Below are 243,793 nucleotides of genomic sequence, written 5' to 3' on the forward strand. Positions count from 1 at the left end.
CTTAAGGAATTAAAAATATATTTCAAAAAAATCAAGATTTTAGTAAGACATAGTGATAAATTTGCTTTCAATAAGACTTATCAAGGATAGATACTAGAAATTTGAGCAAGGATGGGAGGTGGTCATGACTAGATTCTCAACTTTAGCCTGGGAAAACTGCTTCTGCCTCTTTACAGAAATGCCAGACTTCATTACTGAAGTGTTTTGAGATGCTTGAAAATTCCTCAGTGAGGATTAGGTATGATTATTTAAGTATTTTTAGGTTATACAAAACTTGTCAAAAGCAAGTAATACTGGCCTTACCTCTAGAGGGCCTGTGCAGTTTACTGTTTCCTCTTCTGTGTATCCATCTTATGGGAAAGGTCCCTATGCAAGAACAACATGCTATTGTAGCAGTGTATCAGAAATATTTGAGGCTTCATTGCCAGTGAGCCCCAGGGGCCTGTGCACTGCTCATTGCTCAAGCAGTTACAGCAGAATAGCAGCCTGTTACCCACTGCCTGAATACAACAGAAACCTTCTGCCTTTCTTATTTTCTTATTTTAATTCCATTTTTTTTTGGTTTTTTTTTTTTTTTTGTGCCTTAGAATACTGGAAAACAGGATGTAGGGGGGTGGATTTGCAGGCTTTTAGATGTATGTCTGAGGTTCAGTAGTTCCATGTTGGGATGGTATTGCATTACTTCAGCTGATAGGTTTGTGTGTAAACACATGTACATTGACTACAGTCTGGTTTACATCCTTTCAGCTTGCACCTGATAAATTGCAGAAACCAAAAGCCCCCTACAAATACTAAATAGGGATAAGTGAAAACAAGCCATGAATTTGTTCCATTAATGGGCTCCACATGTTCTCAGATCTGCCTTCATATTTTGTCTATTTTTTTTCCCTAATCAGCAATTTGAGAGTTGTACAGCAAATTAAGAGAAGTGCTTTCAACAACCGTAGCTAAACATGAAACAGTTATGATAATGAAGTGCCTTTGGGTCCCCTCAGATTCAGAAAGAATGGGAAAAAACTAATTTCCTGAAGAGGTTTCCCAGTCATTCTGCATAATCTCCACTAAACCTGGCTCCAATTCTCATAGGACGATTCCCCAGTCAGTACATCTGCAGAGGTGTGTGGTTCCTCTGCTGTGTTACAGCCCAGAGCACCTTCAGCTGTGACTTCCACTTCATCTCGCCCAATTTAACTCTCTGCAAGTACAGAAGGCTCATAATGAGCAGGTTGCCATAAGTTTTTAAAGAAGCAGCAGGAAACATCTTAATGCAACTGTCAGTCTGTGCACGTACTGTGGGCGCTTGCTCTCCCTGATAGCCTGGAGCTTAAAAGCGCTGTTCTCTGCCAAGGGAGAGGCAGCTATCTTCAATCTGGCATCTGAAAATGACAAAGTGATCTATCAAGCAGAATTAGGAGCACAGATCCTTCCTGTTCTGTTTAGCTTTGTAATTTAATCTGAGTCAAACCAGAGGCCTGGCCTGAGGAGAAGTGCTCCTTCAAATCTAATGAAGCAGTCCTCCGATTTACCATCATGCAAACATTAATATGTAAACTTCCTATGTATATAAAAGACAAAAAGGCACATTGTATCTGACAGAAGTTACTTTTCAAGGTATGCTAATTCTGAAGCTCTCCTTCTCTTGGATTCTTCTTCACACTCTCTGTGGGCTTTCATAGCTACCTTTCTATTTTTCCATGCACTCCAGAGATCCTGGCTGAATTCCTACCCTTTGCCTAGGCATATTAATGAAAATAGGCTTAGAAGTGTCACACAGAACTTGTGAAAAACTTCTCTGGGCTGCCAGGACTTGGAAGAAAAGTCTGCTTATGACTTCATTGATTTTTGTCATGTTTATATGTTTTGATTTTTGTCCTGTTTATATATTTTTGTCTAGGGAATGAACTTTGTGTTTTCTGTACTAGATGGATATGGTCTGTCATAAGACTATCCAGATATTCTGGCTGGGTTTTTTTAAATTTATTTTGTTTGGGTTTGTTTATTTGGTTTTTTTGTTAAACTTTTTGTGTGTGTTGCCAGCTCGATAAAATTCTTTGAAGTTACAATGACTCCACGTATGTATGGAAGGTCAAGATGCAATAGAATGTGTGCATAAGGGAGGAACTCAGAGTTCCTCAGATCAGCATAACTTTTTTACCATATCCTTTTTCTCTTCCTGGAATACTTCTTCACACCAGCTGTGCAGTGCTGGTATAATGCTGAATGTATTTATGATACATGTCTACTTAAGAGACTTGGAGATACTTTTATTGAAATAGAGTGTTTAATATTTTCCCCAAAAATGGCTCATGTGAAAAATGATTGACCAAGGGTCCTTTCATCTGACTTCCATGGCTTTATTTTTCATACTGCCTTGCTTCTCTTCCACTCCTGCTTCTCTGTGTCATTCCTGGTGTTTTGATTGTAAGTTTTCTGGTAGAACCTGTCTCTCATCTCATATCTGTCTAGCACATCACAAAAGGACAGCAACTTCAGAGGGCTTTCTGGGGAAAACTGTTAAAACACAGAAATATTTCTGAAGAATAGCAAAATGAATATGCTCTTTTTGTTGCTGTTCAGGATCTGGTAAGAGATCAGCTAAGGTATAGAAACCTTAATATGTGTGACTGCCTCATGTGTACCCATTTAGAAGGTTAAACTATTATCAGGGCTCGTGTGTTTGTTTTTACCACACAAGAAAGTTCTAAAGATGACATAAGAAGTCATTTCAGATGCTAAAACATTCTTAAATGTTCCACAGCAATGCAGTGGAAATAATGACAAAAATGGAGTAGAAATGCTTTAAAAACAGCAACACTGATGAAAGAAGTTGCAAGTACCATCTAAAAAGAGGACAATTTGACTGAAATCCTAGGCTTGGTAGAATCTTCTTACAGTTGTGCTTTCTTAAGAGAAACACCATTTAATTGTTCATTTCCCACTGAAGTTCAATATTGGTGCACAGCCTTAAACCAAACTCAACAAATCTCTCTTTGGGCCATTTGAGTTCAATAACCTAACTTGGCTGTGGAGATTTTTTTACAACAGCTAAGCTCAGGCTGGATTGCCTGAGGCATGTGTTCCATTCCCTGCTTTAACCTCTGCTGCTTTCCCAAATCCTTGGGAAATTTTGAGAACTGAGTTTCCACTTGGAATGAAACTAGATGTAGGAAAACAGAAGCAGCAATAAAGTATAGCATAGTAGTGCATGCATTTAGTGCAAACTTCAAGTTTCTTTAGCTCACTTGTGGCAGTTTCAGCAATTTCCTTTTTTCATCTAGCAAAAGAGCTATTAAAAACTGATACGCAAATGAGGTAATGTCAATTAATTTAATTTCTTTAGCAGAGAACACAGATAGCAATGGAATATTCCTTCTCATCTGTGATGGAGAAGGTTCTGGGATTCTCTCTTTTATCCCCATGTCATTTTGCCAAGTAATTTTCCAGTAATTCAGGAGTTGGCAGGCCATGAAGGGCTGTAGCAGGAGCAACATGATGCTCTGACAGCTGGATGACTCCAGCTTAGGCAGTAGGCCAGTAAGGGCATTGCAAAAGTTCTGATTACTCTTCTCAATGGGGACAGCAGGCTGGTCTTTTACTCTGTAGAATTCTGTCAGCCTGATTTGATATAGAAACCACTTGTTCTGCCTTTGCATCCTGGTTTTATTCCGTGCTGCTCATGCCTGTAAAGGCATGTACTGACTAAGCTATCCAGATGTTTGGTGTGATTTGGGCTGTTGTAGTTTTCTGTATAATTCCTCTGGTCGAGTCTATTTGCTTGACTCTGGGAAACACAGCAACAGATAGCAACTAAAAAGAAAACTGTTTAAGTGTTTTTCTTTGCTGGAGTTATCCTTGGAGATGGCTTTTGCCATTTGAAGTCAATGTTGGAGAGCTGTGGTGTTTGACCCTTAGCATTTCCTATGGAGAATGCACATGTACAGATCACTTCTTCCTCCCAGGTGTCAAAGGCAGCTGAGCTGCACCTGCACTGGAACTTTGATTGACATTATCAAAACACTGTGTAGGGAATCCCAGCTCATTCCCTTTTGCTTCCCTGGATGGATTGGATGTGTTAGTTGTTTTGTACCCTACTGTGTTTATGCCAGGAATTATTATGTTTCTGCATATCCCTGACAAGCAACCTCAGCTGAATGAGACCTGCTTGTCATCAGTAGATTCTAAGCATGTACATCTTTTATACATCAAATCTGGAACATTTTTAGCGTACCCCTCTTCAGTGTAAGATCAGAAACATGTCTCAGGTTGCTCTTGGCACTTTTTTCCTTATTGCAGTTGAAACCAACAATTGTACAGTTGTTCCAGCCTGGAAGAATGTGTTAATTGACCCAAAGCCCAGAAGTGCTCAGGGTACAAGCAGCAGATAACAGAGAGGCTTTTCTCTGTCAGTAGATAAATTGACATCACCACTGAAAACAGTGGCACAGCATTAGTAATGTCCTCAAGGCCAGCGCTATATTAACTTGTTTCCTTTGGACACCAAAGAACAGCCATTCCAGGAGGGAAAACAAAGCCTTCCCCCCTTCTCCATAGCCTTGGGCTACAACATGTATTATTAGGAAGGAATGATTCATATAAAAATAGCAACTATTCACTGGTAATGGGTCTTCAGCAGTTTGGTTTATTTTGGTATTCCTTTTTCAGTTCATATGAAAACCATGGGTTTTTTTGTTTGTTGGTGTCTTTTTTTCCCCACCTTCACGTGCTCATAAATTTGCTATATTTGGGAGATTTTCTAACATGCAAACAAAAAATATGCTCTGTTCTGTCAAAATTCAAGTTCTTGCAGAATAAAGAGATAATGAAAAATTTCAGTGATGTTCCCAGATTCCTGTAAAACATGAAGAAAACCATTGTGGTTTTTAATCATCTTGCTCCTGAAAGGGTTGAACTTTCAACAAGGGTTGTTGAAGACAGGCATCAGTATGCAAAATTCATCCCAGGTGGCAAAGGCATAAAAAGACTGAAACCAGGGGGTCACAGAATAGGAAGTATTGAGCAACCTTAATAATAGGTGGTGCTATCAGACTTGCCTATAAATAATCCACATTGTCAGGAAAGTAATGGATATTCTGTATTCAACATTCCTGTGAGTCAAGAGTAAGTGGTTCACCAGATTTTCATTACTGGTGTGTCTACAGCTTTGTTTAAGTATTATGCCTGCATTTGGGACCAGGCAATGTTATAAGCATCCTTTCACCACTGGGTGCTCTGTGACAGCCACCTTGCCTCACACAAACAGCTGAAATCCTCTAAGTGTGTTTTCAGAAGAGTTGTTGCCACATCTTGGGAAATGGAGGCAATCAATGTTTTAGAATTTTTTTGGGAATGAAGGATGTCTACAAGAGATTGAGAGAACTGATGTTTATTTCAAAAATAATTTTGAAAAGTAGGTGTGGGTTTTGCAAAAATTTTTTTTTTCAGCTGCAGGAAGAGTTCCTACCACTTGCTGGCAGAGGGGGCTGTCTGTCCGTGGTTGACAGAACATCCTGCTGTCAGGAAACAGCAGGGGAACCAAAGTCACTCTGGAGAGTAGTGTGGTACACAGGGCAAGGAAGCAAGAAAAACAGGAGTTACAGTGTTTCAGTGATTTTATTGGCTATAACAGACACCCTTCTTTAGAACCTAATGGGAGGGGAGGCAATATTTGACCTCTTAGATCACGAAAGATATTTACTAATATTTTTCCCCAAACAAAATATCTGTTAAATGCAGATGCACAGGGCAGCCAGCAAACGAACAGGAAGTGTCAGAGTAACATTTCAGCCACTGTAAAAAGGTAAACAGTGTACAGTGTACAGGAGAAATTCTGACGTTAATTCAATTTTAAGGCAGTTACTTGTAGACATTGGTAGACTTATTTAATTCTTCAAGCCTATTCTTGAATTATGCTGATAAGGCAAATTTAAAGCAAACCCCCCCTAGATTCTTAAGTTTCTGCTTCAAGATGCCAAGAGGAATGAAAGATTTCTCAATTAATCTGGGCTAGAATGGTCAGTAAACAGAAAGATTGTTTGAGGAATGCTCTGAAAGAGAAATTGTTAATTTGAGGTGTGCCTCTATGTTAGTTTGGAGATATAAAGGGATAAAAATAAGACTTTTAAATAGCAAAAATAAATACCTGATAGGATGCCTTAATAATGAAAGGAAAGAGTTGAAACTTGCCATGAACAACCCTCATTCAGCAGAAAACCTTCTGTGGCTAGTGAGTATTCTCATTTGAATACAGTACTTGGTTTGGGCTTATCTATCCACTCATTCACTCTCCTGTATAAACTAGTTCAGCCTGAATCTGAGGATGAAAAGAAGTGCCAACAGCTTCTATTGGTGTTGTTGGAGAGAATGTAAATGTCCTCCTGAAGACCGAGGTGGATTTGACCGTGCATCCTGGCTGTGCTGCAGCACCCAAGTGCTCAGCAGGCGCTGGTTGAACTGCTTGCCCACATATTCTCCTCTCAGGTGTTTCTTCCCCTGCTGCTGCTGTGTGGTCCACCTAGGCTCAGTGTGCTTGGGTGTGTGTGCAGGATCCTGCAGCCACAGCAGGGGTGGTGCAATTAGGCTGCTCCTGGTTGGCAACCAGAGCACTGCAGCTTGAAAATAAGCTCTATTGAATTTATGTGGGGTACCCATTTCAGAAGTAAGCTGCAAGATCTGTACATTTGAATACACAGTCTGTATTTCTTCTGTGTGGGGTGTAAACTCCCCCTTTCCTGCCCCACATGTCTATGTTAACTAAAGGCCACAGGGAAACCCACATAATTAAAAGGCACTGAGGTCATGAGCTGGTTATGAGGCAATTTAGGTTTCTTGTGCAGGCCTGTTGGGTCGATAGAGATGCAAGTCTGCTCTCGATAGGAACAATGATCTTCTTTTGTAGAACATGAAGGAGAAAAACATGATTTAGGAAAGCCTAGTGCCTCACTGAGGCTTAATTGCATTTTCAGAGATGCATACAGCATTCTGTTTCACTTCAGGATGCACACGGCTGGTCCTGTCACCACTGAAGTATTAAATCTGAGATATATCACAGTTAAAGTAGCATCCCTGTTGAAAATAACATCTGAGTAAACATTTACTCAACTGAGAAACTGAGTGTGGAAAATACTGCTTGAAAAGCTGCTCATTGCTATGAAACAGGACTAGGGGGAAAAAAAAAAGCACAATTTCCTGTGAAATTCCGTTTGGCTTCACACCTCTGTGGTTCTCACAAATCCCACAAGGATATGTGCTTACTGAAAGTCAGCCGACTTTAGAGAGTGAGCATGTGTGGGATGGCAGATTTTAGTCACCCACCTGAGCCAGGAGCTGAGCTTCTATCACATCAGTACATGTTCATCAATCTCTAGAAGCTCCAAAAACTACATGGGCACCTTAAACTGCATAACTGCTTCTGATGCTCACTATTCAATATTTTTATCACTTTTCTGCCCTAGCCTTGCTGTAGAGATGCTAGAAAACATGACAATGCCCTTTGAGATTAATAATGATGTCAATTTTTAACATTTAGCAAACACACTGATACTTCTATTGAAGCTCAGTGTTTTCCAGTGTTGGTGCAGCCAGAAGCAAGTCAGATGCCCAGAAGATGACTTGTGACTTGCAGAAGAGTAATAACTAATATACACATAACTTTATATACACATTTTAACAGCTTATTTCACATTCTGTTAAGATCTTTTAAGAGTATTGGGCAACAACACCAGAATCAATGGAAATATTTTTCTTTTTTTTGTAACGGAAAGACAGGAACATTCAGGTTGTAGATTGTGTAGATTTCTCTTATGAGAAAAATGAGTCCTTAACTTGGTCCTTTCTGTATGAAAACAAATAGCTGAAGGGAAGGAAGTGCAGACTCTCCGGATGGTGAAGTTACATCCCAGAGTTAATGTCTTTAGTTATCAAGGAACCAAACAAGATCAGGTCTTCAGTATTTTAAATTGGCATCCTTTCTGTTTCAATTTCTTGTATTCAAGATTTATAGTCTTCATTTAAAATGTATTGCTTTACCTCTATCAACCATGAATGAAAGACTAATACAAAGCCAGTACAGTTCAACAGTCAGTTTTCTTGCAGGCTGAATCTGGAGCTCAATCTAGCTGGTGAATTTCAACCTAATGGCATGTCATGTGATGCATATGATATGGTTAATTTTCTTTCAACTTTTTCTGCTCAAGATGCATTTATCAATCTATAGCTCAACTGCTTATATTAATGTTTTCTTGAGAGTAAAGTGGCACCCACCTGTGACAAATTGTGAACCATGGACTATGATCCGTGATTCTCTTTAGTGCAGCCTGGCAAAGAAAAAGCAGCATGCACTTTGAGTAGTTGATACTGCTTTAAACAGTGTGACATGGAGTGGTGATGTCCCAGCTGTCCTGAATTCTAACAGTTTTCCCTACATCTTCCTATGAGGTTAGATCGATCTGTTTCTCATTTAACTAACAGCTGAATTCTTCTGCAGGTGCAGGATTTGTTTTGATGTACTCCCTTGATCTTGACCCATATCTGAATAATTGAGGATTGGGTAGAATCTTTTATAAATGAGCTAATCATTATACATTAAAGCCTATTAGAGTCAATTGGTTTAATTCCCAGTAGAGCTAGTGAAGTCCTTATCTGTGTCAAAATCTTGACAACAAAAGGACTGCCTGGAGCAGAGAAGATAAGCTTCCCTCCCCTTCCCCCCTTCTGATGGTACTTTTAAAGAATCTCCTATGCAAAGGTGGCCGTGTGGAATTAGCTGTGAGAGCAGGTGTCAGACTTGTCAATAACAAGCTAAATGTCAACAGTTTGTGTTTGGGTTTTTTTTAATCCTTTAAATGAAGCATGGCAAACGTTGATACACGGATGCTAATGGCAAAATGATTGTAAAAGCATCTTTGCCCAAGTTTACAACCCTGTGAGCAAAATTAGGGTATGTAAAATGTACTGCAGCACTGGAATGAATACTCAGTGCCTATCTGCAATCCTGCCTTCAGAAGGCACTGAACCTACCATGCACCTACAGGCCTGCAAAGCCTTACTGTCTCTTGTGACCTCCACATGCAGGACTTTGCTAGTCCATAGCCCAGCCAGCTGCCTGCCTTGTTTGGTGCTTAACACAGAGATTGGAAATGATGATACAAAGTAGAGTGCAAAAATTATGTCTGTTTTTTAAATGGCATTTGTTTAGTTGAAAAAAGAAAAAAATTGGGGGTGAGTACACCTGTAATCTTGAACTAACCAGTTGGGAAGTGAAGATTTATGATGTGATAACTTTGAAAATGGAGGAATAAAGATCATGTGTTGTGGAAAGGTATTTTCCACAATAAACAGTAGACAATTTGGGAGTTTGATTCTGTTTGGCTGGGTTTTTTTGAGGTGGGATGTGGTTTGGAGGTTTTTTTATAGTATTATGAAAGAATGGGTTATTAAGGTATCTTGTTATAAATGTGGAATTAGGAAGTGGTAACTGATTTGAATGGGAGAGGATGTTTTCTTCTGTAATATCTAGAACACACATAAATAATATACATAGTTGGTTGAATGCAGATTTTGAATGCTAATGTTTCTGCCAATAACCTCAACCCACATATGAAGGAACTAAATTTCTTGAGTGAGATAGGGGTCATTGAGCCTCTGTGCTAATTTATTTCTTGTCCATTGCCAGGCAGACAGTGCCAAGTGCAGTGCGTCAGATTGCATGGCAAGAACATGATATGTTTTATCAGGATCTGCCTGCCAAAGCTAGACCACATAATATTTTGAACTGCTTTCAAACTACAATTCCTGAGAGAGGGGAGGGGAGAGTATGATGCTCTAATCTTGCTCTTGGTGACTTTTTCTGTTGCATATTTATTAAAAATATTATTAAAATAAAACCATTAATACAGGAATGCAACATTAGTTCTAATTCTTTGATAGTATTAACTGTAGGCAAAGTTGGATTTTTATAACCTCATTTTCACCAAACAAATGAGTCTTACTGGGGTGATGTAAAGCTGATTACTATTTGTTTTAAGTTGTGATTGATTATATATTCCACTTATTGAAGTGGACAGGGAAGTAAATAAGAGGAGGATCACATGAACTTAAAGACATATACAAATTGCAGCACAGCTAATTCCTGGAATATTTTTTCATTATCAAGATAGGAACAAAACTAGAGCACACACTTTGATACTCTTGTTTTCCTGCATTTATTAAGCTAAAACACGTCCCTTATGTGATGGCTTAAGAGGGAACAGAAGATAGAATTTTGGAGACAAGACTCTTCATAATTGCTGTTTATTAGCACAGTAAAAGCTTGCCAGCAGTGGGGGAGCAGTGTTTGCCCCAGCTTTGCTGCCGGTCCCTCCCTCCGCAGCCCGGGAGAGGCTGCCCTGCCCTGCCCTGCCCAGAGTGGGCTCCCCGAGCCACCACAGCTCAGCGGGGCTGCTCTGGCTCCTCGCGCCTTTGTGGGGGTCAGCCCGACTGAGAATCACAGCGTTTGCCCTGACATTGCACCTTTCTCGCGTTCACAGCCAGGAGCAGAGCAAAGAAAAATTGCATCTACATTAACTGTAGAAGAATTTTCTGAGGCTGTCCTAGAGGGCACTAAATCAGTTGTGCTATCGATTTTGTAGAAAAGACAGCTGCAGAGCAGATGTAAGGACTGTGATAATCAAAATCATTAGCTTCAAGCTTGAGATAATTTAAACTACTTTGTTGTATACTCAAACAGATGAGCAAGCCTAGTGGATTATCTAACGAGAGCACAACTTAAATATCTGGTTTATGTTGCAGGAAGATGAACATGTGACTATAGTGTGCAATTGGTTGAGTTAGCAGGGTAAAATTTTGGCTCCATCATTCTGTCAAATCCAGCTGGAGATGTTGAGAGAAGGAATGTCTCAGCCCTGTCATGTAACTGGTTATAAAAACTAGGTGCAAGCAGTGTTAACAAAGTAAGCTTTAAATTCCTTTTCTGAAATTTGTGCTGTATCAAAATGAGGTGATGTTTTCTAATATAAACTATATTTTCAATAGCTACTTACTTTTTGAAAAATGCAAGATTAAAGCTCTCATTATTTGTTGGAAGCCCTGCTTCCTTGTGTATCTTAGCATCTAGACTTAGAGAAATAAATGAGCCAGTTCAATACACTGGATTTTCCCAAATGTCTGTCAAAAAACTGTCTTCACTTTCAGAAGATGGTGGCTAATTATGACTACAACACAGACTGTAATGAGGAAATTACTTCACCTTTAATAATTCACTTTCAAAATGGAGACCTTTTCTCAAAGCAATGCTTTCCATCTGGTCTGAGATTTCACCAAGCTGCTGGATCAGGGAAGCAGAAGTGAGAAGTTTGATGGCTTTGCAGCTTGATGTTCTCACTGCAATGTGAAATGTGGAGTGTATTGCACGGGGCTGAGTCAATCAATTGGATATACAGATATGCTTGGCTTATGGGCTGCAGTGGAATAAGTGTTTGTGGCTTGTGTTCTCCTGTAGGGTATATGGGTGCAGGCAGCAAAAGGGCAAGGCAGGACAAATTTCTAAGCTGTGGATTTTTGCATTAAACTGCTGTGTACTGATCGTTCTCTGTAGAATTCATGGAGGTAAAGTAGTTTTTAAAATCCCTTTGTTCCAAGTTGAGACTTGTGTGAGGATTTTTTAATGTGTGGAAAGCATTTTGGACACTGACAGTATGATGCAAAATATTTTGTTGGGTTTTTGTAGCTTGGAGGATGGCTCTGTACCAGATGACAGATAAGAATGTCCATGCTTGTATAAAAAAGTTGAAAGTTTTTCAAGTAACTGTCTTCAAAATGGCAATTAGTTAAAAAAGGATGTTATGTAGATAACAACTTTTTGATGAGTTCTTTTAGAGAGTGAACTGTATGGGCAGGATCAGCAAACTGGATGAACCTGTTAGAACTTTCATCTGAAACTCACTTGTGTGTAGAAAGCATCCTGGATGTCTTGATAGTCATGGCCTGTACTGTATTGTGGATCAACAGTGAAATGCTGGTGTAGTTGGAGAAGTGTCTTCTAGCCACCCACAGCATTTCAGGTTTCTGTGACCTTATTACCATCTCTCTCTTCATGAAAGCTGGTGATGAAAGTGCACTCAATAGACCTCTTATCATTACCCAGCCTGTTTCCTGTGATCTTAAAAGAGTTAGGGAGAATTCCTGGCTGGGAAATGAATCTTAGGGTTAATGCAGTCTATCTTATCTCAGATCCCAGTGGGAGAATAGGCTTTCTGTAATTCAGCTGCAGGTTATCCCTTCTTTGTGCAGACAAGATGGATGGGGAGATAGAGCTGCTTGTTTAAAAAAATGACCGGAGTAGGTTTTTGGAAGACAAGAAAATATTTGGTTCCAATTGGACACATGAGCAGAAAGGTTTGAGTGTAATAAATGGGACATTTTTAGAAATGATAATGTTTTATTTAAAGTAATAGCTTTAGAGAAATAAGGCATCTACATTATTGAAAGCGATAAAACCATGTTGTCAGGGTTTGAATGTAAAACCAGGTACTGCCTCATCTCCCAGTCATTACATCTGTTAGCTATCTCCTGATTAAATAAAAGCTCTTTTAGATTTAGTAACTTTGCTCTGGATATTGTGGCATCACTGTGCATGTAATGGTTTTAATAAATTTCATTTATAGAACTAAACAGAAAAGCAGTCACTGGCAGAGAGGGCTCTGGCTGCAATATGTTAACTCTTTGGAAACCCACTGTCAGCCAGCACAGGTCTGGAACCTCACCTACATCATTACAGACAACTGCTTTGCATGGGGGTTTTGTTGTTGTTGTTGTTTTTTGGTGTTTTTTTTTTTTTTTTTTTTTGTGTGTGTGTTGTGTTTCGTTTAATATGTTTAATTCGGGTATATAAAGTAACTGTATAGTGCCTACAGTTGATAACACACAATTATATTTGTTTTCCCTTTACAATGTGGGATTTTTTTAGTAAAGATAGAATTTCTCATAATATTTTTGCTGTTAACTTAGATTCTAACCTAAGTCTTCTTCCTGGTGTGTTTTAACCCCAGCCAGCAAGTTAACACCATCCATCTGCTCACTCACTCTCCCTTGGTGGGGTGAGGGATAGCATCAGAAGGGTAAAAGAGTGAGCAAACTCCTGGGATGAGATAAGAACAGTTTAATAATTGTGCACCTGCTCGCTGGCAGAGCATGGGAAACTGCAAAGTCCTTGACTTAGGGTCAGCACTGCTCAGCAACAGCCAAACATCAGCGTGAAACTAACCACTGCTCTGTACCCAGCTACTAGGAAGAAAATTAACTCTATCCCAGCCAAACCCAGGACTTTAGGTTTCCAAAAACCCCAGAGGATACATCAGAAGTGTCAAATCTTAGAAAGATAAGAGCAATCTGAAAGAACCATTTAATAGTAAGCCTATTCTCTAGACTTTGGACCTGCCCTGGTGCTGACTGTAAGCCTATCGCATCTGTGATAAAACAACACATCTGTGTTTTAATTTATTTTCAGGTAGGAAACAAGGCTCTAGATCAAATAAACACATTTTTGGTAGTAAAAGGTAATTTTTGTGTGATCCCAGTGAATGGTTGCTAAGTCTACTTTGTGTAAATCTCCAGAGAATATGCTAACTTTCAGCTGCTTGGCTCTAAACTCAGGCTGAAACAGGACAGATGTGTAAGTCTGGAGGTTGCCAGTTCAAATTCTCCATGTTGGCCAAAGGTTTAGTGTCCTGTGTGTATGTGTTATTATACCTTATTATTCATTGTGTGTGCTGCAGATAGAAAGGAATATATCCACTAGAGCAGAACCCTCGTTTTAAGGGTAGCTTCATTATTTTGTGGCAGCAGGAAATTGCAAGATAGCAGTAACTTTTATTCATAGGTGTCATTCTCTGTTGTACAGCAATAGCACTGGGAGCAGCCCTGGGGCCCATTCTGTTCATGTTAAAATCTACTTATCTGATTGTTCCTTCAAGAATGTTGGAGAGGGAAAACACAGAAATTATTTAGAAATAATTTTTAGGGAATATGAAAAGAGAAAACAAGTGAAGTGTGTGTAGTTCTTTTTTCCTCTCAGATTCCAGAAACAGAATCTGCACAAAGAAAAGATCTTCACTCTTACATACGTATTTCTTCCTTACCTTCCTTTGTGTGTTGCCTTTTCAGGGGCAAGGTAATAATCTTTAAGAGTAAAATCTACCTCACAGATTTGAACGGGGAATGCTGCCTTTGGCTGGTTTATGTTCATGGATAATACTGATTGCTTCTGCTATCACTGCTTGCAAGCAAGCTATTGCACCTTTTTTCCCCTGCTGACAGTAGGCAGTTGTGTGGCTTGCTTGCATCAAGTTATTGGCATGTACCTGGGAGATGGGGGGGCTTGACATTACTCTGCAACATGAGCCATCTTCTTGGAGACTTCTGCAGGGCAAACTGTGCTGATTGAATAATAATCTCAGGGAATGAATTATTTTTTTTTTTCCAAATGAAATTTATTTCAATGCATTTGGAGGAAGAGAGCACTGTGTTCATCAGAAAGTGACTTCTCTGTTGATATTGCAGTTTGTACATGACTTGTGATCAAAGAGAGAAAATTATCTATGAAAAATGAACAAGCCAAGTATTTTTCCATTGACATGTCTGAGCTTTGGGTCAAAGCTAAGCAGAAAAGGGTGATTCAGTTTTAGGGATTGGGCTTGGGGAGGAAAAGTAACAGAATTAGAAGTAAGACGTACTTTAACTTTTCTGAGGCAAATTTTATAGTCCTAGCCCCTGCTATCTTGTCAGGGCTCTCAGACTGTAAAGTACTTTACTTGACAGTAAAGTCACTCAAGTCACTTTGTAACTTTGGAAGTACTACTATTATCTTTTAAAGACTAGGAAGTTTTACTGGCTTACACACTAGAAAGTAAGATTTTTTTCTACTCAAATAGAGTTGGAGGTTATCACCTCTTTTCATTTGGTTGCTTCAAAATTCTTTATTTTTTGGAAATTCAATATGTACAACTAAAGATCTCTAAAGTAACTTTTTTCTCAGTGTTTGAAAAAAGATATATCTTGGATTTTATATTTTTCATGGCAGAGAAAAAAAAAAAGAGAAAGCAATGACTGATTATGAAGAGGAAAAAAAAAATCACCTCTTTCCCATACTATGTGTTATATTGATCAAAGGTTCATTTATCCTTCAATGGTTTATGCCTGCTTTTAAATCAGAGGTAATTTTGCTGCTTCTTCCATGGCAAAGCAGGTCCTTTAATGGCAATCTGATTTGAAAGCTCACCAACCTGTAAGACTTGACATGGAAATAAGATTAACTAAAATAGTCTATTAGATACCTTGGCAAATATATGCTGTTTTTACAATTTCCTTTGCTCTTCATCTTGCTCTTCTAGTTAGTTCTAAATTGGACATTCAAGACAATTTTGTCTTTCAGCTCTTTTTTTACTCGTTACCTATTTACAAATACATAATGAGTGCTGTACTACTGGATGGCTCTTGTAGCCTAAGCAGTAGTGGGTTTTGCTCTCTTCTTCTTAGTGTCAAGCAATTGGAAGCAGCAGTAAATAACTGGTGGCTGCTCTGGCTTTTAGGAACCCAGCAAGAACATGTGAGAGGCATTATCTCAGCTGTGAGGGGCAGCCAGTAGAGTTATTTGAAGGAGAGTTTCTTTGAACAGTGGATCTCCTCTGACTTTCACTTCAGCAGGTGTCAATCTACTGCTCTTATGTCTGGAAATTACTCCAGTGACTGCAACAGCCATAACAGTCCAGACTGAGACAATAGGAGTCCAGAGGTTGTACATGGTTCTCTATTTTGTGTCTGGGTAAAAGATGAATAAAAAGAGACTAATCTCTGAATTTGTACTTGGTTGCTATCTGCAAGACGTGCCGAGCTTTATAAAATGCAGGAATGAAATCTGTCATTAAAAATTTGGTGACTGTATGTGTGAATAAGCCAAAGATGCTTTAAGAAATTGGTGGATGGAGCCATGGGGGAAAGGAATGGCCAAAAGAACAAAGTGCCTATGCAGAGATCCCGTAGCAAATCCCAGCACTTTGGGTGCCTAGATGTGAATTGACTTGAATTTGGTCCGAAAGTGGAGAGACAGTGGTTGACCTTTTCAGCTGTTTCAAATGGAGCTGCACTGTGACAGGGGTGTCTAGAAAAGATTTGCTGTGGCAAAGAGACATGCTTTGCCTATGGGCAGGGTCAATAGGCCAGCAAAGTCAGCCAAAAGCTTGTCAAGATGGATTACGTACCAGAAACGGCTCTTGGGTGCAATTTATTGCATATTTTAAACCGTATTTTATGGTGTGGGTTTCTTGTATTTGTAATGCAGAGAATGGCAAGGCTGATTGTGAAGTGCTTTATTCCATGACATTGCTATACTGACAAGGGTAATAGAAGCTTTGGTTTGAGGATGCCAACTCTTTTATGGGAGGAAACAACAGTTAAAATCTCATGTGATTTAATGTTCCTTTTTCTGGATCAGCACTAAGTAAAAAAGTAGTCACTAGCACTTAGGGTTTGGGGTTTTTGCGATTCCACCTTTTGTTGTTCTGGTATCTTCCCCTCTCTGTGCTGTGTACTATCTTGCTCTGTAAATTTTTAACTTGGTCAAGAATGGCTAGAGCTGCCAGGTTCAACTTAGCACAATACAATGGTTTTCCTTTTGATATTCTGAATGGGTTTGAATCTTACTTAACAGAATGAAGTTACACATTATAAACTATTGCAGTAGAACTGAACTAGCAGAGATTGAAGTTTGGTCCTGAAAATTTGAGTCAATGTGTAAATCAGCCATAGTAAATTTTTTTTAGCATCCTACATTCAAGGTGCGCTATGAAATTATCACCAAATTGCAAAACTTTCACAGATTTGAAAGATTTTTTTAATACTGAGCTGCAGGTAAATAAACATCTCACTGCCAGTGAAGAGACAAACCCAGTGAGTTGTAGCAGTTCTAGACATAGGGCCCTGCTGCCTTTGACTGACATCTTTCCTGCTGAAGGCTCCACCATATTAAGAAGGTACTGTACATACTGTACAGGTCCCTTGTACTCTCTTGCACGTGACAAGAGTCTGTATTTGTTGTGCCACTGTTTAAGAAACAGAGACACTGTTCTTGAAAATGACCAAGTTTTAGTTGTGGCCCATGTAAGTTATGAAATTCAGATTATTCTGGTTAATATGCTTGCAGTAGGCATATTTACTTTGTCAGAATTGCTCTGACAAAAAAGATTGCTAACAGCCATGTTGAATAATTTTTAAAGAACAGATGTAAACAGGCTAGCCAACAGTTTCTGCATAAAAGGATTTAGGGTTTTAGTCGATCAAAAATTTAATTTGAGTCAGCAATTTCATGCTGTTGTGAATACTGAACAGGGGTTTATAAACAGACAGAGAATCTGCATGACATGAAATAGCATTGCCCTGCCTGGCACTGGTGAGGCATCAATAGGGATCTATCTTCATATGGCCCACAGTTTCATGGAAAGATGGGAAGCTCAGAGAAGAGCAGTGCTGTAAGAAATCTATTGAGAAAGATGGAATTTGAAGTCCTTATGCTAAAAATGATCATGAGAGCAACGCTCAGAGGTGCAGAAAGGCTACCACTAATACTTTTAATCTATATTTGGAGAGATGGAAAATAAGGAAATCTTATGGTGATGGAGCACTGGCTCTGCCATTATGGATGTTCTCCAAACTGATTAGAGAAACAGTGGGAGAGACAGAGGCATGACAAGAGAAACCTCACAGCTTTTCCAAATAATGACCAGCTCTAGTACTACCTACAGAAGTGCAACTGAGTCAGAATAAAGTTTAGTTTGTCAAATATAACTGAAAAGTCTTTTTAATATTTGCTGAGTAAACTCAAGAACTTTGAGATGACTTCCCTGCATTTTGTGTATCATTGAACTGAGTCATGCAGTTCTGAGTCATTTACCTTTCCATGGAAAGGAAAGGTACTTCTTCAACAGGTAGCAGTGGCTGCTGCTTGTTCACTGGGATTTATTTACCTTTTAGCTACAGTAGAGCTTCTATCCAGAACCCTTTGTACTTTAGTTATCTATTTCTCTTGTTTATTTTGGAGGAGTTGAAGGTAATGATGACTATGCAATATGAAATAAACCTTACTATAATATCTCATGCTTCTCATCAGGTTTTTCTGGTATCATTGAAGTCTGCAATCATCCATGGTTTTAAGACTAGTGTATATTTTATATGAGTGAGCACTGGAGACCTACCATGTTTTCATTTCTTCACACGCCAAGCTGGCTATGCTGTACAGAGGGCACCACTGATAGACTGTTATCAGGGGACTCCTTGAAGGGAGGAAAATTATTTTGGAGCTTTCCATCCCTCATCTTTTGCCCTGATTTCTTTGTATCTAGGCTGTAAAGGGAAGGTATCTTTATGTAGGCCAGACACAGGTTTTGAAAACCTCAGAATCATCCTAAACCACTTATTAAGAATTCCCTGTAACTTACTTCCCAATGAATTGTGTTGCTTGGTAGCAACGTGAGACGCTCCTGCCGGCTTCAGCTCAGGGACTCCTGCTCCTGAGCTTTGTGCCTGGAGGTGTCAGCATTCACTTTGTCAGCAGCTCCACCTGCTTTTAAAACAACACCAAGCTTACTACATATTCTTATATCTCAAATCAATATTAGTTTGCATATGAACAATGGGGGGTTTATATCTAAACTAATTAACAAGTCAGGTGACAGGAAGAAGATAAAGACCAATTGACTTGTGCAAGCAGGTTGCACTCATTTCTCAAGGAATTGCAATGCACACCTACATTAACTTATGCCTGATTGATTGAGGAGTTCACGGGAGATCCCAAATATAGCAGTGGGTCTGTACATACTGACTGCCCTTGCTGGCTGCTGTGAAGCTTCCAGGAATCAGATTTTATTCACCTGAAGTGATTCCTTCCATGTTACCGATGGCCCTTAGTGCCTATGGGCTCCTTAAGGAAACCTGTAAAGCTACAAAGCTACTGGCTGTGGTTCATTTCACAGCTGCATCTGTGGGAGAGAGCTCAGAGGCTCTGGGGGAGAAAGCTGACACCTGCCCATGCGCTGAGGAGTTGAAGAAAGCTTTAAGGAATTAGAGACGTTCAGGGGATAGGGCAGTGCACCCAGTAACTTCACAGTTGTATTTTTCATTCTGTTAAGTGTTTATCACTCTCTAGAACTGTAATGAAATAGAAGTCAGATGTTTTTTATCAACAAGAGGGCCTGTAGTGCACAATCATACCATGTAGAGAGCAGTCAGGATCAAATATCTTATACCATGATTGGTGTTTCATGCTTTCTAGCCATCGTTTTTTGCAGATTGGATTTTATTCAAATGAAGGATGGGAAACATATTTCTGGAGAAATCATACAATGAAGTTCTGGTTTCTATGTTGCTTTTATACTGTATAATGCTTAATTATATTAATATTATTATATTAATGCTTCATTATAATGAAAAGAAAAATAATTGTTCCTGAAGACATTTAGACCAGGATTCAAATGAAAATGATGAGATGGCAAAACAGAGAATTATCACTCTTATTTAAGTTTTAGAGTTGTAACTTAAAGAGAATGTTAGACTGGTAAGCATGAAATGTCCTTAAATGCAAATTTGGTTTCAGTTTCTGTGTTCCAAAGCTCTTGTGACACCTTGATATCTAAATTAGGCTAATAGCACTGGCTTTTTGAAAAAGACCAGAAATTGTCCAAGCAAGGAACTGTAAAGCCTTTTTATACAAAGAAATTTTTTATCTTCTTAACATGTACAAAAATACTGAAATAATAAAGCTCACATAATTAAAAACAACTAAAAAGAATGTAATTACTCTTGATTTATCCATAAAAATGATACATAGCTTTTAAACTTAGCCTTAGCTCTGATTCAGAAAACCTCTTGCGGTGAACAAAACCTATCCTGTGATCCATTCACCATCAGTGTATCAACTTATCAACTTTCTTTGTGTGCCTTGAAAACTAAATTCCTGAGAAATCATGAAACATTCTTGATGGAAGACGAGATGTTTTTATGCAAATACTGTGGTGCTTTACAAATACCTCCTTTTCTTCCCTACACTTCCAAATCTGATCATTGATTTGCTAGAATATTATTTTTTCTAGAGAGTAAATTTTATTTTCTTTCTGTATGAGTGATACTTATGGTGAATCTAAATACAGAAAATGGAACATGGATCTAATTTTCCAATGCAACTTTAAAAATATCTGATTCAAAGTATCAGTATGAATTTTTGCTCCTTAAAAATAAAAGGCAGAAAGGATTGAGTGTGCATCCAGATGCAAGTTCAGGGCAGGGAGGATCAATGTGTATGGTTTGAAAGGTGCTGTCAGATGCTGGTTAATGGGGGACACAATTGTTGGAAGCATCAATCTGCAGCTGAATTTATTTGGCTTTCAATAGGGCATAGTATTTCAGATAGCAACACCTAATTGGTAGTATACAGTAAAAGTGGCACAGTAAAAATGTCTGGCCTGTGTGTTAATTGCTCTGTCTGAATTAATACAGCCATATTATTTATTGGAATACAGTAATCAAAGCCACTGCTGACTGTGAGAAAGGGGGGCCATTTCAATTAACAGGCATTGCTCCCAAAGGGGCAGTAAGGAGAAGTAAGCAACAGAAGTGCGCAGGTATTCAGGGCAGAAACTGCAAATGAGAGAATGGCTCATTCTTGCAGTGCTTGCACCTAATCCAGGTGTGAGAGGACTTACCCTTTGAGTCTGAGTGGTCTGAGGATGGTTTCTTGTATAATTCACTAAGGTCTCTTGTTGGCAGGTGGTCTGTTGGTATTAGCAGACGACGTCTTCATTTCCTTGGGGTAGAAATCAAATGCAGTAAAGCCCAGTCAATCTTGGTTCATCCACAGTTACTGAAATAGAGCTCAGATCCATTCTCTGGCTTTCTAAGGGTAGCAAGGTGGATTTACATCTCAGGTTGCTTGCCCATGTAATGTTTGGATGGTGTTGCATGCTGTATGTCTTAGGCCTGAGGTTATTCTCATTTATATCCACATGGACATAATGAGTCAGTGAGAGGGAGAGAGGTGGAGTAGTGTACTTCTCTAGTAAGGTCTTCCCAAAGAGTAGGAGACCCATTTGCTTTGCATTTCTTTCCTATCCCACTGAAAACTTGCAAAACACAAGAATATTCTTAATCCACCTAGAATTTGTGTTAACGGATTATTTTTCAGTCTTCTAAATAAGCGAAAAAATAATCTTATAGTTTTTTGAGGCCAGCATGAGGTACCTGTTGTCAACATAACTGAAAAAATTGTCTCAATGTAAAAACTGTTACCTCAAAAGTGTGATTGCTCATAGTAACATATATGTTTACCAGAGTTTTTCTTGCCCTTTGTTTTATGCACATATAATACTGTCTTAGGAGACTGAATTGCCTTAATAGTTAGTGTTTGACCATTTTTATGTACTTTTTGTTTAGTTGGTTGGTTTTGGTTTTGATTTCTCTAATAGGTTGATTCAGGATTTTAGGATTTTCAGAACTCCCATGTTCTGATGAATGCACCACTCCTGAGCTGCAATGTATTGTGGGCCTTGATGTTCTTACTCTATGTAAAATATTATACCCCAAATGAAATGTCAATGAAATATCATGTGTTGTCAGCCTGTGTTACATTGGGTTAGGGGCTTTACATGAGGAAAAGTTATAAGCAAATGCAAACCAAAACAATCCCAGAACACACAATTAAATTTACTTATTTCCCAATCTAAATGAAAATTGTAAAATATCAGCATATAAAAGTCCAAAATCATCGCTTCAAGGGAATTGCTTGTAGGTTATGTATTTTGACCAAGACACTGGTAACTGTGATGAAAAGGAGACCGCCAACCTTTGAACATATCACATTGCTGAAAGAAAGGTGATGTTAAACATGGATTTCAGAGAACAGCTGATAGATTTCAGAGTGGAGGTGATAGAAGGTTTGGTGGCTGAAGTGGAAATCCAGCATAATTTATGGGAACTAAGTGTTTTGGGACTGAAGAAAATCTGCACGAGTCAGTTTTGAAAGCTTCTGTTTTCTAGGAAGACACTAAATCATAGAAGCTAGAACAGTCTGGGACATTAATGATCATGTAGTTCCCATCCCCCTGCAAGGACCTTTCTGCTGGATCAGGTTGCTCAAAGTCCCATCCAGCCTGGCCTTAAACAAGTGTTTAAGGATGGTGCATCCACAGCTTCTCTGGGAAAACTGTTCTAATGCCTCACCACCACCACAGCACAGAATTCCTTTCTAATACCTAATCCAAACCTGCCCTCTTTCAGTTTGAATCCATTCCCCCTTGTCCTGTCAATCCATGCCCTTGTAAAACTCCCTCTCACCTTTCTTGTAGCCCCATTAGATACTGAAAGGTTCTCCAAGGTCTCCCAGAGCCTTCTGTTCTCCAGGCTGGATGGCCTTTCCCAGTCTGTCCTAATAGGCGAGATCCTTAGATCATCTTGGTGCCTCCTCTGGGCTCCCTCTGCCAGGTCCATGTCCCCATGCTGAGACCCCCAGAGGTGGCTGGGGGGTCCCACCAGGGTGGAGCAGAGGGGCAGAATCCCCTTCCTCACCCTGTGGGCCATGCTGCCTTCAATGCAGCCTAGGATGCAAGTGCTCCTCTCAAGTGTTCATGTTGAGTTTCTCATCCAACAACACCCACAAGTCCTTCTCCTCAGGGTTACTCTTCATATTTTTGGTTTAAAATCATATGAAGGCAGTAATGGAAATACCCTAAAATTTCTGCATCTTGAGTCAGCATCTTGGCTCTTGTTACAATATTATTTTAAAGATTTGCACTCTTGTTTGTGTAAATTGTCTTGCAGTACTATACTAGATACTATCTGCTCCTCCTCCAGTGGAAAGCTGGCCCAAAACCAAGGTTTCTTATCTGTTACACCCAAATTCCTGATGTAAAGAAGCAATGCTGGAGTGTGGCTATGTCTGTGTGTGTATTTGTTATCAGCATAGAAAGTCCCTGCATATGTCAGTGCCTAGTGGTGAGGAAGCTGGGGGAAGATTAATTTGCAGGATGCCTCTTGCTGCCCTAAAGAGTACCAGTGGTGGGAGTGTGGGTGGAGGTTGATTGGGGTTGATTTTTGCAATTTTTCCCTATTAAAGGCTTTGCCTTGCTTCAAGAGATTAAGCATCAATCCATTTAACTTTCGTAAATAATTAAAATCATTAGTAAAAGAAGCTTTTCCAAGAAACTGTGGGGCTTTTTTTTCTAGCTACTAAAACATAAGTAAAATTTAGAGACAGATTTAAGTGTTGGTTTGAAAGTATATAAACTTTATCAATATTTTTTTAATCAATATTGATAAATGTTATCAATATTTTTTTTTTTTGTTCCTGTGTATTTTCTGGAGTCCTTAAAGTGATAGAATTCACAAATGTTTGCATTTATTTCTAAAAAGAAACTAAGCTAAAATTATGAGTCAGTTAAAACTAGAATTCGTTGGTAATACAGATTTGTTCTGAGTTCAAATATCAAATGTAGTTTGGTACAGCATGCAGTAGGCTTAAGAGCATCTTTATTGTGATGAAATTGAATTTGAACTGTTCCTTATCAGGCTTTACACATAATAGTTTTCCTGTAATTTCTTCAAACCTTGCAATCAATCAAATCAGTGGCTTAAAAGACTCAACAAAGTAGTATTTAACTCATCAAAATATTATAATGTGTTTGGAATAGAAGAGGAACTGTTTAGAAACTTTGGACTGGATGGGTATGAAATCTACTCTTTCTGAAGTATTCCTTGATTGGAAAAAATTATATTGTTTTATGCAAGGCTCCAAATTAGCAAACTATTTAAAAATTTTCCTTAAATTCAAGTGGGTATGATATCAGGAAAGTTTTATTTGCTAGCCTGTTGCAGAGCTGGGGAAAAGTTGATACTTTATTCTTATAAAGAGTTTCTTCATTAAATGGGAATGAAGAAACATCAACACCTCTATGTTCCCTTGCCCCCCAAAAAACCCATAAATCATTATAAAGTACACACCCCAACATTTCACTGTTATATTTGTTACTATTAAGAGAAAGTGACAAAGTTAAATAGTTTCATCATATCAATATTTGGTGCAAGTCAAAATTTCTCATTAAGCTAAGTATTACTAATGAATTCAGCATATAAAAGTATTTGACAGTCCTGTGGTTTTGTTATATCAGCCTTTCCAAATTCTAATATCAATTTATCAATCTGGAGAAAAAAAAAAAAGAATAACAATCAAACCCAAAATAGAAGTGTTGTTTTTACATTAGGCTTTTGAGTTAAAGGATTAGAGCTATATTTACAGTTTTCTGAACAGACAGGAAGATTAAAAATAGCCTTTTTGAGAAAAAAGCCCTATTCTTACAAGAGTTCTTTTAACATGACTTCAGAACCTAAGACTTTAAAGCACTTGCAGTGCTAGGTAGAAGCTTGCAAAGGGCCTGTATTATAAATTTTTTTTGGGCTAGGAAAAAGATTTCTGATTTATCATATCAAATGCTATATTCTTTAAAGATCAAGTCTTGTTTTTATGTTGTTATCACTGGGCTCTGCTCAGCTCATAATCTCTGAAATCGGTGACAAAACTCTACATACGTGCCATGTATTTCTGTTTCTCAGAAATATGTGGCAAATTTCTCAGTTTCAAAATAATCATACAAACTGATCTTGCTGTATGGAACTAAATAGGTGATTAGCAGAGAAAGAGCAAAGAAAGTATTAAAATGTTTCATGGCCTCCAGCACCTTCAAAACTTAGATTTATGAAGCTTTCATGTCCTTTCTGCCTATTTGCTCTTTACAAATTACCAGTCTTCTGTTTGCATGAAGGTGCTACAGTAGTTATCTTGTAATTTAGAAGGTCATCTGTAGATGACCTCTATATTTTTTACATACATTTGTATGTTTTAGAGAGTAGGTGTCTTTTTATGATTCCTCTTAGGTTAATTATTCTGATTAGCTCCTGCAATTAGCTGAAGAATAATGGCTTTTTCTTAATGGATATTTTCTTCTTACTTCAATTTAACCCTCTTCTTTTGAATGCACTTCTTCATCACAGTGGGATGTATAATAAAAGAGCAGCTTAAGGTATATTCTAGTGCATTTTGGAAATCTACTAGCACATGAATGAGTTACTATTATTATTATATATTCAGAATTCACTCAAAGCAAAGAAAAAAAAAAACCCAAGCGTTTTAGTTTGCAATAAATTAGCAGTAGGATTTATACATGTATTTTAATCGTAAAAATATAGACCCCGAAGATATTTGGTTGGAAAGAATGATTGGTCTACTTAGGAACTAGGAGAAGGTGAATTGGCTGCATAATTTCTTTCACAATTCACTTGCTGCCACAAGGAAAATGCTCTTTCCTGTATTTTAACAGTATTTGAATTGGTTTGGGCCAGTTTTCCATAGGAGAAGGAACAGCTAGAATCTAGTTTAGTATTGCAACAGAGTTTATATCAACAAAACAAGAGTACAAATGTTTAAAAGTAATATTGTAATAAGAGCCAAGATGCTGACTCAAGATGCAGAAATTTTAGGGTATTTCCATTACTGCCTTCACATGATTTTAAACCAGAAATATGAAGAGCAGCCCTGAGGAGGACTTGTGGGTGCTGCTGGATGAGAAACTCAACATGAACACTTGAGGTGAGCACTGTCCTGGCTGCGCTGAACACAGTGGGCAGTGGTTCCTCCTGTGTTGCCCGTCAGGTGTTGTGGTACTCTGGCTATCCCACAGTGACTGCTCCTGGACCTGCTCCTTTTCTGCTTTCTACCTGCGCTGAGACTTGCTGTTTCCCTGTTTCTTGACTTATACTGCAAGCACTGTGTTCCCTTTAAAATTTGTTACCCGTGCAAGATCCTCTCTTGCCTTCTGCGGCTTCAAGGCATTTCCCCTAGGGCCCAGATGTGTGAGCCTGGATGTGCTGGTTCTTCTGAGCTCTAGCACATTTTGTGGAAATTAAAACCTAATTTTCACCATCACAAGGGCAAAATGGGCAAGCATCTTCTGCGTCTTCAACTCAAAGGAAATGGAAAAGTGGCAGAGGAACGTTATGGAAAAGATATTCTTGCTGCCAGTATCATGGATGCGTCCACAGCACGGTGCTGAGTGCCGGGAAATTCTTTGTTCTGTTTGGTGTTGCACATGTTTAGAATTGTGATATTGTGTTTTTCATATGTTGAGCCTCTCTGGAATTATCTTGGTTCTTTGCTCTTTCTCCATCAGTCCTAGCCAACTGTAATTAAGCTGCAGTGGGCCTTTCCAAAGGCAGGACAGTTTAAATATCAGTAATTTGATCTGCCCTGTTTACTGATCTCTGCTGTTAGCTGAGTTGAAAGCGAAATGTTTTAATTAAAACGATTGGCAATAAGTTGGTATAATGCCATAATTTGCGCTGGGCCTCTTCTAGAAAATGACTTAACCTCTGCCTCTGTTGCTAAGGCAACTAATGGACATGATTGTAACTGGGTGCATATAGACAGCAAGTGGAGGGTCTAAAGCTTTTTTAAATTGCTGGGGTGTCATGATGCTGAAAGATTAAAATGTGAAATTAGTAAAATATATCCAAAAGTGTCTCTTCCATACTTCATTTTTCACATTTTATTTTTTGGTACTGTTTCATGCTTCTAAGCCTTCCAGTTTGGACTCTAAAATCTCATGATGTCATACTTAAGTTCTTTAATGCAGCACTGTATGTATAATAATTTGTGATATAATCTGGAAATGGCAATGGCTATTCTACTGGGATTTAGAATAATGTGTTTGATGGAATCTTATCACCAATCTATATTGAATCAGTAAAGAGTTAAGAATTAGATCATACATTATAAAGTATCCTGAATCACATTTTTAGACAAAAAACACAAACCCTCACTTTTTTCCTGGGGGAAATTTTCTGAAATAGCCATAGGTGTTCTGAATACAGCTTAATAGATGTCCTTGACCAGCAGTTTGTCACTGCTGACCGTGTGGAGTTTGATGGGGTCTTTTAAATAATGTTCAGAGTCTGTACTTTCTAATATGCTGTTTTCCCCCAGTGATAAAAACCAAAAAAACATGTAATATGATATTTCTCTATTGGAAAATAGTCAAAACTAGAGTTCAAGGAAATTACTATTCTTACTGAGAAGAAAGAAAGGGTGTGCTTTGTGTACTTTCCTCCTGACCTGATCCATGTCTAATATTTAGGCTCTTAAAGATAAAATTAAAGAGAATGTCACCATTCAATATGACAGTGCAAAATGCACACTTCAGGAGCATAGATTTAAGCTTGTGCAATCACAAATCAGAACAAGGATTTAGTGACTTGAGGCCTTTCTCCTGCAGCATCATGTTTACTTTTCCTGTCTTTTCCATATGTGTGCAGTGTACTCTGAAGGCCAAGATTGGGAGAACAGGGAAGTGGCAGAATAAGGAGTACTTAGGTGCAGGAAAGAGGTGCCTGGAATATCACAGAACTTAATTGCATAGCCTGTTTGCTTTTTCTTCATTCCTTCATTAGTAGATGTAATTGGGCAAATTAATTTGAAAATTTATGCAATTTATGACTTTATAGCTTTTATGACTTTTTATCACACAGAATGAAACAAATGAAAAATGCTTTTTGGGTATGTTTGTTTTAAAAAATATTGCTGGAAAGAAATTTTATTCTAGAATTACCTAATTCTTCAACCAAATATATCTGGAAAATTTAGAGCCTGAGGTGTTAAATTGCTTTCCTATCCCAAACCATGCCTCTGTTTTCCATGAGACAAGATTAGACTTTGCAAAAAACTGAATTAATTCAGTATTTTACTGAAAGCTTTCTTGTGCCATAAGACCACTAATTACTTAAGCATTGAAAAACTGCATATGAAATTATCAACAAGAGTTTTTACAGCTTGGTAAACATTTTAAAAGAGAAGAAACTAAAACAATGGTTGTACAATTGACTTTACTAAAATATTTAAGTTTAGGCCCTAAGGCTAGAACTCTGAAAGCACTTGAAATTATTGAACTTCATGGTATTTGGCTGTCAGACCAAAACAGTCGAAGTTGCTTTACTTGTGAAAGGCCACTTCACCAGAAAATGATGAGATGGCCTTCTCATGGTGGAGATTTAAATAAATTCTGTACCATGTTGGGTTTTTTCCCCTCTTTGCTTTTTTACCTTCGATCCATATATATATGTATGTATATATGTATGTATGTTTATATGTATGTATGTGTATATATATGTATGTATATATGTATGTGTATGTAAATATGTATATATATGAAATACACTTCCAAGGAAAACTTATTTACGTTAGTATTTAGGAAACTAAGGCAATCTAGTGTAGGGGGATAGAATATAAGAAAATAAAGATAATGTAGAAAGTAATCTTACCCCTAAGGAGTTGCAGCTGGGCCAGTTATCAAAGATGAGGAGCAGGCCTGACTTTAACAGGCCACAGCTGAAAGCAGTGAGAAGAAGATGCTATAAAAGAGTGGGGTGGCTGGGTGAGAGGAGTCAGTGGCTGCTTTGTGAAAAAGATTCAGTGCTCTGAGGAGCTGCCCACGAGGAACACCAAGAAGGTATGGAACTTTTGTGACATAGATATAAAAGTATGGAACCCCTGCAGTAAGATGACAACAGTCTAGACTAACAAAACCCCATTAGGGGCATGGGAAATAAAAACAACACTCTCAAAATATAAATTTTGGAATGTAGTCTCCACTTCTCCATGTCCTACCGCAGCACCTGTTAAGAGAGTGGAAAGAGAAGTTGAAAACAGGAAAGGGAGAAGGTGATCTGCCTAAATCAAGAAATAGGGAATGCAAGGAAAAATCCCATATCATAAGAAGTAGTCTCTCAAGATGAGTCAGTTCCAAAATGCCTCATTATCTATATAAGCATAGAACGGGAAGAGGTGGGAAGGGACTCAAAGGCAAATGTTGTGTGCGCATGCAATTACAGAAATAGATAAAAAGCAGCCATGTATGGGTAAGATGTGGGAGGAATGAAGGCTGAATTTATCCTTACTTCTCATTTTGCTGTAAACTCGCTGGGCAGACAGCTGTGCTGATCAGCAGAGGTTATACAACCCCGGGACCAGGGCAGGCACGTTTGCTCCCCCCAGAGCCCGGGGAAGCTGCACTGTAGATGAGCAAAGGAGGGTGGTGTGAGGTCTCTGGCCGTGCTTGTTCTCAGCTGCAGCTCTTTGGGGTGAGCTCAGAGCATGGCCATACACAAAGCGGTGCTGACATTACTGAGGTGCAGCAGAAACTCCTTGTGCTGGATTCCCCAGGCCTGCAGCCCAGACTTGCCAGAAACCTCTAAAGAAGGATGGCCAAGTGTGGCTGCTGTGCCAGTGTAACTGGGCTCCTGGCACTGGCTGGGGTGCTCAGTCCTCCTCCTACATGTGCTGCTCTCTCTGGTTTGCCTCACTGGGGAAGTAGGTGCCATCTGCTTTACATGCCTCTACTTCACAATATGCATTTTTAGTCACTTTTCTACTGATGATAGCCTCCTCTGATATTTGTTATTTTATACAAGTAAAATATCTTATTTCTTTTCAAATTGACTTTTGTTAGTAGAAGTCCCCAAATGCTTGAAAAATACTTGCTAATTGCAATATAGAAAAATCACACTTCTATACATGAAGGTTAGGGTATAAGATGAATAATTGGTGCAAATATTTATTCTTATCTTTCTTGCGCATGTAACAACATGTCCCTTGTGAATTTGATAGCGAAGGACAATCTGAGCCAGAATTGGCAAATGGGCTTCTAAATGAAAATGTTACATGGTTTTGAAAAAGAAACACAATGTGTATATATATACAGTTTGTTCATTCAAGATCACAGGTTGATTTTGAAAGGGAGGAAACTCTCAAAATTAGAATAGGGAAAGAAAAGTACAAAAAATTAGAATGCAGCTAGTAGAACTACAAGAACAATTTCACTTGAAATCCATAAAACTGGTGCATCATCTGTGTACTAAAAGTAGGGTTTTATCTTTGGTTATTGAAAATTGCAACATACCTATTGAAATCAAATTGTGTGCTTATATACCTTTATTGTTACAATGGATGTTATTTACCACTTATAGTGAAATGATAGCAATAGATCTGAAACATTAGTTTTGAACAGTTAGAAACATAATTCTCATTACTTACAAGCGAGTTTATGATAGCCATTGTTGAGCAGTCCTACTCAGCACATAAACATCACTCTGAAACTGTATGTAGTGAAAATGACTGGTATGAACTTCATTCAGGTGTCAAGGGCATTTAGTTGCAATTACATACCTTAATATTACATTTTAAAAAGTACATATGGGTGTGACAGTGCCTATAAAACCAGAGTTAGGTGGTAGCCACATAAAAATCTAAATGAATTACAGTTTGGCCGATAGAAACACTCTCATTTCCTGTTAAACTGAGTTAAAGCTGAGTTAAAGAAAAGTTAGACATTGATTCCTGTATAAAGTTTTCTGTGCTGTGCCTTCATGAATAGTGGCTCTACAGTATATGTATTTTGGCAAAGCAAAATGCTAGCATTTGGCTGCTTTGCTTCACCCACAGTTGTCTTTTCTTCACCTTGGTAAAAGAGTGGATTAAACCATCAGAGTGGCCCTTTTTCCCCTTTGAGTGTAGAACACGGCGCTTAGAAAAATCCCCTTCATTGGTGTGCAAGATGTAATAGCATGGTTTGATTTCATCATTTTTCAAAAGAAAGAAGCAGAGTTTCTGTCAGGAGGTGTTGGGGAACACCAGTGATGAGAAAAATTTGGAGACCTCTGGAAGCTCTAACTTGGAAGTTTATTTAGTGTTATTGTATATGTTGCCAGTACTACATTTTTTCCTTTGTGATGGAGAAATGGACAGAAAGTGTTGAGGAGAAGGAAGTGGTGTTTCCTAGAACGACTTGTTTAAGTCTCAGCAGCCTAAATGAGAGGGAGAGAAACTCCTCTCCTTTTTAATCTTCGGTTCTGCAAGACTTAATCTACCTTTGCACAAGAAACTCATCAGACTTTGGATATTCGAACTTGGGCCTATTAATTCCCACAAAAATCCCTGCAGCCTAGACCTATCTTTTTCCACTGTTTTTTTTTTTGTTCTAATAATTAAACTAATAGTTTAGTAGCTTATATAATAATCACATTCATATTATTATAGTTTTAAAATTTTCTATTCAGTAGTATTAAAAATAGATGAATAGATTACTTTTAATTTTAATGACAGGGGCATGGCCCTGAAGATTTTACACATATTGCATTGCTCTGGGGTCTCTCGGGGCACAAATGAGTTACAACAAAGTAGTTATAGGTGTCCATATCATGTCAAACTCTTCAGCAGAATGCTAGAGTGCACTGTATCATCTGTATTTCAGGGGGAAGAAACATTTGAAGAAATTACTAGCTGAAACTGGCATTTACATCATTTGTTCATTATCCTAATTTAAAGCTTGCAGAGAACCATGTAGGAACAAATTATGGCTTATAAATACCAAAAGTGTCATGGTTCATTGAGCCTTTTATTCTGAGGATTTTCCTGGTTAAAAGCAGAAGTTTGAGAAATTGACTTTTCTCTTTAAGAAAGTGCAAATCTTATGTTTTTTGTATCTTAAGATATGATACAGACTAACCTGTAGGGTGGCAAAACAATGCCACTTCTGCATGACTTAAGTTCATACATTTGAGGTCTTAGGGAGTATTTGTAAGGAAATCACTTTTCAGAGTAGATTGAAGGAATACAGTTTTGGGACTAGGATTGGTTTTCAAAGTTTGCAGCTATCTAAAACTGTTTAAGGATATAAAATAGTTGAGTTATATGGGAAATACTTTAGAGGGCAGAAAGCAGGCAGAGTAAACAAAAGAGGATGGAAAAATACATTAATTACATAACTTTCACCATAGCACATCACATGGTTATCACTGTGATGTGTGCCATCATAGAAACACAAACTGTGAGAATTGTATTTAATGTGTGTACTTGCTTTATGGATTCACTTTAAGTGATTCAATCACTCAGTCATAGTTTTGTCTTAATTGCAAAAGATACCTAATGCTAATACAGTCACAAACTGAGCATAAGCAGACTGATTCAAGGGCTCGTGAAAACCCAAACCAAAATGATTCCATAGCTCTAACGTGAGGAAGATAACTTTGCTGAATTGTATGCTCCTGTCGCTTTCCAGATATCTTTAACAGAAATCTCTGCTGAAGGCTGTAATACTACTCAAGGAGGTGGGTGCTTCAAACAGATGCATTCTTGATTTGTCAACTCCTGGGAATAGTTGCACAATGTCCCGATTAGTCAGGAGAGTTTGCTGTGCTCGGGATTTCTGAGCTCCTGGAGAATTAATCATGTGAAGGGTGAATATGGAATGATCACAGAATGCCAAACTTGGAAGGGGCCACCTGGAGGTCATCTAGTACAAGAGCACAGTGGTCAGGATTGTGCCTGGGCAGCTTCCTCAGATGCCCAGTGGGGGAGACTCTACAACACCTCCTGGCCAACCTGTTCCAGTGTCAGTCACTCCCTCAGCAGAGCTCTCCCACGTGTTGAGGCACAACTTGCTGTGTGTCAGTTTTGTCCTGCTGCCTCCTGTCTTGGCACCAGTGAGTAAAGCCTGGCCCATCCTCTTGGCAAACCCCCCTTTAGATGCTCATAGACATTGTTAAGGTCCTCCCTTGGTTGTCTCTTCTCGAGGCTGAACAAGCCCAGCTCCATCAGCCCTTCCTTTCTAGAGAGATGCTTCAATCCCTTCATCATCCTCATTGTCCTCCACTGGACCCACTTCAGAGGCTCCATGTCTCTCTCACACTGAGAAGCCCAGAACTGGACACAGCACTCTGGGTGAGGCCCCACATGGCTGAGGAGAGGGGCAGGATCAGCTCTCTTGAGCTCCTGGCAATGCTCTTCCTAATGCACCCCAGAAAGGGTGAGAACTTGCAGGTTGTTGAGGACAGGGCAGAAGTGTTTAGGTGCCACTGATGATTATTTTGGATGAACATATTTTTACTGGCAGCCCCTTTGAATTTGTAGCTGTTGCTGTATTACTATTGAGTTTGAAGAACAAATCTATAACCATTATGTTACACGGCTAGGAGAGAATTTCTCTACTAAAAGTTGTCAGAAAGATCTTCAGAAAATGAGCTATTGACCCAAAGTAGTAGAATTTGTAGTTCAAAAAGATAACTGGAGCTAATTTCTAATAATTGCTAAAACTGCATGGAGGTGTTTGAAATCCACAGCAGCTTCTACAAGAATTCTTTTACTGCGTCTTGGGGATAACTTGCACTTTTAGACTCAATATATGCCATTAGTGATGGACCCTCTAATAAATGCTGTGAGTGTGAGCCTGTTTTCAGCATCCTTTCTGCAGCACCCTGGAGTTGATGTGTGTTAACCCCTGTTATAGAAATAACCTTTTACATGTATCCTTTGAACGCATCTAGAGGCTAAAGCTCTCTGAGGGATGTTTTAGCACGTCGCACTTCTGTTTTACAATTCTTCTTATGTTATAAGCTTAAAACCCTCCAGTTATAAATGGAGTTTGTAGCTGTAGTTTCTCACATGCTGTTGGCATTCAAGATCAGAGTTTCAGAGTTGGTGGGTTATAAATATATGAGAATTATATATGAAATATAATTTTTAAAGTTAAGTGTCATTATAGTGCCATTATTATTAAACTGGAAAGTATATTCGGTACAGCTAGTATATTTTGATCTAAATATTTTAGATCAAAAAAATAGTTAAGATTTCTTCAAGAGGCAACCTAAACAGAGTTTACAAGTTCTGCAGTGGCAGGATACTTATAACAGGCTGCTTTTCACATTAATCAATACTATATTTCACAGCAGACCATTTCTCTTCTTTCTCACTTACAGAAAAATAGTATTTTTTTTCAACAACTCTGTGAATTAATTAATGCCATTTATTCTTCTGATTCTAACCAAAGGTTGTCAGGTTCCCTTAGCCTGTGTATTGATCTGTAATATAACCTTCCATTTCCTGCATCTGCTATTAAATGGAATAGAATTCATAATGGTTGCACTCCTGCACAGCTGTTCACCTATCCAGTATTGTCAGGTCACCAGGGAAAGTTGCTAATACTTGAGGAGAACTTCACTGGTATATTGATGTCTTCTGTTGTTCAATTAACATTTCTAATGTGGAAGAAAAGAAGATAGTATTTAATATGTCAGCCAGCCTTAAGACAACTCTGTTTCCATTTTCTAATGCCAAAACCTAATACAATGTTTATGTCCATTAGAGTTAAAATACTTTCCTTATTAGCTGCCTAAGTGCATTTTTTTCAACAATAATAGTGAAGGGCACTCAGTAAACTAAGACTAATTAATCTCCTCAGTCTCCCTTTTGTATTTATCTGATGCCAAAAGCAATATATTTTTTTCTCTAAAGCAGATTAAAACTAAACTGTGGATGGTGCCTTCTTCCTGAACATAACCTGCAAAATTATCAATTTCCCTGATTATTATCTCTCCTTTCAGAATGCTGCTTATTACTAACTGGGTTTTTGTTTCTGCTGCTCTCTGACAGCAAAGGTTTGACATATTGCTGCTGGAATGCAAGGGAGCTGCAGGGACCCAGAGCCGAGGACCTGCCATTCATACATTCTTGTCTAGTGGTAGAGACACTCCAGTATCAGGCTTTGCTGCAGCCCGGCAGCTAAGGTGGTTTGGGGGCACTTAAACCCTGCTAGAAGGATAAATCTCCATGAGTACAAGTTGAAGCAAAGTAATAACATTTTCTTAATGGTTTCAAACTTTTTTGGGAATAGTGGAGTGGAGGACAAGAGCCTGAGCACACAGTGGTGTATCATAAAGACCCTGACCATCTATGATTGACTTGTGCTTCTTTGAGCCAATTCAGAGTTATAAGAATGGAATGGGGCCCACTGGCACAGGACAACAGGCTCCTGCCTCAGGGCAGTGTCTGCTGTGCCAGGATGTTTCAGAAGAAATGGATGCTTCCCCATGTGGGATGCAGAACATTGTATAGGGACCCACCAGGCACATTAAGTGTGAAGTTTATGCCGAATTATAATTACCTTTTTGATCATTAATGAAAGGGTGAAAAATACCATTGGCTTGACTGTCTAGACATTACCTTCTGCTATTATTGTGTTGAATCATGAGTAAAGCACTATTATTTTTTATGTTAAATATGTATTAGTTCACATGGAATTCAGATATTGTATGTGTTAATGATGTAACGATTAACCAAATACAGGCTTTTCAGCCTTCTTCCTGTCGCCCTTCAACCAATGACTCTTTTGTCATTCATTCCAGTGTTCTTTTTCAGAATGAATGTGGAGAGCAAAATTAATAATTCGCAGTCAAGCTTCAATGTTCATCTTCACTGTATTTGTTAAGAGAATATCCTTATTTTAGAACTTTTGTATCGGTTGGCAACCTTAGCTTTGACACAAAACACTAACTTGCAGTGTTCCTTTGAGGGTTTTTGTTGAGGTTTTTTTTTGCATACAAATTGATATTTTTATTTTCAGTCTTATTCCATGAGTGTTTATTTCAGTCTTATACCATCACACACACAAAGGACTATCTTATCAGTATCCTGTATATATTGAAGACAAAGCCACACATGTTGGGAAGAATGGAAGATCAGGGAAACAGCTTTGAGTTTGCCTGAGAATTTTTTTAAATGCTCAGGACCTTCTCTGAGGTTAAAGGAATGGCCTTTTCCTGGTTTGCTTTAAAAAGTAAAGATGTGTCTATTTTAAGTTCAAGTAGGATCTTGAATACACCTTCTTAGGAAGGTGTATTCAAGACATTAGTAAGTTCTGACAAAGTCTGTAATGTTGCAGTAAAAGAGTAGAAAAAAGTTTTTCTTAAGGTGCTATGGAAATATCACAACATATGAAAAGTAGGAATGGATATGATGTTTCCTATTTATTTTCTTTAAGGATAGTTATAAGGTAAACTGTTAATTTTCTTTAGGGGTTTCCTAAGGACTCAGCCTGCTCCAGGAAGCTTAATCCAGGCAAATATTCTGCAGGCCTCCTCCAATTTTTCTGGAGGGTTTTAGTTTTCTCTACACAGCTTGCATCTATTCAAATGAGCCTGAGTGTGTCCTGATTACCATCCACAAGTACAGACAGCTTCCACTGTTTGTATTCTTTCTCCAAGGCACAACCCTTCTCTGTAAGGAAATTCACTCCTGCTGATCCTGTAGCATCCCTCATTTTGGAGTCCTGCCTGGTGAATAGGGCAGGATTACTGAGTACTTTCATGTACAAACACAACTTTCCATCTCTATGGTGGCTGGGTAGTTTCTTCTCTCCTCTCCTGGTTCCTTTCTTAACTCTAGCTAACAAAACTTGTACTGGGATTGCTTCAAAACTCAAGCAGCTGTCCTCATCAAAAGATATTCCAAATATCTTTTTGCTTCAGTCTCTAGGCTTGAATCTCCACCCTTACAGTGCACAGATGACACTGGGAAGATGGACTTAGGCCAAGAATTGTGTTTGTGTCTGCATGCTGCCATGATGAACATTTATTTATTTAGGTATTTTTTGAATCTTGCATAGAAAAAGCTTCATACTTGGTTTTGATTCCATTCCATGTTGTTGCTGAGTGTCATAATATTCATTAAGTGTGATAGTATGAGTTACTGAGCCTTTCAACATGTGATATAGAATGGTAAAATATAGCTTCCATATTCCTTCCTTTTTTTTCAAAAGCACTTTAAGCAAATTGGCAATCTAATTATTGATTTATAAAAGGAAAGGAATTAATACAGCCCCCCATAGCCGTTGGTGGTAAGAGTATTTAAAAGTGAACTATGCTTAAATTTCATAAAAGCCTCCTCAGCAAATCAGTAGAAGAATATTGATCTTGAAATAAGTATGTGAATTCTAATTGTGTTTTGTCTTTCCACTGGAGGACCATTACTTTATTTAGCTGGAGTTCATTCTTTACTTTTATAGTCTTGGTGTGTTGTGTATGAAAACTGCCTTTATGTTTGAGCAAGGCTTGTAACTACCCAGTTTTGCTGATCTTTTCAAAAGAGTGTATTGACATGTGAGAGCTAAAGAGAGGCTTTTAAGATCAAGTTACCATCACCAAAAGTCTCAGCAACATATAACTCTGGTTCCTGGTATAGAGCTGTCTGTTAAATGAGTACGTCAGATGCCAAGTACAATAATTGCTTCTTGCTGTACTGACTCGCAAATCAATTTATTCCGATTATGAACCACCATCTTAATCATATACAATGTAATTACATATATATTTTAATCTTGGAAAACCACATACATCTGTAGGTTAATCCTGCTGCTTTCATAAGTGGATTTGGACTGGTAAGAGGGAGCAGTCTCAGCTGCTTTATAAGTTTTGAAATACCTGATCTGGCTGTTTTTTCATTGGAAAATTTTGGAAAAGAGAAAGAGGAAAGAGGCTCCAATGGTCACACAACTACTACATTCAGGGGCAAGGGAAAAGAAGGAAAAGACAGGGAAGCTGAATGTTTAATGAAGTTTTTAAAAATAAGTAGTTTTGAAAAGTATATCTCTTGCTTAAATTAAAAATTCAAGTCAAAAGTTAGTTTAAGCAATTTCTTTGAAAAGTCAAATATATTTTGACAGAAATCTTTTTTTGTGTCTGAACAAACTGAAGCAGCTTTACAGAAGGTAACACAGGAGGGTTTCAGCAGTGTGTGATAGTTGAATGTAGGGATTTATGTTCCTTTATCTTCCCATCACTGCATGTGAAATTCAAGTGGAAGTTTCTTCCTGTCTCCTACATTTGTAGTTAATATGTGCTTGTTTTTTAACTGAATTTTAGAGCCTTTTAAAGCAGCTCTGCAGTACAGACATTAGTAATTTTTTAGCCACCTGTAGTCTAGCACTGTGTGGGCATGAGGTGCTCTCAAGGGGAACTTCACCAAGTTTTGGTGGGGAAAAATAGCATTCTTTGGGTTTTGTTTGTTTAAATCTAGCCCTAGGCTAATACCTGAGGGGCATATAGGGGAAGAGTGAACAGAGATGGATTGTTATGTGGACTCTGGGTAACCCATAAAGCAGCACAGTTCTGTCACCCTAGAGCAATGGGTCTGGACTTGAGAGCAGCACAGGGCTATGTACTGCTCCTCCAAAGTCTGCTGATGGATCTGTGTGTTGGTCTCTTCTTGCAGGGAGTAAGTGATAGCACAAGAGGAACAGGCCCCAGATTGCTCCATAAGAGGTTTAGATTACCTAGAAGGCAAAATTTCTTCGCTGAAAGGTTTGTCAAGCACTGGAACTGGCTGCCCAGGGAAAGTGGTTGAGTCACCATCCCTAGAGAAATTTAAAAGACCTGTAGGCAAGGTGCTTGGGGGTATGGTTTAGCCTCGGACTTCAGTGTTAGGTTGGTGCTTGGACTCAGTGATCATAGAATAGTTTGCCCAACCCTCTTGCAGTAAGCAGGGACATCAACTAGATCAGGTTGCTCAGTGTCTTACCCGACCTGTCTTGGAATGTTTCCAAGGATGAGGCCTCTACTGCCTCTCTGGGCAACCTCTACCAGTGTTTCAACACCCTCACTGTAGCAAAAAGGGGCTTTTCCAGCCTAAATCACTCCATGATTCTATGGATATGAATGACAGCTTACTCTGCCATGTCAGCTGAGATGGGCCACAAATTCACATTTTTAGAACTTACTTCCATCTGGATTTTTTACCATGTTTGCATTTCCAGAAACTCTGTTGCATTGTAATTGAAACAAGCCAACAACAATGAGCAGTCGGGCTGAATTCCAGTTCTTCAGTTTAACACTTAATTGATGTTTTCCTGGCTAAAGACTGAATAATCTCTGTGTACATAGTGAAGAAATACTTTCCACAAATCCAAATTTTATTGGGTAATTTAGGTGCATAAAAATTTAGTCTAATGAACAAGTTACTGCAGGGTAAAAGATTACTGAAATTACTCTGCATTTAAGTTCAGTAGGGATTTAGCAGCAGATTTAACAACAGTTGGGATATCATTTTGTGTTGGCAGTTTTGGAGAAGTTACTTCAACTGGACTGGGAGAAATCTTTATATCATATGGAAAGAAAATGTAATAAAAAGCTAACAACTCAGCATCAGTTAGTGCTGCTTCATAGCGAACCTACATTGAAAATCTCTACATTTTAGGCAGAGAGCAAATATCTGGATATTTATATTCATAGAACTGGAGGAAAACAGCTTAGTTCACTACTAGAAATAACAACTAGAAAAGAATAATGTGTAGCTGACAGCACTCATGTTCCTTCTGGCGTTTGCCTTTACTTTTCTGTGCTTATCATTTCAATTGCAACTCTGAAACACAATTTGGAGACTCAGTCAAGTGCAATAAATGGAAGACAGGATTTTTTTCCCTTGCTTGCCTGTCATAAATACTTCAGCTGTTTTACTTGGAATCCTCATATCATGAAACTGAAATCTTTATGGAAAGATTTTTAATATCCAAAGTCAATATTGGGATCCTATTATGTTGAACAGCATATGAATATAAATCTTGCCTTGGAAAACCTTAAAACTGGATGAACAAATTAACAAGTGAGTGTAATGAGGGAAAATATTATCTTCATTTTAGACAAGAACAATTGGCACATTAGGAGAAGAGTGTTTTTGCCAAAGCCACACTGCAGGGCTCAATGACAAAAAAATTAATGTTCTGTTTCCTCTAGCAGCAAAGGCAGCTCCCAGTGTGTTTTGTTTGCTTGCTTTTCTCCACTGCTCTTTTTGAGATTTGTAATTTTTTCTCAGACTACTTGTCTGCTTACAAGTCATGACAATAAGTTTCAGTAGTCCCTCAGAAGGCATGTAGAACTGTGGTAAAAGAAAGTAAAACCATTGTCTGAGAAACTTGGTTTCAAACATTTTTGGGCTGACATTGGTCCTGAGGGCTTGAGGATTTACTGTCTCAGTCCCAGTCCAGTGCCTGACCATGAGCTATCATTGCTGTTTAGGAGGGATAAGGAGCTCAAAAACCTTTGCTAAATGCATCTATTGAATGCATAAGTGGGTGTTGAAAAGAACTCATTAATGGTAATTTTCTTAGAAATGTTTGAAAAATTCATGTTGGGTCACTCTTGAATGTTGCATTGACCAAGATAACCACTTGAAAACAAAACAAAAAAAAACAACAAAAAAACCCCAAAACAAAACAAAAAAACACACAAAAAGAGGAATGTCTGGTGGATTTGAGTGTTCTTTTCTAAAAGTTACAGTATTTACATATTTTTTGATTTTGGCTCTTATACAAAATTTTTCAAAACAAAGCAGAACCCCCAGACAGGAGCCCAGAAACATACAAATGGATAGCTTTAGGATCCTGATGGGAATACTGCCAACAAGGTAAAAAGAAATGTTTAAAAAGTGCCAAACCTGCAGACCTGTCATCTTTAGCCTTAATGGGCACTTACAAATGTGCTACTTGCAAGAGATGTTCTTCCACAATATGATTGTGGTTATAAAACAAACAGCATGGTCAATAATATGATCTAATCTGATTGAAGAGGTCAGTTAGAAAATTATTACCCACTTTACAACCCATTAACATCAAACCTACATTACAGGAATGTATGTGATAGATTAAAAACTTGCTTACTTAAAGCAAGAAGGTCTAAATAAACTCCATTATGAATGTTTTTTTATATTTGAAGCAAAAAAATTGCCCCCTTGGTGACTGGAATGCAATGGAGAGAGTCAGAACAAGTTGCTGAGTTTAGCTTTTAAATCTCTGTGCCTGAATCCTATCTAGTAGACGTTTGGGGAAGTGGAAAAGACATTTTTGGATGATTAGCTTGTGCTTTGTGATTGACACACCGAGGAGGCTGCAAGAAAGCAATTCAAGGGAAATTGAAGCTGTTGAATGGAGTTACTGGAATTAGGGAAGGAAAAAAAAATGCTTTGCTTGATACAGAGCACATTATTTGCTGTATCAGGAAAGACCCAATGACCCTTCTAATCTTGTATCCTGCCTGCAATGTTGATTTATACCAGATGCTTCAAATGAAGATCTAAATCCCCATAATACGTTTACCTGTAATTGTATAATAGTGTGCAAGGAGGGTATGTTCCTTCTTGACACCAGCCCATGATCAGCATATGCCCTGTAGCATATATATTGAAAGCTTCTGTCTTTACTCCTAGCTGATGAAGTTGGAGCTGCTTATGGCAGTTGTATAAGTTAATGTGGGTGGATGGCCAAGCATGTTTGTGGCAAACACTCATGCTCATTGAACTGCATGAATTTTAGCTAGTAAATTCTAGGGCAATTTCCATAGGATGTTATGCCACAAAGTTAGGAGGACATTCTCTTGGGTTTTGTAGTGCCCTTTAAGTGACAATGTCAAAGGAAGGTGCTAACAGTCTTCTGGCTCTAGTTTCCTTAGCAGTTATGCAGAAATTACATGTATCTATATTATCTGCTGGATCAGTTTTTCTCCAAGGTGTTATGTGATCAGCTCCCTTTTTTTTTTTCAACTGGCTTAGCTCGATGCTAACATAGCTTTAAGGTATATTGCCTGATATTTCAGATTGCCTTAGGTTTATTTTCCTGCTTATTTTCTATATGAATTGCTAGATTCTGAGGGAATCTATGGGTACGTTTGCCTCCAAAGTCCCTGGGGAGTAAGGTGAGCTAGAAAGGAAGATCCAAGTCTGCTCCTGTTTGTTTCTGAAACTCCTTCTGTACTGGGGTGACTGCATGCATCCTCACCTGCAATTAATATTGCATTGGTGACAGATATGTTTCACATACAAGCGCTGAGAATCTCCTGTGTAGTGTGCACTCCATCACTGAGTTCATCCAGCAGCTGCCTATAGCACCAGCCTGACAGATGTTGCTGGTGGTTGTACCCTTAGTTGCTGCTTGGTTGCCTCCCCAGCTTCTGCAGGAGGTCCTGGAACTTGAGAGTGACTTGTGACACCAGGCCTTGCTGTAGATGGGAGAATGCTGCATCTGTGTGCTGTGTTCAGGATGGCAAAGAGGTAATGGAGGAGGGGTTGGAAGGGTCCCCCAGAAATGCCTGGAGCCCCCTTCATCAGAGCTATGAACAGACATGGGGTCGTGGGGGCAGCATGCACAGAGGCTTCCCTTGCTGTGCTGGTGCTACAGGGGCTGTGTCACCATCGTGTTCCCTGCCTGTCTGCAGGCTGCAAGCAGCTCTTGAGCAAGATCAATGGTTTCTGTGCTGTAGTGCTTCTGGGCACAGATCAGGCTGCTGTACCTCTGCCTTTAATGCACGGTGGTCTGGGGAGGCTTGGCCTGCCAGTGATGTGAACATTTCCAGCCTGGTCAAGGCTATTCTACAGGCCTATTTACATTCGGCACCGAGCCTGTGAAGCTCCATGCCATCATTTCTGCCTGGCATTCCTATCTGCCTCAGCTGCTCTGACTCAAAGGCATTTACAGGTGACCTGACTGCTTGCCAGGAAACACTTATCTCCTCAGTGACTGTGGCATGGCAGGGGAATGTGCTTTTTGGCTGAATGAGGAGGAACTGGATGTCCATCCGGTCCAGACTTCAGAGTGGCATAAGGTTTGAGAGCTGGATCATGTTTGCCTGCCATATCCATCACAACATCTGTGAGACAAAGATCTGGAGGCAGGCTGACCCACTCTGTGCATCTGCAAGGATTGTAAAGTGAATTCCATGTAGGAAGCCCCAGATGAGTCCTTTATACACAATGCATTACTGTGTATTCACTGCTTCAGTGATGTGGTTTCCAAGCTGTTTTTTTCTTTTGTCTTTCCCTTTTTTTTTTTTTTTTCCCAGGTGATAAGAGGGAGGTAGAGAACCTTTTATCATGTTTCTGTTAGTGCTTCTTCTGAAGCACTGTACTCCTCACCACCTCCATGCTCTGCCTGGATGCCTGGCTGGCAGTGCCAGGTATAAACCATAAATCCTGCATAATATGCCATGTTCTCTTCCTTTAAGTTTCCCTTTCATATTCTTTGTTCCTTCATCTCTCTCCAGGGATGGAATGATTTATGCCAATATATAAAGCTATAAATGAGACATTTTTCTACAAGCTGAGGTAAAAACAATGGTGCAAAGCTGTACTACTACCAGTAAAAGTAAACACAAAGAAGCAGCAAAACTAGTTGTCAGCTATTAAACAGCTATAGTTTTATTTGCTGTAAGCATTTCAAATAAGAATAAGTGAGTAACTGCTGACAGTTTTTAACAAAGGCAAATAGTAATGCACCCAGTGCAGTATGCGGGATTTTATTTTAAAATAATTTTTATTTTATCTTAACTGGTTCATGTTTGTTTTACTCAACTTGAAGTTTTGGAAAGGAGAGTGGGATTCAGTATAACTTACTTGCTTCATCATGTCTTACAAATGATGTTGCTCATCATCAGTAAGTGGAATAAGAGTAGAAATGAGCTGAAATGGTAAAGAGCAATGTTGGTGCAGGAATGAATAAAAGTTTTTATGCTGCTTGTCCTATTTAAATCTTGTGCTGTTCGAAGGAGATGTGAATTAAGTTTGCTGGGAGTATTTAACAGACTATTTTTGTTGGATTAGTATTGACTTTGTAAAGTTCATTTTATGTAATTGCCTTGACCTTTACTGGGGGGCTGGAGTCAGTCTCACATTCTTTTCTGAAAATTCAAATGATCTTGATTTCACTGTGATGTAAAGAGGTAAAACTAGCATCTCAAAGATAATTGTTAGTATAAAAGTACATTCCTATCTATCTCTAGTTAGTTCTTAGGCTGCTTTATGCTGTGGGCATGGCTCAGCACAATCAAGTTTAACTTTGTATATTGATCTATAATGGCAAAACTAAGTAAAATGTGGTTTTGCATTCAAAAGGATTTAGGAAAGATTTATGATGAATTTTTTTTTCCATGAACCTGGAAAAATGACATTTTTTGTTAAAGTATTAATTTCATTTTTTCTTTGTTCTTTGGTGAGGCCTGCCATGAGAGGAAAGGAAGTTTTACTGAGAAATCCAAGATTACTCAGGTGGTACAGTGAAAACCTACATTAAACATGTAGGTCTAGGCAGTATTTTTCCTTGTGTATCAGGACTGTGATTTTGCATCTATTCCTTTAAGTCAAATCAATTTTGCTATAAGGTTTCTTTGTGCACAGGAATTTTACCATTCTAGAGTCCAGAACTGTGGGGTTTTGATCTAGTATCCAGGCTTGCCAAGAGAATGTGTCCCTTTGCATTGCAGTAAACTGTGGCTTTGGTTTTTGTTTTTGCAGTAACTTAAAACTATTTTTCTTTACATTGTGACTGAGATATTGCTACTTACTAGAGTGCCTCCAATGCTGATATATTTTAAAGGAATGAGAAAGTTTAATCGCACACATATATTTTATTAAAACCTGGCATTTTGCTAAGTATTGTTTTAGGCAAATTCATAATCAGCACTTTTCCTTTGTGAATATGCTCCAGTGGACAGTGGGTAGGATTTACCAGCAGATTATAGGTCTGTGAAAGCCCAGGCATTTAGTGTGGTAAATGTTGTAAAAACAAACAATTAGCACTTTGCTGCTCCCAGCAAGAATAGCTCACTAATTCAGTTTAGTAAAATATGGTGATATTTTAGTGCCAGTAATCAGATCGGGAGATTTTGAAAAACAACAGTTACATTGTATTATTTCTGCTCTCCCATGGCAAAGGCTTCGGGCATTGAAATGGTTTTGGAAAACCAACATACATAGTCTTGCTAATGTTAGTGATTCACTGAATCATTTTTGTTTGCTGTTTTGCTCAGTTTCTGTAGTTCAGACAAAACAAAGCAGCTTTTATAAAAAGGAAATGAAAGAACATAACTAGGGTAAGATGTAAACCACAGAGCTTCTGTCATAAACAGAAGCCAAACAGCCTTGTATCAGCTATACACAAATGAGTAGGTTGTTGTAGCTGATCAGACATCAATTTGGGAAGTTGCATAACTAGATGCTGCTAAAGAAAATCAACTTATTGTCTGACATGATTATGAATTTTGAGCACAGTTCAAGTGCTTGCTCCTAATATTCCCATCCTATTAATGTTGTTTAGAACACCAACTTGCCTTGGCAAGTTAAGGATGTTGAACATTTTTCCTGGGATTCAGGACTTCCATGGGTGGAATTGCTTGGTGTGATAGTGAATCGGGGTGTATGGCCTCTGTAGACTTGCAATACTAATTTCCTCTCTTGTAGAGTTTTCTATATGATACTTGGCTAAGTAGAGGTTCATGCCCTACAGATTCAGATGGGCTCCATTTCCCACTAATTCTGTTTCTATGGTCATCTGCACTATTAGCAGGTTCTAGAAAAGTCAGCTGCCAGCTGGCCAGTACCTGACACACAGGCATTAGCTGCCACTGGGGAAAATCAGGGTGAAATTACTCATTTAGAATACTTTGGCACAATGACATTCTGAACCCCTGGTGAATGGTGCTATGTTACCTAGAGAACCATTATTCTACCAGTTAAGTGCCAAAGAGCCACTGTTCAAATATTGGTTTAAAGGAAAGTCAGACCTCTGAAAATAAATTGTGTTAAGGAGACCTAGTGAAACTCTGCTAGTGAAAAAGAAAGCATGCCAAATATTGTATTAAATGTCATGGTGCTGGGATGGCATTAGACCCTTATATTCTTCCCAGGTTCCTGAATTTGGTTAAACAGAAGCTTGATAAATGAGAAAAAACCTGTTTCAGTTTTAGACCTTTGCTCCTGAGCATTTTCCCAACAGGGACATTGTTGACTATCAAGTTCCCAAAATAAGTGCTGAAGTTATGACACCCCAACACATTGTAACAGAAATTTCATAACCTAATAGGAGTTAGTCATCTTACACTGTGATTTATCTGGATTACTCATTTCCTTATTTTGAAGAATATGTATATTACAGAATCAATGCCTTGAGCCATGCTTGTTGATAGTGTTGTTTTCAATGCTCATGTTACTACTCAGATGTGCTTTCTTCTTTAGGGGAAGAAACAAATATGTAGAATGATTCTGTTTTCATTATATAAGTAAAGGACAGACCTACAAGAAGGTATTTTACAGCTTTTCAGAATATGTTGTGTGCTAAATCCAGATACATCTGTAATGTATGAGCTCTATACTCTTGATGTATCTATAACTGTTGTTTCTGCATAGTTCCAGTTAAAAGAAGTCCACAGAAGAATCCAGCTTCATCTTGTACAAGAAAGTGATCTGATATCATACAGAATATCAGCACATGACTAAATTAAATGTTTGTTATTTATCAGTAGACTAACAGGGAGCCCAAAACTCAGCCAAGTGGAAATAGTATTGTGAATTTTTCTTCTGAAGTTAGCTATTAACAGAGAAAGTGTGGAGTAAAGATCTTTGAACTGGAGGCATTTTCTGAAGAAGTTTCTTCCCTCTCCTTCATCGGATGAGAGTAGGAAATTTAAGCTGTCATCTGAATGATCTGCAGGGAAGATAACACTAAAGGTGTTTTTCCCTCTGATGTTTTGTTTGTTTTTTTGTTTGTTTTTTTTTTTTTTTGTTGTTTTTTGTTTTTTTTTTTTTTGGGGGGGTTTTTTTTTTTTGTTTTGTTTTTTGTTTTTGTTTTTTTTTTTTTTTTTTTGCTGCTGTTGTTCTGTTCCATTTAAAATTAGACTATACTGAGGTCATGTGGCTAAAGGAGCATTTCTCCATTTATCTTTGACTGGGCAAGATAAGATAAAACCTACACATAGCTGAGACTACAGCTGGCAGCATATCATCCATCTGCCTTGGATGCTCTGCTGCAGAGATTTGCACAAGGGCCACATGCAAGAGGAATCCAAATGGTGCTGCCAGCAGGTCACCTGCTCCCCTGGCCTGCAGGACACTGCCTGAGAGGTCCTGGGAAATGGATGGTGGAGATCAGATGGCAGCTGTTCACAGACCACATGGAGAGAAAGTGGAGCTGCCTGCACATATTTCCTATTTCATAATTGCTTATCAATTGTGTCTGAAATATCTGGTATCTATACAGGAACAACAAAATTATGTGCAAATGATGATGGCATTTTAGTTTCTTTTGTCCCAAAACTCTGGTATGTCTTTTCACAAAGAAACCTCATTTAATGTTCCAGGTAAAATCTGCAGGGGATTTTCTGCATAAGAATATGCATGAGTACTTGAAGAAAAAGCTGCAAATAAAATAATAGGGGATATCTGGATTCTTTGTTATAGGTAATATTTCTTGACTAGTCAGATAACCTTAACATTAGTACTCTGTGCTTTATGCACACAGATTCTTCAGTGTGAGGTAAAACTCTAAAGCAGAATGCTCTGAAAGATGATCCTCATCCGTCTTTGTCCCCTTTATGCTTGCACAACAAAAGTGTAAGAGTGTGTTAGGAATAAATGGCAGTAATGTACTGATGGGAATACTTTCAAAGTGGACAACACAGCCTGGATGAAGCCCAACACTTAAGGGTATGAAGCCTGTGATTAATCCTTAGATTCATATATGTAACCCTGTATGCGCTCTAAAGTCTGAGAAGCTAGTTTGAAAATGATGGCAGCTCTTATGCAATAAAGATTTATTAAATGGCATGTATTTGCAGGTAGGGAGGTGATAAGCACCAGGATGTATTGAGGTTTGAAAAATTTCCAGGCATTTGAGGAGAGTTGCTAAGAAAGCCTTTCTCCATGATGCACTTTCTGTGAAATTTTGGGAACACAGGAACAAAGTTGGGCCAAAAAAAAATCTAGCTTTATCCTTTTTGCTTTGCTGGAGATCTTCTTCCAGAGCCTGTGAGCTGCTTTAATTTCCTACCACCCCCTGGGATTTTTTTTTTCATTCTATTTTCTTTCTTTTCCTCTGAGAAGTGCCATCTGGTTTCCAGCATTTGCTTCGTTTTCTAAGGAGACAATGTTTTGGGATAGGAGGTGTCCTTTTGTCTCTGATTTCTGTGTGACACTGGTTTACTGTTTAGATGTGAAATGTGTCAAAAACTTTCTAGCCATTTGTGTTTATCTGTAGACATGCTGTTAGCTACCAACATCCTTTGCTTTTTACCATTGTCATTTCCATTGCCTACGATTTACCTTCAAAAGATAAATAGGGTTTTTTTAAGAAAATGAAATGCCTGACCCTACCAGTATTTGATAATTGATGGCTGTATTTTTATATATACTAGCTAGTTATTCCTATGCTAGCTATGGTATTCATTACCCTTTTGAATCCCAGGCTACTATTCGTAGTAAAGGCAAGAATCTGTACAAGAAAACCTGGACTTGATTAATATCCTTAATTACTCTGCACTGAACCAAAGGGTAATATTTCTTACTGCCTCCTGTTAATAATCAGTTATGTCTCAAAGCACTTGGATCAATAACCTGTATTTTTTTTCTTCAGAACCATGCTTATTGTATTGGTAGGAAAGTATTCAGATGAAAAAGCTTGCCAATGCCAGCTAAAATTCTTCAGAAATTTGTTATTGATTTTCTAAAAGTTTGTCAAATTGGAGACATTCAACCAGCTCAGCAATGGTTTGTTTTTTTTTTAACAGAATATTTCTGAGGGGTTATCAGCCAGCTCTGCAGAGTGCAGGGACATTAAGCAGGGCAGTATTTTATGTGGGCATGTATTCATCTCTTGACTACTTGATAAGGCACAAACTCGCTCCCGCTTTATGCCAGAGCAGCTCTTTGCTAAAGTGACTGTGGTCTCTCTGGAGCACACTTATATATTTCGTTAGGTACAGCACCGTGTCAACAGCTCTCTGGGCTGGGGCGGTGGGATCTTAGCCTGGGTGCTGCACCCACATACAGACATGATTTAAACCAGCTGTCCTTTGGCTTCAACTGTAAATTCAAGGTTAACTGTGTGGTCATCAGCAGTCTCTCCGTGTGCTTTGTGATGGTTTGTACTGCCACTGCCTCACTGCCCTGGGCTCCTCCTCTTGCTGCTCATCCTCTGAGCTGTGTCATTGGAGCCTCTACACACGTTGGTGGGTGAATTGTCAATACTATGTGCCCTTAATTTCTTTGGCAGCCTCAGGCACCAAGGTGGCAATGAGAGAGGATTGAGCTTCTGTTTATCTCCACAACTCTGAGTGCAGTGTGCCTGTGTGTATGTGACCTTGAAACTGTCCTAACACGGGATTGTTTGACTGTATCCTCAATCCATACCTATAACCCTGACGGAACTGCAGCCATTATATCTCACGATCTTAAGAGTGATCATCAGGAGGAGGATGAGGACAGACCCTTGTCAGTGGAGGTCAGCAACTTGACAAAGTGCAATGGGCACAAACTGAAACACAGGAAATTCTTTCTGAATGTAAGGAAAACCATTACTTTGGGAGTGGCTGGGAACAGGCTGCCCAGAGAGGTTCTGAAGTGTCCTTCTCTGGAGATGTTAAAAATCTCTCTGGATGTGATCCTGTGCCATCTGCTCTAGCTGATCCTGCTTTAGAGGGGCCTTGGACCACATGACCTCCAGAGGTTTTTTCCAACCCAACCATTCTGTGATTCTGTGATAATACTGACAACTGACAGTCTGCTCTTTGCTCCCTGCAGTGTTCAATCACAAAGGCAAAACCTTCCATTGCTGTTAGTTTTGTGCAGAGTGGGAGGAAGAGAAATCCCTGAAGTGAAAGTGAGAGGATGTGGATAACAGATTTTAATTGCTGCTTTCTCAGACTGTCTGTAGCTAAAACAGATTTTCCTGCTGATTCGCATGAAAGAAGACAATGTTTTAAATATTGATGTGTATGTGAAGGGGTTATAAAGTGCCCAGATGGACCTCTTCAGCTGTACTTTTCTGATAATGTGTGTTGTGTTTTTTTTCTAATTGGTAGCCACTGGGTTCCAGTCCAGCACATCATTCCTCCTGACCATTGCTCTTCCCCAGGCAGGGTGGCTGCCTGATATTCTTCCAGCTGGCAGCTGAATAGTGCTGGTATGTCACTAACATAAAACCAGAGCAAATAGCTTTTATTTTCCTATTTTTGTTTTGTTCAGTCTTTGCTTGATGAACTATTTCACTTGAGCCAGGACACAAGTACTTTATTCTTAAACTGCAAAGATACCCCACAACTCAGTTTTTCAAGTTCACTGAATCAAAATGAATCATCAAATATGTTTGAAGTTTATTTAAGTTTTACAGGTTGTGGTTTTTAAAGGTTTTTCAACCAGAAAATACAGACTTCTAAATTTGTGTTAACTTGGATTCACTACCATGTTTGTCAGCCTGGGACCGTTTTGTGTAAACAAATTATCCACACTTCCTTCTCCCAAACTGCCCAGCTCTAACATGTGATTTCAGCAAGACAGCCATCTCAAAGCTTTTTGATGTAAAGACATTTTCAAACGGTTAACAGACAGGACAAGAGAGAGGCTATTTCTGTATATGAGACTTCAGTAGGCATGATTTACTGTGAGCAGAAGAACATATCTCAAAAGTCATCTTTTTATCTGTCTCTGCCTGCAGAAAAATGTACGATGATGGAAGGATATCTATAATGGCACAATTTACATGGCACCTTTTGGCTGATGAGAAATGGCAGTCTCAAAATGACTACAGAGATTAGGAGTTGTAGCCTTGTTTCCAAAAGTAATGTACTTATGGAATTGTTGACAGTTTTTTCTGGTTTAATTATTTCACCAAAGCATTTGTTACATTTATGTCAGAACCCAAAATAATAATGCAAATAGAAGCCTTATCAATCAGCCAGTTAAATTTTCATGCTCTTTTGGCATAGCATTTTTGGTCTTTGGAGTAAATTTGACAGCTTCCTGTGATGCTGCTTAACACAGCTTGAAGATGTGCTACATGATTCTATGCTGTTTGGTGTAACTGGCAAAAGTAAAGGTGAAAAACCAGAAGGATAATTTCAAAAGTATCAGTGGTACTTTGAGATTGAAATACTACTGATATTTCACTCAGACTTTAGGTTCTCAATGCCCATGTTGTCTGAGTCAGTGGTACTTGAACTTGTAGGACACTTGAATGCTCAGAATTATTTCCTTCTGCTCTGATTTCAGCTCAGGCATTTTAGATTAAAGCATCAAAGACGTGATCCTGTGCACAGTTAGTGTGGTGCAGAGTGCTTGAAATGTAAACTGTTTGGAAAAATGCATGCTTTCCTTCAGATACTGTTGGAGAGGTTTCTGAAGTATCAACAGAGAAATTGTTGATGAAAAGAAATGAGGGCACTTTGGAATTGTTGATGGCCTAGTATTAGGACACTCACATGGCAATGGAGTGTCAGTTCAGTCTGATGCTCTTGCTCAAGGCAAGCAGACCAGCACAACTTTGCTACTGTTGTGGGGGAAGATTTTCATCACAAAACATTTGATTGGGTGTGTCTGTCTAACAGATTGTTTTTGCTCTGTTTTGTTTTTCTTGTTTGTGAATGGGAGGACAAAAAACAAGTCCTTGGCCTTTTATGGTAGTGAGGTAGGGTGGGGTTTTTTTTGGCTGTTTATTTATTAATCCATAAATACCAGCTTTTTTCCCTCCTCTTCTCCTCCTAGTATGAAGGAATACACTGGGGCTCCCAGTAAAAGGCCTTTACTTTAAGGGTGAAAAGACAAAAGATTAAGCCATGTCCACCTACCCCCTACAGAGGAAAGCCAAACTCTTTTGTTTCCAAGGTTTAGATTTCATAAAAAACACCTATAACGTCTTTATACAACATCACTTTTTCATTGAGTTTGCATTGCTGTGACTCCACTAATGCTGTTGAACAGTTTTGTGTGTGTCCTCAGGTGATACATCCTTCAGAAAGGCAGTGGCAAAGATCACTTATGATATCCTCTGTGACCTTTTGGTTTGTCATTTCAAATGACCTGCAGCAGACTGTGCCTAAGGCGTGCAGTTGCTTTGTGGCACAGTGGTTCCAGATGTCAGTATCTCTTTTCATTCTGCACCTATTTTGCATGAAGTGGCTTGCTAGCTTAGGAGAAGAGGGGGAAGACTGATGGGTACCTCAGGGGGATTGGATTTTAGGTGAGGCTAACTAATGAAATAAATTGTATGGTGTTAATTGCTATGTAACACTGTATATAATCACTTCTATGGCGACTATAGGCTATGTCAAGGATACTATAGCAAAAATCATCCAGATTAATGAGAAATGAATGGGACAACCCAAATGATAGGACCAGAACTGGCTTCATGATGCAGCAACCCAAAACCACACCAATTTTTTTGCCCTGAACAACAATTATGACAGGTGGAGCCCAAAGTCATGGAATGAATTCACTCAATGGCCCCTCACAGGAATGGTGCATATCCTCAGGGAATGACACCTCTATGTGTACGTGTGTGTGTATTTCAAAGGACCAAGAAGCACGATCGTAGCTATCTGGAGTGTGGTGGAAAATGTGGGACCTAGGCATGGCATAAGTGGCATAGAACAAGGGGTGGATACAGTCCTGGTGTTGGCAGAGGTAGGAATGATTTTCATCCTTGTAGCTGGTACAGTGCTGTGTTTTGAATGAACTATGAGAATAATAATGACAATACATTGTTTTAGTAGTGACTTAGCAGTGTGTATGCCAGGGACTTGTTTCCTCTGCTACGCCAGTGAGGAGGTGCACAGGAAGGTGGGAGGGAGGAAAGCCAGAACAGCTGTCCTGAGAAGTTCAAAGGGATTTTCCACACCACAGAGTGTCATGGCCAGTATGCAAACTGGGGGAGTTGGCCTGAAAGTGCCAGTCAGTACTTGAGGAAGGACTGGGCATCAGTCAGCTGGTATGTACAACACCAGTTGTATTGTGCATAACTTGTCTTTGCTGGGGTTTATTTCACTCGGTTTCTCCTCTTAATTACTATTATTGTTATAGCATTTTACGTGATTTCAATTTTTCAACAATTCTTAGCTCAAGAGTTTTACCTTTTTCCTATTCTACTCCCCATTCCCCTGGCTGAGAAATGGGGAGTGAGTGAGTGGCTATGTGGTGTTTATTTGCCAACTGAGGTTAAACCACCAGTTTAAAATGTGCAATTATTTATACTGGGTATTTTGGGTCTGCTGAATTGGTAATTTTCTAAAATCCTTTCATAATCAAAAATGAGACTAGTGTGCTTTTGCTTTTTTTGGTAGAGAAAATACTGTAAAGTTTAAAAGGCTTTGGGGTTTTCATTTCTTTGCAGAAAAACCCTCAGAGTAGGTGAAAAGACCGTGTAATGCTCAGGGAAGGTCATTAAAGTTTTCAATTTAAATTGATTACAAGGAAATGATATGCCAGAGGAAAAAACAATAGATGAAAAGAAGTGTCCTGGATGGCAAGAGAAGATGAATGCTCTGTGTTTTCCCCACCTCAGATTGTCCATGACAAAGTATGATTGTCTAATATCTCAAGATGAGGAGGCTAATACAAGGCCATAAATCATAGTGAACAGCTTTTCAAATAATAAAGCAGTCTGCCTTTTTGCTAATAGGTCCCAAGGTAGGACCCTGAAATGCTGAAAAGAAGGCCAGCATTCACCTCCCTGTGGGTGACAATGACTTTTGCATGGCCTGTATTCACACATTGTCAGGGGAGACAGCTGAGAACTCAACATATTGCGAGTACAGCAGATTTGTAGCCTGCTTGTTAGTTACTTATATGTAAAGATTAATAGGAAAATTATGGAAGGTGTGATGTTTTTGCAGGGTTTAAATCACATCCATTATTTAGACTCATGTAACCTGTACAAATGTAGAACTGGGATTATTGTGTGTTGTATGGTTAGGATTCCATGCTTGCACAGAGAATTTTAAAGCTGGAGCTCATGCATGAGACATTCTTATTGTGCCTCTCTCTTTCTCTTCTGACTCTTCCTTTGCCCAGACTTACTGACTGAGAAAATGTCAATGTAGATATGGAACAGTCTCACATGATTTGAAACTACATTCAAAATAAGAGCTTTATGCTCAAACTAGTTCAAATAATTGACTCAATTGAGCTAAAATGTGTATTTCCCAGAGAAAGCAGCCTTAAACTTTATAGCTGTCTTCTAAAGCAGAAAATCTCTGTTGATTGTCCTGATTGATGGTGGTCCTGAATTAAGAGGGAGTTCCACGTGTAGCTCACACGACATCAAAGGGAAAACACTCTTTGTATGGCATTTAAGTATCTGTGTCTTATCCTTGTCCTACAAGACAGAATCCTTTTCTTGTAAGAGGTACACAAAGGGATTAAGACAAAATGTCATTGATTCACAGCAGGTTAATCCTTCTACAAAGGAAGATTTATTTGGGTACAGTTACTTCATAAATGTTGTTCTTTCAGTTGGTTTGCCTTAAGTTCTAAAATATTTATGTGGTAGAGAAGCCCCTGTCTATTTTAAATGCAGGTTGTTCTGTAGACTCAGTCCTCTTACAACTAACACACTTACCGGGGTGCAGACATCTTTCTGGAACAAGTCCTGTGCTCTGCATGGACCAGAATACTCTCAATATTGACAGGATAATGTATGCTAAAATAGGACAGGCCTCAAACCCACACCTTGGAACCACATTTGGTTTACTACGTGGAGTGAATCCCATTTCAAACTACCAAATTCACTTCCAAATTTTAAATATTTTACTGAATTGTAGGATTTGAGTTTATAAAAATTGGAAGAAGTTTCAAAGTACAGAGGGGTAGTTTAGAATGCAGTTTTCTGTAAGTCATCAGCAGAGATAATCTGTGTGCCAATTATGTGTAAAAAATAAGTGTTTTCAGATGTTTCCAAGTAAAAAATGCATTTAAATTCATTTTTTTGCCAGTGGCTAGCAGATAAAATTACTATTTTAGACTCCGTGAGAATGAAATACTTACAAAATTTATTTAGGATAGAAGAATAGGAGGACTAACTAGTTTTCACAGAAGTAGCTCCAGTGAGTACATGTGTAAAACAAGTATTGCTAGGACAAAACATTACTTTGTATTCTAATCATGTTCATATTTCCTGTTGTCAGTTGTACAAAAGCAGTGCATCAAACATCCAAATGAGTTGAGATGTGTTTTGCTGATTACTGGAGCAGATGGTACATCTCAATTAGGGAAAAATATTTTCTGTTGGCTTATTATACTTTTAAATTAAATTCAGTTGGAGTAGAAGATCAAACATAACAAAACAAAGAATTTTTTCTGATTCTTTTATCATGAGGCTGGGTATTGCACGAAATAGCAATGTATTACTATTTATTAAGCAGTAACATGAATGGCAAACAAAGCTTCTTATTCTATTTAATTATTTCCCGCTGAAATATCAATATGATGATGTAACAAAATATGTTAAGGACTGGAACTTGGCAAGTGAAATGAATTTAGTTTGATGTGCACAGAAGTTACCCAGGATGTGAAGGGATGATGGAAAGAACGTGAACTGTGCAGGAGGAGCAGCAGGTCGCAGGTGACAGTATCAACCACTGCCTTGCAGCAGTTGGTTGTAGAATGGATTATCTCAGTGTGAGCATTACAGGATGCCTCTAGTTTTTAAAAAAGAACTAGTTATTTTAGTAAAACTTTTTAAGGTCATTTACCAGATGTGCCAGGCACACTGTCATGAAGAGAACAGTAATAAAATATGAAAATATTAACTTCTCTTATTTTGCAAAAGAAATAGTACAAGGACCACAAAACTGCATAGAGGAGATACGCTTCCTTCTATTTCATGTGATCCAAAGCTGCTGTCATGTAGAACATAGTTTTCCCTAAATTACATTAAACTTTAGATATAATAATGCAAAGTGAAGTAGCATTTTAATTTAAACTACAGTCTGGCAGAGAAAACAGAACACTAGGAATTCACTTGGCTAAGTCCTGTCAGGAAAGTAATTAGAGGATATAATGTTAACTGCTACAATTAGCACTGATTATATGTCAATGACTTGGATAGCCTTAGAATTATAAGGAAAGGGATTAAATTGATTTCACAGATCCAACTGAAGAAGTAGAAACACAAAAATATTTGTGTTATTAATGCTGCGATGTTTACTCAGAGAAATGTGTACTTTTGTGACAATCCTTTCCTTTGAAATAGATCCCTAATTAGTAAAATTGTAACAGTACTGCTTACATTTTTCTGTTTGGAAAGCTATTTTGTTGTATTTTGAACAAAGAAGCAAAGGTGTTGAAGGGATTCTGAAGGAAATGGGTCACATTTATTCCTGATGCAATCAGCCTCTTTGTCAATGGATAATGAATCATATAAAGAATGAGTTTTGCCTTACATTGAAAGAGAAGCTGAACTTTTAAAAAACCACAAATGGGCAAAAGTGATTTTCTTAGTCATTTTCTACCTGAATGCTAAGTGTTTATTATGATAATTCATTTATCATTCTAAATATTTAATTGTAAGACAGTCCTTGAGGGTTTATACTTCCTATTGCTATCAGGTCAAACCATTTCTGCCAGGTTCATTTGAAACAGGCAGCTTGATTTTTGTCTAAATATTTTTCATTGTCTTCTGTTTTGCATGGTTTTTTTCTATCAGACTATCTTCCACTATCTTGCATGGAATAATTATAAACAATTATCAGTCCCAACTAAGTTTGAAACTGTAAACATGGCTTCCTACAAAGTCTTCAGGTTGACCATGAAAATTACAGATTATTCTCTGCCCATTGTCCCTGGCTGTGAAAAATAGTAGTCTAAAGTCTTCATATTTGCAGCTTTAATTATATTTTATTTGTTCAAAATAGTTAAATACTTGAATATTGTTGAAACTGAGACCGTTGGAATCTTTGTTTAGTTCATTCAGCTGAAATTCCTTTGAGGTGCTTTTCAGAACAGCAAACTTACCCACTCTACTTGATCTAGTAAAAATAATTTCTATCTGCAAGAGCTTTGCAGTTAAGAGAACTGACTTTGGGGACACTGGCTGTAGTCATGGAAAAAGAACTGTATTATTCAGAGGGTTTACTGCTAAATGTGGGTATTTTGATGATGGTTAAAGGCTTTACTCAGTGTGCAGGTGTTTGCTCACCTCTATGTATTAGCTGGTAGGCAAGAAGCACAAGGTTCAGGCTGTGTAACCAGCCAGCCTAGCACTCATTTCTGGGAAACCTTGGCACTTCAGGTGGAAAAGTCAGTGCTTGAATGAGCTGGTGAAACTAAATCACTTCTGCACTAGAGCTAAACTTTGTGGGTCAAGTTCAAAGAATGTTACTATATCTAAATGACTTGCTTGTTTCATGGAAAAAGAAAACACAATTTGTCATAGTTGCCTAACTTGTACTATTTATTATCAGACAGTTCTGGTCATTCAGCTATTTTCTTTGTTTAGCATTACAGGCAATGAATGTTGACTACAATGAATGCAAATGAATTTTTGTCTTAGGGTACAAAGTAATTAGAAGGTAAAATGTCGTGAGATTTTGCTTTTATAGAAATGGTTGTATTGACAAACAAAAGTTCTAGAAAAAGAGGTTATGAAAGTCAGTACTGGTTAGGACAGCAGCTGGAGCTTTTTCTCTCAATCATTTTCTTTTGACAATTTATGACAGTATCAGTAGATTTCTTTAATTTTCTTCCTAGCTTTTTTTGGGAGATGAGAGCTGCTGGTTTGTCATGTTGTACTTAAAGAAAACATAAAGGAATACAAAAATCTAAAATGTAAGATTGAGAAGGCAATATTCATTTGCTAAAACGATATATTTCTATGTATATGTCACAGTTATCTGCTGTGGAAGAAAGATCAGAAAAATTCAGTAGAGACTGATGTTAGCTGTAATCAATTCATGTTTAGTTTGAATTTTAATTTTATCAGGTGCAATTCTGCTTTTGCTTATTTTACTTAAAACTTCCCTTGTATTTAAAGTACCCTCTTTCATTTTACTCAACTGGTCCCAGTTTAAATGATGTCAGCTAAGCCAGAGAACCTGAATGCCTGTCCTTTATGATGTCCTGTATTTTGGCCTTGATTAGTGGTGTTGCTTACACTGTCAATTATTAGTAGATACTGCTGGTGCTCTGCTCTTTGATCCTTTCAGCCTTTCATTCTGCCATGTCTGGCGAATAATGATGATGGGGAGAGCAAGGTCTGCTTTGTTCAAGGATTGCAGGCCACTTGACATGCATTACTTCTTCAGCAGTGCTTTCTGATATTTACAGAGGTAAAGCCTGATTCCAAACTAGCATAATGTCCACTGAATGCAAATCCAAAAATACAATGGTGCTTGGAGCAGGCCTTTGTATTGTGTTCTCCAAAGCAAAAATAAGTGTGTAACTTTAACTGTGTACAATGATACTTTCAGTGCTGCAAGACTGGAAGAAAAGAATGGTCCTATAGCTTTACTCATCAGCCTACCGAGTTCTTTCAGTGAGCCATGAAGATGACTACTGGTCAATAGACTGTTCAAAAAAAGGCAAGAAACCCCAGAGTTAGGTCTTAATTACTGTTGGATTTAGAGTTAAGTGTTAGAATTATTTTTCTGGCCCCTGCTTTGCTCTTCAGACATTTGTCTGAGATGATTCGTGTGAGTGTGTTCCTGCTTAAAATGGGGGCTGGTAGTCACTGGTACATTAATAGCCAACAGCAGCAATGAGCTTGCTTATCCCGAGAGGGAGAAATTTGGCCTGTGTCTGTCCTGCAAGTCTGTGGGCTCTTGCTGGCTGGCAGCTTGCCTTGCTTCTGAGGGTGCAGCTATAGGATGGCCAGCATCAGTCTTGGGCTGAGCTCTCCCAGAGACATGACAAGAAATGGGGCTCTACACATCTGTTGAACAAATATGGTAAACATGGCCTTGGTGTTCCACTGCTGGTTTTCATTATTTCATCATGCACAAGCAATCCTGTCCATTAAATATAACAATAATGGCATATTTTCTCCCATATTCAGTTAAAGATTGAACTGAAAATTTTAAATACATTTATATTATTGTATTAATTTCTCCACCACATATGTGGACATCACTAGATAATATGTATTCAGACTGAGGCATTTTCACCTATCATTAAAACTAGTCTATTCTAAATTTGCCTAAGCCTGATCCAAATTGGCTCTAGCTACTGCTGTAATAATTTTTCCTTTGAATTGATATCATGGCTTTAAACCAGAGCTTATTAATTGTAAAAAGTTGATATATGTGTGTGCATAGAGTGCAGGAAGTGCTGAAGGTAAGTTGCTATTTAAATGTGTTTTCATGAAGTACAGAAGGTAAAAGAATTGGAAACTGATCAGATGCTTGCATATGCTTACTGTATCCTCTCTAGAAGCATAAATGCTTCTAACTAGCAAGAAAGTTAATGTTAGCTAAATGTAAATTAGTGGGACACAAACACATTCTAAAGTACTAAAAGTAATGAAATCTCTATGAGATGGAAGAGCGAAGAAAAAGGAAGGTATATACTGAGGCAATGGTGGTGTCAGAAAGAGACCTTAAATAATCTTCCATTTAATCATCCTCATTTTAAGTCTGTATACAGATTTCATTTGTAAAGGTGACCAAACTAAATATTTCCTAACTTAGTTTGGTCTTATTTCCTAAAAGTCTTCTTTTGCCATTGTTTCAGGTTTCAAATGCAAATTCTTTATTGTTTTGACTTAATGCAAGCAATGTGCTTTTTTTTTCTTCCTCATTGTGAAAACTGGCTAGAACTGCAGAGCCTTTTGACTCTGAAAGTGTTTTAGGTAGAGTCAAGTTAGTTTTTATTGCAGGTGAAGGAATCCATTATGTTTCTCATTGTTGTTCCCATTCATAACCCTTTTGTAGGTAATCACGGGGATGCTTTTGCTTTCATTACTTCCATGCTCCTATATTCAATATGAAATTGCTATGTAATACTGGAAGTCTACTGGGAAATAAGGGAAAGATTTGGAAAATAGTCATAGAAAGAGTCATACTGAAAAATACTGATGGTCAAGTATCCTATTTGCAGCATTAAAACAAAAAAAACAAAACCTGACAGCCAGCCTGTAATGGACCTGGCCTGTAAAGCAAAGATCCTCTCCCTTTCCAGCTGGGTTAAACTTATTCCAAATTTTTGTCTATTGGTCTTTTGTGTGGCTATTACTGAGCAATAATAAATGCATTCAATTTTTGCTGTGTTTTTCCCCCTCATACTTTGTCTTGGCTCTCAGCAGATAGATGAGGAGAAAAATGTAAAAAAGCAAGGTATCTATTGGTCTCTTTAAAAGATATTAATGAAACTGGTGAAGAAAAATTGCTTCTCAAATTAAACACATTTTTGTTTGCTGCTTCAAAATGATCTATCTCAACCTGGGTCCAAATTATATCAGGAATTAGGCACTTAAATATTGTGATAGAATGTGAGTTGAATGAATATTGGGGAAGAACATACCAAAATACAGAAATCTAGTCCCATGAGGCCTTCACTTGCAGTGGTGGATCAGTTCTGAAGGATTTTCCATTATGCCTGTGTTTGTGTGCTGGATTTTTAGCCCCTGCCAAGACTTGCATATACACTTAATATAGTAATAATAGTTGTTTTGAGTGCTTATAAAGTGTACACACATGCAGCATGCTGCAGGTATTTGTATTCCAGTTATGTCAGCAGCACCTGGAAAGCTCAGAAGGACTCAAGACTGAAATGCCAGCATTCAATTGATATTTATGTCATCCACTGGAAGGCCCATAGTAATTTAATTATTGCAATAAAATAGGAGGAAGTTGAGTATTTCTTCAATTTAAAGCAAAATTGAGAAACCAGAATCCTGATAGAGCAGCTGGGGATTTTTTTCTTTTTTTCTAGCCAAAGACCAATTTTTGCTTGAGGAACAAATAATAGTATTTGGGGTAAAAATAGTCTGCAAGCCACCTGCTTACCTTCCCCCTTGTATGGGACTCTCAGCATTAAATAATGCAATGTAATTTCAGGGACAGCAGAGAAAAAAAATCTAGCATTATGTCAGATTTATGGGATCTGTATATTTAAAGCTTGGCTGACTGACAGAGAGTTAAGAACATAATGGTTAATAACTTTTTGTCAAGGATAAACATTAAAAATTAAGAATAATTTATCTTCTTGCAGAAGAAGGGCTTATAACATGGAATAATGTATTGCTGTTGAGAAAAGAGGAATTTAGGCTGAACATCATGAAAAATTTCCTGACAGGAAGTTTTATTAGACAGTGTAACTGAATCTCAAGGGAAAATATAGGAACCCACTAGGTTCAGACATTTAAAACAGTGAGAAAAATGTCAGAGAAATGGTGCATCTATACAGGTATTGCACAGTTCATTATTAACCTGATATGCCTCTTTCATTTTCACCTTTCATAATTCCATGCTTCATTAGCCAGCAACCTCTTTCCTCTGCCCTCTGGTACAACCAGGAAAACTTCCAGGCCATTTGTAAAAACACATTTCTTAAAAAACATGTATAGCTGTTGTTCTGTGGCAGAATACTCCCCAGCAACCCTTCTTTATGAGGTCACTTGTCTACCCAGACTTCTGCTGTTTCTGCTTTTTTTATTTTAAAAGGCTCTGGCAATGATGTAGTTACTTTCAGTCTGTGAACACTGTTTGGAAATATTTTTTATTTAACAAAACAGGAAAATTCAACCCTAATTAAAATAATCCTAAAATTACTTGTAGCTTTTAGAAGAAAAATATGTGTGTTCATTCTGCTTTCAGGCATTTTAAGAGCTAAGCTGTTTAGCAGATGACTTGTTTCATGAGAATGGGAAACAAAAGACCTGTAACCTCTGCTGAAAAATTCAGGAAAAGGACACAAAGTCTTAGAAAAGCTGTTTTAAAAATGTTCTTGAGACCCTTACTCAAAGATGAGTTGCCAGCCAGCAGAACTCATAAGCTCAAAGCCTATTCAACTTTATGAGACTCTTGTTCGTTCGTTTTATAAGGACAGTTAATTTTCAGCCTTGTCTGAGGCGTCAGGGCTGTCAGCTGTGAGGAGGAGGAGGATTAGCAAGCAAGTCAGAAAAAAGCTTCTCCCCAGTGTGTCTCGTGTGTTGTCAGTGGCCTTTCAGCAGAGCTCCCTTCTGTACAGCTGCTGGCTGTGACATCATGGTGTGCTACAAATCCCTGCACGCCACTGCTGGCTCATCTGCTGGGAAAGTTTTCACTCCAGCCTCGTTTCAGCACTGCGCTTTTAACTAGTTTGTTGCTTTAAAGACTAGAAAATGTTTAGAAATATGAAATATTGATTTAGTAGATGGAGAAACCTCTGATTGTAACATTTTTCCAAGCTGCTTTACCAGTGTGATACTCCCCAAGTTAGTCCAGCAGTGTTTTATGTGAACCTGAGTTACTCGTTAGTAGCAAACCACTGCTGCAGTGGGAAGCTGAAGGAAACGTGGAACTGCAAGAACACAGTTCTTCATTAGATGTGGCTTTTTTTGTTTTCTGCTATTCTGGAACATATATGTTTGATAATACAAGGCTTGCTACCTACAAAGAGAGCAGGATAAGGATTGTTCACCTCTTCTTTCAGTCAGTTATTTAATAATGCTTACAGGTTACCCTGACCATTGTCTGAGGACTGAGGGTAACTTTGCAGCTGTTTCTCTGTGCCTGTGGAGGTTGCTTGGTTCATTATATCTAAGTATTCCTTTGTTGATCAGTATCTGTGACAGCCAACAAATGGGAAGTCATAATCTCCATGTTGTAGAAAATCAATTAAAAAACAACAAGTTCAACAAATTCCTTCATCCCCTAATCCATATTGAGATTAAAGTGTCTGATAAAATCCTTTTGGTAGTTTGTTGCACCTGAAAAAGAAAACCACTGAAATAAGAGTCAATCTGACTGAGGTTTTGGACTCTGGAAGAGAGTTTTAAGGTCTCTTTTAGGTTTTGATTGTAATGTGGAAGCTGCAAACTGCTGTTATGACGTGATGCAAACACCTGCCTTTGTGCTTTAACGCCAAGGGGGAGGTGTGAATGTTGTCCCTGCAGGTAGTGAGCATGCAGAGGGGACACATTTCTGGGGAAATACAAGAACAAAAAGGAGCAGCTCACAAAACCTGATGACAGATGACTATTGACAAAAAGATGCAGGTACTGACTATATAGTTATTCAAAATGCTTCATGGGGCTCCAGAAAGTTCTGCCACTGGGGAACTATCTTGATATAACAAGGAGCATGTTCCTGCTCCTTGTTATGCCAAGAAACTCAGCACAGATTTTAAAAGATTGTCAATTCCTAATTCCCACAGATGTCTCTCCAAATAGTTTAGATTGCTCCCTGACTCGTTGGTAAATTTGAGAGTGCAAAGCTTTCAAATTCCTGTGCCAGAGTGTATAAGTTAATTTAGTGATTGGTGAAAGGTAAATCTTTACATTTATTTATATTTAAACCAAAATACAGTCACTTTTCCTATAGTAGAAATGAATTAGTCTTTGACCAAAAATACAGCTCTCATCTTGGCTGTGAGATGTATTTTAACTATGGCATCCATCTGGGAACACAGGAGTCTGACTCTTCCCTGACGTCCTCCTCCCACATTTTTCATTATTGCTGTTTTATGAGAAAGATAAGACAATCCAGACCTTTGGCCCCATGCTTTACAATACACCTGAGACATTCATTAATGGTCCAGAAATTATTTGTGTGACAAGTCTTATTGGTTAAATATCACTTACTTATTTATGGCTTCATGCTACTTCCCAGTGCTTTAGACATTTACACTAACCAGCAAGGGAAAGCTCAGTTTAAGATTATTTGGACAAATCAGCTTTAAAGCAAGGTTATCCAGAGCTTTTTCTAGTGGCAGCTTTCTACTCTTTACAACTCTTTTTCTTCTTTGGTGCTGTATCTTCAGCCAAGTGCATTAATTCTTTAGAATTTATTGTAAATTAGTGTCTTCTCTCATTGATAAGTGTTGAAGGACCTGCCAGTGTTGTCAATATGTTTGTTTTTCTCCTCCCTTCTATGGAAGAACGTTGCTGTTTTGTAAGCTGAGACTGGAGCACGATGGTTTAATGAGAACCAGTTTAGCAGTGGCTCTGTGCTGCTCAGGCTGAGCTGTCCTTGGGAGATGAACATTAAGCACCATTTGCCCTCAGCAGCTCACTGATAAGGGACCAGAGACAGACATCTAAAACTGACTTTACACCCCGCTGCAGGTGCTTGTCAGCATTGTTCATAGCCATTAGGAGTACAGCACTAATTTTAGTGGAGGACATAAGGAAGAATGCTCCTGTTTTGGAGTGGACATGATTGATTCATGTGTATCTGCTCCATTTGGAAAAACAGAGAGTCTGATCAGACTAAGCTGCACACTATGGCATTGTTAGGACAGAGATATGCCATAATTTTTTTGAGAATTTAAAAAAGAATTTTAAAAGAATTTATTGAGAAATCTGTTTCTTCTACTGCTTTTATTAAACATTATACTCGTGCAGTCAACACTTTTTGGGACAATGCAGTTGTAAGTTATGCAGAGGTGTTTGCCCACACTCTGAATAGTTCATACTTTGAAATCTGGTGGAAGGGTGTTTTTTACTTTGTTTTCAATGAAAATATTTCAGAACTTTCAGTATAGCTCTACCAAGGAAATGAATTAGCTCCAAAGTGCTGTCTCTTCTTTTGCCCATCTCTTTAATTTGAGAAAGCAAAATAACTTCTAAAATCTGTCAATAGGAAAACTGTTTTCCTTCCTTCAGAGTATAAAAGCCTGCAGTGTTGCTGTTTCACTTTTTAAAGAAATATTTATTTCAGCTTTTTGTTCCTAATCATGTTTGTTTATTCAAGTAACTTCCTCTTTGATTGTGTAAATATTTAAATTATTCATGTATCTTTATAATTCTGAACTGTTTCTGCAACACTTGTTTTGATTTAACTTACTCCTTGCTAATGATTTGGCCAATTGGTTTAAAGTTTTAATTGTATAACACTGAATTTTAATTTAATTACATTTTACAAACTAATACTAATGTGACTTCAAATTATTTTGTGGCTCTAGTTTTGAGAAAGGATTCCCTGTTCCAATATATTTTAATATTACCTTGTTTAGTCACAGTTGATTAAGAAAACTCCCAATGTATTTGGTTATGTATATGAGCACTATAGTTGAGTGAGATTTTTAGATTAGTTCAGTCACTGTTACTGATTTTGCTGCTCCAGTAGGAAGAACAGCTGATTGTCTACTGTCTTCACAGCATTTTTGTACCCAATAGATGATTTGTTTTGAAATTTGTTATTGACATCAACATATGTGTAAAGCATTAGCCAGAGGGGTGGTTAGAATTTCCACTTAAATTGAAGCAGGAGTTTATGCCTCTGCCTTGTTTTCCTTGGACAGTGCTCAGCCTCATGGTGAGTGGCTAAATAATAAATCTATTAAGCTTTCTCCTAAAGTAATTTCACTGTGTAGTTATTTTATTTTGGACTGGTTTTCAACTTGCTTGCTAGTCATTGTGGCTGGCTCTGGTTTCCATTCCATCTTACCAGATATATTTACAAGGTCTCTTCTCAGAGTTTTAGGAAGGTATTAGGTCCTCTGTTAAAACCTCAGTGGTCTGAAGTCTTTGAGTCATCATGAACTTTGAGTCTGTACATGGTACATATTTGTTCACATTTTTTCTCTCTGTGGTCTTTTTGTGTCCGATCACTATTTTAGTGAAAACAATGCATGTTCTCTTTTTTCTGGTGCGAGGAAGAAATATCAGTCATTTACACTGCAAGCACAAAGCATTTGAAAAGATAAAATTGAAAAACCTACCAAACCTACCCTGTGTTTGGGGCACTGTGAAACAACCTCCCTGGAAAAGCACAAATCTTCTAAAGACTCAGAAGCAGGAGCCATGTCCCTGTCATTTAAGTTACTTCTCAGATTTCTGAGCTGAGCCTGCTCCTGCCCAGCTTGCTGAGTTTTAATCAGCTTCTGGCCACTAGTCCTTCACCTGTTCTGCAGTTTAGAGCAAGTCTTTAAATCCTCCCAATTGCTTTTCAACCAACATATTCACCTTGAAGATGGAAAACAGCAAACGCCCTCACTAGAAATTGAGTATTTTCCTTCAGTGTTACGTGGAGGGCGCATAGAAACTGTAGAGCAATGGAAAACCAAACCTAGAGAGGATTAAACCAATCTCCTCTTGCTGCCCATTGCTGTGGATTTGATTTTGTAGTGATTTTCCCTTTATAATGTCAATGAGACAAAAAGTTATCATGAGCTGTAAATGGAAAATCTGTTACCTAATATCTGCAGAAAAGAGCGCGCAGGAGAAAGTTTTGTACTGTTTAAAACAAAGCTGCTGCTTGCTTTCATTTTCTTGGGAGGATCAGTTTTGGTATATAGAGGTTTTGCCCTCCTGAATCAAATTATCAGAATGTTTGTTGGCAGTGTTTGGGAATGTGTGCTTTAAAAGGGTCAGGAGAATTAATCTGTAATCAATCTCTCAAAGATATTGCAGAGCTTAGAATACATTCCATAAAATTATCATTTTTGTAAAAAAATATCCTTTCTAAACAGCTGGTCTTGTAGGTGTATGTGTGGGGATGTTACATAGCTGGATAAAAAGCCTTTGGTTATTATTGAAGGAGAGTTTCAGGTGTTTGCCCAAATCTTGTGTTTTCACGCCCACATTCTGACTGTGACAGTGCAAACTCCTTAACACACAAATGCAATTTGCACACTTTTGATCTAATAACTCCACACACAGCTTGGTTTAGCAGTTGTTTAGAATTAGAGAAAGAAGGGGGAAATGTTGCTTTTCAGATTGGCATTAATTTCATGCCTTGGCAATTTTGTAGGGACTTTGCAGGCTAAAAACAGGTGCCATTTTGAAGTGCCAGTTTAGTGTCAGTGGTGGAATATCAGCTACCATGTGCTGAACCTCACTGTTTTCCTCTTTTTCTTCTGGTGCCTTTTTCTAGGAGATGGGGAGAGGAGGTGAAAGCAGGCTGGAAACTGTCATTCAGCACACTTGTACTAAAAAGCCTATTAAACAGTGCCTAACAGCTGTATTGATTCCTGCTACAGTTTCACAGAGTGCCAAAAGGCTCCTGCTGCCTGGTGATTTGGAGTTTGGCTTTCAGGGGAGCCCAGTACAGAGTGAGGTACGGAGTGACAAAGTGGTGCACGTGCTCCAAGTGTCAGAGTGACACGAGCCAGGGCACTGCATGCTGCACAGAGGTGAGTGATGCTGTAGTTCTGCCTCGCTGGCTCTAATGTAAGTTTTTCCAGAAATTTGAATCCTGTTATTAATGTTTTTCATTGCTAACAGATAAGAAGGAAAAAAAAAAAATCTGAACTTTTCAAATTATGCATTTTATCTGTCAGTGTGGCACTGAATTATACTCTGCTTGAAGTCACAAATACTCAAGCTCCCATATATGTGTATAAAAAGCCTTTCAACAGAAACTTTAGCATACTGACATTCTCACCACATCTGAGACTATCCAAACAGAAATTCAGAAATGAAAGCCCTGGGCCAAAACTACATTAATACTGAATGACTACCATACAGGCAGTTGGCAGCTCAGATGAGTAAAAATTAGCTGAGTACCACAACATTTCATTCAGTCATGTTCCCAAAACAACCAAAGATTACTGTAATCATCTCTTCTATAAAGCCTGAGAGTACTGAAATGCTTTAAAGTTCTATATTGGTCCTTCTGTTTCCATCCTCTTCTGTTTACACTAAACACACTGGCTGGGTGACTCTTTCTCTGCTTAGAGTTTCCCCAGTTTATAGCAGGGCTGGTTTTGTGATTGGATTCCCAGATTCTTGGTAACTCAAACAGGCTTCTCTTAAAATGGTCATGTTTTTTAACATGGAAATTAGATATTACATTCTGCATCAGTCATCCTCATTTCAATATGCTTCAGTTTTGCAAGTTATTTTCTTTAAATGTCTATAGAATTTATGAGATTAATTCTCCTCTTGTTGGAGGTCCATAATAATTTCTATCCCAGTAAAAATTTCCTAATGGAATATCCTATTGGTGCATTTTTCAGTTATTTAATTTGTTAAGAATAGAATCTTTTCAAATGTGATATTCTGTCTTTTCTCTGAATAAAAATAACAAGAGTTCTTTATTCGTTTGAATCAACATTGCAAAAAATTTGATGTAGTTGGACACATTTCAGAAAAGCTTAATTTTTGAGTTCATTAACAAGTGAAGTCTGGTGTGTTTAAATGTGTTCCTAAGGAGACAGTTATAAATGTGTTTGTGAAATTCCCTCCACCTCTCCTCTGATCTTGTTCCGTAAAATGTCCTTTTTTGTCTTCAAGTTTGCTTTTTCTAGAATTTTAGAGAATATTATCAGAAATTAAGGAATAAATAAATATAGATTTTATTTTCTTTTAAAACTTATATAAATTATTTACATTAATATTTGTACTTGGTGGATTTTCAGTAGTACTGGCAAATTTTAATGCTTTCTTTATTGATTTATATTCTGAGATAATAATATTTTAAGATAAATTTGAGTTCATTTTTTGCCACACACCATTTTCTGTAATTTTTGTTTTGCAGAAATCTTGACTAATTCCCATGTCCATATTGTCCAATGACAGCTTCAAGCTGAGCTCATTAAATCTCAGAAGTCTTCATAAAAAGTCAGTTGATGACAGGGTGTTGATTAAATTTGTTAAAAGTAGAAGTAAATTGACTCAGTTTTGGATGATGCAACGTGCGACTGAGCTTAGAGAGCTCACTTTCATTCCATTTCACTTTTTAGGAAAAGATTTTCTCTCTGTTTCCTGCTTCACAGTAGATGTGGTTACCACATGTTCAGGATGGTGTCTCAAGTAGTCAAAAGGTGAATGTCTCTATTTATACATACAAATGTGTAAGAATATATTTTTTCTTGTGCACAGCTGCACTTTTTTTTAATACGGCTTTTTTTTTGGTCTATGTTTTCCCTGCTTGTAAGTGAAAGAGGGAAAAGAAACACTATATGCCATGGGAAATGGATATCACCTGCTTGTATTAGCAAATATAAGGAAATTTTTATCACTGCCTTCTAAATAGCTCTTTTATTGCTTCTCAGAATTCTGTTCTGTCTACTGTACCTTCTTATATACTGTCAGAGTCCTTGATAATACCAACTATTTCAGTACTGAGAGTGCTCTGACCAATAAATTTTTTGTTACATGGAAAGTCCAAATAACCTGCAGAATTGGTTTATGTTGTGAAATGATAGGTGGCATGTAACTGTCACAGGCAAATTGTACAATCCTATAATTTGTGTAGATAAGGGGGATAATGCTGTAATTCCAACCAAAAAAAGCGTAAGTAAGAATGAGTTTAATACTTCAGTGTGCTTGTGTTTTTCTTTATCACATTTAAAATGTAGTAAAGGCTTCTCTTTTTATTCCTGTGAATGAAATTGTTCATGAATTGTACCAGAGGAAAGATTACCACCTACCAAGTGACTGAAATCACCTTGCTTTTAAGGTATAAAGTTTTCAGTGTTCACATTAAAAGCCAAGGCTTGAGCTGTACATATCTGGTGAAACTTAAGCAATGAAGAAGCCTGACAAATCGAGTAACTGAAGAAGCCATCGCCAATTCCAGTGTGGCAGTTCCTTTGAAACTCCACATCTCTTCTTAAAAATGCACAGCTCTCTCCAAAGTTTGAGGCATAGAATAGAACTCTGGGGGAATTGTCTTCCATTCTGAACTCTGCTGTGATCATAAAATATTGGAGTTTTTCTTGATTTCTCTCAGTGACTCTGGGACGATGCTCAGTAATGCTTATTTCAGTTGCAGTGTCCAAGAGAGCCAGTGGGTCACCAGACATCTGTGGTCTCTAATCTGTTTATGTCAATCTGTTTATATTTAGGGTGCACCCAAAAGAAGGAAGCTTCTATTAAATCCTTAGAATTTTGGAAAAAAAAAAAAAAAAGGAAAACCTGACAGTAGCTAGGTATTAAATTTTTATATTAACAGCATTTTTCTTGTTAGGAGCACAGTGCAAGCAGTACAGTGCAAATTATGCTCTCAACTCTCTCTGTGTATCTGCAGAAAATATGTCTCTTGGTGCTCTTGTGTGCAGAACCTTTCAATCCAAGACTGCATAGCATGAAAAAACATATACTAGCAAGCAGGACAAGGCTGCCAAAACTTGTGTTTTTCCAGGGCCCAGGCCTCCAAAAAGGATATATGTTTTTAATTAGCTGTGTGATGACAAGATTAAGAAGGCGGGCACTTCTTTTTACTTACCATAGTCCCACAGCTCTTTTGGGCAAAAGTATAATAAAGCTGGGGTTTTTTTTGAGGAAAAAAAGGAGTGTAATACTTAGAATTGAATTCCTTTAGTTACAGCTAAATGGTATATGATAATACTCAAGGCACATTATTTGTGGGAATAAATTGATATAGATCCATTAAGTAAATTGGAGTTAAGGTAATTGAAACTTGCTGAGAATGTAACTCCTATGGTGAAAAACACGAGGGAAGGCAAACAGAATTTTGTGTGATTCATTTCTCTGGGGAAGGAACAATACCTTCTGGTCTTTGATATGCAGTGGGGCAAATCTGTGGCTATTTCCATGATTATAAAGTGCTCTAAATTCCATTTAGGAATGGACTAATATTATGGAATAGTCCTTTTACAGTCCTTTTACTTTTTTTGGAGAAATCATCTTAGTTTGCAACAGTTATACACAATATGTAAAGAACTCGAGGATCACTGAATGAAAAGTGATATGTAAAGGCAGACGGCTTCACTTTCACATCAATATTGATACCACATCAATTGCTGTTCTTACGTGTCACACTTTAGGAACTGAATATCCTCTGTCTTTAAACTATGTAGCAGGTCCAGCTCTATTTCCCCCAGATAACTTGGGGTGGGTCTTTGAAACACCCATTCAAATAGCTCATTATTTGCTGACTACCCTGAAGTTCAGTTTCTACATCCTAGTGCTCTCCTCCTTTTTACTTTCTCTGTGCTGGGAAACTGTTGTAAATTATTTTCTTTGGCTGCGTCAGGAAGTATTTTTCCATTTGGCTACTCTTTATTCCTGCTTTTCATTTGCAGAGTAATTTCATAGTTAGACACTAGGCAGCTGGTCTTCTAATGTGTGGACTGGCTTAGCAAATAATTTTATTATGTCTACAGCGCACCAGGTTGCATTATAAAGTTTCAGACAAGGCTATCTCCTTCCTTTCTCATTCATAGCTTTTAGCTATGCCTATGCAATTAAATGAGGTAGCTGACTCTCTGAACATCTTGATAGATACCAAGAGGAATAGCCTCTTTGGGTTCTGAGGATGTTGTTTCAAGATTAGTTTAAGCCAATCTAATTGCAGGCAGCTCCTGTTGACTCGCATTGTCCCTGCTTCTCTTCCTCCCCAGCAACATTTTCAGCTGAATCAGGTTCTTGGCATGGTTATGTGTGTGTGCCAGTAGCAGCAAATGGGAAAAGCAGGAGGGAGGGAGGAGGAAATGAGTGGCATGGTCAGGACCCAGTCACCCCAAGCCAGAGCCACAATGGTGCTCTCAGCAGTGCAGACTCACCAGGGTGATCAGTGGAATTTTGCTGTCATTTGTACAGGTCACCTTCAGCAGTGCTTTCATCTCCCATCCTCCAGTAGTGCACTGTAAATTAATGGCAGTGTCTGGTCTACTTGTTCAGATTTGGAATCCTGTAAGATTCTGCAAGATTTGAAAAGTGTGCTAAGGCAAAGGATATGAGTAGAGGTTCTATGATTTCCATGTTTATGCTGAAGACAGATTAAAGTGTTCAGTTTGAGATATAGCAGGTAATTTTTATCAAGTAATATAGCAAGAACATTTGTGATACTATTTTTATTTTTGCAAATAGTATAGATTTTGGACACCAGGATACAAAGACAAGACCAAGTAGTTATTATTACATGTCATGGCAAACTTTGCCTTGAGTCCAGCTTCAGCTTCTGCTTTTCTCAGTGGCAGTGCTATTTCAACAAGATAGTCATTTAGATTAAACAAATAAAGTTTAATTCTGTTAAACAGACCTCAATCTCCAAGGCATACAGATACACCCATCAGATGTAAAGAAGCCAAATCCAATCTTCTCAGCATCAAAAGAAAACATTTTAGGCACATGTTCAGAGAAATCCTGCTCCTAGACTTAGAGCCAATAGGAAACACTTGTCAATGACATTTTGATTTATTTTCTGCTTTATTAGTGCCTCCTGATGACCCACTTGAAAGGATCCTTGCTAAGAATTTTTTGGGCAATGCTGGAGACTAAACTGAAATTTGGCTTTTCTAGCTTTGTCTTTAGTATGGCTCCCATAACTGCACATATTTCTGAGCTGTCTGTTAGTATAGGATTTGGGCACTGTCTATACAATTTTACAAGAATGACCATTTCTGGCATATGTAGTCTCAGCAAATTAAAATTTCCACTAATAAGAGCCAGGAAACAATTATAATAGCAGTCTGTTTACACAGCTGAGACTCTCCATATCAAAGAGACAAATTGTGACTTTGTGAGGCTGATAATAGTGGGAAAAGTTTGGCTATAGCGTAAAACAGGAGATTGAGGAGCTGTTGCCATTTAGAAAAATATTTCCTTTCTGTTCTTTACATGAGGAGCTGTAAGTAATCAGTATATATAAAAATGGGCCTTCCTGTAGTTCTTTGCCAAGATGGTTCACTTGCATTGCTGTTGTACCTGCTCACTGTAGGTCTATGGATACCCTTTCTGTAGCACCATTAGCAAAACACGCTTAACCCAATTAATTTAATCTATTTCCATCTGGAAAGTAAGTAGATAATGTGTGGAGGGAATGAACTTCTATCAAGGCATAATTGAGAAATGCCTCACCATTTCCTCTGTCTATAATTCTATCACAAATTTGAAAAGACTGGTTTTGCCTTTTGTGCTAATAGAAGCACAAGTAGTTGTCCCTGTGGGTTTGAGAAGTGCTTTAGGATATACAGTTGATGCATGCATGTTGGAGCATGTTCTGTTTGCCAGGACCTGTTTCAGAGAGCTGCTTGTCTGGCTGCACCTTGGGGAAGGCCAGGTGCCCAGGCTGAGCTTACACAGCCAGCTCCATCTGGGGCAGCCCCACACTCCATGCACAGTCTCTGTCACTGCCAGCTGCTCACCCTGCTCCTCCTGTGCTCTGGGTAAGTGTCTGGGTCATCACGTCCTGAACGTAGAACAAGGGACCTCATCCAGCCTAAGAACTAATCCATCTTACCTGGCCAGTTTGTGGTTCAATCAGGCTCCTGATCCAGCCATGTAATGGTGGTGTGGTCATCAGTGTCAGCCCAAGGTAGGAGCAAACTGGAAACAGGTGCTAAGGCCACATTCTGCATGGCAGCTTATAATGGTGTTTGATTAAGATAACTTTATAATCCTAATGATTACTTTTACACTTTCCTTAAATACTAACCATATTGAGTACTCTGTCATTTTGCTTGGATCTCACAAAAGCCTTTTATTATCTTTGTGTTAATGTGCATTTAATTAAAAATAATGATGCAGGTGATTGCTATGGAAGTCCCCAATGAGAGTGGATATGATCTGTTTCACTGGAGTCATATGTTTCCTTCATGCTCTTTTCTTGCACTAGTGAGATTTGATTTCCTCTGATGCTTAAATCCACAGATTCAGATGGGTCTGTTGCTTCCCCCCTGCTGGGTTTTTTTTTTTTTTTGTTATTTTTTTAATTCCACTGAGGCTGTTTATGTGTTTGTTCAGTGGTTATATCTGAAGTTACTGAATTTTTCCTTTATGAGTTCCAGTGCTCTGTTGTGAATCCCAGAAAGGAAGCAGGGATGGGCTGCCTCTATTTGGAACAAACTGATTGTTTTTTAATATATTTTTCCCTGAGTGCCTTCCCTGTGATTCCATACAGAACTCTCCAGCATTCAGCAGAAAAACAATTTCGTATTTCCTTGCATTTCTCTGCCAGCACTGCCCTGGACTCTGACTAATGCTAACCAGTGTAATTATCTGTGACTTTCCTCCTCAGCTTTCCATTTCCACTCAGGCCACAGAACGATGTTCTCCAATCCACAGCAATTATGAGCGTGATATATGAGACAGCTGAAAGAGGGTATTGAGGATAAAAAATGAGAGGGTAAACAACAACCACTGCTCAGCCAAATGCATAGCAAATCTCAACTTACACTCTCTTCAAAACTGCTACCAAAATCATTGAAGATTCTGCCTGCATGTCCAATGCTTTGATATTTATTTTTTAGTTATTAATTCTGTGTTTGAACTTGGCCCACTCTGCTAAGATATTTGAAACACATAGTTCTGAGTTGTCTTTGCTCTTTTGCACGTGACAACCAGGGCCAGCCTGGGTTTTTCCCCAACAGATGGAAATGAGGTGCATGTTTATATAAAGATATGTGGAGAACCATGGGAAGGTTTTGTGTGAATATGTCCTGAAATAACATCCGCATTTGATAACTGGGGATATAAGATAGAAGGGGTGGTGGATTTCTGCTGAGGCCCCAGGAAAATATGGTTTTGCACTTCTTAAAGAAGGGGGTCAGGAGTCTGGGTAGTTGGATGTCTCTTGATACCGCGTTTGCTGGATGCCAAAGTCATTTGAGAGCATCTCCTGCAGGTCCCCTTCAGCTCAAACTGTTTCTAGCAAGGGATGCACGGATCCCGGAGGATTAATTACCAATCTCAGATAGTCTGTACTCCTTTTTGCTTCCATTTGTGCTGAATTTTACAGTTTTGTTTATCCATTTAATAGAAATATGTAAGAAAGTTTTCTCAGTTTCTTTTGTGGGTCTCTGACCTTTGCTCTCGCTGTTACCTTTTCATGAGGAGTCCACAGGTGGAAGGCAACACAGCTGAGGTAAACAGGCATATTTTCTGAAGAGATTGTGCATATACTATATGTGCCAAATAGGTGGGGTATAGAATTTGCTGATCTCATAGAAATACTGGAATTATAAGGTATACATATTGAAAGATTATTAGCAAATTATGGCAAAACAAGTAATGCAAAGGCCACTGTTTATTGAAATAAACATGATTTGCATTATTATTTGGATATTTGTCTTATTGTGGGAAATACAAAAAAAGAAATGTGCGAAAAGCTGGATATTGAACAGTAAAGTGTGAGGTTCTCTTTTTTTTCTTAATTTCTCATGCAAAGCTTTACATTTTGATCTAATTTTTGGTTTCTTTTACCTTTTTTATTGTATTGACATAGAGAGGGTTGCAGTCATTTAATTGTACTAATCCCTTAATTAAGCAACCTCATACTCAATTTTGCTGCATATCTTCTTGATCCAGGAGTACAAATATGCCCCTGAAAAATAAGTTCTCTGTATTTTTGGCTGTTGAAGTAAGAGCATGATTTTCAGAATTGTTAGGTATACTCTGCTATTATCATAAAAAATCCTTAGAAGGACAAAATACAATAAAAAGAGTAAACCTACAAACTCCTTCTTGTTAAGAAATACAACTTTTAAAAAACCTAAATCCTAAATTTTTTTTACAGTAATTTGTGGAAAGACTTCAACCTGGTTGAAATATTCTGAATAATTAAGAGTGGTGGCCCAAAATTATTTTAAAATGCCATCTGTTTTGCAGTACATTTTGGAGTTTGATTTTGCCATTTAAATTCCAGAAATAAATGGTATCTAGTATCAATGGCATTAGTTGATATAATGTTCCAAAACATGAATATATATGTGAGAGAAATTATCTATTTGTATTTCTAGTCTTGATTCCATTTGAAACAAGTTTAAAAAAATTTAGACTTCTTAGATTTTTACGCAAAATACAGGTTCTGTTTCTTCAATGTTTTTAATTTAAATCTTATTATTCACCCTAAGTCTGCAAGTAATATTTGCTGCAACAGTGCCTGCCAGTTTGGATTGCCTTCTGAGCTGTGCTGCAACAGAATCAAGTGTTTGGGCAACATTTAGGGAAATAATGAGTGGTTTCCATGGGCTTAAACTGTGACTCACTGTGATCATCAACTTAAAGAGCTCCTTTTTAGTGTCTTAGTGACATTGGTCACCTTTGTGTTTCGAAGGAGATTTGAGGATGTTTGTAGTGAGGTCAAGAGATACAGTATACAAAACATATTGATACTTTAAGCTCTTCACTCCAGCCCCCTGTGTGCACACACAAGTGAGTATTTCACCTCTAACTCTGTGAATGTGCCCCCAGTCTCAGTGGAGAAAGATGTGACTGGAGAGCTGGTGATGGAGTGAGCACAAATGAGCTGCTGAATGAGCCTCTCGAGTTGGAGGGTACCTAATCCCAGTTTTCCAGGAGGCTACTGATTTTGTTTGCCTGCAGAAACAGGAAGATTGCACAGTTTTTAATGATGTTCTGAAAGTTGTTTTGCAAATGTTAAACCCAGGAACAAAATTCTGCTGCCTCATTTGTCGTGTAAGGAATTAAGTGTTCGTGAGCTGCAAAAACATCTACTGCTCAGAGACAGTATGGGAGTGTAACAGCAATAAAATTGAATTCTGTGTTTAAAAGTTTTGGAGAGACAAAGGACCTACTGTGTTACAGTCCTAGTTTAGACCTATGTTTAAGTTCCACTTTTTAGCACCCTTTGAGTTAGAATAATGTTGTCAGTTCCACTGAAGCTGAAAGTAGCTTTTGTGGGTTTCACATGGAATTAATAGGGCACACAGAAAGTCAGCATATGTAAGATTCTGCTCTTCATTTTTTTCCATGAACAAATAAGAGTTTCTGCAAAGAAATAAGAAAATAAACTGCACTTTATTCAGTTACCTCAGGTTTTCTTGTGTGAAGAAACAAAAAGCATACTTGTATGCCCATTATCAATTAGCTAACTCTTACTTTTTCTTGAATCATGTCCATTAATGTCTGGTTTAGACTTCTGATTTTATTTATTTATTTATTTCCAGGCTGAGAAGGTTATCCTGTTGCATTGTAAACAACCACTGAACCTTCAGAAGAGATTTCTCATCTGGGCTGTTTTGCTGGTGAGTTGCTTGAAGCCTGATGCTATAAAGATAATAGAATTAGGAGACCTAGCAGGCCTCATTATTTTTAATTACTATTGCTGCTGCTCACACACTACATGTAATTCAGTCAAGCTGGAGTGGAGTGAGGGGGGGACACAACAGCTCTGCATTTCAAAATGGGCCATCAGAAGCAGCAGTTGTCAAATATTTCTGTGAATTATATGTTTTTCAGATGTATTACTCTAATAATATATTGAACAAATCTCAGAAATTCAGTAAAGAAGAGAAGAAAAGGGAATGTGGGCCTTAAATAGGTCAAAATCTAAGTACCTTCAGCTCGCTTTTTGGTTCATTTATCAAACCAAATCAATTGTTATTATTAGCCTATTATCATCATCCTTCCAGTGAGCTGGTTTCATTTCAATCAATATTTCTAATTAAATTACATCAAATGTGGTTTTAAATTGTAGCAACTTAGCTTCATGTAGGCTAAATTTATATGCATATCTTTATCCATTATTTTCATTCTCTCTTTATTAATTTAAGGTATTTCTTTACAAATAAACAATGAGCTGCTGTATTGAAGCAGCTATACATCAGAGTTGAGAGTGGACCACCTGCTATGCTGAAATGCTATTTGTCTTTTATTTGTATGGACTATATGCTTTAAATAACTCTGAAACTGTCATTGAATTTTCCAGTCACAACCCAGAGACACTGAGGACCAGTGCTCTGGGCCATGGTTTTCACAGGCTCCTTTTGGCTTGTAAACTCACCATTTATGGATACAAATGACACAAATAGCACTCCTTGGTAGTTTATTTTCACCCGGCAAGTATCTGCTCTGCTCTTTCAGCTACCCAGCAGTGTGTGCCTCAGTGCTCTGATTCCCCTTGGTTTGGTACTGCTGCTTTGTGAATGCAGTGCTAAAAGCAAAACTGGAGTTAGTCTTGCTTTCGTATCTTGCAGTGTCCAGAGCAGGAATTTTACAGCTTTTGAGAGAACAACAAAAATGCACTTATTTAATTTGTTGGGGTATTTTTTATTATGGCTGCCCATTAGAAGGCTCCGTGGATTGTCCTCTTCTTCCTTCCCATTAATACAAATACAGTAACTGTTGAGAATAATTGTTTTGCTTCCCTGCAGGGATTTAGACACTAGTAAATCATGCAATAGCAGTTTCCATAAGATGTACTTTCCAGAATGATAATGTGGTTCTAGTTGAAGCATTCATGCATTGGAAGTATTCAATATCTGTGTGTCTGTGCTAGTTTAAGGCAGCAAGGTAAGTCTTACCTTTATTATGTTTTTCATAAACATGTGTGTGTGGATGGATGTTTGCACGCTTGTTTATGCATGTGAGTGTTTGTAAAAAATCAGAAGTCTTTCTCTGGTGGCCAATGAAGAGATTACTGGGAGAAGCCTAATCCTGTTGCCAGTGTATGGAAGTCAGTCTGAACAGTGAGGTCCACAAGTTTCAAGGCACATTCAATTCCTTCTTTACAAAGTTTCTCCTTTCTCTTTCTTCTTAGGTTAATGTACAATCTAACACACCCACAGCCTAAGTTAGGCAGGTCTCAAGAAGGAAAATATTTGGAAATATATTTAAAGCACCTGTTCCTGTGCCTCACACCACCTCCTTTTGTGGGATGTTTTAAAGGATTTATAGAGTTCTTAAGAATGCTTTCCTCCATGGTATAAAATATTGCTTGCAATAAGAACTTCACCAGTGCCTACAGTTACTCTGCTATCACAGATGTTACAGGTGTTTGTTAAGGATTGATTCCTGTCATAAGACTTTTAGTGTTGTCTGTATTTTAGAGTACTTTCTTCATCCATAGACATGAAATAACAGCACTTTCTCATCTGATTGTGCTCTGTAATTTAGAAAATTATAGTTACTTGTGAGTGAATTAATCTTAATACTCTAAAACCAGAATAATCGAGTGCTTAGTGAAACATTTTCCCTGTAAAATTTGATTAATGATTTTGTCTAAGCTGTTTAAACATCTATTTTGCATATTCCAAACATATTCCTTATACTATCTGGTATATTTAACTGAGCTGTTGCTGATATATTGTATACACACCAAAACTGATCAAAATCCTTCCAAAATATTGTGGGGTGGTGGGGAGAGAGGAGGGCTCTATGAGGATGGATAGAGTATACTGATTACTTAAAGAATATAACATGAATGCTCCAACTGTAGCCTTTTAGTCCAATTTCAGTTGTTGCATCCATATGGACTCCTTCCCTCTCATTTCTCCCTTTACTCTGCTGATGGGATATGTGAGGTGACTTCTGTGACAGAGGAAACCTATGAGGCTTCTGATACGTGTAAAACCAATGTCTTCTCTGTAGTGATAGCCTAGGAGAGTAGCACTTCACTTGCAGGTCAAAAGAAGTATTTTGCTACTGAAGTTGTTGATGTTTTCTGCAATAGCTGATCCCTCTAACTCTTGTCTCTCCATCAGGGGGTTCCTTAGAATATATTGTCCAGGTGACTGAATCAAATGGAGTCAACACAAAAACCAGTTATTTGCTCACTGAGCAAATTTTTTTTTTTTTTGTGAGTATTGAAGCTGTGCAAGAAAAATACTTGATTTTTTTAAAAAATAATTTGTGTTATACAGATCTTAAAGCACATTCAGAAGAAGAGTTAATAGAACTTTTCCTGACTGATGTACTTACAAAGAGGTCCTGGCACCGGGCAGATGTGGCAATGAAGACAGCAATATAAGGACCTTTGAAGTATAGGTTTGGCATAGGACAAAAGACATATGGTGAATCAATCTTTGTCCAGTTAACCATGTGGTGAAACTGGTGGCCTGTTGATGTACTTGTCACAGTATTCAAGACTAGATATGTCATTTGCTGTCTTGCACTTCACAGCGCACAGACATGCTCCTCTGAGCACAACTGAAATCCTGCATTTGTAAGGAAGGCTGGTGATATGGAATATGGACTGGAGTTCAGTTATGTGGTAAAGGGACGTGTAGAGAGAGTCATTACAATTTTAGTATTTCATGTGATGCATCTTTCTGGGAAAATAGCCACACAGTGACTTGTGCAGCATTCCCATTCATATCACAGCTGAATAAAATCATGGCAAAGTAAAGTTTTATAAAATTTCATTCTGTGTTGTAAACAGAATAAAATACTAGAAAATAGTAGAGACAAAAATGAATATTAATCAGAGAAAGGATGTTCAGTATATGATGATTTTCCCATTCGTTTGCTTCTGCATTTTTTCCTTCCAGGCTTTCAGATGCTGGGGTGATTTTAGGTGCATCTTTATTTCAGAAGCTATTTAAATACAGATTTGCATGTTTATTTGTGGCTCGGGTTAATTAAGGGTCAATATTTTGGGAGGGATTAAGGGGTACCTGTAGTTTCCATGGGATGAACCTCAAAAAGATACCAGTGATTTATCTATCCATATGTGTGTGTGGGTGCATATAAGGTATGGTACTTAAACATCTATTACAGAAAACAGCACCCTGGGGATGTGGGTAATAGATCATTTTAATGTATGAATAGGTTACATCCCTAACTACTAGTTGGGAAGGGTTACTTCTTATGGGAAGGGGGCTAAAGTAATTGGCCAAGAAAATTTATAGTGTTGCAATTCAACAAAAATATTGATTAGAAGATGAGGAACTCCATTTTTATAAACTTAATCAACACTGATTGTTTGATTTCAGCTAGTAATCTGTCAGGGAGAAATAAGAGCTTTGAGCTTGGAGTGGTGCAGGGGGGGAAAGGAGCTGGCAATATTCTAGGGAAAAAAAGTACCAAAAAACCTAAATCCAAAAGCACTAATGTAACTTTCCAGAAGATTCAAAGACTAAATATTTAAAAGGGAATAGAAACTGGTTTTGTTTGCACTGCCATATATTTCCCTGACTGGAAATTATATTTCAACAAGCAACTGCTGTATTTATTGGCTTATATTTTATTTTGCTAATATTCTGCTAGTGTCCTGTATTTCCATAGTAATCATGTAATAATCTGTTCCACAAAGTAGTAGGTTGCCAAGATCCATTTGGAGCCGTGAGTGCTGTGGCCAAAGGTCAGTGCTGGGGGAGCTCTGCTGCTCAGTGTGCAGGTGCCACTTCCATCACAGCCATTAAGCAGGAAACTAAAATCAATTTCACTGCATCTTTGCAAGCTGGCAAACGTAGGAGTCACCTCAGCAGAAAAAATACCCGACCTAACTGGCACACATGCCTGGTGGGCCTTTATAAAGAGCTGGAGAGGACCTGAAAGAAGTTTTGAAGAGCCTGTAACTCTGGCTGTGTCTCCAAAACCAGCTGTTGTATTGTCTCTGCTGCCACCACTCAGGTCTTCTCTGCTGCATTTTTATACTGTGTTTGAAGTTACTTGCCAGCAACAGTTTGATTAATGCAGTGAGGTTTACAGTGGGACCAAAATTGTCTCAGAGTGTGGGCTTCTGATCCTGGATTTAAAATTACAACATGTGGCTCCTCCTCAGTATGTGATCCACTATGACTGTATGCTTTCATTGCCATGCTAGAGATTCTGCACTACCTCCTTGTTGAAAAATTGACTTTCCTTCCCTCACTGGTATCAGAGAGAAGACAAACTTTTAAGAAGCTTTTCCTCCTGCACTTGAGATGATTTATGAGGAAGATGACAATGCCTTTCAGGTAATTTAGTGAAAGGGCACCCAATTAATCAATATCGATTTTGAAAAATCAGTTGAATACCAATCATTTGCCATAAAATCTTTGTTACTTTAAAGTCAAAGTCTAATTCTTGGTGACTTTAACGATAGGGAATTAAAATCCTCAACCTGTTTGGCCCATGGGTACCATTCAAGTTACTGTTTAAGATTGTGTTTCGTTCTTTATATGAATTAGTTTGGGTTTTTTTTTTTCAGAAAATGGTATCCTTATTGCTTCCATTCATCAGTGATTAATGAGCACAGTGGTATAAGGTTCTGAAGTACCTGTGAATGGCTCGGCCTTCCAAGATTCTGTCATACATGCCAAAAATACTCATCTTTTACCTGAGAGCCTCATGTGCTTTGAGGGCCCCAGGCTGAAGGAGGTTCCTGCCTTGGCACAGCAATCTGGAGCAAGAAGGAAGCTGGAATTTTGCCTGAAGGTCCTCTCCCTTTAAAACAGTCCTTGGCCTGGGGAGTGATCCATGGCTCCAAAGAGGAGTGAGCAGCTGCTGCTGAGGAGCACCCTGCAGGACAGGGGCTCTCTAGGGTGTGTCTCACCCACCCTGGCTGCCAGGAAAGCTTCTCCCTGCTCTCATGGGCTTTCTTGGTTCTGGGGTCACTGCTAGATCACTTCAGTTTCTGTTTCCTTCAAACTTCTCTTGGGCAGGATGACCACTACCGAGTGCTTTTACTTTGACATTTTCTTTAGAAGCTATCAACATCCCTGGAAATAACATCTGTCAGGGAGGTGGCAAGCTGGGAATTGGGTGCCTGCCCAGCCATAGCATAACAAGGCCACAGGGCACAATTGACTGCAGTGAACAAGGAAATTTCTGAGCCATTGATCCACAAGCCCATATAATGTGTGAAATTGGAAATGTAGCCTGTCAGAAGCAGCTAGCCATATATTTTTAGATTATCTTAAAGAACCAGTAACCTTAACTGTTGCTGGGTAGAAAAGAGTCTTTGTTTCTTTTTTCTGAAGACTGTTCTGAGAGGAGTTTTGGTTGGTTGTTGTTGTTTGGGGTTTGTTTGTTTTGTTGGGGTTTTTTTGTTGGTTGTTTTGGTTTTTAAAAATTATTTTCTACTGGTAATGATTGTAGGATTTTCTTTCAAAATCATTTTAATGGACCAGCTTCTCTTTCATATCACATAGCTTTGTGTGAGCACTTATACAGACATAGTTGTTAACGTGAGTGGTTTTCATGAGAGGCCATAACATGAGAGGCCAGCACTAAGAAGCATTTTGCATTATATTTCTGGATGGTAGAACTAAAGACCTGAAAGTACAAGAAGGAGTGCTGAGACCAAACTTGCAATGTCACCAAAATGAATGTGTAACTGCATCCTTAGAAGTCTAATCTCTTTCTACTTATTTTCTTACCTATGCTTGCAAGTACCTCTTGGCTTCAGTGAAATTATTTCTGATCAGCATGTATGTGAAACCACCCTAAAGGCTATCATATCTTCCTCTTTTGTCAGTTTCCCCTCTTTTTGAAGGGTTATTGCTGTTCTGTAATTCCTAAAAGAGTTTTCCTACTAGCTGTGAAAAGTTTGGAATCTGCAGCATGCCTGCTTGAAGTAGTTTCTCATTCTGTGAATGGATTTTTCTGTCTCATTTGCAAAAGGAATATAGGAAATAAGGTGGCTAGGCTGGGACAGCGCCTTTTGGCACAGCCACCCCCTTGATTAATCCATTCACTCCTACTGAGCAGTACAATTACTTCTTTCTTGAAGCTTTTTGTCTTACTAGGTATGACAAGAACATTAGCTATTCAGAAAATTGAATATTGCCATCTCTACCTGTGAAGGAAGAGATGTGAATGCTGTTTGTGCATTGACTGCATTTTCATGGTTGCAAACCTCTTCAAGTTTAGGAGATTATCTTCTGTGCTCTGTGTCAGTCTTCTGCCAAAGCCCTTCAGTGTACAAAATTTTATTCTTTCTCAGCTCAAAATCAAGGTGATGAACCCTACCTATAATTTTCTTTTTAAAGCTATACACAATTTGAGAAGTATTTCTTTATGATGGGTATAAAATAAATTTGAAGCAATGTTTCACAAATTACTATTTAGTAGCATCTCTCTCTTAAGGAAAAAACCCCATCACCTTTACTACGTGTTTAGTGTCAGTAATGGCAATTGCACAGAAGTTTTAAAATGGAAGATTTTCCATGACCCTCACTAAAGAGCAAGCAGATCATTCCTGTAGGGCCCATTAACTTTTACACAGATTTGAGAACAAAGTGCAGTTAAAGACCTTCCATTTGTCTCTGAGATGAGAAAAAAAATAGAGTTCTAAGTCACCTAGTAGCTTAAAGAGTTGGCCAATGTAAAATGAAACTAATGAACTGTGCTGCTATTTTTGTAAGAATTAAAAACTGAATCAGATCATAAGTGTATATAGATTTTTCTAGCATCTCTTATAAGTTTCCCTACTTTTGGTCACTGATGGCAAATGTTTTTTAACTGGTAGTCCTGTAAATATTCTGTATTCTTGGTAGCAAACTAATTAACTAGAAAAATATAGAAAGTTATGACCTAATGTCCCACTTTATTGCTTATCCAAAGCACATTAAAACCAGTTTCACAAGAATTAGACAAATCCAATGTGTCTAAAGTTTGCTCTGAAGAGTAATATTACTGTTTAATTAAAGTTAGTAAATTTATTAAAAAAAGAGAAGAAAAATGTCAATGAGATAGCCTCTAAATGCAATTATTCATTCAAATAGGAATCTTCTAATATATATTAAATCTAGGATAAATAATAGGAGAAAGAACCTTTGGCAAGAAAAGTTTTGACATTTCCTTCATTGTGTACCAGCAGTACTCATACTCCTTAGCACATGGAGGGAAAAAAGCTGTACTTCTAAGCATAAAGATATTTACTGCAATTATAATCTAGTTAGAAAATCAACAAGACACACATGGAGTTCCTTGTAATTTTATTTAAATTTTATCTTCTAACTTTTTTAATATATTCAGCCAAGCTGAAGTTTATTTGTGCACATCTCTACCCCATAGCCTTTAGTACATCTATAAATATTAATTTTAATACTATCTCAGTGTTTCCACTATTGCTGTTTCTTGTAGCAAATTATGTTCTTCATAAATTACATCATTTTTGTTATTAGCCTCATATAAATAAGTAGATTTGCCTGGATTTTAAGATGTTCAGTTTTGCTTGAGAAATTAAGTGGTAATACTCATTTTTATTATTTATCCCTTTTCCAATAACATATCAGACATTTTGCAGATGCAGAGCAAAACTACTCCTGTCCTCAAATACTTTATAAATTAGACTCCATTATTTTCAATTTTAAGCTTCTCAGAAAATATTGAAGTAATTTTTCCAAAATAAAACATTTCAAACTTGATTCACAAATTCAGCTAAAGACTTTCTCAGAGCTAGCTGAGTTCTGATAGTAAGATTATTTCTAGCATGAGTTCAAACACAAATAGTGATGCACAGGGCCATATGCAGTTTTTGCTGGGTTTTCATATTATCCTGTCCATTGGCATTGCACTTTTATTCAGGTGGTCAACAGGGCCTGTTGAGCCTTTTTTGATGCTTTTATATATATATGTTTATTGTTTCATCCTTATAATCCATAACTTTGTTCTTTGAAGGACAGAGTGTCAAATTCCAACAGCCTTACAGGAAGAACATCTAATATATGTCAGATAGAAGAGAGAGGTATGTGGACCCTGGCTAAGATATTAATTTATTGTTGTTACAATGATTCATCATTCTGTCTGATCTTGCCCTCTTAGAGTCCGTGTCATTAATGAACATCGGCATGACACAAAATCAAAACTAATTTCATTTTGTAAGGGACACCCACAGCTGTGACTCTTGCTGTAAATATGATCATGTTGTTTTTGTGTCACAATGATGAGTAGATGTGTGTAATGTTAATAAGATAGCCTTTCTAGCAGTGATAGGGGAGAAGGAGTTCAAACTGAATTGTGTAAAGCTTGGAGTTTATATGAACGGGCCAAGAGAGAGATTTCTAGCTATTCATCATTCTAAGATAGTTCACAAATCAGGTGGAGAGTTCTTTGCTTAGTCTGAAACTGTTGGATTAGATATCTAAAAACCTAAAATCAATATTTTGAATAATGAAGGAAGCCTATTATAAGGCTTTTCTACACCAGAGTAGGCGAACAGCTCTGGAATTGTGCACAGTTTGGGGCTGAAATGAACAGTTGGAAGTAATTGCTTCTGTTCATTATCTAATTACAGCATTTCCATTCTTTCTCTCTGTTGTACCTCAACCAAAGGCTGGATTTTGAAACCTTTGTGACTATTATCAAAAATGAAAAGGCATCATTTTGACAGGCCAGAATTACCTGTTTCAGTACCAACCACTTCTTGTTCTCAGGTTATTGCTGCAAACAAAAACTGGCATTAGTCTCAACCCTTCATAGAAAAGAAAATAAAAAAATTCTAGGAAGGAAAATTTTCATTGTTTTTTTCTGGAACTCATGGAGTTTAGAGTTCTCTCATAGACATTACCATCGACACATTTTATCTAGCCATGAAAAAGATCCTCTTGTTAAGCAGTTTCATTTTCTCTTCAATGTACTATGGTTTTGTCAAACAAGCTGTTGATTACCACAACTAAGACAAACAGAATAACTCTTTAGCTTCTAATATAAACAGTAATTACCTAATATGTCTGAGATTTGAAAACTGATACTAAAGAAAAAGTTCTGGATCTGTGGTTTGTAGTTCTGGAGTGGTAGTCATAGTCTTCATTAAAAGTAATTCTTGATCTTTAAGTGTTTAAGGATTGATTTTCTAAGTTTAAGCTTTCAAATATGCTTAATAACTGAGTAGGAAGAGAGGATGGTGATCCAAATGGCATAATGGTCTACAGAGCCTTGAAACTTTCAATATAATCTTTAAGAGTATGATAGAAGAGGAAATGTGAAGGTAGAGTACCATCATGTAACTTGTTCAGTTCTGTACTGGCCTTGTTCTATTAGACTGGCTTCTGGAAACCCTTTAATTTTCAGCCTGATCCTGATCATAGGTGTTCACCTCAGGACAGATGCATTACCTCTCTTTGCAGGCTTCTGAACACTGTGGCTGCAGGCTGGGAAACTGTGAAGGACTCTGTAGTCCCTGTGCCCAGCACCTCAGTGGGGAAAGAAGCACCCAGGTATCTCTTCCCCTGCTGCCTAAGCTGTGCCCATGCCCATCAGCACCAGCAAACTGTGTTCTCAATTAAACAGGGGGAGTTTTCTCTGCCTTTGGTAGTTACTGTTTGGGCAGATGCTCATGAGAATGTTTAATATATTAACCACTATTAATCCTTATTTCTAGGGCCAGCTTTGAGTGAGAAGGGGACATTAATCCCAATCTTCTAGTGGTCTTAGCTTGTACTTCACAGGAATTGTTCCCATTTTTGGAGCACAGTACATAGGCATTTTTCAGATTCTCTTGTCTTCCTCTCCCATCTGATTCACGTTTTCAAGATTACCTTTGCTATTCATGAAAGCCTCATACAATTTTGAGAGAGAATTTTTAAAAACCAAGAAAACAACATAAACTCAAATCCAGCAATATGGAAAGATTTTTACTGTTTGGTATGCTTTTGGGTGAGACTGTAAGCCACTGCAAGGGATTCCTATTTGATTCTTCAGCCTTGCCAGGACAGGGAATGACACTCTTGCTTGTTTCCTTCGATGAGGCAAGTCCATCACTCTGCACTGTCTCTTTTTAACCTGAGAGCCTGAAGATGAAAATAAAGACCAAGAGCTGCATAGCACCCTCCTGTTCTCCCATGTCACTGTGTCAGACACAGAGAATCAAGGGCAAAAATCTGGCAGCTTGCAGCAGGCAGCTCCCCAGGCACTAAATCCACTTGCATGGGCCCATGGCTGAGGTGGTCAGCCTGCTCTGGGAGCTCCACCTTACAGCTAGAAATTGTTCCTAAAGCAATTTCTAAGTCACTTGTGTTTTCATTTGGTACATATTGGCTATTTGAAAATATTTTTATTTCATATTTTCCCTTCCTCCTTGATCCCTTTGAAAGATCTAAAGGTGAATTAAGACTGTAAAGCTGTAGCCAGCCAAAAGCAAGTTGTTTTCTGTTTGAGGCACTGCTTGTCAATGAGAAAAATCCAGATTGCTTGTTAGTACTGAAGCTTGAACTTCAGAGGAAACAATTACCCTTGTTAAAAGAACTCTGTTTAATGTACAGTGTATAATGAGAGGACAACAGGGAGGATCATTTCACTACTTAATGAACTACAATTAAACTTTAAGCAAACTTTTGTCCTCATTTTCACCAGTGTAACACAGGCCAGGATTCTCCTATTACTGAACAAAATATGAAAGGTATAGTTCTGCAGCTGCTTTGTTTCTGTGGAAAGTTTCCTGACAGTGAAGCACTGTGCAAGAAGCAGCTGCAGAATCAGGCCCTTTGTACACATGTACTCGTAGTAATCTTTAAAGAAATAGAATGGGACAGCTATATGGCACTTCAGCTCAAAGAAAAATCCAACGTCTTCCATCTGCTCCCTGATCTTGCAGCTGCATTGAATTATGATGTGCTGTCACATTTATAGGGTGATTTCATCAACTGATTTATTTAATTAATTTAGATTTAACATTGTACAAAGGGTATGTGGTAAAGTGGTGTAACTCTTTCCTCAGCTACCACAGCAGCCAAGATTTGAGTATCCTCTGCCTCACTGTGTCCTCCCTTGTGCTTTTCAAGCTGCAGCCAAGGGAGAGTTCAAAATATCTGGTTGGACCTAAAGCTGCTTAACTAACAGTGCTGCCATGGGGCAGTAATGGCAACTTGAATCTTGTGCTGTGATGTTAGAGTTAAAACATCCATATAGTCTCTCCACCAAAAAATATCACCCTGTTGTATCCCCAGTGACTCCTGAATGTGCACAATGTTTCATGTAGAAGAACAGAGGCATCTGGGGCCAGGTGGATCCTTGAGGTCTTAAAAATTTCAAGGTATGCTTCTTTAATACCCTTCTTGGATATAATCTTGAAATGGCTTAGCCTGCACTCTTTTACTTTGTTTCTGTAGAATAGTGAAATCTGTAGGTGCTAATAGATGAAATCAGTAGCATTATAAATCCACAGTTGTGATTTGGTGGCATGCTGGTTGCAAAATAAGGGACTCTTTCCTGTGATGGTTTCAATAATTCTGGTGCATTTATAGAATGCTACTACATAATGCAGATATGGGGAAATCAGGGCACAGGTTTTAGCAACAGCTGTGTGCAGACTCTGGAAATCATGATCTCTGTGCTGAAAAACTTTGTATCAAAAAGGTGAGATAATAGAACAGAGGTATTCCTTATTAAATATACTCTGGTATACATTTATATCTCTGTGCGTGTGTGCAGGAGAGTGAGAAACAGGTGTTTAATTACTCTTCTTGGGTGGGTGGACAAGTCTGAGAAACCAGAGGAAGTCACTGTTTCAAAATTTTGTCTTACTGTTTCTCCAGTGCTCACTTTGAATGAGGGCAAGGGCTATGCTGAGTAAAACCCCAGAAAAATACCAAGAATTGTTTAACCGAGTCAATGCAAAATATCTACATTTCTAGCACTTATTTTGTAGTATTGATCATGCTGCAGTTATGAGCCATAAAAATTCAATTATTCTCATATATAAGAAAAAAAATCAATTATTGTTGGTGGAAGAGAGAGTAAAAACAATCAAAAAGGGACTGGATATTTATTACAATGTATACGGAGAAGTAGTCTGGGCATCTTTTTTGTACACCTGCTTTATGAAGCCAGAGACTATGGAATTATCTTCTGTGTTTCATTTTCATTTGTCTGGCTTTGTTTTTCATAGTCCTGAAAAATATTCAACCTTTTGCACTGTATTTTGCTGATTGATTTTCCGATAAATGAATATTTGCTAGGAACATAGATTATTTCCATGGAATGAGACCGCAGAAATAAATTTTTTTTTTGTTAGTAGCAAAACTGTAAAACAAAAGCTCAGTTAAAATGCATGTGCTTCATCTGAAAAGCTTCGAAGTTCTGTAGGCTGTTCTGATTTCACAATATTGGATAAAATTAGTACAAAGGGAAAAGGATTATTACAGAAACTAGGCTTGTTTCCACAATGCTAGAATTAGGATTGTGACCCAAGAACTTTAAGCAGCATTCAGCAAATAAAATTGAGGAACACCCCAATAGTTTCTGGCATTAGATAATCATAAAAAGGAGTCATCATGTGGTAGTTTGAAAAAAAATGAGTCAAAACAGTGTAGGAACTATATCTTAATTTCAGAAATGATCAGAGTAATTAGAATTGAGAATGTCATTGTGATAACGGCTCAGAGTTTTTGGGAGTTGAATAATCAAAAGGTGGAGATGAGAGGGAGAAAACAGCACAGCATGTTCAGTAGTACAGAATCATGAGCTACAAATAAATTACACAGAAGATCTATTTTTGTAATAATACCCATTTCTAATTATTTTTTACATTGTGTCTACAGCTAAAAGTGGGTGTTTGTGTCACAATCAAATCACCTTTGCTTTCTCTGTCAGTATAGTTAATCTGAGTAAATAAAATTCTACTTCCCCCTTCCCCCACCTAGAGTTTGTGTAATTCTTATGTTGCAACAGACCCACGTGTAATATCAGAGTTGGTTCTCTGTCACTACTGCACAGATTAACTGCTGTTCTTATTGAGCAATTCACCTTTTGGTTCTCCAATCAATACAAACGGCTTGGCAGGGATGCTGCTGCCTCCCTCCACTGCGCTCTTTCTTTTCTGTGATTTCTACAGTGGATATTGCTTGTCATGGACCCATGTCCTGGTTCCTCTCACTGAGGGGATTATTTAGGCTGTCCTAGCTGAATACATGTGAAATTAAGGATTCTTCCTTGTAGAAGACATCTCTACTAAGTGCTTTCAAATCTGAAGCAGGATCATGTGAGTTGGTAGTTATGGGAAATATACTAGAAAATACAATGTTTAGCCAGAAATTTTATCTATTATTTTTGAATGAGGTGTTGATTTTTATGAGTGTATCATGTTTGGCAGATTCCGCCAGGGCTGTGTCTAAAATTTTTGTCAGTTTTTCTGACAAAAAAACTTTTTCCTTTTCTTCTTCCTGTTAATGTTCAGCTTGAAAACTATCACCACTTGCACCACTTCCAGACTGAGCTGTGGTTTGTCTAGGAAGTGAAAATGAAATGTTTCTCAATCAGAAGTCTGATCTCCATATGGTTTCTCTCAACATTAATAAGAAGCTAACAAAAAATCATCCCCTTTTGTCAAATGCAGAATGTTTGACTTTCATATCCACTTTTTAATTAGAGAAACATGTCTGAACCTGGGAGATCAAGCAGTTCACAGACAGCAAGTTAATCCATCACAAATCTAACAAATCCACATTTAAAAATAGTCTCAATGCTATCCCTTGGTCAGTAACAAGCATTGTGTTATTACTTTATTATTAATGTTCTTTTCCCAGTAGTAGTTGTGTGAGATGTCTTCATCAAACTGGACATGATCTGGTGAATGATGGGAAATAGAATATTGGCCCTAGCCAGCAGAAGAGAGAAGTAGCAAAGAAACATTTTATTTATCTTTATTACATGAGGCAAAATAATGTTGAGACATTTTGTGAACAAATCAAAATGTTCTCTGTTAGACACATTTACAGATTCAATTTTTTTACCCTAAACCACTAGAGAAGCTTATAGAGAAAAAACTTGTTGATAGTTTTCTTTATTGAGTCCATTAATTGCTGTTGGATTGGAAAGAAGTAATAAATTGCACCCACTTCAAAAAAGAATATTAGTCTGCTGGGATAATCTTCTGCTATCCCAGCAGAACACTAGATCATAGCTAAGAAAAATTTATGGAATCAGTGCAGTGAATATTAGTGAGAAGCAGAAAATATTTGAAATCACTGCTCATTGATGAGGGTTAGCATCTCATTAGGTAGCAGATTAAGACCTTGGTCACAGTAATAACTTCCAAGATGAAGTAAATGACACAATGTGCGCTTACTGTGCAACTTCTTACCAGACTCTTCTGAAGAGAAGATCCCTGTTTGAGCTCTCTAGTGTACCTTTTCTAGCAGCACTTTTCTCTTTCCGGACACCATTTTTAAGCATCCTTGCCACCCAGGTAGACTCCTTTTTCCACTCCTAGCCTTTTCCTGTCTCTCATGCTCTTTATGGCTATCTTCTGACTCCTCCTGCATTTTATGCCCTATATCCTTTCTATTCAGTGTTAGCCTCTGCACTATGTGATCACAGTTTTGGTCTGCCTTCAAAAATCTCATCTCCCATTGTCAGGCTTTTTAATTCCCTAGCTGGTTATATATCAGTGGTGAAGGGACCATCATCTTTCCTGAGAAAAGTACACCTTTCGTGGTCTGTAGCCATGTGAAATGGTAAAATCCTTTTGTGCACCTGCCTAGGCTGTAAGCATGCTGCACCTAAGCAAAAGGACTCCAGGCATCACATCAAAAACAAGAAGAATGCAGTGAGTGTTTTGGTCATTTGAAACAGATGAACAGATCATGAGCAAAAACACCCTCTAACCAAAATCAAGAGTAAATGCTGTGAAAATTGGGAACTACATAATGTTGGAAACTCTTAAATATTACAGTTTTGTGGATCTTTCTACTTGTTTGTCAAAAACACCATCACTATGTCTCCGGAGATTTATGTGATCTCTTGTCTCTTTTTACCCTTACTGGCTTTTCTTTGACTTTCATATTTGAGCCTTTGGAAGAGTACATAATAAAATTCATCCCAAATTGCTAAGATTTGCTTGGTTTCGCATGAAATGATATGAAACCTCTGCGTTCAGCATAATTTCAACCTGTAATCGTAAATCTGCTCACAGTCACTCAGCCTAGGATCACAGAGAAAAATTTAAAGGGTCCAAATGGAGGTTTCATAATTAACTTGTCAGCAGGTTTGGGTTTCATTACAAACAATTTGAACAGTTCTTTTACAGAAGCATGCATGAGTAACTGGCTAAAAGACCAATCAGAACTGAGTTGTGATATCACCAGAAGGAAGATATTAATTTTGTCTACTGATAATGGAACAAAATGCTAGTAATATTCACCACTGGTCTTCTTTTTTGGGCAGAACAAGTCATTTAGTGGTACTCAAGATTAGGATTTTGGCAACTAGACTAAAAACTTGCAGAAAGTTAGCCAAACACAGCACAGATCCTATACTGTATAAAGGCCCATGAGAAGGCAATAAATGCACCATAAGCTATCAAACCATGAGCATCTGTCTGTGAAGCCAAAGAAGACAGCAGGTTAATGTCATGTGTTGAGAACTGCCTCCTACAGAATTAGCAGAAGCCATCAAGGCTGGAGCTCCTCTGTCGAAGCATTCATGGCTTTTTGATCAGTATTGAGAGGAGCATTAAAGAAAGAATAATTCTAAAGACTTCTCTCTTTTAAGAGCTATGCTGCCATTTTTTAAAATTAACTTTTTAAGAAAATGACAGGACTGTGAAGGCCAAAATAGCTGATATCGTTTAAAAATGGGGAAATTATTAAAGCCATGAATAGAATTTGAGAAATTGTCATGAAACTGCAGCATTCTTGCAGACATATTGTCCATGCTCAAGATATATGACAGGACTCTGGGCACCTATGTGTAATATATCTTAAATGGCTTCCTAGAAAGGTCTTGCTAAAAATACTGCTGTCTGTCTTCATAATTGAATGGCTCTAATATGTGCCTTTTAAAATGCTTATGCCCAGAAATTTTACTAAGGCTACTATAGTTCTAGAAGTTCCTAACATGTGAAAAAAAAATCAAGTATTTTAATGTGTTATTGATTATAACATGATATATTAATTCAGAGTGTCCTTCTGAATTTTTATTTCTTTAGTGAATAAATGGAATTTATTTTAAGATATTTCTTTTATACTTTTCATGAAGCACAAGGAAATATATGTCTCTTGATTGAGAATTAACTATTCTTAAGACTTGATGAGTTTCTTTGAAATATCTATGTGCTATTTTCCAGTCCTTTACACTAGGTATTTAAGTAAAATATTGGAAGAAGGCATGATGGTTTTAAAGGAGGAGGAAAAATCAATAGGCAGCTACTTAGAGTATTGCAGTATGCAGATAAGCAGCTTTGCTAAGTCTGATCTTTGCACAGCAACATCAATACAACTTGTAGAACAATGAACTTCAATACAAATGCTGTGGAGGGAGAGTGGGGAAATGCCTCTTATAAACAGAGCTGTAAATGGTGTTAATGCATGTTGACAAGAGCCTGCTTGAGTAATTTACTGTGTTCAAATACTTTGCAAACCAATTCTTAGCAATAACTGCTTCAGAAAAAAGGCCTGGAACTGATGTGGCCTATTTGTGTGAAATGGAGCCTTCCACCACTACATAACTGACATGTGTAGAAAGGCTTCATTTCCACAAGGTGTATTAAGAGAATTGGGATTTTTTTAATTGTATAGAATTTAAATGTCTGTATACAAAAGAAAAAAAAATTCACATGTTGTAAATATTTCAGTATAAAAGATTTGAAGTATTTTGTGAATCATAGCTTCTTAAGTGTATGCCACAAGGATTATATTGGCATGTGTCCTGGATGACTGCATTGCACTTATGAGTGGTGAAGGCATGACTAAGTTATTGGTTACACTAAGGAAAGGATGTGGTGAGTGAAGAGTTTTAAGTACCTACTCCTTATGCCTCAAAAAGTAATTCATTGCATATCTGTAGGGGTATAGAATATAAGAAAATAAAGATAGTGTGGACAGTAATCTCACCCCTAAAGAGTTGCAGCTGGGCCAATTAGCAAAGATTAGGAGCAGGCCTGACTTTAACAGGTCACAGCTGTAAGCAATGAGAAGAAGATGCTATAAAAGAGTGGGGTGGCTGGGTGAGAGGGGAGCTGGAGTCAGTGCCTGCTTTGTGGAGAACAAAGAGTCAGTGCTCTGAGGAGATGCCCACGAGAAACACCAAGCAGGTATGAAACTTTTGTGATAAGGAGACAACAGTATAGAACCCTGCAATAAGATGGCAACACATACCTGGCTATTCATTCAGCTTTCTAAAATGCAGTGGTGACAATGATCTAGCCTTCAGACTTTCCAAGCACTAAGTGAGCTGAAGTAGTAATTACAGATGTAAAAGAAAAATACTTCTGTCAAATTTCTAGGTTTTTTGGGAAGGCTGGCTTCTAGGAAGTTCTTGGGCAACCCTTTGGAGAACTTCAAGTGATCATTTGTCCTCACACCTGTGTCTGGAAAATATAATTAATGCTTTGTAGACTCCTGGTTTCTTATTTCTGAGGAGCATCTCATAGTTTTCTTACTGAGTTTTCCCTGTCTTTTAGTATGTACATAGAGGATTAATACAATCCTGGTGATGGCTGGTTTGAGTTGGTCAAACAAATTGTTAAAATAATCACTGGTCTCTGAACTAGTAGCTAGAAATTGACTTCAGAAAGCTCTGAGAGTCCTCATAGCTGCTGCCTCCTTCTCTGTAACTTGGAGTGCATGTCTGTTGTTGGGTGGCAATTGGGTGTGCAATTGTTTTTCCCTGCCCTTGTTTTGTTACTCCACAAGTCCACTGGCAAAATCAGATGACAAATCAACCTCTGGTTAATAATATGAAGAATTAATTTTCAATTAAGGAAATCCTGGACATTCTGGTAATGTCAATATTTAGTTTTAAAATGCATAGCTAGAAAATCTATGGGAAAATAATATAATTAGGGTTAAAAACCAAACAGTATAAGTATGGGAAACAGTGATCTGAAGAGTATGCACCTTGTTTTGATTCCTAGAGAAGTGCATCCCAGCAGAACCTTCTGACTGTTAACTAGATGAATTAAAAGTGGAAAGAGTAAATATGTTCACTTTTATGAAAAGGAACTGGTAAATGTTTTTGCTATTTACCTATTTCTACACTTTATAATCATGAATATCACAGTAGTGGGAAAAAGTGGAAGTGAATGTCATTTTAATTAAAAACTTAACGAAAATTGACACTTCATTGCAACATAAGCGATTTCAGCTACTCTCATTTAAATGTTCAGATCTGTTTTAATATCTCATTTTTAGATAATTGTAACTTTCTCAAGATTGCATGATTTCATACATTGATCTTGACCCAGAAAAAACCCTAAAACTTTTAGCAAGCAGCCTTCAGTGTACAAAGGAAAAAAAAAGGCTATGGTGATGTAAGATGCCTGAGACCAGATCCAGGAACTCAACTTGGTATCTTTTTCAATCCTTGCAGGTCATTTATTGCATCATCACCTTAGAGGCACTAAAGATTACAGTTTTTCTGGCCCGATGTCTCCCAAATGTCACTCAAAAATTCTTCTGTGTCCAGAAGGTAAGGTAAGCCCCAATTCAAAATGCTGGAGGTTTTAGGTTAGTTTTTGTTTATTTGTTGGGGTGGTTTGTTGTTTCTGTTTAGTTTTGTTTTTTTTAAATTTGTTGTTCAGAAAAATTTATCATAAGACCTTTAAACTAACGTGATGGTATTACAAAATGGCCAGCTACAATTTCAGCTCTGTCTTTCCAATACTGTGATACCTCAGAGTCAAACACATTAATCCTACATGACAGGAAGAATCAAACTGTTCTTGTTGCCGTTCTGTCTTTCCTGGATACTTAAAAGTCTATCCAAACTTTAATGCACTGAAATCTTTACTGTTATATTTCTTTTACTGTAAGTGTTTTTAAAATAATGGACTTACCAAGAGCTGAAAGAGCTGGTATGGTTGAGATATGCACTAAAACAGGCAAGATGCTTTCTGCGATGTTTGGTGCCCTTTATATCACTTTCTTTTGGGGACCTGAATTATATCATTTAAGAGAATTTAAAAATATTTTAGTATTTCTGCTTCTAGTAAAATTGTATGAATATTTTTGCTCATGGTGTCTCTGTTAGCATGAAAAATATCTACCTTCTCTTGCCTCAACGTAGTTTTTTCAGCTAGCTGCCTATGAGTTTTGGTTTTGCCTCACTGACCTTTGTTACTGGCACAAGTTGAAGCTGACTGTGTAATTTTTCCCTAAGAGTGAAGCATTCAGCTCCAAGGAAAATTTCTTAGCCAGTGGGAAAGCCACACAACTCTACTTGCCCAACTGCAGCAATGGTGTGGTACATCTGCTCAAAAATCCACTCCCATGCATTTTGCAGGTCTTTTCAATGACAATGAACCAAGATATTGCTACTGTGCACTTTGATTGTTTCCTGCACTTTTCTCTCCTGTAGTGGGAGGTGTAAATCTAAATGTGACTTAGAACATTCTCCACTCTGTCTGATGGGGATTTTTTATTTGTCACATCTCTGCCCTCTGTGACTACAGTGATTTGTTTCTTCTCTGTCCTTCTGAGAGTAATGCTATGTGATGTTGATTTGAAGAACTGGCAGAGAGGCCAGTCGTCCATTTATCTCGGGGAGGACATTGGAACTAAATCATTACTCAGCTGCTGAAGTAGAGGAATTGTGCAGGAGCTGCTCAGCAGGGAGGACTGCAAGCTTGTTCCCAAAACAGTCTGTCTTACTGAAAAGTCACTGCTGTGTGAATGAGGCCCTGTTCATCATCCAAATAAGTGAAAAGACTTTTTTTTCTGATGCATCTTAAGTGCTTACTAACATGAACCACTCAGAAAATAGGGTGTATATTTTCAAGGGAAATGAGGGATCATTTCTGATCATCATTTTTGCTTAATTCACAATCTCTGGACACATTTGGAAAAGCTCTACTTCATGGATGTCAATTTGCAGTTTATGAAGCTGTGATGCCAAATGTAGTGTTTCTGCAGTAGGTCATAATTCAACATTCTGAGTACACAGCAGTGTGCTGTTGATGCTCAGCCCCAAGAGAGGGGGTGGGCAAAATATCTGAATCTGATTTCCAGGACTGACTTCAGCAAAGGAAAATGTAAATAAACTGTGAGCTTTTAAATCTTTGGCAACAAGGGTTGCTTTCCTCTTTATTCCTCTTCTCCTGTATGGGAAATAGGGCTTTTTCTGCATGTTGCTGCATGCCATCCTTTAATGTTTCCACTTCTAAAGACTTTTCCTTCCAGATTTTTAATCTATTAGGTTTGCATATACAGTATTATTTAATCCCAAGAAAAAGTGGTTGATTTTCATAGTTTTAAGATCTGAATGTTGTCATAGTGGGGTGTCTACTTACCTTTTGACTAGGGAATGAAGTTTCCAAAGTTTACATGTTCAGTTCCTCCTTCCAAACCTACTGGATACATCTATCTCAGATGTTATATTTTGAAAAACTACTACTTCATATGGAGGAGAATAAACAGCAAATAGCCAATGATTTATTTTGCCTCTTGAGCTTCAGTGTTTGAAGATATTTGTTATCTGGGAACAATGACTCAGGTAATGTAACTGGAATTATTAATGAATTATGGATGATTTTAAGCTCTTTCTATTCTGTATTAGTAAGAAAAAAAAATGACCAATGAGACCTTTAATAAAGCATAAGTTTAATTGCCTGAACTTCATGAGGAGCATTCACAATTAACATATGACAAAAACATTGAAATTGGGGGTTCCAATGTCAGAAGATTACAAATAATGCTTCATAATATAATATCTCCTCAGCGGTTTGGAAAATGGACATGTAAATATGCTAAACATATTTAAAAGATATGATGTCAAAGAGTTATGATGAAATGCAAACCCAATGCACAGGCTTGGTTCACCAGCATTGGCTTTTTTATGTATCAGCAAGCTGAGTCAGATTTTGGAGACATTTAACTTTATGCTTATTGTTTTGAGGCTTGGTTTTGGGAAAAGAGTAACAATATTCTTTTTAAATGTGGTCTCAGTACTTAAATTTTGTAGGACATAGGACAAGTAATTTTAATTTTACCATCCACATTGTTCTCAGTAGTGTTTTCCATACTGCGTTTGCTAAGCAAATTCTACCTGTGATAAATGTAAGCAGAGAGGGATGGAAAAATATTCAGAATTTGAAACTTGTTCTGCAATGATTTCTCACCTCATCATCATTATGTTTTTTGAGAACTGTCTCTGAAATGGAACTCCCTATAGAAGCAGTCACTTATATGCGTTACTAACTCATGTTACTTGATTTTTGTGATTTTTTCCCAAGATAAGAAATTGGGGGAGGAACATTGCTGCTTAAATTTTATTCAAACTAATCAATCAGAACAGAAAATGAAGACATTACTAACATTCAAACTGCATTTTCACATCCCACAGACATGTTCTTTATTATTATGACCAACTGTGTCAGCAGTCAGACTAGACATAGACTCATTGCCAATTAATATAAAAATTCCTTTCTTTGATTTACTAGGAGAGACTGAAGGGACAGAATTGTTTTATTTTAGTTCATGCATTTCCTTTCCCCAGGCTTCACCTGATTAAGGTATTTGCTCTCTGTGGGTCAGTGCATTTTAAAGTTATTAATTACTTCACTTCAATCTATGATACTTAATTAAAGCTTTAAACAAAAATAAATTGGTTATGTTTGGTGAAAACGTTGTCAGTCAGATGGGATTTTAGCACCACAATAGAGCCGATACATTTGTTTTGTTCATAGCGATACTGAATGACCTTGAAGTGTTCATCTGGCCAATGTGGACTCTTTAAGATAAGAACCCAATTTCTTTTCTTCTCTTTACCTGGGTTAGGATTAACAGTCTGCATTATCAAAAGGATATTAGTACATGACAAGCCTACAGATATTTCTTCCTTTACTTTGCTTGCTGTCACTTAGAGCCAGCATGAAGGCACTGTCAGCAGAACTCACGTATTTGACTGCAGCTCTGGCTGAACAGAGAGGATGGTAGCTTTAATACTTACCCTCCAAGATCTGTTATTGCATTTCTTAAAGTTTCATTGTGTGACTGACCGAACGATGCTGTTGTTCTGTTGCTCTGAGAGGCAGAATTCTGAAAAGAAAAAGTTATTAGATTGAAACAGGCATTTCCCTGCATCCTTAGAACAGAGAGCAACCAGATTAAGAGTTAGGTATTAAGCTCTTCCAACCCTCTCTCCTTTGCTGGAATGATTAAAGTCCAGAGGACTTTGTAGCTGGTATCGTTTAAAACCAGCTGGGCAAGTAAAGCATTTTCAACATGCCACAAAATATTCTGCCCTTTTCTAGACATCAGGGATGGCTACTCTGCTATTTCTATACTTTTCAGTTGACAGCCAGGACTAGGAACACATGTTCTTTCTGTAATAAAAATAGAAACATTTCAGTAAATAACTCTATTATAAATGACATTTTTATCCCAAATTCCACATTTAGGCAAGATACCATGATGTCCTAGTTTTCATCCAGTTGTTTCTCTAAGGTTAATTCTCTGTGAACAGAACTTACTTTTGATATCCTAGAGAGACTTTTATACATTTTGAATAACCTAGATACTGTTTTCTTTGGAATAACTACTATGGTCTTGTGAGGTGCTTCCTCCCATCTTCCTCCCTTCTGTAGTACAAATGCACTCCTTTAAAGGCAGCATATGAACCAAAGTTTTCTCCTGCTTATATAAAACCAAATGTTAAAAATGAATTTTAAAAAGGTCAATGTTTGGGCTATGAGTGCCAATCTGATATAGATGTTACTCAAAACTGAACACAGGCAAATGCCCTTTTGGCCAAGATCGAATTTAGCTCTGGTTTAATATCTGATTTACCTTACATTTAGCATTTTCTAAGTTAAACTTTAAAAAAATGGCATGTAATTTTCAGTAACTTTTTTTGTTCTGTGTACTTTTGAAGTTTTGGGAACCAGCTTTTGAGATGTATTTATGAGTATGTATTCACTGTAAGCTGAAAACTTTTACAACCCCAACATTCACTAGTCTGTAAACAACTGCATGGTATCACAGCTTGCTATCCTGCTGATCCTGAAAGACAAACCTTCTCCTTATACCCTGATATTTTCTGTGTGTATGATCTTCACACTGGGAACACTCTGGAGGTTCACATTGTCAATATGTACCTTGCTGTTGGAAAATGCTGTCTCTGGGCTCCCGGGACTGCTAATGCTCAGGAAGCAGGCTGAGCTGAAGCACTCACAGGCACAGAGGAAATACAAGGCAAGGAGCTGAAAGAGGAAATGGAGAGACAGAAAATGCATGAAAATATTACCTTCCAAGTCATATATTTGTGTCATGTGGAGCCTTTTCTGCACAGATTTGGCAGGCCCTTTAGTGGAACCTATAGCTCTCTGGCAGGAGGAGAGGCATAATGTCAATTTGTCTGAGTCAAAGAACCAGTTTAGTGGAGCCTGAATTTGCAGTGTACCTGAAAGGCTAGCCATGGATATACAAGCAGAATTTCTTGTTTATATTCCCTTTGCATAAGAGAGATTTTCATAGAGATTTTATTGCATTCAGTAGAGATTCCTAACACAGCAAAGTCTTGCACAAGGTATGCAAGTCCATGGCTTCATTGTGTACCTGGCTGAGTTACTGGATATTAAATATTGTGTGTTCATGGAAGCACTAAGAAAAGAGGCACAGAGACACATAAACCTAGGTATGTATTTTATGCATCTGCAGATTTTTCTTTGGTGTTGAGAATATAGTCTGCTTTATTTTTTCAGAAAATATAGGAAGTTGGAAAATAATATAAGCACCGTACAGTAAGGAAAAGCAGACAGTATGCAGCCAGTCCAGAAAAATTAAACTCCGGACTATGAGAACTTTTAAAAATTGTAAGATACTTGTAGTGGTTCAGCCTGTGCAAAACAGATAATAAATTGAAAAGATGTTTCTCAGCAAAATCTTGATCAGTTCAGGTTTGCAATTATATTTGACTCAGTAATTACATGGCTCTGGATCCTTTCTACCTGTCACATCCTCTGACAATTACTTTACATCCCTTAGTGTCACAAGGTCATATCTTAAATTAGTTGATAATGACTTTGCTAGGGTCATATCTTGCATTTTGTAACCTGTTTCCTATTTTGCTTCTCTAGGGTGGACCTCATGATACTGTGTAATGTTAATAAATTCCCTTCAAATTTAGAATCTCGACCTGTTTGGTTCATAACAGTGGCATTTGGGTGTTTATGAACATCATAACCCAAGTGACATGTAACAGGGAAACATAGTGAGGCTGTAAAGAATTTGGTTTCATTAAATATCTTAGATATCACTGAGACTTTTTATTATTTGATTCAAGACCTTCAGATTGCCTAATTTAAAATTTACATAGGTAAATTTTATTAGTCATATTCATTTTCCCCATGCAGTCAGTGCTTTACCTTTCCATGACTCTCAAACCAGGGAAGCAGTAATCAGTTTGTGAAGAATAATATCCTCAGCATATGTGAGAGAGTCACATGCAGAGGGCCTCAGTTATTTTAAGCCCATGCTTTTTCCCTAGAAGAAGTAGACCTGCTGTGAGGAAGTTGATTGTTATGGGAAGTGGATGCCAGTGGACAGCAATGTGGGTAAAGGTGTTAGGAGAGCAGCATGGCCAGGTATTTCTCCATTCCCAGGGTGCAGGAGCAGCACTGCTGCTGGCCAAAGGCTCAGGTGAACACTCTGGTGTTGCCCATGTTCTGGCTGCTGGCTTTACAAATCCCACTGTGTTGACAGAGGGGTCAGTCCTCTGAAGGTGCTGACATATGATAGGGGCTGCTGACATTACCAGGGCTCCCCGAACAGAAGGCAATATGTGGGTGTGAAGTGGGCTTAGGGAACATAAGCTCTGTACAAACACCGTGCTCTTTCTGCAGGTTAATCAGGTCTTTAATAAAAGACCATGAAAATGTCAGCAGTCTGAACAAATAAACCAGAATTGTAACTCAGTGTTCATTCAAACAAAGAAATAGAAACCCTTTTTTTATTAATGTTCTTCGCACAGAGAGAAAATGGGTTAGAATTCTACTTAGAAAATGTGTATTTCAGAAATATTAGCTATAAATTTCATAACAAAACTCAATATACATTACACATTAATCTTAAAGAGATGATCACCCTTTAGGCCTGCAGTGCTTATTTTGTAATGAAAAAATTTTCTTGGTAAACAGATTAAATAAATAGAAGAATTAACTAATTAAGCAACCCTCAGTATAGGATTGAGAGATGATAATGACAGGAGAGAAAAGATGATAATTTTTTGCATAAAGAAAACAGCCAATCATTTATACTTCTGGTCAGAAATATAAAATGCACTTTAGCCAATGTTTTCTTGCAGGTAGTGGTGTAATACAGTTATCCATGGAATTAATTTTTTCTGAATACTGGATGATAAGACTGAATGGTGAGTGGTCTTAAAAGATGCCACTATTGTATCCTGAATTCTATATTAGAGATAACTAATTATCTTTCCAGTTAGTCTGATACCCATGACACTAAGGGGCTGGGGGAGGTTTATGTGTGTTGGTTTTTTGTGAAGGTTATTTTTTGAATCATATGAAAACTACCTGACAAGCCAGTTTGTTTGCTTGCTCTTCTTATAACACTTCTCTCACTATTTTTTAAGTACAGTACTAAATTTTCTTTCGGCTTGCTTACCTGCAAAATAAGGTTACTATACTGACATATGTCCTAATCACTGGAAAGTAGGTTGAAAGACAGGAAAGCTATGGACTTTGTACACTGCAGATAGGTGGAAATAGAGTTGGTAAAGCAAGATGGATTAAATTGCAGCGAGAGACATTTACATTTAGGGTAAGGAAAAACATCCACTCTTTAATATGGAGGAGGTGAAGCATCGGAGCAGAAAGCATAGTCAAACCTTGTAATTTTTCTTTTTTTCAAGAACTGGTAAGACAAATATTAGGAATGACAGTCATATCTGATCTTTCTCTGGAACTGGGGATCAACTGTGTAACCTTTGTAGAAGAATGAGTGTGGAAGGAATCATGCATCACCTACCTAAAAAGACTGATGAGGAAGTCAGTATGCGCTTCATCATTTTTTACACTATGAAATGGTTTCTGCCTTGTTTTTTTTCTTTCTTTTCATTGTTTCCAGATGAAATGGAACAGGGTTTCCTAGACTCTATCATTCTATGGATGTCAAAGTTGATCATACCTGCATAACCATGACCACATCTTCTAGATCCTCCCTGTGCTCTCAGATTTGCCTCTATTTGTATTTTTCAGCTGGAGATAAGGTTAAAAAGAAGATTTATACTTAGTAGTGCAAGGTTAAGTCTAACTGACATCTTGTTTTGGCAAGGCTTCTCCTCTTACATACGCTCAGCTCTAAGCTCTGGGTTTTTTTGTGTTTTTTGACACAGGTGTGGTGTAGTGCCATCGTGTGGATTCAGGATGGGTGGAGGCAGAAAACTGGCTTGAAGGACAAAAGCAGGTGAGGGGCGAGTATGCAGGTACTTTGAACCACCACAGCCAAAGAAGTGGCAGTGTTATTCTAAACTATCAGGTTCTGAATAGCCAGTCTTCCAATATTTCTTGAACAATGAGCATAATTCCATCTAGTAAACTGTAGAAGTAATAAAAATATATAATTGTAATCCAGAATTTGTCACAAGCAAAACTAGATGAAGAAGAATTCTTTGTAAATGCTCTTCTCCTTTCCTAAATGCCTTCTTTTGTTGCATATATATCATGCTTATTGCATGATCAGTGTAGGTTGGTATACTTGCAAAAAAGTTTTGTTCTTTGCATGATAGGCTCCTAACTAAGCTCAGCAGCATAAATAGTGTTGATTATGCCAGGACAGTGGAGTCCAGAATGGGACAGAAAAAAGAGATAGAACAGTTGTAATGGAGACTATCAGCTGCTTTTTACATGGAAGCAACTAAGTCTGGAATGGGGCTTTGCAAGTAGTCTCCTAAACTGGACCATATTTTGCAGAATATATTAAAGAAAAAGACAGAAGACATCACCAAGTGGTATGTGAATTAACATATAATGTGATACATTGTGTTGTAATTGCCCATGGAAGACAAATGCTTTATTTTTTGCCATGTAGAAAATAGCAATGCATACTTTAAAACTTTGTAATGAGTTAAAATAACAGTCTGTAATTCATGCACCAACAGCTTAAAACCCTTTAATGCCTGCATGGTTAGATGGGTAAGCTGCTGTTGGGTAGCTGATTCAGCTTGCTGAGTTTGGACAAAAGCATAAGAAAGTTTTCATCATCATTAGTCTTTGCAGAAAGGTGTTTGAGTGTCTAACAGAGTTCCTGTTGGGTGCTGTCACTGTCATTGAACATATTATCCAGACATTAATGTTGATAGCTTTGCCAGTGTGTTTATGAGAAAGGCCAAAATCTGAAGAGGCACAGACTAAACTAAGTCCTTCCTTCCTTCCTTGTTATGGCCTCGATACTGTACGTGAATAGGAAACCTGTTATTACCTCTGCAGTGCCTGTCTTATGGATTAATAGCAGAATTTAGCCTCCCTGCATGTTAACATGCACTGCTCTCTCAGCAGCAATAAATTCATACAAAGGTACCAGCAGTTCACCAAAAACATGGAGTCCTATGCTCTTTTGTTTCACCTCAGGTGCACTATGCCTGAGATTTCATATGAGTGAGTCTGCTTGATGACTGGTACAAGAGAGAAGCCACATTACTGCTTTAATTACTTATAATGAAGGATCACGGGATGGTGATGTCATCATCTTAAGGCTGGCTATGTCTAAGTGCACTGCCAGGAAGAGGAAAGTTGAATGATGATTTATGTACCTTGGACAAAATTCAGGTAAAAACCACTTCAAAAATGTTAATTATTTGAGGTCATTTTCTATTATATAGGATCTGTTCTTTAGAATTTCTTCCAGGTTAATAGTGTTCAGCCTGAGCTGGTTTCACAAGAAAAAGCATCAACTGTGTGGGGGGAGGGAAGAGAAAGAGACAAAGGGTGTGATTTATCGATGTGCACTTTGCTATTTGTGACTAACAAAGAGATGGTTCACAAATGTCTCAGACTCAAAGCTGTGATCTGTCAGAACTGCTGAGCTGGGGAAATACTACCACTAAGTAAAAATAGATTGGTCAGCAGTTGCTGACTTATCTGTAAGCAGGTCATCCCATACTATCTGCATGTGCAGCAGGCAGACCATTTTGCTGGGTTAGGAGTAAGCTAACTTTGTTGCTGTGTTGTGCTTATCAATTAATGGTTTTAATTAGTCACATCATTGACTAATAAAAACCCTCCCTGATTAATTGATTTTTTTTTCCTGATCTGGCTTACACTTGCTTTATTACGAAGTGATTTTTCATTTGAAATAAATATTATCAAAGTGCAGAAGGTTTTTGTCACTTCTGAGGGAGTGGAGGAGTAAAAGTGTGCAGAGGCAAAGGAATACTGACATCTGTCTGGAAAAAAGATATTAAAGGTACTACTGATCAATGCTAGTCTGATAAAAAATATTTGAAGGCTCTGTGAAATAGTTGTGAGGGTCTCCACATTTTTTTGAAGTCTACTGCCACTTGCAGAAAAGCAACCATTTTAAATGATGAAAGGGATTTGGTTTAATATTTATAAATATTTTAACACTTCTCATATGCTTTGTGATAATGTTGATTGCATAATTTGTAAACACTCGTATATTTACTAAACAAGAAATCTAATGCTTATTTAGTTTTCTTAACACCTCAACTCCAATACAGTTTTATATATATATATATGTGTGTGTGTGTATATATATATATATATATAAACATCATAGAATCAGAGACTGTTCTTAATTGGAAGAAACCCAATCTTGGCCCTACACAGGACCATCCCTAAGAGTCACACCATGTGCCTGAGAGCATCAACCAAATGCTACTTGAACTCTTGAAAAAGCAAACTATTATCATGGGTAGTTATGTGCATATAAATTTGTTCATCATAAGCCTGAGGCAAGCTTTGCTGTGGTTAGCAGATCCCATCACAGTAAACAAGTGGTGGCATTGACTTGGCTCATGAGATCCTAATCCATACATGTATATGTCATTATAACTATAGTTACAATATCTCTGGAGTGGTAAATACACTGTATGTGTCACAGGAATGAGCTTGTAGAATGTCTGGAAACACTGGAAGAGCATCCTGACTAAGCTGACCAAGACTTGCAGGGAAAATGGACTGAGCTGTATAGTACATGTTGGGTTGTAGGACTTTGGAATGCTAGGCTGGAAAGTGTGAGCCTTGCATAAGAGTCTAAGCAAAGGAATTTCTCCTGGCACATGGACCAGGATCTAGTTTTATTTTTCTTCATCTCAGTGGCTTTATATTGTTCTAGCATTTAATAACTTTATGTTTCAGTGTCTGTCATTGACCATGTTGGCTGTTTCCCTTGATTGAGAAAATGTTCCTGCTTGCTTGTCTCGAGAAAAAAAAATTATTAGACTAGTGACCTAGAGCACCAACAGAGTAATGTGACTGCAGTTCTCCAATGACTATTGTGGGTTCATCTGCAGGCCCAGAAATCTGACTAACACCTGCAGGATCAGAGTGAATTACACATTTATGATTTTCAGAGAATAGAGATTTAATGAGAAAACATCAAACTGACTGAAGATGTAGCAGCCTGTTAACTGATTGTGACCCAGGTCATGCAGTGGGTGTTTAGTGGTGACTGTGCGTTGCAGGGAATGAGCAATGTACACAGCTAAGCTGACCTGGGGCTCCCTGCCACCTTCCAGCAGACAGGTAAAACTTTCCTTTGTCTCCTCCTGCCTGTCAAGTACTGTGGCCTTGGTGTGTATGTACTGACTCTGAACCCTGTTCTCAGCTAGTGACTCTGGACAGCTCACTTTGTATCACAGACCACCTCTGGGGTCTCTAATTGCAAATGTGTTTTTCAATGACTCCCTTTTGAGATGAATAATAATAATGATAATGGAGAGCATGTGGTTAATGTTCATGCAACACTAAGAGAAACAGACATGAGTTATTTCCATGAACAACTCTGTATTTCTATTACAGAAATATAAATTACAAGCTTATTTTGCACTGGAGCAACAAAAGCAAACTATGTTCTTCTAATACTTGCAGTGAACTTTTTTTCTGGCATCGAGATAGAAAGTAGTTGAAGCGCTTTTGCTGCAGCAGCTATGCAAATAAGAAATACTCCATGCCTGCTAAGATATCATAGCTCTGCTTTTTGGTACCTGATGGTTTAAATGTCTATTGTTAGCCAAAGGTTCTTGAGCCAGCAGCTAATGAATTGCTTTCTGCAAAGGAGTAATTCTAATACGTGTGCAATATTTCCAGCTCAGAGTCTTTGCTAAGCTTTAGATCACCCTTATGCAAAAACAGTGAAGCAGGTGATGTGCAAAAGGGAGAACTGTCTCTGCCAGACCCTGTGCTTCACAGCATGTCCACTCACACACTGGAGACACTGAGCAGCTGCCTCAGCCGGCTCTGAGCTAAACTGGCTGGTGACAAAATCACTGGAGCTCAGTACAGCTCATGAAACCCTCTCCTACTAGCTCTGGAGTCAGCATACACTATGCAAGGGAGTTGAACAGGAGGCACTTTCTATTTGGGGAAAACATTTACTCTGTTGTCTTTACCTCTAAACTCAGTCAAGAGTCCTGTCCCAAATGTTGCAAGCTCTGACACCTGGGACTGGCTTTAGATGCTGACTAAGGAGATTGCAGGCTGAGCCATATGTGAGCTGCTTGCTGACTTGTACTGGGTCATGGATGGGAGCGAAGCAACTTTCCCAGGTTCATTGCCCAGCTTGGAGCAATAAGGCCACTGCTGTGGGCTCTATCAACAGCAGCTCTGGGCCGCTCTGTCTGCCACTCTGCTCTGTCGCTTGTAGCCAGTCTGTAGCAACCAGTACCAAAGGCTAGAAATAATGCGGGCTGGGGACCCTAATTTCCTCAGGGAGCAGATCCTGGTGAGCCCTATGCAAGTAAGACATCTAAAGTCAATCCTGACATTTCACTCAGCATTTGTGCTGGAAAGGTGGCTGTTGGACAGGACACTGACAAGGACTGAGCTTGTCCTGCCCTGAGTGTGTCCTGAGGAGCAATCACTGCTCCCATGCAGTGATGCATGTCCTTAGTCCAGGTCCCTTCTCTGCGCCTCATGCAAGCCCTTGTGCTTTTATGTCTGTATTACACAGTCTTCAGGGAAGCACTTGAACACTTGGTTGCAAAAGATTCACACGCAGACAGAGAAATTACACAGAGAGGTACAAGATGTAGACAAGAAGAATGTGAACCTCAAAGTTCAGGGAGGAAGTTGAAAGTACAAACAGAAAAAAGTTCAGAGGACAAATCTTTAGTGTGATCTCATAGTGGAGATGTTTTGAATTCCAACTCATGTAGGATTGTGTAGTGACATTAAGTCACCCTGCTTAAGTTCTGAGTCATCTTTATGAAGTCACTGCAGGTTTCTTATGGCAATAATCAATAAAAACTTCTTTACAGTCTTATTTCAAGCATTTTCTGGAGGGAAAACTATTTTCAGGAGTTCTCTCTCATGGGTAATGACAGGAAATTTGAAGAGGATAGGTGTATTGCTTACACAGGTACAATGGCATTTCAGGATGTATTTAAAAAGACTGGATTAGATTCACAATGAGTGCACAGAGCAAATTAACTTTGTCTGAAAACATCCAGCAAAAATAGTTTGACTAATAGTGTAGAGCAAGACTCCTATGCTAACAGCCACAAATTTGGCATCTGTGGGACACTTAGGTAAGGTTAAATCTTTGACATCCAAAATGGAATATGTTGAAGGCAGTAGGTTCTTTAAGGTTACTTCTGGGTTGTGATTTGAGGTTCTTTGTTTAATAGCTTAGAAGAAGCTATTACTCTTAACTTCATGCTCTGATAATGTGATTCAGTTGGTTTGTGCTAGCGCCTCCTGTCATTCTGTGTCTATTTAAACATCAAGTTCCCAGTGACTTGGAAATCAGTCCTGACAGAGGAGGCATTCTTGTTTCCAGTCTTCTACAGAACAAGATGTCAGCAGGTGACAACCAGTGTTTCCTTAATATAGTTAACAAGGTTCAAAGGACCTAATCCATGGCCCTTTCTTGTGAATGTCTTACTATTCTGACACTGTTTCCCACTAGCACCTTAGGCAGTGGGTATTGAGGACTGTCAGCTTAATGTCTGACATTGTACTTCAATGTAGATTGCTTAATTTCATGTCCTCTAATCTGTGGAATCTTGTTAAGAATTATTGTGTTAGGCATGCAAAATAAAGCAGATTCACCAAAGGCAGTACCCGCTTAGCTTCTTGGAAGACTCTATTGAGCCAGTCTCAAGTACTTTTGACCTGTGCTTTTCTCTTGTTTCCTGGCCAGTGGCATAGAAAGCTATGCATGCTTTGTTTCAAACAGGCAAGTTTTTGTTTAATTTGATTTGACATTAAGCATCTTTTCCATGTAGATATACAGCAGCCTCTGAAAAAAGTGCACACAACACCACCTCTACAACAGATCCCAACAGAGCTGGGATTGTGGTCAGCAAAGATAAATTCCCTACACAATAATGTGTAAATAGTTACTATTACATAGGGGGAACAAACTGTATTATACATTATCCTTTATCCCTTTAGGCTGCTTCTGTGATACTCCCACAAATTGTGGGGGCACCTTCAGGAGACCCAACCTGCCAGTGTGGCTGAGGACTGCACTGGCTGCACACGCCAACACTTTGTGTGTCCATACCCCTACAATTCTGCTCTAGGACCTTACTTCTTAAAGTCTCCATGATTGTTGGTTAGAGGCATTGCTGCTTTTTAATATACCAGACATCCCTTTCATTCAGAGACGCCTTATGCAAAGCATTTGCTGCGGAATCAGTATAAAAAACTTAAGACAAAACCACCTTCCCCACGGGAGCACTTGCTCAGTACATGTTGATGAAATATGTCAAGACTCTCTAAATTGACTTCCTAGGTTCACTGAATGGTTTCTCTTTCAATCACAATCTTTTGTCCTGTCTGTGCCTTAGTTGTATATATTTTGTTACTCCTTCAATGGTTGATTTATTGGTGGAGAGACCAGCTGTGCCTAGTTTACATGAACTGTGATATAGGAGGCCTGAAAAGGTCTGGTTTAACTTAGAAATATTGGAGCTGTAAAATTGATGATTGCAGGTTGATACAGCACTGATTTACCTGAGTTCTGTTTACCTGGATCAGTTCAAACTAGTTTCCCCCAGGTGTTAACTGACCAGTGTAGAAAGTGTAATGGAAAAAAAAGCCATTTCAAGTTGCATCTCATGAATTTTGTTTGTCAAAATCTAAGGGACAAAGGCAAATATTTCCAAGTTTTCTCTTCCAATTATTGAGTGGTGACCCTGCTCCACAACTATTGCCCTGCATCAAACACCACTTTGTGTGGCCTTGCTTGTACTCACTGAGCTCTTAGTTTTGGTTAAATGCTGCTGTATGTGCTAACAAAACTGAAACAGCTGTGTTGAATTGCTCTGAGTTGCAGTGGTTAGAAACAATAACTGTTTCCATCATATATGCAGCTCCAGAGAAACTCCAAGAAAGACAAATATCTCTGAGCTAAAATACAGGGTGCACCACAGCCCAAACAAATAGAAACAGACTCTGAGTAGCTGAACTGCCCAAGATGACTTAGAAAAGAAACTGCCTAACTGTTGATAATAGGAGACACACATGGCTGTCAGCTTATCTCGTAACACGCATAAATTAAAAATATGATGGTAACCTACTTTTGCTTAGCTGCTTTAGGTACTTAAAGTTTCTCTTGTCTCTCTCCCCTGGGCTCTGATTCCTGCTCTTTAAGTTCATGCAAGTCAAGGCACAAAGGAATAGTACAATGAGCTTCTAAGGGTTTATATTATTTCTATGTATGTGTGTAAAGGTAGGCATAATTTCACTAAAACAGAAATAGATCATTCCTTCTATCTGAAAATGAGAAAAATAACTATGAAATTGTTTGCAATCAAATCTTTGATTTGATTGCAGCACTAAAACAAAAAAAAAATCCAAAAAACTCTGTTACTTTTTTAACCTTTTAAACATATATTTTACACTGGTAAGAGTTCTGTTTACTGTTATCTTGTACTGTTGTTGCTGTTTTTACTAGGGAAAGTGCAAGTCCAGAGCCTTGTGCTATGTAATGGGTAACTGGGCAGAGACCCTGTCTCCTCTCCTTAAATAAACCCTTTTTAAGATTTTGCACTTACATATAGGTAAGTGTATCTTGTAGAAAAGAAATGGTGTCAGTGTATACTATGGAAAGCTGTCATGACCTGGCATTTTGAGCAGGGACCTCAGGGAAGAGAGGTTTGTTGCCATTTCCTTGAAAAATCAATCCACATCTGCCTGTGCATTAAGCCTCTAACTAAAAGAACTTGCACCCTCAGCACTTTCTGAAGACTTTGTGCTAAATCTCCAGAGTGGTCCGTTTGACCAACGTGTTCTCCACTGTACAGAGCCTCAGGGCCATGCAGGATGTTGGAGGGTCAGGGACCTCGTGCTACAGGGTGAATCCCTACTGGGCTGGCCAAGACTTAGCACCCCTCATTTTGCTTTTTAATTGCCATGATGATTTGGAGAAATTTCTAGTCCTTTTAAAGTTCAAATTATGATCAAATTCTAAAGTTAAAGAAAATATATAAGTTATGGCATTGTTTTTGCTGTGTGTTATTCTTGTTTTGGGACTTGTCTTCTGTTTGTTGCTTTTTTAGGAAAACAAAGTTGCACTAATATGCTCGGCATCTTGGTCATAGTTACCAATTGTAATGAGTACAAAAGATTATTTTCCTTTTAAATAGTTGTTTTCAGCCATTTAAAATCTTGTTGTAACTTATGCAGCACTCAGTGTGGCTCCATGTGGTATAATCCTAAAATTTTTAAAATTAAAAACCTTTAGGAAATTACATACTGGAAAAGCCTACATTAAAGAACAGTATCATAGTGTTAGGCACTCAAAACATAAATAAGTTTTACCTTTTCAATCTGTATTCACCCCCTTTGTTCAGACTGTTTGCACATGTAATTGTATATTCTTGCATTTACTGGACTCCGGGCTTACTCAATGCACAGGAAAAATAAGAATTCTTCATTAGTCTCAGGCATGTTATTTTGAGGTTATATTTTTGGGTTGAATCCTAGGAATTTACAAGTTCCAGCACTAGTTCTGACATATTTGTAGCTGTTCCTGAATGAGACTTGTAAGGCATATCAGTGAGCAAATAAAAAATGCATGGGGCAATCTCAGTCTGAACATTTCCTCACAGGCAAGCTCTTGATTTCATTTTTAATGTAATGCTCTTTAAATGTAGAGACCGTGTGCATGTGTAATAGAAAAACACATCCTGTTAGATCAATGGAACACGGGGGCAAACGTGCCTCTATAAACCATGGTGCAAATGAAGGTGTGTGACCTATCTGAGTGCTCTCTTTATGGCCATGATACCATATATTTAAAGTTACAGTACAGTGGGAATCCAGATCTCTGGAATTACCCTAGGATCATATTTCCTGGTTTCTAGTGATTACGATTTAGTAACATATGGTGCTGAAAGTAAATCAGATTATGTAGATCATTTAACCCAATACAGGTTAACTTCGAGGTGAAGTCCCTTGTAAGTCCTGATTCTGATATTTTTATACTAATTCCTATAATGACAAAATTAATTGTTATTCCATTGATTGTGATCTTCTCTTCATTAACTTTGGTGTGCCTTCGTGCTTGAAACAGAATAATGGTCGTGATTTTGTCAGTTCTTCCCCGACAGCATTTGACCTGATGATTTTGGAGACTGAAAACTCTCAGGTCACCATTTCCCCTGATGGCACTGGGGCTAACCCACCAGTAACATGAGTTATGGTGCCTCTATTCTGAACCTATGAAAGTTTGAAAGAAATGAGGCCCTCTCATTGTCACTATGGCATGTACTGAACCTTGCTGTGGGTGGCAGGAAGAGCAGCACTGCTGGGGAGTCTCTTGGCTCCCTCATGCAAAGCTGGCTGTGCCTTTTCTAAGTAGTACTGAGACAAAGTTAGACCTGACAACATTTTGGAGCTTAGTTGTTGAACAAGCATAGGAGATTTGATACTGCTCAAGAAAGACCTACTTTCTTCAGTCCAATTTAACTGCTTTTCATACTGAAACCAAAATATTTATATATTTTGAGTTAGTTTCTCTACCTAATTAGTTATTTCTAAAATTATGATATTTGAAATGTCTTTTCTACATTTGCAAACTACATTTGCTTTTCAGGTTTGAAACTTCTAGGGTGTAGTGTGGTTATGTTTTCAAGTTCTCTGCAGCCAAGAGTAATAAGGAATGAAAAACTAAAGCGAAAGCTGAGCTTCACAAATATTTACTGGTCATTTAGGATGTCTCACAGCTTTATCTGGCTGTTACTATTTTTAATTAAATTGGTAATGGAGTGTTTTTTAAGGTCACCTGCAAACTTCAGAAATAGTTGTAGTGGGTAAATCTGACTGTGCCTTGGACAGAAGCACTCTCCAGCACATTCACCTCCCCCAGGTCACTGTAGGGGTACTGCAGCTGGCAGGGAGCAGGAAGCTTGCCTTGGTCATAACCCAGGCTGGAACTTCATGAACAAGTAGGGAATTGAGGTTACACATCTCTCATGTGGGCTGTTATATTTGACACCATATTCTAAGAAACTAGGATGAAAATAATATTTTATTGTTATGATCACAGTAGTGTATTATCTGCTGGAAATGGACCTGGAGAAGAGTCAACAAAGGATGTTTTCTATTTTGTTAGCTGGTTTTAATTTATCAGCTGCCAGTTTCAATGTATTTCTCGAACTTTTGTTGGAAAAGTATCTACCCCCTACCATTCAGATTCTGATGAGGGCTGTGTGAATATCCTTATGTGTGATCATAACATTTCCAGGCAGATCCCAAATGTTTGTTTAAAAGCTAGAAAAATCCAGCCTTCAAAGTTCAGAACTTGACTGCTCATACTGATGTGAAGAGATTCATCGTGCCAATATCTGTTCATATCTCGGGGAAATTAATGCCTCTTGAGTAATGGGATAAATGTTGAGCCTCAATGCCAAGGTGCCTGTGGGTTACAACTGTTGTGTGTATGTTATAGCATGGTTCCAGGCAAAAAGGATTGTCTCTGCAGATGAGATAAGCATGAGTCATCAGGCCTGCTGCTGCTGGGGCTATTCCTGCGGCGGCGGAGCGGCAGCTGCCGGCACAGCTCTGCTGGATGCCCTGCTAAGGCACACCAGGGCTGCAGGCTCTCTCACACCAGGCCGTGCTCATCATCACAGCCAGAGGTTCACATCCTCATGCACTCACACTCCTGTAATCCTGCTGCTCCACAACAGTACAGAAATCAGAACTTGGGATTTCACTCAGTTTGGAACTTACACACTGTTGTACTTTCAGTAATGTATCACAGTGACCTTCACTCCAGATGCCTTTCTGACATAACAGCTGCATCCATGGCACCTCCAGGACAATCCTTAGAACAATGACATGAAAACCGAGCTTTTATTTCCTGTCAGTTTTAGAAGGCTTCTGTAACAAGATAGATGCAAGATGACATGAGATTCTGAATAGAATTAAAACAATAAAGCACCTGTTGTTTGCAAATATTGGGAGAATTTATTTCCTCTCTGCATGGAAATGCTCCAGCATAGTTCTCCTGTGCTTCATGGAAATCTGCAGCAGCAAAGGCAAGCGTTTGAAAATTTCAGATAAATGGTTAGAGACCTATTTTGGTACTGACTTCTGATGGCACCAGACATTGTGATTTATGATTTCATGATCATTTTGATAGTTGAGTTGAGGCTTTCAGTCAAACAATCTGATGGCCAGGAATCAGGCATTTTTTGTGGATTAATGTATTTTCAAAAAGGCTTTGTGTTACATTTACAGTGACACAAACTACTGTTGTTGGAGGAACTTAGAATTTTATTACCAAGCAGCAGCAAGGTCAGATGAGGGCTTTCCTGGTGCAGCCAGCTCCCAGGAGGGATGATTTTGTCAGGTCTCCAAAGGACATTGATTCCTCTTGGTCCTGGCCCAGGCTCACAGTCTCTTCTGCTTTCCCTCATACAGCATCTTCACTTATGCCAGTCCCTTATCACTGTTTTCACAAGAATCCTGGTTTTGCCTTGAAATCCATTTATTGGACAAGCCAAAGCTCTTGCTTAAACTTCTTATCAGGACAGTCTGTAGCACTTTCTCCACAAGAATAATGTCTTTCTCCTGACTTGAAAGAAATAGCTTCTTGGTTCCCATCTCTAGGTGACAAGCTGGAGACATCTCCTAGCACAGGTTTGCTGCTTCTTCATGGTAGTCAGTGTTTCTGGCCAATTCATACCACTTTTGGATGAGTATTTTGGGAAAACACGCTGCTTTTAGCTCTTTCAATGCTCTTAAGAGAACAAAAAATTAAATAGATAATGTGGATACTGTGCAGTTCATATGTTACCAATATCGAGCAAATAGAAAATGAAGAAATTGACAGAAGGATAGGAAAATAAAGCCCAGGGATTGTGGAAAAATGTGTATATAAGAACTTGATTTAAGTATGACATGCAGATAAATTCTTTGTCACTGTCAGGATCAAAGTTTAATCTGTCCTTTTACTATTAGATCTGCCTCAGGAAGAATATCTGTTCAGTGCCACCGTAATTGTAACTGTTTGAAAGACCTGACAGTTTGATCAGAAAATAGCATTGAGTGTTAATAACCTGTTTTTGTAGTTTTAAAATACTATTTTTTTTCCACATGATCAATAGCAGCACCTCAGACTGAGTTTTTACAGTAGCCAACCTCCTAGTATGGGGGGAAAAAGTATTTAAGTCCTGAACTGATCAAGAATTGGATTTTAAATACAATATTCTAGGATGATTTTTACCTGAAAATATTTCAGTGTTCATGCCTGAGTGTTTGGAAAACATGGAAAGGTAGAACAGTCCTCAAGTGTCCTGCCCTGATGCTAAATGAACATGATCTAAGATTTGTGATGAAACCAAGAAACAGTTATCAATCAGCATCAGTTTCAGGAAGCATTATTGTACCGAGACATCTCAGGGTGCCTTTATAAAAGAAAAACCTACAATAATTTAATAGCTCAGCCTGCTGTGCCAAATAAATGAGTCAAAGTAGGGGGGGGGGAGTGGGGAAGAGAAGGAGTATGAGCCACAGTTTCACAATTGCACTAGCCTGCAGGAAAGTGTTGATTTACATCCAAAGTATTTCTGCTGGGAGAGTGATGGGAGATGTCACTGCAAAGCTTGAGCTTTTCTGGGAAATTAGGGACACCTCGATTTTTTTATTCCCCATTTACAAGCAGTGATTTTCATTCAGTTTTCAAAAGGCCTTCAGACAAAGAAACCAAGTGAATGACGTGAACGTGTATTTTATGCACAGTGGAGCAGAAGTTAGCTGTTGGAAGGAGATGGTTGCTATAGGCTTGTATGGCTCATGTAAACTCAAGGGCAGATGGTTCACAGCCTGTGTTGGGACTCTTCAAGGATATGGAAACCAGGCTGGGCAGGAAGGGTTTAAGTTTTTTTCTCCTGAAGTTTGAATTTAAAGTGGAAAATTTAAAATGCCTCCATTTTGATAGGCTTTTGCAGGGTATGAGAGATGCTGCAGTTATGTTATTTTCGTCTTCTCTGTGGTAGGCTATGTTTCCTGGATATACCACTATGTTTCCTCAATATACCACTGCTGAGCATAAAGGCCAACAGCTTCAGGAAGAACGGTGGCTACATTAACATGAGAGACATGACCACAGTAGCTGGAACACAGAAGACACCTGTGTTTGGTCCTGTTTTCATCCGAGTTGTCCAGTTTTTTCCAGGTGTGTTGTGTGTCAGCTACAGTCCTCTGAAAACGCACAAAACTGCTTAGCTAAAAAGCCTGGAAATCAAATGAAAAAATTATTCTGGTGACCTTACTTCTTCTGTTCCTTGCATGACGAACATGATGGCATCTAAAACCAGTTTTACTGTGCTGGAGCAGAGCCTGAAGCTGGCAGAAGAGTACAGCTTTGGCTTCAGTTGCTGAGATGCCAGAAGAGATTGTAAGTCCTTGAAATTCTTCCAAGAAGTCACTTTGTCCTGGATGAAAACTGGCATTTATCAGTGCAGATGATAGTGGTGTATTTTAGATGGCATCAATATTGATTTGTATACTGCACGAGCTTTTAAATATGATTTAAGATAAAGCTTAGCTTAACGTAAGACATTTCTCCACAAAGCATTGATTTAATGTTAATGTTTTATGTGTTGCTTTCTTTGCTATAGACTTTCCTTTGGTTCACAGAGACTTCCCAAGTAACCTTCTCAGTTCTCTATTTCAGGAACTTGCAAAAGCCCCACACACACTTGGCACGTAAGTACTCAAAAGTTTAATTTATACTATCTGACAGGCAGCTTCAAAAGCAATTAATTAATGGTGGTCATTATTGTTCATCTCAAATGCATTATTACCCTTCTAGTTGCTTCAACTTGGCTTATTGTTTTCCCAAGCCTTACAAAGACCATAGAAGAAGATCTAACTTGATTAAGATCTAACAGAAAAGTTACAATAGGTTAGTTCTTTTACCATTCCTCCAGGGTAATTTCTGATACTTTGCCTCCTAAAGTGCTAGGTATTGTAAGCACAGTCCTTACTAATCTAGAGAGAGAATTTCTTATTTGACTTCTATTTAAGTAACCTACAGCAATTCTTGCTAGGCGCAACGGCACTGAGTATCAATCTACTCTGTGTGTCTACTTGACCTTGCTTGGGCGTTTCAGAGTGTGAAGGCTGGGGAAGCCGAACGCTGTAGCTGTTGATCTGTGTCTGAATCCTGACGACCAGATCTGTGGAGCAGCGCGGCTGTGTGGAAGCAGCATCAGCTTTCGGGAGAGGAGTAGAGAACATCTCCTCGGCAGGTTGGAGATGCCCTGACAGGAGCGGGGCTGGGAGAGGGGCAGGGTTTGTATCAGCTGGCAGTCGCTGTGGCCCCTCCAGAGCCTGCGCGGGCGCGGTGCCCGCGGGTGCCGGGGCTGTGCCCGCGCCATCCCGGGGCTGCCCGCGGCTCCGGCTCGGCTGCGGCAGCCGGGGCAGGGCGCGGGCGGGCCGGGCGCTGCGGCGGGGCCGCCGGGCGGAGGCAGCGCCGGCAGCGGCGCGGCGGGGGCTCTGGGCGGTGTTTGTGAGCGGCGGCTTTTTCGGAGCGCTTTTCTCGGCGAGCCCGACCTGTTAAAGCGTATTTCAGCTTTGGCTCGGTTAGATTTCCCACCCCCCTCCCGCTTGCGGTTTAAAAGTGGCGTTTCGCCGCTCAGCGGGACGCGTGCGTTCCGGGTTACTTTGGTTGCCTGCCAGGTAGCGCACATCTTCTACAGCATCCTCCTACCATCAAGCAAAAATTGTCTGCTCTCCTAAGGATTAATTATTCAACACGTTTAATGTGTTTCGGCTGACAGGGAAGACGGCCACTCGGGTACATCCTGGTGCCGCAGCGCCTGTCCCCGCTTTGTCTCGCACCTGGTGTGTTTGCGCGGCTCGCCTGCCTTCCTCCCCCCGAGCCGCCGCCTCCCGCTCCTCCTGCCCGCGCCCCGCTGCTGCCCGCGGGGCCGGGGGACGCGGCCGGTGCTCCGGGACCCCGCGGGGCCTCCGCCCGGCCCCGCACCTTGCCCGGGGGATGCGCGGGGCGGGGCCGGCGCTGCGCCCCTCGGCGGAGGCTCCGCGGGCGGGGCGGGGCGGCCCGGGCAGGAGGGGCCGGGGGCTGGCCGGAGCCGGGCGGTGCCGCCGCCCGGGGAGCGCGGGGGGCTCGGCGGCGGAGCGGGGGCTTCGCTCGTGACTTCGCTTCTCCCCGCAGAGCCCGAGAGGAGCGGCGCCGCTGAGGGAACGAGCCGCTTTCTTCCCGGCCGGTGGCGGCGGGGCGGCACCGCACCCAGGAGCACCGAGGGAAGGACCGGCGGAGGAGCATCCCGGCGCCGGCCGTCCCGTCCCTGCCCGGCTCCGCCCGGCTCCGTGCGTCCCATCGCGGCCCGCTGCCGCCGGCCCGGGCCATGGGCCGGCCCGACTGAGAGCCCGCGGAGCGTCCGGCAGCCCGGCCGGTGCTGCCCGGAGCGCCGAGGCGGGGCCGCAGCGGCGGCGCGGGGAAGATGCGCTTGGCGGCGCGGCCGGCCGGGTTCCTCCTGCTCTGCGGGGGTAAGTACCGCCGAGCCCGGCCCCCCGGGAACTTTGCGGGGCTTAGGTGCCACCGGCGGCTCGGGCCGGCTCCCAAAATCTTGCCGCAAATACAGACAAGATATAAATGATCCTGATACGTTTTCTTCGTTTTTTTAAAGCTAAGTTAGAACAGATGTGAGTTTGCTTTTCTCTGAATTTATGATGTGAAAGGGAAAATATTAAACTATATTCCCATTTTAAGTTTTTAAAACACGATTTCTTCTGTGCTCTCTCCCAGAGCTTTTTGTATCATCAGACAAAATGCGTTTTGGATTGGTAAATGAAAATGACCACAATATGAATAGTGATTGGATTGTAACTTAGATGATGCTATCCACAGATGTCAAGTTTCTAAAGCAAACAGAAAATCCATTATATCTCTTTTTCTTCCATATGGCTTTGTTTGCTGATGGATTTCTGACGTTTACATGAATAAATCAAAGTTGTATGCTAGAGAATGCACTACAACCTTGCACGTTAAAAATGCACTGTACTTTTTTAATGAAAAAAAGTAAAGCCCAAACTAGTTCACTGGTTGGTCTAACAGTGAGTAGAGTGCAATATTAATTCTGCCCTTGTGATTCCTCATAAGCGTGTGATGTTTTCCTTCTTATTATTAATTCAGATTAACTGCATTAATTTGCACCATTTTAAACTACTTGCTGCACTTGCAGAGATTTTACAGCTCCTATTTAATTTTTAAATTTTTTTTTGCTATGCTAAAATACTTTCAGTTGTTCACGTTTTTTCTTTTCTTAATACGTTGTTGTTAGGGCCTGATCTTTGTAAAATTGCACTAGTAGTGAAGTTTAGGATATAAGGAGATAAAATGTGTAGGATATACTGCATCTAAACTCACATCTAGTAAAAAAAAATAAAGTGGGTTGTATCCCAAGACATTTCACTGTCAGGAAGAATTAGCTGTACTTGTATTGCTAATGGATGATCTATCATGCCTACTTTGCTTTTATCTTCGGCAAATCCATTTTCTTTAATGTTTTTGGCAGAATTAGGAGAAATGTAATTTACGTAAGTTCTTCAGCTTGAGGGGTATGTTTTCATTAGCCAAAATGATTCACATGCATTTGCTTGAAGATGACTTCCCGTGATTTCTGTTTAAGCTGGACAGATGAGCTTTCTTTGATTCATGCTGTGATACCCCAGGTTATTGCACATCCTGAACTGTGTTAGGAACTCCGGAGCTGCTCTCTCAAATGGCTTTTTTCCCCCCCTGCACTATTTCCCTTTCAGTTGGACCACCATTTGATTTTACTTTTAGTTGTACAACTTTACATGAATTTCATTCTGAAACTCTCAGATGGGAGAGGGGTTCTCTCTACTGAAGACAGATATCTAAACCTTTCTAAGTATCAGACCTCAGCAGTTGGAAATAGTTTCAAAGACTTTTTTTTTTATTAAATGTAGCCCTAAATTGTTAACTTTGAGATCTGCCAAAAATATATTTGGAGGAATATTACAGGAGCTAATTTATTTGGGTAGAGTAGGCTGCCAAGTAGGTTTTTTTTTGTATACTGCTTGCTTATACTTAAAGTTGCAAATATTTTGCTTATGCCCTCAGCTTTGACTACTGAGGCTTAATATTTGGTTCCTGTTAGTTTCTGCTAAAACTGTGGGGAAGAAAAGTTGTGTACATTTATGCCCACACTTTAGGGTAATTGTTTTCATAGTTATTTCAAGAAGTCCAGTGTATTAGCAATGTTCTATGGGTGTTTGTTGATAGAGAAACACTGCTTCACATTGTTGAGGTGTGTGACACTAATTAGCTTTTATGCAATAAGACCTGATTTTACAGCAGGGGTAGGATGAAGTGTTATGTCTTGGAGGTACTAGCAAAGCCCCTGCCTGCGCAGAGTTGCAGTTTAGGAACACAGCTCTCTTAGGAGTGATGGTGCATTCCCCTGGTGGGGAGCACAGTGAAACTTCAGTGGGCTCCATCCTGGGGGAGAGCCAGGGATTCTGCAGTGGTAGCTGGCATGCTCCTGCCAGGTGTTGTGCAGGAATCTCTTTCAGCTGGGCCAGGCCTCATCACAGAGGGCTGCCACCCGAAGTTAACCTGCAGGGATACCCTTGTACTCAATTGCTGTGTGTCTTTGGTTTATCTAAAGGTTTTGGAAAGCTTAGAACTGCCGTAGTTCATAAAACATGTGCTCACTACAACCCCAAAGGCATTTACTGAGTGAGCTGGCATAGTCAGTCTGGTGAGCGTGCTGTTAGTGGAAAGGATTAGATTTGGGTATTTTGTACTGGAGGGCTGCAGGAAGCACACTGGACCAATTGCTCTGAGGCAGAAAGGCACAGCCTTGGCGCTTTTGCACCACAGGCAATGTGTGGGTCTCCTGCAGGCACTGTCCTCAACGTGCACTAGCTTAGAAATAGCAGAAATAAAAGGAATGTTTCTTCCCAAATTAAGGCTTCTGTCTCTTTTACCAATCAAAAGAAATGCAGGGTTTATTATGGAGTGTGCACATGTCTTTTTTGAAAGTTTTACACCTTGTCAGTTGTAGGACTTCAGGGTGTTTACTTGCCTATCATGCTGCCTGGCTGTTTGGTGCTGGAGTTTTGATTCTGAAAGCTCATTGATATCACAGGAGGACCTTGTGCAGTTAACTGTAGAAAAGAGTGCCTGTGGCAAAGACTTAGTAGGATTGTCTTGTCTAGAAAGTTATTTTTGTTATTAAAGGTAGTACTTTTGATGAGATAATTTCTTTTCCGTGAATAAAAAACCGTTTGTAAGCATTACATTATGCAGTTTTTTTTTAAATTGGAAGGGAAACCTGCTCATGGAAGTAATAGGGATCCTACTTCAATTATGTGCTCTTGAATGCAGATTATTCAAACTTTTTTTTCTAGTTTATTGACTGTGATATAAAACTTCTGATGAATGTACTGGTTTTGATATTCATTTATGGACTGTTTGGGATCGATTCTTAGAGTGCATTTCCCTGCTGCTAGGATTGCTGCTCATGTTTTGACTGGTTACAATTTAGTGCAAGTCCAGGCTCAAGTCATGCATCCAGATCCAGGGCAGACCAACTTCAGAAACCAACTGCGGATACTGACATTCTTCTCCCCCAAGTGTGGATTATTTCACATAATATTTGTATTTCATGATAGAAAATGGGTGCTTTCTCTAGGAAAAGAATATCTATGTGATTCTGTCAAAGTAAAGATTTCCTATGTGCTCATGCTTTTAGATCAAACCAGTGCTGATGAGGTCAAATGGTGGAGCACAGACCATTCATTGACTTGTGTCAGGAACTGGCTAGGACAGACATAATTTTTGTGCCTGTTTTTTTTTAAACAATTATCTGTCAGATAATATATGATCAGGATTTTACATTGTAAAGTAAAAATTATTCTGTTTTATTATTACCTCTACTATGGGTAAAGGGAATCTCTGAAGTACCATGAGAGGCACTTCATTAGATCTTATATGTCTTAATCAGGAAAGATCAGAGTTACATGGTAATTTCACACCTTGCTGCTCTTTTTGACAGGAAAAGGGGTATTAATCACAATCACAAAGTTCCTTCCTACTTTGTTGTTTTTCTCTGCCCAGAGGTTCATCATTTCACCTTCTGGCTCTTCCCCAGGTGGCACTTGTCCTGTCTCTGGTCACCTGCAGCTGCCTGCATTGGACTGTGAAAGTGCTGCTTCACTCGCACAGCACTCACGAGGATTCATCCCAGTGCTGCTACCCGTGAAGGAGCCTGGGCTCTCTGTGGCCCTCTAAGCTTGATGTCTCCCCTCAATTTTCTGCCATTGTCAGGTCCTTCACTTTCTAGTTTCTTCACAAAGGAAATTTTGCAGTGAAGTTCACCTCCTGCAGCGTTTTCCCTTTCATGGAAAGTAATTTACTGTATTGGGTTTTTTTTTTAATTCATGCTAATTGGATCCATATTTGTGTTATATTTAGTTCCCTTCTTATTGTTATGTGCTGCCTTCTCAAGGTGTCAGGGCAATATGTGCTATTGGCTTGATTATTTCTGCCAGTCAGTTGCAGCCTTGGTCCTTGGCTTCATTCAAGGATTTTGCTACTATCACAGAAACAGTATAAAGGAAATGAATTCGAAGATAACAAAAAGCCAGCATTTTAATGCTTAAAGCTCATTTGTTAGTCTTTGATTAGCAGACAAGATTTCTCATAGCATTAACATCAGCAGTCAGTCTGAACAGCAGTGTGGGTTCAGCACCTGAATGCAAGATACATGTTCAGTAGCATGCCCACCATCAGTTTTCCATCTCTGTCATGTCACAGTCTGTTACATTTTTGTTTTTTTAACTGAAATGACAGACCGGCTGGTGCAAACCCATGTATTTTGTTAATTTTAATTTTTTCCTTTTTCCCCAGTTTGGCCCCTGGCAGGAGGGAGAGGATTTGTTCACTTGTTGCTGTACTTTCATGCTTGGCTTGGCACTGCTGGTCCCACTCCTCCAGGCTGCTTTCTCTCCCATAAAGCAACCTAGCAAACACAGATAGGCCATGGGTTGGAAGGAATCCATACTAAAGAAGCTTGGTGTTTTCTGGAGAGCCTTGTTGTGTAAAGGTCATTTAGAGCCTGTCTGCGGTGAGGAGAGCGTTTGCTTTGTTCAGACATTGGCATCCTTCAGCTTTCCGGCAGAGCTGGAAGTGGTGCCAGCTGGTGATGGACTGCAATTATCTCTTGGTTTTGAAATGTAAAAATTGCTTGACAGTGCTTATTGAGCGTGGGTATTTGTTTCAGGAGCAGTGCAAAACTTACTTGAACACAGGTGGTGGTTCCTGTTGGAGTAGGGTGGATGTTAAGGGCATCTTCTTCCAGGATTGAGGCACGTTCATGCTGTGGTCTGTTCTTAGCTCTTGCTTTCTACTTTTGTTTGGTTTGGCAGAAGCAAAGCTTAAAAATTCACCAAAATGTTCTAAAGAAACTTTGGAATTGTTTATTTTCCAGATGATTTTTCTTTTTGTAACTGTCTTATATTTTGGAAAGCAAGCAACTGAAGCATTGCAAGGATAAATACAGCAATTACTGCGAGAGAAGGACAGATTTGAGGTTTGCATATTAGTTTGGTTAGATCAGGGTTCAAATTCAATTGACAGCTGTGCTACATATTTGCTCGTTGCCTCACACTCTCTCTCTTAGTTTTTCTGTAAAGTACCACCACCAGTTACTTTATCCTTAGAATATCATGTGCCTTGTTGATTGACTAATGCAGTTCCAAACTGGGTGATACTGGAGCTGATGCAACATAGGGAAAACACAATGGGAAACCTTACAGAATCTCTAGAGTGATAATGCATCATTGAAAAATAGCGTTGGAGAAGCTGTAGAATGAAATCTATTCAAAGGCTTTATTTTCACAATGTGGTTTTTCTTTTATCCGTGAAATATACTGAGATAATCCGCAATGTTTTGGCAAAGTCATTATGAGCCCTTTAACAAGTTTTCATGTAGATATGTTGCTAATTAATAAAGTTATTAAGAAAATTTTTTTAACAAAATAGGAAATCAGCTGAGGTGTGAAAAACCAGATGGATTTTGATCCTTTGGGAGCTTAGGATTTTTTTGAAATTTGTCTATAGCCATCTCTTTTTTTCCCCACATAAGAAGAACACAAAACTGTTTTTTTTAAAGATTACTTCATAAAGATGACTAAATAGTTTCAGATTTCTGGATCTTGAAATGAGACCATAAACATGCTAGGAACATTTTAACCTAAGAGATGCTCTGTAAATCTGCTGAAATGAAGATGATCATCAGCGCTTTAGAGCCTAAGGGAAAATTACAGTGATTGCAGTCAAAAAAGAGAATTGGAAACTTTGCTGGGGTAATTGTGCCAGAAATGTTGTTTGACTGAATTAGTTTAGAAATTTGGCTGATTGTAAATCAGGTGATTGTAAAAAGAAAATGGATGTATTACTCCTAATGGCTGTCTAATGGCTTTTCAGTGTATGCATTTAGAAAACTAATTAAACAATATATTTAACTGATATAACAAAGTTGCTTGTGTTGCTGTAATGGGTGGTTGGGTTTTGGTTGTGTTTTTTTTTTTTTTTTAAATGTCCATTATGGCTTTTTTCTAAGTGAGACAAATTTCAATCTCAGATAATAAAATTAAATCTAGCTTTTTCTCCTAATTCAGAGGCACCAAGTTTTCTGATACGGACAATTCCATTATCTGTTCTTTTCACTTGTGAAATGGAAAGACTCATTTTGACGTGAGTAGACCAGAATTTCATCTATCTCCAAAGCCCCTTAAAGGCTAGTTTTGCCACTGAATTAGAGCAGGCATCCTGTGGTCCTGTCAGTGCCATTCTCAGGGTGTCTTGGAGATGAGACTTAAATCTCCCAGTGGCTTAAAGCCACAAGCAATGCTTTCTCTGGATGTGGGAGGAGTAGAAGTTTGGGTTATTCTCTACCATTCCTGCATAAAGAGCTGACTGATACTTCCAGTTTGGCCCCTAACAAGGATGATGTAGAGCAGCTTCCTTTGACTCCCTTAAGAGGTGTCAAAGGAAGTATCACCTTAAGAGGTGATACTTCTGCACTGGTTGGCTTCTGGAGATGTTTTGTCTTTGTTGATGAGGTCCCCTTCCATACCCTGTCATCTTAAAGTAGACATCGAAAAGGGTGTAAAAAATATCAATGGTTCACAAAGACGTTGAGAATGGATTTGATTCTCTAGGTTCCCTTTCCACCCCTGCCACTGTGCTGCTTAAAACTTGCCTCATGTGTTAAAAGTAGCTCTGCTTGTTGCTGCTGTGCATTTGGAAGGAAGGTACTGACCACCAGTGTTCTGGCTTTTTGGTCAAAAAGGGGAGTAATAATTTGCATTAATGCAAAGAAAATGTAACGTAAAGCCAAAGAAAAGCTATTGTGTACTGAAATTTAGCCCATAACAATTTATGACTTTAAAAAGCTGATTAAAAAAAGTTAGATTAATTAGGTCTATTTAGATGGGAATAGCCAGTATAGCATGATTAATACATACATTTATGGCAGTCAGTCATCTCAGAAGACCAGAGGGTTTGAAATGTACATGTACTCTAGGGCAGCAATCAGGCTTTCTTGTACACAGCATAAAAGTAGACACTAGAAAATTAAATGAACGCATTTATATTGCCAGATTGTGGTGTGCAAGACTGTAAGTGAAAAGTGTGCTTGCTGTTCATGAAATCTGAATAACAGGGAGGGGAAAGGAAAGAATCCAAAGAATTCTCATCAAGAAAAGGCCTCAAGTTTTTATTTTAATGGGAAAAGAAGTTTGTTTTTCAGAGGGGAAAAAACCCGCAAAAATTAAAATCGGAAGTAGTGGAAGAGAGTGGATTTGGGTAGAGGGCATTGGCTGCCGAGTGAGATTTGCATTGTGATGACTGGGGAGTTCAGCTAGGACCTTTGGAGGAAGTATCCAGCACTGATTTTTAACAAAACAGAGTGCTGCTTCTGCCCCTGCAGTGAGGAGTTGTGTTTTGTAAAACACTTGAGTGGATCCTTCTCACATCTCTGAAGTACTCAGGCATATTCTTAGTTTATCCTGCATCAGCAAAGTGTTTTTAGAGTGGGACTGCTGTATCAAAGCCCCATAAAGAATTGCACAGTTCCAAAAGCTAAAACACTCTGGCAGTACATTCAGGGGCCAGATTTCTCTTTGCTCCCATTGGATGTCAAGATCCCCTTTTGTGGTGTGTGCTGTCTAACCATTGAGATGGCTCTGAGGTGCATCAGCCAAATTCTGTGTGTGCTTTAATGAGTAGCCTTAATAGTCTAACTTTCCTCAGCTGGACCAGGGGAGATGCCCTGAAGCCTTTCTGTAGGACTTGTTTCCCTGGGCTGTAGATTTTTGGCAATGCTTTCTGGATGCTACCTTGGCTTGCTTCTGCTGCCTTTGAACTGTGAGTTATGTATTGGGTGCCCCATTTGTATTTTGATAGTCACAGTGTGTGTTTGGAGAGAAATACAGGAACAAATATGAAAAAACCCCAATTGTCTGTTACTGCTTTTCAGCAATTCTGGGTAGAGCTTTCTCTAGCTGAGCTCTTGGATGCCAGTGAGGTAAAAAGGACTGAGGATGATGATTGTGTAAAATGGCTCATCCCAATTCCTATTATGAGACAAAAAAAGCAATGGGAGTGTTTAGATTTTGGGTTTGAACGTACACATACATAAATGTTTTAAAGTAATGAAGGGGAAACAATATGGCTGTAATATAAATTTTATTGCACATTTCAATTCAGCATTGCTGACACACACTAGATGAGAAGGCATTTTAAACCGTTTCATTGCTTTGGTAAACTTTTGCCTTTGTGAAGATTAGAAAAGTTGTCTTAAATTGCTTTGCTGGGAACTTTCTGGCTAGCGAGAGAATTTATAAACATGTATTTTGTAGATTTTTATTATTAAAAAAAGGAGACAAAACCCAAACCTTCAAAACCTAGTTTCTGTAGATTTCAAAACAAATAGGATCATCCTTAGAGACTGTGATAGATCACCCTTATAAGCTCTGTGAAAACCAGAAACATGTATAAAATAATTTTTTCCTACTGAGGCATTGAAGTGAGCCTGTTGTTGGAAAAAGGGTTTTTTTTAACTATTTATTTTCTTAGATTCTAGTCTAATAAAATTTGAAATTAAAGTTGGACCGACAGTTTTAGGGCAGTAAATATCTAAAGAAAATAAGCAATAATAGCCCAAGGTTTTACTTATCTTTTTGATGCTGCCCCTCCACCTTTTTTTTTTTTTCAATCTAGCTGTTGTAGACTATTTTTAGTTGTGTTTCTGTATTTTTTCCAATAATTTTTTAAATCCTTGTTTTCCTGGCATCATGCAGTTGGGTGTGATTTTTTTTAGTTTATTTGAAAAATTTTGTTCTCTATCTTTGCACAGGCAATTTTGGCATCATGGCAGAGCCATCCTTAGTACCTGGCAATTAAAAAGCAAAGGGGATGAATCTGTGCAAGTCTCTGCTTTGGCCTTTCAGAATATGTTTGTCCTAAATACAGCTTCCAGGAGACAACAAAGGAAATGTACATTAATTAAATATTTAGATTGCTCATCAAAACCTCAGTTTAGATTGATTATAGTAGTAACATTTGTCAGTGCAATAAGACTGGTAGCAAAGACTTTTACTTATTTTATAAAATGTTCTGTTGCTGGAGAGTCCTTATGACAAAAGATTTTTTTCTCCTTTCCCTGGTAAACCTTGGTAATGGTATGTAAGATAATGTAAGAATTACTACATAGAGTCATACCTGACACAATAGTTTATTTCCTGGTGATGCCTGGCAATACCCAGTTTTAAATGATGCATTTTGGTTTTCATACTTCTTGAAATGAAAAGGGTAGCAACAAGAAACGTAGGAAATGCTGGTTTTGAAGAAAAATATAAATGAGTGACAATATTTATTTACAAAGACAACTGAGCACAGAGGTCAGATTTTTCAGTTTAAGCAGAAGTAATACAAAGGTGGATGTGCTGGTGGAAATTGAGTAATAGTGGAAATTAGAACTTGGGACACAGCAAGGGGTATTAGGGAAACATTTTGGTAGCAGGGAGCTACAAGGATTTTTGTCTGCAGTCATTGTGGGGTTTCTTTTAATTGGGAATATCTTAAGAACAGGTGGGACAGCAGTGTGTTCATGTTGGTTATTTATCATCAATCCTACCTTGGATGAGTTAAATGATGTCTCTTGGAAACTTTGGACTTCATTGTCTTACAGTTTTGTGCTCAGGGTGTTAAAAACAGGACAAATGCAGCCTTTGTATGTCTGCTGAAGCTAATGTCTGGTGTTTGGTCAATCAGGGCTCCTTATGAGATCAGGATAACTTAGTCTGCAGTTAATGTAACTTGAGAGTTAATATCAAAATACTTATATTGTTAATCATTAACAGCTGAATAGACAGGAGTTAGATGCCTTTGATGTCAAGATGAGCCTCTGGAGTTTCTGGTTTTCAGAATATCCCCAGGGATGTATTTGATATATGGTGGTCTTTGTCTTCTCAAAAATCAATTTCTCATTCCATGCTCAGCATTCTCAAATCCCAGGCAGTGAGCTGGGGACCTCACACTGCCACTGAGCATTTCCAATTAAGGCCTTGAAAAAGTCTGTATACATATGGCCTAACCTTGTCACCAAGAAGAGTAAAGAGTGCTGCTCTCTTCAGATAAAAAATGAAATGCATTGGAGTGATGATTTTGTTGAAGTAGACACAGGGTTTGAGGATCCATTTTCTCAAGAGTTAAACTGGATTTATGATTTGGTAGGCAGTTCTTGTTAAATAAGAACTTAATGATTGCAGAGAGACCGTGAAAAAAATTAGCACTGGGATTATAACTCTACTTTCAATATTTTCCACCCTGAATCCTAAATTGCGATTGCCAGGACTATTTATCTGTCTTTGACATCAGCTGCTGCGAACTCTCCCTTTTATCAATGCAAGGCTTTGTTAGATTTTGAACTTTGAAGAACTGCAGCTTGTGTTTTTCTACTGTTGTTTCTGTTTCATAGTTAGCATCTTCCACTGCATTCATTATAGTTTCACATTTTCAATTTAAATGTTTGTTTAAATATACATAATTTAAAATGGGGTTTGGGATATGAGGTACTTAGCTACTATTGGTTAGCAGCCCTGGTCTCTTCCACTGGAAAGAGCTGGTGATAAGGTGTTTTACTAAATTCCAGGGGCATATAGTGCAATCCTATGATGTTACCCTATTTCCCATTCTTAGAAGATTTTTGTTTACTCTGTATATTGCCAGCATTACATTATCCCGCTCTGAATGCGAGCAAGACAGAGGAAATCACTATGAAGAAGAAAAAGACTATTGTTCCTTCTTTCCAAGAACTAAACTCAATCCTAGCTAGTCTTGATTTGAAGCAGAATTGTTGCCTTGTCACCTTTTCTGGCATTTGGACAGCAAGTTACAGATGTGTGGAACTGCCATTGCAGATGAAATTGCACTGGGTGCGTGATTACCTTTCCAAATGTCCTGATAGAGAGAGCAGACACTATCACAGCATCTGTGATTGTTTAGGCATGTGATTTTGTCTGGGAGGAATGTTTTATTTGGATTTTTGTCCACATGTAACTTTTGAATAGCTTGTGAGTCCAATCTGTCTCGCTATAGAATGAAAATATTAAGCCTTTGCTCTTTCTGCTTTCATTAAGAAGATAGGAAGGAGCATTATCATGGAAGAGGTGATTCAGAGAAATGCAGAACCTCATTTTTGCCTTTTCACACTAGATAACTCTTTCTAACAGCTTTAATTACGAGTGCCCTTAGATACTGCCAGATAATGGGTGTAGATGCACCCCTGGATCAGGGAGTATATTGCCAAAATGGTAACAACACTGAAGCCTTTTGTGCAATGGCCTGCCTGTACCTTTTTTTGTTAAACATCCGCATGGATTTAGGATTGACCCAAGTTCCAAAATATAACCCTATTTAGAAAGAATGAGCTTTAAAATTTTTTCAATGAGATAAGAAATTAAAATAATGAAAAACCATAATGAAATTATTTCAGCTGCTACATTCCAGCTTCTGTACCTGTTTTGTTTACCTGGGGAAATTTCAGCAAAGTGAGTGTTAAAATGCTTGTTTCATTTCTGTTCCCTATACCAGTTTTATTGGATGAATGAAAACAGACTGAAGCTTAGGAAAAACAGGAAACTGTTGATGTAAAAGTACTGTCGAAAGCAGAATGGGCAAGATTTTCAGATAATGGTTTGCTTCTATGTTTAATGGGTTCATAGTTTTTTCTAGCATTACTTAATGAAGATGGTTTTCTCACCTAGATTTCAGGTAAGCCGGGGACTGTAAAATAGTTAAAACAAGAATGCAATTGTCACTATTATTAATAGTAGAGTTTTTGCTGGTTTTTTTCATTTGAAGATACTGTACTTGCTTCTGGAGAGCACAATGGGACTTAGTTTCTATTCCTTTTGCCATGGTGACTTTTCCCAACATCAAGTCATGAAAAGCACATTTAGTGACAATTGCAGAGTTTGCAAATCACTTTGGAAGAAAAACTGTAGGAGTGAGGGATTGTTCCCTTTATCTCAATGAGACATTAACACTGAAATCTTAAAGTTGTTTAAGTGTGGTCGTTGGCAGTTTTCTCACTGCTGATGTTTTTGTAGAGTTGTCTGGGTAAACGATTTTGGATTGTTGTGGGAACAAATGGCCTGTGATGGGCATAGTGATCTCTGCCCAGAGTTAGGTCAATATTTAACAAGGTCTTCAAGCCCTAGTCAAAAATCACCAAGCAGTCCTACCAACGGAGTGTCACGCAGAAATTTTGCATTTCACTGTTTTAAGTATCCATGGATCTTTTTTTATAACAAGATGTTGATATGGTGATATATGAAGTGTGAAGTTGCAGAGTGACATAAAATGAGTACCCTGGAAATTAAATAAGCCACATGGACTGTTTTGCTGATTTTTATCTCCCTAAATGATGTTCCTGTTATTTTGCAAATGCTGGTGGAGAATCAGGTATATTTAAGGCGCTTTGCATTTTCAGAAGTCTGTGTTTCTCATTATGAAATTAAGAGGCTACTTACCATCAAGTACACAGATAAATATACACGAGTTTATTTGGGTTTACTCTTTCTGGAGTGCTTCTTCTCAAACTGTGGTTTCCTTCAGTACATGGTTGACATATGGTGGTGGTCTTTGTCTCAGTGTCAGTCTTTCTCTATTGTGCCTCTGGCAGCTGAATATCCATGGGAAAATGTGCTGCCTTTTGATCACTGGTTTTTGAACTGTAGGTTTCTGATGGACTGTCACCCATGGTAAAGATCTAAGATGCCTTATTAAAGATCTGTTACAGTGCTTGCAATTAAAGCCTTGATGGTAAACATGTATTTGGTCATAAGAAGGTGATGAGGATTGAGAGATATACAGTGATACAAAATGCTGGGAACTCCTCTTGTGACAATCTTCCATAAAAAAAAAATTGTTAAATAAATTTGAATACACAACTGCTACTTCTTTTCTTTGTTTTTTGAGAGGGTTTTCATTTTTTGTGGAAAAACTCAATTATACGTATATATTTATATGTATATGAGCATGTGTAAAAATAACAAGTTGAAGAAAAAAGTAAAAGCAAAAAAGCTTCTGACTGTCAAGTAGCTGGAGGACATTTGCTGCTATTTAAGCACAGAAAAGGACTTCTAACTTTCTGAAACAATGGACATTTTCATTATAGGAGGCTTAAAAAATAAGCTTAGAATCAAGCCTTTGTCAGAATATATCCTGTCTGCAGCTGTTAGGTTACTTGGTTTGTTTAAATATGGAAGTTGTGAAGTCAGGATTATTCTGCTGGATCTGTAAGGTAAGGATTTCCTCTTCATACACTTAGGCCTGTCAGATCTGGTCTGGGCACTGATGTCATACTTAATATATTATTTTTTAGCAGTGGTTGAAGAGCACCAATTCCTGTCAGCAGAGCTGGATGCATTTGTCAGGGGAGAAAGTGAGAAACTGCCGTTTTGCATCACACTGTCACATCTCCCAGCGCTTGTGGTATTACGCCCTGCTTCCCTCACGCTCAGTATGCAGAATGAATGAGGCTGTTTTACTATGACTTCTGTTTTTATAGTTAGCTGAACTTTGAAATTGTCTCCTAAATCATCCTTGCCAGTAGCATTAACTACCCCTTTGCTGGTAGTCAGAGATTATTCTGCAGTAAGTTAAAGGGTAACTCATCTTCTTTTGTGATGACAGGAAACATGGAGGGATGTAAAAGATAATGGCTAATTCAAAGCAGAGCACTCCACTCTGCTTCTGAAAATCCATCAACTCCATTCAAACACAGATCTGAAATCTTGCAACAAACTTGGAAATCTCTTTGCTTTTCACTGCTTCAGTAAATTGTTATCTGGGGGAGGATGATGCAGATGCCCTTGAGTTATGATGCCTTTCATTACAGGGGGGTGAATTGCACATTAGCCTGGCATTCAGAAGCCTGGAGGTTTCTGCCACTGTGCTTTTGGTGTTTCAAAAGAGGTAAAAGCGTGATGTAAAGTAGATAAATGAAGTGGTATTAAAGAAAGGTCTTTATCCTTCCTTCTCCTTTTGCAGCACCAGAGCCCTGAAAATAGCTCATGTGGAAAGGTTCTTGTGCAGAGATGAGTCATGCCAGCTGTATGGCTGGGCCAGGTACTGAGCGACAGGGCCAGGTGGAGCAGGGGAACAGCAGGTGAATTGATCCTTGGGTAAACACCTGTGTTTGCTTTTTTAAAATTTTCTTGTTGAAGACAGCTGCAGCAAGGGAACAAGAAAAGTCTAATGTAATAACAAGCCATGGAAGGATATTTCAGAGAGTTACTTTTTTTCTGAAACAAACTGTATCTATCTGGCTCTCTTCACATGGCAGTTCCCTCCGTGTTTCCTGTTCATTACCTGGGGTTGCTTCTGCTAAGTAAAATCTTGCTCTTGTGGTTGACAGACAGATTGTTGTTCCCGTTATTAGCTGCTTCAAAGAAATGACATTATATTCTGCAGATGGAGGATTGGGATCAAGCAAACATTCCTGCTAAGTCAAGAGCATTACCTTTTCATTTGCTGTGTTCTTCTGGAGCAAAGCATCTTGTAAGACCTTGAGCAAAATGCATGAAAATTCTGGATTAGACTGTTTGCATGGGGAAATGTGGACAGTAAAAAGACTGGGTGGAAACAGGAGCAACCCACTTTTTAAATGTTCTAAAAAACCTAAGGAAACACTGTGTCCGAGACAGATTTCAAGACATCCCTGTGCTCTGGGGAGCTTTGGAGATGGAGGAAAAAGACCAGATTCTTCTGTTAACAGCCACTCTTAATCCTTGAGTATAGAAATAATTTACTTAGGCAGCATTTAGGTATGGCAGTCAAAAGCACTATAAAAAATTATGAAGTAGATTGGTTTTGTTAGACTGTGATTATACTTATTCACAGCTCTTGATAGGTGTCATGTACTGTGAAGCATTTTTAATTTCCTGAGAACAATGTAACTTAAGATACCTTTCTTCACCAGGCCATTTGATTTATTAGAAAACTGCAAGATCCATGTAGTGCAGGCTCTATTAGTGATTGTTGTGTACCATTCCCACTGTGAAAAAACGGAAGCAGGGTAGCTTGCATGTGTGAAATTGATGCACATTTTAGCATGCTACATACAGTATATCTTATACATGCTACATACATTATATATTTCTATATAAGGTCTGTCAGACATAAAGAAGACAAATATTCAATGTTATCCCTCCACAGTCATTGTAAAGGAGAGTAGGAGTTGTCTTACTGAAGTGCTTTTTTCTTCCTGTGCTGCCACATGCAAAAGAGATTTATGGAAAAGAGAGAAAACAACACTGATGAGAGAAACAGATTTACAGTGAAATCCACTATCACAATATAGCTGCACTGTTTAGCAAACACCTTATGGAAGACAATACAATGTGCCAGCAAGCTGCTTTTATTTTACAGTATTTCTTTACAAGCTAATAGACAGTGTGCTCGATAAAATAATCTTGTTATGATAGATGTATTTCCATTGCAAGTAAGTTTTACTAAATGAATTAATTAGTTTCATTTACCCCTTGCAAAGTCAATATGTTACTGGAGAATTAAGCAATTCTTTGCTGTCAGTGTATTAAATTATTAAGAGGGGGGAAGTAAATAAATAAATGACCTAGTAGTAGATAAGATAGGCATCTACCAAAAAGAGTTTAAATTTTGTCCAAACATTGACAAGCGCTGCTGCCTTCAGAGGGCTTGGATCAATCCTTATGACTCACACCCTTAAGAAAAAAATAATAAAATTAAAAATGTCTGAATGTTTCTATTCACAAGCTTATTATCCATGATAAATCAGGGAAGGATATTTTGCACAAAATCACTTATTGTCAGAAAAGTTTATAACTGTTTAATAAAACAAGCAATTGGTATTATTTTGTTGCAAGGATGCACTTTTTTTTTACAGATAGTAGGCTTGCATGGTTCTGTCTTGTATGGTTCAGGTGCTTTTATTGGCAGCTTTCATGATTTATGGCTTGCTGAGTGACATTTTATTTCCTATTCAAGGTAGTAACAGCTTAGAGTCTTCAATTAATCACTTTTATAAGTAAAACTGCACTGGGTATTTCTAGAGCAATATTCAGGCCAGGTTCCTTGAGAGATCCAAATTGCCAAGAAAACCATGTGGGTGATCACAGCCTAGTGCATGCAGATATGTATGAGCCAGAGAGGATTAAAGAAGGAGGCTGTGGCTGTAATGTCTAGACTAGCATTTGTGGCTGCTAATACACTGCTAATATGGGTCTGTTTTTTCAAACAGAGGTGTTCAGAGGGAGCTTAAGGTCCATTATGAGTTTTCCTCCTGTGACAGAAGTGAAATAACTTTGGGTAGGATCAAGCTTTGTGGACTTCAGCTGCAAAACTCTCATTAAGTTTCATTTCACCTTTTATGTTGGTTTTGAGACCCTGTCAGAATTGCATTTGGCACAGAGAGAGCAGTGAATTCATTGAAGAAATACAGAGTTTTTAAAAGCATGATTGCTTTTACAGTCTCGTGGCATGTAGCCTGGCAGGACAAGTGTCTGTGCCCAGAGACTCTGTAGTTCATATCCCTGTATTGATGATTAGATTTAATTTCTTAACAAAAACATTAACTGTGGTTTAGAGAAAACATTGCAGTGAGATGATTAGTGGTGGAAGGAAAAAACATTCTCTTACTGGAATTCAAGTGCCTTCCTCTGATTTTAAGGCGCACAGTGATGAATGTGCTGCTGCTAATGTGTGTTTCTCACTCCTAGCCTTATAAGTAGAGGAACACTGAAGAGGGGTGAATATAAAAGCCTGAGGAACTAAACTGGTGTGGATACCTGAAGGGACGTTTGTTCATACTTGGGACAAAAAATGGCAATGAATGAACAGGTTATTGTCAGAGCTTCTGCATATAAGGATTCTTTATGTGGAAAAGAATAGCCTCCACCATCTCATGGGATTTTGGCTTCTGAGAGGGCAACACACTGGCTTGTCAAGAAGAGCTTGACAGGCTGCAGGGGACAAAATGTCAGATGAGGAGTTAGGAAAAATGGTTTCCTTTTCATTTCAGTTCTTGGCCAAATTTCTTCCACTTTACCCATTATTTCCTCCTCCGATTTATGGCGATGGAGATCCAATATTGTAAAAGCTCTTTGTGGTCTGTGAATGGAAAAGTACTCTTAGTTTTAGTAACTAAATATTAGTCTTCTTGTTTGCAATTCTCAAGTATTGCTGTAATTTTTTAACTATCTCAGTATAAAGGTTAGTGAAGAATCCTGTCTTTGTTTCTTTGAAGAGTAATTCTGATCGATTTCATCATGTGAGGCACTGCAGCATTGAGGGAATGGTGGAAAAGGATAACTGCTGTTAATCCAGTCTTTTGTTGGTTTAAGTAGGATTCTCTCATGTGTATTGCCTTCATTTGGAAGAATCAGGCAGTACTTTTTCCTGTTCTAATATGGTGTTTGTTTAAAGGCAGGATTCCAAGTATGTTTGTTGGCTTTTTTCCTGAATCATGACTGTAACAGGGACATGGATACCTTAGAGAGCTAAATATCCTGCAGTCTGGTTTGCTACTGATGTGCATACATAATTTCTACTGACAGTAATGGGAGTTACATGTGTATAGAAAACAAAACAGACCCCTTAAAAATGCTGGTCAAGTAATAAAAGAAAGGGTGGAAGTATAGAGTGGGAGGGAGATTTTTTCTCTTTTTTCAACTTGCTTTGTCTTTTAACTTGTCCTCACCCCGCTCATGTTAGCTTAATATTATTTTTATGGATTCCATCCTGATCTAATATGACATGAGGGGTAAGACAACATCCATGTGAACTATGTAAGCAGAAGAACATTTTAAAGTATATTTGCTCTCTTTCCCAGCTCTCAGAGGAGTGAGAAGTTTCCCTGTGTAGGGGTGGTACCGCAGATGAGCCTGCCCTACCCATGTGCTGCTGAAACTCTTTTTATTATGCAGGAAATTGTAGCGTTGCCCCTGCAGCAAGGGCAGGGCTGCAGAGCCCCCTGAGAAAGCACATCCCAGCAGCATCCAGCATCCAAAGGGTGAAACTGGCTGCCCCAGTGGGTTTATTGGGAGCTCTGCTGTCCTTTGCATGCTCTGTGTTATTCTGAACTCTGAAAATGAGAAACGTAACTTCTTTGGAGGCTGTCAGGACTCTGAGTGTTTTCCTGGAGCTTCATTGAGAAGGGAGAAGCAAATTCCTGGATAGTTAGACCCAGTGCTCTGCAGTCTATCCCTTAATTAAATTCTCTGTAACCTGTGTGTTTTTCATTGTTAATCAATGGACATTTGTCCTCAGAAGTAACTAACTCTGGGGAGTGTAAGAAAGAATAAAACTCTTCAAAACCCCAAATGTTACACAAAGGACATAAAAATAAAATTGTCCTTTTCCAAAATAGCTGAGCGTTATGGCATCTTGATAAAGGGAGTGCTAGAATATGTTCTCCTAATAAACCTCAGTAAAACCTCTAAAAATAACTACACAGATATATTCTAAGTTGATTACCAGTAATTGAACTGACTTAATGTAGTTGGATGATGTCATGTAAAATATTCCTCTAAAGTAATTTCTGTAGACATGCCATTTGAAGTCCTCTTGCAGGCAGCATAAACATCTTCATGTTGCTAAACTGAGCACTGGACTAAAGCACTCAGTGGGGGAGCTCTGACATCTCTGTGTTTTATCTCCTTCCTTTGAGCCACTCTGGCTTGCCTGTTCCAGGCAGCTTTGCAATGACAAATGTCTCGTCCTTGTTTTAGTGAAAACCTGGAAACTCTGTAATTCAGACCTGTTAGTTGTAGAATAAGAGAGGCTAAAGGTGGAAAGGGCTTTGGAAGTGTCTGGCTTCCAAGTTTCCCTGCAGTATGCATTTCCAGTGTTCTGTCCAACTTCAGCCTGCCTGAGCAATGGGGACTGTTCCATGGCCCAATTCATCTCATGAGAAGCAAGCTTGGAAAATGATTTTCCAAGGTTTCAGTCTTGTTTTTGCGTTTGCTTATCCATTTCCTTGTATATTGGCTCTTGTATTTTTATAGCCTTATAAAGCTTTGTAGCTGGTTAATGCCGATAATATCATCTTCCAAAATTTGTTTAGCTTGGATTGTTACTTTTATGGAAATGGTATAGCAGCATGGGGTTTTTTGTGTGTTTATGGTTTTTTTGTTTTATTATCTTTTTTATTGTCTGTTTCTTTGTTTCTCTTTCTTGCTTGTATTTGGGTTTTTGGTGTAATTTTTTTGGTTGGCTGTTTGGGTTTTTTGTGTTTTGAGTTGTCCTCTGAGGGCCAATATATCCATGACTGATTCAAGCATTCAGGGTGCAAATGTGGATTCTACAGAAATAAAGTGCTGTGTCCCTGCTCTGAGATTTTTCTATTTACTGATCTAGCTTGGTTCAGTATAGAAGCACCTCAGAGTTTTTCTTCATCAGCTCTCAGTATTACTGGGAATTTCCTTCTTCAAGCCCTGAGGTACTGGTATATCAGTAATTCTTGGGCAGTTTTGTTTACTGGGGCACCAGTGCATTACTTACTGAGTAATCATTCTGCTGATACAATGGAGAAATTCAGTCCAGGATTTGCAGATGCTGCTCTTCCCTTTACTACATCTGGAACAATACCCTGTGAAAAAATGTCATAATTTTGCTGGTTTTTTCCCCTAAGGCCACAAGGTTGGAGAAAGGTTGGTCGAATCACTGAGTGATTCAGTGAAGCACTGATGTGCAAATCCTGTCAGAAATTTGCACTAACCTCCTGAACCTGTCAAAGTGCCAAAGGCACTGTTAGTTACGGTGCTGCCCTTAATCAAGAGGCCTGGCAAGGCCAGAGCTGTGGCTTCTGTTCTGGTATTATTAAATATCAACAGCTAATAGCATGCTTAGTTAGTACTAGTTGATTCTTTGAATGATAGCTTATGGGGGAAGAGCACATCCTGTGTGTGAGGGGAAGAGTCATTAACTTCCCCTTGAATAATGACATTTAGGAGCAGGCTTCAGCATGCCCATGGTTTGCCCCTTCCCCTGTTAGCCTTTGAAGAGGCGATTTCCTCCTTCTCTCCTGCCCTGTTTTGCCAACTGTCCTGGCTTGCCTGCCTGGAGCATTGAGTTCTTTTTCCCCAGAGGCCTTGTGACATGTTTTCCTGCTGGAGCATGAACCTAGCTGGCTGAATGAGTATCCTTTTTAAAGCCTCTGCTCTCTGTGCACTTAAGGGACATGTCTGATGTAACCTTCTGCAGAATCAGATGCTCGCCTTGCAGGTTTGAGAGTTGCTGGTGAAAGCTATTGTCTTCCTAGGCCTGGAATGCCAGCAGGACATGGACTGACAGATTTTGGAGTCTTTCTGTCCCTTAAAGACAAGTCTTAGTAGTTCAGATCAGGACTGAACCTATAGTGTTTTGAGAGCGGCTGACAATGCCATTTTTATGTGCAACAGTGCACTCTCTATTCATCAAGGAAATGACCGCAGAAATGTGTACCCAGCTGTCTCTGTATCAGTAGCATCTCTGCATAGCAGCTGCTGATGTTTGTGATCATTTCCTATCAGGCCCTTCTTATTTTTTTGGATGAGCCTCAAAATAATTAGTTAAAATCTTGGAGCTGAAGGACACCTACGAGCCAAAATCAAAGCGATTTCTGTAACACTACTGTTGCATTGCCTTAATCCCGTACATTTAAGCTGACGATGAATGATGCTCTCTCAGGGAGTTGTGGCAGTATTCCCTGCAGTCCTTGTCCTTTAGTATCCCCTGCTGCAGCCCTGGTCCCATGGCACGCAGCCCAGAGGCACCTCTGGGGTCCCACAGCACCCTCAGGCCCGGGTGAGCTCCATGTGCTGCTGGGTGTTGGGTGCTCACATCTCTGGCTGCTCAGGACGTGCCTGCGGCGCTGGGTGCAGGGCATGCCTTGGCCATCAGCAGATGCCATCTCAGCAAAGTCCTGCTCTAACACTTAGATGTTTTGTTGACATTTTTAAGTCTTTGTTGCTGCCTTCATAAAGAGACCTTCTGGCTCATTTAAAGCTGTTTATGAAGGTCTTTTTTGAAGGTCCTTTTTCTACAATTTTACAGGAATCAGAGATTGTATCGTGGGCCGGGCTTTAATCTATTATTTATTAGACTTCAATTAAATGAGGTGCATGTGACAAAGAGGGTGCATGGTTTTGGTTAAGTCCCCTGGGTCCCTTGGTATGCAGTGTATCAGAACTGTCAGTGAAAAGCACTCTTAGAGAGAAACTTTCTATTTGGACATAACTCCCTAACTACTTCCAGCTTCTCTTTGCAAAGGAAATTGTGTCTTTAAAAGCAAATTGTAGGTGGATTAGGTCTGTACGGAAGATACATCTGTGTTAGACATTTTACCTGATGGACATAGTTTTGCCATTTAAATATATCCTTAACCTTTCTGCCCCAGTTCCCCAAGTGTAAAACGGGGATAAGATTCTTGACGACTCAAAGAAGTGGAAATACATTAAACATTGTGAGACCACTTAGTACTACAGTGATGGGGAAGAATTCTCTAATGAGGAGATACAATTTCACATTTATGTTTTTAAGTGCTTGGCAGTACTTATCCACACAGAAACTGCACCGCAAATTTGTGTCCATTATTCTGTGAAAACTTGCTGCAAAGGGGGAATCTTTTGCAACTTAGAATAGCTAAGAGCTGTTGTAGACCTGCACACTCAGACTGTCTTGTGCTTTTCCGTTTGGGCCAGTAAATATTTCTCACCTTAGTGTTGGAACTTCTTTATCTTGTCATAAGTCAGGAACTATGAAAAGAGCATAACGTCTGTGGAAAGGATGAAAGAAATATGCTGGTGATTCAAAAATTTTGTTTCTACCAGCAAACAGCCAGGAGTATGTAAGCAAACATTACTTCTCTTTGTTTTCCTCCCTGTTTGTGTGATTTTAACCCAAGTAAGTACTTACCCAGTCAGTACAAAAAGTATTCCATGATTTTGTGCTGTTGGGGTTTGTGCAGGAGATGATGTGGACTGGGAGACTTTGGACATTGAGATTCTTTGTGGATATTTTGCTCCTCAAGCAGCAGTCTCCATCAGACACTTCTCAACAGCCTTAGTTTTTCAGTAACCTTAATCATCTTTCAATGGACTTTGAGAGCAGAACTAACACACTGAGTACTTACAGGGGAAGGAATGGCGTTTAAGATCAGGTTTGCCTTTTTTCCAACCCCTTGACAGTGTACACAGAACTGATGTAGCTGACAATGGTGTGATCCAGGAGGCCACTCTTAAGTGCTGTGTTTTCAACCACTTACTAGAGCTCCCAGTCTGGGCTTTTCTTCCTTAGCCATTTAAGCCTTCTCTGTCAGATCAGTGATTTGGAACAGTGATCAGTGCAGCAGGTTTCTCATTTTGCATGGTTTCCTGACAGGAGGTGGACTTCTTTTATTTCTAAGAGTTGATAAAATCAGAACTCAATTGCAAGGCTCCCAGTCTACATCCGTGTCAGCTGTGTATTAGCAGGATAGCGTTGTTTTCTAAGGTGTGTAGATGGATCCCAGACATCCCCAGTGCACCTCACATATTGTACTGACAACAATTCTAATGAAATACTCATTTACTTCGGCCCTCTTTTTTTTTTTTTTTTTTCTCGTGAGTAATACCAAGCCAATACCAACAAATTGTCTGAATACTTCAGCTCCATGGTTGGTTGGTTGCTCTTGTTTTGAAGTTTTTCCCTCTAGTTATTTCAATAGTTGCAGTAGTTGTCTTTATATGGACAACAGGCAAATTTGTAGTTACTACAAATAGTCAGAGAGCAAACTCTTAATAAAAGGGAGGTGCTCAGCACTATGCTTCCCATGTTTTCAGAGTATATAGAAAAATGCAGACAGAAGATTCAGGGAGAAGTTATACAGGTAGTGTATGCTGCTTAAACAGAGGCACTTTACTATGCAGGAATATTCACTGATGATTTGTGCATGTGGCCACCCAACTATAAATCAGTGTCTTTTGGATGACACACTGTACTCTTTGCAATTACCCACAAGTTTTAAGAAAAAAAAAACCCAGTTGAGTAGAATAGTGTGCAGAATATAGCGCTTTCCTGCTCAAACTGGTGTTTTAGTATCAATGAAGATTGATTTAATGGTATTTTCCTCATAAGAAGAGTTCAAAACACCAATTTCCCATTTTTTCCTAGTATGTTGTCCAGGAAAACAGAATTGGAGTGAATTCTGTTCAAATTACTGGAAAAGTCATGGAGGCTCTCCTCCTGGAAAGAATAATGGCAAATTTCATTGGGACATCTGTTTGGTTATTTGAAAAAAAAAATTTGGCATGATGTTAGCTTGACTTTTAAAAGAGTGGTTATTTCAAATATTATTTGGTTGAAAATAAATATTTTGGGTTTGAGTTAAAGGTATATCCAGTGCTTTTCTGGGTGCACATGTTTATATACATGCAGAGAAGTAAAAATCCTTGTCTTACTTAGCTGCTCCTTTCTGACACAGTTTTATTCCATTCATGGAGGAATAAGTAGAGAAAATGTAGTAATGTGGTTAATGTCTTAAAGATTGGAAATCATCTGGAATCTGTGATCAGATTACCAACTATTATTATTTTAAGTACCCATTTTCTGTTTCCATCTAAATAATGATGGCCAGTGGGGAACTGCTACATTACTTAGCATGTTCATGAGCAATTTTTCCTTTTGATAGGACTTAAAAAAAAAAAAAAGGGGTGGGGGGAGGTAGGAGCTGATTTGGATTACGTTAATAATGATATTTCCATTTGGAATGTTCAGAGGAGCAAAGTAAAAACCCAAATTATACTGTATGTGAATTCAGCAGTTTTCAAGGCTGAAACAAAACAGAAGTTAAGGGTTTTTTTCATGTCTCTGTTGAATTGTGTTAATTTCATGGAATTACTCTGCAGCTGATCTGGGCAGGAAACCAAACTTCTCAGTCCAAAGTCTGATCCAGATCTGTAACTCAGAGCAAATTTATGAAGATGGAACTCGGTATCACCTCTTTGCTCATTCAAAAAAAATTTAATTAAGGCATCTTTTTTGGCTCACTTGTAATTTCAGAAGCTTATTCCTACTAGTTTGCTCATCTGCCTCTGTATCTTGCTTTTACCAGATTTATGTAGCCAATTATGCTCAATATAATGAGACAATAAATTATTTAAATTATTATAGAATTCATATGGTCTGACCAGCCAGAATATTTTTTAGATACTTAAGACATGTTTTCAAAAAGTACTTCATAAAAATAATCTAACAATCTCCAAACTCATGCTATCTTTGAGAAGGAAATCTCTGTATTTCCTGGAGTCAGTGTTACTAAAATGTAATGTAGACAAAAGAGATGAAACTTGTAAGAGTGCAGTCAACTCCTGAAATGCTCTGGGAATTCATCCTTAGACATTTGCTGGAAACTGCTACCTTAAGGTGAGAAAGGTGTGAGGTAGCTGTGTAGACTGATATTTGAACAGCCTGTAGGTGCACTTTGCCTTATTCAGTCTCTGCCTCTCAAGGTCTGATGTCCTCTCTGGTGGAGTTCATTTTTGATGAGCAACTACTTTAGTTGTTGAAACATGATGGAGAAGTCTTTTTCCATTATATCCAAATGATGGTTTCTATTGTTTGTGCTAAAAATGTCTTTTACTAGTTGTGGCCACCCAGTTGTTGAATGTGCTTAACCTTGGTTTACTAGCTTCCAGTATTTTGTTTTGGATGGTTTTCTTTATGTGTTTGACATAAAAGCACATTCATAGATTTTTTTCAGTGCAGCTGTTTGGTTAAATGTGTTTCCTCCATGTGTGATTTTGTAGGTATCCAAATGCACTGTAGAGGATTTGGGTGTTTTGTCTATTGTTTGAAGTATAAGAGCTGTAGTTTGTTCATCAGGAGCATGAGGTTCAGAGTTGCAGATTAACCAGCTGCACTGCCTGCATTCATGTGGTCACAACCTTCCAAATTTACCCCATCATGAAAGGAAGAATTAATTATACTCCTAATTGACTGTTTCCTTGGATATAAGCAGGAAGGAACTGCTAGGAGGCAAAGTGATTAATCAGTTAAGCTAGTTACATCAATCAAATGTGTGAGAAAGTTCATCATCCCAAAGGCAGAGTAAAGTAATGCCAAAATACAAAAGCCATCAGCTCTTTCATTGGGGTTTTGCTGTGTTTCTTTTGTCAGTTTTCCGAGGAATTGCAAAAAAAAAAGAATAAATAAAAACACATGGTGATTGACCCAGTCTGCTTGACAATCTGTCTGGATTATGGTGGAAGAGGTAATGCAGCAATCTGTTCTCTTATCAGACATTGCATGTAGTCCTCATTAAGAGACCTTAGCATACGTTTTTTGTGCAGATGGACAAGTCACACGTGTCTCCCAAACAAATAACTCGGTGCCACTATCTCACAAATCCTGTCAGTTGTTGTGCCAGTGAGATGGAGTCTCTTGGTTGCAGCCTTGGTGAGGCACTACCCACAGAGCTTGATCTAGTGAAAGCCTAAAGCTTTAACTCACAGTTGACAGTGCTTCAGAGTGTTCTCCCTGTGTCCCCTGGCTGCCAGCCCTTCCTGCCCTGGGGAACATGTGGCACCTTGAGGGCAAGTGAAAAAATTCTGGAAAATCCCTTAGAAGCATTATCATCCTCAAATGAGGATATTTTGAATAATTGTAATTGACTGGATTGTAAACAGCAGCTTTTAAAGAACATTTAAGCCTTGCTTGCTCTGGCTGACAGCCTCTGTGGGAGGGGAAGGGACAAGGAATGGGAGCCACTCATCTCCTTTGCTCTGGAGAGCTTTTGGAGAGGCGAGGCCCCATGGACTGCCTTGTCTGTACATCCTTCCTTCTGGGCACAGCTGGTTTAAGCCCCGCTTGCTCCTTTAGTCACACACAGTTCCACAGTGGGAGGGAGACACATCTGAGATAATGGGGTTGGAGAGAAGGAGGCCAAATGTGGGTGAGAACAGCTTCTGCTGGCCTTGCCAATACATCAGAGGTTGTGGCATGGAGGTCCCCGAGCCTCAAGGCATGAGCTCAGTGCAGACCTTTGCTTCAGGAGCCACTTGTGTGCTTATACAGCCACATGAACTGTATTTCCAGGACTGGAAACTTCATTGGCCTGCATTATTTTAGGAGACAATCCAGTTTCACTCACTCTTCTCTGTCTGTGCCTAGAAGCTGATAAATAGAAGGCTTTCGGTTTGCCTGAGCTCTGGAGTGCTGTGGGTACCAATTGTGCGATGATTGAAGGAAACCTTGGGAAACAGCTGTGCAGGAGGTTAGGAGGGGTATGAAACTCTGAGAACAAACAGGCTTCTATAAGTTAACACTGGAAAAACTCAGTACAATTCTGTAAGGTCTACTGGAAGTAGCAATGTATCCAGATATAAAATTTGTACACAATATCCTATCTAGAAGAAGAGCATATGAGCATTTATATTGTACAATTCTTGATTGTCCAAAAGATTAGTGTTCAAGTTTGTGTGTGTGTCTGTATTACTGCTTTCATTAGGTTTTCACAGATCTGTATTTTGTTTATAAATGAGCATATGATAGTACATAGTGTAGTTTGTGCATAACCAATATGAAACTTAAGTGTTGATATGTAAATTGTTTAAATCAGAAGAGAAACATGAGCATTATTAATCTTGTTCTTGCATTGTTTCTGTATTTGAAACATTGGACTTTGTAATGAACATATGCTGAATCTTAGCTAACAACTTTATTTATGAATGAGCTTGCTAGGGTAAATTAATTGTTTTAGAAAACAAGGTGTCCTCTGTATTTAAGAAGAGACACATTTAATCCAAACTGCACCAGAAAAAAACATGATTACTGGTTAAAGAAACTATTTGAATTTTTCTTTTGCCATTATAATTATGGTCTAGGCAGTGCAGTTTTTATTAGCATATATATTTATTGTGCGGATTCTATGCATATTGATTTTGCTTGCTTTTATAAATATCGAATCCATAGCAACTTTTTAATGCAGCTGCTTTTAATCTTTTATCATTGTGCTAAATCCTTGGCAGATGGCTCTTATTTTGTAAAAGGAAACATTTCTAGGAAAGTCAACTTCCACTTGTGTACTGCTTGATTTTCTTGAATCAAAGGTGACGTGTATGAAGTGCTATTGTGACTGCAAATGTCTCAGTGTGATCAAAATGTCTTTTGGCTGGCATTCTTCTGGGCTTGGCATAAAAAAGGCTATAGGATAAGTGGGTTTAGGTGGTGTTGCTTGAGTAGGAGAATTGGACCACATGATCACCACAGGTCCCTGCCAACCTCAAGCATTCTGTGACTCTGTGATATCTTGTTTTTAAGAAATCTATAGCACAAGACAACTGTTTCTAATCAAATACCATTTTTTGGGTCTTCTCAATTTTCCTTTAGAAGTGGAAGAGGTACTGGTAACTGTATAGGCTTGAGAGATGGCCAGGGTGTCACAAAAATGAACTAGCCTCCCATGATTAGGGTAGTGCTGGGGAAATGGAAATGCTGTCTGCAGGTGAGCAGGTGAATCCAATTTACAATGGATGCAGGACACAGAGCCTTGGGGGCTGCCCAGTCTATTCTGGACTTCAGCCTCACAAGCCCAGAGGCCTGATGTATAACTCTACTCTCTGTCTCCTGCTCCAGAAGAGAGTTATATTTTGCTCATACAGCTCTATAAGTGGATTTGCTCTGCCTTTTTTCAGAGAAAAGTGGATTAAACCCATAATGAATAAATCTAATTTTAAAATTACATTGTTGATCTTCACTGCAGCAACATGTGAGATCCTTTCTGAGGTTTGCCAATCAAATGTGCAAAGACAAAACAAAATAATATATCTGCAGCTAGGCATTCCCATTTGCAGAGTAAGAGCAATGTGATCTTTGTAAAAAGTCGCATTTCAGCAAAAATTGGGTCAGCCAGAAAGCTTTGAGTAGGTCCACAAAGTCTTTGTGGCATCCAATAAAAAATAGTGGGCTTAATGATATATAGACTGACTGACTCCACTGGGCTTTTTGGTAAAGTAGCATTCATTCAAATGGATGGGGGATCATTGAAAAATTACCATTGATGTGCTGCATTAATTTTGGTTTGAAAGAGAATATTGCCCAACCTTAAAAACAAAATATTGCTGAATTAAAGCTACAGAAAACCACATTAAACTCTTAGAATAGTGTTAATTGTCTGAATACTATTTTGAACCTGAATTCTAGACAAAGAAGCTTAAAACAGCATTCATCATTACCCAGGGAATTGAAGCTGAGTCTTTTAAATATGTTTTCCTTAGCATAAGTTCTTCAAATGTAGCACTTTCTCATTCTTTTTGACTAAACATTTTTATGCAGTAGTCCCCAAGCATGCATCTTTCTGTCCTTAGGTGTAACCCATACTCTCACACATTTATGTCGCTGTGGGTATGATAAAATTTGTCTTCTTATGCTGTCAGCAAGTATTTGCAGAATGTTGCCTTGTAGTCAAAGCTGGTGAAGTCTTAGAGGGTTCTTGACCTCAGGAGGTTTGGGTGAGGCAGTGATTGTATTAAAAATAGGTATTTTTGTGAGATGTGCTTGCAGCTGTCAGTTGTTCTGAGCCTGTAGCCTGGTGCAGGCTCAGCACTGCTTAGGCAGTAGCATGAGCTGCTGTTGAGGAGCATGAACCAGGTTTTAGCACATGGTTTGTGTGCTCTGGATGTGAGCTCTCTGGGGAGAGCTGGAGCGCTGCACGTCCAGGTGCTCCTTGTGAGTGTGGGCAGGCTTGGCTCAGTGGTGCCAGCTGTGCTATCACAGAGCTGGTAGGGCTGGAAGGGACCTCTGGCCATCATCCAGTCCCACCCTCCTGCCAAGGCAGGGTCACCTGCAGCAGGTGGCACAGGGACATGTCCAGCTGGGTTTGGAATCTCTCCAGAGTGGGAGGCTCCATGATACCCCTGGACTGCCTCTTCCTGTGCTCTATGGAAAGGAACTAGGGAATAGTCACTGGAAACAGCATTGCCTTCAAAATGATTCATGTAAGCCCAAAGCAAGAATCTTCTCTTTCCTTGAAACCAGTGTTTATTAAATTGATAATTGCTTTAAATTAGAGAAATATGGAAAGGAGAATGACATTTATTTTCCTTCGACTGCTTTCATCTCTGCCAGCCGGTGTGTGGGAACTCCCAGGGAGGGCCAGCAGAACTTGTCAATGTTCATTCCAGAGCAGAGCAATTCGAAAGCCACAAAATACTTCTAAGCAAGTCTGTCCTCACTTTTCTCACACTGAAGTCTGGTTAGCAAAGTGAACAGTTGCCCAGTGGATTTTACTGTGCTCAGAAAAATATTAGCACATCAGCAAAAGAAATGTGCGCCAAAAATATAAAAACATACACCTGTGGTTGGGTAATGCTCTGGGAGGTGGCTTTAATGCTCATCAGGGAACCTCTGTGACCCGAAGGTTGATTTATACCCTGAACCTTTTATTCTGTAGCCCGAAACTATTCCCAAAATTTCCTAGGTAAACTGGCATGGTTGTGGTGTGTGTTTTGCATCATATCTGTAGTGGTAGAGTCTAAAAGCGATGTAGTGGTAGAGTCTAAAAGTTAAAACTGAGACTGAGTTTTTGAATGTAAAGATTTACACAGATAATGTTTTGTTATGGACTTTTAATTATATTATAGAGATCATGCTGCATTTCCTTCTTCTTTTTCTCAATTTTTCTAATTGCACCAGCAAGCTTGAACTTCAATCTGAAATTTCCTAAGCCAGCTCTTTTTAATCCCATGTGGCATGAGAAGCCCAGTTTAGTCCAGCAGGTTGTTTTTTGGTTTTTTTTTTCCATTTCTTGTCTTTTTGTTACACTGACTTCACAAATTCTAGGAACATTTAGCTTCAGCCTCGAGTCCTGAACCTGTTGACAGAGGAGATTTATGGAAGGAAGAGTCAACTTTTCTGTGAGCATATTCATGGTAGCTGTGGCATAGAAAGAAATCTGGAAATTGTAAAGATTTGTATATTGTCATCTCCTTTTGGCATGAAACACAAGTGTCATTAATGATAAAATGAGAATAGGTAAGTGTATGCTGTAAACTTAAGCTTTGTTAAGTGTTTATGATAAAAAGCATCAAGCCAGGCCGCTTTTTATTCCTCATGCGGGGAAACTCTTTCATGAGAAGCATTCACAGAAAAGTCAACGCATTTGAGTCATACAATGACTAAAACCCAGCTTGGTTCATTGATGACAATGTTTCTGGTGTGTGTTTGGGGTGTTTAAGGCGGAAGTAAAGAAAGGCACTTCCTAATGGACTCACCCAAGTTTTAAATTTGCATTTCTGTGGTATTCAGTTGAAATCTGAACTTGTGTTTTCATTATATGTTACAGTCTACTAGCCTGTGAATATTGCTGCCTTGATCAGGAAAGAGGGGAAGCAGAGGAAATGAGGTTTTTTACTGACACTTAAATTTAAAACATGAGCTCTTGATGAAATAGTGCAACAAGCACCTTTGCAGAGGAGTTGTAAAATCAAAAAGCCTTGATAAAGTGTACATGGAGATACTGTGCTGTACCAAGCCCTGATTACTACTTTGTGACAGGAGAAGCCACTGGAGGTGTTTTCAGCTCATGAACAGAGCAGAAAGCGTCAGTTTCACCATCTGTGAAAAATGAAAATGTATAAACTTTGTGTTTCAATATTCTTTTTGGGTCGGGCTGCCCAGGAGCTAATAGCTGAAGGATGGTAGCCCTTCCTTTGACTCTGGGTCTGTCACTTACAGTTTGTTTGTACATCAAAAATGTGTAATCACAATGACTGCTCTGGTAGTGTGAGTTCAGAATAAATGTCAGCATCAAGGACTATCTGTGTTTATCAGTGCAAGCCTGGACTTGGTGCAGACCTTGATGTAGAAGAAATAGCTAATAATTAAAGACAGTAAGAAGTTACCTGACAGAGAAGCTGCAGCCTAGCAGCATTAGCAAAATCTTAATCAAAAGTGACTGTATGAATCAGAGATACAAAGAATTCTCTTCTGTTGGCAGTGGAGGGTGTAAACATGGGGCAAAGTTTTAGCTGTTATATTAAAAATGTTTGTAAAGTAAAAAAGGCATTGAAGTAGTTATGAAATATATTTGACAAATTCAGTCTTTAATAATCAGATGAGGATTGTTTTGTGCATGCGCTCGCTTGGCAGCCTGTGGTGGTTTGGCATGCCCTCTAGCAAGAGACTGGGCTGGAACCCAGAAATTCACTTAAAGGAAAATAAGGCTCTTGTAAAGTCCTGTAAAGGCCTCTGCTATTCCAGATTTTCCTGCAGCTTTTACTGTTGTTTCTGTTAGACTTCTCTAGCTCATTCCTGTCCTTGTCAGCGCTGCCATGTAGTTCGTGACTGTCTCAGAGGCAGTAGAGAAGAACTGTCTGGAACAGGCAGCAGTGCCCAGCACATATCATTAGTGGTCTGTCGGCCCCTTTCCAAGCCTTGTCAATACAATTCTGCCCTTCTGCTGACAACATTTATGCTTTAAGACAACAGCATAATGAGTAGCTACTGTGTGGTAATGACTGAAAGTCCCCAAAGGAAAAATTCTCTTTTATTAAACAGGGATGTACAGTTGGGCTAGTGGGGGTTCTTATCATCTTCTTCTTCTTCTTCTTCTTCTTTTTTTTTTTTTTTAATTCAATGATGGCAGGTGTAATATAGATTATTATGAAACTATTTTAGAAGCAGTCTTCCTTGTAAGAGCACTTGAGAAAATATATTTGCCAGAGTGGCTGAAGGAATTAGAAATTCAAGTGAAGGTGTGTCTTAACAGTATTTTAGTTCTTATATGTATATGCATTAGAATAAGATAATGAAGTATTAAAAAGTAATAACAGCATAAGAGCTTATGTTCTGCATTTGATTTCACATAAAAAATAGTAATCTTAACCTAAAATATAGTGATTAAACCTGAATGTTCTGTTAATTCAAGACAAAACTAAATAAATCAATAAACAAATAAGCTTGCAGTTACAGTGAGATTCACTTCCTGGACTGAAAATTTGAACTGTAGGCTCATAGCTCCCTTGAGTGTTTGGAAAGAGAATAGCAGCTCTTAATAACAGAGCACTTTGCAGTGAGGGGTGGACGTTCATGTCATTACCATTTTTCTGGCAACTTTTCAACCACCAGCAGCAAAAGTTTTCATTGATTGCCTCCTGCTGTAAGGCAGTAATTATACTGCTCTGTGTCTCTTTCATGAGCTGCAGGAATTGGAGAAAATAAGGGAAGCTAGAGATATTAACTATGGATAAAACGCAATTCAGGCTGAGCTATTTCCTATTTTACTGCATGGGGTCAAGCAGGCTAATTTTTACACATCTGCACTAAATATAGAAAATAGGTTTCCAGTGCAATGGTGGAGAATCCAAGGTAAAAATTCGACCCAGATGCTATAAAGTCATCCACACTCTAGAAAATGAGAAGGTATTGCATGCAACTTTTCTCTGAAAATCAGACTCCTCTCGCCACAATACAGGTGCAGGGTCACTGGTGTTGATCAAGAACAATTAAACATTGTGCAATTATCCCAAATTGGTGCTGTTACATTTGGCAGAGGTTCTGTTCATTGTTGCAGTGATGCTGAGGGGAAAGAAGCCATTTGTGAGAAATATTGGTACTTATTTCACCTGAGCATGTTCCCTCTCTGAAGGTGGCTTAGGCAGAGGAAGTGGATGGAGGTGTTTGCGAACTGCACTGAGCTGTCAGAAAGCGATCCCTTAAGTTTGACTTCATCTGTTTATAATTGACAGGAAGACTTGTGTTCATTTTGGTGATGCAGAATCAAGTGCAGCTGGAGGAACAGAAATGGGGAAATTTGAGCTTAAGTAGTAATGGAATGCAGGAGTTTGTGCATATACAAATCTTTGTCATAAATCAACAGGTTTTAAATCAATTGGTTTTCATTCCTTTTCATGACTTGGGATTGTGAAAATGTAGTACTTTATTAAGGAATCAGCACAGTGATCTTGATCTGTATCTTAATGTAGGAAATGTTTTTTGAGGCTGATATCCTTTTAACTAAGATAATTAATTTAAACTTGTCTTTGCCTTTAAGGATCTTTTCATCTTATCAAGTATGCTGAACAATTTCTGCAGATAAGTGTCCTGTGATTTATGTTTTTATGAAACAAATCTATTTGGTTGTCAGTACTTTGTTCTCCAAATTGCTGCTGTAATGTTTATCCTCTGTGTGAGCTCAGCACTGTTAAATACATGTGAAAGCTAATTAAAGTGTAACAAGGATTTAGAGCACTTGTATGTCACTCCATTATTATTTGAGGATTGTATGGTTTTGATGCAAGTAGTGTGTCAGTTTTAGCACAGAACAGTGAGACACATGTCCCTGCTCTTCTTTCTCTAGCTTCTCATTATAGCAGTGTTTACATACACATAATACATAAATACATTCTAGAAGGCACATGAGATCATACACAGAGTAAATTAATTCTATTAAGTATTCATTAATACAGTTTGTCCTGCAGTACAATTATTTCCTTGTCTTACAATTCAGCTCAGTACTCCTACAGAGCAAAATTACATCCAGGTACTCTCCAACAATTAGGCCATATTTTAAAGAAATATTCAATCACACAAATAAGGAGAAGTGGCAGAATCAGGATCTGAAGAGTTTTCAGAAACCCCTGTAATCTCTCTCAAGAAACTTTCCATGCATATTAATTTCTACAATGGATAGTTTAAGTTCTACTAACACTGGTATTTAGAACAATGAAGCATCAAAAATTTGTCCTTTGCTAAAGTAATAAAAAACCCCAAAACAAACAACAAGTTGTAAGAACGCAAGAGGAAGGAAACTTCTAGACTTTGTGGCACTTAAAGAGGAATTTTCTCAAACTTACTTAGAGGTACAGCCTCTGGAAGGAAAGTGTAGGCACAGGTTTGACCTCAGTCTGAACTCACAAGTGAAGCTTCTGTAGAGGTACTGTCCTGTTCTCTGGTAGATCCTGAGCTGCACGGATTTTCCAGTGTTGAATTGAGACACAAATGAAAATCTTGGCAATTGTCACAAATCAGAATTAATTTCTTTTTGAAAAATTTAGGCTCTGTCTTTGATCTTGACATTTTTTATATTTTTGTTCAATATGCCTGACGTAGGAAACCAACTTTGTTTTTGTCAGATCCATCTTTTTGCTTCACAATGTGTCTTATTTTCCTATACCAGAAAATCTTTCTTGTTTTGCTGACTACCAGAATATTTAATACTTTATCTAAATATGTATTTGTATCTTATAGAATATATGTTCTATAATACTATATTTAATATAATATCTGATATAATATTTTCAATTAATTTCTGTATTTTCAGTCTAAAATTCAGGGTAATTTTCAGTATGAGTGTGGGAATCTGGTGAGGAAAATCGCAGGAGAGGCAATTAAGTTAAAGCAGAGCAGTTGAACAGGTCTGGAGTATATTCCAGTTAAGGACTGTTTCTGCTTACCGTCACTTCATATGGACCTGTTTTCCCTGGAGGTACTGTGTTCTGTAAAGCACGTGTATTTCACTGAGGCTGCTGGTATTGAAATTTATTCTGTTGTTCTCCAACAATTGTGCTACATGTAAATGTACACAACAGGTGACATTGAGCAATTATGCAGCTCCATAAGTTTGACTACAACCACTGTAAGAAAATTCTGGTATGAATCCCTACAGTGATCTTTCCCCAATCCACTCTAACCTGGGCTCCAGAGGGGAAACTTTGTGAAAAAAAGGAAAAAAAATTCATTTTCACTTGAATACAGTTTCTTATGGTCTTGGGTTCATACCACATCTGTTACAATTTCTGTAGTGATCAGCTTAAAAATGACACATCTAAAGGTAAATAACATCATGCTGCTGAGCTGTGTAAGTGGCTTGCTAGTCAATTAGGAGGATGCCACTTGTTCTCTGGCACTGCTGCAGTGACTCTGAAACCCATCAGGAGTTACAGACCGGCAGGAGCGCTGCAGCCTCAACAGCTGGTGGCAGAATTTGGCTGAAGTTTTTTGTATAAAACCAGGAGAAGTTTTGTGCCTTGTGCTTGTGCAGGAGGCAGTGTGCCCGGTGTGGTGCCTGGGAGCCTGGCTCTCCCTGAGCCTGGCTGGGCGGGCACTGAAGGCAGCTCAGGGTTCCGGTGCCACCGCTGCAGTGTCCCCAGCTGGCACAGGTGACCATTGAATCCAAAGTAGCGTTTCCATACTGCTTTTCTCTCAGCTGACAGTGTTTTTCCTAAATCACGGACTTTTTGGTTCATGAGGGCAAGTTTATCTCCTAATTGTGTAGAGACTAGAAGAGAATTAAGTGGGCAAGTCCTTTAATTTAAAATAGTAAAGTGTATTACTGGCATTATTCTCTGATGAGTCAAACATTAGGTATATTAACATTAGTAATGGAACATAATGGCTACTTGTCAGAAATAAAGATAATTATTTCAGGAACACAAAACTAAGCTTGACAGATAATTGCCTGTTGAAATCTGATGCTGTGCAACAAATGGAAGATTATTAACAACAGACTCCCATGTTCATCTGTTATATCATTAAATCCTGTATGTTACATTGGCAGGGTTATCATTGCATTGAAAGCATCTCCCTCTTCTTGGAGATGCATGTCAATTCCGGATTAAAGATTTTGATTGCCTGAGGCTGTGCTGTTCTAAATAAATTGTTTTGTTTTCCTCCAAAAAGTTGAGAAGCTCTGCATAACTTTTGTCAGGTGTAGGTTATATAGGTGTATACTACTTGCTGAAGGAAAAACAACCACCATTTCCATTTTGCTGATTATTTTTTTCTTTTTAAAAAGCCACACTGGTTGTATTGTTTATAAATGCGTATTCATCCAGCAGGCATCTTGAGATCTGTGAAGATTTTGATTTACTGGACAAAAGTGTACCAACAGGAAGTTGTGAAAAGAAGTTTGAAGGTTACAGACACTCAGGCTCGAGAGTGAGTTTTCATTACATCAGTAATGAAACCTAAAATAGCTTCAGTGGGTAATGTTATATTTCAACCATTTGATTTTTTTAAAATCAAGAGTAAACTTTTTGTTCAAATGCCTAGTGTAACCTAAACCGAGCAATGGTCCTTCAAACTTTGAAGTTTGACTGTGAACTTCATAAGACGTCCGCTAGTTCAAAACTGTTTGTTTGAAGTCTGTAGTTGTACCTTGACAGATGGTTACAGGCATTGTTTGGGAGAATGCCTTACAGTCAAATCCTCTTCTATATCTAATAAAAATTTCCTGCTCCTTCATTTTGTGACTCAAATGTTAAACTGTGTTTTCTGTCATCAAGGTTGATATTAAGAATGTAATGTCGCTGTAGTCACTCTAACAGTTTTCATCAAGTGCTGCCCCCCATGTCTTGTCATGCTACTCAAGACAATAGTGGCAAGCATAAAAAACATTAAAAACAACTTAAGTTTTGTAGAGCAAATTGTGTTCAGAAAAAAATCAATTTGTATCAAAAAAGGCATTATTTACCTAATCATTCATGACTAGAAAAAAACCTCATGAAAAATTGCCTTATTTCAAAAGGCAATCATGAAGGCTTCAAAGTACATATAATCTCATTTCTCTACTCTCGTTTTACCTGCTTTCTCTCCCTGCACTGGAAAACTGCTGTCATAACTGTATCTATTTCCTGTAGGAGCTATTAGTTAGTAGCATTACATCCGCTTAAACGTGATCACTTTTCTCTTCTGTGTGTTACTGATACGCTGTTATTATCCCATAATATTGCTCATCCATCAGAGCTTGCCATGTTTCCTGTGCTGATTGTAGTATGGAGAGCTGAAGTGTCCTCTAAAAAAATGTTCAGAGATGCCAGAATATTTTAATGATTCTGTGATGCTACATAGCTACAACCTTCTTGTGGTGCATTTCAAGATTGCAACGCAAAATTTTTCTCTTCTTTTAATTCCTAAGCAAAAGCACTTTAACCATCAGTTTTGAATGTAACCATCTCAATTCCTCTTTATTTAAATGGCAGATTCATTAAAAACTCCATCTGGCTTCCATAGGAAGCTTACACGAGTCCTTGGAAATGGATTATTTTTTATTTCAGGACACAAGGAACTGTGGCCAGGATTAGAACCTCTTCCTCCTGCACCATATCGCCAGATGGCAAGTTTATTGAATCTGGTTTTAACTCACTAGGGCTTAAAGGAATGAACACACCTCTGAGAAGTGGGTGCTACATTTCTACTTCAAAGGTCTCCTTTGAAATTAGCCTCCAAAGATTTATATGCAGAGAGTGGTTGTGACCTGGGCAGTCTGTTGCGTATCTTTTATCTCTTTCATTGCTGAGTCAGAGTGACACAAACCACTTTACAAAATCCCAGTAATTTCACAACACTGAGTGAATCTTGCTGCATGGCTTAATTTTTTATATAAATAAATATATTTATGTGTATAATTATTTGTTTTGCAGTATTGTAAAGACTCTTCAATTCAAGTACTTGTTTTCTAAGTAAAATATGAAAATTTGACATATTCACTGGCATCACATAAAACTACCCTTGGATATTGTCCTCAGTTTGGAAGTCTGCTTTGTACTAAAAACTAACACTTTCAATTTAGTTTGATTAGGCAGAATTTAGTTTGATCAGTTTTAGGGTTGAATTGAGTAGAAAAAGAGCGTGTGTCTATTTAAATCTCTTACAGCAGCTTTTTCAAATTTCTTGAAGTGGCTTTGAAACTTGTGGAATACATTTCCAGCTAATTAATGTGTAAATGCTAAATTATTTTATGGAGGGATCTTCCTCTCTTCAAAATACAAAGCATTATTTTGCATTTCTGTTATTTACAGAGAAATCAGATTTTTTATATTACAGGATTTTTGCCCTTTCTTTCTGACAATGGAGAAGACCCCTCCTGTGAACTGATGCCAAAGAACTTCAGAGTCTGCAGCATCAATATTAGCCTTTTCTTTCAGATGCAGAGCAGTGGGGATGCTGACTCTGCTGAGATGTAGTTGTGTGCCAGGTTTCAGGCATTCAAGTGGCCATGTCTGTCATAATTATTTATGTGCTTGGTTGAACATGACTGTACCTGCGTGCAGTGTGAGCCCTCATTTGTAGAGCAAAGCATATAAAGATTATCACACTTGTTTAAGATAAGGAAGCAATTAATTGCAAATCAAAATACTCCATTTTTCTCCCTTTTCACTTCCCATGATACACATTGATATTGTTTATGTATACTCTGTATAAGCTCCTTCTGCTGGAGGTGATTTCGTGTCTTTGCAGTGGTGCTGTTTCTTGTACTGCGCACAGGACTGTTCACCCCAGTCTTGGAAATAAGGAAATAACAGCCACTGTTCTGTAAGCCTCATTTGTATGCATTTGTGAGTTGAAAGTAACTTTTTAGTCTTGAGTCATGAATTTTCAGTGTTGAATTTTTTGTGAAGAAATTCCGTTGTTTTAAAATCAAGTTTTTACACAAAATACCTCAAGGGGGTTTATTTACTAGCACTGGGACTGGGCTTTGTATTTGTATATCACCTTGTTTCTCTTGTTACTGAACCCATTTGTTAGGAGTTCTAGCAGCAAGTATTCCCCAGGTTTTCGTGCACTTCAAAAAAGACAAAGGGACTGAAAAAAATATTTGTAATTTATTACAAATATTCAGGAATCTTACTTACAAAGAAGAGAGGGTGATAGCGCCAGAATCAAAAGTAATAATTTTTTTTTCTGGACAGAAAATGACAAGAGTTAATGCTTTCCTAACACTCTCAAAAATACTCTGGTGGGGTTCTCTTTGAATTAATTCCTCTGGAACGAATTCACCTACCATATTACTTTAACTTTTTATTCATATATTGCAAAATATGTAGAAAAAAAAGAATGGGCCTCTGAAAACCTGATGGATGTAGTTGCATCCAGGAATACAGATGACGTCTGAATCATTGCAAAGTACAACGGTTTCTGTGGTATTTCTAAATGAAATTAGAGGTCTCTTGTTTACAGTTTGTTTGTGGTGCACTCCATTCAGTAGAACAGTGTATGGATCCAATACTAATGCAGAATAAATATGTGCTACGGCCTGAAGCTATTTTGAAGATGATTTTATATTCCTAGTTTTACTTCTGCATTGCCATCATTTCCAGTTGTATCTGGCTTGATTTAAGCTGAGAGAGCTTTGTATTAGTAACATATGGAGGTTGTTATTGTTTACATTTGTTCAGCAGATGTGTGAGCTTTTTATATGCCTGACTCCTTATCAGTTGGATGAAGTGACACATAATTCTGCAGTATTCAAGTATTCAGGCTGGATGAGAGCGAGCACTGACTGTCAGTGCGTGTGAAATTCAGGAGTGACAATTCCAGTGTTTCAGTCTGTGAGCATCACTTTGTTCCCTCCTTGCAAATCGGGCGTTCCCCTGTGACCACATCTGCAAGAGGGGAAATTGGAAGGGAAGCACTGCAAACAGGTAGAGAGGCCATTGCACAGTGACCTAGTGAGGTGAGATCAGCTGAAGAAACCAGCACCAAGGGGCAGTTGTTCCCCTCTAAATGTCAGTGCCTTCAGTGCCAGGGTGGGAAATGATCAGGTCAGTCACAGTCATTGTACTAAAAAAGAAACGTGCATTTCCCTTCTCCCTCACTTCTCAGCTTTCCCATCTGTCATGTTTAAAATACTTAAAACACAGTATTTTTTAAACTATTTTCAGTATTATTTTAAACCATTTTCTGTACCAAAGCTATCATGCTGGCCTGTTTAGAAGGGGGGGAGCCAAAAAGGGGTTTTGTGTAACTTCAGGAAAAGTGTGCAAGCCATTGATAAATTTTTGTGTTTTCTGTCAACAGAGAACATGTTTAAAGGCTTTTAAAGTGTGTGATTTCATCTAAGGGGTTTTTTTTCCCTTCTTTGAATATCATCTGTGAGCTGATGCCATTACAACTAAGAGCACCAGATTGGAACTTAAATAAAATTTGGCAAGCAGAGCTTCCTTAAATCTTCATGTTAAACTGAGCCTCGTCTACAGCAAACGAGTGTTGCTTTCAAAAGCAGTTAATTTTGTAATTGAACATAAACAATAGGCCATATTTTTGGTGGTTGTGTCCTTGGCCTCAGTGAAGTAAAACTGTACTTACTTACATCAGATGAGGATCTGCCTTTTTCCACATTTTTTTTAATGCTCCTTTACTTCTTAGAGAATGAAACCTTTGTTTCTTTGGAAACACATCTATTAAGAAAACAACAGTGCCAAAATCATTTAACTGTGCCTGCCTCTTCTCTGGTGTGCCTTCCTTTGCAGTGGCCTTGGGTCTCTACTTCCCCAGGAAGGAGTACTTGGAGAATGTCTACCTTGACCAGGCGGCGGGAACGCCGCTGCTGCGCATCCATGCCCTGAGGGATTCGCGTGAGGAAGTGCCCCACTTTCATCTGTGCCACAAAGCTCCTCGAACAAGACCACAAGAAAATAATTGGTTCCAAATCAGGGAAGAAACGGGACTTCTCTACCTCAGCAAAAGCCTGGATAGAGAGGACTTTAACATGCTGTGTAAGTATGAGAAAACCAGCTTTTCTTCTTGAGGTGCGTGTTCTTAAAGAAAAATACATTCAGACAATGAGATCTCTCCATTGAAAGGTGAGCATCAAATTTGAAAAAAAACACATCTGGCCTTTTAAAATGAGGAACCAGACCCAGTGAAATCCACAGCAGTATGCCATAGCAGATGCTGACCTGGGACAGATCCTGTTGCTCACACTGGGAACTCCAGTAGGACAGTGGGACACTTGAATTACTGGAAATATTTTTTCTGCATTTCACAGCTGTATAGGTCACAGCTTTACACTGAAATTTTCAATTTGTTCATCTGCTGATGAAAGTTAAACCAGTTCCATTGTGTTAGGGATTCCAAGACACATGCTGTGAGAGTGGTTCAGATTCTTACGTTAAATGATCCTTGAATTCTGGTGACTTGGATTCACAAATTACGATTGCATGTAACACCAAAGAGCTCTTAGAAGAAATGGTTAATTGTACCTCTCCCCTCTCTTGATATTTGGTTTTGTTAGAGAAGCTTACTGTTGAACTAAAAAAATTCGTTATCTCAGATGTTTTTCTCTTCTTTTATGCTCTAGCACTAAATTGGTTTTGGTGATTGTGATCTATGAGGAAATTAGTTATCATTAGATGGTGGAGGAGGAAATGGATGAGGAGTTAATGGCATACCACTTTGATCAGTTACAGAAATTTTACTGTTGAAGAGAGTCTGTAGTAACTGTCTTCAGTTTATAAGATCCATATATCAACACTACCTTCAGACTTAGGTGCCTTGATGTTGAAATTTTCAACTTCAGACACTTAATGCTTTATTTTTGAAGTGCTGAGTGTTTGATATTTCATCCATTTTTGGTACTTGGCATTCACGTATATCAAATATTTGTGCTGAACAAAGGAGGAACAGCTACTTAACACCCGAGAGCCTTGTTTTGTTCATACAGATCAAAGTGACCTAGAACTTCTTTTCAAGTGAGTTAGATCTATTACAGAGATATTACTGTGCTGTCTGTAGTCAAGGGAATCAAAACAAGGCTTGAGGATGTATTAGCAGATGCCACAGGTTTGTTTTAACTTTGATTTTGTCTTTTTTCCACCTCTTCATATTTGAAAACGATGAAGCAATCTGTTCTCTGAACCTAGACAATTTGGTCCATACTTTTGGAATGCTGTGACTGAAGTGTTAGTCCTGATAAGGATTTGTCCTATCTGTTGCCATCTCATGCATTATTTTTCCTGTTTCCACCCTGCTCTGCTCTAGTCTCTTCAAAAAGCAGTCTTATCAAAGAGTTGATTACTGCCAGTGATGTATTTTTATGTCAGTGTCTTACAGACAGAATGCTGATACTGGTTTTGAGATTCTATAATGCAAAATTGGTGCCAAGCCCTGTAGTTTTAGGCTTATTTGGATTATTAAGGTATAAGGTCTTCCCACCAGCATCTGGCATATTGAAGAGTTGCTTTGCCACATAATAGGATTTATGCAATAGTGGACTAGGGTAGAATATAGGGAAAAGAAATGTTGGTTTGTCTTCTGTAAAATCATTCTTAAGGTGATTTCTTCCTCCTGAAGCTGTAGGAAATGGGATGCAATTGGCCAAGGTGGTGCTGTATGTCTTCCTTTCATCCCACCCTTTCCAAGAGAAGGAATGTGACTCTGCTGCACGCCCCACAGTTTTCCTCACTTTGATCAATGCTACTGCACCAGCTTGCAGTTCCCTGACAGCAAGGCAGCTTTGCTTCACAGAAATGGATCTCTCCTTTCACATCGAGGAGAATAAACCACCTGGTACATTTCATCAGCTCCGGTTACCCTCAGTTCATCATCGGTGTCAGAATCTCAGCATTTCCTACAAATTGATTGCAGGTAAAACTGGATCTCTCACGTACTAGCAATAGATTCAAACAGCTGCACTGTTAAAAGATCTCTTTTGTAGTAGACCATCTAGATTTGATTCTATAAAGGAAGTTCCTGTACAAACCTAAACTGAGCCTGAAGATTTTGCCTTTGAGATACATAGAGGAAATGGGAAGGAGGACTGTCCCCTTCCCTAAAGAAAAGATCAATTTTAGAACTTTTTATCTGCTAAAAGTAGACTGAGAATAATCCTGAGCTTTAAATTGTGCTGCTTCTAAACTGTAGAATCTTCCCATACATTCTGTGCTTTCTCCCCACTCTAATATAACCACACAGCTTCCTTCTGTTTCACTTCTGAATCTTTTATTGTGCAGTCATGCTGTCCAAATGACTTTAGTGAACTGCAGCAAAGTATCAAAGCCATCAGAGCCGTGTGCAGTAAGTGATTGTGGCTGTGTGTTTTGCAGAGGAGGGAGTTCCCTTTCGGTACAACGAGAACACCACCAGCGTGCGGGTGACGCAGCGCCTGGACCGGGAGGAGAGGGAGCGATACGAGTTCATTGCCAAGTGCACCGTCAGAGAGGGGCTCAGGGAAATGCAGGTGGAGGTGCCGTTCCTGGTGAACGTGTTAGATGAAGATGACTCTCCTCCCTTCCTTCCCAACGGCACTGACACTGCAGATGCTGTTGTGGAGTTCAACAGGAAGGAGGTAATGTTGGTCATGTTCTCCTTTACCTAGTCCCTGAAGTATGGGCACAACAGTGGGAGGCAGGACTCCTGGGAAGCATGATGTTCTGCCTGGATACTGGATCTTGGCAACAAGCCCATCACCATACCATGCTCTGCAGATCTGTGATTGTAAAATGCTGTTTGTAGGATTCCTTTGCTCCAAGTTATGTCTTACTCAGATCCCGAAGGAAGAGGAGTTTGGGTTAGTGATGAAAGAGTGTGAAGAAATTTGAGCAGTTTCCAAGATTGGGATGGACATTTGCTGAGTCTGGGGTCAGGATCACTGTGGGTATCTCCCTACAGCTCTGTTCTATTTGTTATATTTGTTACAGGGTTGCTTCTCTCAGGGGATTAAAATTGTGTTGTTAGAGTAAGTGTTATGTGTGTGCCTGTCCCATACATGCAAATCTGTGTAATGTATCAGGACTATATTCAGAACATTTATTAGGATGCTGTAGAAGTAGTGGCTGACTTCTACAGACAAACCACTGCACCTGTGAAGTTTCCAGGCTGTTAATGGCGAGCTCCAGGATCTTGTTTTAATGGTGTTCTCCCATTTTTCCCTTTCTATGCCAAGCTGATCTTTCAAGAGGTCTGAATCCCTTGGTGTCTTTGATGCCCCTGTACACACACAGCCCTTGCTTCAGTAGAGAAGTACACATGTGAGCTCTTCAGAGGAGCAATGACCCTTTTTAAGTTAATGGTATAGAGAAGACTTTTTGGGGGGGGGACATAAACGATGTGTGTTTCATGAGAGAGCTTCTGTTTCCTGACAACAAGATGTCTTGGTAGTCAATTTTCCCTTCAAAGTACATTTTGATCATATTTGTGTCTGGAAGGGATAAAGACTGATTTTAGGAGTTTGCTGCCATCTCCTGACTAGAACAAGTCTTGACAAGACACTTACGAATACATTTGCCTGGGTTTCTGTGAAAGTTGTGAGGTGTTATTTGACCAGTATTTCAATCTCCAAACCAGTTATCAGAAGAAGAAAGCTTCAGGTCCTTCAGCAGTGCCATTTATTGTTTCCTACCAGGGCACTGTTCTTTCCACGCTGACTGTGTATGATGCAGACACCACACCTATTTATCCCCTTCAAAGCAGCAGAAAGAAATACACAGGAACCATCATTACTGAGGACCCCTGGATAAGTGAAACATTTCGTGTAGAGCACATCTTTGATGAAATCCACTTCAGCCCAAATGGCAGCCAAGTGAGGGGAACTCGGCACGAGTACAGTAAGGACTCTTTCTTCAAATAAAGGACAAGTTTCTTTTTAGTAGATGACCAATAATTCTTGAATTTTTATGAGCGTTTTGTAAGTATTGAGCCTAAGAAAGCTGAGAAATTTCATGTAAATAAAACATTGAGTTTTAAATATGTACTGAAAAATGGAGCTTGTGCATCTCTGCAGTAGGGAGTGTATGGGATGATGATGTATAAACTGATAAGCAAGAGGTTTTGATTGTAGGATTCTTGGCTTGGTAGGTAGAAGGGAAGAAGGCCTCCCAAACATCTTGAATGACAGAGAGCTTAAGAACATATTTCATATTTAAGTTGCCTTCTGTTTCCTATTAGGAAACTTGGATGTGTGTAATTAAATTTGGTGCATCTATTTTTGTTGGGCTTGCAATATTAAAAGATGCATTTGCAGATAATGTGGGTTGCTAATAGATGAATCTTTTCCTTCACAGAACTGGTACTGAATAAAAGCATTCCAGTCACAGAGCATCGTTCCTTCCAGCTGGATGTTTTGGTGAATGACACAGAATTCCACGGCCCAGAAAGATCGGTGATGCTCCATTTCAATGTCTCCATCCTCCCTGTCAGCATTCAGTTTTCAAACATAACTTACCAGTTCACAGTGAACAGAAATGCTGAACGTTTTGCACAAGTAAGAACCATGTTAATTATTCATCCCCTTTCTGATGGAGCTTAGGAGCTGGATCACTGGGGCCAGATGTGTTACAGCCCTCGTTGGTTTTACCTGTTTTAAGCAGAATCACTGAAAAATGTGTTATCATTGTGATTGTTGCTGGATGTAGAAAGTAGCAGGTAGGCTGGGCACTATCTCTCCTACCATGTAATAACAGAGGATGTAATAACTTCCACACATGGAAGTACTGATGGAGAGAAATATAAGATGTTGTGGACAGGAGGACTTGCGACCATGAGTGGCTTAGGCATGAATAACTGCAACAATGTCAAGGGCAAAAAAAAGAAATTAGTCTAGCTATTGGAGTCTCAGTATATTAATGGCTTTTCTTTAGGTAATGGCTAGTTAGTAATTCATGTGTTTCCTGATTTAACCCTTGTTTTAGCTTAATCACCCCCATTGCCATTAATAATGCTTTCCAGAGACACTTTCTAGCAGGTTGACGTTAGTCAGGTGAAAATTACAATGTGATTCCTATGAAACATTGTTCAATGCAGTTAATATTATGAAAGTGAATATTAAAAACATCAGTGATGAACCCTTTTGTGTCTGCAAGGGCTGGAAAGCATGCCTTGTAAGTATTGTAACAGAGAGGAGGACTGAGATTAAAATATGGTCATCCCAATTGCAGAGAAAACCAACTCATTAGAAGAATTTTAAGCAAGAATTAAGTTTTATTAATCTTCAGGCCTCTGGCTAATTTTAAAAAGAAAGTAAAAGAGAAGTTAGATATATTGCATGTTATTATGTCTAATCTGATGAAATGTGTTGCAGCTTGATAATTCTTCAGAGTACAGAACAGACTTTACTCTGACAAGGGACATTTTGTCCATTGTCTGCACTGAATACCCTAAATAAGCAAAAGGTACCAAATGTGCTCCACTACAAAAGCTAGTCCATTATGACATTTCATGATGCCTTGTGGCTGCAGTTTTTCAATTTGCAGTCAGTTTAGAAACTTCGGAGGATAGTCTGTGCTTTTTGTGCAGATCAAATTATTTCTGATGTTAGGTTTGAGACTTTTGTAGCACCAGGCTGTGAAAGCTTTACCCTTGCCTGTTGCCTGGGGATGGGGTGAAACCTGGGTTTTCCCCTAAAAGGAATAATAGCACAGGTATGTAAGATACTCATGCAAGTCTAACTCTTGCATCTAGAGCTCTTGTGTTTGTGTCACAACATGAATGCAATTGAAACGGATGTGGACACTTGCCTGTTAGGTGTGTATGAATTTAGATTAATGAATTGGTTGGGTTGTTTTTTGTATGCGTGCTTTTATATATAGGTGAATGCATACAATATTATTGTGAATGAATGAATTCCTGATTAATTTGGACAACCATGGTTATCTGTGCATACCCTAGATTGCTTGAACACTTCCATTTTAAAATCTGAGCGTATGTGGATGTTTTTAGTTTTAGGGTGCAAAGCCAAAAAAAGCCAGTTGAATTTTAAAGCTACTGGTGTGGAGTATTGTCATGAGAGTCAAACATGTGAAAAGGAATTTTAGGATCTTTGAAAACAGTGGCATTTCACACTAATTGTGCAGTTTCACTGGGTGGCAGTAGTAGCAGGGGAAACTGTTGCTGGCAAGAGCTCCAAGTTTCTGGGAGGAGATCTTTTTCGTTGTGCTGCCTAAACACAAATTCACAAAGAGATTTTGTTCAGATTCTTGAGCAGTGAAGTGCAAAACTCATCCTGGCTCTGGAGGTGGTGTTCTCAGTTAGTTAAAGTGTCATCCACTTACTTGTGAAACTGGATTTGAATTTACAGTGTGCTCAGCTTGGAGCACAAGTCAGTGTAAGCAGCTTAGTCCCCAGCACTTCACATTATTAAGGTTGGCTGCATAATTAGCCTTGATGTGCCAGAGTAGTCAGGGAAAGTACTGGGCCAAATCAATATGAAGGCTGAACTGTCTCCTGCCCTAAGGAAAATGCAGGAGCGTGAAGAAATTATTAACTGCTGGGCTGATGCCATTTGTCTATTTGAGCAGCTAAATGAATTGAATAACAGAAGCATGGCCTGACAGTGCAGGCTTGCCCAGTGGCATTTAACTTATCAAAGGACTTAAAGCTCTATTGACATTTACTGAGACAAATGATGAATAACATTGGCTGAGATTTTAGAGAGGTTATATATGTCCAAATGTTCCTGGAATTCAGTGAAGAGGAACAGTATCATTATCCAGACTTTATTAAACATTGGAACTTGAAAGATGGATTTTTCTGTTCTTTTTTCTAATAATGGTATTTTTATGTTAACTATTGAGAGTCCTGCAAATTTGTAGGTTCCTCCCCTGTAAGCTGATGTTAAACCTGACTACCCTTTACCCTCATTACTTGTTTTTTCACCTTTGTGAGAAGGGGGAAGTAGCTGTTTTTACTTTTTTCCTCTGGAGTTGTGCTCTGCTGCACCTGAGAGCTGAGCTGGCTCCAGAACTTGCGGAGCAGAGCGAAGTTACGAGGGCGGGCTTTCCTCAGCGGAATTAGGCAAAAAGAGAGAGTCCATTTTTCTCATAGAAATTTCTTGAGGGAGGCCTTTATAGCTTCTTCTCTAATTATATGGAGAAAGCAAAACTGGCCAATGTGCTATTCTAAGGAATAAACTGGCTGATCTGCTCTTCAGATTTTATTGGGTCATCTGAATTTACAGGGTCTTCTCCAACCCCGCTGAAGTAAATTACTGTGATGAAAAAGGTGCCTGGAAAGAGCAGTTGTGACAGAGTGGGCAGAAAGGGCAGTTCAGTGTGGTCTGTGCAAAGGTTGATGCCTGGATCATCAGTGTGTTCTCCTCCTGCAAGGAGCACCATCTGAGCAGCAGCAGAGCCCTGCCAGTTGCAGTGCGGCACCAAAGCGGCGCTGACGTGCTTCTGGAAGGGACGTGTCTAGACCTTGTGTCTAGACAGAGTTTATGAACAGTGGAAATCTTGTCGTCTTCTTCCTGCCAGTCCCAGCATGTTGGGCAGAGGAGACAGCCAGAAAGAAATGTCCTTGCTTTTGATGGCTTTAATAGTCTTTCTGTGTTATCCTGCCACCTAGAATCCTGACAGGAATGGTGCCAAATGACCCATCAGTGATGTGAATGGCAAAAAGTTAGATGAAGTGGGATTATCCTATTAACAAAGTATGCTTCTAGAATTGCAAAGGCTTCTTCTCTGACCTTAAATAGTCCAGGTTCGTGGGAAGAGGTCATAGTACACAAAAACATCTTTGTTTTATAACATTCTTTAGTAAGAATGCTGGAACCAAGATGTACAGATACGCTTTTACCAGCAGTGGTGTTTCTTGAAAACATTTCTTAACTGCAGCATTTGAAAATAATCCATCACCAAGTTCCTTTCAATAACACCCCGCCCTTCATATTGTGGTTTTTCCCTGCAAAGAAAGCCAATGCCTCTGGGCCTGATCGAAATCCCACTCTTGTAAATGGAAAAACCAAAGTGAGCTTTGGATCAGTTCCTGTAGGAGCTGGACAGGAGATGGGGCTTTGCATTCCTGTGCTTCTTAGATGATGTGTTTTAGACCGAGGAGTGTTCTAGCCTTGATACTCTGGCACACAGAAGTTTAAATATGGCAAACCAACATATTTTCATTTTTAGATTAAAATATTTTAGAATTGAAAATGGGAAACAATGAGGTTCTTATTCCTTTTAAGGCCTTCAGAGAGCTCTTCTGGCCAGAAACTTTTTTACTCTAATACTATAAAAATTATGTAATAGCAATTTCTGTGTTACTTGAAGAGAGTCTCAGCTTTGTTCATGCTGAGCCCTTTGATTTCTCAAGGATGACAAAGTTTATTCAGTGGTCAGCCTGAGACAGAACAGAGATTGAACTCAGAATTTCCCAAATCTCGGGGTCTTGTTCCCACTGAACACTGCTGCTCATCAGCAGTAGGCACCAAATACCACCGAGTCTGTGTCAAGGCTTTTTGCATTTTCACTGCTAGTCTGAAGACAACAGTTAATGCTTTATGTCTCATTTTTACTGAGGATAAATCACATTTAAAGCATTTACATACTGCAATTGTAGGAAAATAACAAATCTGTAAACCCCAAATAAACACTGAATTTGGCAAGGTGTAGTATGCTCCATTTTATTTCAGATATTTTTGAGAAGAAATATTTTTTGTGAAGAGTTTTGTTCCTGTCTGTGATTTCTTTGTTGGTGTTTGAGCTTAGGTGGGAAAGATCTGCGTTGAAAACTGCATGAAGTTCCGTGGTGTAAACATCACCTACAAGTTGCTGTCCCCCAACTCGAGCTGCCATCTTGTCAGCATTCTGCAAGGCCGAGAGGACAAATTTGGGAGCCTGTATGTGAGCAATTCCTCAGTGCTGCGCAGACCTGAGTGCAAGGAAATCCAGTACACTGTGCAAGCCACTGACAAGCAGAGCAGGAAACACACCAAAACCCTCCTCACTGTTGTCCTGGAGGGGACTCGTAAGTACCCCTGTCAGAGCTGCTGATTTATTAGCAAGTGTTACTGGTGTGAGGTGGTGCATTAGCAGGGTGACCTGTAAAATGATGGCATTAACAATGAAAATGAGTCTGAGCTACAAGATAATGGATCACAGAGTTTGGATTTTGAATTTTGATTTGTGCCTTCCTGTAGTAACTATTTGTTTGAAGAACTAATGTACAGAAAGGTGAGATATTGTATGCAATTCATAATATTCATAATGACCTTTGATTAAGAAGAATCTTTAGTGTGTATGTGTGTGTCTATGTGTGACCTTTATTTTGTATTTCACATATTCCTGTGGAAGAAGAAAAAAGGTCTATAGGTATATGTGTGTGTATCTATCTATTTGAAGAAAGAACTATATGGCCTAAGTATGTTTGTTCTCTGATTTTTCTTCTCCCTTCTCTACAATTTTTAATAGTTTTTCTTAGTATTCATGTAGCAGTCACACTGAATTCAAGTTCTTAAGGACAGTGTGATGACTGACCCTTACAGGGAAGGAAGTTAAAAACATCCTGTAACACCCACAGAGGAGGATTTCATTGGAAACAAACTCATTTCTCTGCAAACTATATTGCATTTTATGCAAAACCATACAATTGTACCTGATCAACACCTCTGTTACATTTTATCAGTTCAGAACTCCTATGCCAAGAGCAAATGGTTTGAAGAAAAAGAAACAAAAAGCCTGCAGTGGATTTTTCTTTTTGTACAAGCCTCATATTGTCTGAAAACACATATTTCTAGCTGGTGCTCTTTGGGTTACTACTGTGTTAGCCCAAGAACTAAGTATTTCCCCCTAATTCAACATTCTGTATGAAGCTGTAGGTATTTGTGCTCCCCATTCTTCTGTTATCAGTTTGTTTGCACAAATCTATAGTTCTAGGCAGTGACAGTGTGCTGTCAAGCAGACATAACCATGCCTTCATGAGCTTGCTGTTCATCTTGTATTTCACAGAGAAGGAGCACCTGGGCTTTTCTTGAATTGTTCACTAAGTTTACTGATAATTGGGTCAGTCAGTTTTCAGTCTTTCACTGCTTTGTTCATCTGTCTTTCCTTCCTATCTATCCCTAAAAACAGACTTCCTCTTCTGAGCTGACCTGCTTGTGTGCTCATTTCCCTTGTCCTGAATTTTTCCCAACAGTTTTAAAAAAAGAAGAGGACTGTCCTGACTCTTGTGCTATAAGTAAGCACCGTGCTGAATGTGAAGAATGTGGTGGCCTGGGAGTGCTAACAGGAAGATGCCAGTGGAGACAGGGGAGTGGGAAAGGTACATTTGTATTATGTGAAGTCAAACTTCTGCTTGGTTGTAATTGTGCCTTTGAGTTCCATAGATACAAACTGATTTATTCTGGCTGGAAAACGTGGTATGGTGAACTACATAGAAGCTGGGGCTAAAAAAAATAATCATAATACCCATATGAAGTATGCACTAAAAAGGAAAATGAGGTGAAGTTGGAAGGGCCATTCTTTATCTTGTCCCTGGTGATGCTGAACATGGTAAATAAACCAGCAGGAAGTGAACTGAGCCTGCAGCAGTGTGAGTGGAGCAGGTGCTAGCAGGTGCACCCAGCAGACAGTGAGCACAGAGCAGTGTCTCTTTCTGTGCTCTGGAGCACGGGTCTGACTGGTGACAGCTCTCGACTCTTGCAGAACAATGACTGTGTGTCGGTGCTTGATCCCTTCAAACTGCATAAGTGTCATACATTCTCTGCAACCACTTGTAACCCTCTTATTCAAGTGGGTGAAACTGAGTAGAGAAATCCTCAGATGTAAAACCTGCTCTTCACTCTCAGAGTGGTCAGCCAGCTCTTTTTCAAGCATGTTCACAGTAACTGCAAGTGACATGAGCAGAGGACTGTCAAAAGCAGAAAAGATAGCAAAAAATGGTTTCTTCCATTTGCCTTTATTTGTTGTCTTGCCTGTTACTTTAGCATGTGTTTGTAGTCATAGATGTTCATTTTAAAAGGCACCATAACCTGTGGTTTGGAGTGTTAGTGTGCCCTGAGAAGATACAATGAACTTTCCTTCCTTGTGGTCTTAGTGCAGCTGTTTCTCTGTTAACAGGGATCACCACAAACTACTCCACGTGCACCCCGAGCATCAAGACTTGTCCAGATGGCATCTGTGATGTGGTGGAGGGCAAAGACCCGGCTGTGTGTCCCCAAGACTGCACAAGTAGGGAATGTTTTAGGATGGGCTTTTCTGTAACCTCTGATTACTTCTCAAATGTCCCTTTCCCAAGTGTAGATACTTTTACAAGCGCAGCATCTCTGCATTGTCACACTTGAATTTGAAACATACAATTGAGTTAAGGTTATGGGGATGAATCTTGACCTTTTTTGAGCCAGGCAGGTGACACCCACTGGCTGACTGATGGAGGGGTAAGGTGTTCTCAGCAATGCCCATTCTCCTGCCTGTTCATTCACAGGTGGTGATTTTCCATGGAGGTACTTGCTGAAGAAGTTCAGGTTCTAGGCACATTAGTGCCCCACTTCCTAGCTCAGGTACAGTAAGACAGGAACCAGCCTGTTTGAGCTCCTGGGTAAATAAGTGAGAAGAAACGAATTTCTATTTACAATAAATGTGTTTACAAAAGATCATCTGGGGAAATGTAGCTGCCCTTTTTAGACAGGGGGCCATCAGAATGAATCAATGCCTTACCTATTTGAAGATCCAGACAGATACCCATATGAGCAGAATTTATGAAGGAGGAATTTAAATGCGTTTGTGTTGGATCTTTTTACTTGACCATAAATTTCTACACTCCACTCATGAATGCCTGGAAGTTCACAATTCATTCTGAAGATACACAGGGTAGAAAAAACAGTGTAATTCTCTTGAGCCATTTCCATCTTCTGAGAGATGATAATTTTTAAGTGCATCTTTTTATCTGACAGTCTAATTCATGAATAAAGACACATGTTTCTTGAATGCTGCTTCTGACTCTGACATCATATACTTCAAGTTGAGATTTTAAAATGGAGTCTTAGAGGAACTAGCATTTTCTTAAAGCCTGGAACTTAATGTTCTTCTATAAAATTAATTACTAAAGAGGCTTCTTAGTATTTCTTACATGGAAGAATGGATTGTGTATTGTAAATTAGTGTTATCAGATAGATAATTATTTTATCAGTGTGTATAAAAACAATCCATTAAGTGGGAGAAATGCTTGAAGGAAATGCAAGTAACTTCTCTAATCATCTGAAAAGAATTCCCAATTGGTGATAGTTGCAATAATTTGTCATTTTGAAAGTGGAAATATTTGTGCCAGGGGCTGCAGTACTAAAATAAGTACAACATATGCATCAAATGTTTTGCTCAAAAGAAATACTGTCTTTCTGGATAATAAGCAGGCGAGTAAGACAAGTTTTCAGGATGTTATGCAAGCCCTTTTAACGCCTAAGCTGAATAATTGTGTACATGACTTGACACAATTGAGAGCCTGGGCTGATGCCCAAAAGCAGTATACTTGCAGACAAAAAAATGAGTTTGTTCTGGGAGCTCAGAGCTGCAGGAGTACCATTTTATCAGCTTTTACTGGCAGGGGACATTCCTGTGGAAATGGCAAACAATAAATAGGCCAAGACGTGTTAAGATCAAGGATATTCTTTAGGTTGTGAAAATACTTATTTCTGTAATTCATTTGTCATTATGATGGCTATGTCCTTGAGTCCCAAAATTGCTTGCTCACTCTAACACTATGAATTCAAGGGCACTCAACTGAAGCAGCTGGTGCTGTGGCTGTGCCTATCACTTAGAGGCAACCTAATTGCATTCTTAGCAAGAGACTTTCATGTAGTAAGCAACTGCTCAAGAGCAGGTTAGGTAGGACTGGCTCATTCCCTGCTTCCATCTGCTTCCAGGTTTGCAAACATAGGCAGGTATAGGTAAATGCGTACAATTTTCTGTGGCAAATGGAAACTTTATTTCATCACTTCTTTATGATGGAGGAAGTTGGCTGGGGAGAGGCAGGGAGGATAATGAGGAATTTTTGGGAACACCAGTGCTTTTAAGTGTCAGCTCAGAGGGCGGTGACTCAGCAGAGTCTCTTCCAAAATTAACCACCTGAGCTGCCTGTAAAATGCTCTTTGCGATAAAGGCAGTTTAGAGATAAAAATGTCCCTGCTAATAGTAATTTTTATGACATATACAGAAAAAAAAATATTTACTTGGAAATGCAGTTGCTGTTACTCTGCATGAAGAACTACTTGAAATCAAGAGTACGAGTTTCTGCAATTCTTTTACTAATATTAAATAATGCATTTTTAGATAGTGCAGGTCTTTTTTTTTATCACTTGCACTAGGCATTTATTTTAGTGCTTTGACTAGACTGTCCTGTGGCATTTTGCAGAGGTGGTTAAGTGTTTATCTCCATGTGACAGTGGAACCAATGATACCTAGAACTGACTTTTCCAAGGTGTGGGAAAATCGGCATCAGAAGCAGGATAACTCAAGAACAGCTAATGAGGACTGATGTTTAAACAGTGCAAGGTCCTCCCATTTCAGGATCTCAGAAATTTCATAATTTAGTCTTCCATCTCCCTTAGGAGTTCCTGTCATTACTCCTGCACTGTGCTCCCTGGTTCAGTTTCAGATTCATACTGGGGTAAACCCATGGAAAACTGAGGCTTTTCTTTTCCCTTTACCGACATGTAAGAATCTTAGCCTGTTGTCTGTATTTGATTAGGTGGAAACATTATTGGTGGTCATGGGAAAGGCATTGGAAATCTTGGAATTAAGGCAGGACATGGGATTTGTTACTGCTTCCCAAGACAGAACTGTTATTGTGAGAAAGATGATATCAAAGGTAAGTCTAGTTGCTGTTCTGGTAGTAATCTTTTTCTCTGTATAAATCATGTGTACATATAAAACTCTCTACAGTTGTGGCCATGTTAATAAGCCATGTCTTTGGTCAGAGACTGCTAATAGAAAACTAGTGAGGAACTGGCACCTTGGCATCCACTATGGAGCCTGAAAATTTCCAGAATGTGTTATTTATAGCCATGACTAAGGATTCATTTTTATTCATTGCTACTTGACAAACAAGTTGGTCATCCTTTGATTTCCAGCAGCATTTGCATTTCAGTGAGGCTTACCTGATATTTGCAGAGGCAGCTAGGAGAATTGGAATAATGTTTTCTATTACTTTCAAGTAATTCCAGCTTCCTGATAGTTTCTGAAAAATCTGAGCTTCAAAATGTCAGCGATAACCCTCACCCATGGTGTCAGGAGGAGGAGTGCATTATTTTTTCCTTGACCTTTCTGTGCAGTTGTTTGAAACAGATAATGGATATTTTAAATAATTTTTATTTTCCCTAATAATAAACATAACATGAAATAGTTTGCATCTTTAAAACTGAATTATTGTGCAGAAGTAAGAGGTCCCAAGGAAAGTTCTAAGAAGCTCTTTTTGGTCTGCAGAGCAACTGTGTGACGACGTGTGCAAGACCGTGATCACAGGGGCAGTGGTGCTGTGCTTTGTCCTCTCGGTGCTGGTTTCCTTCTACTGCATCCACCGGTACCACAAGAACTCCCCGAAGGCGCCCATCGCCTCGGCCGAGATGACGTTCCGGCGCCCCGCGCAGTCCTACCCCATCAGCTACTCCTCCAGCAACGTGCGCCGCCCCTCCCTGGACTCCATGGAGAACCAGGTGGCTGTGGACGCCTTCAAAATACCCGTAAGCCTGACAGTGCCGTTTGGCATGCTCTGTTTTGGTGTCAGCCTTGTTTGTGCATGCAGATGATGTTACAGGCATGCCGTCCATTCATGGAATCACCCATTACCTTCAAATAGCAGCGCTGGAAATCATGTGCATGAAGATACTTCATGAGGGATTGGATAAACATTTCAGTTTGCTGTATTAGACCAGTACATTCTTCCTTTTTTATTGTGCTTGAATACAGTGTAACATTTGAAGTTAATTTAAGCCAATGATTTTCACTGATGTAACTGAATCTGACAGTACTGTGGCTTTACTTTTAACACTGTCCACCTAAGTACTAACCATCTAACACTCTGTGATGTGCCAAAGTACTACAACAAGGCTAAGTTTTAACATTACAGAAAAATCCCTCCTGAGATGACTTCCTGGTTTCTGATGTACACATTGTAGATATCAGTTGGTGTGGGAGTTTTGCCCACATTTAAGGACTTTTGCCCAGTCACACTGTCATACCTTTACTTTTTCCTGCTTTGAATCACACGCTATCCAGGATTTCTGTGAGATGGGGTGTTTTCATGTGCCAGCATGGTAGAGAAACACTGCTGCTTTATATGGCAGCATCAGATCTATTTTAGTGTTAGGTAGTGAGGTTTTCACAGACCTTGTGCTCTGTTTGCTTTAGTTTCTTGTCTGGTTTGTACATCTGTCCTAATTTTGCAACCTCAGAGCTTATTAGCACTAATTTTGTAAGTAGATGATTGTTGTCTGTGATCAATTCTTAAGGGAAAGCCTTATTCTGTGAGTAAAACTTCTCCATGAAAGTCACATGTTCAAAGTTACTCTGAAGGCAAGGATTTATCCTGTATCACTTCATTTTTCATTTGTACCCAATTTTCCAGACCTGTAAATATAATCCATTCTCCGTAGACTACCTGTACAGCCTGTTTTGAAGGTTTTCAGGTAAGGGAAAATAGATTTGCAAAATACCTTGATACCCAGAAGCTTTTATAAGAACTCACTGATAAAAAGAGAAACCAAAGACTGCACGCTCAAGTGCACCTATTCCTGGGAATATCTTCTCCTTTCCTTGCTTCATCTCACAGGGTTTCTTTTCTCTCCTGCAGGAAGATCCAAAGTGGGAGTTCCCTCGGAAGAACCTAGTTCTGGGCAAGACTCTTGGAGAAGGAGAATTTGGAAAGGTCGTCAAGGCGACAGCATTCCGACTTAAGGGAAGGGCTGGCTATACCACTGTGGCAGTGAAAATGCTGAAAGGTACCTGCCATTGGGGCTTTTGAAATAGTTTGCAAACTATTTCTGGTAACCTCTGCATAGATTTGAAGAGGGGCTTGTGTGAAAGCAAAAGGTCAGCTAAAAACCCAGCAGTGCCACAGCCTCTCTTTCTTCCAGCATTCTGATGCATTCTGACAGTCACAATCTGCAGATCTGTGACTTTAGCAGTTGGCATCACATTGATCCAAGTAAGAAATTCTAAATCATGATCTGCAAGGAGCCTCTGTCTTAACATAGCAAATGTATTCAATTCTGTTTGGCAGTGATGGGAATATTGTGAAGGTTTGTTAAAGCTTTCTGAGTCTTTTCCTCTATCCAGTTTCCATGGACAAAGCTTTTTAAATAAATCATGTGATAATCCTATGAAGAGACAGAACAGACCTGTTAACTTCCTCTCCTGATTCAGAGTTCTGTCTAGTTTTATGCTTTCTGATTTGCTTTTCAGTCACTAGGAGCTCTGTCAAAATGGCTTGAATAACCCAGTGCTGTCTCCTGCTGTGTTCAGTTTACCCTAAGACTTTAAACCTGGGGGGAACAAAGTACGCCTAGATAATGCTAAGATGTTAATGTGAGACCTTGCACTGAACCATTCAGTGCTGCTTGCGAGTAAAATCATGTCATTACAGGAAAATGTTATTCTTCTCATTTCCATTTCTGTTACATTCAAAGCACATTTGCTCCTCCTTGAGAGGAAAGATGTGCATATCCCACCCCTTTACCTAAGAAGTAAATGCATTATGCAGTGAATGCTTTCATTGCAAGAGGTGTAGGTTGCATGGAGGAAGTTTAGGAACTAGGATTTTTCAGAAGTGAAGATTATTGAACTCTTACTTGTAATACTGAATAATGACCTGCATTGTATTACGTTGTCAGTACAATAGTCACTGTTTCATCTCATGTTTATTTGTGCACTTAGTGACACTGCTTTTTCTAGCACATTTTCATCAACATGTGACTCAGTTCAGATTCTAAGACATAGTGGTAAGAATGTTGCTTTTACTTGCAGATGGTTTGACACTCAGTTTTCCCTGTCTATTATGAAGGACAGAATTGACTCAATTGACAATGTGAAGGAGTAGACCTTTATTTTAAGCACCTTATTTTAATAAATTGATCTGACATTTACAGTAATACTTCAGGCTCTAATGAATCCCTCTGTAATGTAAATTAAATTGCAGATAGTCACCTGAAATTTTATTTTCCAGCTTGACTGTGAAGAGCATTTGTCATTCTGCAAATATTTATGTGCTATTATTGGCTTAACTTTACTATTCACACATGACAATTGAAGCATAAGGACCAGTGCATTAGCTTCAGTGGCCTTTGCAGTGCTGCCAGGAAGGACAAAGGGCAGTTATTTTGGATCAGGCCAGCACCACCCATTCTTTCCCTGTACCAGATGCAGAACAGGTCATTTGTCCAAGTGTTTGGGGCTGTTATACACTGAGTGATCTTTAAAGGGCACTGCTAGGCACACCAGAATGTTATTGCCTCTTATTGCAGGAAAGAGCTCTCCTGCCTGAGCTGGGTGGATGGGCACAGTCTGGGTAAGAACAGACCAGGGCAGGACTCTCCCTACTGTGACGACTTGGTGTTAGGTACTGTGGAGGGTACAGGGAGCAATGGGCTGAGCCAAAATAGTCTTGGAGCTGTGGATGGAGGTTTAAAGGAACAGATAGGTAACTTTTTTCAGCTCATTATTACCACTTTTCTCATATTAATTAAATTTGACCTCCTACCTAATAAGAATACCCTCATTACAATAAAATTAAAGGGGAAAACACCAACCAATTCACAAATACAAATTATTCACAGTTTGTTAAAATGAGTGGCCTAAAGCTTTAGAGCAAATGTCTCTATTTGAGGTTTTTTTTTGGTAGACAAACAGGCATGGTACATGGTTTGTTCACATCACACAGCTCCAGAACTACAAAAATAGGACTTTTCTTACAGGCATTAAGTTGACATTCTTGATTTTTGTTTTACATAAATGTGCTTTTTGTAGTCTTTATCAGTAGTGAGAGACCAGCTGATACTGTTCTCCCTGCAGTAGAAGATTCTCTACTCTGAGTGCAGATTCTGACTGCAAGATAATATAAGGCAGATACAAATGTGTAGTTCTGATACAAACATAACAGTAGAGCAGAATAACTGTTTTTATAAGGAGGTCAAACTGGTCACACGTGAATAGGCAAATAAATCCTTTGGTGCTCACAGCCTTTATGAAAAAAGCACACAGTACAGTACCAAAGAGCAGAAGCCAAACTTGTTTTTATTATCCTTAAATCAGGATGAACACATCCTTGTCAATGCCCAATAATGACACTTGAGGAACTGTCCAGGCTGGTTCTGTGTGTCAGAGAGATTAAGGATGAGGAAGAGGAAGGTTTATCTCTGACCTATGGTGTCTCTATGACTAGGGATCTTCAAGCCCCAGTGCACTCAAAGAGGAAGCTTGTCAGTCTGAAGAATTCTGCAAACAGGCAAAGCACTTGAAAGGCTGAGAAAGCCTGTTTTGCCATATGTTGCCGCATGATTCTCACTGACATCAGTGAAGTCTGCATACATGTTCCCTGGTAAAATCAGTTTGTACTGTACATTTAGCTTCTGAACTCTAAATCTGGGTGTATGCTGCAAGAGTAAACCAGTAGATTAGTGGATTTTAACTCAGTTGGAAAATGTATTTAGGAGAAGGAGTGAGTGAGTCTATTTTTATTTGATCAGTGTGAGAGCTTGGCTTTCATATGCTTCTGAAGCTTTTATTGCACTGATTCATCCTAAGAAGTTGCTTTATAACACCAGAAAAGGTCTGTAATAATTTCATGGCATCTTTAGGACATTACAGACTCTGCTCCTGATTCTTGCCTGCCCTCCTTGTTCTGCAGTCATTAGTACCAGGGCAGAGCAATGCCTAGAGCAGGCTGCTACCAAGCCAGAGCAGCAGCAGTCACATTCACTTGGTTCTGATGTGAATGGCTGCAGGACACCAGAGATGGGGAAATTTCTCTCCTGTTGGGAAGTGTGGAGTTTTCCAACGTCCTGCTAACTCTGGGAGAGATGGCAGATCTCATATTTCAGACTGTACACAGAGAACTCTTGAGTGATGCTTTCCTAACCAAAACTGTGTGTTTGGTCACTTTCTGCAGAAAATGCTTCGCAGAGTGAGCTGAGAGATCTCCTGTCAGAGTTCAACCTTCTGAAACAAGTCAACCATCCTCATGTCATCAAACTTTATGGAGCCTGCAGTCAAGATGGTAAATACTAAAAGCTTGTTACTAAAATGAAACCATCCAGAAAGGAAATGAAATGCAGTTTGTTGCTGGATTTCAACAACTACTTGATAGTTGTTGAAATTTGCTGTTGGCTGAAAAAAAAGAGGGATATATTAAAAAACAATACTTGAAAGAAAAGGGAAATACTAATTCAATGTAACTAAACATTCTTCCTGGGGTTTTCCTCAGTGCACATTTTGATTCTGGGGTTATTTTAAATTAACAAGTCTCCTACAAATTCTCTTCCAATCAATACATATTTTTATGGTATGTTAATAATCAGTGTTCTCAAATATGAGTTATATTTCAAGTTTAAGTTTTCATTATTGTTGTTGTTGCTTATACCAAACAATGTAAATAGACAGCTACAGCCATATATAGATGAAGATAGCTGGATAGTTAGGTTGATCTTCAGTTTTCTGCCACTGTCTCAAAACTGTTCTCTCCCTTTTAGAAACCATTATGAAATGGTTTCTAAAAGCCACAGTCATCAACAAGGGGTAAAATCTGCAGACACATGTATTATAAATTGCCAATGAAGCAAATTTCGTTGTGTGTAGGAATTGCTCATTTTAAGTGAAGAGGCATGGCAGCATTCTCTTCCTTTTGCATCTGCAGTTGTGCAGCCTAAAATCAGAGCATGGATTCTGGAACCTTGGGCAAGGGCCTGCCTTCTTTGCCCACCCAGTTCTGTTGCAAATGTCACTTTTTTGTTGTAGACAGAGAATCAAATTCAGGAGTGAGTCATCTCTGAGTCTTAGTAAGGTAATGAGCCAGTGGGGCTGGTTAGTTTTTTTTCTTTTCAGTACAATGTATTTTTCATCCCAGAGGAAGTGAAATGTTACTGAGTCACAGGCTTTTAATAAATATCAAGTTAATTCATTAGTGTATGAGGTAGGAGGGCTTTGATACAGCACAGAAATGTATTTATCATTAGGTAGGTATTATTGAGTAGGTATTATTCATGTGGGTAATGGGGAGGAGAAATTAATGGATTGTAGTGGTGGAATGTTTCGAAATGCTATCAAAAGGCACCTTAAACACAGTGCTGGAATTAGCAGATTATTTGAGCTCAGTATCACAAGCTCAAGAGGATGATTTTAATTTTAAAGTTTTCTAAGTTAGGCTGTTTCACAGATCTAATTTGTCTGAAGGTTGTCTGGTTTTTTGGTCTCAGATTATCTAGATGAGGGATTATAGGCAAGAGCCAGCATTCTGCTTTGATTTAGCCTGAAGCTCATTCTCTTTGCATTGAGGATCTAAGGAAAAACATTCTTATTTCATGGCTGACTCAGTGTTTTTTACATAAAGGGCAGAGGTGTCTGGATCCTCTGACAGTCCAAAACAATGTGCTGATTAGAAGAGACTTGTTTGAAAAAGACCCCTAAAATGGTTATCTGTGAATTGTTTAGTGACCTGTGTGTGTGTTTATTTCAGGCCCGCTGTATTTAATTGTGGAATATGCCAAATACGGCTCCTTGCGCAGTTTCCTCAGGGAAAGTAGAAAAGTTGGCCCGAGCTATGTGAGCAGTGATGGCAACAGGAATTCCAGTTATTTGGATAACCCTGATGAGAGGGCCTTGACCATGGGAGACCTGATCTCGTTTGCTTGGCAGATATCCCGAGGCATGCAGTACCTCGCAGAAATGAAGGTAGGGCAGCCAGGGCTCATCTCAGCCTGTGATAGACATGGAGCAAGCAGCTGGTTCCTCCACAACAAGCATAAACTCTCCTGTTGTTTCTTTCCAAAAGCTTGTGCATCGGGATTTAGCAGCCAGGAACGTCTTGGTGGCAGAAGGGCGCAAAATGAAGATTTCTGATTTTGGCCTCTCTCGTGATGTGTATGAAGAAGATTCCTATGTAAAGAGGAGCAAGGTACAGTGTGTGTTAAAAGCAGTAGTGGAAATTATTGCCTGATCAAGGAAGTTAATTTATACTGTGTGGGACTTGAGCATGGATGAAAAGGAGAATGGCTGTTTTTATAAATGTAAGATAATTATTTTAAGAAATAAAAATGACAATGAAGCAAAAGCATGAGCTCAACCAGTGGGATAGAAATACATATATATATATATATATGTAAATATGTAAAATATGTATCATCTTTAAGTAACTATTACCTCTTCACTCCTCATTTATCCAGTCTTCTCATTCCACTCCTTATTTATCCAGTTCCTCATCAAACTACATGAGAGCACAAACAAAAAACACCATTTTTTTTCTTTCTCTCTTCCTATTTATAATTTAAAATATAAACTAAAAATACCGAAGACCTGAAAAATATATAGACAATTTATATCAAGTTCCACACAACTTCCACAAGTCAGTCTTGGGCTAGACTGTGATGTTCGTGAGCACAGCTTCCCACTGACTGTGTCAAATAAGCAGTGGTGGTTCAGTTCCCTCTATGGCTTAATATGAAGGAGCTGCCAGCAGGATTTTTTTGCATGTGAAAACGTTAAAATTTTATGAAAAGATTTCCATAAATACCATGAATTTTTAGTTTAGCTTTCTCTGTTTTTAAGGGCCAGTTTGTGTGAATGTTGCGTAAGTCAGAATGATTTGTGAAGAAAAAAAAAACTTCGAGAAGTCATGATTTTATGTAAAAGGGCATTGCATGTTAATTTAGCTATCTTCTGATGGATGTGTTTTTACAATGATTTCTACCAGTTGCTCTGTATTTTAAGAGTAAAACCTATACATAAAGGCAGTTTGGCAGTTTAGTTTTGTTTGGTGGGGCATGAGGTACTGAGTGGATATTTGCTCTTTACTTCTGAGACACTCATCACTGTAGTATTATTCAGATCCTAACAAGCATCTGTCTGCTTGGATGGGGAGACAGGGAAAAGAAGAATTTGAGAAGGAAGAGGAAGTTTCAAATCCTCCTGAAATACTATATATATGGATTTCATGAGAATGAGAAGTAAGGCATATGAATGCTAATCATACTGGGAAGGTTACGAAACAGCTTGGAAAATTTTGCATACCTAGATTTTCATGAATATTTGGGGTGGATTACTCAGATTTTTCTCAGTGAATTTCTGCCAGTGAAAAATAGCAACTTGTAGATTCCACTTAGAAACTAGTAACCAAATATGACTGTCCAGGTTCAGTTCTGAAACCAGAGGTATCTGTAATGTCCAGGTGCTTCTATTTATGCATCGTCCCTGGTGTAAATGAGATAGTTCTTCCTCTTTAACCATCATTCCTCATCATTTTTGCATCTGCACATTTTCAGAGCTCTTTGTTAAGAGAAGAGTTGAGTTTATCTGACTTAAACTGATGACCACCTGCAAAAGGCCACACCAGCTTATTGCACGTAATTAGATTGCTGAAGTGTGTAAAAAGACATGAACTAGTTTTTTAAGACACTTAAAATTATTATTCTCACTGTTTTTCTTACAAATTGCCAAATATTAGGTGCACTGGCAAGTGCTGTAGTATGGACAGACTTGTTTTACTATTTTGAGGATAAATACCTTGTTTTTTCACTTGGAAACTTATTTTTCTGACCATTACTGCTTTTTTACCTCCTAGGGTCGAATCCCTGTGAAATGGATGGCCATAGAGTCACTGTTTGACCATATCTACACAACACAAAGCGATGTGTAAGTGTAAACTCTTGAATGCTTTCTGGTTTGTGTGCTTGTTGATGGAGCTGGGGGAGGGAGCACTGCAAGGTGTGTAGGAGCCAAAGCCATTATTCTTGCAAAGAAACATGAAAAAGTCTGGATGGCATCATCAACTGGCAGTGATGCCCAAGATTTTTGCTGTTGAATTAAATCTGAATAAAATATTATCAGAGGTATTTATGTACATAATTCTTGTTGAAATGAGCAGGGGTTGATCTGTTCATGTGTCATGTTTGACTTTGAATATAGACACGAATAAGTAGAGTTTGCTACAGGTAATGGTCATACCTGAACTTCTCTGTTTTGTTCATCATTTGTAACACCGAGTGGCAGGTGAGGGATGGAGTGGAAGAAAGGAAGCGGAATTTAATGTCTGAGCTCTGTTCCCGTTGAAATGAATGACAGAACTCCAGTCAACTCTGTCCAGTTTCAGTGCCAAGATACAAGCTTATTTTCATGATTAGGGAAACGGAGACCCTGAAGATGGATATGCTGGAATCTCCACCTCTGATGAAGAGGAGGCAAAGCAACCGCAGCTAAATTATCCCCATGTCTGACAAGCACGGGCCAGGCAGAAGAGTGTTTGTAGACATTTTCAATTCAGGATCAGATACTTTTCATTTCTTTCTCTCTGGGGTGAACGATGCTTGTGACTAGTCACCAGGCAGACTCTAAAGCTAAAGATTATTTATTTAGGAGAAAAACCTCTGAAGGACTGTAAAAGCAGAAGTACATAGGCCTGATTTTCTGCTAGGTAGCATCTTGATACCTCCTAAGTTTGCCGTTACACTCAAATGGAGTAAAATGCCAGTTTGGGTCGTGTTGCACTTTCAGGGGAAAAACACTTTGATAGTAGCAGGATGTCAGAACATGTACCTTTGGATTTGTACTTCTAAAATTATTACCATTCACTTTTACTCTTCTCTCTGCAGGTCAGAGCAGTTTTAGTGAAAAAAAATATTTTGCATGCCTTGGCAATTCCTTACAAAATGAATTTCCAAAGTATTTTCCTTTACTTTTTATCCATTGGAGTAAGAAAAAGAAAAAATAGGGATAATTCTTGGGAGAATGTCACTTTTACTTAGGTCAGCATACAGGTTTTTCTGGGTCTCCTATCCTCCTCAGAGCAGCCGTTGTGCTGACTTGCTTCTCTAAAATTACTTTTCCCAAAGAATCATTAAAATTCTTTTTAAAACTTCTAAGCATATTTTTAATTTCTTCAGTTTTGTCACTGTGGTTTGGGGCAGAACAGATTGTGTTGTCATGTAACTGCCTCTTTTTTGATTGCTGATTGATCATCTGGATCCAATAGCATTCCTCCCATTCCTTTTTCCTGGTGGGTGCTATTAAGGAAGCCCAGAAGCGTGTTTGCTGTCAGTGGGATCCAGCACCATGCAGAGATTGCCCAGCTGGCATCAAACAGGCCAGCTCAGAGCCCTGGGCAGCACAATGTGCTGGTGCTGTGTCACTGCCCTGCCTCCCAGGGCTGCCTGAGCATCTCCATGCAGAGCTTGCCTGGGGGTGCCTCAGGAGGGCACAGCATTGTGCCATGCACCTCTGCTCACCTCTGCTGTGTCATTGTACATGGAATAATCCAGGAGTGCTGTACAGCAGCTCCTAACTTAGCCAGGTTCCTGCAGAGCAGAACTGACACACACAGAGCTGCAGAGCAAATCCTCTCCAGCACCAGGTTCCACGGTGGCATTTCAGAGCAGCAGACTGATCAGTGAAGTACTCCTTTTGCTTTGTTGTTACTTCAGATAATTTCACTCACTGAAAGTATTTATCTTATGGATATTCTCTGTTTGTGGTGGGGAAGTTATATTTTAGGTGAACATATTACCCCTCAACCATTCCAACATTCCCTTTTTTTCTGATATTCTGTTTCTGTTTTCCACCCTTTTTCTTCTCAAGCTGTTCTGTATAGTTAGTGGTTAGCAGAGTTTAATAACAGGACTACTTGCCAGCCTTTACAAAAACCCTATTTTTGCTTCAGAGGTCTATGAGATCAATGGAAAGCTAACCTACTATCTTCCTCTTCACATACTTTTCTTTCCTGGATTTTTGTGATAATGCTTTTATTCTGCAATAAACATAATACAGTGGGAAATTCTTCATCCCTCATTTGTCCTCCTGTGGTACTTAATGTGTATAACAGTCTGAAAATACTGCAGCATTCTACAGCATTTATTCTAATTTGTTCACTTACTGAACAACTTCAGTTAAGAAATTGTTCATATGATCCCTCCTTCCATAGTCTGTAAAATTCCTCCGAAGCAGAAGTGGATTTTAGAAATAAAACCTGCCATGCTCCAAAGTTTATTTGAATTAATCATGGACAGAATTGTAGCCTGATGGCAGAGCATAATTGGCTTCAAAAATGGTATGAGGAGAAATATTAATAAAGTATATGAAAATGCTATAAATATTCATAAGCTTTCAAGAATGTGCAGAGTGATTAAAAATTTATTCAGCGAATGGCATTAGGCAGAAGAATGGCAGCATATCACTTGAGACCATGTGAGAGTCACTTTGACTTCTCTGACAATTTGGGAAGTTTTATTGCTGTACCTTTGGGGTTACTTTTGTTCTTTAAAATGTGAGAAGTGCAGGTAGAAGGGAGTCAGACAGGAGGTGAGGTATTTGGCTAACATTTTGAGATGGAATTTTCATAGGGAATTAGACATGGCTGTTTGGTTTGGCAGTAGGTGTCTAACACTTCCTGAAATTTTCTTAAAAATGGAGTTTACAGAGAAATTGCCCAAAGCCAGCATTTTAATAAATCGTATGCAATTTTGCTTCCAGATGCATCCCATTGAGCAGCCCCAGTGTTGGCTGGTTTCCTTCCTTTCAAACATCCAGATTTTGTCAGTTGTCAGTTGAGCAGATTTCATGGTGATTTGTAGCTTCTTTGTGTCTCAAAAAGCCTTTCAGTTAGAAAAGAAAAACATTTTTGCCTCTTTTCTCCTGGCTTGCTCTCCAGAAATGGACTAATTTATCTAAATATTTCTCACCCATTATGCAAGCTCTTTTTGTTTGAGCTCAGCAGTAAAGTAGGTTTAAAAAGTCACAATTTCTTCTGTTCATTTCAGAAAATTGTTTCTTCTGTTCTGTGTCAAAGTTCATTTTAGGCATTTGGTATTTCCAGAGGAAATTCTTTCCTCCTCTTTCATCAACTCTTAGAAGAAAATTAAGTCCTGAGTCACTGAAATGGCCCAAGAGACCAGCTGAAATCAAAGGTGTTACTTGTGATTTAAATAAACACATTGTGTTGCCTCATAGTCAAGACAGCAAGCCAGTCCTGTGGTAACTCTGTAAATTTAATTTAGAGTTATTTCTGAATACAAGAGCTAATTAGGGTGGTTAGATTGCTGCAGGAGCCCTGTGCAGCAGAGGAACAAGTCTTTGGTCTGGGCCACCAGAGGAAGGACTTCCTCTTTCTGCTGTCTAGAGAAGATGGATCTTCCCAGGGTATAATTAGCTTTTGTCAATGGATAAAAGAGGGGTATCTGTTTTCTCTCCTCTCTTGGTTGCTAACCTTTTCAATGCACATGGGAACAAGATGCACTGCTTGCATCTGAACAACTGCTCTGGCATGAGGTGTCTGGAATTTTGTTGGGTTCTGAAAATGCTAAAAGGAGATTTGTTGTGTAAATGCACACTAAGCTCCTGAAACATACCACTCTATTTAAAAGCTCATTTTGTCTTTTTCAGATGGTCATTTGGAGTTCTGCTATGGGAGATTGTTACTTTAGGAGGCAATCCTTACCCAGGTATTGCTCCTGAAAGACTCTTTAACCTCCTAAAAACTGGCTATAGAATGGAGAGACCAGAAAACTGCAGTGAAGAAATGTAAGTAACTCTTGATCTGATTAGATTCAGAAAACATTAATAAATATACTTGATGAAAAAGGTTTAAATAAATAGCTCATAAATACTATTCTGTATTTTTAGAGATATAGTCAAAATATGTTGTGCTTTAAAGAATGTCATGAAATTAATGGACAGTAAAGTGAGGGGAAAAAATTGCCCACAGAATGCCTACAGCTATATCCAAACCATTCGTAGGCTATTGAATAACATGCTTGCCAAACAATTGAAAGAGTTTGTATATTTAAAACTTCTGAGGGTGCGGGAAGGAGGAAACTTCCATAAAACACAGTGGTAGCTGAAATATTCAAGAAAATGTCATAGTACCTTCTGCAACTGAAACGGATATTCCTGTGTATTTGAAATGGATATTTCCAATGCACAGTCATTGTCTATAAGTTTCCAGAGGAAAAATGGTACCTTGGCCCAGAAATCTACACCCTTGAAGATAAAAATTTATTTTCTGTCATTTGATAAGCCCAAGGCTTGGGAAGTACTTCATAATTTGTTAGCTGATTTATTAAAACACAGTCAGTGTGAAGTATCTTTTGTCTGTGATCTTCCATGGCATTTGGAGATGAGGTGTGATTTTATGTTCAGCCTGCAAATTTGATCATGGCTGTGGTATTTTGAAAGTTCCCAAGCTTTAAACATTGTGACCACTCCTTTGACTGATTTTCAGTTGGAATGATGCTTTGACCACATCTGGGCTGAGAAAAAAAGGTTTAAATAAATAATAGGTTTTTTGACATACAGAGAAAACCATTAAGTATTTCCAAATTTAGGGGAGGGTAGCAGTTTACAAGAACGATTGGCAAATATCATCTAAGAAATGTATAATACTAATCTTTGTTTCATCTCAGTGAGGAGTACTCATTCCACAAACATTTTATGTCATTGATAATTATTAGTTTAGGCAAGCTGACCACATCTGAGTTTCTGGGATTTTTTAAATTGAAACTAAATCATGGTTTTCTGAGTTTTCAGATTTTATTCTGTTTTACTGAGAATTTTTTCTGACAGCTTGCGAAAGCCCACTTTAAGGACCGCTTTTCTCAAATTGAATTCTCTCCCGTACGCAGTCAAGTACGAGAGGTATCATGGATAAAGGTGCTTTTCAATAGCTTCCTGTAGTTCTCATAACCCACTGTTTCCACCATTAGAGCACTTATGGGGACAGATCCCTCAGTCCTTAGAACAGCTGAGCTAGAAAAACTACATGAATGGCACAGGTTGGAGAGTCACGCTCCAGAACTTGCCCATGTCCGTGTGATAGTCACTCAACTATAACACTTTAGTTCTGTTCCCTTTCCTTTCCACAATCTATGCTATAGAAGGCAATTAAAGAGAGAATAAATATAGGTTTAATCAAAAGAACAATAATAGAAGTCATCAAAAGAACATTAGTTTCTGCAAATAGGCTAGGCAAACATTAGTTTCTGCAAAAAGTTACAGAAACTTAAGAATTCGAGCAAGTGAAAACCAAAATTCTGCTTTTTGGTATAACAGCAGAGTTTTTCAGTTTGATTCATGAATTTCTTCAGTGTCCTATACAAAGTGAAGTAGCAATCTGGCGTGCTGCCCTGCATTTGAGGTGGTCCCTTGAGAAAGTGAAACCTGAGACTACAGTCCTTCAAGGGCAGCCAAGTGCATCATCATTTAAACTCTTGGAGACTCTTGAAAATAAAAGCCCATTGTTGTGAGTGTCAGTTGTTAATTCCAGGGAACATTTAGCAGTCCTCACAGCAGAGATTGATGTACTTGGGGATGGCCTTCATGCCACAGTTAAGGTCAGTGCTGTAAATCATTAGAGCAGAAGCATGAGCCATTTCTAACAGTTTGGGTTTTTTCCACCCTGTGACGGGTCCCAGGTACAGCCTCATGCTGCGCTGCTGGAAGCAAGAAGCTGATAAAAGACCAACATTTACTGAGATCAGCAAGGAACTAGAGAAGATGATGGTGAAGAGTAGGGTGAGTGTGGAAAGCATGGATTTTGAAAGTTTTTGTGGTCTTCTGAGCTTGAATGTACAGAAATAATTACTTTTTAATTTTATTTTAAAGTAACTTATTTTCATCAAGTCTTGAAGCATTTATATATATAGTTCCTTCCACATGCATGCAGCTTTTTGAAAGCAGTACTACCTCTTCTAACAGCTTTGGTGACTTCAGCCCAAAATGTGGATGGATTATCCTTAACCTATTTTCTTTAAACAATAGTAATAATTTAAAAACTATTGTGAAAAGTTACTCCTAAATAAATAATGTTAGAGAGCCAGAACTAGAAGAATGTAGTATTTCATGCATTTTAAATTAGTTGAAAATGCTTAGCATTCTTTTTTTTTTTTTGCTTCAAAGCAATTCAACTACACAATAACCAATGAATTCTTATCAGTGACCTAAATATTTAGTTTTAGAACAGCAACCAAAGCTTTATTTGGCGATATTTACCATAGTTATTTTATGCATTGTTATGTAATAGCTTTTGTAAAATGATTATGAGATATGAGTACCTTGTCCTTTAAGCATGCACATATATATATATATATATATATGTATATGTGCAAATATATATATATATGCAAATTTTTTTTTTTTTGGGCATACATATGGATGAGGCATACCAGCAGCTGAAGGTCAAACAAAGCAGTTAGGACAGATTTTCAGTTTGCTGGGTGTTTTGTTGATGTGCAGAATTAAGTAGGGGAAGTATTCCTATGTCTGTAGCAGGTGCAGTGTTGAGGCAAATCAGCTTCCAGAGCTGCTGTGGCTGCTGGAAAGCAGAGCCTGCTCAGGTGCCAGAGGTTCTAGAGAAAGGTGAATGCAGTGGGTCTGCAGTTCCTTGCTGTAAAGAAAGCAGGTGCACATTTATGCTTGTTACCCAAACAGCAGCACTGCCACGTGCATTAATGCAGCTTCTTGTGTCCATTTCTCAGGACTACTTGGACCTTGCAGCTTCCACGCCCTCCGACTCCCTGCTGTACGATGACGGGCTCTCCGAAGAGGAGACACCTCTCGTGGACTGTAATAATGCTCCCCTCCCTCGAACCCTCCCTTCCACATGGATTGAAAACAAACTCTATGGTAGAATTTCACATGCATTTACTAGATTCTAGCAACACACACAAAAAAGTTGATTTTTCTTCTGCACTGTTCTCAGACTCTGTAACCCCATTACAGTGTTTCTTGTCTGAATGAAGCCAATCAAAAAATGCTTGGAAGCTTTTTTTGGGTTGTTTTTTTTGTTTGTTTGTTTGTTTTTTCTTTTAGTAAATGTCAAAGTTTGCATCAAGATCATCCTTTAGTCATTTTGCAGCTGTGTCTAAAATAAACATTTTAAAAGGATGTGAAAATAAGTAAAATTACTAGATATCATACAGTAAAAGCAAAAAAAAAAATGATCAGGGAAGTATTCTCAGGGGAAATATAAAATGCTAATGAGTATCTAATTCAACTATCCTGTTGGGGGAGGCTACAACATTTAAAATATGTTAGATTCTGCACCTCTAATTTAAGCAATAGACTTTTTTTAATACTGTTTTTTGCCATAACTCAGTGATAAGACTTATCTGCAACATTTTTCATTTATTCAGAAGGATGTCTAAATTTCAGCTGCTATTAGTGCATTTTGGATCTATAAGCTGAAATGTATGTAATGTATCATAGGATGAAAACAGATTATTATATACAGAAGGTAGAAATACTGTATATAAATATTATATACAGACTAAACTGACGTGTAAAATCCTTTGAAAACTTAATTAACAATGGGCATTTTGAAAATATCAGCTGTTTTCACGTCCTTTGATTTGTTATGAACATGTTAGTACTAAACCTCAACTCAATGATGTAGCAAGTGTTTTTAAAAAGAACATATGCTTTCATATTGTGATGGTGAGATGGACAGTAAAAATGGTTCTTGCCAAAACTCCTATATTTTGTCTTCTGATTAAATATTCTACATGGTTTTAGATACTTACTAACATCAGATAGTTTTTTCATTCTTCAAGCAGTATGACTTTTGATAAGTTGGATCTTTTAGTTTAAAAGTTGCCATTAATACATGGCTTTGGGTCTATTTTTGATCTACACCTTAGCTATTATTTTCTTCATTAGGTTTTCTCAACTCATGTTGATTTTGGGGCACTTAGTGAAGTAGCAGAAAAAGTTGCCACAAGGTTGGTGGCAGATGCTGAATGCTTAATAAGCAACAGAATCAGATTTCTGTTTTTGAAAATCTCAGCCCTGCTATGGTTCTGTGCTTGCACAGCTGAATCAACATGGTGCTAAGCACTCTGCATCCATTTTGGTTATCACTTGTGCCTGAACACAGAAACAGTTACTGCACTCAATGCAAATAATTACAGACCTGAAATACAACTTGAAATGCTGAATCAAGACAGGAGTGCTCAGCACTGTGTTGGACTTTACTCAGTTGCACTCCTGGGATTTCCTGAAATTAAGCAGAGTATCCCTGGTGGGGGTGTGAAAATGTCCCCAGAACCTTACTGAAGCCAAAGGAAAAGCACCCATTTAAGTAAATGGAAATATTCTATCATTGAAATGGACTTTGGATCCTGTCCCAAATAGGTTTATTAATTCTTGGAGCATTTCCTGTACAGCAAGAACTTTCTCTTGCAAAGCAATATATTGCTACATGATTGTTAAATTATAAAATTATGGAAAGTTGGAGGCTTATGAGAAGAACAGTTCTTAACTTTTTATTATGCACATGTGCATGCATGCACACAATTTTTTATTGAGTAAGCACTTTAATTTATCCAGGTTTTTTGCCTGCATCTGAATTTCTGCTTCAGGGATTTCAAAACACCGTTTATATGAATTGATTTGGGACAAAATCCAGTGGACTGGCTTAAAGTATTGAAGGGAGTTTTGCCAAGGGCCTTACTGTCTGCACGTGAAGTTATGGTTCTTCAGTGCAGAAAAAATTATCTGTTTTCATTTTTAGGCATGTCATACCCGAACTGGCCTGAGGAGAGCCCCGTTCCACTCACAAGATTCGATGGCACTAACTCTGTGTTTTCAAGATATGCAAATGATAGTGTATATGCTAACTGGATGGTTTCACACTCAGCGGCAAAATTTATGGACAAGTTTGATAGCTAAAATTTTCTTTGTGGAAGGTAATGGACTCCTGAGGAAAGCAAGGAGGCAAAGAGTGGGAAGTCCATTGACTTGTTCTTGTACAATCAACAACGAACTTTAAAATTGGCAAATCCCTTTATTGATAGTTTTTCAAGTGTGTTATTTATGCTGAAGACTATAATTGGCACTCTCCCCTTTCAGAAAACATATCAAGCTGGATAAGAGTTGTAGTTCTGGTACTTCTTTCTAAGTTGCCAGTTTGCATACGGTTCCATTTGGCAACTTCTTAGAGCAAATGGCCTTGCTTCATCCTCAGTGGTTTTTAGACTAACCATCCTGTGTTACAGCATTCTGGGATGGCAAAACGTACTTGAACTGCTACTTTTATAGTGGCTGTTAGCATACAACCACTTGATCTAAGCAGGAAGCACAAACAATATATAGAAGGGAGGAGGGAAAGAGGCTCCTAGATTACTGAACTTGCTATCAAATGTTAGAATGTTAGAATGATGTTGGCACTAACAAAGCCAATATCTTGGTTTGGAAGCAAACATTTAGTAACTCAATAGAGGACTTGAGATTCAACATTTGAAGTCTTGTAAAATGTATTGTCTTGTCTTAATGAGAAGAGAATTTGTTTTATTAGTCTTAACTTCTCTTACCTTTAGCACAATGGAGATAAATTTGATACAAGATAAGCTGTATAGACTGATGGCAATCAAGAATGTTCGTCTGACACATTTACTTTCCATCACTTTTCATATTAGTAATGTTAAAACATACAGTCTTGTACAATCATAGTTTCTTTTATGAGTTATAAATAGGCTACACAGGATTTTTAGACTGAATTAATAGAATAGAATAGTGACATCATAGAATGGTTTGTGTTGGAAGGGAACTTAGAGGTCATCTAGTTCCAACTCCCTGCCCTGCTGCCCGCTTCTGTGTTGTGGAGAGGGACACCTTCCACTCAGCCAGGTTGCTCAAATTCCCATCTAACCTGGACTTGAACACTGCCAGGGATGTGGCATCCGCAACTTCTCTTCAACCTGTTCCAGTACCTCACCATCTTCACAGTAAATAACTTCTTTTTAATATCTAACCTAAACCTGCCTTCTTTCAGTTTAAAGCCATTTCCCTATCCTAACATTACATGCCCCAATAAAAACTCCCAATCCAGCTTTCCTGTAGCTACTTTAGGTACTGAAAGGTGGCTCTAAGGTCTCCCCAGGGCCTTCTCTTCTCCAGGCTGAACAGCCCAAACTCTCTCAGCCTGTCTTCATAGGAGAGGTGCTCAGCCCTGTAGACAGTCTTTGTGACCCTTGTCCGGACCCATTCCAACAGGTCCATGAAGTCCTTATGCTGGGGGTGCCAGAGCTGATGCAGCACTCTGGGTTGGGTCTTACAAGAATAGAGTAGAGGGGGAGAAACCCCTCCTTGACCTGCTGCCCACACTGCTTTTGGTGTAGCCTGGGATACAGGGGGCTTCTTGGGTTGTAAAAATATATTCCCTGTTCATATTGAGCGTCTCATCAATCAACACCCCCAAGTCCTTTTCCCCACAGGCTGCTCTCAGTCCATTCTCCAGCCATCCTGTCTTTGTGTTGGGATTGACCTGACCCAGGTGCAGACCTTGTATTGCTTGTTGAACTTGATGAGGTTTGTGTGGGCCCACCTCTCAAGCCTTTCAGGGTCCCTGTGGATGGCATCCCTTCTCTCCATGGTGTCAGCTGCACCACACAGTCTGGTGTCACTGGAAAGCTTGCTGAGGGTGCCCTTGATCCTGCTGTGGATGTCGCCGACAAAGGTGTCAAACAGTGCCAGTCCCAGTACCAACCCTGAGGAACCCAGCACTGGTCTCCACTTGGACATTGAACTGTTGACAGCAGCTCTGAGTGTGACCATCCAGACAATTCCTTATCCACCACATGGTCCTTCCATCAAATCCATGCCTCTCCAGTTTCAAGACAAGGATGTAATGTAAGACAGTGTCGAATGCTCTGCAAAGTCCAGGTAGATGGCATCAACCCCTCTTCTCTTACTGACCAGCACTGTAATCCTGTCGCAGAAGGATGTTTGTAGGGTTTGCCCTTAGTGATACCATGTCACCCTATTTTCCATGTTTTGTCATCAGGTTCTGTGGACTTGTGGACCCTCAGGTTCCTGAGCTGGTTCAGAACCTGATCTTCCCCTGTGGTGGGAGTTTCTTTATTCTCACAGTCCCTGCCTTTGCCGCCTTGCAAAGGGGCTCATGCAGACTTGGGCCTCAGTGGCTGAAGAACTGGCTGGTGAAGATCAAGGCAAAAATGTATTCAATGATGTTGAGTACCTCAGCCTTCTCCATGTCCCAGGTAACCAAGTCTCATTTCTTTACAGAGAGGGCTCACGTTTTCACCGATGTACCTGTAGAAGCTTTTTTTTTTTGCCCTTGATGTCCTTGGCCAGATAGAATTCAGTCGGGGCTTTAGTTTCCTAACCTGACCCCTGGCTGCTTGGACAATTTCTCTGTATTCCTCTCAGGCTGTCTGTCCTTGCTTTCACCCTTTTTCTGTGGGGGAAGCATAGGCTTCCTTTCTGTGTTTATCTGGGAGCTCCTTGTTCATCCATGCAGGTCTCCTGACATTTCTGCCTGACTTCCTCTTTGTTGCATTGGTCCTGACCTTGCAAGAGGTGATCCTTGAACATTAACCACCTTTCTTGGGTCACTCTTCCTTTCAGGGCTTTATCCCATGGTACTCTACCCAGAAGATCCCTGAAGAGGCCAAGGTGTGCCTTCCTGATGTCCAGGTTAGTGAGCTTGCTGTGTGCCTCCTCGCTGGCCTCAGGGTATTGAAGTCCACCATTTCTTGGTCGCTGCAGCCAAAGCTGCCCTTGAGATTCACATTCCCCACCAGCCTCTCCTTGTTGGAAAGAACAAGGTCCAGCATAGTAACTCTCCTCGTTTACTCCTTAGTCACTTGGAGAAGTAAGTTATCCATGAATCTCTTGGATTGCTCGTGCCCTGCTGTGTTGTCCCTCCAATGGATATTGGGGTGGGTGAAGCCCCCCATGAGGACCAGCGCCTGTGAATATGAGGCAGCACCTCTCTGGCTGTAGAGGGTCTCATCTGCTTGGATCTCATCTCCTGCTTGGCTGGCCTTAGACTCCCACTATAATGTCACTTGTCCTTGCCCTCCCTTTAATCCTCACCCATAAACTCCTCATCCAACCCCAGTACACCTCCAAACACTCCACGTGGTCATGGACATAGAGGGCAGCACTCCTTTCTCCTGTTTCCTGCCTGTCCTTCTAAAGGGCCTGTATCCTTCCACTCCAACACTCCAGTCACAGGAGCCATCCTACCACGTACCTGATGCCAGTAAGCTCACAGCCCTGCAGGTGTGCTCAGTCTCCTGCTGCTCTTGTTAATCCCCCCATGCTATGTGCATTTGCAAAATGGTATTTAAGTTGGGCCTCAGATGGAGCAGACTTACTGGCAGGAATGGCTTGAATTCCCTTGCACAGCACTTCAGGTTCTCTCTTGCTGATTTGCAATCCCTCTCCAAGCTCTGGGTGTCCCTTGCTGGTGCTGGCATCGAATGAGTGGGAGTGGAATGGATTGAGGATTTCCTCTCTCAGCCACTTTAGTGTAAGCCTTCTTCACCAGCTTGGCAAGCCTGTGACCAGACATGTTTCTGCCAGGTGGGCCCCCATCAGACCTCACTAGTCCAGGCTTTCAGCACGAGTCCCCAGGAGCAGCCAGACCCCTGGCTATGGCACTAGACCCCTCACCATTTGCTGATTTGCCAGATTCACCTGGCCCTTTCAAAGCCCTTCCCTTTGACAGGGAGGAGTGATGAAAAAGCTGCCAGCACTTGAGTCCCTCAGTGCGACTCCCAGGGATCTGTCATGTCCTTGGATCCTCCTCAGAGCACTCCTGGCTCTATCCCTGGTGCACACAGGGAACAGCAGCAGCAGATAATGGTCAGGAGACTGTATGAGGCTCCGGGTGACATCCCTGCTGCAGCTCTCTGGTAATCTGTCAGGTTGATGAGTGGCTCCCTCCGTGCCTCTCAGAGAGTCCCCTGCTACTGTCATCTGTCACCTTTGCTGGTTGTGCTGGTTGTTGCACAGGGACAGATGGGGCAGGCTGGCTGAGCTCCAGCCTCACCCCTGATGTGATGGGTCCTCCCTCTCCAGCCTGCCGAGTGCTGAAGTGGTTCTGCGGGGTCACCTCGGGCTTCAGGGAGGTCTCTTCCTCCAGCAGGTCCTTGTCATTTCAAGTTTCCATTCTTTTGCCTTACTGACACCCCTCCTCCCTTCTGTGTGTGCATGGCGGGGAGTTTTTGCCTCTCTGGCTGTGGGTTTACTGCAGGCTGCCCTTGGAACCAGCCATCCAGCTCCTTCACAGCCTGAAGTTATGTAGCCTTCTCAACCCCTCCTGCAGCTCTGCCACAGGACGTCCTCTGCCTCAGCACACCTTTTGCAGATACTCAAGTACAGAGATTTTGTTTGCAGTCTTGTTAAGTGGGTTGGAGACCTCCTCTCAGCTCCAAATTGCATATGCTGCCATGCACAGGACACTGCCATAACATAATTCCAAATAAACCTGTTACATTGAAAGTAACAAATAAAAAACAGTTGCACAGAAAACATTGGTCTAAAATTCTGGCTGTTGAAACTACTCAAGGCAAATGTCACTGGAATTTGTTAAGGTGGAATATAAAAATGTTATCCTTACAAAAGTGACTTGATATTTGGGAGAACAATCAGACTGTGAGTCATGTTCTATGTGGAAGAGTAAATGATCAGCACTACTTTTGTCTTTATTTGTAATCTACCATGGTTAAGGGTAACCTTTTGTTTGCTACAAATGTTGGGATGTAAATCCTGAGTGACTTGTTGTTAGCGTTGTGATGGTTATTCTAAATAATCCAATTCTACCAAAGCTTGCTCCTGTCACAGTCCAATTTAGATGTTTCAGATCTGTTTCCAGATGTTGTTTTGTGTATCAACTTTATGTTTCCATTAAAGTCTGTGATTTCAGAAACATGGTCTTGAGTCAGACTGCCAAAACCTGAACACAGATTTTCATTTTGCAAAAAGCGGGATATGAGGTTGTGTGTTGGAATTGAAAGAGCTTCCCTGTTGGCCTGCATTCTTGATCCTGTCCTGGTTTCAGACAAGCAGTAGGCACAGCAGCTTTTCCTTGCACAGACATTTGCCATGTTGAGTAATCTCATGCACAGCAGAAACCCAGCTCTGAATGCAGGAGGGGCTGTGCTGTGACACCACGGTGATGCTCATTGGCATGACACGACTGTCAGAGTGCACACTTGGAAAACAAAGGGCACTGAAAATTCATCTCTTTGTATGGGCTGTTTTTTCTACTGAGAGATCTACAAAAAAGGAGACAAAAATTACACTTGTGGTAACTTCATGGTTTGTCCAGTTGTTTTCCTCTATCTTATGTCTGTAAATGGGAATTCCTCACTTGCCATGAGCAACCAAGGCATCAAGATTTTTGGTTTTGTTTGGGTTTTTTTCTTCCTTAAATGAAGAATGTAACTTTATCCAGTATCTTCAGCAACAGTATGGAACTGAGAGATGTGTGACAGCACTGCAGTACAGTAGGTGAGTGGGACAGTAAGTGATGCTGAAATAACCAGTGGATGCAGGGAGTAGTGTGTACTTTAGACTTTCAGCATAAGTCAGTGTTGTTCCAACCATCAATTTGTGTGAAAATTTTACCAATAGTTATTGCTACCTATCCTACTGGACATAGGTCCTGCATATAAAATACATACAGGGTCCATAATTACAGTTTCCATGCACAATTACCTGCATTAAGTGCAGTTTAATGAAAAATTACCTATTTCCTAATCCAATTAATTTTGACTCCTTTCCTGTTCATGAATGTTGGCAAGAAATAGATTATTGCTTTTAACTACTTATTCATAGTATAAAAGCTTCTTATGTCTTCTGTGTATGCTATTTTTGTAAATATTTCCCTTGAAGTGTTTCCTGTTTGTTCTGTGTTGCTACTAGTCAAAATGGTGACAATTTTGTTTCAGTTCCTCTTTGGAGAGTAAATGTACTTCCCACATGGGAAAAAAGTGATAGAGCAGATGATTATTTCCATTGGTGCCAGAAATACTTATGCACTTGGCTGCCCTGAGGAAAGTGAATTCAGAGGGAACAAATGACTCACCTAAATACACAGGTTGGAGGCAATAACTTTCTGAAAATTTCTGCCAACCTTTTCTAAATATCTGCAGAAATGACATGGTTTACCTGATCTGTGCTTTGAGTTGTGACAGATGGGGGAGAGCATGAATCTTACATGTCAGTACAGACCTTAGAGCAGCACAAGGAAATCATTGCAATATTGGTTTCCACAAACTTCCAGAGGAAGGATACTCAGAAAATGTATGTGAGGTTGCAAATTTTAATTTTCAGAAAATAGCCTGTTTCATATAGTAGAACTTCTCAAAAATGTTGTCCCATGGATATGAGGTACATAATATTTAATTAATCGGGATTTTGTCTGCAACTTGACATACAAAATATGCATGAATCTCTATGATACCCTCAACTGGACCTTAGCAATTCTCAAAAACAGTAAAAGCAAGCTTATATTCCTTATTGATTTAGTATCAGTCTTATATTAACAATACAAGCTTCAAAATACATATAAAAAGAATACATCTACTCTGTAACTTTTGAAAGTCAAAAAACATTGCTTATAATTTTAAACTACTTTGTTTCAAAACTCAGCTTACCTGAAAGTGTTGTTTCTCACTGTAGCTACAGTGGTAAATGTATAACAAAATACTGGAGATAATATTCAAAAGCACCAGGCAATAGTCCCCATGAACAGAGTGCAGATGGGCCATAATGTGATGAATGATTTGATCTTTTCAGCCCAAGCAAACTTCCTGAAAAGAACCAAATCATTCCATAAAAATTTACGCAAGCACTTAAAATGTTAATAAGAAAACCTAAGTTCACATCCTCTCTATCTAGCTTCATAAAATTTAAGTAGTCCCTCTGAAGTTAGGGGGATCATTCATAAATACATTATTAATATACATTTGCTGGTCTAAAATCCAATATCCCAAGATTCAACTAGCAAAAGTACAAAGGGTATTATCAAAATGTGGACAAAGTAGCAATAGCCTTGGTGTACCCATCTCTGGTACAATATTTTAACTTGCCTGTTGGGAAGCAGTCTGTAGAATGAAATATTAAACACTAGAGAACAGGTAAGCACAAATAAAATTTTCATTTATACCTAGAAAAGACAATGAATGAAATACTTTCTGGTATTTATCAAGTTCTCCAGTAAAGCTGAGTCGTTAGTTTAAGCTCTGGTTTGTATTTTCTCATTTCTAAACTTCCAGTTCTAAACGTTGGGACAGCAGCCTGTGTCTTCCAGTTACAAAAATTAAGTACTTCTAATGCATTCTGAGAAAATCAAAAGTTCCTCTCTTTTTATGTTTTTTTTAGCTTTACCTGGTCTTTTAAAGGGTTATATGTATCATAAACCAACAAATTTCTTGCTGAAACCTTTTTCTTTGAGCCATTATCAAAGATAATGTTCTGAAGCTAAGTAAAAGCATTTTGCCTGCCTGAGGATAGATGAGTACACCTTCCCCGAAGCTCATCAGAAATAATTAACTCCTTGTTTGGGTTAAAAAGGTACAATTCATAAAAATGCAACTTTATCTCACCTGAAAGCACTTTCATATGGATTACAGAGTAATCTAAATAGTGAGAACAGTTTAAGAGCACTACAGATTTGAAATCCTGAACAATTTCTGATGTACAGCCTCAATCTGGATATCAATCAATCACTGCAGTTCCTAGTCTGATTTTTCTTCTCTCAGCAGGTCACATAAATTATTGTTTAAGTCCTTATATAATTTTTCAGCTGTTCAGGGCATTCCTTCCTGACATGATCACGATTGAAAGAGTTTGATGTGAACATTGATTTTTGTTTGGAACATGTGCCATTTTCATAGCTTCCTGCCAATGCAATTTCCTTTCTGAATTTACTGCGCTTAAGGATGGAAGTATTTTAAAATTTTTAATAAAACTAAATCAAATGAGTATGTATTTTAAGCATTTGGTTTGCAAAGAATCTTGCTTGTCTGTATTTAGGTGTATTTGAAAGTTATTTTGGGGGAAAAAAACCCCAAAAACTCCACTTAGTTTTTCAGAGAATGTAATGTGGTGTAAGCTATAGCCCAGTGCAAATCAATAAACCAATAGGATACACTCATCCTACTTCTTTTTGCCAAACTGCTGCCAATAACAAGAATAGTATCCCTTTATTGAAAAGTATTTCACAAAAAAGGAAGAGAGTCAGAATAAATTCTTGCCTGTTGGAAAAGCACATGTCAAAAGGGTGGAATCCCAAGTAAGGGGTGACGGATGGGACAGATGAGGAGGCTGAGAGAGGGGGCAGATCTCATTCCTTGAGAAAGCTAGTAAGGATTCATCTTCAGATGATCAAAAGGCATGGAAGAGCATTGTAAAGACTGAAATGTGGGAAAAGTGTATGAAAAGATCCAGGAGATCAATACCAGAGCTGGAGTATTTTTTTAAAATGTGTACAGAGCTTTGAGAACCAGCCAGCAAGAAACAAACAGGGTTAACTGTTCTCCAAGATAGTTTTTGTGTGGTTAAGAGTGTCAGCAGAAGAGAAGAATTATTCTTTCTGGTACAGGGTATAAATAATTGAGGGAGATTTTAGCATCAAGTCAGGAACTCATTTCAATGCATACTTCACTGTTTTTCCTGTGCAGAGCCTTTCTGAACAGTGCCCTGGTCCAGCCAGCAAACAGAAAGGCATAAAGTTTATGCAGCCTGTCGGGATTTTTATTTTAAAACATTGCAATTGGAGGTGTAAACCAGTGTTGTTCTTCCAGGATCATTTGTTAAAATGAACTGTGACAGTTTGTTAAATACCAAGGAAAAACAGATGATGTGAGTTTTTGTATAAATACTACGAAGAATACTTTAATTTATACTGCAGAATATTGATCCCCATTTTTACATGCACAAAGATAAAACAAGCAATCAAGTTAGGTTACAAGTTACCATCAGAGGCAACTCTGCAACTGACAGAAATAATGTTTATGCAATCAATTCTGTTTGCTTTCTGAGTCTCCTTTATGGTTTCCTCATGTTAGAAAATGTGAAATACATGCTTTGAAATGCTAGACCTTAAACTAGAGATTGCTTCTAATTGTTAGATTCAAATGAGAATTATGTTTCCTAGGCAATACATAGCAGAACACTATTCAAGGGTATTAAACCTTGAAACCCAGTGATATGAGTAGCCCATGTTCCTTTATTGCTATGAAAGGCATCAAGTCTACACTGAAGACCTTGTCATACAAGATTTAAGCATAGCTCAGGGGGAGCAGAAAACATACATAAAATTATCAGCAGCATTTTAGCATTTACAAGTTAAGCTGTTTTTTCACCTCCTACGTGTGGCCAGATTTTACTATTTGCATTTGTCTGCACTCATAATGAACATCTTCATGTTGTGAGTGTACATCAGTAATTTAAACACAACTTGCAAACAGCTTCTAAGATGCTTGAGTTGCAGAAAAAGTCAGTTTGAGAAAACATTTTATCTCTCTGCTTATCCTGTCATAAATATGATTTGTTTTTTAAAATAGTGCAAATCCTTGCTTGTCTAGCATAGTGCCAGAACTGGTAACTGACATTCTTTACACTTAAATTAAAAAGAGAATGAAGCTGAAATGGAAATGTCATTTATAACGATTCGATTCCATCTAATAAATACTTCTGAACTTGATATTCCATAATTTAAATGGGCTGCAGGCTGCCAGATTAGGTCTTTCTGATTCCAGTTCTAAAAATAGGGACAGGAAAGGAGAAGCAAGAACACATTTTCCTTGCTCTTGAGAAGGAGTGGGAACAAATTCAAGTGATTTTCAAAATGTTCAGCTCTCCTGTAATTGCATTTCTAATGTAAAATCTTGCTTTGAATTAATTTGATTTGGAATTTCATTTTACCAACAGATGTGAGTCATTGTAAGATGCTCATTAGCAAAACTTTTTCCTAACAAAGATAAAACAATCATTACAAGTCAGCAATTAAAGAGAAGCTTGTGAGACTGCTAGGAATGCAGTGACATTTGATCTTGACTTTGCAAATCAGTTCATCCTCACCCATTGGTTTTATAATGATAGCAGTGAAGTCTCTACAGCATACTTTAACACTTTTCCAAAATCAGCCACTGCTTTTATGCACCACAGGAACAGATGCCAATTTCCATGAAAATCTAAACAAAGTATTTCCAACTGCTCAAGTGAGGTATGGGATTTTTTTCTGGTTGTCTCTTGATATTCTGTGGTACCCAGGAGGGTTCTCTCTTGACAAGGGAACCTTCCTTTTGCCCTTTGTTAACACTGTTACAGCCCTGTGAGAGTTTTCAGTCATTGGAAAAGTACTGCTAATAAAATCAAAGTAGTTAGGTGATTTATTATTACTTCCATGCCATTTTATGGGAGGAGTTTAAAAATATGAAAAATGCTGCACTTAAAAACATTTTAATGATGTATTTGCAACAATGAATGGTACCAGAAACAAGAGAAACAAATTATTTGTTTTATGAACTGTCTGGAGTTCTTACTCAAATGGAGGGAGATCTTTTTTGGGCAGGCTTAACAGAAGCAAAAAGACCCAAACCCTAAATATTGCAAACAATGGAGCAGCACAGTACAGACAATGAACAATAGAAGTTTCTCTGGTCCTGTCTAGTGAATGAAGAATTGAACACTGACTTTGTACTGTTTACTAAACTATCAGCATGGATGATCATCTGTGTCCTGTGCCTTTCTACAGTTTTGCTTTTATTTTGTGTGGAAGTTTGGTTTTATTGACTGTTGGGCAGGCTCAGTGGGTGCACCTGACCATGCAGTAGCACATATTAAATACTGATAGACTGAGTATTTTGTGTAAAACATGAACGTCAGATTAAGAAAGCCCAAATATTTCTCTCTAGAGAGATTGCACTTACTGTAAATATTTAGCTGAATAACTTGAGCTTTGGTGCATGTGGCCTTCAGGCATTGAAAAATCCCCCAACCAGATAACCAGGCAAAGACCTTGATAATTTATATTGTTATCTCATCAGACAAAGAGTGTTCATGAAAGATTTTCTGGCCTAAATCTCATATATAGAATGTTCTAACTTACTTCTTTTGCTGCATCCTAGGTAGTGAAGTCTACAATTTAAAAAGTAATTTAATAGAATTGATTTTAAATATGTTACTTTATGGTATTTATAGGTTAATGTTCTGCAGTACTGAAGGACAAAAAAAAAGGAATGTGTAATTTTTTAGTATGGTTTGCATAACACCAAATCTTCCAGTCAAAACCCTCCTATTTCTTTCCATTCTAAGCACAGAATATGGTTGCTTGGACTTTGTTTCAGAACTGCTTTGCAGTCAATGTATTCGTGACAAAATTTTCTTTTCTTTTAAGAAAAATGCCTACAGCATTAGACAGAAGCTATATAGTAAAGGTGTTTTGGAATGGTCAGAAATAAACCGGTATAGAATTGCAGCAGTACCTAATGGATCACTTTCCATATTGCTGACTCTGGTGTGAGACCCTAGTGCAGCTGTGAGCGAGCAGTGGAACCGTGGGCACACAACCCATTGTTCCTGCCAGGAAAAACACGGCCATGGGGCCAGCAAAGTGCTCAGCCACCACTGCAGGACGTGGCCTGCTGCTCTCAGCTGGAGCAGCAGCAGAGCCCAGGCATTTCATGCAGCTCCCTGCCTGTCCCTTCTGTATTCCTTTTCCCCACGGCACCAGCCAGAGCGACGCTGTACTGGTGGTACAGGAATGTTTCCACAACCCATTTGCTGCTGTCACAGAGCCTGGTAAACATTTGTTGCTAACAGCAACTATATGTTGGTTTCAAAGAGAAAAAGTTATTTGAAGAGATTGTATCCAAAAAATTCCGATTTATCCTTCCATACACTTTTCCAGATGCTAAACAATCACTATTCAAAGAAAAAAGCAAATGGACTACAGTGAGCGCTTCTGTTATCACAAGAAAGCTTTTCTAGATAGCAGATAAAACTAAATCTTATTTACATTCACTTACAGCTGTGATTGTATTGATTATGTTTTTATGATAAGGAACATCTTCTATTTTCATGAAGTAGTACCATAATTATTGGGTCTGCTTTAATGTATGAAAGGACTCTATATAAATTTTAAGTCAGTTGATACTGTTTTCTAATGAGAATTTTTGAAAGGAAGTAATTTAGCAACTGTGATCCCAAAACAACAGGAAATGAACAATCCATAGCAGTTCATTTACCAAACATTATATAAATTATATGCTTCTGAGTCCAAAATTCAGTACATTATAATACCAAAGAATTACTATTTATTTGATCCCAAAACACTACATGAAAAAATGCAGTCCTTCAGCACTCAGAGATGTAGAGGCCAGAAGCCTAGGCATTGACAAAAAGGAAATGTTGCTCAATGCAAAATAAAGGGCACAGTAACGATAAATAGAGGAAGATTTTTGCATGGTATGTTGGTACAAACTAATTTCACAGGTGAGCTGTCTCTCCTAAAGCTCAGGTAAGTCAAGGGATTATTCCAGTCTCTGAAAGCAGCAAGGTAAAACATCCTGGCATTCCAAGTGCCTGTACACGTGTCCTTGATGCCCCACGATGACAACAGGACCGTGTCCTTCCAGAGGTCCGGAGCAGGCCCTGGGCTGGTGCTGACACTGCAGCAGAGCCAGCAGAGCCTGAGCTGGAGCCTGGCACGGCCCCAGGCAGGCGTGAGTTAATGCTGCTCAGAGCACGGCCCCGTTTCACTGCCCAGAGCAACAGGAGCAGTGACAAAGGGTTACACAGGGGAACTTGGTGGGAAGCTCAGATTGAGGAGCTTGAGGGATGTAAATCACAATGATTAAAATAGTGTAGGAGGGTTGATTTTGGGCTATTAAAATTTCTTCATGATTTTGCTTGCATTGTTCAGTATGTGTCATAAATAATTTGCAACACTTCAGGAAAAAGCAAGCGGTTTCACATGGGATCATGTTGGAATTGTGCCATCAGTAAAGCTGAGCTGTGGTATTTGACAAAAAGCCTTGTGTCAAGGCAAACTAATGGCTATTGTTTGACAATTAAAGCTCAGAATTTTCAGGCAAAATCATGGGCCATTTTTCTTATTCTACATGCATGTTTCATTTTGGCTCAAGAGGTTAATAGAACAAAACTATCCTTTGTTGAAGGATTGCTTTTTTTCTTTTCTCCTTTGGCCTCATTTACATTACTCCTTCACTTTGGTATCATGTTCTCAGATCAGCTCTTCTCTCCCTTTTTCTTTTGTTTCTTCCCCTCCAGCCCACACATATTCTTGAAAAAAAAAAAAAAAAAGGCATGCAAAAGAAAACCAAAACCACTAGAGGCTGGAGCTAATGCTGTTCTGGAAAATGCTTCTTTTTTGAATAAGCTATTGCCAGCCAGCCACTTCCTTTCCCCCAACTGTACCAATTTAAAAACAGTGTTTAGCAAAGTTTAGGGAAACGTTTTTAAAGTCTGTCTCCTAAATAACTATCCTATCATAATATTTTAGGAATATTAAAAGTTGAGTCACATAAATATATAAATATATACACTATTGCTCTCAGATGCTAGGAAATCTGCAACTGCCTAAGAAAAATCCTGAGGCTGAAATGAATTGTATCTTAAAACACAGACATTTCCTAAATGTTTTATTCCCTGCTTTACTCACAAACAACGTGGGAATTCCTCTGTACACCTGTGAGATTAACATCAAATAGGAACTATAACATCTGTCTGCATAAATATAAGTCTGAGTTATGAAGGAATATCTAATGTTAGAAGAGCTTGTTCTGATAGAATAATCAGAAAACTATACATAACTGCAAACCCATCATTTTTCCTGACATGGCAGACCTTTCACACAGACATCACTATGAATACCCATGTTGTTCCTATGAGAGGTTAAGAAATCTATTTTTTCCTTCTCTCAGTCGGGGAAAAAACCAATCTTTCTGGTAGAGAAGAAATTCTGGTAAGCAGAGGAAACTGGCACTTAGAGAAAAAGTATTCTGTGTATAACCCCATGGAAGGCCCTCTGTAGCTCTGCCCACACAGCAGCAGCAAGCTCCTGTGCAGAAAGGTGGTACCTGGGAAACATGAAGGACAATATTCAATCTGGTTGCTCTCTGCAGGCCAACCAGTGGGTGCTGCACCATTGTCAGAGTTTCTTTCAGATCTTCAATATAGGGTTAGTTAACAAAATCAGTAATTTCAGTTATTTCCATTCCGTTATCTTCTTGTACTCACAAATATTATGTCTACAGAACACTGCAGTCTCCAGTGTGAAGGTGTCTACTAACCTCCTACTCATTATCCACAACAAAGACAACAAGCAGGCTGTTCAACAGTCATCTGTAACATGCAACACCAAAATTCTGCATGAGGTCAGGTTTAAAATAGTATATTTACAAACTTTTCAAAGAGTAATAAACCCACATTTACCTAGTTTGACGAGTGCATGTGTGAATATTTAAAATCCTCTGATAATTCTCTTCTATGAATATACATTTTAAGTATATCTTGGAGGGATACCTAAAATGATGATCTAGCATTGTGACAAGATTTAATGGCTAGGAAAGTGTCTGGATGGATGGTAACACCAGCCAAGTGTCTTCTCCTTGTTCATTTAAGGTATTCCCTAGAAAGACCTTTGCTGTCTGAGGGCTTGAAACCTAGACTGAACAGATCTGATCTTTGGACACCCAGCCCCTCCCATGCCGTGTGGTGCAGCTATTTATAAACAAATGGGTTTATGCCTGCCTGAAGACAAAGGGCTGCTCTGTGCTAAACGGGGTACAGATCTCAGCAGTAGCGTGACAAAGGATGCAGCCTCTGCTGCTCACACCATGGGGCTCTGTTCCGGAATGCCCTCAGCACCTGCCTTGAGGCAAGTGAGCAGTCCAGGCAATCCAGCAGTGATCTCAAATTAGGGGGTGCAGGCCTGTACCTAATAAGCCTTTACTGGTTTTCTCTGACTGCTTTTGATGAGCAGGACCAAAACCATTTGCTACACAGCTGTGGAAGAACATTCCTATCTTACCAGCTTCCTGAGCTTTCCCCTTTTAAACTGCTACAAGCCACCATTCATGTATGTGGCTGGAAGCTGCACGCGTTCCCAAGCCTGGCTTCCTTTCAGGTCAAGCCCTGCAGAAAACTAATAATTAAAAAAAATAGTGTAGTGAAACGTTCTTCTGGAAATATAGAACTGTACATAAATACTTGGATAAGTAAAAAACAATTATGGGGAAATTCTGCTTCTTGTTTCCACCATAAGGGCTACATTTCAGGGCTTTGCTAACGTGTGAGAATCAGCATCACTGTGCTGCTGCTGCGAGCCGCGGAGCCCCATGCAGGGCAGGCAGAGGAGCTGTGCTGCCGGTGCCCGGGCAGTGCCGGGGCTGTTCCCAGGGCAGGCAGGGTCAGTGCCCGGCCGGGCAGCGCTGCGAGCGGGCAGCGCAGGGCCCGGGAACCTCCGGTGGCACTCGGTGCGGCCGCGGCGCTGAGGGCCCGCCGGCGGGCGCGGCCGGCACAGCCGCGGAGGGTGCATTGATCCGCTCCGCTCTCGCCCTCAGACGAGCGCTTCCCGCCGCTCCCGGGGCGCATCGGAGCGCGGCGCGCCCCCGCCTCAGGGCAGCGGAGAGCGAAGGCGCCGCAGGGCGGGGTGCGGGAGCGGAGGGAGGTGCCTCGGCCCCTCCCTGCTGCCGGGCAGCGGCAGCGGCGGCGGCCCCGCTTCCCCCACGGGACTGCGCGGGGGACCCGGTCCCGCCCCGGGGGCGGTCGGGGGCGGCCGGCCCGTCCCCTTTAAGCGGCGCGGCGGAGGGTCCCGCCCGCTCATTTCCGAGCGCGCAGGAAGTGCAGGCGGGCTCTGCGCCGGCCCGCGCGGTGAGTACGGCGGCACCGCGCCCCTCCGCCCTCCGGCCGCCCCGCTCCTCCCCGGCCCCGCGCCCCTCACCCGCCCGCCGCCCCTCGCCGCTGCCGGCAGAAGGTGCCGCGCAGCGCTCCGGAGCCCTGCCGGCCGCGGGCAGCGGCACCACGGCGGGCCCGGCCCCGTGTCCCGGCCCGGAGCGGGCTGCGGCCGGCCCGCACCGACCGCCCTGGGCGGCCGCGGGTCTGCACAGCCGGCGCTGCCCCGACCGCCCTGGCGCGGCGGCCTGGACGCCGGGCCACTCGGTTGTACCGTAGCGTTGTCTCAACAATAAAACGAATCTGTCCCTCACGGCTGCGTTTCCATTGTGTTGGCTGGCCGTAGGCGTGCTGGGAGCGCGTTTGTGCAGCCGCAGGCAGCGGGATGCAGCAGGCGGCCCCCCCGGCACAGCGCAGCGCTGGAGCGGGCACGGGGCAGCGCCCGGCCGGGCTGTGCCCGGGGCTGTGCCGGGGCAGTGCTGGGGCAGTGCCGGGGCTGTGCCCGGGGCAGTGCCGGGGCTGTGCCGGGGCTGTGCCCGGGGCTGTGCCGGGGCTGTGCCCGGGGCAGTGCCGGGGCTGTGCCCGGGGCAGTGCCGGGGCTGTGCCCGGGGCAGTGCCGGGGCTGTGCCCGGGGCAGTGCCGGGGCTGTGTTCGGGCTGTGCCGGGGCTGTGTTCGGGCTGTGCCGGGGCTGTGTTCGGGCTGTGCCCGAGGCAGTGCTCGGGCAGTGCCGGGGCTGTTCCCGGGCGGCCTTCGGGCTCGCTGCGGCCGCGAGAAACCCCCGTTCCTTCCAGCAACCCCCCAGAATAGGGGAGATGGTGATGAGGGTGCTTAATTATCCTCGGTGGAATGTTGAGCGTTGTTTCAACTGTGGTTTACGTCTCCGGGTTGTCAGACGTTCTTGCTCGGTAAATTCTGTGCTCTCGCAAACTGTGAGAGTTTGGTGTTGAGCATAAAAATAAATTGTGTAATTGTCACCAGGCAGTTAATTCAGAAATGCTAAAGCAGTAACGGGGGATGTTGCAATTTGCAAGACCTTTTTTAAACCTAAGTATGTAGAAATTTAAATTTGGTAGTACATTAAATTTCAGTGGAGTGTAATCAGTGTTTACTTTATCTGTGGTTTTGCTGTTTGTTTGTGCTTTCCTTCTCTTCAAGTCCCTCTGTCAGGTGGAAATTGAGATGCTGATCTCTTCTGCTAAACTTGTAGATGATGGATAAGGACTGACTTTATTGTCTTTGCACTGGTAACTTAACTGCAGAAAAGAGGTTGTTTCGACACTGAGTCAGTATCTCAGTTTAAGGTCATACAGTAAAAATACCTTTTATCCCCCCCTTCTTCTTGGAGGCTGTAATGCTAGGCCTCGTAGGACAGTTTCTTCTTTTCCAGCATGCACCAGCTGCAAATTCCTACCTTGCTTTAGTGTGTTTGAGGGAGACTTCTGGCTTCCCTTTATTTATTGGCTAGATAGAGAGTCTCCAAGGAGCACCAAAGACAGCAGCTTGGGAATATTCCCAGTGGCCGTCAGTGGAGGTAGATGTGTTTTGCAGAGGGGTGTTAGCTAGGAGCCTCAGTTACACCCTGAGGCTTTTGTGGGAGACTCTACCAGTGAGTCCTTATCAGAAATATCAGGAGCCTGCACTGAGCATTGCCACAGCACCTCTGTCCTGAGCCATCAGCAGCTGAACATGGGAGGAGCAATGGTTGTTGAAGTACATGACTGTACTGCTCAAATACACATTCTTTAGCTTGTCTGTTGCTGGAGAAAACATGTGAGAACTTCAGTGTGATTAAGATTAGTTGATGCTGAATAGTTCTTTTCCTTCTTGATCCCATGACTTTGTTTTAGCGTTTTTCTCAGGCTTAAGGAAGGAAGGAATAAAGGAGAAAAAGAAACCCCCAAAGCTGTCAGTACAGCTGCTGCATTGTGGTGGAAGTTGCACCAAATTACTCTTGAATGTAAATTCTTTGCTTTTATGATCCATCCCCAGGATATGGGTCTTCCCAAGTCAGTGAGAAACATCATCTGAGGGCATGGTTAAATATTAAGTAGCTGTGGTCTCTTACCAAGAAAACCCACAAGCATATTTGGCACGGGAATTTCAACCCCTGCATCACAGTCTGCTACTTCATGCTTGCCAGAAGTGTTCTGTGGACCTCTTTATAAAAAGAATCCATCAGAATCACCTGAACTTTAAAAAGAGATAAAACTGAACTCCCAGGAGGGCGGGTAGGAGAAATATGAGGTCAGTTTTTTTCACTGCAGAAAACAAATTGCACAATATTTTTCTTGTCTCTGATGCAGCCTGTCATTATGAAGCAAGCTTCATGACTTGCAGCATTTTCTCCTTAAATAATGCGGAAACAGGATCACAGAGGTGGGATGAAAGTCAGCCTTTGGATAAGTGCTGGAGCTGATTATGTCCTTGGCTTTTTGTTAGCTCATCTGCCCTCTAAGGGATCAGCCCTTCAGAATAAAAGTATGGAAAAAGGCCATAATAATTGTACTTCTGGAAAAATAACATAGAAAATAGGCAGGGGTTTCAAGAGTGCAAGGCTTTCTTTAAAAAAAAATCATTGTTAAAGGGCACATTGGGAAGAAAATATTTTCAGGAGCATGTTGTTTTTAGAAAAAAAAAGACCAAACCACAAATAACTTTGTGGTTATGCTTTATCTATATATCTAATTATGCTGTTTTAAGCTTAGTGCTGGAAGTGGGAAATGAGACCAGAACTCACAAGGTGCTGATAAAAGAAATATAATGCTTTATGAAGGGAATGGGAATATAGTTTTATTTCTGAGTTGGAACCACAGCTTATAAGAAGAAATTTGTGGAAGGGCACTTCTTACTGTCTGCCAGAACAGCTTCATTCTGAATGATGATTAGAAAAGACCAGCACATCCATTAATATTATAGCTCATAAAAAAAAATCTGGAAGTGTGCAATTACTTTAATATCTTTAATTTCTTTTCTATTAAGCTCTTAGTTTGGTTTTTTTTTTTTTTTTTTGAGGGCAGGAAAAATTCTGCAAGTTACAGCCCTCCAGTCATGAGTGCCTTTTGGTGCAAAAGTAGTTGAATAGGGTACTGTTTTAGACCCTGGTTTAGAGGCCCATTTTGGGTACAGCTAGCTTCTGCTTTTATCCAGGCCTCTAAAAAAATTTATTGTAAGGCTGCGAGTATTTTATGTTTACTTAAAAATGTAGACTGACAAGTTATTCAGCTTAGTGTTGTTTGGGTATCTAATACTTTATGGTGTGTGAAGTCTAAATTGGTGATTCTGATGGTCACTGATAACTGAGAAAATCTTTTAAGAAGAGTAACAAGGTAATGATTGCAAGCTGTGTGTAGTCACTAAAGATGGGAGATTGAAGGATAAAGGAAGATGGCTTTTTTCCCTTATCCTTGAAGGTGCTGCCTGTGCAAACCTGGCGCAGTGAAATGCTTGTGAGAGGCTTGCAGTCTGTCTGCTGGCACTGGGCTGTCTGTGCTGCTCCTCTGGGTTATGGTCAGGCTGGCAGGGGCCCGCTTGCTCCTGATCGTTTCTGCATGGGGTGTGGGGGAATAATATCTTGAAACAATCTCTGCTTTACCTTACTTGTTTTAAAGGCTCTTTCCATTCACTCACCAAATCCTCCAAAAGCAAGTTGATAAAACTGGCAAGTTACTTCAAGCTGTGAGTGCAAATGTGAGCTCTGGGAAGAGCATCAGAAGAGTTGGTGTTTCAGGGCGAAGTTCAGAGAATCTAAATCAGATGACATGAGGAAACTATCCTGTGAGGAAATCATGTATGTACTTTTAAGTCTGTTTCCTGACAGTCACATCCAGCTGTAATAAAAAGTGACTGTAGTGCTTTTTATTGGCCTGTTTACTGATTTGAGGCTGCCTGCAGTGTAGGTGCTTTCCAGCACGGTGCTCTTGGCTGTGATTGCTTCCTGTGGCCCTTGCTGTGTTCCTGGGAAGGTTTTGGTGTGCAGCCCATCTCCCTGCACTGGAGGGTGCCCGTGTCTCCTTGGGGAGGTGCGTTTGAGGAGGGTGGGCAGCAGGGGCAGAGCTGCCTGTGTTTCACTTCAGCCTTTCCCCCTTTAATTCTTTCACTGGTGGAGTGGGTGGGTGCTGAAGGGCAGGTCTGTCTGGGTTGGTTCTTACCTTTCCTGCTCCCTGCACTAACTGGTGGTGTTTCACTGGTGAAGCAGCTCCTGGCAGTGGATCCTTCTCTTTTGGACTGTGCTCTCTGGTAGGGATGTCACTTAGGGCAGCTGTCCAGAAAGCACAGATCAGCACCCAACAGCCACCATGTGCATCCTGCTGTCAAAAGGGAGGCTTCCCATCAGCTTCTCTACCATGGCTAGAAGTGGCCTAAAATGTCCATCAGTGCATGGCTTCAATAGATGGAGGGGTAAGAATGTTGGCCTGTGGCAGTCTGAGTACAAGTACACCCTTGGCAACTAAAGAAGTGCAGGATGGAAGTGCTGTGGCTGTCTCAGCAGTGTAGGGGTGGCTGGGCTGGTGCTGGGGGAGGGTTTGGTGGGCAGGCACTTTTGGCACTTGTTCTCCCAAAAGCTAGGGAAAGTAATTTTACTCTTCTCTGGCATACTGGAGGGAATTTCAGTTCAAGGAGATCAGTGTGCTAGTTGTAGAGCGGAAGTAAAATTCTCTAAATTCTCTCATGGCTAACAAATCCTCTGGAGATGGGTCCTACCTGCATACTGTTAATGGCTGTGGCTGGCAGCAGTCGTCTCCTTTTGCTGAATGTAGCTCCAGGCAGGTTCTCAGGTGTTCAAAGTAAAAACAATACAATGCAGAACAGGTAGGAGTTAAAAGTAGCTCAGAAATACAGTACTTGCAGTTATTGTATTTCCAAGTAAAATTACTGAGCAGATGAGGTTCTTTTATGTATACACTTCTTATATTTAACTCTGATAAATGAACATCAAGCACAAAATGAGGTTAGTATGTCTGCACTGTTAATTGTGCTTTTTGTCAGGACAATATATGAATGCTTTCATAGAAGACCAAAGTTATAGGACGCCTGAGTTCTCCAAAAAGTTGTGTGTGAGCCTACAGCAGTTTAGTATTGACTAGCCCCAGGTAATTGTGTAAAGAAAAGGGCCCTAATGGTTTTTCCGATGCCAGTTGCCAGGGACGTGGAAGGACAGTTTGTGCCTTTCGGGTGTGTAATTGCAGGAAGACATGAAAATTTAAAGCTAGTGGCTGAGGTGCTGCTGTGCAGAGGTTCTGAGCTAATTCTGTGTGTGGCTGTTGTGTTTGTAGTGCGTTGTGTGTGACGGTCAGTTGCAGCCAGATCAGTAACCAGGCAGATTTTCTGCCTCCCCAGTGCTGGTGTGTGGTGTTTGCATCCTCTCCGTAGAAACCGCAGAGATGATACTTGGAGAGTTCTGGGTGGAGTTTGTGCTGCTGCTGCAGGGGCAGGTGCTGAGCAGCGATGCACAGGAAGCAATTGAAGCTGTTGGGAGCACAGCTGAATAAAAGCAGAGGAAATGATGTAAATGAACTTGTGTTTTGAAGCACACTGAAAACACCAAGTGCTACTCTTGAGCGCCGTTCAGAGTGAACCCTGAGGCTAAGTTGTAAGTTTCTGTGAAATAAAGTCTGTCCTGCAGAAGTATTTTAGGTGACAGCTTTCAGATGGCTTGTGGTAGCACTTCTGCTGTCTCTTAAAGGCTTCCCCAGGCAGTGGTGTCAAAAAGGATGGCACTTGACAGCACTGTTGATGCTGCTCACTGCCCCAGGGGCAGCAGATGCCTTGCACATCTTGTGCTCTGGTAGAGTGAAAATTGAGGCTGCTGAGTGATGGTAGTGTAGTCCATCTTCCATGTGCTCTGTGAGTTCCTGATGCACGTCTTCTGTCCGTACAAGGCTTCTGTCTTCTGAAGAAGAGACATACAATTTGTGAGGTGGCAGGATGAGTATTGGTTGCAGTCAGTGCTGGCTGGACAGAGGCTGGCATGGCAGGTTTCTTCCCAGCACAGTCAAACCATTGCTCCAGTAAGATGCCTCTGCAGGGCAAACTTTGCCCCAGTGCCCCCAAGTGTTTGGCAAACTGGGATGTTAACATCCAAAACACTCTATTAGTTTCTGCTATGAAGTGCTGCTATGCATGTTTCTTTATGTTGGATTTTTTAAATTAGGTTTTGGACAGAATCCAGTGTTTTTGAATTCTTTTGCATTTAACTCTTCAGAATTCCTCTTTAGTTTAAGGTCCTGAGCAGGTGGAAATGATAGGGATTTAAATCAACTGTGTGAGGGGACAAAGAAGGGAGGGGGAAAAAACCAACGCTGGACAAGTGTTCAAATAGTGTAGTAGAAGCTGTTGCCAGTAGAACCATGTGTTAAATATGGCACTTGTGACAAGTGTCTGTGGTAACAACCTCTGTGTCCCTGCTGAGAAGCAAAACAAATTAGAAAAAAAAAAAGTAGTGAGATATGAACACAGCAAAAGAAGAGTGCAAGGAGCCTGCAAAAACTTAGCAGAGGTTTGCAAAAACTCTTGGCTTCTCTCCCCTTCAGACCATGAGGATCTCTTCCTGAAGAAAAGGGGAGGAAAGGCAGTTCAAGTGGTCCAGACTGACTTCAGGGGCTTGAAAAACAGAGCAAGAGAGGTGAAGCAGCATAGTGCCCAAGTGCTCAGTGTTTGAGGTTTCTGGTTGTTCATACTGGCAACTCTCTCAATACAAGGAAAATATCAAGATACAGTTCTGACAAGCTGCTGGCTTTTCTGCTTCCGTTCAGGCTTGGTATTGCTAGTCCTTTAAGAGTAAGTTAATGCTTAGGTATAATGTCATACTGAAAAATTACAGATGACATTAGCTGTGCTTCTGGAATGCACCAGATGTTTCTCAATTGTTTGGCATCCAGCTTTCATGGCTGGTGACATAGTCGTGCCTGATTTGTTGTGCTGAAAGCAGAACCTGAGCTATTACACTGAATTTTAGCCTTTCTAAAAACATTTGTAGTTTGTGTTTCTCCTTCCATCTTCAATTGAGGACTGAGGAATAGCAAAGTGAGCACAGTTTTCAAAACCACATGTGAATTTAAACTATCTGGTTCAGTTTTATTTAAGAGAAACTTGAGGGTGCTTGATTTTCAAATCAGTATTTTCTCAGGATTTCTGGATCAAGTAGTATTTTAAGCTGGTTTTCCTTGTTTTAAAACTCTCAGGCCAGACTACCCCTTGGACAAAATGCACAGAAATGTCTTCCAGTGGTCACTTCAGGATCTTCAAACATGCACTGAGGAGACATGTACAAATATTCCCTGGTCCAGGTAACCCTCAAAAAATTTGGCAATAAAGCATTACTTCAGAGAATATTGCTGTGGTGCATAGTTGTCCAACAAAACGTTTTTATTAAATTTAAATCAATTTCCTATAAACATTTCTGGTTTTAAGATGGCTATTAATAGAAGTTTGAAAGTATTTTTAAGAAAGTTGGATGCACTTGAGAATTTAATTTCTTTTTGTTTCCACTTCGACTGCTATAGCTGCATCATAGTCTGGAATATTACATCCTTGAAAACAGTATCACACTTACCATAGGAAAAAATTCCAAAAAAAGGAAAAAGTTTAACTTCTCCACATTATTGATTCTCTAACTTTTTTTAAAATGCTGGCCAATATGCTGTGCAACTGTTAGAAAGAACACTCTGGGTATGGACTGTCCTTTTCCACCCCTTCATTTGATTACTTAAGAAAAAGAAAATCTCCATGTGAGAGCCACCTGTGAGTGCCTCAGAGGATCTGTTTTGCTCTACAGCATTTTGAGATTTGCTTTACAGTATGAGGAAACTGCATGTATGACCTTTGTTCTTACCTCCCACAGTGAGAAGTCTTGACTGGCTCCATGTATGAACTTGAATGACAATTACCCTTTAAAAACAGCTCCAGAGTTTACATAGGTTGGCATTTATATTTTCACTATGCCTGGGTTACAGTAGCTATGTTATCTTGATCTCCATATATAGCTAAGTAGATGACAGAGGTCTGAGGAAACACAAGACAGCTTGATTCTGGGAATGCAGTTAGATGTGGAACTCAGGTGAAGCAATTGCAGGGAAACCATGTTATTCTCATCTCTTTGGTTTTGCCAGCTACCATTCCACAGTGGAACTCTGCAGCCATTCTCAATGATTGGTTTTAACTAATAGAACATAGCATCAGTGGAAGTGTAGGTGTGCTGTGCAGATGCTCTGCACGTGAGCTGGAATCACCTTGTACTTGTTGCATTTGAGGGAGCAGGCTCATCTTGTGTGGGGGAAATATTTAGCTTTTTAAGTTGTTTAGACACTGAGGGTGCACAAAGAGTATTTCACCTTTCCTCATTCACTTTGATTCAAGGTGATGCTGTGTTTCTAAGTGTAACTGGTTTTCTGTCCTTCTGAAGCAGGCTGTTTTCTGTGCAAAAAAGCCCTACCTCTACAGCATTACCTTTTTGAAGACTGCTGGGAATCTTAATTTCTGCCTCTTGCTGCAGCTGTGGCTTTGTCCTACAGAAAGAGGTATAAACATCTCCCAGCATGTGGTCTAACAGAGACTGTTGTGCATCCTTGAAGATAAGCTGCAGTTGCTGTAAGTGGGATTTAGTTTTGCCTAAGCTGTCCTCCACAGGCTTTTTCCATTGACTGGGTGTGCAGTGTTACACAGGCTGGTGGGAGGCTCTGCCACCTTTCAGTGGATGGCTGCTCAGTGTTGTGCCCAGGAACCCAAATGCTGCTGTGTTATAATTTATGCAGCCCCTTGTGGGGACTGTGTCCTTAATAAGGGTTTAACAAAGCCTCATGGTAAGAACAGGCTGGGTTCTTGCCTAATGCTCATGTGAAAAACAACATTACCTTCAAGGTGTTGGGAATACCAGGAGAAGGATCTTCCCTGATAACTGTGCTGAGGTAGCTCTTGTGCTTCTGTTCTTATTTCTAGGTTGAGCTCTAGCAACCAGCAAAGTAGGTGCAGTAAGTGTAATCATATAAAAGTGCTGTTCCTTTAATTTCCTGAGAATAAGGGGAAGAAGACATGCTTCACCAAACTTGGAGTTTGTGGTTTTCTTGCCAAATTTAAAAAGAGGAATAGCACCAACAGCAGTGCAGAAACCCACAAGCTAAATAATGTAAGTGATAGGAAAAGTTGTGTCATACAGAAAAGCTACTGTCTTTTGAAAGCTGAAGATAGAAGAGCTTTTTGTGACAGCTGTTCAGTAATAATTTTAAAACAAGCAAGCAAGCAAATGAAACTCCTGCAGCTGGTCCTACCTAGGACATCTTACCTAGTTTTTCTTGCCAAACAGATGTGTCTCTTCATAAAAACAGTAAGGTGACTGAGAGCTGACTTTTGTTTCCTGAAATGGAATAAAACTGACCAGTGTGGTTAAGGTGTAGCTGGTTGGGTTTCAGTTTTAATTCAGCATTTTCCAGACAACTGGACTTGCTTTGGATTCACTGAGGCCAAAGCAAGGCTTCTATTCATAAGCTCATTGCTTACTTTGGATTAGTTATAAAGTAAATAATGTGAATAATACTGTTCTTTCATTTGTACACTTAAGTATGTAATGGGTTTAGTTTTGTTTAGGAACAACAAATGCCAGGACAAGAGATAACATGCTTGCTTCTCTCATTTATAGGAGATAAAACTGCTTCAGCAAAAGGTTGCTCTTTTTCCTTGTTATTTCACAGTAGGTCATGAAAGAATTGTATTTAAACCACTACAGTACAGTTATTATTTCCTTCAAGCATGACAGTGTGACTACTTTTTCCAGGCATTGTCATGGCAAAAATGCCACCATTTCTAGGTTGTTGGGTATCACCTCCTGCTTGCTTTTTCTGAGAACAGAGGCAATGAACTGCACAGTATTTTCCTATTCTGTCAGCTGGGCAAGCTGGTTTATTTTCTGCCCGTGTGCATGGGGCAGGGAAGGGGTGTGTGGTGCATGAGCAGGATGGGTCCTTCCTGCAGCCCCCAAGGCTGTGTTGCTGTTGTAAAAACACATTCCAGGGAACTTGAAACTGAGCCAGAAATTGCAAGAGAGAGTTTGGGCAAGCTGTAAAAAGCGTGACCTGCTTGATTGTTCTTGATCTCTGAGATGATTGAGCACTGCTATTAAAATGAAACTCTACTCTTTTCTGTTTCTGTGTTTTACAAGTCAGTACAAAGTCTGTTGATTCACTTGCTTATCCTGAAAAGATGTAATTAATAAGCAGGATCTGGTCCTTGGAAAAGGCAGGTTTTTTATTGATTTTATCTCTCCCTGGTGTTGAGAGTGAGTTGACCTATCACATGAAACAAGGGAGATAAGAAACCTGATATATCTTCCCTGTGTACTGCAGCCTCTGATGTTGCAGAGGAAACTTGTGGAGGTTTGGTCTTAATTTTATTTTGGAGCACAGCGTTTCTGCTGGCAAAACAACAATGTTGCTTTTTGTAGTAGAAACTATTTGCATGGAGAATATTATTTTTTGAGTAATAAATCCTGTGTTTGTTGCACTCTTCACTGAAGTAACTTTTTCCTATGGTTCCCATGCCTGAACTGCTTATTCCTGGTATACTGTGAGTTCTAGAATCGTCCTCTTGCCAAAGGCATGATTTTTTTCCCCTTCCCATATAGAAATTAAAGAAATATCTGATGTTACCTATTGCAGATATGCTGAGCACTTTATGTGATGAATTTTAATGTGGACAGTTCACCACTGTTCATTTTTTTCCCCACGTCTTTTATTAAAAATGAAGTGAGATGCTCAGTGATCAGTGCACAGTCATCTTTGTTCCCCTGTTTCCCCCATGGGACTCTGGCTTTGGCAGAGGAAAGCAAACTGATGAAAATCAAGAGGTAGCTTGAAAAATTCCTTTTGGTGTCAACCAGGTAAGGTGAGCAACAAAACTGAGGCAAAGCTGAAGTTCAGTGCTGATCAACTAAAGGGGGGTGTTGGGATGAATTGGAATAGTATGCCATATTCTAAACTTTCAAGAAGTTGAAAATAAGCTTTGTTGTATATGCTTACCTTGGGCAGTGGTTGCAATGTGTACAAGCAAAGCTTTAAGATTGTTCAGAATTCAGTGTGAAACTGGTAAGGTCTAAAATACTTTGTGATTATTTTCACTTTCCTATTGGTTTTATTGGATGTGGGTTGTCTTTCCATAAATTGATAGTGCCTTTTAACTTCTCTCCCATCCAGCTGTGCATGTGTTTGTGTGTGCTTGGGAGGCAGAGCCATAGCTGAAAGCATATCAGGTGGCAGAACTGTAATAAAAAGATGGGGTTTTTTGGTCAGTAAAGAGGGTGAGATTCTTCATTAGTTTTCCAAAGTGAGAACTTCAGCAGTTAATTCTTGAGAATTTTTTCCCCTCTTCCTTTTTCCTAATAGCTGACAAGTCTGACTTAAGTACTAACTCAAGTAGAACTGAGTACTGAAACCCTGGAAAAATTCTTTTGTGTTTTCTGTGGATATACCTCAGCAGACTCTCTAAGCAGAGATGAAGGGATGTGTACTTAAGGTATGGTTTGAGGTTTTTCCCTCTGGGGTTTCTGCAACAGCAGCTGCCCAGCTTGCTTTGTGTTTGGTTTCAGCAGGTGAGAGGATAAAGGTGTGCCCAGTGCTCCTCTAACGTTCCAAGCTGTCCTGTTCTCAGTGGCACTCTTCTTCAGAATAAAAGGGAATGTGCAAGGGATGACATTGGACCTTATGTTTTCATTGTGTAACTTGCCAAGAAGAGAAATATGTGTGTGGAGGAGGCTTAAGACAGTGAATATCTGTGGCATCTGGGTGAAATTATGAACAATAAAATAACTCTCAGCTGGCATTTCATGAGCAGCTAAACAGTGTCCATCTAGGGCATGCTGAATGAAAAGGACATGTCTAAAGTAAAACATGCTCTCACAAGGAAAGTCCCCACAGTCTGGCATGAAGCCAGGTGCATACTGAATTAGGTCACTGCCTTAAGTGTGATGCTTCCCCACTTCAGAAGGATGTACTCATCCTTTGCAACAAGGAACAAAAACAGAATGCTAATATAATTTAAAAAATGTGAAGCATTATTAATTAGCGTGCTGGTCTGTTCCCTTGTGCTTAGAGAATCAATGAACTTTTTTGTAAGGAACAGAAGCATTTCCATTGTTGAATATACAGAAGACCCTGGAAATGCAGAAAGTATTAACAACCAGGTGCCTCTGGAAAACCTGCAGATCTTTATAAGACTTGTGTGAGTCTCAGATGTCTCATCCTTTGGAGATCATACAGACTACTGCAAATAGACTAGTTCTGAAGAACTGATAGGAGTTAAATACCAGCATGCAATAATAGCAGGTGCAATTTAAAGTTTTGAAGCTTAATATTTAAGCTCTGAAATTCCAGGGACTTCTGTGTGATTACTAATTACCAGGTAATCTTACTGTCCTTTTTTATAAACTTCAGAATGTTCTATGTAACCCAATTAATTTCCCTGTTGTGATTTTTGGGATCCCATGTGCTTTTGCTTGTTCTGGGGTTTCACAGCCTGCTTTCTCTTGTAATCATGTTCTACAGCCTAGTTACTGGAATTCCTAAAGTAGGGCTGTGCCAGACCAAATTCAGATCAAATTTGGGTTGTAAATATGCAAAATAAGGGCTTTCCCCCCCCCCCCCCCCGTTCTCTGAAAAGAGAGGATAGTGAAATAGAATGCTCATAAGCTCTCCTTTTCCAATGGGAAAAGAAGGAAGGAAGATTCTTTCTGCTCTCACTCAGTCTGTGAAGTATTCAAGATAAAATGTGTCTTACTCCTTTATGGTAACTTCCCTCAGCAGAAGTAATACTGAAGGAAAAAAAACCAACATGTCAATTGGCTCAGTTCCCACTGCTTTAGCAAACTAACTTACCCATTCAGCTCTCCATGTGCAATTTAAAATTTTAATGTTCGACATAACTGATTGCACAAACATTCCTGGCCTTTAAAGGCCACGGTGAAGCTCTAGTGGGAAAAACGCCTGTTCTTAATGGTGAAAAAATGGTCAAACAGCAATAGGCAGTGCCTGTCTCTGTAAAAGGCTGTCTTGTTAACAGGATTGTCACTGGCCCATAGATACAGGGTTTCAGCTCATGAAGGGATAGTTAGAGCCTAGGAGGGCAGGTGGTGCCGTTCTGGTTGCTGCAGGAGTGGGTTATTGTGTCTATTCCCTGGGCACCCCTCGGGGCAGGGCAGGGCAGTGCCCCTGTCAGCCCTGTGCTCTGAGCAGGGGAAGGAAGGACTCCTGGAAGGGCCAGGAACCTGCAGTGTCCAGCAGGGAGTCCCTGCAGGGTGTGTTGGCTTCCCCAGTCCAGGCTTTCCATAATGATGAATGTTTGGCCACAGTGGGAAAGGGGGCAAGAGCAAGAGTTCTCTCACTGCCCCCTGCTATTCTCTGGGGCAATCTTCATCTCCTGGTACATTGTGTCCTCTTGACACCCCATCAGGAGATGTGACCTCCCTTGCTTCTAAGACACGAATGAGACCTAAAGAAACTGTGTGACTCATCAAAGTTGAGCACAGGGCAATTTATTGGTGGAGCAATAATTGACTACAAAAGCCCACTAGAGCTCCATCTTCAGAGGTATTGATTTGTCAGTTAACAACAATTAGTATAGTTGGGGCTTGATTTACTGATATTTTATGCAAGTTAGGTAGTTTGGTCATTTTTCTGTATGCCTTTACTGATTGAAAATGTCAGCTTCTGCATGGAGTAGCTTTAGTACAGTTTAGCATTTACTGAGTTTTAAAGAAACTTATGGTTCTTTATGCTATTAATTGTGGCTTCACCTCTTGCAGTCTAACAGAACAAGAATTCAGTAAGAAATGTAATAAATCATCATATGGTTATCTTTGTACTAAAGAAAGCTTGAGATGATACTGTATCATTTCTGTGAAGTGGTTTTATCCTGTGGAATTTTTCTTCTTTCTCCCTTGATTCATCACATCTGGACACTGGTCAGTAGTCTGAGGATACATCTGGAATTGATCACTCTTTATAGGCATTCAACTTGTATTTATATAATATTGTGTTTATGCAGTGAGGAGTGACTAAATTCTGGTTTGTCTGGACTTGAAAGGATGTTATCTAGTATTCAGTTCATAAAACTGTTACTTATTTTGTACCTGAGTCTCCAGTAGCTTTCCATGAGTTCCAGAAGCTTCAGTTTCAGATGAGTAATTGCCTTTAATCTGCTGTATTAAGAATTTCTACATAATCTGTGTAAATTATTTATTAACAGGGACTTTAGCACTACAAATACTAAAAACTGCTTGGAGCAGTCCTATAGGCTTCAGCTGGACAACTGTTAAGGTGTGCAGCTCTTGCCAGACTTGGTGTGGATGATAAGCCTGCAAACTTTGTGTGGCTGTGGCAGGCATTGCTGCTGGTGGTATCAATAAGGCACTTACAGGTCTTTCAGACCTTGCAATTGGAGCTTTCTTGCAAGTGAAGATGCTGAATATGATACCACCAGTGATCAGGGGTGCTGATCCTGGTGCTGGAAGCTGAGTGGGAAGGGAGAAGTGTCACAAAGACACAGTCAGGGAGACGCAGTGCCAGGTGTTTGCTGTAAACACACGGGGAGCATTGTGGCACCTGAGTGGCTCTCAGGGTCAGCACGAGATGGGCTGGGTGGCAGCTGGCAGTGCCAGGTAACTCTGCCTAACCCATGCAGAAGGAGTATGGGAGTGAACCATTTTTTTCTAGTCTCCTAAGGATAGTGAAACTAAACTGGGAGTCTCAGAACTTCCCCCAAACCATAATTGCATAACACAGTCAAAATGGATGTAGAGCTAATAGGTCCCTGGATAAATTTTAATGAGCTTCATTTATTTTATACAAGCAAATTTTAAATGAAAGTATTTTATTAATGTTGAAAGTAGACTAACATGCATTGAGCTTACTTCTTACTGTTTTATGCTGTCATTGAAGAGGCCCATAAAACATTTAGCTGACTCGGTGCTGAGCAGGACTTTTGGTATCCCACTCTTGCATAACTGTGGGCTGTTTCTCTGGTCTTTCCCTCTAGGTTGGTTTGGACAGTCATGTAAGAGTGTGACCCATGAAGTGGTCACTGCCTCTTCATGCTAGCCCAGCCATGTCAGAAGATGGAAATATTAGCAGATGGATAATCTCAGGATCCCTTTCATCAATCAGGGATTGGCGTTGAATTTTAATTTCTTTTGAATTAATCTGAAATGCAGTTTCAGTAAACTTGGATATTAAAATCTTTAATAATTTATTCATCAGTGAACAGTTATACCCTGAAAGGTATTTACTTAAAGTAAAAGCAAATGAAATGGCAAGCTTCTGCTGCTTCAAAATAGTTCATGGGGATTTTTTTTATAATTCTTTTTTGAAGTAGTTTAGAGAAGTAGGAAAGACATGGGATTTGTTGCTATCTTTTTTTCCTCCCACAGAGTAAAACAAAGCAAAAAGCCCAAGAAGGAATGGGGGAGTTAAAGCAAATGTGAAATAAACTGTGGTGAGACTATAAGAACCGTTACTGCTTTGGCTAGCTGTGTGACAAATGCATTTTATTGGACTGTCCATATTACTGTTTTCCAGACACTGTGTCAGAGGGAGTTGCTGATGGGTAATGCAAAACAAGAAATGTTTTTTTGCTCTCCCTTTATCACTCCTTGCACCATCGGTCTTTTGCATGTATGTGTTAGAACTTTGTTCATGTGTTTCTCAAATGACTGTCTGCTTTGTAGTTCTAATATGCACCTTTCTTTTAATTTTAGGTTCTGTCTTCGTTTTGCTGACTCAAACCACAGATTCCAAGGAAAGGAGGGGAAGTGGAATAAAATACTCAAGTGCCAGAGGAAAAGCAAGACTAGCCAATGAAAATTATTATTACTAAACTGTAGATTGCTCTCACACATAGTGGGGGGGGAAATTGCTGTCTGTTCAAAGCTTACAAAATTACTTTTGCAGATTTCCTTCACAAAACTTCAAATAAACTAGGCCCCTTCAACTAGGGCTGAATTAGGAAATGGAAATATGATTCCTTGCTGGTGTCTTCAATCTTCCTCTGCCTTTGCAGGTTTTTTTTGTTTGGGGTAGGAAATCCTGAACAAATTGTATGGCGTCAGCCAGGCTTACAGTTGATGGTTATGGATGACACAGGAACTTCAGTTTTACATCTCTGCAATGACACCTGATTAAGGCAAAGCTTGAAAACTGCACATCTGCTATGTTACCAGAACTTGTAGCAGCTATTACAGTTGTGATTTCTCTCTAAGATTTGAAGTCTGGGGTGATGTCCCCTGGAAAGCAAGAGCAGATAATTAATCTTTTAGGATTGGAAGCAGAAATAATATGAGAATGCCCAGAAGAGGCTTAGTAATTCAAGCCAGGACTCGTTGGCTATTGGTGGGCCTTGCTTTACTATTCAGTTTAGTCCTGCTCATGTATTTGCTGGAGTGTGCTCCACAAACAGATGGCAATGGATCTCTGCCTGGTGTTGTAGGTGAAACCATGGGTAAAGAATACTATCAAGCTCTCTTGCAGGAACAAGAAGAGCATTATCAAAACCGAGCTACCAGTCTGAAACGTCAGATTGCCCAGCTAAAGCAAGAGCTTCAGGAAATGAGTGACAAACTGAAATCCCTGCAGGAAAAAAAGAGCCCTAAGGTGAATGGCATGAGCTACCAGGGCACCAAGGAACAAACATCCAATGATCTCCTAGAGTTTCTTCATTCCCAGATTGACAAAGCTGAGGTGAGCGTGGGGGCCAAGCTGCCGAGTGAGTATGGAGTCATTCCCTTTGAAAGCTTCACATCCATGAAAGTGTTCCAGTTGGAGATGGGGCTCACTCGGCATCCAGAAGAGAAACCTGTGAGAAAGGACAAACGAGATGAGTTGGTGGAAGTTATCGAGGCTGGCCTAGAAGTTATCAATAATCCAGATGAAGAAGATGGACAAGATGAAGATGATGGAGTAGGAGACAGGCAGCTGTATAGTGAAAATGATTTTATAGAAGGTATGTTTACATGCTTCCCAGCCCCTTAGCAGAATGTCACAACAGGCATTTAATGGGGTTTGTACTTTTAGGTGTTTTACTTACTTGAATGGAGTCTTGAAGAGTAATTGCACAATAAGAGCCTTTATTTCTGATGATGAGGATATTACTCCTTCATTATCTTGTGTTTTTCATGGAGTAACAAGTGCATTTCAGAAGAACTCATCACAAGAGATGTACTGGGGAAGCTGTATCTGCTTAAAATACATATGCATTCGTAATTGATTGTAGCCAAAGTCAGTGTGACAGAGCTGCTTAGGGTACTAAATAACTGAAAGACTTTGAGTGAAACTGATGGCACTGGGAGGGAGAAATTGATTCATCTCTCTCCTTCCAGACTAGTTAAACAATCCAGTATGAAGCTACATGGTTTTTCTTCACTCATCTCCGTGCCACTTTAGTTAATAGTCAGGCATTTGAGTTCCTTAGAGCTGGCACAGTCCTACTGGAGGGTGAGGTAGGCTGGGTTCCAGGCCTGTCAGCTGAAGAACTTGGTGTCCTGAATAGACCTTTCATGGTACACAGTTATGGGGTCTGCTGAGCTGTGCAGCCTTGAACTGTTCTCTTGTTTTCAGTTTTGTCTCAGTGCCTGTAAGTTTAATTGCAGAACACATTATTATAAAGGCCTATGTAGCAGTTAAACTTTGAACGCCTAGTAAGGCCCTTAAAAGGTGCAGTAGTGACAAATCCCGTAACAGGTGGCTTTCAGGGTATGGTCTTCTGCAATGGAAATAAGTATTATCAAAAACTGCCCTAGTACCTCTTCTTCATAGTTACAGTAATAAATACAGTTCATGCTGCCATTAAAGACCAAAAGGTGGACCATGTTATAAGGCCATTACTATAGAAGGGATTCTGAAGTGAGTACTGATATCTGTATTATTAAGCAGACATGCTGGAGAAAGGTACCATTGGCCTTGAAATAATGGGTTCTTTCAGTCTCACATGATGTAATTGGTCTGTAGTGCAAAAAGTCTGTTTTTAACAGCTATTGTGTTTAAAGTTTGATCAAAGTACACTTTTCATTCCAGAAGGTGGTACAGGCCATGGAATCCATTCAGCTGGGTCAATGCAACACAGCCTGTGTTGGGCTCTTAATACAGTTCTCATTTAAAACCCTATTATTTTTTCCAGGGGTTGTCATTCTTGGGCTTTATTTCTGCATTAAGTATTCAGCTGCTTTTCCATTGCTCTTTTAGATATTGCTTGTACTCAAGTGGATTTTTATTTTACCGTGACTGAAATAGCTGTTGATTTTTTAGTGCACTGCCTTTAATGATAGACATTCAAGAAAGTAAATAGTTTTAGGATCTTAGAATTACACTTCATACCTCTGCCTCTGTTCACACCAGAATTTGTTTTTGGAAATCATACTCGTTTCCTTTTGCTGTAAAGACAGTAACTTCAAACACAGGGTTGCAGGAACTATAGGGAAAGACAATTCTTTAATGCTGCATATGGATGTGTTAGCAACCAGCCATAGTGTTATCTAGATCTATTAGTATCTTTCTTCAGACAGAAGTTGTGGATTGTGTGGGTATTCTGTGGGTTTTTTATGTGCAAATACTACTGGCTAATTTAGCCATCAAAAAAGGCATCTTTTGAATGATAGCATATATTTCTCCACCCCTGTTTTTCCTGCAGTCAGAGTTTAGAAGCAGACCCAGGCAGTGTTGGTGCACACAGGTCCCTTGCCCTGCAGCCCTGTGAACAGGCTCTAGCACTCTGCCCGTGCATCCCCTTTTGGTGGAAGTGCAGTTGGAAAGCTGATGCCATTCTGTTTATAAAATACTAGTCCCTTAAGCTGCCCTAAGCTGGTAGGATCAAAGTGCCCAGCAGGTTTGGGATACCAGCTGAAGCCAGAACAGGTCCTGGAACTGTCTTAAGAGCACATCCAAATTGTTGCTGGATTACTGTTGCTCATTTAGAGAAACAGTTTTTAAAGTTGGCTTCAGTTGAGGCATGTAATTTAAGTTCTACATCCTTTTCAGTTGGTAATTATTTTGTAATAAGTGGTTTATGACTAAAGCTAGAGTATTGTGCAATTTGAACCTGGAGGCTGAGAAACTTGGTGTGTGGATTATTTTTTTTTCCGTTTCTGGGACAGAAGAGAAAACATGGTACTGCATTAGTTAATACAAAACCATCATGTTTTGTGCTCAGTATAGATCAGTTGATTTTATATTCTAACTTGCAGGATTTTTTTCCTCAAAACTACTATATATCTATATACAAAAACTTATCCACAAAACTGTACTGCAGAAGGGTTTATTCTGAATCCTTCTAGCTTGTTACCTCAGCAGGCTATTTTTATATAGGTCAATATTTGGTTCTGGGAATTATGTCTGCTCTTTTCCTAGACTTGTGAAATTTACATGGTTCAAATAAACTTTGAACCATGTAAATTTTTGTGATACAGACTTTCAGGCACACTCTCCTTAGGGAATTTGGTGACTGTTTAATTAAGTTTAGAGCATCTTTACTTATAGATTATTTTACTTAATGGTGTCTTTTAATGTCTGTTGATTATGTCTGAAGGTCTTTCCTAGAATTGCCTCTGATGCCCAGTGAGTTCAGTATCATTGTCTTCATTTGAAAAAACATCAAGAATTTTTTTTCTTACTGTGTTTAGGATTTAATCTATACTGGAGTAACTTGAGACAAGTAATACTAATAACTTGAATTTTAAATTGATCTGCTTTCTGTTTTAAAAATAAGAATTTCCTAAATAAACTTTTTTCTGAAAAAGTACACTTACCATAATACTTAAGGTAGTCTGAATCTACTGATTTTTATTACTCTTAACACTGGGCAGGCCAAAAAAGTTCCACATGCATGCTGATGGATGCCAGCTTTCTTGTTGCACTCTGTGTTTTTGCAGTGTGTCCTCGAAGTAACTGTTCATGCCTGACTGCAGGCTCAGCCCCTGTGGGCTCTGCACAGAGATGCTCTGTGTTGCAAAACAGAGCAGTGATCCAAATCTGCTTTGGAATTCTGATATGGCAGATCTGTCACAGCCACACCATGGTTATGTGCAGGCTTTGAGCAATAACACTAAGTAAAAAAAAAAAAAAAAAAAAAAAAAGATTTTGAAGTGTATATTACAACTACAAAGATAACTTTCTGCAAACTTCAAATTGTTTTTCACAAAGCTCAGTTGACTTGCTCTGCTGATGAAGGGAAAACCAGCAAATTCCTCAGCTCTGTTTGCTGTACCTGTTTTCCTTTGCAGCAACCCATAATGAAATTTCCAGAATTCTAATGTTAACAGAAGAAAAATCTGACCTGAAAAAAGTCTTGTTGTGCAGTTACTGTTTGATAAACCCTTTGAAGTGTTTTTTTTCTTAGTGTTTGCATTAGATCTAAGTGTATGAGAAACAAGAGTATCCTGTTCCCCCTGGATGAAGAGTATCCCTAGAGAGGATAAAAGATGCAATTTTACATATTTTCACAAGTGAATGGATTTAGGATTATGAACAATAGACCTAATTGCTGAGCTGCACGTTCTAAGATAGTCCTCCATTAAAAACAGATTTCTTTGAGATCAGTATTTGATAATATTGAGAAATAGAGAGTAATTCAGAGGAGATAATAGTATTGCCTCTGTCTGTTCCCTTTCACCAGAAGCATGTGACATTGAGTCTTGAAGGGTGATTGAGAAGCCTTCATGGACACACTTCACTATCAGTGTAACTGGCTTATTTGGGTTTACATTTATCAGTGTAATTGGCTTTTTTTATCAAGAGATTACAAGCTCTTCCATTGCACAAATGTTTAAAATTAACTGTTGGAAAATAGAAGCACTAGCATGTTTTCAGAAGCTAATTGGCAATTAGCTAATTGCTAATAAAGTTCTTGTTATTGAATCTCTAGCAGTGCTGTTTGGGTCCATTTCTCTTGCTTCTGTGTTTCCAATTGAAACTGGGCAAAATCAGGAAACTTTCTTTAGGTCAGCATTGAAAAAGAAGCCTTCCCACCCCCACCCATCCTTGGAATGTAAAAATCCTTTATTCCCATGCTGCAGGCTTCCAAGTTTTTGGCATCCCCATAACGATGTGGACTGCTGGTCGTGCAAACAGCCCCTGCCTGTGTGCTGCACAGGACCAGCAAGTGGCCACTGTCCTGGCAGCTTCAGTGGAGAGCTCTCACACACACCAAAAGAACCAGATCCATCTGCAATCCACAGACCAAACACTGCCTGGTAGTTGTAAAGCAAGTAATATTCAAGGCAATAGAAGAAGAGCTTTTTTAGCTTTCATAGTAACTGATCCCCAGGATTCCTGTGTTTAATTTGTTTGGTGAGAAGCAGAACTCTTCTGCAAAGGGAGTAAAGCTTCATAGACCAGGAATAGCAGCTGTTAAATTATTTCTGCTGCTTTTTACCTCTTTGCTTGTGGAGTTCTCTTTTGGATGGCAGCCAGTGTATGCTAGTTGCAAGGTGAGATAACAGGTTTTATAAAATGAGTCAGTTCCAAGTGTTAAAAACTTGAATACACTTAGAAGTAAACCAGATATGGGTTCTTTTTCTGGCTGTTCTCAAATCTGGCTTCTGTGCATAGAGACTTTAGTCCCATAAAAGTATCCAAATTAGTAGATTAGCAACAGAAGCTACCTCGTAGCAAGGAGAATAACTCCAGGAGTAAATACTATTTAAAAGAAATGTAGCTCTGGTAGCATGTTGAGATTCAAAAGTTTGGAATCTTGTATTTCAACAATTGAATGTTGGCTAGACTCTATTCCAATTTGAATTTGCATATTAAGGTCTTTATGAAGTTATAGCAATGGGCTTTGCTTTAGTTTAATTTTTTTTTAATTAGTCTAGAAAGTTTTGCTCTCTACTTCAGCCTTCTGTTGTAGACTGTCATCTAAGCTTATAGTTTGATTTAAGGTAAGCTTTTGGCAGCTGGTATGCTTTTAAAAAACTTCACTTATGTTGTAAATGGTATTTTTTTCTGTAAACAGCTATTGGATAGCAGAGAAAATAGTAAAATATAAAATACTGAAGGTTGATTTCCCCAGGAGTCCTAGTCCAAAGTATTTGCTGCCTATTACATGAAAGTGTGGTGTATGAGCACCGTGGTGCATCAGCTGCTCCATTAACCAAGATGCTGTTTTCAGCTACAGTGCTGGAGTGTGCAGCACAATGAGTTGGAATGGAAAAGGGTTGAGAGGGATTTAAAATCTGCTGCTTCTGGCAGTCAGCACTGTGGGCTTTCATTGTTTGAAACACCATTTTCAGTGCTTGTAATTGATAATGATTTGAAAATAAGCATTAAAATGTGATGCATAATTATGCATCTCTGTGCTGACAAAAGCACAAATGTGGATTTCAGTCTCTTAAAAGAGAGATTTGCAGAATTTTGTTCAAAGGGTTAAAGCCTCTCAGCTGAGAGCTTCAGTCTTCACTGACTTGCAGTGTTTTGGACTGGAAGTGCATTGTCCACAAGACAGGCTGCATTACACAGCTGGGCATGGGAGGGCTGTAAGGAGCTTGCTGTAAAAGAGAGACTGCTGGGCAGAAGGAGGGAACATCAGTGAATGAAACTGGGTTTGGTTTGGGGATGGAGGCTGGAGCAGAGGAACGGGGAGGTGGATTTAGGGAAAGGATTTTTTCTTTGTGAATGGAATCTGGGATATAAAGAAAGAAGTTAGGTCAAGGTGGTGTGCACATTCCTTTGCATCTTGTGTTGAAAGAGAAGGGAACGTGGAGAATACTTGCCTGGGCAGAGGGAGGGACACAAAGCTCTGTCATCCCTTCTTGCTGGGTCCTGAGACAGTCAAACTCAAGGTGCTCTAAGGTGAGAGCTGCTTCCTTTGCATACTTTGTCTGGTGTTGATTTCAGTTGCAAAAAAAGACAACAAAAAGGACACTTATCAATGCTGGGTACAAAAGAGAACCTTTTGTGTCACTGGTATGGTTTGCCTGCTCTGTGGCCTGCCACCAGCTGCTTTCTGGGTGGGAGCCTGGGAGGGATTTCAGCTGCTGAGGAGACTGGCTTGGAGAAGGGGCAGTTCAGGCAGCCAGGTGCAAGGAAATGCAGCGTGTTAGGGCAGGGGTGTGCATCCCTCCCACTTGGGAACATGCAGCTCTTTGTAACTTTCTCTATGGTCTGGGTGGCCACTTAACTGGAATGTTATGCCAGTTCATGGTGTAGCTTGTGATTCTTCTGGATAATACATCTTTTTCTTGCTGGTGAGAGGAAAACAGAGATGGGATGAACGTATGGCATTTTTGTTGGAGGATTTTTCCTGTCATCATTTCTTACTCTCAGGTTAGCATAGATACGGAATGATGAGCCTCAGTCCTTTCCTGTGTGGTGTAAAATTAGAGTCTGTTGGTTTAACTTCCTTCTTTGATGGCCCTTAAAGGCCCATGTTCTGAAAGGGCCAGATTTTTTTCTACCCATTTGGAGTAAAATATCTCTCAACAGATAGTCCTATTTCTGGAGGGACTAGCACTTTGGTCCTAAAGTGTGACAGCCACATAGAAAAACTTCTGCCTATGTCCTTAGAAGACTATGAATTAGTAAGGTACCACTTATTTGTCAGATAGAAAACTAATTACTGGTCAGCAGTGAAAACAATTTAAAAGCATTCCAGCATTATCACACAGTTGTTTTGTTTAAATGCCACATGTCAGATTTTGCAGACTTTGTCAAGCAATTACTGTCATTTGTTCTGCCCACAGAACAAATTTTGCTTTTCTTGTGGTAATTACTGGCCAGATGATCTCAGATTTTACTGTGGGCTAGCTCAGTGCTAGATGCTTACTGAAGGGCTTAAGAACAGGCAATATTAGACTTCAGCCATCCTTTTCCTTAGTAATTAGCTGAATTCCCTTTTTGTTGGAAAGACCCAACTCCAGTAGAGGAATTGGCATAGGACCATGAAACCTGTCTCTAAGAAGTAGGGGAAGCTGGAGTTAATTTGGGATTGTTTCTCAGGTCTGACTAAAATGGTAGAAAGGTGACTGTGATGGATAACCCTTTGTGGAAATTTCATATAGTTTTAGGAGAAACCCAGAAGCTTTGCCCTCACTTCTTTAGTTGTAAAGAGAACCAGTGTGTCTGAAATAAAACTGCTGGGATCTTTGACTTTGATATGACTTGTGTGACTTATTCTTCAGGTTACTATCGTACAGAGAGAGATAAGGGGACACAGTATGAGCTGTTTTATAAGAAGATGGATGGCATGGAGTACAGGCATGTCACCTTGTTCCGACCTTTTGGACCCCTCATGAAAGTGAAGAGTGAAACAGTTGATATTTCTAGATCGATCATTAACGTTATTGTTCCTCTTGCTGGAAGAACTGAGGCATTTGCACAATTTATGCAAAACTTTAGGTAGGTGCATGAGATTTTATAGTGAGCTATGTTCCTGATTTTCAGTGTTTTGTTTTGTTTTCAAAGTGAATTCCTGTTGTGGTTGAGTTGCAGCAGAGCTAATGATTCCAACATTGTGTGCAACTGCCTTGGGATGTTTTTAATTGAACCTACTGTATGGAGAAAACATTCCTTCTAAAAGGGCTTAAGAGATTCTCTAATTGCAGCAAAATGACCAAAAGTCAGGGTCATTGTGAACCTGGACACAGATGATTTTGAACATAATTTGTGTATTTGCATCAGTTGGGGAGTGCCTGTTTATAAAAGAAGGTATTGGAATGTGACACACAGTATTGGAACCTTCTGATGTAAATGGGCAAGATGGGGAAAGAAGAGAAAGCATCTCTTCTTGTTTTCTCTGAAGCCATTTGATGATGGCCAGAATACTTCAATCTGCTAATTCTTTTTAATGCTGTAGCTTTCAATTACCTGAAGGTTTTTGTTGTGTTTCAGGTATTTACTAATATCAGCTTCTCTTTGTGCTTACAGGGATGTGTGCATTCATCAGGATAAGCGTGTTCACCTCACAGTGGTGTACTTTGGACAAGATGGTCTATCAGAAGTGAAAAGCATCCTAGAATCTGTGGCTAGGTGAGTATGTCAATCCAACATCAGTCAGTAAAACTGGCATTTTAAACAGCTTTTAAAAAAGAATGAAGAAATAAACCAAATAAAGCTAATACTCCAACACAGGTTATTGGGAAATTCATTATTTATTTGCTATACCCTATTTATGGTTGCCATTTTACAGCTTAGGTTGCAAAAGTTTCCTGAAGACTACTAAAAATCAAGTTATAGACAGAAAAGACTTTGAGGCTTCTATCTGACAGTCCCCAAAACAACAAGGATGAGTTTTGCAGTGGATATTCAGTCATGCTAACAGATTGATTAGAGTTGAAGTTCTTTGGAACTGGGATGTACATTTTAATACCTCACTGGAGAAACAATTTTATTTAATTATAAGGAAGAGAAATGTAGTAGTCAAAGTAGGCCTGTACTTACTCTCAGCTGTAAAATAACTTTAAGCAGGGTTCATCATGGCTGTCTCAGCATTACATCAGTAAAATTCACAAACGTGTCTTTTATGGTTTTTGTTCCAGAGAGATGGGACAGGTGTCAGCATCCTTCACCCTATAGCCAAGGGGCTCCTTCACCACCTGAGCTCTTGCACCCATCCCTGAGCTGGGAGCCTCCTTGAGCTCTGGTGTGCTCCCTGTCTCAGGATGCTCCTCCCCATGGCACAGACTAGGCACAGGCTGCTTTGTCACCAGCTTGGAGGTGTGATGGAGAGCTGGCCTGACACTTAAGGGCATCTCGTAGGAAGGGAGGAGAGAATTTCTGCCTTTGCTGCTGCAGTCTCCCTAGCACCTGCTGTGTGCTGTACCCATCCATTTTTGAGGCCTCTGCTGCCTGCCCTGCTCCCTGTGAGATGTCCCTCAGAGCAGTGACTCAGTGCTGCAGGCTCACTGGCCATTTACCAGATTCAGTGTCTTTTTAGTGGTGCTGCTGTTGACTATCTTCACTCTGTTCTCTTCAAGCATTGTCCTCTGAAGTGTCTCTGAAGCAGACACTTTGCTTGAAGATGTTCTCTGAGTGTGCTTCCAGTCTCCTTTGGCTGCTCCTTCCCTCTTCTGCTGGGAGTACAGGCATGTGTGCTAGTGGTGACCAGCGAGGAGAAGCAGAGTGCCTGGGTTGTGGTGGCACTGTCACACAGGTGGCCTTTGCCCCATGAGTCTGGTCATGCCAGCACTCTGGCTTCCTGTTTGCCCTCTTCTCTGAGCTAGTGAAGACAGATATTTCTGTTGGTCAGGTTTGTGGGGACAAATTTTAGATGCCATTGTAACTCATAGAGTGTTTTGATTCATGTCAGTTAACAAAAGGCTTTTTAATCTGTCTGAATGATTAAACATGAAGTTACAAAGACTGATCTCTGTCATTTTACAAGGCTTAAAATTAAAATAGACAACTAAGTGTAACATTTTTTTTCTCATTCTGATCATATAACTGTTTTTCTTTTTAAATTTCTGGAATGAAATTCCTGTAAAATGCTAAAAAACCTATCAATGGTCCTTCTGCCCCTCCCCACAGATTGATTTTGGATTTGGCTCTGTTTTTCTTGTAGAGAAACTGACTTCAACAATTACACGCTTGTCTCTCTGAATGAGGAATTCAACCGGGGCCGAGGACTCGACATGGGTGCCAGAGCCTGGGAGAAGGGCGAGGTGCTGATGTTCTTCTGTGATGTTGATGTTTATTTCACAGCTGAGTTCCTCAACAGCTGCCGCTTGAACGCTGAGCCCGGTACGTTCCCCTGTTGTTGCTGGGAGGGAGCCTTGTCACCCTGACTTCAGCTGACCTGTGCTGGGCATGTAGAAAACAAGGAAAGCTCAGCTAGAATGGTGGGGCTTATTCAGTACCTCACACCCTGGAAAACTAATCACACTCTGCACAAAAGGCAAAAATATTCACACTGAGAAATAACTTCTGCCTAAGTGTAGCTTGTTTTAAGAAGATGTCTTTTTTTGTACAACATACAGTTTTCATGTTTTCTTCAGATTTAGTTTTCTGAAAGAAAGCTGGACAACTTAATTACTGTAACAATTAGACTGCATGTAAATCTGTATCACAAAACTCAGAGTAACACTCTACAGTGGAAGATGACTTTTGTTATGCTGAAATCTCCAAGTTTAGTTTATCTCTTCTCACACGTGTATGGCCAAGACATGTCACAAAGTAATGGTTTTCAGTAGAGCTACAGTGTGCTCCGTGTGGAACCTGAGCTCATGTTCCACTGTTCCATCCCAAGCTCTGAAATATTGATTGTTTTTCTAATTTTGTGTGATGCTTGCTTGTTCTACAAGCTTCTGCCAAGAAGGGTAAAGCTTTCTTGAGTTAACAAGCGTGCTACCAAAGATCTCCTTCTGTCAAACTGTTTGGGTTCTTTTTTTAATGCTTACTCTTGTTTCAAATTTGTTGCAGTCAGAAACCATTTTCTCCAAATGTTAATTTGGAATCAATAGATGTTTTTTCTTCACCTAACAAGCAGGCAAGAAAATTCTTCCAAGGCCAGATATTTGGGTTCTGTTTCTTGATTTTTCTTTCATTTCTGTCTGTCTCTGTTCTTCATGAAACAAGTTGTATAAATAATGGGAAAAATTTTGGAGAGGAGTATTTTGTGAGCTTTAATGAGAAAGAGTTCAAGACACTCATTGAAATTCATACTGACAGTTGGTCACCTTTGTTTTAAACGAGATCTGAGAATGCTGCTCACTCCTTCAGAGTTCATGCCCAAGTCAGGATAGTGAATATTCTTGTGGACTGTTGTTGTCAATACTTTTGCAGCATTGGTGATGCAAGACATTAGTGGAAAAATATTTACCTGGCTTCTACAAGAGACACAGAACTGGGGTTTTCAGCATAGTCAGGATTCTCATGATGCTTGATGCCCTTGCAGGATATCCTGCGAGTACCTGCTTTTACGTGTTTGTGGACAGACATAAATTCGTAAAATTCAATAATGCAAAGTGTTACTTGAATTTGATTAGTTTTCCTGCATATCATTATTGCAGGAATTTTTCACTCACCTGGAATGATACTGAGATATCTAATATTTTATATAAGCATGTATAACTATATATAAAAGTTAATCCAGTGTAATATGTATAATGTGCATAGGTATGTATTTTTTTTTAATCCTAAGGGCTCTGCCCCACTGGATGTTACAGGCTTCCTAGGTGGGAAATCTTAGCAGCTAGAACTTGTTTTTATTTATTTCCACTAGAGGCCTAATAGGCAATCTCTTCCATAAAAAGAGTGTTTCTGGTTTCTTTTTGCCTTCAGAAAGCATGCCCACAGTGAGTAACAATTATCTTTTGACTTCCAGGGAAAAAAGTTTTCTATCCTGTGGTATTCAGCCTTTACAATCCTGCTATTGTCTATGCCAACCAAGAAATACCACCTCCTGTGGAGCAGCAATTGGTAAGCAGCTTGCTTTATTCTGGGTAGAATTAGGTGTGCTTTGTATTAAAACAAAAGTAAGTCTAACTTAATAGTCTGTTTGAGATATCTTGTGACCTTTGGCACCGCATATCTAAACAGTTTTCTCCATTATGGACAAAGCACTGGGAAAAAACCTTCCCCCTAGTTTAAAAGAAGTAATTGCAATTAACCAAATGAAGTTGGTAGTTCTGATCTGCTGCTTATTGTGGCTTGACAAGCAAGTCTTTTAGGAGGATGGTGGCATTGCATGGCTGCAACTTTCATCTTATGTTCCAGCAAACAAAGCGTTGGTGAAAGGCAAAAACCTCTGAATGAAGTGTCCAGTCTGGCTCTCTTTTGAGAGACTGCGTGGATGAAATTGGGTTTTGCAGCTTAGACTTCTGAGGTGGACAGGTTTAGAAGAGGAAAAGAAGAGAGTAGTATGAAGAAGAGCTGTATTAAAATAAAAACATAATAGCCCTCATTCCCTACGCTGTTTGCAAGGATCCTGCTGAAAGCCAGAGGGAAGGTTTTACATATAGTCTTGGATAATCACAGCTGAGAGAGGAGTGATCTCCTGCCTGACAGCTCTTCTGTCCACTCTTTTAAACTTAACAGTATTATGGTTTTTGACTTAAATCACAAAGCTTGCTTTTCACGTCATATCAGATCAAGAGACAAATGTGGCCTTAGAAAATGGGTAGGAAATGGAGTGTTGGGAGCAGATGATTTAGCCATGGGCTCATTTACTGCTTGGTCTGGGCAGATGGATAGAAAATAGAGGTGGTGCAGCAGAAACTGCTGTGGAAACTGCTGTGAGGTCGAGTGGGATTGGAAGGCAGAGGGTGAAGTGAGCTGCAGGTCACTGGGAAGCCCCACATGAGTGCATGACACAGAAATACCAGAAGTGTTATTATGCTCTATCCTGCCCTGAACAAATGATGGGAAGAGCTTAGCTTTCTGCAAAACCAAGTGCAGTGTACCTCCTTGGTTGTATTGTACATTTCAAAATTGTATTGGTTTAAAATTGCAGGTGCACAAGAAGGATTCTGGTTTCTGGAGGGATTTTGGCTTTGGGATGACTTGTCAATATCGGACAGACTTTCTGACTGTTGGTAAGATGAGACTAAAGAAAAATAATTGTGTGTTTAAAAAGTGATTCTCTGGTCTTAACTAATGACAGGAAAGTAATACATTTATTTCTTGTATTATTTCCCCAGGCCCAGCAGTCAGACTTGCTTGACAAGTTTGACCAATGAGATAAATTAGCTTTTCTGGATTTTGATGTCCCATCTGTTGAGTGTATTAAAAGACACAGTAGTTTTAGTAGAAACATTTAATTCTAGAATTTATTTAAATAGTGGTGGGGTTTTTTTTTTTTGGTCCTTTGTGTCTGTCTGAAGCAAATGAATCAAGTTTAAGAAACATGTCACTCAAATAAGCCATTCACATAGACAAGAAGCATTCAAATCCTTTATTTTAAATAACCTAGAGAAGTTGAATACAGTTGTTGGAGTCTTTAGCAACGTGCTTTGCCCCCCCTTGTGGCATGTTCTTAAAACTGAGAACAGCTTGGTGTGCTTAAATGTGGAGGATAGTGCTGAGCATAGTCTGCCAGAAGATGTAAATCTGCCAGAAGGTGCAATGACACAGCCCTGCGTGCTGTCTGGTGCCTTGAATGCAGGCTGATTGCTAAGAGCAGTCACACTGCCATCTGTATGGTAGTGCTAAATGAGGACTGCATAATTCTGGAGTTTTAAAATTGTACAGGAGCCTGGGTTGCTCTTCACTGTAGTCCTGGAAAAACAAGAGAACTTAAAATGGTGAACCGTGTTCCTTTCCTTAGTCCAGCCTTTTGAATTGTGACCTGTGGAGTAATTGCTGGCATTGTTAGAGAGGATTTCTCATATGAGCATGACTGCTTCCTTTTCCAGCTGCTAAAATCCATTATGCTTCCTAAAAATAATTCAAAAGCATACCAAGTGAGGTTTGCCTACAGTTTTCTGCAGCTGTCACATGGGATGTCATGCATAATGCAGTTTGGAGACACTGCTCTAAGAGACTTCCTGAAGTCAGCAGATCTGTGTCCTGGGCAGTTCCCACCACAAAGGATGTGCTATCCTTGAAGCTCCCGTCCCTCTGATGGGCATGCCATGGCATGGGAAGCTTAGTTAATTGCTACAGAATTTCTGGAACGTCATCTGGTAACGATCTGTGCCGCTGTCTCTGCAGGGGGCTTTGACCTGGAGGTGAAGGGCTGGGGCGGCGAGGACGTTCACCTGTACAGGAAGTACCTGCACGGGGAGCTGGTGGTGGTCAGGACGCCGGTGCCCGGGCTGTTCCACCTGTGGCACGAGAAGCACTGTGCCGACGAGCTGACCCCCGAGCAGTACCGCATGTGCATCCAGTCCAAGGCCATGAACGAGGCGTCGCACTCGCACCTGGGCATGCTGGTGTTCCGCGAGGAGATCGAGGCGCACCTGCGCAAGCAGGCCTACAGGACTAACAGCGAGGCCGCGGGCTGAGGGGCTGAGCCCGGGGACTTCACTCGCAACCAGCACCGCTCTACAGCCTTAATGCAGCTCACAAACACAGTGCCTCTCTTTTTCAGTGAAGAACAGCTTAGAGGGTTTTCGGTTCTCGTGTTTGTTTTCCCAGTAATCCTTTGACTGATACCCACATGTGTGAGTTCAAGCACCTCAGCTAAATTGGAGGGCCCGCGTAGTTCAAGGAAAGTGTCTTCGGTGTCGACTGGAAAAATCTCTGGAATGTACAATTCAACGCTTTTCCATGTGGTACATCTCTGTTCTTATGTTTGCATTCTTTTGAGAATTAAATGAAAAAATCTTTCGTGTCTTGAGTATTTTCAGTCTGTATGGCTCACTGCACTGTGACTTTAGAAGGATCCTGTACTTAGACTCCATTGTAGAAACAAGAGAAAGGTGGGGGAAAACAATCTCACCATGAAAGGTGCATGGACATGCTGTGCAGGGTGCTGATTCCACAGCAAGGGCTTGTGCCTCCTTTGCTGTATAACAGACATTGACATGGTTGAATAGAGAATAATTTGGGGGGTGGGAATGAAGATCCTCTTAAGTGGAATTTTAGAGCATATAATGGAAGTTCACACTGTGAAGGAAACGCCACCTTCTTCTTTCAGTGATGGAAGTTGGGAACATTCCTGCTTGGTGTTTCTGTGCCTGCTCTTTTCCCACAGTAGATGCCATATCCCTTCTATAAACTGAGCTGTGCTATTAAACTTCTTTGCTTAAATATTTTTGGCCTTCACTCCTTCTTATTCCAAGGCCCTGCCTATGTATCTCATCCTTTAAGTTGAGGAACCACCTTTTCATTCCCATATTAATTTATTAGAGGCCTGTTTGCTGTTATGCCAATATTTTCCTTGTGCATTCTTTCTCTTTTGGGCATTTGTCTGACATGTTTTTGTAAGGTGTCCTATACTCATAGTTGTTTCAGTGGCTGAAAAAGCAAGTGCTATTACAGTCTTTCTTTATACCATGCTCTTCATTATACTGATCATCCTAGCAGCCTTACTTTTTCAGTTTGCAGATGTTTTAGGGTTTTGGTTCTTTTTCCTCTGGGTCAGTTTTTTTTTTTTTTTGGTTTTTTTTTCTGGTTTTTCTTTTGTTTATTGAATTTTTTTGAGCATGTTTAAACAGAATTATGCTGTGGTCTCATTAGTGCCTTGTACAATGGCACTACTACTTTGGTACTTACCTTTTGGGTGTTTTGGGATGCATAAACAGTACAAATACAGGCAGGTCATTTTTCTCCATGTTGTCTTATATGATACCATATGGCATGCCTCATTTTTTAATACATTTGTTTATAGAATGAATGCAGAGAATGCTAATTCAGTGGTTAAACCATTTGCATGGTTTCTGCTGAATTTTCATACTAGTTGCAAACCTTTCTCAAACCAGGTAATTAAGATCTGTTTATGGGTTTATTTTGCTCAAGAATTCTGAAGATTTAATGATTGATTTCTGAATAGCAGATATGCTGTGCAAATAGTTCTGGGCACTGATCCTTTTTTATATGTATATAAAATTTGCCTTTATGTAACTTATTGTGGAGAACAGTGTACTGTATTGTACTTAGAGTGAAGAGAATGCATTGCAGGACTTCTTGCAATTTATATTCTCAGTATAATAAATGGAATTTCTGCATTTTAGAAATTGTTTTAAGCTGTTTCTTTGAAATATGTTTTTACAATAACATTGTATAGAGCATAACACACTGGATTGAAATAATATTTGCTGTGAGAAGTTCAACCAGCTCAGTTTTGCATCTCAGGTTCTACCCAGACCAGATACCAGAGTTTGTTCCTTGGACAACTTAAATTTACACCAGATTTACCTCACTTGGATACCTCGGTTGTTGCTAACAAAAATTGTAGGGTATTGGCGAGGACAAGAGGAAATACATTGATGTTATGACTTGGGGTGAAGATACAAGTGGGGCACTCTCCTGAGACTCCAGCCTTTAAAACTCCAGGGCAGCTGCTGCTGTCCTGGCTGCACAAGAAAAATCTATTCCAAATTGCCTCTCCCTGGCACCAGCGCTGCTTGGCAGCCCTGGAGTGGACACAGAGCTAGGGCAAGGCCCAGCATTGCTGCACCTCAGCTCTCAGATCCTGCCTCAGGAGGATGCACTTGTCCCAGTTCTCATGTTTTGGAAACATGGCAGAGTGCTGATAGCCAGGTGTCTCAGGTTCTGCTGTTTTCCACTGCGTGGTTGTGCTTATCAGCAACAGCGAGGGAGATCGGTGTCAGGTCCCCATCTGGGTGATGAAAACCCATGTGTGGTGGTGATGGGGGAGGTCTGGAGATGAATGGAGTCACCAGGAACCACTTGGGAAACTTTTTTACATTCAATATCCCAAAAGGTAGAAGCAAATGCATTGGGGTTGAAAGGAAGTCAGAACACTTAGAAATGTTTATTATGTGGGTTGGGCAATATACACAAGTGTTCCAAATGGCTCATGAGCTGAGGATTTCTGATCTTACAGGAGCCCTTACAGGCCCAGGGTTTGTCTTGTCTTAGTTCAGCTCCCTGCAATACCCACCTGTGTAGGTGTTGCTGTGGCACACACCAGCTCTGTGCACCCTGTGTTTGAACGCACACCATTGCCTCTGCAATGGGGCCAGGACAGAAATAGGGATATGCTTTTATTAAAGACAAAGTGAGTTCAGTTACCTGAGCTTGTTCAGCTTCTGACTGCCTTTGGGCACAGCCACACTGTGCTGCAAGCACGTGTTTGTGAGCAGCAGTGTCCCAGTTACTGCTGGGAGCTGTGACCCAGGGCAGGGATGCTCTTTCCCATGTAAATGGGTAACTCTTCCTTGGATGTGTTTCCTTACTTCATCCAAGAAACTGAGCAAGTTAGTTGTGCTTCAAACATAAAAATCTCTTGCTTGGGAGCAAGACCTGCTTTTGGCTTTCCCAAGCTGTGCTCTGCCTGCAGAGGAAGAATAAATTCCACATTGTGGGGGGTTTATTTAGCTTGGGGTGCTGCTGGGGCACTGCAGGGAAGAGTGGCAGTGTCAGCCCTTGGAGTCACAATCTGTGTGCCCAGGGTCGGGGCTTGGGTTACATGGCCAAGTGCTGGGCCTCGTCCTCCTGTTTTGACAGATGCTGTTTACATAACACACTTTTTTTGAGCTGTGGTCCGAGTGTTTTCCTGGAGGAGTCACTGTGTTTTAGTGCTAGAGTAGTAAATATAGTAACACTTATTTAAGTAGGAACATGCTCCACTGAATCATGAAGTAATTTTTGATTCTGTGGCATGCTGTTCACATAAATTGTAACCTTTTCCAAGGAATATGTAAGCTGTAGCCTTCCTTAGAGAGAAGTGTTCTTCATTAAAGGAAGTCAAGATGAGATTAGTTCAGGGTGGACTTTTAGTTTAGACCCTTGCAGGAATGAATGTGGGTTGTGCTTTTGAAATTGTTTAAAAATATGTTCTTCAATTAGACTAGTAGATACTGGTTTAGAGAATCAGTAAATACAGATGGAAAACTGGAAAAAACTTAGGAAAATACTTCTGGGTCTCCTGAATCCAGAAGAAAATACTGAGTTTTTTAGTTCCATAAGGGCCTTTGGACTCTGAGATCCACACACCTGTGAGAAGCAAAACTTACTTGTAATCTGTGTTCAAGAAGAGAATGGCATCAGGAGGGAAAGAGAAGTGGTAGGTGAGCCCTAACCACTTGTACCTGAATGCAGACATTTAAATGGTTTTAGTTCGTGCCAAAATATAAACTAGAACAAAATTTCTGCCTTGTCAGATCCATGAATGAAAGGAATAAAGCTTCAAATAACCTTTAAAATAGTGTTTCAGCATAAGTTAGTAACTTATTGGTTCATCAGTGCAACGATAAAAGATTTCTGTGTATCAAAAGTAAGTGTAGCTTTCATTTGCCTGAGGTGTTCTTGCTGACTGTGACTCCCAAATACATCTAAAGGAGACAAATCATTCCAATTTGACTCAGCTGTGAAGGAAAATGAGGATAACGAGCTTCAGCTGTGTCTCGTTGATGCCCCAATGATGCTCACCTGTTCCTGGTTGGGCCCGAGGGGCTGCCCTGGCCCAGGTGCTGGCAATGACCACGGCAGCTGGGCTCAGTTAGCCCTGGGCAAGCAGTGCCTGCCATCGCTTGGGACCTGCAGCTGCCAGGGAAGGGTTCTTCTCCTTCTTTTCCAAGAAATCTGGCTCTCTCCTGGCTTTGGGTGACTGTTTTTATTATTTTATTATTATTATTATTATTTGTTATTTTTGAGATTGCACTAGAAAGGGAACAGCTTCTACCTTTTTGTTAGGAACCCTTATGTGCTTCTGTGGAGGTTGGCCTAAAGAGTAGGGGTTGGAGCTGGGATCTGCATGGAAGTGCTGTGCAGCAAAAGTACTTCTGACCTGCAGGTAGAATGTTAAATAAATCCCTTTTATATGTAAGTCTAAGTGTTTGCATTAGGTTTTATTTAAACACAGCTTTGTTTTGGCTAGCTTAGTCACTTCCAGGGTAAGGTAAAGAAGTCCCCCTGAACTTGGATTTTGTGGTGATTTAACTGGTTTATTTGAACTGCTCTAAATGTGTTTGTTATGTGGTGAGTTTCTCTGGAGCATTTTAAGTTCTTACAGCTTCAAGGTTGCCTTGTAGCTACAGGGCTTGTATGTACCACATCACTGAAATGTTTTGACCTATGTCCTCCCAGCCTTCTCTATCAATGGTGTAAAAACTCTTTGCTGGTATAAGTTAATTTAGCAAAGGCTTTAGAATTATTTTTCATAGGTAGAATACTTTGCATTTGTACTTGACTTGCTGGTGAGGTGAAGGAGGACATGAACACATTCCTCATTCGTTTGTGCAGGGTGTTTCTTTTGGGGTTTCTTTATCATTGCTTTGCTGTTTGCATATCCAGGTGGGAGCATGTGCTCTTTGCCAGCACCTGTGAGTTCTCAGGCTTTGAGCAGAAGTGCTGTTTTTAAAAAGGGCTGTATCTGTGAAGTGAAATGTAAGGCAGAGGCTATGGGACAGCCTTCATGGAT

At 39.5% G+C, this 243,793-nt stretch overlaps 2 protein-coding genes and 1 long non-coding RNA gene across 4 annotated transcripts; all 3 read left to right on the top strand.

Annotated features, from left to right (window-relative positions):
- The first annotated feature begins 76,653 nt into the window (after positions 1-76,653).
- Positions 76,654-105,021, top strand: LOC134421673 (uncharacterized). Of its 2 annotated transcripts, none has more exons than XR_010028657.1 (4): positions 76,654-76,732; positions 95,661-95,759; positions 103,641-103,711; positions 104,875-105,021. It is a non-coding gene; the product is annotated as an uncharacterized LOC134421673 (long non-coding RNA). The 2 variants fall into 2 exon arrangements; XR_010028656.1 differs by lacking the exon at positions 76,654-76,732 and adding an exon at positions 90,232-90,333.
- A 14,376-nt stretch (positions 105,022-119,397) lies between these two features.
- Positions 119,398-196,854, top strand: RET (ret proto-oncogene). Its single transcript, XM_063163905.1, has 20 exons — positions 119,398-119,457; positions 159,760-160,005; positions 161,582-161,875; positions 162,334-162,575; positions 163,632-163,833; positions 164,290-164,489; positions 168,706-168,964; positions 170,132-170,257; positions 171,055-171,165; positions 173,678-173,797; positions 174,412-174,668; positions 175,778-175,925; positions 179,090-179,197; positions 180,653-180,867; positions 180,968-181,090; positions 182,753-182,823; positions 186,562-186,699; positions 188,589-188,688; positions 189,651-189,798; positions 191,684-196,854. Exons 1-20 carry the CDS (start codon positions 119,412-119,414, stop codon positions 191,839-191,841), a joined length of 3,312 nt encoding a protein of 1,103 aa, XP_063019975.1. The 5' UTR covers positions 119,398-119,411; the 3' UTR covers positions 191,842-196,854.
- Positions 196,855-207,742: 10,888 nt separating this feature from the next.
- Positions 207,743-240,422, top strand: CSGALNACT2 (chondroitin sulfate N-acetylgalactosaminyltransferase 2). The gene is made up of 8 exons (XM_063163906.1): positions 207,743-207,828; positions 223,584-224,824; positions 231,990-232,206; positions 232,735-232,836; positions 234,368-234,546; positions 236,129-236,223; positions 237,257-237,338; positions 238,456-240,422. Exons 2-8 carry the CDS (start codon positions 224,161-224,163, stop codon positions 238,746-238,748), a joined length of 1,632 nt encoding a protein of 543 aa, XP_063019976.1. The 5' UTR covers positions 207,743-207,828; positions 223,584-224,160; the 3' UTR covers positions 238,749-240,422.
- Positions 240,423-243,793: the final 3,371 nt, after the last annotated feature.

This window comes from Melospiza melodia, chromosome 9 (genome assembly GCF_035770615.1).
Source record: "Melospiza melodia melodia isolate bMelMel2 chromosome 9, bMelMel2.pri, whole genome shotgun sequence".
NCBI lineage: Eukaryota > Metazoa > Chordata > Aves > Passeriformes > Passerellidae > Melospiza > Melospiza melodia.

Coding starts and splice junctions, on each gene's coding strand:
- RET (XM_063163905.1), top strand. CDS start 119,412: ATGCGCTTGGCGGCGCGGCCGGCCGGGTTCCTCCTGCTCTGCGGGG. Junction 161,876..162,333: donor TTCCTACAAATTGATTGCAG/GTAAAACTGGAT, acceptor TGTGTTTTGCAG/AGGAGGGAGTTCCCTTTCGG. Junction 164,490..168,705: donor ATGCTGAACGTTTTGCACAA/GTAAGAACCATG, acceptor GTTTGAGCTTAG/GTGGGAAAGATCTGCGTTGA.
- CSGALNACT2 (XM_063163906.1), top strand. CDS start 224,161: ATGAGAATGCCCAGAAGAGGCTTAGTAATTCAAGCCAGGACTCGTTGG. Junction 232,837..234,367: donor ATCCTAGAATCTGTGGCTAG/GTGAGTATGTCA, acceptor TTTTTCTTGTAG/AGAAACTGACTTCAACAATT. Junction 236,224..237,256: donor CTCCTGTGGAGCAGCAATTG/GTAAGCAGCTTG, acceptor TTAAAATTGCAG/GTGCACAAGAAGGATTCTGG.